At 43.2% G+C, this 265,118-nt stretch overlaps 6 protein-coding genes and 1 long non-coding RNA gene across 13 annotated transcripts; 2 read left to right on the top strand and 5 right to left on the bottom strand.

The window, feature by feature from the left end:
• Positions 1-63,526: 63,526 nt before the first annotated feature.
• On the bottom strand, positions 63,527-66,232 carry LOC121074720. Its single transcript, XR_005822504.1, has 3 exons — positions 65,691-66,232; positions 64,920-64,978; positions 63,527-63,853 (listed from the first exon to the last, which is right to left on the bottom strand). It is a non-coding gene; the product is annotated as an uncharacterized LOC121074720 (long non-coding RNA).
• A 12,621-nt stretch (positions 66,233-78,853) lies between these two features.
• MME (membrane metalloendopeptidase) lies at positions 78,854-120,564 on the top strand. 2 transcript variants are annotated; one of them, XM_040567287.1, is made up of 23 exons: positions 78,854-80,602; positions 83,990-84,159; positions 85,603-85,638; positions 88,926-89,087; positions 90,361-90,441; positions 91,168-91,263; positions 91,369-91,487; positions 92,529-92,594; positions 95,201-95,335; positions 97,475-97,576; positions 99,617-99,753; positions 99,853-99,946; positions 101,292-101,420; positions 102,374-102,472; positions 103,530-103,610; positions 104,573-104,676; positions 107,880-107,938; positions 110,569-110,688; positions 111,027-111,160; positions 113,391-113,456; positions 116,682-116,777; positions 116,964-117,040; positions 119,017-120,564. In XM_040567287.1, exons 2-23 carry the CDS (start codon positions 84,000-84,002, stop codon positions 119,114-119,116), a joined length of 2,253 nt encoding a protein of 750 aa, XP_040423221.1. In that variant the 5' UTR covers positions 78,854-80,602; positions 83,990-83,999; the 3' UTR covers positions 119,117-120,564. The 2 variants fall into 2 exon arrangements, with proteins under 2 accessions (XP_040423221.1, XP_040423222.1); XM_040567288.1 differs by lacking the exon at positions 78,854-80,602 and adding an exon at positions 81,196-81,249.
• Positions 120,565-126,455: 5,891 nt separating this feature from the next.
• STRIT1 (small transmembrane regulator of ion transport 1) lies at positions 126,456-140,230 on the bottom strand. The gene is made up of 7 exons (XM_040567031.1): positions 140,183-140,230; positions 138,382-138,615; positions 131,837-131,910; positions 130,712-130,737; positions 130,511-130,595; positions 126,709-126,808; positions 126,456-126,625 (listed from the first exon to the last, which is right to left on the bottom strand). The coding sequence occupies exons 5-6, from the start codon at positions 130,521-130,523 to the stop codon at positions 126,714-126,716; spliced, it is 108 nt and encodes a 35-aa protein (XP_040422965.1). The 5' UTR covers positions 130,524-130,595; positions 130,712-130,737; positions 131,837-131,910; positions 138,382-138,615; positions 140,183-140,230; the 3' UTR covers positions 126,456-126,625; positions 126,709-126,713.
• Positions 140,231-150,132: 9,902 nt separating this feature from the next.
• PLCH1 (phospholipase C eta 1) lies at positions 150,133-222,443 on the bottom strand. Of its 6 annotated transcripts, XM_040568059.1 has the most exons (26): positions 219,360-220,066; positions 218,546-218,823; positions 214,357-217,673; positions 211,202-211,319; positions 189,325-189,471; positions 188,171-188,414; positions 185,471-185,600; positions 183,579-183,749; positions 178,280-178,373; positions 176,253-176,456; positions 174,573-174,693; positions 173,133-173,304; positions 170,836-170,943; positions 168,662-168,823; positions 166,494-166,565; positions 163,547-163,638; positions 162,716-162,816; positions 161,760-161,939; positions 161,556-161,663; positions 160,373-160,497; positions 159,839-159,923; positions 159,091-159,237; positions 158,624-158,703; positions 157,714-157,773; positions 156,877-157,237; positions 150,134-153,804 (listed from the first exon to the last, which is right to left on the bottom strand). In XM_040568059.1, the coding sequence occupies exons 4-26, from the start codon at positions 211,278-211,280 to the stop codon at positions 151,694-151,696; spliced, it is 5,154 nt and encodes a 1,717-aa protein (XP_040423993.1). In that variant the 5' UTR covers positions 211,281-211,319; positions 214,357-217,673; positions 218,546-218,823; positions 219,360-220,066; the 3' UTR covers positions 150,134-151,693. The 6 variants fall into 6 exon arrangements, with proteins under 6 accessions (XP_040423995.1, XP_040423993.1, XP_040423994.1 ...); XM_040568060.1 differs by lacking the exons at positions 214,357-217,673; positions 218,546-218,823; positions 219,360-220,066 and adding an exon at positions 221,159-222,443; XM_040568062.1 differs by lacking the exon at positions 157,714-157,773 and having other exon boundaries at positions 214,357-218,823; positions 219,360-220,065.
• A 946-nt stretch (positions 222,444-223,389) lies between these two features.
• C9H3orf33 (chromosome 9 C3orf33 homolog) lies at positions 223,390-226,928 on the bottom strand. The gene is made up of 5 exons (XM_040568065.1): positions 226,826-226,928; positions 226,689-226,748; positions 225,191-225,344; positions 224,142-224,302; positions 223,390-223,732 (listed from the first exon to the last, which is right to left on the bottom strand). The coding sequence occupies exons 1-5, from the start codon at positions 226,904-226,906 to the stop codon at positions 223,466-223,468; spliced, it is 723 nt and encodes a 240-aa protein (XP_040423999.1). The 5' UTR covers positions 226,907-226,928; the 3' UTR covers positions 223,390-223,465.
• A 3,306-nt stretch (positions 226,929-230,234) lies between these two features.
• SLC33A1 (solute carrier family 33 member 1) lies at positions 230,235-240,163 on the bottom strand. Its single transcript, XM_040568064.1, has 7 exons — positions 239,395-240,163; positions 235,551-235,741; positions 234,715-234,899; positions 233,642-233,759; positions 233,287-233,502; positions 231,443-231,636; positions 230,235-230,819 (listed from the first exon to the last, which is right to left on the bottom strand). The coding sequence occupies exons 1-6, from the start codon at positions 240,146-240,148 to the stop codon at positions 231,469-231,471; spliced, it is 1,632 nt and encodes a 543-aa protein (XP_040423998.1). The 5' UTR covers positions 240,149-240,163; the 3' UTR covers positions 230,235-230,819; positions 231,443-231,468.
• Positions 240,164-240,477: 314 nt separating this feature from the next.
• Positions 240,478-264,799, top strand: GMPS (guanine monophosphate synthase). The gene is made up of 16 exons (XM_040568057.1): positions 240,478-240,635; positions 243,866-244,047; positions 247,389-247,503; positions 249,084-249,181; positions 250,077-250,180; positions 251,123-251,316; positions 251,622-251,787; positions 253,327-253,478; positions 254,101-254,274; positions 255,914-256,019; positions 257,062-257,177; positions 257,686-257,811; positions 258,951-259,066; positions 260,722-260,852; positions 262,544-262,716; positions 264,252-264,799. Exons 1-16 carry the CDS (start codon positions 240,609-240,611, stop codon positions 264,351-264,353), a joined length of 2,082 nt encoding a protein of 693 aa, XP_040423991.1. The 5' UTR covers positions 240,478-240,608; the 3' UTR covers positions 264,354-264,799.
• The last annotated feature ends 319 nt before the right edge of the window (positions 264,800-265,118 follow it).

The raw sequence follows: 265,118 nt of genomic DNA, 5'->3' as shown, positions 1-265,118 counted from the left end.
AAAAAGCATCATTCACCCTTGTTTGGACCCCTATTTTTCAGTCTGGCTTCCTCAGGAAACATGCAACCACCCTGTCTGAGTGTGGATATATGCATGTGCATGTCTCTCTCCCACTCCTAATTCCTCAGTTCCTTTGGACAAAATGATCATTTTCATCTCAATCTGATGGTGTCAAAGCTTCCCACAACGTTTATGAAAACGAGTAGCTGATCAGAGAAGATAGATACCAGCAGGCTCCCCAGCCAGGAGACAGGGTGCAGTGGAGCCCACTCTTCACTGGACACTAGTGAACACAAAACAGAGACTTTGTAAATATCCCAACCGTGGTGGAACTCGGCTGCCCACCTGAGTAAAACCACCACAGGCTGGGATTCACGCCCTCCTAGCTATCAAAGTCAATCAATTAACCTAGATGTTAAACTGCAGAAAATAGGCTTCATTCACTCTGGCATGTCTTAGTGCTTCCTGACACATGATCAATTACTTTCATTTTTAAATTCTAAGCTTCCATTGCCTGTGTTGTCTTCATTTGCTCTTGCCACATTACTGTGAGGTATTTAGAAACAATGTTAATAATACTTGGAAAATGCAATTTTCCTACTTTGGGAATTTTTGCTCCTGTATCCCAAGCCATTATACCTGCACTGGATGTCCAATAGCTCTGACTGCAGATTTCAACCACAAATTTTCTGAAAGTTCCCTTAGTACAATCTTCGTTGCACACTTCTTTACTGATCTTACTTTACGAGCTGTGCATATACAGCCTCGCTGCCTCTCTACATTTTTAGACACTTTGGTATGAGCAGTTCATTCCATGCATTCCCTTTGTATTTGGAATGAAATGCTCATCAATGTTTTTAAGAAGAAAGTCACTTTTATTTATCCCCATATCCATTCAAGGCAGGTGATGTATTACTCACTTCAGCTTCTCTTCCCACAGAATGTATTTAATTATATGAACTGCACCTTGCCATTCCCTGTGGCAGCTTTTACTGTAAGTTACAATATGGTGAAATGTTCTTTCCTCCCTGGTCATTTCATAGTTATAACCTGAAGGTCTTAGGAGCAATGAATTCGAGCAGTTTCCCCTCTCTTTTTTTTTTTTTTTTTTTTAGTTTGACTGATAAATTCCAATAAAATAAAAAAAAAGTACAGAAAAATCAGTTTCAATCTTAAAACTAAAGAGAGAATGCAGCTGTGGTAAGGAGCACGCAGCTCTGCGAGTGCCAGTGAGAGCAGCCCGATCTCCCACGGAGCTGTGCCTCGCAGTACTCGACTGGCACATCCAGCGGGGTCTGAGCACCAAAACTTTTATGGCCAGGGCACATGAAACTGCACTGGATTCTCTGTTCTCTTCTAAAGGACAAGTTTATATTGCAGCATTTCAGAACTTACAGGAACACCACCTTTCTAATTTCCATTTCAGTCTCAAATTTCACTGAAATCTGTGAACAGGCTCAAATGGCTAGAGGAGGTGACAGGTGAGCAAGCAGAAGGCACACAGTGTCATCACAATCCCCCTTCTACCCTCAGATTTTCTAAAGAAACAGTGCTAGAATGGAATATATGGCACTGCCAAGAAAGCCACAGGTAGCAACCTTGCAGAAAACAAGTCAAAGAAAAAGACACGTTTCTCTGCTGCTAAGCCCTTGGTTTGGGCTGTGCCAAGTAACGCATGCATTTGTAGGCTGAATTCCTTCCTACCTGTTCCCTTCGTTCTCTGCCTTTGGACTCCTGGATTATGGGAGGTTCCTAATACAACACTGTCCTTTGCAATATGCATCTTGGTGTGAACTCTCTTCTGTGCTAAAGAATGATCACAAACAGAAAATATATAAGGCATGGAAATCTCCTCTCTGGCCTCATTTCAAACATCACCGCACAACAATGTCTCTTTAACAAGTCAGCACTACTCGACAGCCTATGAACGGATTTTCTAAGAGACACTGCATGTAGCAATTCAGGAACGCCTGTGAAGTGAATCAAATATTCACCATTCATAAAACACAATCAACAAATAGGTTTTTAAAAATGTATCCTATTTAGTGTATGAGTCATTTTATTTTCATACCTTGCACTAAGCTAAGCTTTGACTTACAGGTCTGCCTCCTTTTCTCACTCATGAGAGACAAGGTTATTATAGCAGCTGTACAAATATTTCACTTCAGAAGGTGATATAGCCTCTATGCCAGGCATAAAGGTATATAAATGTCTTTGTAATTTATTCCTCAATAGCATTTGATAGATTTTTTTTTTCCCTAGACTTTTTAACAGACTTTAAAAAAGATATCAAATAAATGACCATTATTGGTCTACTGGATTCAGACAACACTTTCAGATACAAGATGGTTAAATGCAGCTTATTATTTCATCTGGTTATTTGCCCCAGTTGAACTCAGTCCATGCCGACTTCTAAGAAAAGGCAGATACTCTGATACTTAATCCATTTCCGCTGCAGCTGTATTGCTGTGCTGTAGGAAAAGGGTGCTTTCTGAATTGGAGCAATTAGAGCAGTGTAAATCAGGAATAATTCCATTAAAGCTAAAAATATGATTTAACTTATGTGCTCATTATGGGTTAGCCTGCAACAGCTCTAACTCAAGTGAAACAGAAATTTGCTGTGCGGATGCTCATTTCAAAACCAGAGGATTGCTGCTACTCGCAGTAGCAGATCACCACCTGTCCCTGCACGAGGTAGCACCCTCTCTGAGCAGATGTGCTAGTTCTAAGCACTGCCCACTGCCAGATCTCCAACTTTTCTTTTTTGCTTCTGTGCTGTAAATTTAGACAGCAGATTGAGACTGCAGTGAACTGAGCGTTTCTGGAGAACTGCAGAATTAGTAAGGACAAATGGAGCTGAAAGTGAGTAAGCCCCAAAGTGTCCACTAGGTGAGGTATAATCATGACGTGTGTGTCTTTCCCTGACACATTCAGAAACCTATACACAGCATGCCAATGAAAAATGAAAATAGTGCCAGCACTTCAGTGAGGCTGGCAATAGACAAGATGGCTGAGATGAGAATGAATCCATCCGGGTTGCTCTGTACGCACACTGCCAGAGATGATTATGTGCTGTCCTGCAGGAAATGTCCAAAGTGGGATCAGCTAGAAGAGAAAGAAGGAGTTGTAAGGTAATAATAATTCCAGGAAGGCAATGCTGAGAAGGAAGAGGCATTAAGGAAGAGGCAAGCTGCAGTGTGTACCAGGAGGAGAAGGGTCTGTTACACTAGGAAGGCGTTATTTCTCTAGTGGATGGCACGACAGAGAGGTGGTAGCAAAATCTGCAGCTCCCAAAGTGGAGAGAAGCTCAGTTCTGGGTAGTGTGGAGAGTAAGACATTCTGCTAGCTGTGGCGTAATGGCTCTCTGGAGACAAGACACTCCACAATGTCACTTTTATTGAGCAGCCACTGGCTCAATGAATTGATAGGAGGAGACAGACAGCTAGCAGGGAAGCTATTCTTCAGTACACCTCCTCGCAGTAACTGTTTGCTTTCTAATAGAGAGCACAGCAGGCTATGAATATAATTCATGGAACAGCATGATATGAATGCTTTTAATTTTGCTGTGCAGCTCTACTAGCAGTAGAACACCCGTACTGCAGCTGTATTAGTGTGGTCATACCTAATCACTGAACAAATCCAGTAAATGTAACACTGTGCTCTATAATCACCCCTATTTTAGACACTGCTAAATGTATTCATCATGTTGGAAAAAAAGGAAATGTTGTGCATCTATCAGGAGCTGGACAGTAACACCACACTGCTGTGGAAAACAGCACTGTGAGAGTTAACTGGAGAATCCAAACAGCTGGAAAGAAACAATTATCCCTTTCTGATGGGAGGAAAAAAATGGAAAAAGGCAAGGACTGACCCTGCTATGAACCCAACTGGAAGCAGCAAAAAAATCAGCTGTATATGTAGAACTTTTTCCAATAGTAATAAAATTAATGACCACAAGAGCCATTTGTAGTACTGTTTGCACATTGCACTGCCTGCTGTATAGTCTCAACAATTCTGCAGTGGGTTGTCTTGGCCCTTCATTTCTCTTTCCATAGTTACTTCCTCATCATCTTCTCTCCCACTAACCTTCAAGGAAGGCTGAATGAGAAGCCTCAGGAGTTAGGATGAAACTGAGCCCTGCAGAGTGAAGATTGTAAGCTTCGGAACCCAATTCTGCCTCTAGAGGACTAAGAATTTTATTTGCTGGTTATGACTGCTTTTATCTATGCCAACAAAATTATCACCTTCCTAGCACTGACCTGTTTCTTGGAGAGATGCTATTTTGGCAAGAAAGCCAGTGTTGCTTTACCCTGAAACCACAAACATAAATGTTATCATAAATGATATCCAAAGAAATTGGACAAAGCACAGGACAAACCTTACTGCATGCAACAACAAAGATAAAATCTTATTTTAAAAAAGGGAATCCTGTCTATTCTGCACATACATTACAAAGACTTTAAGGGACCTTACTTTAAGGAGGGAGATGGCTTTCATGCACCACAGTAGTATTTCTCCAAATAAGCACAGGAGCAGAAACGTGCTGATCTTTCCCAGAGGAGTCCCAGGGACAGGAGCAGCTCTGCAGGAAGGTGGCAGCCTTTCACCATCCTGAATGAGGAATGAAGGGCTACAGATAAATTTAAGGTCCCCCATTACAGAAGACTGCTATTGCTTAGAGTGTAGAAATTTTCCTTCCTAAGACTTCCTTAGGAATTCTTCTGTTCTGCTTGAAGCTTTGGAAAAGGTCAGAAAACAGGAAAAAAAAAAAAAAAAAAAAAAGGAGTCTGGGGTAAAGCTGAAAAAACCCACAAGTAATACTGTAGAAGAAATACAGGTGATAAAGCAGGTTTGGCAGATTTCAAATATTCTGTTAAAATGTTGGAAGAAAACAGTAGATGTTTCTTTTCCACAGCCTTAACAAATTTGAAAAGATATTAAAAGTCATATGGGCTGAGAATGAATGTGCCAGCTCTAGGCACCGTTTTTGTGATACCTGTGTGCTGGAGTCCCTAAAAATCACAGTTCATAACATACCCATATCCTCTAACTTCTTCCCCAAAGGGTAACCAATTGTGCATGTTCTTTTGAAATGTTTTTCAGAGCACTGAATAAAGAAAGGGCTGCTAACTAACTTTGAGTGACAGTAAAAAGGTCTATTAACCTTGCTGATGTAAAGGATGACTGAATTTCCATTAGAAAGGGTCAGAAAGGTAGTAAGAGAGGATACAGGAAGACAATGAAATCTTTCCTCTTATAGAAGGGAATTTTTGTATAGATTTTTTTTTTTTTTAATAATGGAAAGATTTAATTGAAGTATGAGCTCATCAAAAGGACAGTGTGTTCATGGGATCTAAAGCACTGCAAAGAAGGAATACTGCAGACTTCAGAAGAAATTGGTTGTACTTTCCCACTACCTTTCACTAGGTGGTACGTACTTGAGAAAGAAAATGTTCACTTCAGTTTATGGTGGTTTTTAGTTTCAGATTTTTCTAAATAAACTTCACTTTCTAGTAATTGGATTTTTGTTTTTAAAGAATTTTTAAAAACCTCTGTGCAATGCCAAGGGTCATCAGATCGGGAGGCAATGCAATGCGAAGAGATGTTGGGGCTTTCTCTCAACCAGCTCCCCCAGGTACACGTTGGGCTGATCCTACTCCAGATCAGCAACGGCATCAACAGTTTGCTTTGGAGATGCTGGGAATTGCTCAAGTGTCTATAATTATCCAGAATAATCAGCTCAAAAAGCAGAATATCACATATCACATAATGCAAAACATAAACCATGTGGCATAATCTGAGGTTTGGTATCATCTTATATATTTGCGCAAACTAACAAACTAAGGTGGGCAATGATAACAAAGCTTTACTGGTTGAGCTGAAGGAAATGCATTATTTCATTAAAAAAACAAACAAACAAACAAACAAAAAAACCATACTTTCTTCCGTTTCTAATCAGTTTAATATAACTCGTGAGTATTTATGTAACAGGGGACCTACTGGTTCTCAATAAGGTTATTTTTCAGACAAGGAAAGGCTGAATTAAGAGTGTCAGAAATTGCGTTACACCAACAAGAAACAAAACAAATACACTGGTCTCCTGTAAATCCATTCATCATCACTCAGTTTTCATAATAAACATTTATTTTTGTCAACTGCTTCCCAGGTTCTGATGCTATGTCTAACCAGAGGACAGGTTCCGAACCCAGAAGCAGAAAGATTCTGTATTCTGACCTAAAAGATCTGACAGGTTCTGTTTTGTAAAATCTATAAACCATATATTTTTTGGCACTGAGGAGAAATCAGAGAAAAAGAAAAGTATAGGAAAGAACAAAATGCCCAGTGGGGCATTTTCCCACCGATTTGAAGATGTTCTCCGAATAAAGACAGAATGAAAACTAGAAGGTCATTCAGAACTGATTTACCCTATGCATGATGATTACTGAACCTCAACATTTATAAAGAATTTATCTGGATTCATCCAGTAACCCCATTAGTTATTTAAACTCAGTCCAAGTTACAGCAGTATATGGGAGCTGAAAAATCAGGTCAGAATTAGCATAAAATCCAGCTCTCCCATGAGATGTCTGATACTTTCTGTGTTCAATTGTGGAACAAAATAAGAAAATGTTATTCTATTTATTTTCCCAGTATGAATATTGAAATTTCTGAAGAGAATAAACAAAGTCAAATCTTTATAAACCTCAAAATAATTTCAAAGAAGATTGTGACAAATTTAATACAATATTGCCAAAAGATGAATATAGGCTTGTGTTCTTCACACAGTCATCTTCCTGCAGGCCTATAAAGCAAAACCCAAGAACTAAACTGACTTCAAAGGCCCTTGATCACAAGGCTTTGACAGGCAACCTTCATCCCCACTGCGAGCCTTCCTGAACTGTATCAGAAGTAATGCCACTACCGACTGGTGCTGCAGAGGCATGGTGATATGGGGAAGGCTGCACACCTACTCTCAAAAGATCTACCAAGATATCACCCCTGCAACTCCAGCAAGCACGCTGTGAGTTCCACAAAGGAAGGTGGACTGGTGCCGTGGAAAGGCAAGTACCAAAGCAATGCTTCCTGTCACTGTCACTGAGGGAGGGAAGGTAGCTGTAAGGAAAGCAAGCAGATGCAGCACAAGAAGTAGCTACGTAAATCCAGGACTAGCACCCTTGAACAGGTAGTGTACTGCCTAACATTGTGCATTAGGAAATGAAGGTTAGGGATGTTCTTACCAGCTGAAAACCAGGAGTCAAGTCTTCTCTGAGGCTACGTGCTGCTGATCCACAGATTGTCCTGGCTCTATGAAGCAGTCTGCCAAATGTTCAAGACTGCGGGGCTTCCATTTTCTGCCCTGTGCTGCATGCGAGCCAGAAATCACCGCAGGTACAAGGCAGTGTGGCTTCACCTGCAAACAGCACACACTGCATCAGGTTTCCAGGAGCTGTCATATTCCCCAGTGGACTATAACTAAAATTTTAAACAAAATGTAAAAACTTACTGAAGACATTTAAAACTGAAACTGAATTAAAACTTCCAGAATTATGAACATTAAGAGCAAAAATACCAGTGATGTATATAATGATTAATATATTTGTATTCCCTACTGGGAACATGATAATATATTTGTATTCCTCTTCTGGGCCCAAGGTCCTTCTCTCCCCAGAACAGCTGTGAACTAGTGAATGCATTCAGCATGCGTGTCCTTCAGTGAGCAAAATGCTAGCTGAAACATGAATGTTGGATTGTGCTGTTTTCACTCTCCTGTTTATCACTGAAGAAGTTAATATTCACAAATTCACTATTTTTTTCAGATCAGCACCCTTAGAGAATATGTACGGCCATATAATATAGAATCATATTTTCACTTGCATTTACAAAACCTAAAAGGACTTGAGGTGTATTTCAGCAGCAACCCGCAGAGGAATTATGTTATTCTCTTTAATCAGTCCATCATGCTATGCTCTCCAACCCTCCACTATGAAGAGCTGCTGGGTGTAAACACTCTTGACACGTGGAGACACAAAAGTACCTACTTAAAGCGATGACCTGAGCATAGAATGGAAGGCCAACAGTTAAACAACTTCAACTGATTATTCTTTCCACTTCTGGATGCAAACTGACAGGGTTAGTCAGTATATTTCTGTTTTTCCATTCTTACTTTAATATGAAAAAGCCTTTTTACTGTGAGGGTGGCCAAACACTGGTGCCAGTTTCCTGAAGGGGTTATGCAGTCCCCATCCCTGGAGACATGCACCTCCCGGCTGGATGGGCACCCTGCTGGAGCTGACCCTTGCTACTCAGGTAAGTCATTTCCAGTCTGCCCATTAGGTTACTCAGGAGGAACACAGACAGGCTCTGCAGTTCCCCGAAACACAACAAAATCAAACCAAACTCCTTGTGATACATGAGTTCCTAAAAGTGCCCAGCCAGCTGAGCGTACAGAGCCCATCATTTTGTTATTTCCTGTTTTTACAGGGACTTTCGAAGCCTGCCAGCTCACACAGGGCTCGAGAGACTCACTGTGGAGCACAGCAGGACACTCAATAGCTACAAAAAGTACTTCAGTGGCCTGGGCAATGTTTTAAGATGTTTAAGTGAGCCATGCACAGGAACCCTACAGCAATAAGGGACAGGATGGCTGCCTGCACTGACACTCACAGCTGTTTGTCCTGCCCTGAGCAGCTGCACATCAGTGTCCGCACGGGGCTCCATGCACCGAGCTCATCCCGGCAGCAAGCACGGCTATGTCCCATTGGAAATGAAAGTACAGAATAAAAAAACAAGCATCCAGCATCCTTACTTCACTGGAAGCCCATAAACCCAGTGAAACAGGAAATTAAGGCCACCAGTGTATTCACCAAATCAATTTATATCATACATAAAACACCTTAAAAATGTATGCAATGAGAGTGCCATTTTAAGTCCTGTAACACCTGCAGAAAGTGTGGGCCATGACAGAATGTGCTAAATGCCATTCAAGACTCCTAGTAAAAATTCCTTACAGCAAACATGAATATAAAATCACAACAGATCTTTCTTCTTTTGTAAAACTGGCAGTAGCCACTACCAGCCTGATCTCGTTACCTGCAATGAACAAGGCACAGAGAACTGCCTAACCATTCAGAGCAGCTTTCAGACCTGCAAAAATTCATGTTCGTAGCACAGAGGCACAAGTATATCCACATATCTCGAGATCCCCTTCATCTGAAGGGACACAGGCAATTTGTTTACTGCAGCACAGTAGTCCTGCCATCTTCGTCAGACTGCATTCACTGAAACGTCAGCGTGAAGGAAGCTCATCTACCCAGCCAACCTCAATAACAGAGTTAAAAAACTTTTAATAGGGGGTGACACTGAAGAATAATATTTATTACATAGGGCTTTTTACTCTGCTGTGGTATTTTAAAAGTTATCAGAGTGATTTCAGAATCAGAGTTCTATCAAAAAGCAGGAAAAAAGAATGTAACAGACTCCAATATTACTCAGGTACTTTTGAAAATATTGCAGCTTATTTTAGAATTCATAGCACAGCATAATAATAATAATATATCTACTGAATAATGGATACAAGATAAAAAATAATAAATGACCTTTGCAGGTTTTAAAATAGTCTGTTGAAGCAGGGAGATTTTGTTTCTCAAATTTGGTGAACTCTGAAACAGGAAAGCCCAGCAGGCTTTTAAAGCTCCACTTTACTACCAAATTACAGATACTGTAATTCCAAGAAAAACAAGGCAACAAAGGTATAAATATTTCCTAGAACTTTCAGTACACTGAAAATGAAGCTCTTGTCTTTGATATTGCAGTTTGATCTTCCCCAGCAATATAAAATTGTTAATTTACAGAACTAAAAAAAAAAATCAACATATTCAGAAAGTTGTTGAATAATAAAAGATGCAACAATAATGGATATGCAGAGCTAATCTACAAGCATTTTCTTAATGATTCTACTCAAGAACTCATGAATATTTTAATGAGACTGTGAAGGAGAACCTCCCAAACATGATCAAATCCCACTTAGAAAACAACCTTTCAAATACAGTAACAAGCCCAGCCTCTGATCTGCAAATTTTGAGACTCAAACTGTGATAAAGAGACTGCAAAATCAAGGCTTGGTGCCTACAAGAACCGCATATATTGTGACGGCGAGGTATGGGAAGCCTTGCCATAAATACCTTACTTTGTCAGACCAGATGGAAACCATGCATCGCTCCATTCCGACATTAAGGTTTCAGAGAGAGAAAAGAAAAAAATGCTTGAGAAGAACACTAGGTTATTTCCAAACACTGAATCTCTGAACTCTTATGTTTGTCTTACCCCCTGGGAGGCTGAGTTTCCATTACAAGCTCATTGATGTTGTTATTGGTACTAGAGCCATACCCAAGAACACAAACTCTCCCTGCATTGGCTGGAGATCAGCACTGTGTATTTCCTGCAGCCGACCTGGCAGCAGGCTGAGCCCATGTCAGCTCAAATCCCTTAAACTATGTGCTGAGGCGCTGGAAAGGACAGATGTAATCCAAGCCCAGAAGTCCCCACTGGGCCATCCAAACTGCAGTAGGAATCTGAAATACGTCCCATTCAGTTAACGTGAAAAATGGGCATCATGTTCAGTCACCCTTCAGAGCTTGGAAAGCATTAGGTGCAAAGGGCAGTAAATCCAACTACCCCATTAGGTCCTGAATTCTGCACGTGCACTCCAAAAGGGACCAAATTCTTAAAATGCCTGTGCACATACGCAGCTGACCACACCAGGAGTTTAAAAAGCAGGCATCTTGTTTTGATGCTCCAGGTCCTGATGCCTTTGCTATGGTTTCTGGGCACAGAAGGCACCTTGTAAGCTGTGGCAGAAGTGGCAGAGGGGATACACAAATCCTATTTGGAGCTTTAAGCTATCGTCAATACTTTTTCTAGCATATGATACTCAAAAGAGCCAAGAAATACATACTGTAAATGCACATAACCCATGTATTTTTCCAGTGAACTGACATTTGTGATTAGCTTGGAACAGCCAAATCTCAATATAAGTGAGTCATTCTCTCATCGAGAAAACAGGTATGGTTAAATAAGCACACTTAGTCAGAGTGCACAGCATAGTAATCAGGTGTAAAGTGAGCAGATTTCTAGTTGACTTATTTAACAACACAGGAATAAATTGTCCTCAGTCCCCTCCACAGTCTTACATTCTCATCACCTTTTAAAGTATCAGTAAGTAAGTTTAATGGAAGCATTAAACAATTCATGATTCTGTGCCTGGGACAGGGCAACCCTGGCTGCACGTACAGACTGGGAGCTAAGAGGCTGGAGAGCAGCCCCGTGGAAAGGGAGCTGGGGGTTCTGGCTGACATTATTTCTCACAACTGGTTGTTTGCTAATTTTTTCCCTGAAGGTCTGAGGACAAAACATCCAACCAAGATAATCAGTTAGCCTCCATCTGTAGCATGTCCACTAGTCATTTCACAAAGTGTTTTAACCACTATGAAAGCAATAACTGATTAAACAGCAATCCATAAATCCAAATTTTTAACTATTTGACTACGATATTTTGTTTAGAAGGAAGCATAGTGTTGATCACAGACAGATTATTTCAGTCTGTGGGCTGAAAGCATATTTTTTTCAACACCAAAAGGCACTCACTTGATACTACTGAAATGCTAGTATCATTTAGTAAGTTCTAAGAAGTCAAGCTCTTATGATTGCATAGTCTGTGACTTCACGGCAGTTAGCCTACTTTAAAACATTGCTCAAGTTTTGGGGATGAAAGAAATCAAAGAGTATCTTTTCTCTGCCAATTTGTAAATATATGGCACACTATTGTAACATCAGAGACTCAATAGAGCATTAACACTCCAATGCTTAATGAATAACAAGATTTTTTTCATGAGAGTTATTTTGTATGAACCATATCTAGTGAAATCATTTACCAAAAAACTGTGAATTATATCCCTACAAATATTTAGGAATAGTAATAAAAGGAAAAGAGTCTGTTCAAAATCATAGTCATTTTTAAGCAATCATTTATTCAGAATGTATTACATTTAGATTATCCTAATTAATTTAAGTAAGAAAACACTCGAGAAAGTAATAATATTGACTGTAAGGCAGTAGCAACCTTGTGGAAACTCTCATGTGAATACATAGAATTTATAAGGGATATATCCATCTGAAAGTCCCTCGGGCCATGTAGTTTCACATCAACTGATTTCCAGTCGATTATGCCTTAAATGTTGAGGTTGGGTTGATTTATTATAAATATTGCAGCCTGAGGGTTAGTGCTATGGAAAAAAAAGTGCTTAAAGACTCCTCACATATTGACAGCAGCTTGCATTTCTCATAGGTATTTCACTGTTAATTTTGGTTTGCTAAAACAATTCTGAAGGAATACTGAAAAAAAACCTCCAATTCAGTTGTCTAATGTGCAAAGACCCATTCAGATCTAACAAGGAAAAACAATGACTTTCACAATCACTACTTTAACTACTCAAAGCATGCCTCTTCAGTAAGTACACAACAGTGCATTGAGACAGAAGCAAAGTACACTGTAATTAAGAACGGACTCAAGGTCAGGCTCATCATCTGTTTCTTAATTAAGTTTTAATTTGAATTATCAGTAAAACATTTAATGCTTTTTCCTTAAAGCCACAGCAGACAACACCTTCATATCCAGGAATCACAGAACCACAGCAGGGCTGCAGCTGGAGGCACCTCCAGGTCCCTCTGCCCCAGCAGGGCCACCCAGAGCAGGGCCACGGGCCACATCCCAGCAGCTTCTGAAGGTCCCCAAGGAGACCCCAGCACCCTGTGGTACCCACCCGGCTCCGGTTTGTGCCCAGGACCTCTGCCCTTGGTGCTGGGCTCCCCTGAGCAGGGCCCAGCTCCTTCCTCTTGCAGCTCCGTGCAGGTCTGGCTGGCCGCGGGGGAGCCCCCCCGGGGCCAAGGCACCTCCTCGCCAGGCCGAGCAGCCCCAGCCCAACTGCCTCTCCTCACAGCAGAGGGCCAGCTTGGTGGCCCTACGTTGGAGTGACTCTCTCCACCATGTCCATGTCTTTCTTACACTGGGGGGTCTGGAACTGGACCCAGCACTCCAGGTGAAGCATCACCAGCGCTGAGCAGACAGAAAGGATCACTGCCCTCAACCTGCTGACAACCCTTGTCCTAATGCAGCCAGGATATGCGTGATGGTCTGAAAACAAAAATGCACTTTTGAGCATTTTTTGTCTTGCAAACCTCAAAACTAGAGCAGCCTTACAATTTCCTCAGGTCTCTCCCTCAGTCAGATAGATTCTTCCCTACTTTCACGTAATTCTTCTGGTCCAGAAGGCATTAGAGCAGGTCTCTCTGCTGAACTATCATTTATAACTTCATATAGGTAATCACTGGGATTAGAAAGAGCTTTTAATGCAGGTATTACATTTATCAAAGAAACAGACCAGGCAATATCAATTCCTCATACAACTGTTTTCAATTAAAACCTTTTCTGTTTTAAGTCTAAGTCAGCAACATAAGGAGTAAAATATACATTAACATTTTTTTTTCCAGTGAAAAGGGGATTCTATTTCTTCATGATTTAGCAGACAGACGATGCTAGCTTTTTCTATTTATTATGAAGATATGCAGTCTTCAAACTAGAATAAAGTGAGTTCAAAAATCGGCTGCTTTCCTGGCTTGATTGTGCAGTGAAAAAGCTGCTGCCAGCTATCTGCCTTGATCAAACATGGCTTTAAGTGTTCTTAGAAGACAGAACATAAAAAAGAGAAAAAAATAGATGACATCACAACATAGTATGAGGAAGCTTTAGAAGATAGGCATGAAAACAGAAAAAGAAACAGGAAGAAAAAAAATCCTATTCTCAACCTTATATTCTAACTGACTTTTGTTCTTCTATTCTCTTACTTTCATTCTTTTACAGCAGTTTTCTCATAGATTTTTCCATTACTCACTTCCAAACAACTTTTGTTCACCCTCTTGCATTTCATTTTCCCACCCAACTAGATGTCTACTTTTCTTATTTTGTCTTTGCTTCCTGTTACCTTTTTGCCTTTTCTTTTTCTTATGTCATGTTCTTTCTCTCCCTCTCTGTATTCTGCTTTCTTTTTCCTCTTTCCCCATTTCCCATGTTCCATCTCACCACCACCTGTATTTCATGGCACTGAACAACCTCATCATCATTTAAACATATTCATCTGCTCAAAGAGTCCCTGAAGTTAGCTTTTGTCAATAACTAGTAACATTCCTCTTCAATTAGATCCATCTACAACAAATTGTCACAAAACTACAACCCAACATAATTCTCTATATACAATTCTACAAAGAGAAACTGGGTAAGATGATTTATAGCTGTATTCTGCAAGCTTGGAGTTAAGAACCAGGTTGCCATCCTCACTAATGAAGAAAGCCTTTTTTTTTTTTTAAAAAAAAAATTATTCAGTTAATTAACATAATAGATTACTAATAATAAACATGGATAAACAAGAAAAATATTCAAGACCGACAGGTTTCATAAAAGCGTGATTGACATAAGAGGATAAGACCAGAAAAATTCAAGCTTATTCGAGAGCCTTATGACTGCAGATTTTAAGCTTACCTGAGTAACATTACTTGAGTACATTTCTCTGGTTTAGTGTGTTATTATGACGTCAAATTGGCAAAAGGACATGCATACCTCACTAGTTAAACTCAATGCATTTTTGTAGATGTCTTACATAATTACAATATTTCAACTACTTAGCTGAGTAATATAACACTCCAAAATAATGAACTGACCGATAAATGACTTTAATCACAAGTAAAGAACTCCTTTAGGATTTAGTCATAAGTACATCATTAGCTCTATGCAATGTTTTTAGGGACATTAAGTCATATATAAAGACAATGAGTTCTGCTGCAATCAACTGAGTTAAGTGCAATTAAACATCACCATAAGATACCAGCTCCCTCCCAGCTCAGGATATTCTATGTTTCTAATCAGGCTGGGTGTTAGGAAAAAGTTCTTCACTGAGAGGTGGTTGGGAACTGGAACAGGCTCCTCAGGGACATGGTCATGGCACCGAGCCTGCTGGAGTTCAAGGATTGTTTGGACAGTGCTCTCAGACACAGGGTTTGGGTTTGGGGTGGTTCTGTGTGGAGCCAGGAGCTGGATTTGGTGAGCCTTGTGGGTCCCTTCCAACTCAGGGTATTCTGTGATTCTATGACTCTATGAGCTGTGCTTCTTGAATACGCAGCAAAGCTAGCTGTAACCTAACAGGTGAGCATCACCAGAATGGCACCCTGGGAGAGAAAGGATTCTTTTAAAAGCCAAGGAAATTAAATACATAAACCCAAAACAATGCTTTAGAAAAAAATGTTTTCCACCTGAAATGTCAGGGAGATCCATCAGACTACAGACAGCAGCAGCACTCCGAGGAGGTTTCCAGGGCAGCGGTACCACCAGTGCCTGCTCCCGGCCATCCCATTCGGCAGCATGGTGCCCCTGCCTGTACCACAGCACCAGTGCTGCCCCGCACCACGCTCACCTGCCGGTAACACCACTTTCAGTATTCTGTCAAATGCTTTGTCTACTAGAGTTTCTGAAGTTGTTAATATCTGCAAAAAAAATCAGTCTAGAGAAAATTAAAGCATATTTGGTGCAATCTTCATTAGATGGCAAAATTTGCCTTTCTTTGTCATAAATGACATACAAACAAGCTTAGGAGACAGATATTATAATTAATTTTTTTTCTAGGAAAAGGAGTGATGATTTTGTTTTCCCAGCAGTTTTATCAGTATTTTTAGTGCAGTTTTTGTATTATTCACGCCTGTGACTGCACTCAACCAGGTAACTGATAAACATTCAGTCAGCGATGTGTTCTCAAATTCAGCTGCATTCTGAATCAGCTTCTGTTATTACTTTAATGTATCATATATCAACGCTTCTGACAGACTTCCACAAGTCTTTTTAATAGTAACGCTATCACTTGTCTTAGAGCTCCTAATAGTCTAACCTCTGTCATGCAAAAGTCATTATATCATATGTACTTTGAGGAGGCAGTACTCATGTTTGTATTCCAGCTTCCCCTCACTCCTTAATTAAAACAGAACAAGAATCTTAAGACAACAGTTTGGTATTGCACACTTTTAAAGATTGTACTCTTTAAAAATATTGCAAGAATTCTGCTTCACTGTTAATTGCTTGATCATGCAGACTCAGTGTATAGAGAAGCTCTGATGATGATTACTTTAAGTTTTGCTTCCACTGGGACTGGGCTTTTAACGCATCTCTCTAACTATGCATATAAAGTAAAATGACTGCTTTTCTACATTATTAAAATGGAGTAGTGCAGTAATTTTTATGGCACAAGTGATGAAAACATGAACACATCCCTTTTGAATCCAGTGGTGGCTGGTACTTCCATTTTGCATTCTGAAAAGAGAATTCATGAGAGTAACTATGTTTTTTCATTTCACTACTTTTCAGTGAAATATTTTTGAGCTTTTTTTTTGTTCTCCTCCAACTCTTAGAGTTGTCATACCCTTTATCTACTGCTAGATTTGAATTAGTAAGGCAGCAAAAGTCACCATGACAATGGTAACTGCAAACTGTTTAACCACAGAATGTGTTTTATCATTGCCAAATTCACTTATGGATGTAGTACAAATCCTGTATGTCTGTCTGTTTATCTTCCATTTAAAAAATTGTAATGCTAAATATCAATTCTTTCTAAAATGTGGATTTTCATTAAAAAACATTAAGAAACAACCTTCACTGAGAAAGTTAGTTGGTTACTATTGAGCATGTAATTGAACATTTGTGTACTAAGCACTTGTAATTATACCATCACTAGGTCTACCTGATGTACCACTTACATAGCAGCCCAGCAAGGAAACTCAACATACAGCGGAAGACACCAGTGTAATGACAACAGTATTATACAGGTAACAGCATTTGCAAGTTAGTGCTGGTGAAGGGACTAAAGGACCTTGGCTGTCCTCTTTCAGTAAACCCATTCCTCATTTACACCTCAGATGATCTGAGATGACAGCTGCCACACCACAATCTAATGAAGACACTTTTTGGCTTATTCTTGAGCTCTCCATAAACCATGATTTAAGTGAAGCATGAAATAATTAAAACAAGATACCAAGTTATTCCATAGGCAAAGAGAGTTCTGAAGAGAGAACTACAACATTTGAAAGGCCAGTACTGAAAGGTTTGTTGTCATTTGTTTAAAACACAGCATGTGAATGGTCAAAAGCCCCAGTCATTTTCCTTGTGCAGTTTTGGTTATTCCTTTTCCCACTCACTTCCCAGCTGGACACAAGCATGTCAGAATCAGGACAGTTGTAAACAAATGAAACCCAAACCAAAATGAAACTGAACCAAGTCAGTTAACTCAACTGAAATGATGAGGTTTGTGTCAGGTTCTTATGTGCCAGTTGAGGAGGAGCAGTTAATGATTTCTTCCATTCACACTGACAAGAAAGGTTTAGAACTGGAAATCACAGATAAGGTCTGATATGCAACCTCCAGCAACAAATAATGCCAGCAAGCCCCATGTGTCTGTGTACATCATGGCTCTGAGTTCAGCTCAGGTAGGGGCAGTGGTTGTTGGAGGATGGTCATGCCAAGAAGTCACACCAAGAAAATTTCTAGTAGTCCCGGATGAGAATGAGCCACACAATGTGCAGCTATACCTTTAAATTCTGGCAGGAATACATGTGAGGACACTGAGTTCTCAGCATAATTAGCTCTGCCAAGTCCCAGAGCTCCTTTGTTAGTCATACATCTACAATGATAATGTGGTCTGAACGCCTGTCGCAGTACACAAAGGCTCATCCCTGGCAAAACACAGATGCAGTCCCTGTTTTCCCTTCTAAACTTGTAATCCTTTCCCTTCACTGCGGATGGTGCTGCTTCCACAACACCAGAGCAAAGACACGCTACCAGCGCTGCCACGCATTATTTACTCACACTGCTCCTGCAGAACCTCGCTCCGGCCCGATACCACGGTTAGGTAACACAAGCAGTGGGCTGGCATGCGAATGGCGGAGGTGACACGTGCGAGGAGGAGAGGGGACGACATTCTTGACAGCTGAGAGATCAGTCTTCTCTAGCACATCATTATGTATTCCAGCCCAATACACAGTGAAGACCCATGGATAAGGTTATGTATCAAGATCACTGTGATATATGAACTGAATTTCCAGTGGTTATTTATTATTTGTTTCTAGTACAATGCACTTCACCAGCAGGGAATGTGTCCATTATGCATTTATCAAATACGCTGTGTTATCAAAGGCGGGAAATCATACATTTGATTAGGAACCTTTTTATTATATTCATGTTCCTGGTAAAATACTCTTTCAACAGAAATAGTCAGACCAGAAGAAGCCTTTTGTGATTCATATGCAGATCTTCACTATGAACCAAAAATTGTAATTAATTCATTTCCATTACCACCACCCTCCACTTTTTGAACTAGGAAAGTCAAATTTACATAAATATTCTGACATACAATCACAAAGTAATCATACATTTAATCTCACTTAAATATGCACAGACTAATAAAACAGTAGTAGGAACATATTACTAAACAATGTTTTAAAAAACAAATTGAGACCATTTATAATGCTGATTTCTCTAAATTCTTAATTACACAAAAATGTGTCATTAAAGAAAAAAAGCTTTAAAAGCTAGACATAGAGCTGATTATATTGGAGCAGCTATGATACATCATTGCTTTGCATTACAAGTAATATTACATTGTCAATATTCACTAGTAGGTAGTAAAATTTGATATGCTGTACTGTAATAGTTACTATATTGATTTTATCAAATAATTTTTCAATGTAGAAAGTTAACTGCAAATCACAGATGTTTTATTTTGTAAAACTCTGACTCAGAGATGATGCTCAACAAGAACAGATCCAACTCTGCTAGACTTTTGCTATTATCTTTTATGCTAAACTTCCTGAACTCTAATATATAGCACTTTTTTTTATTATTTTTTGGAATTAATTCCTTTTTTCCATTCCTTGTAAACTCTTTGTTTACTCCTAACAACCTCTCACCTTGAAATTGCTCTGCCTGATGAAAGACGCTGTCCAGGAGTGATTAGCAGTGCATCCTACATTTGAGAACATTAGGTGATGCAGTATAATCATTGTAAAGGAACCTCAAATCCATCCTTATGGTGAAAGTATCAGCACTCACACAGGGGAAATGCACTCAGGAAAATTTGGCTTTAAGCACAAAAAGATAATGGATGATAATAGCCTTCTTATTCCCTTGGATCAAGTACTGTGCTGTCCAGAATTTCTGCCAAAAGTAAATGCATTTACTCTGTACTTTTTTACGTACTCACATTTTCAAGGATCCAATTATTTTTCCTGGAATGTGTTGCCTGTACTTGAATACAAAATACACAGCAAGTTCAAAATGTAGCGGCAAGAGCTGCTGTATGAGGCACAGTATTACTTTATGTCTCTTCCTCAGATTAAAAAAGAAGCTAATTATACAGCAACCAGGATGAGACCTGGGTTCCGAAGAACAGTAAGATGTGCCATTTATTAATCTACAACAACCCCTTATGAGATCTCAGGCATTTGGCTCCTTCTTACACATCTGGTATCATTTGCCACTAGTCTCTGAACCTTTATAGTCATCTGCAGAATACTGTTCACCACCTCCAAGGGATTTATTGAATCCTTTATGAACATTAACAGCTTTTATCTCTAGCTATGGTGAGACATAGGGAGTATTCAGTGAAATGGACATCTTAACTTCCCTTTGAGTATCAGTATTTGGAATATGGGAATCCTGTAAAAATTTTGAAAACACCACACCCTCAAATGCACCTTGAGCAGCATGTTCATCCCTTGGAGCCTGTACACACATGCTGTTTGGGTGTTCTTTCACAGGAGACAGACACTGTGGCAGAAACTGTCTGATGGTGTCTGGATGACAGGCAACAGAAAAACTATGGTGGCTGTCCTGCCATCCAATTCTCTATTAGAAGAAGAAGAAGAAAAAAAAAAAAAGACATTTCTAACATTCATACTGCAAAGGAAAAAGGCTCAATCATGCAACTGAGAATCAGACAACACAGTAAAATGATTAGCATCAAGAGAATATCTGACAGAGTAGTCTTTATCAGACACACTGTTCAGTGGTATTTTGTACTGAAAGACTGGCTGTGCTGCACATTTATACCAGGTTTTACTTTACCCCTGTAACTCTGTTTATCTTCCATAGCTCTCCTTTGTGTATTACATACACATGCTGCTTGGTTGGAGCCACAGCACTTGAACTTTTAGTGTCAACACTCAGCAGCATGTAACTACAACCTCCACACTGAAAATTAGAACTGTTTGGCATACTTAATAATTGTAAGTACTCTTGGCAAGTACCTGATAAACAGTTCCTTATACACTCACTCATCTGATGGACAATTCATAATTTTAAATAGGATAATTAAAGAAAACCAAAATCCAAACCATGTCTCATTTTCAGAAAAACAACTGTGACAAACCAAGTGCACTGACCAAATGACCAACAAGGGAAAGTGAATCAAAAAAATTTGTTAATCGTGTTTCCACAGTACACTATTGCAAAGTGGACCATATTTCCTTTATTAATTTTTAGCTCAGTCCAGTATACTCTAAAATCAATTACTGCATCAATTACCATAGCTACTTTACAGGAACTGCTTCTGTTCTGCTCAAAATTATCACAGATTTTAAAATCAAAATAAAATCCCTCATTATGTTCACAAACAGACAACAATACTAAGTTGAATGTATATAGAAATATAGAAACCAAGAAATTTGAAGTCTTTTTAGTAATCTCTGGTGGCCAACTCCTATAGAAGTATATCTGAAAAATCATATTTCAACAGCAGCTGTGTTGTTTGCCCCATTGCCAAGTAAAAATTAACCATATGCTCTGTATCAGTGCGTAGTTCGATTCACTTTTCCTTTTCCCAAATGTGCACTTAAAAAAAGAAAAAAGAAAAAAGAAAGAAGACAGGTTGTTCAGAAATACTATTGTTTACTAAATTTTACCTGAAACTGTAGTGTGAATCTTTAAAATCTATTAGCTGCAGAAAAGCAATGGGTAATTCCATAAAATCAAAAGCTGTTGTATCTCATCTCTAATACAATAAAAACAAACAAAAGTCTAAAAAGAATAGTGGTGAGTTATTTAATTCTCACTGAAAATACATTAGGCCAATTTCAGTCTAGTTATTAAGGGTTAGTGGGGAAGACCTTGCAAAATAAGGCTGATACAGAAACAGGTTTTTTAATGAACTAATGAATCTGGCATTCCTTTTTATTTCCCTGCCTGCTTTATGCCATGAGGGCATACAGCTAGAAAATCTAAAAAATAAAAAATAATAAATAAATAAATAAAAAAGCAAGCAAGCAATAGCAAGTCTACCACATTAAAATACTCCCGGAGATTTAGAAAATACGAGCTGTTGCAGTGCTTCTGCAAGAGTGTTACTGTTTTCTGACCCTTCCTTTTATCCTGGGAGGGCACCAGCAAGGAGGAAAGCAGTGCAGTACATGGAATACTTTTCCAGCCTGAAAGCAGCAGTTTGCAGAGAAGACTAAATGCTGCATGTTGAAGCCCACAGGTGATGTACAACTGGGAGGAGCAGCTGACACACGAGCTGTCATGCCCCTGTTTCAACAGACAAGCCAGAGCAGTGGGCAGAAAGCAGGCTTACAAGGTTCTACAAAAGGAAATGCAAAGTCCTGCATCTGGAGAGGAACAAGCCCGTGACCAGTGACCAGTACACACAGGAGGCCAACCAGATGAAAAGTGGCTCTGTAGAGAAGAACCTGGGGATCCTGGAGGACAACAAACTGACCGCAAGCCAGCAGTGTACCCTCATGGTAAGGAAGGCCAACAGTTCCCTGGGCTGCATTCTGAATGGCGCTGACAGCAGGTCGAGGGATGTGACCCCCTCACTCGGCACTGGCAAGACAAGCCCGGAGCACCAGGCTCAGTGCTGGGCTCCCCAGCACAGGAGAGGTGGCAGAGCCAGCGCAGCACAGGACCGCAGAGATGATCACAGGGCTGGGCCACCAGATGCACCGGGAGGGGCCGAGGGAGCTGGGAGTGCTGAGACAAAACCAAGCGCTAATGCAATAGCCCAAATGAGCAACATCAGTCCGATGTTTTCACAGTTCCAAACGACATAATGTAGCCTCATTGCAGATTAAAATTAGCAGTAACTGGAAAACATCAGCAGCAAAGTAATTGTCTGAAAATGGCAAACAATTTTAACTTTTTTTTCAACAAAATTCTAAACCACGAAAATCCTCAAATAATGGACTAAAATCAGCTCTGTCTAACCTTAGAGGTTGGAATCCATTTATCCAAATAACTTGTTTTCTGTTCTGTTCCTGCCTCTCTTTCCACTGAAAACAGAAGGAAGTCCTAAATCCTAATTTAGGCACTTAATTATGTACCTGGAGTTACGTGGGCTGAGCCCTGACCTTATAGACGAGATCTTGAAAAATAATGTATGGGTCCTGGGGAAAAAAAGTCTGGGCATTTGCACAGGGGATAAAATCTAACAACTCTTTGCTATGTAGACTGTGGCATACAAAAGAGGAAGCTAGCAATGATATTGAAAAATTATTTACTACTTCTCCATTGTGCTGAAATTACCATAGAAATATTTAGGATGGGTGTGGATTAAGGGAAGTGTTAGGAAAACGTAACCGACAAAGGAAGGGTACAGAAAAGAATTAGAAAATGAGGGGGAAAAGTGAGTCACTTGGAAATAATAACATGTTCTGAAGGTTACACAGTAGTTTTCCATGCTACTCCCTGCAGAAAAATGAGTTTTACGTCACTGTTACAGAAGCAGGAAAACAAGGTTATATAGTAGTTTTCCATGCTACTCTCTGCAAAAGATGAGTTTTATATCACTCATATAGAAGTGGGAAAATGGATGCAGAGATAGGCTTATGGATGAGGGACAAAAGACGATGTCTAGAATCAAAGGCCCTGAGAAAATATCTTATTAAGACATTAATGACAGAAAACATCCTGCATGTACAGTTTGATTCTGTCTACATTGTAACCTCTGTGAGGAGAAAAGTGGGGAAAGAAGAGAAAAATGAGAGACTAGCTGTCAGGTCTCCAGGACACCTGTTAGCAGGTACAGAAAGATGATATCTGCGTTAGCAGATGAATAGTTTGGTCCAGCAATATAAGGAGAAAGGTAAACCAGACAATAAGAGGGCAAAAGCTTGTTTGTGATATGGGAGACAATATGATCTAAGAAAAGGATTTTATGATTGAACAAAGGTGACAGGTGACATTGGAAAAGGCAGACGATTTTTGAAGTAAACTAGATACCAGTCTGTGAGTCATTATACAGCTGTTCATGCATGCAAATCTAAGAAATACCAGCTCTAAATTCTGCAAAAGGCTAGAGGCTAAGGCAAGGTACTAGAGGCTAAGACGACATATACCTGACATGAGCACACATTTTACAAATATATGTTGCTTCAAAAATGTAAATGCTACTTTTCTCCTTGTATGCCCTAATTTCCGTGTGTTGATCACCTCTCTGACAAAGAAATTGAGAAACTAAGAAATTAAGCTACAAAATTATGTGGTTTGGGTACATCCAAATCTGAGCCTTCCTCTGTAAGTAACCTACCACAATAAGTCATACCATTATCTCTAACATGCTTACATGTACCAAAGACAATTCTCCAGATGAAACCAGCTTATCAATGAAAATCATTATTATATATTTAGTGATTTTTCACTAGAAAGAAGAATTTTAAAAAACAAACTCATGGCAGCTAAACCCCAAAATGTTGTTATTGGCAAAATCAGTCAAAACTATGAAAAAAAAAAACTAAAAAAACCCACTAAAACTACATTGCTGCACATGTGATAGTCTACGAGAGTCTACGAGAGGAATTCCACCTACAGAAGACAGTTGGAGGGGATACTCACGGAAAAACACAGCAGCATTACATCAAAGTTGCTTCATGGCAGTACCGCTTCTCTTACGTGGCATAATCGTGAGTCCTCAGTTAGCTTTCTTATGTCCTAAAAAAATCCTGTGATGAAAAAAATCCTGATTTGGGAAAAATGACTTTTCTTCTGTCTGATCATAAATGAGATTATTTTGAAAGACTCCTACTCAACTACCACAATATTCAGTGCTCACTTTCCTATTGATTTCAGTGGCAGATTGACCAGGTGGCCATTTTTCATCCCGTTCTTATTCATATTTCACTATTAAACCTTATGATTTCTTTTATAAAAATGTGAATTTTATTACATCAAGAAACAAATCAGAGAAAATCTTATTAACTCTTCTGCTTTATGGAACATAATAGCTTAGAGAGAATACACATCTGCATGGAAGTTCAGCAGGCAGTAGGTAAAGCAGATCTGTTTGTATGGATAGCAGGTCCAGTATTACTATATGAGATATTATAAGCTTATTAAAAATGTAATCATATTCACTGAACAATGGTGTTTAATTAGATTTATTAATTAAAAGCTCACAGTAAATGTGTTCTTGCATGTATTTGCATAAATAGCACCGAGCCTTGCAAAAGAAAAATAAATCAATATTCGGTTGTAATTGATACTGCTATGACTATGAACCTAACAGACATTGTACTATATGTGTTCTGATTTCCAAATCATAGCCATATTTATTCTAATACACAAAAGCACATTAGAAACTTCCTACTGTATGAACAGTGTGTCAATAGGCAAATATTTACTAGAGTTAATATAGTCAACAAGAAAGACAAACAACTCTTCTTGATAGGTCACTGTCACAGTAGTGTGCACTTCCTTCCCCCGAAACACTACGTTAGTGTGTGATATTGGAGGAGATAAATTAATACAACTAAAGTCCATGGCATCTGAAGTCATAAAAGTATTGTAGCAGAGACATTAAGGCACATTTAGGCTCAAGATGCCTCCCATGTGAGTTCATCAGATCATCAGAAATAATTAATGGAAGACTGGAAGAACTATCATTAGACTTTCAGTTCTGATGTATGAGGAGCAGAAGATTTTCTGTATTTGGAGGGGGGGAAGCAAGGAAATATTGATAGCTTCTAACAAGTTTTGAACTGGTTTATGTTCTTTTTACAAGCAAACTGTAAGAATAATCTGCTTACAAAGACAGGCTTGACCCTCTTTTTTCCCCAGACAAAACTTTTTCTGAAACTCGTTGTTTCTAAAGGCATGCAATTTGGAAATTATTTTTGAGTCAGATGGAGTATCATTTGAAAAGCACTGACCCAGATTCAGAGCCAGCATTAAAAAGCATCTTACAAATCAATTTCAAACCAGACAGCATTTTGAAGTTATCTACCCATCTATTCAAACGAGCTTGCTTCTGACCTTTCTCATACAGCCTAGCTTGGATGGAACCTAACTGTGAAAAATGATGCCATGAACTTTTAATTTAAAGATTAAAGCAGCTGAAGTAAAAAGCAAAATAACTTTGTTATTTGGGTACATAAATCACGACTAAAAAGATGAGAAAGTAAATCCAATCCTGAAACATTCCTGGCTGAATTCAGCCTTTCTGTTTCTCTGGCAGCAATAACTTATGGGAGAAACAGAATGGGCAAGATCAGGGGATTACTATGTACTCAGCATTTTGAAAGTTGCGCATGCAGTCTGACTGGTCCTCCTAGGCAAAAAGAGGTCTGGAAAACGAGTCACGTGGAAGTGATGATGGTGGGGTCCAAAAAATGAATGCCAAGAGAAGTGAACTGTTCTATTAATCCCCAAATCTTTTCACACTGTAGAGTAAAATTAAAGAAGATACGGTAGTGCTTTGAGTTGAAGAGATCTGTTCACCAGCACGAGCAATAGGACTAAGGGTGTCCAATGAGAAAATGCCCGTCAACGACGGCGACATTTTCAGTGAAACCAGCTTAGCTGGGATCTATGACAGAAAGTCATATATCCTTGGACCAAGCCAGAAGTCCCCCATAGTAGTGTCAGGCTCAGAGCATTCCAGCAAATCACATCTAATTGCTCAATCTGGGGTAAGCTTGTTCCAACGTGGCCAATAACTTCTACTGGCAAAACCAAACGTTTTGCTTTCAGAAAAGCTATTCTCTATTTTTTCGGAGCATCTTCCATATAATTTATTCAGCCAACAAAAACTGCTGAGCAACTTTTTAAGAGAACTTAGGAGCTCTAACAGGGAATATACAAATTTTCAATCAAAAAGAAGAACTATGTTTAATTTAGCATAAGAAAAATTCTAAGAAAATTCATATGCTACAGAAATGTTGAACTAAGAACATAGCAGACTAACCGAATAATGCTATCTAGCTCTCACATTGCTTAGGAAAAGCATATCAAGTGATATATTTTTACTTAAAAAAAGTGTTAAGTTTATTTACACTAAAATAAAAAACTGTCTGACCAATCTGCAAAGGTTCACAGGAGTCAGCAGAACTGCACTGATTAAAATCAGCAAAGGACGTGTCCTAGTGAGTAAGTCTGATACGGTGCAGGTATCTGAATGTTTGCTTACTTGCCTGCCAAGAAGATTTGGGTCTTTTCACTGCACACCAAGGTGTCTTTTAGCAATGAAGTTATCTATAAGAAAGAGGAAGAGATGGAAACACAGAATGATAACTAAAATTTTTTTAAGGTGTACCAGGATTATTTTCAAATCTATAAGCTCTGAAAGCTGCAGGACACAATCAGAATATAACATTGCACAGTGTACACAGGTATCTGCTTTGTTTCATCTACTACCTTTGTTCTTCAGAAAAACAATTCTTTAATAAAAGAACACAAAGAGAGCACATTTCATGCACTGTGCTGAAGCCCTGCAAATTGGGACTAATTCTGAGGTCTTTAGTCAGGCTGAAAACTTCAAAAGAACTCAGAATTAAATTTTCAGCAAGGGCTCAAAAACTTCTGCAACCTTCTGAGAATAGCCACTGAGAAGCCTTCTCAGAATAAAGCAGCAGTACGGGGTTAGATTCTTCCCCAGGCACAAATCCAGAATAACCACGGAGAACCTGATGGAGTTATTTCAGATTTACACCACTGCAAAATACAAGTATGTCCTGGTCTATCTGCAGTGCAGTGGAGTACAAATTCAGCATTCAGCAGTGTATGTAAAAGGACTAGTCCCTTCTTTGGCAGAACAATGTAATGAAGTACCAACTTAATGGATGACAGTAGCCCAAGTCCTGCCACTAGAGTTTATGCTGCCCACTGGTTACTCAACATAATTACATCTGTAAGAATAATGGTTTATTTTCTGATGTAAAAATCCATGGTAAACTTATTCATAGAAGAGTGAAGCAGTCCTGAGGTTGATGTTTATAGCATCTGATGGAGTGATGAACAGCTTTTCCAACCCAAAGTAACTGTCATTCTTTTCTCTCTTACCTCCTTTAGATCTTAGCGGTGAGAAGCTGTGCACTACCCGAGCCTGAGCAAGGCACAGCTCGCTGCCCAGGTACACATTATTTTCTCAACTTTCACTGATGAGTCATCAAATACTTTCCCAATACCCAAATCATACACTGTGTTTTAACAGGTACTCCACTTCTATTATTTAATACTTGTATTCATGTAGCAATACAAGGTCAAAGAGGTCAAACCCAAGCTGCACCGTGTGCTGCACTAATACCGTCAACTAAGGTGAGCCAAGAGACTCGTTTCTTTGACTGCAAGCCTCAGAACTCTGCCAGCACTTTTCTGTAAGGAGATACTTCCCTGGACGGAAGAGATAACACTTCTGTCCGTCTCCTTGAATTCCTGTGCCTCCATCTTAGGTGTGAATTCCTTGAAGAGGAAAGCACACACAGAGAATGCAGGAAACAGTAACACTCTAAAAGGCATCGTCCTTGTCCATAATCTTTAGCATCTCCAGGCTCCTAGGGATAAAGAGCATCGGTATGAAAAGAAAAGCACTTGACGCTGTTTTGAATGATCTTCCTGGCTTGTGACTAATGCTACGAGAGATTTTATATGTGCAAATGGAAGGGAAAGATTTGCCAGTTTGAAACTCAACAGAGAAGTCGGGGAAAGGGGAAATCAGTAGAGCTGAATAATAATGGAGAGAGAAGACATAGAGCACCAAAATAAGAAAAAATGCATAAAAATTGCTGCACTGCAAGAGGGAAAAAACACGCTGACTATGACTGGGCAACAGTTTATCTGAAGTACGATTTGGCAGCAAAGTGGGCAAATATTAAGAGCTCCTTTGGAGATCATTCTGCTTCTCCCCCAGCCAGGGTGCTTAGCACTCTGCAGACAGACATCAGTACCTTTCAGGTCTAACACTAAACCAAGTGGTACTTGGCAATAAAAAGAGCTCACAGGTTTATATATTTGAGAGCTGCTGAAAGATTTTCAAATTCCTTTCAGTGAAGTATGTGAAGAAATAATGAAGATTATTTCTGTAGTGCTGTGTGAGAGGTGAGGGATTTGGACACTGGAATAAAGCCTTCACTGGCCATTCAAAACAGGTACCGGTACAATACAAGTGTTGTGATATCTAAACATATGGAAAAAGTTTATTAGCTGATCAAAGATATTAGGGCAAGAAGGTGTGTCTCACAAAACAGGAAAAGCAAGAAACAATCGGGGCTCATGTTGTGCTACCACATAAAGCAGTCTGTCAATAATGCAGTTCTGTTTTTCTGACAGGAGAGTACTGGGCTGCAAAGCATCTGCTTGGGAAAAGACATCTTAGGGGATAGTGTTCCAATTCATCTTTTGTTTTCATATAAGTAAAATAAACACTCAAAAATCACGGGCACGTTTGAACCTCTTGTATAAATGCCAAAGCTGATCTTTTTTTTTTCCTTTTTTCATTTTTGCACGTGTGTATGCACACACAGCCCTTGTAAAGCTGTCCCTCCCTGGCAACAACAGCTGTAAGGATCATCATTACCGCCTCTGCTGTCCTGCGTTCTGGGAAGAAGAGGCAGGAAATTAGAGGAGAGCCATCTCATGGGGAGAGGTGAGCTACAGGTGACATGCAGTCAATCCCATGGTAACGGAGTATTTATATCGGTCCTAATGGTCTTACATCTACAAGTATTTTGAACAGAATTACTATACAGCTTTAAGCAGGTAAAAGTGGCTTTTCTTTTAATACCATTCTTGAAAATATCTGAGTCAGTAATTATCCTTCTAGAAGGGAATAATAATAATAGGGAAGGTTATTATTTTCATTTGTATGAAATAAATGCTTTACAGACAGAGAGACAGCCTAAAGTAACTGGAAAATTTAACAGGCAGTTAGAATGAATGGGATGTCAGGGTAGCAATGATAAGGCAGCTTCAGGGACACATTTTCAAACAATCTAAATACACAGAGATTCTGTCCAAACACACAAGGAAATTCTCCATTTTGCATGCAATGAAAATGTGTCATCAAGAAAGAGTCCAAAACACTTGAACTTTTGTCTCTATGCAGATATATCAAAAATGGTCAATTCAACTGAATTTCCATGATTTCAAAGACAGGAAATGAACTCTAAAACCAGAAACTTTCCATGACAGTAATTATTTGTCATTGTTTTGCAAAGAAAACAGTAAAGAATACCAAGGTCAGAAATGATGCATTGGATGTGATCCTTTATATTGTCCAATTACGGCAAGTATAAACTTTGCCATATCCTTCCTTCTCTTCTCTGTGCCTATAGTGTGAAAAAATAGAACTTTCAGAGTCTACATTCTTTGTATCAAAAAGAAAAGGAGGTATAAGTCCTCACAAACTCTCTTATTTGTTTTGGTGTGGTCCCAAGCACAAATACTCCTGTTTAATAATGGCATAACTCCATTCAGAAAAGTACAGCTATAAAGGTGTCTCTGGGGTTTTGCAGTACCTAGTTTTGCACGGTGCTGGTTATTGGCTGGTACTGACCACTACCCCTTCAGATGAAACTAAACTGAAAGATGTGCTGAAGATGCTACTGGATGCAGAAACCACAATAACGGTGGAGCTCTGTAAAGTGGTGTACCAAGAAATGCAATGACACTCTGTGTATGACCTGTGAAATTCCTAACCACATTTAGAACTGAAATGGACTAGTCTTACTCTACAGAATGCATTAAGATGTTCCTCAGAAGTTTTACAAATTTACCATATGTTCACCACAATTAGTTACAACCTAACTCATTACATAATTACAAGTACCTACTTCTTATACCTGGGAAAAATGTATTTGGTAGGAATAAGGTAACACTGAATTTTTTATCAGATATTCAATTTTTGATTCTTTAGTGAACAGCAAGCCTGGAGAGGGGAGAGAACACTGTTTCTTATTAGCATTACCAGACAATGCACCAAAAAACACAGCAATTCCAAAATCAATATAAACCAATGAGTAATGCAGCCAAAGTTCACCTGGCAGGCATCGAGATTAATATCTCATCCATACTAATTGAATTTCCACTGATAAATTCAAAAAAGAAATAAAGCAAGATCAATATATCAGAACACAATATAATCAGCTAAGACCATTAAATTGTGTGTGATCAGGTTTTTGTCTTCAGTATGTTGCTCACTCATAGACTTACATTTGGAATGGAAACCCTTCCTCTTCTTGAGCATCTTTCTCCTTCTGGTGAGGCTTTAGAAGAAAAAGGCTGGGTGTTCACCATCCACTTCTAGCCAGGTAGAAGCTCTGGTTTTCCCAACAGCCACAAGTCGCCTTTCTGCAGACAATGTAAGGGTGTGCAGTACTGTTCTTTCTTTTTCTTAAAAAATCAAGCTATAATCTGCTGTAAAGTAGGTACGTTCATCAGTCAGTAAAATTTAATGCTACTTCATACTTCTACACATATCTAAACTCCTTCCTTGCAAATTCATTTGGTTTTGGCTAAAGGACACAATTCAGTAATGGTAAAAAAAATGGTGGTGGCACGAATGGTTTAAGTGAGCTGAGGAGAAAAGAACTGCCCAACCTACACACAAAAGATGTGAGGTCTTGGACACAGCTGGTTCTAAAGCATTTGGCAAGTAACTTAAATCCTATCAACATAGCAAAATATATTCAAGACTGTCACAAGACCTTATCTTTTTCTCTGCTTTGCACTTCACAGATGCTTTGCATTTTAAGATAAAACTGAAAGTCCTTCGAAATAATTTTTTTTTTAAAGATCCTTTTAAAAGTTCCTTTTTTTAGAAGGTCCTTTTTAAAGAAACTTTTAACAGGTCCTGTATCTGATCTAGTTATACACCTGCTAAATTCTATGTTACTCCAATAGTGTTTGCTATAGAAAATTAAGTGCAAGCTTCTCACCAGCATCACTGCAGCACTACTCAATCCAGTCTTTAACCCATTCATTCAGTTAATAAGAATAAACAAAAATCACACTGTGCAGAATTTTGTATTCTTTGAATCAAGTGTTAGCATCTGAGGACCATCAGGGGAATAAAACATGAATTCAGGTCCTTGAGTTTAATTGAGACAACGTGCTTTGTGTGTTCAACAGCACAGCTAGAAAGAGGCAAGCGAGCAGCGTCCCCCAGCGTTCAGAATGCAAAACCAAGGTACAGAACAGCTGCAGCAGCTCCAGCTGCAGTCCCACACTGCGAGCACACCGTTCTTACTGTATTAGAAGGGACAGCATTAGCTTCAAAAGGAACACAAGGCTCAGGATGACAAAGACAGCAAATGGCATGCTCTAATGCCACTCCGAGTGAAGACGACAACCACCATGTACGTGCACGTGCTGCTACCCAGGAAAACAGCCACAGCCAATATCGTGTATGGGTGAGTAAAGCCAGATTCTCTGTAAAGAACCCCTTATAAACAGAAATTGTGATCAAAAGTAAACTTATTTCAGACTCAGTTCACTGAATCATAAGCATTAAACACATTTTCCCATCTCTGACAAGTCACACGTTTCTGTTGAATTCACAATAAACCACACAGCTTTATAAGATGCATATAACTTTTCTCTTATTAGTGACAAGGACGTAGCAGATAAAAAGGATATTTGTGGTCTTCCCCTAGAAAGTAACTCATTTAGAAAGCCTTACAGCTGACTAAAGCTCAAAACTAGTACTGCTATACACTAGGACAATATGAATGAATATTCATTACTCATTCTTACATCTGCCCAAACACCTGTATTTTGTTGAGATCTCTAATGAGATTATTCAGGCAGAATTAGAGAAGAATTTAGTATGTGGGGTTTCTGGTATAATAAAGGGAAACAAACCAAAGGTCATTTAAGAATTTGACCTTTCATTCTTCTCTCATGCACCTTTTTTGTTGCTTTTTGTAATTGGTTCTGGGATGCATAGTCCATAGCTTTTGTCTTATTTTCACTTGTACAAAATTCTGCCAACTCAAGACAGCAAAGTTCACTTCACATTCTGAAAAGAAAGCCCAGCAACCTTTCTAAGCAAAGGTTAACATAAAGCGATTAGAGAAATAATCTTCGTTGCACAGATACCTCTGCCAAAAATGGAGATCAAGTGAGAGCTAGTGAGATACAAGCATATTTCACTTCTGCTTTGTTCAGTCATGATAACTCAGGTTTAGTTTTTTTCTGACAACACTGAGCAGTTTTGCTTTTTTTTAAATCTTCTCAAACATAGGATAGTGCCCCTAAAAGCCGAATGAGAACATTAAAACAACTTTTGCAGTCAAAGTTCAGCCACTGGAATCAAGGAAACCAGTCTCTGTAGAGAGCTTCTCAGAACACACACTAATGGCAGAAAATAGCTTTCAGTCTTGCCATCTCACAATACTAATGTATGAAGCAATCAATTAGAACCCTGCATCTCATCAAGAGATATAATGCTCTTAAAAGATTTCAGAGAAGTGGAGCCAAGACGCCTGAAGCCAAAGAAAGGTCTCCTCTCAGAAAACAGTTTGAGATTGTCTTGAAATAGTTATAACAGAAGTTGGAAGAGGCAATAAGATTTTTCAAAATATAGAAATTCTTACCCTTTAAATTAACCAGATTTACTTAAGAAATATGAAAGAGGCAAAAATTAGGAAATAGTGAAGATTTTGCTTTAGAAAGGCTAATGTTGAAATGTTCTGGATTTGCTACTATGCTATCACTTGCCTAAAAGTTTTGGCATTACAGGGGTATCTCTTCTGCTGGACAGGGAGAAGGGATACAGGTGAATGGCTGATCTGCAATGCCCCTGCTCTTGAGCATCCACAATGGTGGGGGAGGTGGGGGAAGATGGACATCGGCCATTATTTCAATTTGTTTTGATTTCTCTCCTAGTTTGGTAGCTGGTGAGCATCAGGTTAATACAATGTTTGTGCTTTTCTTTACTCACTACCAGGACTACTGGCACAGAATATGTGCTAATTTTCCAACTTGCTTTTCTGTATTCTCATCTCTCTTAATTACCTGTAAATGTATACTGCCAATATAACCTTTCCTCTCTAAATGTCTCTCAGTTCTGACTTTACTGCTTTCAGCAGAAAGCCTGGCAGCAGAACTATGTTAGATAATTGCATGTACATAGAAAAATAAATAGATATGACTCACAAAAGAAACAAATCTTGCTCAAACACCCCATGGTATGAACACCAAGGTCTGTTTTTTTGTCTCAGACAATGGAGTTCACATTAATTTTCATGATTAAATAGTAAAATTGCATGGAACTGATCTGGCTGAGTAAGGCAAGAGTGAGAGTTAGGAGCATTTCTTCGCTAGAGACAACTTGTTCTCAAATGAAATCCTCTGGTCACAACTGAGATGTGAAGCCAGCAACTACCTTGGAAAACAAACACTATTAATAAGCACATTATCAAAATGTTCCTAATTGGGACATACTAATTTTCCAAGTGCAGATTTCCAATTGACCATAGTCATCTGACATTCTGCATGCAGTCTCATCTCTCCAGTTAAAAAAACCTTCCCACATGATACAGCCTCTGCAAATGGAACAACTGCCTGTGAAGTCGTGTGGATGACACAACACCTAGATGTGCAGTCAATAAAGAAGCTTTACTTCAAAGGGCTGGAGAGTAGGAATCAGTTTAAAAACTTACAAGTGACAAACTAAAAATGCTGCTCAAATCAGCTGTTTGGCCTAAACACTTGGATATTTCCGCAGAGACAGATAAAGGGATATGGATATTAGCCACGTTCATGTTGTGCTGCATAAGTTGTGCATGGGAAAATACCCCCCACCCCCCAGTAGCAGTGTGAAAAGTAGTATGTGATGGATTAGTAAAAGTTGTCTGAAGAAATGGTGATAGCGATGCCAGGAGAGCCATGTGCATGCCCTCTCTCCAGCTCAGCTTGGTAACTGATTTACTAAGTCATATATTCATTATATTGATTGACATAGCAACTAGGTGTTTTCCCTTTATTAAGGAATCATATTACTGTAATGAACCACATATACTCACTTTCAGGCAAAACAATGCTCACTGTTAAGTTTCATCCTGTTAAATTCAACAGAATCACTTAAGTGATTCCTCTGAAGTTAGTACTAGTTATCAGTATGTCTAATGTCAAGTGCTTTGAGTGACTTGACCACATAATTCCTGACTTATGCTTCGCTTTACTTAATGAAATAAAAATTAAATTTTGACATAGTATGAGGTAAAATGCTGCCTTCCTCAGTCTCCACTCAATTTATGTATTTCCTGTGTGCATTTTCCAGAGCAGGTATTTTTCTCTTCCATATCTGGTTTCCAAAACCAGATCTTCCTGCTGTTTAACAGTGAAGACTGGCACACCACAGAAGTAGAACAGCAGTCACAGCAAAGAAAAATGATGCTTTAAAGGACCACTAATAAGTATATTCAATATGGAGGAAAAAAAAAAAAACAACTACTTTGAATTGGAAGAAACTAGGATAAGTACTGATCAGTTCCTGTGGATTTCAGACAGCCAATTTTGTCAGACATAATTCCTCCAATATTCATGATAGAACACAGCGAAAGGGGCTGACAGCAGAATATTTTTTCTCATCTACCACCGGCAGCCATAGTTCTTGTTATGCTAGGGATATAGACTAGAACAAAAGTATCATCTTCATGACAGCGAACAAGTATATAAGTACTTAACACAAAATCTTACCATCATTTATCTCTATGCATTTGAAAGAGAAGAAATTGAAAAATTAATGTAGAGTGAATATAATTTCTATTAAACAAACAAACACAAGTTTGTATTATGACTTAGAGCAGAAAAACACCAGCAAATAGAAAAAAGCCACTATAATAAAATCCAGAAATGTTATGCATGAACTTATGTATTCCTTCCAAGCAGTACTGACTTGATCTTGAAATGCTCAAGGTTAAAAGTTGCTATACAAATTATTTTGAAACCTCAGACATGTCAACATTAAGGGCATTTTAAGAAAAAATAGAATTTCTGCATAAGGGGAAAAAGATCTTGGAAGAAAGATCCACACACTGTCTGTGATTATCATTGTTAGTCACAACCGCGTTCATCATGCGCTTGAAGTTAAGCACATGACAAAATCAAGTGGCAGCTTTCTGCTTTGTTGGAACCAAGCAGAATGCCTGTCACCTTACAGCACAAAGTCCTCAAAGGTTCTACAGCTCTTCTTAAAGGACAGACTGGGCTCCGTGCTCCATGGAAAAGGTGGAATGGTGATTACAGGCAATTTTAACCTCAGCGATTTGTAAAGTGAGCAAGCTAGCAAAACTTGACCGGTTACTTTTGCGGCATGAAGGAGTAAAACTAGGAAAGCAAGTTCATGAAAATACAAGAAAATAGAAAGTACAAAAAGCATTGAAGATTTTTGTCCTAATGCTAATCCAATTAAAATTCCATGTTAAATTATCTTTAAAATTCCATAAGCATTGCAGTATTGTTCTAATCAACAATAAAGAGCATAAGCTCCTGGGTTCCAGTTCCAGCAAGGCACTTAATCAAACTCATTTAAGCAACCTACAGAACTTAACATATCTTTGAATGAACTATATGTACATCTGTGGAATCAATGTCACAACTTGCAAGCTTTTTTGTTATGCCATTGTATTTGCATCAGAAGGATGGAAATTATGAAAGTTTCTCATCACTAGAGGGAGCTACTTTCACATATTAATACACTGAGCTAAATGTAAACACCGAAATTAAAATAAAATAAAATAAAATTAAATTAAATTAAATTAAAAAAAAACTAGATGCTCTTTGCATAAATTGCGCAGTCATACTGTCTGGTTCATATGGTCCACCAGAGCTGGGGTTAACTTGCAGGTCCAAGGATAGAGTTTATGTTCTCTGGCTTTGAAAGGAGGCTTTAGGAAGGGAAATGTGTTTGTTTTGTTTTGTTTTGGTGTTTTGTTCGTTTGTTTGGTTTTGGTATCAGATGTCTTTTCTGTTTAGATTAGTTTAGCAGGGAGCAATGTACAATGGTTGTCTGTCCTTACGTGTTACACAGAAATTTTTCCTAGACTTGCTGCACCCAGATTCCACATGGAACAATATAATGACAACAGCAACAAAAGGAATTGGCCAGTTATTCATAGCTAATCACATAAAACTACATCTTCCTAATTATTCTCGTTTTCTGTAATTCATACTTCTGGGTCAGATTTTTCCCTTCCATTTCTTACACAAAAGCCATGCTTAAATTCAGATCCCCCTCTATATCCATTACAGCAAGAAGTCCAGGGAGCCTGGGGTGAATCACTCTTTTCAACACAGGCAATAACAAAATGTATTAGTAGTCTCCATCACAGCACCCAGCACAATAAGCAAAACAAATCCACAAGATAATTTCAGCAAGACTGTCAGCTGCTGCATTATTAAAGATGTTTTAAAAGGGTGTAGTTTCTTTGCCCAACAAGATGCTTTGGGGACTTCCAAACATGTAATTAAGATGTTTCCCCCCAAAAAAAACAAAACAAAACAAAAAAAAAACCCTACTATTATACGCATTTCTCAACCTGTAGCCTAAGGCCTGGCTCCAGCTGTTCTGATGTGGGCTGTCCCTAAGGTCAGAGTCGGTTTGTCATCACCTTATGGGGTTTACTCTGCACTGTGTGCACACAGTATCTTCACTGATATGCAGATGACATTCAGATAATCACCAACCTTTACCCCCCAACTACTTGAATTTAAAAAAAAAAAAAAAAAACACTTATACAATGTTAGCATGAGGTGAGTAACTGACCTAATTCCTCAGAGCCTCATTACACAAAGTTGGGTTGCAGCAGAAAATCACTCAACGTGGGCTGGGAAGATTAGACACCACACATATGGCTTCTGTAGATGCTGAGGAGTCCTAACAGCAGCCCTTTTTTCATCTCACTATAACAAGGATGAGTAAGTAACTGGAAGATACAATGCCTATACCCTCTCTTCCAGGGACTTTATCAGTCCAAATGTGACACTCAACTTGCTTTCCACATCCACAGATAAGCAGATCATTTATTCAGGTTCCAGCTCACCCAAGGAATCAAGAAGAAAGGCTGGATTACTTCCTACCTTAGAGGTGACATTATGATACCCATATTGTGACACATTTACTGAGATTGCAGATACCTTGCGTCATGATTCATGTTTTCTTTCACCTTATTTACAAAACAGACCAGCAGACTGGCTCTGCCCATGGTTGCAGTGGTGTTAAATTGCTGGGAAACAGACTAACCCAGGTTTTGTTGGTAACACCTGACTTCAGAAGCACAGCGAGACTCAGAGGTGCTTGGCCCCTCTCTGCTTAGACCAGTGAATCACTTTCTGTCCCCCTAATTCTGCCAATGGTACATAAACTGCAGGGATCTCTGGAGTTAAAACATGTTTCCTCAGTTCTGCGGCTGCTACCAAGTTGGCTTGAGTGGGTTTGCAGGGCTGCGAGAGAGAATTTGGCTGAAGGCGTGTTTTCTTTTGTTTCAGTGTGGCATTCATACTGCTCACCCCATAGCAAGAGCAAAACAAAACCGATTTGTGAAGTCAATTCTTAAAAAATCATATCTGCCAAATCAGAGATCCCTGTATTGTGCAAGTTCTGAAGGCAGCTGGGGGAGTTCAGCAACACAAAACACTGTTTGTTTTGAATGCACTCCCCTTTGGTTAAGGGAACGTCAAAGATCTCCCCGAAGGCTCTGACAGGAGAAAGCAGCTTCTTGTCACCTTTGGGGCTCAGCGGGAGATTAGAGATGCCCAGGGACTGTGTGATTCAAACCAGGTCTCAGTCACCTCTGGGACACCTCATGCATTTCGGTTCCTAAATCAAAGTACAGATGACAGAATTTCTAGATGGACTGCCTCTTCTTGGGAACCCAGAAGAGACTGTGTTTTGTGGCAAAATAAAGTATACACACGGACTGAACTAAGGCTGAAGAGTACAAGAAATTAGTCTGAAACCAACATTTTCTGTGTATTATTTTTTTCTGTGCATTCTCATTCTTCTGGATGAGAAGATGGGAAAAGTAATTTTCTGGACCTTTTCTCAAAAACACACTGTCTGATGGAGTCTCTTCTCCTTTTTGGCATGATATCTACTACTCGCTAGTATTTTTTCTCCATTCTTTTTTTTTTTTTTTTTTTTTGAGAAGCTTTACATGCTACAGGCGTAAACCTTAAGCCTGAGCTGAACATCTCGTGAGAATGGGAAGTGTGGGGAATGACAGCTTTTACACCCAGCTTCTGGATTTGCATACCTCCTGGCCTGAAGGCTGTCAGGCCTCACTCCCAGTGCTTCCTCCAGCTGCCTTTATGGTCTTCTGAGTCCCCAGGAGGAATAAACACAACACTCCGAACATCCCTGCTCCCACCTCCTCTTAGTCATGGCACTATAAGGAAACCACTCTGTGGGGTGGAATTAACACATGGGTTGTACAAATTGTTTGGACCCAGGATGGAACTGGGGTCACAATTCCTGCTCTTACAACCTTCAGTTTTTTCATGTTGGTGAGTTTTGAAGGCAGCAGGTAATAAGTGCTAAGCATAAAACCACAACAGCAAAGAAATGCTGCCTAAAAGCAGAAAGTTTTTTAATTGGTTGTCCTCAAGCTTTTGTTCAGAGACTGAGTCTTTTCCGAGATATTAAATCTACTGACTTGATGGCTATCAAAATGTTTTTTAACAGCTGTCTGCCTCAAGTCACCTCCTTTTCCTCACCAAAAGAGGACATGCTGTCACATTAGCATTCTTCCTAGCTGAAACACCAGCTGCAAACTGCAGAAGTTAAGAGATGTGGCTGCAATGTGAACATTAAGGGCAGATGGAATATTTTGCTTCTCAACAATGCCTTGAACAGAGTAGCGCTTTTCCCACCTCTTCTGTGATTACGCAGGTGACTACTGATGATCCTGCTCATCTCTTTATGTTCATTACTGAACATCGCTCATAGTTAATGCTGGACATCACACTGATGGCTGCTGAACAGACTGGTGTCCTTGTGCTTGAGGAGATTTCAGTGTGACTCCCAACACAGATTTTTTGTGACCCAGGTAAATAGAATTAAACACTTTTTCATACAAGAAGAAACCTAGATATTCCTGTACTTTATCATTCATATGCAGGCGAAGACTGACAACCACTACTAGGCCTTATATTCCAAAATAATCAGTGCTTTCTTATGCTGTCAGACAGAATTCAGCACAGCCACAACAGAGAGACAATGAGCTAACTGAGAAGGAAAAAACACTCTTCTTTTTAAAATATCCCCTGACCTCTGGAAAGATGGAATACTTACCACTTCAATTCGGTCAGCATTTTTCTTGTGTAATCTCAACTTTATGAGCTTACACGGATTTTCTTAATGATTCTGTATGTTTATTATTTTTAACAAGGAATCTTAGGATCTATCATCTACTTTTAGGCCACTGTGTTACTTTTTTTTACACTTTATTATGGAAACAAGTAATTGTTTCTAATAAAACCTCGGAAATTTCTGCATGTGCTTTAACCTAGCCATAAAAAAGTTACTTAAGCACTGGCAAGGACTAGAAGAGATCAAAAAAGACAATAAAAGACTTAAAGATTCTGCATCTTTGCAGAATTGGTCTCAAATAAATCTCTAAGCTACAATACTAAATTAAGTCTCACTTATATGCCAAATACATGAAATGCTGTAATCAAATCAAGGTTAATATCCATGAAAAACATATTCTATGATACTTTTTTTTAACTGCGTGCTCTATCAGAAATAAATAAAATCCTCTCCCACCTGATTCTAACTTAATTCTTCCTCCCTCATCTGCAGTAATCAATGAACACTCAAAGTTACCTAAATTCTTCGTAGGCCATCAGTGGTCCATAGATACTTCCTTCAGGCCTGTGGATTTGTTCTTGTAAAGTATTTGTCAGGGTTTGCTGTAAAAAGGCATATCTAAGAGTGTCCAAGAGGTTTTTTTGATAACTTAAGCTCTCCCTGCTTGGCAGCTCCAAGTCCTGTTCTCCTGTGTGTTTCTCACCTGCAAATTTAATCATATTAAAATATGCTCTTGCAGGGAAGGTAACATTGGACAGAAGAGTATCACTATGTACAGATGGGAGCAGCTGGAGCTGAAAACAGCACCAGGAGGACTCAGTGCTAATAAGCATAAATCCTGAAAGAAGAAATAAATATCAGTGAGAGAATGTGTGGGAGATAACGCTGCACTTCCAGAATTTCATGTGGGAGCCAGCTTATTTTACTCCCTCTTCAATGTAATGATCCATTGCAACTTAATACTGTATTGGTACCAAATGAAGGGAAAAGATAAAAGGAAGGGAAGTGCCACTTATTGAGAGAAAAATGTATCCAAAATCTGTTCCATTTCTTGTCAGAACAGGAGGGACTGTAGCATAAAGGCTGGAGGTAGCTCATGATCAGCATGGTCACATTATGTGTAGTGAATGTTCCCGAGAGAAGCAGTCTTGCAAAAGAGAACTCTCAGGTGAATTTCTGCATGGAAATCATCAATTCAGACATAAGGGGGACATGTCCAGAAGTGTGTCTACTCCCTGTTTCGTTCACCTCACAATCCATAGTAAATATGTCCCTGCTCTTTCCTCAGCGTGCACTTGGGGGCTCTTCAGGTATACATACACTCACCTCTGCTGAATGCAGCAGAAAGCAAAAGCAGAAGAAGTTTTCAAAGCTGCTAAACTGAATTAAGTTGTTTTGAAAGTTAAACATGAAGTGATTTGGGTAAGAATGACTCTTACCTATAACACTAGTTCAAACAGTGACACTCCTTCTACATTTTCCAACATTTCATCTGCACAGAGATCCACACTGCTGCCAACTGCCTCAAAAAAGAAGAAAAAAACCTTTAGCCTGTCAGAAGGGTAAGGACAAACCTCTCGTTATTCTCTCTACCAGTCCCAGTTACTCCTGGACTGCACAAACACATTCTTAAATTTTCCACAACCTTCCAAAGGTGAAAGGAGATAAAACTAGCAGAGAGAAAGAGCAAACGTGGTTACAAGATACTGAAAGAGCTTTGCCCCTTTTCTTTTCTTTTTTCTCTTCTTTTCTTTTTTCTCCTTTTCTTTTTTCTCTTCTTTTCTCTTCTTTTCTTTCCAAAAGAGAGGTCTAAAATGGCATTTAATGGCCAAATGTACATGGAAGGAAATGGAGTAACTAGGGCCAAGCACATGGGAATCCGGATGTGGGAGAAAGGTGAAACCACCGAGTGGTACTGCTGGGGAGACCTTCATGGGACATGGAGGAGGGGACAGGCAGTGAAGAGAAGGGATGGCAAGAGGCAGCTGCAACATATGATTAGCAAAGGGACAGAAGTGCATCCCATAGCCAAATGTCTCAAGTTATAATAGACACCTTGATCTCTGTCCCCAGACCATAATATTCTCACCGGGGTTCAGCTAGGTCTCTGCTTCCGAACTGCTGCTGCCTCTCTGGAGCGTCTTCCAGCAGGAACTCCTACCACTGCTCAGTGGCGAGACGGGGAGCAGAGGTGGTTGTTGATCTGTGCAGCTCTGCAAGCGGGCGGCAACATGTCCAGCTGGACCAATTCCACCATTGCTGCTGAGGGATTTTTGATGTTCCAGCTGGATGGTTTCATTCTCTTCCTTGCATTAATTCCCACAGCCCTTATGGGTATTTGCGGGAGGTCCTAATGACTAGCTGGCATAATTATAAACCGTCTTTGTTGTACCAGCCAGAAAGTAAAATTTAATTCTCTTTTTGACATCTTCCAAGCCAGATTTTACATGTCTTTCATCTGTGTTTCAGCCCCTGGTGTGTGAAAAAAGTAAGGTAAGCTGAGCAATCGGTATCCCCTCAAGTACCTTCGCACTGTTTCAGTGTCTCAGGAGTTACATGGGCTTGCACGGTTTGGTTTAAACTGAACACATCTTTAACTGCAGTGCATGGACACATTATATCTTGAGTAATTTTTACGGCAGAATATCACCCAAATTCTGTGGGAGTTTGACCAAATCAGAAATGAGTAAGGGCTGAATAAAAACTTCAGGACCTAGTTTATTGATCATGAAATCTCTGGAGACTTGAAATGCAGAAGTGGCATCCATGAGTTCAAAACAATCTAAAGTTAAACATTGATGTTTCCAGTGGAAGTTCATGTGACTGACTCAATCAAGTAGGTCTTCTCATCTGCCAGTACCCAAACTAATAAAACTGTACTGACTGCAGCTTGCGCAAAGACTGCTCCCCTGACCTGAAAGCAGCACTGTTAGCTCTGTAGGTATGGCATCTTCAACTTCAGTGTGAACTGCAAAACCACCTGAGGACTCAGACATTCTGCCTAGATCATCGCTGTTATCTCTGCTAGCCACATTAAGCTCTAAACTGTATTCACGTATGTTTAAATGAGTTGGAATCACAGGAATATTCTCAATTACATTACTTTCAATCTCTTATTTGATGGCTCTGGAAAATCTAGTTGAAACTAAAAGCCTTGGCAGCTTGTTACAAGGAATCTCCAGACTTCCAGAACTCTGTCTTTCAGGATTTTCTGTAATACCAGCTCAACTGAGGAAAATGCCTTCAGATTCTAGACATCTTTCTTAGGAGGGAATTTACTGCAATTGCCACTTCCCCGTAACTCCACAGGTATCCTGATTGTTGCGTTACAAGTTCAAACACACAGCTTCCATTTGCAGCAACATTCACAAGTATCTATGGTTCTACATTTTTCCTGTTATTGGCTATCAAAACTTCCAGACATGAATTAATTCCTGTCTGTGAGGAAGAAAAAGATTTATGATCCTCATCGATAGATGGGGAAACCGCATCTCGAAGTGTGATGAGGTCAACACAGCTGTGTGCAAACAGAAACTGAGCTTGCAAGCAAGGAATGGATGCAATACTTTCAAAGCACTGAAGCTATTCCTTATTAATGCCCCACTGCCATTATCATCTAATTGGAAAATTTCTAAGGGGCAGTAGCCCCATTTGGGACAGCTGGATATGCATTTCTATACAGGTGATGGGGAAGACAAGAAAGAATTTTTGGAAAACTTTTTTGCCATCACTCACTTATGAACAGTGTGGCCACATAAGGCTATTTTCCAATAGGCAATAAGAGCAGTGCTAATCAAAATTGCTAGATTTTGAAGTGAGAATTTACAAAGAAAGGAAAAGTGCTGATGATAATTGTGTGCTATTTTTTTGTTCTCTCCTATTTTGATCAGCTTCAAATGGGGACAGACATGAATCTAGATGACCTTAGCTGCACCCTAGACTACACTGCAGAGGGATCATGTCTCTCAGGTTTTTTTTTTGTGGGATTCCAGCTAAGTACACCAAGGTCTACCCCACCTACAAATACATGCAAACTTACATTCTAACATGCCCTTCTGAGTCCCTTTCTGTGCAGACAGTGACTTAAAAGGAAACCCTCTGGCTCACTGTTACACAGACAAGGTCAGAGTTACACCATGTACTTCTTTCTGCACCTGGCAGCTTTGCAGGAATGAAAGCCAAGAAACTAGTGCAGACAGCTCTAGCAGCAGCTATCCACACTGTGAATGTCTCGGCACAGGGGGTCCAAGCTAGAAGGCACCTCAAGCTGCAATATGACCCATTTATGTGTGGCCCAAGAGAGTACTGTCTTTGATTAAATATTCTACACTGCGGCAAACTATTTATACTGCAAACAGGGATTTCTTCAAGAATGTGTACATATGTGGGAGCTGGACTGTAGGAGAATGTACACGGATTTGAAAACAGGATGACTTGACTTTACTTTTAATTCCAGCTCATCACCACTTGCCAGAAGTCATTGCCCCTTTAGCAGCTGTTTCAGGACCCAGATGAAAAATAGCTGGCAATTTCAAGCCAGCTAATGTTGACAGTGCTAACTGCCAATATTACGGGCATGACCTTAGCTGGCAGATCCAGTGGATGCTCAAAAATCTTGCGTGTGGAAGTAGGGGCTACTCAATTTTTCACTCAAATATTAAACAAAAGAATTTCAGCTGATTTTGATGTTAGCCTGTTTGAGGAAATTTTGAATAAAAGCTTAAAAAGGACTGTGAACGTAGATTCTACATAGTCTCACAGTTCAAAGAGATGCATATTGATTGAATTATGAGAGAAATACTCACCAAAGCTGTTCACTGCATAAACAGAATTCTGGTATCCCAGGCTGTAAAATCACCCTTTCATTAGCATCAAATTCACTCCACCATTTTCTAGAAGCACAAAAAGAAAAAGAAAAAAAAATGTAAGTTTGAGAACAATAAATTTTGCAGTGAGCTCTGCTAGTGTGAGTGCTTCTCCATCAATCCCTCTTTCTAACTGTTTCTAATAATGGGATGCATATTCACATCTATTAAGTTACAGAGGTAATTTGTACCCACTTAGAACTCCATTTGGAGAAGTATAAAAATAGCATGGTAATAGGAATCTGGACCATTTCTTAAAATGATGATTGGAAATATAACCAGAATAATTATTTTAGTTTCACTAATAACATGAAAATCAGGCAGAAATGTGCCTTTGAACATTCTATGACAATCTCTTTATTTATTAGGGATATGAACATGGCTCCTGCAAAAATTTTTTTCACTCTTATGCTACTCCTTCCCTCCTCAGCTGATCATTACAAAAGAAACGAATGATTTTGAAAGAAAGCAGAATCTCACTGTGATTGTTCCAAGATATCTTATGATTCAAGATCATTGAACTGTCCATTTCAATTACATGCTCAATGATAGTACCTGCATCTCTGCTACCATTATTTCACCAGGATGTCAGCATGTATGCTTGTAGTATACTAGAAAATAAACACAGAATATTATGGATAAAAAAAAATACAGCACTCAAAAGAAATGGAATTGAGTTATAGTCTTCAGCACATATGATCTGTTTGTATATGTCAATCCTAATTGGGTTACTAGATCAGAGAAATAGTACACATGCCTTTCACTTCTGTATTGCTTCACAATAATGTCCCAGAATTTTGATTTCTGGAACCTTCATTTATTTTCATTATAGACTGGTGAATATTTTACCTCTAATTGCACACATATGAAATTTGGTGATACATACACTTCATTTAAATAGAAGGCATAGTCTGCTCTGCGATTTCTAGTATCTACTGAAGGAAACTGTTATCATCAACTTTTATAATTTCATCTCTGTAAACTTTCAGCTGAACTCATTTCTTCACACAATGTCCAGCTTCAGTGCAACATTCCAGCCCAACAGGTTTTCTATATTTAAAAGTAAGATTTCTTCCTTGTTTAATACTTTTTGTGAGGATATATGAAAGGAATTTCTTCTAAATAATAAACAACCACAGAATTAGATTTGTATGTCTTCATTGCGCTGTATGATAGCTTTTCAATATTTGCACCAACTTACTTAAAGATTTTTCTGCTGAAATCTAGAAAGCATTTGTATTACATTAAAACCCAAATGAGGGATTTATTTTGCATTCCTCTTTTTTTTTTTTTTTTTCTCAAAGATTTTGCAGAAAAGCTAGGAAGAGTGAAACATCTTTGCAAAAAGTGAACCAGCATTGTCTGCTTAAGGCTATCAATGAGAGCATCATAGCATTTTGTATGTAAATGCTTGCTTTATTTATATACAAATGTTGCAAAAATATGCATCTTAATTAAAATGTTAAAAATTAACAAGTTCTAACTTTTCATAAAGTAAAGACTGAAGGACAATAGAGCTTTTCCCCAGGGATTCCTCCACATCCCTTCTGCAGTACTCTGGAACAATACTAGAACACTTTGGCAGTGGCAGTATTGCTCCCTCTGTAAACTTAATTCCAAAAGTTCTTTGACTGCCAAGCTAAATATACAACCTTTAAAGATTTTTTCAGTGGTGGGAATCATTGCACCACCCAAGCTTATCTTTAATTCACGTTCTTCCTCTACAGAACAACAAACAGCCTGGTTGATCTTCTCCAAACAAGAAGGTTTTTCCTAGTTAAAGGAGCAAAAATAGGAGAATATGGCTTGGTTGAAGAACTTTTGTTTAGTCTCATGACAGTGTTGCCTCCATAAGTCCCAAATGCAAATTCCAGACAGGAGCTATCTGTCCTTTCCCTCCTTGCTGTTGCCTTTCTCTTTGCAATCAACTAGAGTCCAGGGATAAATGGCCTTCCAGGCAGCGCTGCTGAAGGAGGGGCTGAGGATATCTCAGCCTTGCTGCAGATGGAATAAGTGGCACCAAAGCGTGGCAGGACCCTAAGTGCAATATAGTGATGCTTGTATTCGAGATGCGGCATCTGAACTGGTGCCACACCCAGGGGGTACAGGTGAATCAGCAAAGGGAAAAACAGATAACAGCGGAAGGTAAGCAGAGAAGATGCCCGCAGATTGAGAAGACACAACCAAGCAGGAAAATTAAAGGTTTTGAAGCCAAACCACCTGAATCACACCTCTTTACAGCTATAGTTGTCATCATCCGCATGATTGCTACAACTTAAAAGTGTTTGAGCTTGATTTGATCCCTGCATGACAATCTATCAAATCCAGGAGTCAGTACTACCACTCTATCATAACTTCCCATAAAATTCATGGGTATCAGACAGTCACAAGTTCTCCTAAATGAAAGGGCATGAAATTAAAACCTTCCACAATTTTTGGTAATTTTTTCAGTAAGAATGCAGTACTTCAATAAGCAGGTGTGCATACCAGGGAAACAACATTCATATAACCTGAGTTATAGCACTGTAGTAGCACTGTAGTTTTACTTACATCTTTCACCATGTCCCAAAATTTTCTTTTTGCTCTCCTCATTAATCATTTCTTTCAGGCATGCCAGTGTGTCTTCATGTCTCTCCAAAAGAAGTCCTCTTTTCAGGACATATCTGTAAAACAATTAACAAATAATTGTAAAAATAGTAAGAGTCATTTCTGTACTTTAGTAATAATTTTCTTCTTTCTGCCGTCCCAACTTCAACACTACCATCAACTTATCCTCCAACAACAGGAAGCCTACAGAGAAAACCCATCAGGAGAAATGAATGGCAGAATGAAGTGTTTGCATGTAGGTTGCTCTTTGTCTAGAAAGCAAAAATGCAAACTTTCTTCTACATAAAGAAGCACTTAAAAATATGATATGCAAGTGCGAGGCCTCACAGGAATCTAATGTTAAATAAGTTAAGAGCTCAGATAAAAGATTTAAACAACATCTGTGCTGCAGAACAATGTAGATGCTGGTTAATCACAAACCTGAGCTAACTGGGATGGCATTTTTGTTATAGGCAACACCCTTGAGCCCGCTGTGCTGCTTGGAGTCTGCTTCGCTTGACAGGGCCAGGAATGCTCTGACACTGGAGCATTCACAAGAGTTTCTCTCCTCTCACAGCTCACGGTCACAGCTTTGTGAACACATCTCTGATTTAAAAATATGCTGTGGTGTAGAGGGACTGGTTTAGTGGTTCTATCTCAACATCACTACAGAAAAGTGGGTGAAAACAGATCCTCAGAGGTCCATGTCCACAGCAGGGCCACACAGTGCTTAACCCAATCTTGCCATGTTCACAGTGGGGCCACACAAGGCCTAACCCAATCTTGCTGTTGCCAATAACTAAGCTGCATTTCCTGAAGGGTGGCTGACATGTCCTGGAGAAGACTGACCTTCCTCCTGGGCAGTCAGCTCCTTGCTCGGTGGGCTTATTGTGGGGAGCATTTGAACCTGGCCGCGCTTCGCTATTTGAGGCACCCAAAGCAGTTTCCTTTGTTTGCAGTGAACAGACCTTTATTATTTCTAAGCAAAGGGCTGTCTTTGTGCTCTTCTGGAGCACCGCATCCCTGGTGCCTCTGGCAGGCGGAGCAGGGCGGGTGCCAGAGGAGCACACCGCACCTCAGGCCGCTGCCCTCGCAGCGCTGGAAACAGGCTCTGAAGGGATGATTTTAAACAAACATGACAGTACCTGAGGCCAGATGCATGGGAGGGAAGTAGGCACAGGTTTCTCCTTAGTCCTATACATATATTTTTTTAAATAAATCATTCTCTTACATACTTGCTTCAGGTTCAGACTGTCAGTCATGCTACAACTGCAGTGCCTCAAGCTGCTTGTAACTCTTCCAACCAGGTACTTCTTTTGAGACTCCCAGGATTACCAGTCCCTTCGCCTGTTATTCCATTCCCAGACCTCCTATGTTTTCCAGCTTCACTTGTTTCCATCTGACATTACATTCTCAAATTTCAGTGGGCAAACCAGTAATCAAGCCTTAAAAACAAGCAAAACAACAACAAAAAACCACCTTTGCTTCAACTCCATAACTACCCAATATACAGTGGATGTGCGTAACTCTCATCTTGCACTAAAACAAGAAGCAAACCCGGTCACAACAGTAGACCATGATAAGTGTAAAATAAAGGTAGTAAGGGAATCAAACTTAATTTTAGCCCAATTAAAAGAAACCTAAATTAAGAATTTCAACTACTGGAAATTATATGTGACAGTTGTATTACATCACCGCTACTACCATGCTTGACTTGTAAAAACAAAAAATAACATCCGCAAAATCCATGCTTCAAAATAATAAATATATGAGATCACTAAGGCCCATCAAATTAATTTGTTCTCTTGAAATACACCACTGCAGTGATAAAAAGCAGTGGAAATAGTCTTTTATTGCAGCTTACAAAGATGTTCTTAAACATTTTTTATTTTTATTTACTTATTGGTCCAGGGTACATCAAATGCATCAGCTTCATCAACCACAATTCAATAAAATGGAAGCTGGAAGCATTACAGAAATCAAAATCCAATCCCTTGGCAACAGCAGAGGAGCAAATGTCCTGCCCGGACTTCTATAGGTGGTAGTACTTTATATATTTTTACTGTCACCTGATCACCATGAGAGCAAATTCCGGGATCTAGTTTTATGCCATATATCATTCTAACATCATAAAACATCTGGTTTAATAAATGCACTTCTGTGCACTTCTGTGGTAGGTGGTATCCATGTCTTTCAGAGGAAGAGTCCCTTGTCAAACATGAAGGGGGATCTTCTGAACATATACTGTGAGGGAACGATTTAAAACAAAAAGGATTCCATCATATATTTAGCAAACTATTCAAAAAGATCACCTGCCCAGATTTAACTCTAGTTTCTGCTTTTTTGAGCTTTAATATAAAACCCAGAGATAGCATTAAAGAAAAATCTAAATTGCTGTCAAAGTAAATGATTTAATTTCTTACAGTTATGCAAGACCTACTAGATTCAGATTCAGATTTAAGACTTTTTAACCTGAATAATTCCCACTCAGAAAATATGCTCAATGTTTTAAAACCAAATGCTGCTAATTGGACTGCTATATTGCAGGAGCAAGAGGTCTGTGATTAGCCTGTAATAAACTTCAGAGGCTTTCTTGTGGAGGAATGCAAAAATGCATCTAATTTCATTTACTCTGAGCTTTAGATCTAAATTCAGCTAAAAGCTTACAGCTCTATTCAGTCAATTTAAAAATCACATCAATACGGTGGGGGAAAACAAAAAACAACAACAACAAAACTCTGTTTGGTTGCACACTAGTAGAGATACATAAAACACTGCATTGCAGCCCACTTAAGGTTGAGCTAAAAAAGAGAAAAGATTTGTGAAGCTTCACAAAACTTCCATAAAGCATGAGCTAAATACTGAGCTGGTGATAAGGTCTCAGAACATGTTTGTGGAATATGACTTAATGGAACGAGTTTTACTGGGAGCACTATGGGCAGTCTGAGCTACTATTTCACAGGGTTTAGAAAGCTGAACACTACTCGGATCTCCAGAACTTAAATGCATTAGCAGAAGTTTGTGAGAAAGCTTTTACAGAGATTTCTATACGGCAATTAGCTACCTCCCTTAGTCTTTAACGTCTATAGGAAACAATTATATACAGTTAAAGAAAAAAAAACAATGAAGAGTGAAAGTGAAAAGCATTATTAAATGATTTTCCTTTTTAGTGATGGTGTAATAAAAATCCTTCAATATTCAATTCTTACTGGATTCATGGAGGAAATTGAGCACAAAGCAGGGCCCAGCTTTAGGCCCTGAATTCCCAGTGCATGTGAAGTTCAGGATGTGAACTCACTAGCCAAACAACACCAACACACACAGTAATTAAGGACACTTAATGAATTAATTAATTCCCTCTCCATGAGGAAACATTTCCCTTCCACACTCAGAACTCACCTTGATGTACACATGGTACTCATGTGACCTGTGTGGCCTGTTCTTTTCTCAGACCTAAAAGGTAAACCTTATAAAAATCATCCTAATGCTAAATAAACATTTACAATTAAGTTTTTATTTGGAGGAATCTAACAGCAGTTCTATACCTATGGACAGAAGATGTAAGAAAAGATTATGATGGAAGTGAGGGACAGGACTGAGAACGTTCCTCCCTAAGCTATTGATCCCAACCTCAGAAGCACTGGCCAAGTTAGCAGTGCTGTGCTGAAGAATCAAACAGAAAACTATTTTCTCTCCCCATCCTGTCTAAACAGTTGAATGAAGTAAAATACCAAGAATAACCAAAAATGTCTTTTCTCAGGTCACTGTGGCTGGGTAGTAACTAACAGACACAAACACGTTCTGCAGGACAGCAGCGGGGAACCATTCCACATTCTGATTTCTAAGACAAGTCTATTTGGGCATTTTTTTCCTCAAGAAAACTCTTAATCTGGTATTTCACTTTTTCCAGGTAACAAACTGCTACTGATTTCAGTGAAGAGAGATAGTGATAGCCCAAAGTTAGAAATAAAACAACAACAACAACGAAACCAAAGGGAAAAAAATAAAAGAAAATAAAAAGAAAAAAGCATTGGATTTAACTTTAAGAAGGAAAGGTAATACGTGATGACATCCAGGAGGACAAACACATCACCTTTGATAGGCATGGGGCAGAGGGAAGCTGAAATCTTGTTTAATGGCAGCGAAGGGGAGTATTTAACTCTGAAGGGCTCAAGTTCTCTATTTATAGTGCAAATAAAGTAGATGCAAGCATAATGTGATGCCTCCTTAAGTGCCTGCCAGTGACATCTGCAGCCACCCTGAAGGGCGTTCCCCCCAAGCGCTCCCAAGCCCGTCCCCACTTCGTCCCCTCCTCGGCACCCCAATGGAACCAGCTCAGGGGAGCAATCGTCCATACCTGATGGGCTGAACTAAAGCAGAGGTGCAGCAAACTGCTGATCAACATAAAACAGCCCCCAGCACTCTCATAAAATGAGCTTTTTGAAGTCAGTCTTTAATAATAATAGCAGCTGACAGAAGAGGCAAACACGCTGTTTATTACAAGAAAGTCTCCCACTCCCTCTCAACTTCATGCCTCCCATCTTTTTCCTGTACAGTGCACAGCTGCATATGCAAAAATATCCAGATGAAGAAACAGGAAAATACTACTCTAAGATAAAGGTGCTCACCTCCGTGACAGTTTCTAAGCACAGTATGATGTAGCTAACCATTCCTACCCTTATAAAATGATCATGAACTAACAGCTGCAAAAATAACCTGATTTTTTTTTTCTTATGTGCAAGACTTTATAGTAAAATTATCCTTGAAACCCACAGTAAAGCACTGTGGTTTGCCAAATTTCAAATACGTATGAAGAAAATTCTTAAATGTTCAGTTCATGCAAGCACAAATATTCCCTTTAAGTCCTTGGGTGTAAAAATAATGTTGCTTTACCAGTACACCGAACATTTATTTAAGCATTTGAAAATAGCCTCTGGTGGTAACAAAATTATGGTCTTTGCCTCACTCTTATTTTCTGTTTGTAAGGGGAGTTTATTTCCCTCTGCAACATGAAAGTGCTGAAATCCAGCTCCTTCATAAGCCAAAAAGTCTATAACATGAGTAACTGCCAAGGACTAGGAACAAAATTTGAAACTCATCCACACTGCCCTTATCAAGGGCCTGATTCAAAGTTTCCTGAAACTTAGTTTTCAGTGATTTTAGTGGAGTTCAGAGCAGATGCCAAAAAGCAACAACAAAAAAAAACAACAGAAGAATAAGGCATACACAGATCCTATAAATACTTCTGGCACTGAGTAGTCCTTCTATAGGGCGTAGCATTTGTAGGATTCAGAGCAAACCTATAAGCCCTCAAAGCAAATGACACAAGGATATGAAACTCTCTCCATTTCCACCATCACCATAGTATTGCTTCATATGATGTCTTCTGAGACAACGTGTGTCAGTGCATTATGCAACAGAAAAATTAAACATTCAAAGGTTCCTTTTCCAGACTGGCTGCGTCTCTTAATTCATTTAGCAGCAATGATCTCCCAGGATTCTCTTAAAAAAATAAATGGGTTAAACTGATGAAGTAATTTTAATGTGCGTTGACAAAGGTCCAGAATTAATGTAGAATTACATTAGCTAAACTGGGGACTACTCTGCTCATCCCCCATAGAAATGTTGTCTTCTTTTATTATTTAAAGCTTCTATTAGTATATATTTATGTGCAGAGGAAAGAACTACATCAAATGCTAATTCACTGAGAAAACATTTCTGCATTTTCTACAAAATGACACTGGAAAAGCCATGGAAGATGTATTTGTTTCATTTTGAAGTTTCTTCTACACTGAATTTGTACACAATCTTTTTCTTCTCCCCTTTTATATCACTGCTTTTTTTTTTTTTTTAGGGATGGGTTTTTCTTTCTGCTTTTTCTGTTATTTTTTTTCCTTCTTTAGGGATGGGAAGTGACATCGGTTTTGCTGCTTTCTGCCAGCAATGTGACCGAAGGCTGCAGCAATGTGACGAGCTGCTGTAAGGTCCACTCAGCCTTGTCAGCCCACTCTATGCTAAACACTTCGGCCTGTGCTAAACTAAACAGGACTAATTTAGCTAGTTCTGAGTTTATTTTTAACTATGGATCGCTGCACCAGTAAATCGTGAATCCTACCCAGAGTGTCAGAATATAGGTAAGCCTACTCACTAGGCCTGTCGTTTCAATATATGCAAGCAGGTATTGGTAGAGGTGGGCTTGCTCTTGAAACATTGCTTTCTAATGACTGAAGCCATGGAAAAGCAGATAACAGTCTCTCTGGTAAACTAGGGAGGTTTTGTTAGAGAAATCAATACCATCTTGAAAAGAAGTTTGGACAGAGCATTCATTTATGTCAATGATAAAAATCAGTTTTCAATCCCTGTGCTTCTAGACCCACAGTGACAAGCAGCGAAGTACAAGCTAGAACAAAACCTCAAATTCTGATCTTTCTCAGTGATAAATTGCCTATCTTCACTTAAGAGTACAAGGTCACATGGATTTTGTATCTGGTACTGGAAGATAAAGTAATGCTTTAACGGTCTCACCAAGGAACTGTTTTCTTAAGGTCAAAAGATGCTTAAAGAATATTATTTTCAAAGACATCTGGTGAGCCTCCATTCCTTCCCCAAAACCCCTCAAAGCACTATTTCACGTCCCACTGTACTGGAGTGCTTTGACTACGCCACTCTCACTGCAGATATGTTGGCCTATTTCTTGACTATAAATTGCAACTATACTTTAACTGAGTTAGGAGGCAAATGTGTTGTAACACAGCCTGCCAACAGCATGATATTTGTGGTGTAAAGGGATTTTGAGCTGACTGCATAAGGAGGAATTCCATTTTGGTGACCTCAGGTTTTAAACTGTGACAGCAAAGGCTGCCCCAAAACCCTGTGATGGATACAGACAGTGTCATGATTATGGGGAGAAAATAAATAAATAAATAAAAATAAAACACATAGGAAAAGCATTACTCATTCCAGTAGCAACACAATATAAAACAGCCCAAAACTTCCAGCATTTTTACAGAATCATGCAAATTTCTTAAGGAGTGGGGTGAGAGGAGAACCAACCCAGTTCTGACAGCCCCCCTCCACACACCACAAACAGTATGATTTTTACTTTATCAGTGACAGGACCAATTCGACCAACATCTTCTCAACAAGTTTGCAAAACGTAGCTTAGATTCTTCTTCCCCTACCTCAGAAAATGGCAGCAGGCAAGAGAGAAGAACCGCCCCCCCCCCCCCAGCTGTGTGAGCTTTGTGCTCTGGGTCAGAGCATAGCCAAGGACAGGAGCAGTGAATGGACACCTGAAGAGGTTGCAGCTGTATGAGCTGTCTGTCCAGGAATACCCCACCCACACGTCTTCATGGGGAGTTGGCAGGAATTTGTCTCAGCAAAAATCTGTGACACTTACCTTGTGTCCAGCATCATTCATGCCACTGGTTCTTTTCCATTTAACCCAGAAATGGCAAAGAAAAGTTAAATACATTTGTTTTTCTGAAGTTCAAAGAAAAAAAAAAGTAAAACTTTTTGACCTTGAAGAAGAGCTTACCCCTCTCCTAGTAATATATAAAAGTAAAATCATTACTACAGAGTTAGACAGTGACGTCTCAGACAGGACTACACAATCTCTCCCATAGGAGAGACTGATCTACCTCAAATTCTGGGATAATACTAAAAACTGTCAAAAAGATGCAGTAAAGATATATCTTTATAATAAACGCATTACATGCTTGCAATGACTGATGGCAAATAGAAGAGTTGGATGTCAAATGACATTAGAAGGTTGAAGAGCTTTCCTTTATGAATCATTAATCCAATTTAGAATATACCGTTTCAGTTTATTTCAAGCTGATGTATTATTGTCTTGTGCCTTAGCACACTCTTCCCTTGTTTCAATGCAGACCCAGAGTTTTTGTGAAGATAGAAGTTTAATTTTAAGAGCACCTATTTCCATTTCCTGTATTCTTGAATTCAAGCTCAGGTTAGTAAATACTTTTATATATGTATATATACATATATACATATATACATATATATATATATATATATATATATTCCTGAATATTAAACTAGGCCCTGACTGCTGCTGGAAACACCAGGAATTGCTAGGTTGTCATCAGAAACAATGAATTGGGATTTCATTCTGTATCACTTTTCTCTGTGTCCATACCGCTTTAGTCTATACTTCTTCCCAGATAAAATTTGGAAGAGTGGAAAGAAGACTTTTACTGACAAAATGACCCATTTACGTGTACTATAAACACAAAGTTACAGGTTGAATTCTGATCAAGACAGCTCTTCTAGGTTGAAATTTCCTGGTGAAAGAATGCATCAGTCTTATATTACAAATAATCTGAACATAAACAGATTTTATTGTTATTGCTTTAGATAAAATCTTTTTCCACTTTCCAACAGTTTATATAATTTCACACTTACAGGAAAAAATCCAAAAGTTTTTCAAATGGGATTCAGTCACAGCTGCGCTATCATAAATCCAGAAAACTAAAATGTGCTGTGAGACAGTTTGGTTAAACATCATTTTATTTTCCTTCACATGAACCAGCTAGTATAAACATTAACAGCAGGGTTAGGGAACTTTTTCAGAACATGTAAATGGACAGAAAGAGACAGCAAAGACAGGAGGAAATGCAGCCATAAAGGAGGCTAGAAGAGGAGACTTCAGAGCACTGCGGAGCCAACGATGGGAACGAACAGATGAAGGGAACTGGTGCTCTGGAGCCGGATGGGCACTGGGAGAAGGAGGGAGGGAAGGAGGGAGGGAGCATATTCCGTGCAGCCAGCTGTGATCCCAGGCTGATGGTAATGAGAGGAACCCAATGGAAACACTGAAGATAAAGATGGGAGCAGGAAGAACGTTTCACAATTGCATCATCTGTGTAGTTGAGAGGGACTTAATTTTCCAAGAAGAAAGTGGTAGTGAGCACCTTGTAGTCTTCCCAAATCAATTACAGCATTTAAGCACCATTTTCTCTCTCAGAATGCCATTCCTCAATCCTGATCAAGTTCTCTGTCCTTCATGGAGCACCTCGCCTTGCTGCTGCTCCGAGTTCTGCACAAAGCGCGCGCTCACAGAGCAACGCTGCTCATTTATGGCTAAATAGTTTGAAGCACCTAGAAAAAGGGCAAAGCCTTTGCTTCATTTTTGCAAATGATCACCCTGGTCAGTGACACTTTGACACTGCTGCAGCTGTTCTATCTGGTGCAAACAGAAGGAATAAGATGCCATTTATTGCTCAACAAAAGATGTTCTGTGTGACTGTACGTTAAGGGTCTGTGACAGTCCTGCTGCCAAACACCTGCATTTATTCAGACACGTGTGAAAGAATTACATTGTGATTTGTATTTATCTTCTCAGACACCAACCACAACTAGGTAAACCAGTGAAAATTAATTGGGAAATCTGCTTCAACATTGCAGGTGTAACATTCTTCACACATCACATACAAGTCTAAATAACTGAGTTTAAAAAAAAAATCAATTTAGTTCAACATTTGGGCAACTTTGCTATAGCAAATACATTGCTTGATGTATTGATGGATAATTTTGTACTTTCTTCAGTTTTGTCTTTTCTTACATATTTCTCATGTCAGTTATTACTTGCCTCCTTTCGTATGACTAGCTAGATTTGCCCCTTGGTTCTGCTTAAAGTGGTGTAACACTTATTATCTTAAATAACTGGTAATCTATACAGGTATTTTTATAAGACTTCTTCCAACTTGTTCTGTTTAGATCAAAGCTATCTTATCAACAGAGAAAATGAATAGAAGGACTTCCAATGAGAGCAGTAATAAAAGAACTTTCAAAGAGAGCAGTGTTGTGCTCTATAACTGTAAGCGTGGCCAGGTGTGATTATCCACCTTAATTTACCAGTTTACTTACACTGGATGTTTTGTTCAGTTAAGGCAAGAGAGATTAAGCACAGAAGTGAATCTACATCTTTTGCCATTCTTCCCTGTAAAACTGCTGGCATACTAATGCTGCTAGCCATCTTGCCCTTCAGTTTTTGGAATTCCAGTTGAGCCCTTCCCTGCCACTGGCACCAAAGCCATCTTTCCTAAAGCTACCGAAGAGACACGGCAGACGTGCTGACGCAGTGACCGGTCACAGCCCAGCGTGACCCTGGAGCCGCGAGGATCGCTTGCAGCACAGTGGCCTATGCAGGTGCTTGCGTGGTGGCCAGCTGCACTAAGAGCAAGAGGTTGAGATTTTCCTCACAGCAAGCAGCCCCAGCCAGTTAACTGGCGGCATCCAGCCTGTTAAGAACTAACCCAACCCAATCATTCCTGTTCTATGGTATACCAAGTGACTGGTATCTGGTGACCCAGAACCGCTCTTGTATGTGAAATGAGAAAATAACTTGAACAGTTCACCTGGCTGAAAATGAGAAAAGTTTGAACACACATTATTAAACTCAGTTGGTGTTCAAGGACTGTGAAATCATATTGCATCATTTCTGACATTTACACACTTCCTCTTGTTTTGTTCATTGTGTTTGATAAATGACTTCCATATGTATTTTGAATTTAATGAATGCATCAGAGACTCTTTATTTTCCATAGTAATTACTCTGCAGTTTAAAAACACAATGCAATTCTTATTTTTTCTCTTAAATAGAGAGAAGGAACAAGTACTCTGGGTACCAGCTTCTGCTATGTTTGGTCATTTGTTTTATTCAAGAGGTTTTCCAAGAGAAGCAGAATGTAAGATTTTGCACTCCAGCTGTAATACATGGTAGAACTAATTCCAACATTTTCTTTAGGAATACCCATGATGCTGTGCAAACTTCAGGGGAAAAAAGCTAGAAAACAAGTATGGATTAAGTCTATTAGACCGAAATTTTTTTACTCCTAACAATCATGGTCAATTTACAACAAAAAGGCTAAAAACTTGTATATTTTAGCCTAATGTACTCTTAAAGTTTCCCATTACTCTTCACCAACATTAATCTTTATTTTGAAGCCCTTATAATTATGCTTTAATAACCACTTCTCTCATCAATGGATACAATGAATGTACTACGTTGCTGAGAGAGACAGAGAGCAAGCGTGAAACAGCATCATCAGAAAGCTTCGTAATTTTTGTTAATATTTGCCTTCATTATTTCTGAATGTGTTGTCTTCAGAGTTTTGTTCACGTACCAAAAATTTACACCAGCCTAAGTGTAAAGGAATAGGAACATCGAAAGTCAAATTGGGCTTCTAAAATCAGAATAATGTAAGACATGAATACAAAAAATAAGCACAGAGATGAAGAGGAGGGAAATTACTAAATCTATTGCTAGAGAACTGTTAGAAACAAAAAAAAAAAGCCTTTTCATCTAGTACTGCTCTTCCAACACTGACTTCATTGTCGGGGATAACACTGCCAGAGGAAAATGCTTTCCAAGTATTTTATTAGTAGTCCAGTATTTTAGTTACCAAACAATCTTTCACGAAAGTTTCCTTTCCATCCTATATTTTCTAGGAATAGGGCTATGACCACTTATATCTCAGTGCACAGGTTATTTTTGAAACAGCTGCTGAGGTTTACATGGCCAAGAGCACTCCTCTTTCAGTCACCCCACCTTTCATGTGGTCACATGCTACTGATGTTCACGCTTATTTTATGTCTCCACTCTTGAGTTACACACATAAGAACAACCACATTGATATGTCTGTCTTTTCCTTAAGTGTCACAAAGCTGCCAGTGTTTCAGAAAACACAGTCCAACAACAATTCCCATCAAGAAAAATGCTACAACTCTTGCCATATTTGGGAGCACTTTCCTTGAAACTGAACCTAGGTTTGTCCCAGTGAAGCACCGTACAAGGAATGTATATTGCCTGATATGGTGTGCTCAATTATTAAGCACAGCAGTCATTTTATATCTGTATTTAATTGGGCAGCTTAAAAAGAAGCACAACTACTAAGCAATTTTGGCAAAAGATTCAGTGTACTGTCAGTATTTATGGTATATTTCCATTCTTAAACATATTGATTTATATTTAAAAAGACCTTAGAGTTCACCCATGTCATTTAAATAGGATTTTCACAGCAGTGATGCAGATTCCATAAGCTCGGACAAAGCTTACCCAGCAGTTGTTACAGCACAAGTGTGGGAACGCCTGTCAAAACAAGTTCTCAGGTAGCATATGAAAACTTTCCCTTCATCCTCCCCAGGGCCATGCTTCGTTCCTCCTAAGAATCACATGAAGATATATTGGAGACTTAACAGATAGAGAATATTTAACAGCTGCTTCACATACATTGGTTCTTTTTTGCACTTATCCTTTCCAAATATCTACAGAGCAGCCATGCATAGACTAAACTTCAATTATCAAATCCAAGTATCTTCAATCAGACTAAATAAGAAAAGATTCAAGACCAAGTATATTCTTACACTTCTCCATTAAAAATTAACTTTTAAACAGGACTTCAGCATCTGAGGAATACACAGCAACATACAGAAATTTCTTGTGTGAAGTGCAAATATTCAGCCTAGGAGCAAGAGCTAACTAATATAAGAAAGCTAACCAGAATTTTGTACTTATTTAGTCTTTACTCTCTCCACTCAACGTGCTAGCTAGAATGCCAGGTATGGGGTTAGGTTTTAACATAATAAAACCCAGCTACAAGGAATTTAACTAGCTTAGATTGGACCTAAAAGAATCCTCTTACAAAGACATTGGCAAAGCCACTTCATCACTGACATAAGCCAAATTTGTACACGTAACCCCAGGGCTCTTAATCTAGTTTTATGATTTTGTGTTAAAAATCCATAAAACATCTACAATCATTTGAGTGTCTGAATTAAAGTCATTTATGTGGGAATTAATATAATTCTGTCAACTTCAATGAATTCACATCCACCTTGCAGAAATCCTGAATTTAACTGAAAGTACATAACTGGAACTTGAATCAGGATGCAGAGCATATGGTACACTTTCAGCTGTATTTTGGAAAACTAAATGACTCAGATATTTTCCCCTCTGATTTCGTTCATCACTTGAATGCTTTTTTCTTGGTTTGCTCACAGAAGCAGAATTTATACATCTGTTCAACAGAAGGCTGAGGGTGTTGGCCATTTGACTTTGTCATTCCATTTAGAAACCACAGTCCACTATCCAGTAACTCAAACGAGCTTTCTATTAACTATCCAGATATGTGGCATCTGCTGCCCAAACCGTATCACAAGGCTTTTCACCTGTGTACATCTACCTCTACTCTGCTGCAACAGCTGCTCATGCTGAGATTTGTCTTCTCAATGTTGTTTTATTCCCCACAATAATCTAAGCCAATTAGAAAATCAAAGTTGTATGAAATAGAATACTTTTTTTTTTTTTTTTTTTTTTTTTTTTATGTTTTTTAAGCTGAGCACATACCAAACAGAACACTCCTCGCAGACAGTAGTGGTTGACTGCAATTTAAGACACTATCTTTAGGAACTGAGGCAATAGCTGTGGGAACTCTCTCCAAATGTCACCATGTCCATGATCTGCAGCACCTAGTTGGAAGTTTCTCAGCTGCGAACTTTTTCGCAGTGTACCCTCTATGCCTTGAATCAGACATTTATACTTCCCCATCTTCCAGTGAGTCAATTTCCCAATGTTCCAGGCAGACCGAAAAGCCCGGGCACTTAAAGGAAGGATGGGTGGAAGACTAAAGGATTGAGCTTCATCTACTTTGTCACTAATTGTCTGGTGTAAAGATTGAAGAGCGTTCTGCACCAAAGCTGATTATACTCAATACTGATCGTGACAACTACATAAAAGCTATGAATGCATGTTATAAAGGTGAGTTCCATGAACAGTCAAAACCATGTTATTTGAACTATTGAATTTTTAGAGTTCGAAGGATCACAGATATATAAAGAAATTTGAGACCTTAAAATAATGCTTAATAGCATTCAAAGTACCATGTTTCCCACATCAAAGATCAGAGGATACGTGATCAACACATCCAAGTGGTCGAGCATTTAATACTGCCTCTGTGAGGATTCAGATTCACAATGTGGACAGAAAATATACTGGGAAAAGGAACATGACATCTTCAAAAATAATATTACCAAGCTGCCTGAATGTTTTATTATTTTGCACACACAATGATCAGAAGTGCATAACAAATTTAATTTGTTACCTCATAAAACCAGCTATAAAACTATCACTATGAATTATGCGTATGTAGAAATCACAAACATTATCAAGGATGTGTAATTTTAGGTAGAAGCTTATTTTTAAGATTCTTTTGGCAACATGCAAATGTCTTCCTTGGATAAACATTCATAAAATGGCTAATAAATTAATACAATATAGTAAATGGGGCAGGTGGGCCATTTTCAGAGGCTCAAGCGTGAAAATCAAGAAAGATTTACAACAAAAAGCCATGACAAAGGTATGTATAGAATAACTATTTGGACAAGATTGTTGAAGTGAGATTAACAACCAATCATCAAGAAAAGGTAAGAGGAGGATAACTTTTTATTTCTGAAGATGCCAACAGTATCTAGTGTCACTGGACAAAGGCAGACATTACGAAAGCTGTTTAAAGCCCTTTCTGAACACTCCACTAAAGTGCAACCAGGTGAAACCGCTTACTAATAGACTGTGCTGTTATTTTTTTTCTAAAAATAAATAAAATTAAAAAAAATCACACTTCAAATAACTATTTGAATGCTAAGTGGTCTTCAGCTTTTGTAAGAGGATTTGGCTGAACTGTTGAAATGGCTTGCTGAATTTATGCATCTGTTCACATCCCAAGGCCATCATCTCACAGAGTGCATAACTAAAAATACGGTGTCTCACAGACGGGGAAAAGGGTCTATCTGAACAGATTATCGCTTACGAAGTTGACGCAGAGCACTTGTGCATACTGAGACTCTGAACCTAATCTGGTCTCTAAACCACAGGAGCCATGGTAATTTAGTACTGTCTAGAAAAAGAAGTCCACCCCACGCCATGAAAGTGAGGCTTGTAATCGTCTGGCTCAGTCTTTATAATGTCACCAAGATAAACCCCTGGTTAGTAAGAGTCAGATGCTCACACAGCTGGAATCCTGGTCCACTCCAGCACGTCACCCCCTGTATTAATGACAGGACATGGGCTGAAGCGCTAAACCTCCAGCAATGAAAGCCAGAGCAGCTACAGTGCAAGTCAAATGGCTGAGGATCCCTAACCAGAGCTCCGAGAGGAGCAGTGCAGTTAAGGGTACATGGCCAGAGGATGTATGTAGCCTCCCAGCTTTGGGAGGAAAAAAGTGTAATGAAAATGTAAGTATTTCTTTAGCTCCTTTTAGCAGTCACCTGGCACGTAAACAACATAGACAGGTATTTAGCAGTCGTAACTGACTGAAAAAAAAAAAAAAAAAGCTATTTCTGCAAGCATTCAGATGACTTTGTCACCACTTAATATATTTTAAGTATGACAAAATCTAGTAAAGGGTCAGAAAAAAAATATCCTCCCTATTACAGAGGCACAACAGAAATCACATTACATTTCGTCTCAGTGAGCTTTCAGAGACCCTCATTTTAGTTTTGCTGAAGATCACTCTTATATTTATCTCAAGCACAGACAAATACAAACTATTCTGAAAAAAATGGAAGGGGTGAATGTTAAAGTCTGAAGACACTTCTGTTTTAGGTTTCAAAGAGTTCAGCCCTGAGAGCTTTCACTAATCATATGTAGTAGAGTTGGAAACAGGCAGCCTCTAAAAAAGGCGTCATGGGACAAATGCACTAACTTCCATTCAGAAATCAGGAAGAATTAAATCTTCCACTCATTTTGCCAATAAATTCTCAACTCCTCATTATTTGAGCAAGGAAATGTGTTACAAAGCCAGCCTCACAGTGGTCCTTGTGAGAATGTGATTGTGACAGGAAGGAAAAGACACCTCTAGCACAAGCTCTGATGGATATCAGAAGATCTTATCAGTCACAAACAGAAGAACAACTTTTATTAGCTTTACGATCATGGATGGAAATTTTGCAGTTATCTACATTATCAGTAGATACTCAAAAAACAAGAATCCTTCAAAGTGGTCAGCAGTCTGGTCTCTGCAAGGAGTCAACAATTTCCACCAACAAAGCTCTCAGTTCCTTCCTGCACTATGAACTGTGCATCTCAAAAGTGACCAGACTGGAAAGAGCTTTTGTTCACTCTGTGCGGTGCCCAGCTTTGTGATTTACACAGTTTGCCTGCAACTAATGAACTATTTGCAAAATAACCAACAGTGACATGAACTTACATCAAAAACTAAGTAAGGCAGCTAAGATTGCTAACTGGGGCACCTACTTCTAATGACACCAAAACGCTGATCCAAGTGTCACAGATACAAGAGAGAGAAAGGGATTAACGATTGCAACTAAATCCTGTGCTTGGTCACAGAGAGAAAACAGACTGTGTGACAGCCAAAAGACTGCACTCTTTCTCCAAGGAACCAAAAAACACCTTAAGACAATTGTGGAATTTCCACCTGAAATATAAAGTTGCAGTGTCTTTTTGTCTGGCTTTCATGTGACAAAATCACAGCATCAAAATCAAGCTTGAACATCAGATATTGAGAAGAGGGGGTCTGGCATTTACTTGAACTGTATTCAGGACAATGATAAACAAGCTGTTGTGGTGTCTTCAGTATAAATGTCAAGTAAACAAAAATAAACATCATAAAATTCCAGCAGTTGGGAGCGGTAGATATTCTCCAATGTCCAAAAGAATGTGAGAATGTCGAAAAGAATGAGAATATGAAGTCATTCATACTCCTTATACCAGAATGTGCACTGGGGAAGGAAAAAAAAAAAAAAGCCAGAAAAACAGCTCAATTAAAATCCCAGAAAGCCTAAACAAATGAGAAATGCTTTTGTGTGGCTGAACTAACACTTAGACAAAAGCTGTCCCAGAATAGATGCTCTCCACTAGCTCTTCTCTCAGTCTGAAGATGTTAGGAGATTGCACGCCCACAGGAATCATTCTAGAACTTGAGTCCTGCCTCAGCACTGCCCTTTGTTTTTTAACAGTTGCTCCTTACGCTAAGAACAGTCTAAAACCACTTTGCACCACCCCCTGGTTTCACTGAATTCAGGTATCTACAAAACAACTTTCTGCAATCCTAGGCCCAGTGACATCAGCTTTACATAGCGTAGTTGGTCAGATAGCAACACAATACTGCAGAAAATCACAGTATAACCAACAGCATGAATACAGCTCCTGAGGGAAACTCTGAAGGAGAATTCCAGATTTGGACTATCTGGAGCCCTAACGACCTGTACTTCTCACCTCAAAGTTCGATAGTCTGCTGTGCTCTGCAGAGAGGTAACCTGAAAAGTGGTGGTGGATGTTCATCAGAAGAACCGTGGATTTTCTGTACCAGCATCAAGTAAATCTCATCCTGAAGTCATAAGACTTCAAGTTACTTTACATAAAAATCAATGTCAGGCCTAATTTTTGCATTCCATACCAGTGGTCAACAATATCTGCAAAGCTGCGGCTTTTGTTGTGTGACTTCCTCAGTTTCTGAACCTTGACGACCAAGAATTATGGTTTTCACATACTTGCCACGTCAGGCCTTTGTGATAAGGAAAAAGAACCAATGTTTTGGTCTTTGATTGACATGAAAAAGTTTCAAACCAAAATACACTTTACTTTGAGGAGCTGGTAAAAATGATCTCAGGCCAGCTGATCTCACTGTTAGGAGTTGCATTAACTTATTTGTTATTATTTACACTCCTGCCAGCACTGATCACATTCAACTCCTGGAGACAGTTTGGAACTTTCTCATTTTTAAACATGCCCTCCTTCTATCCCAGACATGAGCTCAGCATTGTTTACTTGTGTTCCTGAAGACACTGGAGCCTATGAGTGTGCTGTCAGAAAGGTGACCAAGTACCCTGGGAAGACAGAAGAATTTTGTTTTCTTCAGGAGATATTTGGATGAGTGCTTTTTATTTGCAGTGTGTCTTGAAGCCTGTTACCAGTGCAAACACAGTCTCACTCATTTACAAAGAGGGTCTAGAAATCTTTGGTGGCAATACTGGATATCACGCTCAGGATTTGTTTTCTTTGTGCACTGGAGTGCAACTGGAAAACAGTATTATGCTTAATTTCTGTATTAGTTTAGTATCCACTCTCACTTCCCTAAAATAACATCCTTTATTTCTAGTCCCTAACTGTCACCCTGGGGAAAAAAAACTCATAGTAAATTATGTTTGGAAAATGTATTTAAGTAGCTGTCAAAAGTGCACAATTTTAAAATAGTAAGAGCAAAGGCAAAGTGCTGTGGCATTTGGCAAGAAAAAAAGTTCACTCCAAAAAAAACTCTTCCTTCGTACGCACAATAATTTCCCCAAATAAATAATGCCATTCTTATTTATGGGATGATACAGATCTCTTCTGAACACTAGCACAAAAATTACAGTTAACTGACGTGAAGCATAATTTAGCTTGCATTCTCTTGATTAAGCACCCATTGGCAACTGCTCCTGAACTATGAGGATTAATAATTAACTTGAGATAGAAATCCTAAATCTAAATGAAAAATACTAAACCTAAAAGCAGCAAAGAGAAGATTTTTTTATAATAAGATATATTCGACTTCCATACCTGGCATCTTTAATTTAGGAACATGGCCCGTGAGGAATGGCAGAGATTTGGCTGGATTACAAAGTTAAATATTTCTATATTCATCAAGCTTGATCACGAGCAGCCCACGGTTGTACCTTGTACCTCTTGTACCTCTTAAGTTTCTGCACAGGGAATCTTAAGCAGCTTCTCAGTTGTATGTACACCTCTCCCACAGATTCAGCTCACCTCACATTCCACTAAGCCTATTTTCCTTCCTAAGTTTTCCAAACAATCACTCCCTCATCTCCTGGAGATGCAATCAGGAACAGGGCTTGAAACTGGAACAGAATAACACCTGATGAAGTAAGAAGCTTGGCAAGCAGGCCTGTAGTTTAACACGCACCTTTCTCTTGGAACTACAGCTGGCTTTTTATTAGCAATACAGATAGCACAATTCACTCACAGAGTACAGACCAGTGAGAGACAAACACCCACATAAATATACACTGAGAGAAAATAATTAAGACAAAGCAGTCACTCTGTTAAGCTGAAGCTCCCTGAAAAACATCTTTTAATTAGGGAACTCTTATTCATCCTTCCTGAGTGCAATTACTACTTGACACATTGTTTCCCTAAACTTCAATTAACTTCCCCACCCACATGCCTGCCCCAACACAGTTGAACTAGAACAAGAAGCCCGAAAACATGTATGCTGCAACACTGCCTAGCCAGATGTTCCCATTTTAAGGTTTTACTCAACAGACAGAACTTAAAGTTTCCTAAACATATTTTCTCCATGTACTCCCTGTAAACTCCCCCCAAAATTCAGATCTAAGCAAATCACACACAAAGAGACAAATACTATCTGCCAGCATGCCCTGACCTAGCTCCAAGAACCCAACTCTCACCCCTGTGAGCACACCATCTTTCTCTCTTTTATGAAGGTTGAAGTTTAACTACATTCAGATGTACCTGTTTCATCTCAGGAGGTACAGCTGACATTCTCAACTCTCCCAAACCCCCCACTGCTGTGCTGCACAGCAGGATTACTTCTACAGTCACAACCAGGACAGCACAGCTGAGAAAACTTCCCTTAATGGAATGAACTGGCCTAGACTCCCACCCCATTTCTTCTTCGTAGGAGCCATTAAGCAGCGAATTACCATGAAAAGTTACTGGCGTAGGGCAGGGTAGACTACATCAAGGTATCGTCATTCTACATCTGCTGCTTTATCTGCATGGCAATGTCTAGCTGCAGCCTACGTTTCTACAAAAGCAGTTCCAGAAGTACACTGTTTTCTTTGCTAAGAACATCAAATGTAACAAATGCTTATGTGGACATGGCAGAGAATGAGAGTGGCATGTATAATCAAGTTATATCAAATTCAAGTATTGCCATATTTTATTTATTAAAGCTTCAACTTATTGATACCATTACAGCAGTCTGTATTATGCACACAGCAAAAAGCAAGGCACATGTGTTACCCATCTCCTGTGTGAGACAGTCCTGAAAGGCTTGGTGGTATTCAAACATATGCCAGTAGAACCTTACTAGGAGAAAGAATGGAAACATTCCCAAGTCAGCCCTTTCTTTTTTTTACATTTCTTAATGTTCCACCCATATGATGAACAACTCTATTGTATTTAGTAGTAACAAGAGAGGGGTTTGAAAACTATTCTCTTCTTCTGGTGGAGATTACAATACAGAAAACACAGGTTACGTACTTATTTTAAAGTACATAAAACAGGAGAGCAGTTCCCAGGATTTCTTTCACCTTACTGAAAGGCAGTAATATATACGTATATATATATATATGTATATGTATAAATCACTAAAGCTCCATTTCATTAGTCCATCAGTGGACTTCATATAAATAAGGGCTAATTCCTCGGTTTGTATTAGTTGACTTAAGACTCAGCTTTTATGTCTTGGACTCGGGAATTGCATGGTGCACGTCCCACCCCAAACCACTCTTCCTGCTTTAAAATGTATTAAAATTTTATTCTGAGATTAAGTTCTTGCATTTTGAATCCATCTATCCCAGACAAGCTTTGAAGATATGCCTTTGATGGTCTTGGGGCTGTTTCTCAGTCTTCATTCTTCTAATGCTGAATGACTCACACTTCACCACATGAGGATGTCCTTTAACATTCATGTTGTTGTGGCAGCACTCCACATTTCAGAGCATCCATTTCATCACAGGCATTACTCTGTTTCAAATAACTTCCATTTCAATCCAGTCAATGATATTTCACTATTCTATTATATGTGGTCATCTCACATTTAGTCAAAATACACCATTTCAGCAGGTCACATAGGAAATGACATAAACTAAACAAAAATTCCTAGTAACAACAGCAACTGATTGATAAGGAACCAGTATGTTCACAGGGCCCTATTTAAACCCATTTTCCAGTGCATTAAGGCAGGGAAGAATTTATAAGACAGACCAGATTTTTCCAAAAGCACATCAATTATTTATGAGTTTGAGTTCCAATTGAAAGTAGGTGGGAACTGTGATACAAATGGCTCCAGCTCTAGAAAATACAAATGCTCACTGAATATACCATCAGGTAACCACAGAAAATTCTTCAGAAGACACAAGATCCAGAAATGTTAAGTTCTTCTGGGAAAGAAATAATTCCAGTAGGTTATACTGCATCGTCTTAAATGGTACCCAGAAAAAATAGTGGAATCATACGTTACGTTAGAAGCATAGTACTTCAGACCTTCTTGCATTCTTTCTTTTTACAGTAAAAAAGCAGCTAGCCCAAGTGAGAGTATCTTAGAAAAATGCAGCAACATTGCTCGCATGCAGAGATACAATCAAAGACAGGTTTTCAGATGGACATCATGCTAATGTGAAGGAAATCCACTGAAACTCACTGTAACCAGTATTTTCAAACTTTGAAATTTTGTTTTCAGTACTTCTGTGCAATCAGCTTTTGGTGACTTCAAGGACACCTCTGCCCATCTACCACTTATTTGAATGTTAACTCGGCTTCCTGTGTCCTGAATTTATTATACAGAGCACTTGAAGAATTTCACAAGGGGTAGAACGGAGAAAGGCTTCTTCTGTCAAGAATAAAATATTAGCATTTCAGAACAAAGGATAACAATGACTGTGTTTCCAAAAGTATGCAAGCTTCCATTTACTTCAATCTTGTATCTTATTTTGGCCATCATTAGAGAAGAGTATTAGAATTTAAAAAGGATATGTACCAGGAGCTCCTTTTACCACAGTATTTTTTAAGTTATTATTGATAGATCATCTAATTGGCCCCAGGGAAGTCATGATTTCACAGCAGGGTATTAATGCACTTTTCCATTAAATCAGAAACACACAAACAAAGCAGGTCACAGCTTAATAAAATGAACAGTACAATTACATTTGTAACACAAGCGTAAACTTTGACTGAAATTTTCTATATGTATTTTTTCAGCTGCAATAAATGCAGTAAACATTTTCATTAATTTTATTTTAGCAAAACTTAGTCATAGAAAGCCAGTGGTGTCATCTCCTCAGGCATTTTCTTATTTAATCAGGATGTTCTTATACCAGCAACTGAACTCTTTAAGTTTAGCAAATGGTCCAGGGAGGTAAACTTAAAACTTCAGAGCTTCCAAAAGAACTTCAGAACTTTTAAAATTTCAAACGTTTAAAGTCTTTTGAGTCAGCTGCAATTGTGTGGGAGAAACATAGCTCAAAAAGGAACAACACTGAATTGCATCTGTTCCTGAGCCTTACCAACATCAGAGAAACCCCTCTTCTTATTGTTTTCAAAGCTTTCTGTGCATCTCAGCTCAAACAAATGAATTTTATGTGCATTTTTATTTTATTAGAACCTCATACAGAATACTAACTATTATTATTATGCTGGAAAACCATAAAAAAAAAACATATTGTGCTCCTCCACAATAAGATGAGAAGAAATTTTGAAACAAAATATCACTTGTTTATACCTTTAAAATAACTAACACTGGAAACACAGAATTCATCTTAACAAATCTATGAATAGCTTAAATGGATAACAGCTAATTCAAATTTCTAATCTCCTACAACGCTGCAAGCAGAAAAAGCTAATTTTTAAATCTCAAACCAATTTGGACTGTTCTCTCTAATTGCTATTAAATCGTATGAAAGATTAAACTTTTGTTTTAATCATAAAACGTCTTAGCATTTTTATCCTTTGATCTCCACATAACTGAAACATCATGACCTCTACCTCAGCAGTGGTTTTGTTATAACTGTCATAGGCTTCATTCTCTCAAGCCTTAAATAGGCTGGCAATAGGAAAGCTGTAGCCAATACCACCACTGTCACAGATTGTTTCAGTGTTTATGTGAACTCTAGCAAGTTTTCTCCAGTGAGTAGGAGGCTCATCATGGGCAAAATAAATAAATAAAAACTGACCATGTTAGTATACATTTAGGTCTTGTCTTACACACAGTTCTACATAGTTGATCTTATAAAACATATAGCACTGATCCATTTATCATTCCAGCAGAATCAACCATCTTTAACACTTCATCAGCTTATTAAGAAACCAATATCCACATCAGACAATGTTTAAAAAGAATAAAATAAAATCTTAAGAGAAAAGGTAAATAGCTTTTCTTTGCCACCACCGTCCCATACCAACTAGGATGATCATCCAGGATATCTACAGTTAAGCTATCCAAGACACAGCAGGGTGTTCCAAAGGTGTCTCACAGAATGTGATAGATAAAAGCTGGGAAAACAGGACTATTTACAAACATGCATATGAATTTTATTTTGGCTCAGCCATCTCTATTGGACCAGATTATTATTTACTTAAGAGAAGCAAATACTGATCTGTAACCAAAAATTAATAATGAGGGCACCAGCATACATGAGGACAAATAAATTTTGTCTCAGGTGAAAACAGATTTTTTATAAGATTTTCTAAATCTTCACAAATCATGTGAAGCAAGAGAGGACTTCCACCCACCCACAGCAGGTAAGTACTCTTATGGCCCTTAACACCAGTTTGCTCTTGTTAGTTTTCTCCATCTATAAGACCTCTGCTTGACAAAGGCACATACACCATGTACCATCATTATCACCACCAGGGAAGAAACGGAGACAGTTAAATTATATTTCTCCATGTCTGCACCATAAGACTGTGGCAGCCCCCAGAATAATACAAAAGCATCTGCACAAGTGTGTGCGTGCGTCTACCAGCTTGGAGCAATTCCAGTCACCAAACTCATGCGGTACACTGCGGCAGAACTGAACTGGGAACTTTCCCTGAACTCCTTCACCCCAGCTCCAAATCACAGCGCAGCTACTGCAGCCTTCTCGCGGCGTGGTGCTGAAAGGCATGCTTCCTTCATCAGTTCGCTGCTTCCTCTTGCTCACGTGTACCCGGCCTCCTTCACCATCACGTACAGCACTTCGTATGTGCTATTTGCTCTTTCTTTTTGGATAGGAAGGGAATATATTTAGCTGGTCAAGAAACCAGAAGTCTTTTTTAATTTTAACATGGCATTCCCTGGGGGGCTATCCCACTGAATGAGAGAGAATAATAACACACTTCTGGAATGGGCTTGGTGCTTCAGCCAGATTCTCCATTCTCACTTCCGCCTGAGTCACTCTCTGATCCCCCAGGCTTCCACGCAGCTGGGTGTCAGATTATTTTGGCTGGGAGTTGTACTTGCACAGTTGGTACCACCTGCTGTAAATTCTTCAGTCCTTGTTATCTCTGCAGCAGCTCTTGGCCTTTCAAAAGCTAATTCTGTGAAGAAAGAGGGAAGGACAGTTTGTGCTTGATGTTTAAACAGCAATTTTGTTTTCAGAAACTCTTCAGATTAATAGTTTTGATTATATTTTAAGAACTCACAGCATGACACAATGAACTATCAACTCCTGTTGCTGCTATCAGTTAAAGAAAGCCAAACTCCATGCTGTTAGGTTGGATGATCGGTGGTACAAACCTAATGTAGTGCCAAAGACTGCAGTGGAACTGCTTTACCTGCAGGTAACAAAGCTACTCTGAAGTTGTGTAAATAAGAGAATAAAAGTTCATTGTAGCTCTGTATATAAAGAGCAAGCTGTTAGGCACAAGGCAGGCTGTAGTACATTTCTGTTATCCCACCACTCAGAACAGTCAGCATTTTTTAGAAACACGTTTTTAGCACTGAGGATGCCATCAGTCAAGTAATTAGGGAGGTAACAGAGATAGCAGTCAGAGTAGTTACAGGAACAGCTGAATTTATATTCCTTAACAAGACATACTCAAGCTCACTGTAACTGCCGGACTTGAGTATTACACAGGACTGAACAAATTAAGTATCTATGAGTGCATTCAGATTGCTGCAGTCAGGAGATAAGGGTATGAACCCAAACTACTTTGAGAGATAAAGGTATATTTTACAGTTAAGAGAAAATCTGAATTCAAGCAAACCAAATTTCACAAGTCAAACCCACTGCTAACCCAAAAGTAGATCCGAACAGCTCAAATTTAAAGAAAGTTATGCACTCACTCGGCTGTACAGTGGACCCAATTTAATACTGTGTGGTATTTACAGGGTAATCATTGAATGAAGAAGAAACTCATTATGCTTTGGGCATCTTTAACCTGGTAAAAGAAACAGCAGCATTATGCTACTGTGAGAAAACTGACCATTTGTTCCCTGCCTTTCCATTCCCCTACCTCCACCTTGTCCAAAGTTTAACCAGAAGCACTGAGAGGTGGAGAAGGGGAGGAAGGTATTTTTGGTTATATGTAGTTTGCCCTTTCTTTGTGGAAAGTAAGCAACAACAAAAAAGTTAGTATCTATCCTAAGAGTCCAAGTAGCTACGAGTAAGAATAAACTTCATAATTACATCACCTGGCATTTAACTGATACCATTTCATCTCCTCAGAAGACAGAGATGTAGCGCATCAGAATCTTGTAAATGGCAAACAGGTTGGATTAAGGAAAGCAAACATTTTATGATTTTTGTTTAAATACAATTATGTATTCTAGGATCAGAAAGTAGTGCTAGTCATATATACCTACAGTATGAGGCACATATAATGCCTGGTTAATATGTATTTTAACATTCATGTATCATTAAATATGCAAATAAGGTCTCAGAGAAAACACATCATACGATTTAAACTAGTCATGTGTTACCACAATAGATTTTTTTTTCCAAAATGTATCTCTGCATTAAAATTATAAAATCCTTGACATTTTTCCTTCCTCTCTGAAAAACAGGCATTTTTCTACTCCTTATCTCTCAGTCTTGTGTGTATTTAGAGACACCCTAGTTCAAAATCTTTCCCTGCCTAAATAGGTGGTGCCTTTAAAACTTCTTAAGGAATTTAATAGGTCTGGAAACTCTTAGTAGGCTACTAAATCCGTTTGTAAATCCTAGTAAATTCTCAAACTGCCCATTCTCACAGGGATACATGGCCTAATTACAAATCCATTAAACACTGAGTTCAAGGGTTTGCTTTAACCCTGAAATTATTTGATCTGCATAACACTAATAGCTTCAGTGAAACAGAGCATTTAAAAAAAAAAAAAAAAAGACATCCAACAGGAAAATAAAGTGAAAAGAGAGTCAGAGAGTACGGTAACTAAACATATGAGAGAAGTAAATGGAAATTGAAAAACACTGTGCAGTAAGGAAACAAACACTTTCAGATACAGGGGAAGACTTTCAGCTAAATAAATAAATAAGTAAATAAAAGAATATCACTTGCATTGTGTAAGCGTTTTTTAGCCAAGTGTAAGTAAACCAAAGGAAAATATTAAGCTGTTGATGCCATGCCACCCCTCTACACAACAATACAGGACCAGTTCTTTGTCTCTGCACTCGTGTTTCCCAGAGGTAGGGTGCTTCATCAGCGGCCAGACCCAGCCTCTGTAAGTGACCAGCTATCACTGCAAAACTCCACCAGAGGCACGATGATGCCTTTTAAGCTGAATGTAGGGCAGGTATTTGCTTTCATGATAGGTGCTGTGTTTTATGCATGCTCAGACATATGCTACTGCACTTATGCAGCTAAATACCACACATAAGCACCTAACTAAAGGGCAAGATTTTTCAGGGCTGAATGATATCCTATGACTTTACCTCACAGTTACAGTTATTAGAAGCTTTGCCACAGGCTTCAGTGAAGGCAGGATGAGTCCTCACTGAAACAATCAATAGAGATTTATTTGCCCACTTTCAGACTCATGCATACCAAAGTTTTGCTCCTCCTTACTTCAAGGCACTTCACAAAAGCCACTGTATACCATACAGAAATAGAAAAACTAATCTTATCTGATGTGACCCAAGAAGGATGGTTTGGAGCAGGACAAATCTCACTGTGCTCTGACAGTCCAGAGTCAGGGTGTTGTGTTTTTCCTCCCATTTTCTATACAATGTTTGTGTTATGCAAGCCTTGTACTTTGCCATTCATGATTAAGAAAAGACCAAAAAGAGACATTTAAGTAATGGACTTTGTTCAAATTATCTCATTGTCCAGAGACGTGCAGCCAGCTAATCTGTGACACTGAAACAGAACTTATTTTTCTTGCAGACTATTTGCTTATGTCATTCAGATGGGGAAAAGAAACTTTAACCTAGTATGCAAACAGCAAGAAAGAACAGAAAACTGACTACTAATTTCCTGCTATGCCAGGCAAGGTGAGGTTACTTACTGTTGTGATGGATTGTTTTCCAGTGACTTAGACAATATTTATGAATATTTTTAATCTCTCATCCTAAATTTAGACATTTCTTTCCTCTCATTTTAAATACCTTCCAGCCTTAATAATCCTCTTGATTATAACTGTACTCAACACTCTGAGCAAACATAGCCTTCAGTGTTTAGTATGTTTATTAGGTTTGCAGTATGTCAACGGCTCATCTTTTTAACATAATATGACAATGAGAAGAATCACACCCTTTGGCGTGGTGCAACCTGATTAGTGGCTGTACCAGTCTGACATTTTTCCACCCTACTGAGAAAACACATACTCCAGGATCTGTTCTTCAAAGAGTTCATCTCTCCTGATAAAAGGCTGCTTGTCTATATACAGTCAAATGTGGTCAACACACGATACGGATGTGCAGTACTTCAGCAGAATGCCATCCTATACATAACACCCATGAGCTTGCCAGGATGCTATATTCAAGCATCCACATTAACAAGGCTCATTTAAGACTTTACGCAGTATCACTCAAAATTTCTAGTGCTAAATGCAAGGCCAATTATTGCCCTTCAGACCGCTTCAGACCACTCAGAATCTGTTCTGTTCCTGGATATTATGAAAAAAGTAGTCTGTCTTTCCCAAATACCACACATAAGTTTTCTTCACCTGTCAGTGCTTTTACACCTTGGTTCTGAATCAGGACAGTTCCAGGCAGCACCGAGCCAGCACTCGGGTAAGATATTCTAAAAGTACCGTTATCACAACGAGGACAGTTCAGCAGGCACATACCCTTACAAAATTCACCAGAGCTTGGAGAACACACTTGATTTGAAACTTGGAGGAATCCAAAACAGCCCTCTGTTTTCTTTTTCAATAGAAGTACTTATTTGCACAAATCTGTTCCAACTCACGTACCCTCTGTCACCAGGATAGGACCTTTTGTAAACTCACTCCGTGCCTTCCAGTCTGAAGCCTGAGTAAGGCTGGTCAAATAACACTTCTAGATGACCAAGACATATGTGGACTACAGAAAAGATCAAAACAAACAAACAAACAAATAACAACAAAACTAACAAACAGCCACACACCGCCAAGACCTGTGTTCGTATATTTTGTGGGTTGAACTTTAATTATCTTGTACAGACTCACTAGGCATTTCAATTCTGCTTCAAACAGTCCAATATATTATTAGCCTTCATCTCATTATTCAGTAGAATCTAGCTTCTGTTGTGGTTTAGCCCGGCTGGCAGCCAAACACCACACAGCCGTTCGCTCACCCTCCCCCCTCCCTCTCCGGGATGGGGGAGAGAAACGGGACAGTGAAGTCTGTGAGTTGAGATAAAGACAGTTTATTAAGACAGGGAAAATAATAACAATAATAATAATAATAATAATAATAGTATTAATAGTAATAATGTGTACAAAATAAGTGATGCACAATGCAATTGCTCACCACCCGTTGACTGATGCCAGCCTATCCCCGAGCAGCCGGCCCCCCCTCCACCCCAGCTAGCCACCCCTATATATTGTTCAGCATGACATCAGATGGTATGGAATACCCCTTTGGCCAGTTTGGGTCAGCTGTCCTGGGTCTGTCCCCTCCCAGCTCCTGCTGCATCCCCAGCCTGCTCGCTAGCAGGACAGAGCGAGAAGCTGAAAAGTCCTTGGCTTGGTGTAAGCACTGCTCTACAACAATTAAAACATCAGCGTGTTATCAGCGCTCTTCTCATTCTAATCCAAAACATAGCACCCTGTCAGCTACTAGGAGGAAAATTAACTCTGTCCTACCTGAAACCAGGACAGCTTCTATCATTTAGCCTGGAGAAATACAAAGCATACATACGCTTTTCAAGTTTTTAACTCAAAATATTAGCCACCATCGTGGTCTGCACGTATCTCCCTGTCCGTGACTTGCTCTCTGTCCAGTGCCTGCTACTGCTGTTGGCATCTCCTGCAGGAGCACACCCTCGGCACGCCGCCGCCCGACCCACACAGGCCCCATCTCTTGGTGCCTGCCTCCACTTCCCTGCCCCGGGGCTCCTGGCAAGATCCAGCTCTGCGAGAAAGGCAGACAGGAAATTACCAGCCCTGAGGCCTGAGAATAATAAAGATGATGTAAATTCTAACAAAACAAAAATCCAAGTTTAAGCTTTTGAGGTGATGCAAGCAGCTAACTTCTCCAAAACACAAGTGTTTATGTTTAAACATGAAATACCTCCTCACGAACAAACACAAATAGGCAAGTAGGGTGGGCTGTTGTTTTCCTATCGGCAATGACGCTGTGCTGATTTCTCACCAGGACTGACTCCCAAGGCACGTTCCCTGCAGCCCCACAACCCCGCCACATTTAAGCGCACCCGAGGCAGAGCCACCCCGCTGAGGGGTGACCTGAAGGGCCCTGCTCCTGTACCGTGGTGCATCCGGAGCCCTCCTCCGACAGGGGAGAACAGCCACAGGAGTCACTTAGCTTTGCTGCACTGGGCACCTTGGCCTCGGTCACCTCAGCCTCTGTCTCAGCCTCCGCCTCAGCCTCCGCCTCGTCGGCCTTCCAGAAGGTTCGGGGTGCAGCACGGCATGAGGTGCGAGCTGCCCATGCCTTGGCAGAGGCAGCGCTGCCTCCTCCTCAGCGCCGCCTCCTCCTCAGCGCCACGCAGCCGCTGCCCTTTCCTTGCTGCTGAGCACAGCTTGCAGCAACCGGAGCAGTCACGCAGCTCGCCGGCAGCCAGGCCGTGCTGGCGGCTCCCTGGGGTAAGCACAGCCGAAGCGCACTGCGAGGGAGATGCTGGGCTGAGCCCGGAGCATCGCTGGCGTGGCTGGCGCTGCATCTGGGGGGCTGCCGCGCTTGGAAGCCCAAGCACTGGCAACTACTTGGAAACATCATGTGTATTGGCAGCGTACACGTTGTACATCCGTGGTAGTCTCTGCTCCAGTAGCTGCTGGACTGAAGGCCTCTCTGTGCTTGTACGCTTTTTGCAAAGCTGTGGTTTTGAAGTGAACCGGAAAAGCCCAAGTGTGACTGAGCTTTGCAAAGTCATACTTGAACTGTGCAGGAAACATGGCAATTAACTCATCCAAATCCTGTCTCTTACCTCTTGCTTCTGTGCATACATTATTAATAACTTTTATGTGTTAGCAAATATCACATACAGTCTTACCTCACTTTATTTTTTACCCACTTCTTCCACAAAAAACACGCACTATTTTCCAGTACCACAACTATGATCGCCAGTGTGGCGGGATCCTAGCACCCCCAAAAGCCTATTAGACTGTATTAATTGAAGCATTGTGTGTGGCTTTTAGGCAGGCTCAAAAATAGCAAAAAAAAAGCACTGCTTTTTGGACAAACATTTTTTCAGGCTTGCGAACACCTGCAAATCAGTTACGGTACAAAGACTGTCAGCTACAAAGACAAAGCTTTGTAATACAATACAATTAGACCTGAATAATTTAGGCACTGAAGCATATATGTGAGGCCTAGGCTGTTTACTTTCCTAAATGAAAAATCACCCAGACTTGGATTCATTATAAATGTACCCAAAGAACCCTGCCTATATTCCCAGTGTGTTAGACTTTGGCATCTACATTCTCCCACAGCCCCACCACGTTCACCGTGCCCCAGACCAGGGACAGAAGGCAGGAGATTTTCCATTTTCTTTTGCTGCCTACAACATCGGACTTGACAGGGAGAAGAATGTAACAGGATTAGGACGGGCCGTCACAGTCACATAGGCAGCATTAAAGTTGGCAGCTGTCTGCTTCTTGAACGTTGACTTTGTTACTTTGGGAAAGTGAGCTTTCCCAAAAGGAAATACAACGAGTATCATCAACTCTGTTTCACAGTAATGTAAATGAGTCCTAATTTCCTAAGTGTCATCCAGAGGTCATATTGAGAATAAGGTCTTACTGCTGTCAGTTATTGTGACGCAGTTTGTTTTGCTCAAGGCCGGACAGTGCATTTTGTGTGTTCCGAACTACCCGCGGGCACAGTTTTTGGAGAAGCTTTCTTCTCTAGCAAATGATTTTTAGGAGGTAGTAGTACCACTATGTTATCTTAAGTTAGTATAGACCAGAAACCTTTATTTTTCAAAGACGCTGATTTAATGACACTGTGTTGATTCATTAACTGTTTTTTTTTTTCATTTTCTGAATCTAAATCATCCACTGAGTATTATTTAGTTCTTTAAATTTACCACGTATTTGTTTCAATTTGGTGGTTGTCCATCAGAAGTACAGAGAACTGTCGGCAGTAGCACCAGACTCCATTAAACTTATCCCTGAAGGACGGACCTGCACATTCTTAATCCTGCTGTCTTTCTCACCGAAAGCAGGAAGATTACTTAAGCATAAGATAACTCAGAAGGGTCATAAGGACAAACCATTTATTATCATCTCTAAGTGTGAGGGTTTCATTATGTTTTCAATTTTGGGGTGAGCTTTCTGTTGTAGGTTGGGGGGGTGTTTTTATTTTTTTTTCTCATCTTTGTGAAATTATAATACCAGAAAGATGACAAAGCTGAATAAGAAGAACGAAAATACTTAGAATTTGACAGTAATTAATGCAAGCTGTGATGTGCTCTTTGGTTCATCTTGGCATGAGGGTGTACCTTATCAATGCACAGAGTATTTCCATTAATAGAATGAGGCTGTACATCTTCTCTTATCTCTAAACTCAGAGGGCATACAAAATAATCACATACACTCCTGATCTCAGCTAGGAATTTGTAGAAGCTGCTCACAGGCAGAGCCTGAAGGTCACTGCAAGAAGGAGCTTAGTGTGTACACCACCTACTGAAAGCGCGCGAGGCAGCTGAGGCGCACCTCGGTGGGTGGCAGGAGGACAGTCCCGCGAGCCAAGGAGCACACGCGTTCGCAGGGAGCTGTCAACAGCGGGCAGCTGAAAGGCCAGCCTGCAGCAGGAGCAGTGTGGCTATGCTGACCGAGGGATTTTCCAGCTCTGTCGTAGGCTTACAACATAGTCTGCGAGTACAAGCTTCCTCTTTCTCTGGTTGTCCATGGGAGCACAGATAATGGGTTTTAGACAGGATACTACACTATTTACTTGGTGGGAGTTTTCCCTAAAGGAGGCCCACACAGGAATTACAGTACTTGAATCACAGGTCACACCTCCTTTAGCCTTCAGACATACTGATGTCTGACTGCTTTTCCAAGCACGAGGTTCTCCAAGAGTGGAAACTCTCACACTGTATGTCAGGCATGTCAGTTCTCTTTGGACTATTAAAAGATTTCCATCTGAGTGTCTCCCTTTTCTCTCCCTTTGTGGTGAATAAGGCAGGTTTTTGGTTTACCTAAAAATTCTGAAAGAAGTCCTTTTGTTGCCATTTTAGTTGTCTGTCCACACACAGTACCCTCCGCTTGTCCAGCTTTGCCGTAATTAGGGCCGTACAATAGTCTTAATGACTCATCTGTCCTTGCATTGGTTGGTGAGATTTTGCACTGCTTGTGTCGGGGTGACTTGAAGGCAGCAGGTAATGTCAGGACTGACCTGCAGGAGCAGATGGCTTCTTCCAGTAACTGGAGTGGGACTCTGCAAGAATTAATGCAGGAAAGGCTGCAGGTGAGATGCTTACATTAATTTGAACACTGATTCTGGAAATGATAGAACCAGCATTTTTCCCACTCTTAACTGTAAGAAAATGCAATGTTTCTGTTCTCTAGACTTTTTTTCTTGCCTACTTTGGGTACTTACTACTGCCTTTTCTGTTCAGGGACTAAACCCTTTTTTGTTCTTGTTCCTTCTTCATATGCTCATTTTGCAAAAGTGCTTCATTTTTACCTGTTCTGCTCTGCTGATACCTGGTTGCCCTCCCCTCTTCATTGCATGTGCTCCGTGGATCACTCTCTGTGCAGTTCCGGCACGAAGTCACTTCTCAGTTTCCACTTTTCTAAGAGCAGGGGAAGGTTGCTTCTCGCAAGCAGTGGATGTTGCAGCGTGTGTAGTTGGTGATAAAAGATTACAGAAATTTCAGCTGCCGTTCGTGCCTTAGAGGCAATATAGGTGCCTTTAGTAAGGCAGCAAAAGGGAGCAGGGTATCTGGCTCAAGAGAGAGGAGTGGCAGCAGCTCATACTGCTGCTTCTGGCGTTTGCCTATTCATCAGTAAAAATGAAACTATTCACACGAAACTTAGTAAGAAGGAAACGGGTATCTTTTGATATTGGCTGCCTGATAAATCCGACGGTAGCTCAGAGCTGCCTCTCCGGGCACGAAGTTGCAGCTGCCTCTCTCGTGAGCAGAAATCCTTGGGTGAGCGAGGACCTCAGAGCCTGCGGAGGGTACGTGCCTGCTTCAACTTGGCAGAGGCACCGAGCGCGCATGGAAGCGAGCCCCGCGGCCGCGCAGCCGCTCGCCCTGCCCTCCCTCCGGCAGCGGCCGGAGCCGGCAGCGGGGCGCCGCGGGGGCTCCCCCGGGCCGCCGATGGGGCAGCCCCGGCCCGGGCCGCGTGGGTCGCGCCGCCCGCCCGCGGCCGCATCCTTCCCCCCGCGCCTCCGCCGCAGCGCCCGGGGGAGGCTCGGGGAGGTGAAGAGCGCGGCTCGGTGCTGCCGGGGCGGGGGGGCGCCTGCTCGCTTGTTTCCTGCCCCACCGCGTGCTTCTGAGCGCGAAGAGGAAGGAGCCGCCAGGTCACCCGCACAACCGCTCGGCCGCCGGCCGCCACACCGCGGCTCCCCCGCTCCGAGGCGGCGGGCAGCGGGGAGCGCCCCCGGGCTTTGATGTCCCGGCGATGCCGGCGCCCCGCGTCCCCGCCGCTGCCCGCGGGCGAGCCGGGCGCTGAGCCCCGACGGCCTGAGCCTGCCTTCAGCCGGACCGCCGCTGCCCGCCGCTGCCCCGCCGCCGCCCGCGGGTCCGGGGCGCCCCTCGCCGCCGCCGCCGCCCGGGGATGCCCGTGGCGGCCCCGCGGCCGGACCCCTCCGAGCGGCGCCCGGTGAGTGCGGGGACGCGGGGCGGGACGGGGCGGGCGGAGCGGGCGCCCCGCGGGGGGCTCGGACCGGCCCCGCGGCAGCACGGAGCCCCCCGGCGGGGCTCGGGGCTCGCCTCCCCGGCCGGCGGCAGCCCCGGGGCCGCGGTACCGACCTGGCGGCCCCTCCCCGCCCGCGGCCCCTCCCGCCGGGCCCGGGGCGCCCCCCGGCGGCCGCCGTGCCCCCGTCCCCTGCGGCACGGCGCCCCGAGGGCCGCCCGCCGCCCCTTGGAGCCCGGGGGGCACGAAGGGGCCGGGTGGTTTGGGGATGCTCTAGAGACTGCCCTGAGAGCCAGGTGTGCCACCGGTCAGCTTCAAGCGTGCGCGTCCCCAGAGGAAAAGGTGGCTAATTAATCCCCCGTGCCACCTGGCTCCACCAGGGTCGGACAAAGTAATTTCGGCTGTCTGTTGTATCCAGGCTTTAGTTGGTAGAGGGAATCACAGGAGCACTAAGAAATGTAAGAAAACCGTCATACCTAAGCTTGTATCTGCTTAAATTATTCTTACACTTTTGCTGCGCTTGCAATTAGCGCAGAAAGAAGCTTTTGCCTGGTGGTCGTTGATGCAGACGGGATAAGTTCTCTAAATAACCAGAGGTAAAGATTAGTCAGTGGGATGCCTTTAAACATGAGGAACACTCCTGCAGGAACAGAAAGATTAGCTCACTTGGAAAAACTTAGCTGACTGCAAGGAATATATTAGCACATGAAAGGTACAGGAGTTCTTGCTGCCCTAATAAACTGCGTTTTCAGTGCTTTAAAGACACTTTCAGAGGCAGAAGGCAAACATCATTTCTTACATTAGGCTCCAAGTATTCAGAGGATTCTGGGCACTGGTCAGCACTCAGTCCATAGAAATAACATTTTCTGCTGCTTTATATGATCAAAGAGAGAAGGGTATCGTGGTTAACTTGTCTTTACATTACTTACAAATTTCTAGCTCACAGTTAATGCAGGGCAAGTTTCTGTACATAGCTCTCACTTGTGCATGGTTCTGTGCGATTTCAATCCTGCGTCTGAGAAACCACTTGCTGATTTGGCCAAAAGGCTACTCTTCAGAGAAAAATAGCGGCCCATGAGGAAAGTGCAAGTGGCTGAAATGGTACCTGTAGATGTGCAAAGGCAGAGGCTGGGCAGACCTTGCGGGACACCAGCCTCCAGAGCTACAGAAGACGCCTGATCCTGGCACTGCTGGTCACTTCCCACATCTTGATGGCACCAGGCAGTAGTGACAGAGGTGGAGATGAGACACTCAAATGAAATGTTTTCTCGTTCATTTAGATAAACAGTGTTAGTGTGATAGTGTCCAAGGATCCACTGAACCAGCTATTGCATAAACACATGGAACACAAAGTCTCTGTTTACTTAGGTCCATGATACTGAATTATTTAATATTTTTGTTTTATTCATAAGCATACACACTTTAGTGACATGTTTTTGCAGAGGAGGAGCTAGCTTGTGAGGTGGGCATGAAAAGGGAGGAAGAGATAATTGAAACTGAGGAACAGAAATCAGAAACAGAAGGCGCTGAGAAGAAAAGACTGGATATCTGAAAGATTGTAGCAGCTTGAAGAGACAAAGATGAATCCAAGCCAGCAATACACAACTTGAAACAGCTTCAAATAAATGAAGTACAAGTCTTGGGCTTGAATGGATGTAGAAGCTGAGGGGGGTTCCCTTACTGCTGTTACCCCTGCTTACAAAGAGTGGGGGGAAAAGGGTGTGAAGAATACAAGAAGATCTCCAGGAAATGCTGCAAATAGAAGCTGTCAAGTTTTCATCGTGAGTTACTGAGGACAACTGCATTGCTGTACGTATAGGAATATGAATCTCTGCCAGCAAAGAAAATGACCTGGCCCTAAGCAAATGGGAGTATACGAAGAGAGAGAGCAAAGAATTATACAACAGCAGTGCTGCAAAAGGTAGCCAGGTGATCTTAAAGAGCAACAGAAGTACAATCTTAAAATCTACGACTGCATACACATTCCACGAGTGAGGATGAGTCTAGTCGCACTCCCACCGGTTTTGCATGTACGTACCGCAGTTACTTCTAATTTACAGTGTTCTAACCTCAAACGAGAGGACTTGGTTGCACTTCTTTAAAGATCACTGTAAAGAGTCATTATCTTCAGTGTGAGTGTGGCAAGCTCCCAGCAGAGCCTGAGTGTTTATTTTTTTAATTTTTTGCTATTTCCAGTGACAGCTGTAAAGCTGTAGTCAAGAATTGCTTACACTATATTTTAAAAGATGACAGCGAAGCACAATGGCATATTTTGACCTTTGGCAGCAGATAAGTAATTGGCAGATTAAGTTAATTTTTATTCAAGCAGGGAGACTTGCTTTTGCTTGCTTGTGAACTCCTGTACCATCATGCAAGATTAAATTACATGGGTAAGTTTTAAAAATAGGGTTTGGTTTGTTGGCCTTCCCTTTCTGTTTGGTGGCCTCTTCATGGGAAGGAACACCACTCTTCTGTTCTCCATAAATGACGAGTAGTACATGGTATGTACCGTGTGTGTGTGTGTTTGTGTATGAGAAAAGGATGTCATTTTTAATTTCATGACTTTCTAGAAATGTTACAAATAAACTCTGTGCAAGTGTGAAAATTCACCCAGGAAACATCTTTGTTACTGTGCAGTTGAGGAGCCAATTTCAAGACCCGTGATTCAGCATAAGTCCTCCAGAAAATTTTCCTTTTTCCTTTTCAGACACTAGGTTATGGGCAAGTCAGAAAGCCAGATGGATATAACTGAAATGAATACTCCAAAACCAAAGAAGAAACTGCGATGGAGTGGCCTGGAAATAGGGCTAACTGTTGTAGTGATTCTGCTAGCTATTGTAGCAATCACAATGATAGTTCTGTATGCAACTTATGATGGTGAGTACATTTAAAGTGTCTTTCAATGTACAAATACATACTAATGTAAAAGTATTTTAAGTAATTATGCAAAAGTGCTTTATCAGATAGAATTCAGCTGTTCATATTGGAAAAAATATTGAAGATTCAATATATTAAAATGTTGTATTAGAAAAGTCTATGTTGCATGGTATATATAACTGCTAGACAGAAAACATTAAGAAAAAATTTTAAATGGTCAGCTCAGAAGTATTTGCCTGATAGTGGAAGACTGTACCTTGCCCACTGTATAAAATTAAATGATTAATAACAGCTACATCATAATTGTATCTCATACATATGTGATTAACAGTATGACACAATTACATGAAATGTAAAGCTGCATCCCCACTCATTATTGCTGGGCACTGACACAAAACTGCTATTTTTCCAACTAGGACTCTCTAAGTTAATTTGTTCATGCAAAGTTGTGGTAAACACAAACCATCTGCTTGTTCTGTCTTAGCAATATTTCTGTTTGTAATTAATGCTTCAGTAAGCAGAAAAATACAAAATACAATGCTTCTGAAGAAAACCAAACTACAGTGTTTCCTCCATATTCCTGTATATGTACAAAAATCCTATTTTTCTCCTTTCACAAGCTATTGCTGCAAAAATTCTTAATGGGTATAGTCATATGAAAAGGTTTTGTGATTCACTGGTCATACCAAAATATTTGAAAATAATTCAGTTCAGGCAGAAGTACTCTGATAATTTTTGGAAAAGACAATGCAAGGAAACTCAAAATTCCTTTTTGTGACAAATTAAAATGTTTCATTATATCAGCAATGAAATGCTTCTTTTCATTTTAAAGTACTTAATAATTTTAATTTAAGCTATTTATTATAGTATTATCCGATTATGGAATGGCAAAATGCCATTTTGAAATGAAAAATAAAAAATGCTGTATTTCTGAAGTCTCAGAAGGAAGTATCTTCATGTTCTGGAACCTTTTGTTTTGTTTAAAGGGCTTCAGAATGAATGTCTCAGAATTTTCATATAATTCTTCCAAAATGTTTTTGTCTTTGTTGGGAGTTGCTAAATTCAAACTAACTTTGCAACCCTCTTCAGCACATGTTCTGTCTTTCCTCCAAACTTTTTCTTTCTTTTTTTTTTTTTTTGTAAAAATAATATTTTTACCATCTCTAATTGAATGATAGAATATTTTTTTCTGACTACAAAAATTGTGCATGATGGGTGACTAGCACTGAGTGACCCTAAAGGGATGAAGGTAATGGTATTTTTAGAACCTGGTCCTATAAATATTCACTTTCTGAATATACGGTGTCCTTTTATCTTTATCTTACTGTACACTGCAGTTAAATGCAATTTCTAAGGTGACTGTCCATGGAAGTAAAAATTACAGGAGCTTTTATTATATTGACATTCAGTAGAAATTAAAAGTATGATTGTATCCTTTTTTAGATGGGGTTTGCAAGACATCAGACTGTATAAAATCAGGTAAGAATGAAAATATATACCTTTTAAATACATTTATGTACTTAAATATATATATATATAACACCACATAATTTTCCCAGCTAACTGCAGTCAAATATGGCACATTGAGGCATGAGATCTGCTCACCCAAATTTTCTTCTTAGCATATTTCTTCTACAAATGTAAAATCTTGTGATGTGATTTGTCAGATCTTATAAAGTCATTGGGGTCAGGCTAGTTCAAGACTTAGACTCTCCAAGGAATGCTGTTAAGACTTGGTGTTTATACACCATACTGTAGGATTCTGGGGAGGCAACCAGTGTATCTAATGAGTTATAATCGCTATACTTAAGTTTTAGCTGTTGCACTATACCTAAAATAAGATAAAAACAGATGCAAAAGCAATGACACCAAACTAGAACACTTCTGACCATATCATAATCTGCAGCATTAAGATGTGTTTCTGCCTAGCAAGGGTCAATTACCAGAAGCACCTAAAAATCTGTCCGGTCTATTACACTGTTGTAGCAATGATGTCTTTGTTTTCCTTACAACAAAGGAAGCAGTTAGGATAAGGGCCCCCCCACATGATGTTCAGATGTGTTAGCCATTACAGAACTGTAATTCAATTCCAAATACTGCATCTGAGTGTAAATTATTTAGAATGCATAGCTCTAAGCAAAGTTTGGAGTGACCAGCTTGAATTTTAAAGTGTTAGATTATTTATTTACTGAGCCAGGTTTTCCCTGTCCCACCATGGTGGTATAACGCATTTACGGCAGAAATTGCTATAGAAGTGCTGGACCTCCTCTACACCTATATGATCATTAAATTCTTTAAATGGGAGTGTTGATAAGGAATTACTCACAGAAAAGACTAATTCAGTTAGGTGGTCGCTAGGGTGAGCGAGTTCTTGACTCCAGAATCAGAATGCTGCGAACCAGGGGTTCAGAATGGTTAGCTAGGGGCTGCTCAAGCCTTCAGCGCTCAAAGAATTCACAACAGAGTTCAAAAAGTTTTTCAGAACTGTATCATTTAATAACAAAATTCATCAACTTTAATAATAATAAAAAAGTCCTTAAACAAGAGAAAACTGTTTTTTGCTCCTTAATCTTACTGGGATGAATCCGTAAGTGTAATATTAGTTCAAATCAGGATTTTGTTCCACATTTAATTTGAGTTCTCCTTCCAGACCATGTAGGATAACAGACAGCCAAGTTAAATACACATAGAAAGCAGGAAGTATTAACTTTCAGAAAATATAATTAGGTATAGGTATTAAGTGAAATGGTAATGCCTTACACCAGAATTGGCCGATACTGTGATTTTTTCCCAATGTATTTCAAAATTTTGCAATAGGAACAAGCCACTGAAAAAGAATAAAGTGAAGATACTGACAGAATTTATAGTACAGTTAATAGAGGAGCTTCAAATAAATGACCAGGAGAAAAAATGCAATGAAAATTCAATTGGTTATATACAGGGTACAATGTGAGTAACTGCATGATAACATTATCAAAGTTTGTGAAATCTATTGCAGTGTGGCATTTAAAGTTACCATGTAATTTGTACATCTAAACATTTTTTAATATGCTGACAAACTCTGCTAATTTTCCTGAACTCAAACAACACAGACTGATGAGAATAGGAAATTTTGCTCTCTCATATAAATTTTACCTAGGTAAGCACATAGTGTTTCTCCCATATCCTCCCCAGGTCACTGGTTGTTATGCCAGCTTTTATTACTTTATTTGTAAGCTGTTAAAGCAACAACTGGCAATCATGAGTATTACAATAAAATTAATCATTAAAGGTAATTGAGAAGGCTCTACATTCTTCAGTCACAGTTAGGAAGTCAAATAAACAAGTAAGAATAGGAATCAACCCAAACACTGGTTCATCAAAGCAATACTGAGGACGAAGGAAAAGTGTACTGTGTATAAACTTTATTTGTAAAAGTATGAATTGCCCTGTATTAGAATTAAAAAACAAAATATTCATCAGTCTCACACTTACTATTTTACAGGGCAGAAATATCTCAATGTACAGCCTTGAACTTATCATAAATCTCCCCTGGGCACAAGTATCAACTCATAAATAACTTAGAGCATGTTTAGGATTCTGTCCAGCATAAGTGGTCCCACTTCCCCTTCAAAGGGGCAATTCATGTGTCAACACCAAGCATATGCTTCAAGGCTTCACTGATAACAAAATTACATCAGATGTTGGCCTCAAATATAACTTTCTTTAGCCAACTGAAGATCCCAAGAAAAGCAGGTGGGAAAAAAAAAGCCAGTCAACATAAATACTACAGGCTGCCTACACCTCTCATTTCCACCAGCATAAGAGACATGGAAAATATTGAAAATACTGGAGAAATAACTATAAATATTTGACTCACCCATGTGGGAGGAATGAACACTTATAATCACAAGCCTCACCATTTACTAAAAATAATGTCTGAAAAACGGGAAGGATATTCAGTATTCTGGCAAATCAGAGGTCTCACTAGCTGTTGCTTGGCTCCTAGCATCTCTCCTTCCCTTAGTGCTAGCATACTAGTGGTGAAAACAAGCTAGGTGGAATAAGTAGACAAAAAAGAAAAAGTGCAGTAAGTTTATGAACAGCAGCTGGGAAACTGTCATCAAGAAAACAGGTTTAAAAAGGGAATCCTGTGTCACGATCAGTCACTGACCAGTTAGTCTTTGACCAGCCACTTTAATAGGGTCAAGAGGGACATCAAGAGGCAGTGTCAGTTCTAGAAAAACTGTAGAATAGGTCTAGAAAATCAAATGTCAATTCAGGGAATCATTAATAGGAAAACTTTCCTGACAAGAATTTAAACAATGAAAAAAAAATCATTATTGTACTGAAATAGATTAGATTAAGCTAAGCCTGCATCATACCTAATTACTTAAGTGACATCACACTGGATACTTAACCTATATGTCTTGTACTTTTAATTTCTCTTTTCACCACATTTCAATACAAAGAAGTATAAGTCAGTAAATTCAACATTTTATAACCAAGTAACCACTCACAATAAGTAGCAACATTAGAGTCAGTTTACCCATCAGTAAACACAGGCAATAGAAATGTATATGTGTTATGCGCAGTAAAAGAATAGCAATTTTTTGTTTACTGACTAGTACTTTGCTTGGTCTAGAACATTATAGTAAACATAAGCCTATTCTAAACTAAAGGAAAACTACTTGTTATTTTCCTCTTCAGAGCAAAAAAAAAAAAAAAAAAGTATTCACTGCTTTTGTCTAAAAAGTCTTCACACCTTGATTTGTCTTATATTACAGCAGCCCGAATCATTGAGAACATGGACACAACTGCAGAGCCTTGTAATGATTTTTACCAATATGCCTGTGGAGGATGGCTTAAGAAGAACGTCATTCCAGAAACCAGCTCCCGTTATAGTAACTTTGACATTTTAAGAGATGAACTAGAAGTTGTTTTAAAAGGTCAGTAGGGTTTATGTTTGTGGACTATATAAAGTTTCTTCTTTGGCTTACATGTAATCCTAAGAAGATGTGGTTATCTAGCAAAGCCTAAAATACTACTAAATATTTCAGTTTCTTTATGTTCAGTTCAGGATAAAACCATTACAAACTGTTTGCTCGGAGAATACTTTGGAAGTTAAGCTGTTGTGTCTGACACTGGGGCAGAGTTGAATAGACCTGACCTTTCTGATATCTGAACTCTGTGTGCTCATCTGTGTATTATAACTGAAATCTGTATCATCCCCATGAACTAACAGTAGCAGTGAAGCTAGGTGACAAAGAAAGAGGTCTGCCTGTAACCAAGTCAGCTGAAATGCTGGAAATTGCTCTCTGGCAGCCCTGTCCTCCATATCTGTATTCCATCAGCTACATCCTAAATAGCATGCAAGCGTTTTTATAAAGAATCACATCATAGACTTACAAATACTTCATTTTCCACAAACTAATACCATCAAATTATCCACATTCGCCTTTTTCAGACAAAAGTAAGTCAAAGAAATAACTGAGTTTATACTCATGAAAGATTCTTCAAACCACTCTATGGACTCAAAATCCTTTCTCTACTTGCATAGCTTTTAGTTTTGCCAGGCTTGCAATTTGTGAATGTCACAGTCTTCCTGAGGCTTTGGTTCATGTGGAACAAAGCAGTTGTAAAGGAGTGGCAAGAGTGGGCTGCCCCACAGGGGAAGGCGAGCCAGAAGCCAAATGTGACAGCAAGGCAGGCAGGGACAGAGGCCTCATAGAAAGGAGGCAGAGTCCCACAGGACCCAGACCAGAAGAGAAGAGCAGGTCCAGTGACAATGACCAGGTTCAGCCAACAGCTCAACCCACCGTTGACGCTATGAGTCTTACAGGCTGCTGGTCAGTGCAGTTGGAGCCTGTTGGTACACTTAGGGCCCCGACAGCAATGCTCTTCACCAAACAGATTGGCCATCTAAAAACTATCACGGAAAGGTCAAGGCAATTCTCTTTTGCAGAGGATGATGTACAGAATATCTATTTCACACCTTTATGCTCAACATGTTATCACAAGCTGACATAATTGCAAGGCACGTCATCTCCAGAGCTTTTCCCCCGTATTTTTCAAATAGTGAAGCTTCCCTGGAATTTGAGATGGAACAAAAGCACTGATCTTCCATCCTCTGGTGCTCAGGATGGTGTCCTCTGTGGTTCTTTCAGTTATCTTTCCCACAAAGATCAGATATGTTTAAGATGTATGTGCCATCTGTTTCAGATGTCCTCGACACACCAAGAAGTAATGATATAACAGCAGTGCAGAAGGCAAAAACTCTGTACAGTTCGTGCATAAATGAAAGTAAGTTTCTCCTGAATTTAGTGCATATAGGATACATAAATATAATCTAAAGAATGATATCCAAGAAACCTATCTTTCAAAGTCAGTTATACCTATATACATATAGTATCTGAGCAGAATTTTTCAGAAATGCTTGGTAAGAACTAAAATATATCAGTTTTAGAGGGTCAAATAAGAACGTCAATAGTAAAACTAGTACTGTATCTCCTATTTTACTTACTTTGATATTTTAGGTTCAATTACATTACTCTTGAGTTACCAGTTTGCTTCAGATATTTAAACTCAAATCCTTTCAGTTAAATATTAATTATTTTGTAGAAATTATCAGAGATGAGGTGGAAAATAGCCCGTATATCATGTTTCAAGAATTTGAGCTAAATGCTGTCACTAGAATGAGAAGCAATAGAACAGCAGTGCTACTAATTTGTTTTTATAGTTTCCATAAAATTATTAATATTTTTAAAGCTATTATTTCAAGCTCTTTGCAGAGTCAAAATAACATTTTTTAAATGTCATCTTCCCAAGGATTTGCATAAGTTGTTTTGCAGTCATGGCTGAAACATATTTTAAAAATTAAAAGTTAAAGAAGAGTCATACATCAGAACATAATCCTATTGTGGTGATGGAGAAAAAATAGCTCAGGTTCAGAATTCTGAACACATTATAATAGTATACCATTGGTATGTTTTAAAATGTCATGCTAATTCATTTTATTTTTTCCAAAAGCTACCATTGATAGCAGGGGGGGAATGCCTTTAATCAGACTGCTGCCAAATGTATCTGACTGGCCTGTAGCAACAAATAACTGGGAGTCTTCCTATGGTAAGATAATTGGTGTTTATTTCCTTCTCCATTAGAATTTCTAAATGATTGTACTTCTCATTGTTTACCAAAAATAGATACTGAGTATACCTTCCATTTGCCTAGGTGCTGCTTGGACAGCTGAGACAGCTATTGCAGAGCTGAACTCCAGATATGGGAAAAAAGTCCTTATTAATTTTTTTGTTGGCACGGATGATAAAAATTCCACAACACATATCATTCATGTAAGTCTACCTGGGTGGCATTGCCTTGCTGATCATGTAAGTGTAGCGAAAGAACCAGAAAGCACAACCATAAATGTTAGCCAGCAGTAACGTTACTGATTTGAAGTTTACCAGTCAGTTGTAGATAAGTTTGTGAATCTCCGTAGTTGCTTTTTTTTAAACTTCCATTATCAGTTTGACAGTATATTCATTGTCCAATGTCAGATTATTAATCTTTATTCTGTGCACTCATACATTGCTGTTCTCAGTGAGGCGAGAATAACTGAGACGTGTATAGATATACACACAGTTTATATGTACACTGGACAGAAGACAGACATGATCTACTTAGATATGCATGCAAGGAAATAAGTAAGCATGACTTTCCTTCCATGTAATTCCGGCAGAAAGCTCTGTCACTGAAAACCTGGCTATGGCAGAGAGCCCACAAAGAAGGGGGTTGTGTTTTTACAAGGTATTCAGATGCCGAAGTAGTAACAGGACCTGCAGTCAGCTGGCACAGATATGAAAATGGCTGAGGACATGTGCTTAAGGAGCATGCCGAGAGTGTCCTGCCTGTAAATGTAAGATGAAAAATGGAAACTCTGGAAATGGAAAGTCCAGAGAAGACAGGATTGTGTATGGTGAATCTTCACCAGCTACTCTGGAGACACAGCTGTTACAGGTGCAGTGACGAGGTAATCTTTCTTGTAAATGGGTGGACAGATCCTTGACTACTTTGCATGTAAGAGTTCCAAAGATGGAGTAACTGCCCTGCTTGTCTGGGGACTGTTTTGTTTTCTGTACATCCAGCATTTTAGCACGGATTACACATAGCATGCATTGTTCAGCAACAGAAAAAGAAGACTGAAGAGAAAGACAAAAAAAAGAAAGGGAGAGTGGAAAGAATTAAAGGAGGGCAACAGGATGGGAGAGATTCTTGCCCCTTTGGCAAGAATTTTGCAAGAGTGAAGCATCAGCAACCTATAATTGGCCAAAGAATAGTACAATGCTATGACAGTTTGTCCTTAAGCACTTCTAAATTTTTATTTGACTTTACAGATTGATCAACCTGGACTTGGCCTGCCTTCTCGTGACTACTATGAATGCACTGGTGCATACAAAGAGGTAAGATGGAGCTGACAGATCACCGACTGCTTTAGAAGCTTTAGCCTCTATTTTCAAGGCAGGTGTACCCTCAAGAGTTGGGTTGGAGTCCCTCAAAGAGCAGGAACAGTCTCTCCCCAAAGAGATTGTAACGCCAACCCTGGGAGTCATCTGGGAAAGTGAAATAGAAAGGTAATAATGATGAGAATTTAAACAAGGTTGATCTACAGGTGGGAAGAGAATGTGTGACAGACTGGAGAAAGAAACTCTAACGTGGGTAAGTGTGTCAGAAGACAAGAGACCAGAGCTAAAAGGAAAGGAAATTAACAGGATATAGAGGAATGAGATTAAGGGCAAATAGAAGTAAGTTGGCTAAGAATGGGAGGGAGTATCACAAGTGTCCTGAAGTTTTGGTATTATAATACTATGCCATTAATGTTGGTGTCCTTGTTTGACCTTTCTGGCTGCACTAGAAGCCAAGTGTTTTTTATCTCGGCTCCAGTTGCCAGTACTAACCAATTGTCTCCGCACTGGATGAGACGACTGCATGTTCCTCTAAAGTCACTCTGCCCCCAAAACCCCATCCTGTCTCATTTCCTCTATCTCCCATTCTCTTTGTTTCCTTTTTTAATAACTGAACATTCATGTGGAAGAAAACTAGTAGTTTTCCACGCAATTCATATATGATTATGCAGGTCAGAAGAGGAGCAGCTCCTTGACTTTTTAGGACCTCTTGGAAGGAAATAATCGTGGAACAAGCAGATACAGTGAGACCTGTCAGTGACTGGAACAACCTCCCCAGGGACGTGGTGGAGTCCCCATCACTGGAGGTTTTATATGCAAATAGACAGGGTGCTAGATAATCTCATCTAGGCTCCCTTTTCCCATGAAAGGTTGGACGTCATAATGTTTTCAGGTCCCTTCCAACCTGAAGCTTGAGTACCTCAATTGAGAGCTGTTCCTCCCTTCAGTCCTTGCACGCTGATAACCTCTGTTTGGCTCCATTTCTTGCTGTCTCATTCTATCCTTTGAGCTGTGCACATTAAACAAGGTACCTGCCTCCTGCACTTTAACCTCTGCCTTTGTCAGGACTTCACACCACAAAGTGACAAGTGGAGTTTGGGAACAGATTTTTTTTTTTTTTCCTGTAAGATGCATGGATCCTGTGCTAATACAGGCGTTACTCTGACATCTAAGCTCCCACCAAGTATCTGAGTGTATTTACACAGTCTGTCTGAAATTAGCTGACAATTCTTTGACTGCTACATGACCATGCAATGATCCTTAGGCCAAAAATAAAGTGCATTGATTGGTACCTGAAGATTCCTGTTTACTTGCTGGTTTGGGGTAATGTCTGCATTCATTTTTTTGCATAAATTATACACAGATTTGGGTATTTTGAAATGGTATTTTAAGGCTTGGTGTGCACTCTCTTTTGTGACTTAATGTGGCTGTCAGTGGTTTGATGGGCTTTCTCTCTGACAAAACAATCTGTCTTAATTAAAAATAACACTGAGAGTTCATTCCTTCAGGATGCTGTGAGCCACCTTTCTTTTTGAAGTCTGTTGTCAATACTTTTCATGAGCGGCTCAGAGTTTTCCAGCACACACAGCCTGTTATAGCACAGCACTGTTGGCAGGCAGGGGAGGCTGACATCAGATGGATGGCAAGGAAGGCAGTTATCAGAATGGCTGTATAAACGCAGCGTTCATTAAAAGGGGTGCAACCTACTGCCATAGGAGCTGAACATACCAAAATACATCTCTTAATAAAGTTGATGCCATGCGCCTTATTAATCCTATTTTTATCACTGTTTTAGTAGATTAAGATATTTTGCATAAAATAGATTTATTATTAGCTAACTTACTATGTATTTTTGATTTGCATTTTAAAAGTATATTGAAAAGAGCATTTCTGCTTACAGAAAAATGAGTGTGACTTATCAAGGAGATATTAGAATAAAATTAAGTTCCATAAAATATAATGACACCTTTATAGATATTTGACAATGTAACATTTAAGAGAATATACTTGTAGATATCCATTCCTATCCTTGGTAAATTCAGATATATTAAATTTAATATATTCAATAGTATATATCCATAGTGTATTTACCTATACCAAACTTAGATATAGCAAAAATCTATATTCTAAACGTTCCAGGCTGCAGCAGGGAGGAGCTACACTGCTTCTGGGAGTAATTTTCCCACAATGCTAATCCTACACAGTCCATCAACATTTCTCTTGGTTTTACATTTCTGGGAACACTGCTCTTTGGAAGCAGTATTTTTGGAAGTTGTAATTAAAGTGAGCTAGAAAAAACACAGGTGGTGGTTTAAATGTGGACCTACCAATGTCTCATTTTAAATAATGAAAACACAGTGCAGTAGTTGACAGTGTTTAGGTTTGAGCAGTGCTACAAATCATACAGCAATTTTCCATGAGGGGCTTTTCAAATTTCTATTTGTGATCTAACAGTATTTTGGAGTAAGTTACTGTAAAGTTACCTAAAAAAGGGATGAAGAACCATAGTTCATAAAAATGAAGATGAAATCTTACAGATAATCAAAATGTGCTATACTTTGAAGAGTTTTGTCTTTAAATTATTTGTATTTTTTTTCCTGCAGGCGTGTTCTGCCTATGTTGATTTCATGATTTCTGTAGCTAAACTAATCCTACAAGAAAGAAATATTTCTTTCAATGAGACACAGATTTCTGAAGAAATGAAAAGAGTTATGGACCTGGAGAAAGAGATTGCTAATGTAAGAAAAAAACATTTTTAAAGTATTCTTTAAATAGCTTTCTTCTTCATACCTAAGAAAGCTAACTGTAAACCAAGTTGTTAAGTTACTTGCTCATGCTACTTTGTGGGACCAAATGTTGACCAAAAATATATGGGGCCTGGAACACCTAAAAGGAACACATAATAAGATGTGCCTTCTAATGAGCAAGGGGAAATATTTGAGTTAGCTTTTTTCCAAATAGCAAAATATTTTATCCTAATCTCTTCACAGAAGCCCTTCAAGAGAAGGAGGAGAAAGCAAGAGACAGGCTTGGTTTCTGTTCAGTTTTAGAAAGTATGTTTTGGGAGATGCTTTTGGGGCCTCTTTTCTGTTTGTCCTTTTCTTCACATGGGCTGTTTGATTATCAGAGCAGTAGATTCCCAACCTTTAGCCTGCCACACAACACAAAGTAATGTTTGTCCTACACAAGCTGCTCCACAATACCGATTGTTTCAAGTGCATTTTTAATCGAGCGCTGTTCTCCAGAAAATATGCCTTGGAGAAAGAGCTACAATTTAAATTTGCATGGAGAAAAGCAAGTGGAAATTAAAGCATCCATGAGCAAAAACATGGCCTGTAATTATTAAACATTTCAGAAGGTCCTGAAGCAGAAGATTACTGTAAAACAAGCCAAATAGCTTCAGCTATTTTTTAAGTTACACTGATAGTAAGGGCATGTGTTTGGCAAAGGTAGACATTTCCACCCCATTTATATAAACTAAAACCATATGGTTTTGATTTATTTCACATTTTCCTGAGAAACACACTTCTGGGCTTAGATCGGAGAGAGAAAATTATTAAATGAAAAAGAATTTATTGGAGAAATATTTGAAATGGAGTAAGAAAGGAAGCACAAATGACATTTCTCTACAGCAGTTGCTGCTGATAAAGAGTACAGGTGGTTGTGGGTAAGTTGCTACTGCCTCACTTGTTAACCTTTTCATCAAAGCTAGAAAATGTGGCACCATCCGGAATGTTACTAGAGTAGAGAAGGCATGGTGCTCTTGGGAATTGGTGAAGAAAACAGAATAAAATACTCAATGCACAATACATTAAGGAGTAGAGTAGGAGAGAGGAAAACGAAGATAAATCTCTTTTTTTTTTTTAAAAAAAAAAAAAAAGGATAGAGATAAAATCAGAGTTGGCATGACTGATTTTTTCAAAGGAGTTGAAATAGGTGGGAGCTACTGTTCTTGCCCCTGACTGAGTCAAGTGGAGTACTCCAGGCAGTAGTGATATGGATTCTCCCATGAATTACTTTCATGGATCACAAGATCACTCTTTTCCCACAGTCACTTGTGTGCCTGTATGTTCTCTCCTTGCCGTCAAAAAAGTCGAAGTGAAAAGGGGCTCGAGTACAGGGTGACTGAGTGCTGATGCTGTCACATGTTACGTCCACACTAAAAGGGATACAGGAATGCACATCAGAAGCATCCAGGCAAAGAACACACTGCTGTTTGAGGAAAAGAACGGAAACATCTTCAAGACAGAAATCAGAGACCAAGGGAGTAGTTTGGATACAATACTACTGAGTCCCGTGTTTTTTTTTCCTCTCCCTAATTTACATTGTCTGTACCCTAATCCCAGAGACCTCCTTGCTGACATTTCCTGTCTAGAGACTCCAGGGATAAAGTCACCTCGTAAATCACCACTGCAGACACAGTTCTCTGGCAGTGAGGCAGTTTTATTGTCTGTAACAAATGGCCTAATACAGTCTTTCCATTAAGGTATTAATGTATGCACATTCTTAACACCACACTGGTACAAAACCATATTGCCTAGACTAATGTGAAGCTTGAGTGAGTTATGCCTCCCATCCTACAGTGGTTCCAGAAGGAATATATTAGACAGCACGTACATGCTGATCAGAATGCACGCGCTGTGTTCCTACCACAGCCCACAGGCCACCTTATACTCAACAAATACATTTCCTTGATTCCCTTCTCCCACGGTTTTTTACCTGCATATATACACGTGAGATGCTTCACAGCGATGCAAACTTCTCACAGTAACGTATTAAGCCAGATTTTTTTTTTCTTTTTACTTCTACTTACTAAAATTCCTATGAACTGACTCAATTTATGTAGTAATGGTTAATCTCATGATTAACTTTGATAGGCAACAACAAAATCTGAAGACAGAAACGATCCGCTTCTGCTGTATAATAAAATGACACTGGCACAACTCCAAAACAACTTTTCATTGGAAATCAATCATACGGTGAGTGATCAATAATCTGGTATTTTAACCTCTAATTTATGGCTGATGAGATTAAATGGTAATGCCTGACAAATTTTTCTTTAAAGACATTTCTTTCTTGAGCTTAGACACATTTGAAATTAAACAAGATACTTGAATTGCACAGTGTATTACCTAAAAGTCTGCTGACATTAAACTATATGTAAAAGTCTATGCTTCTGTACCCGCTGTTCCTGCAAATTTAAAGGCAGATCTTGCCCCTCTGCATCAATATGAGATGGAGAAAAACGCAGCCACCAGTTCATTCAAATATGCTACACTATTGTGTGTAACTATTCAGACCCTCTCTGACTATCCAGAGCTACAGATTCAGAACAAAAAGTCCTGGTTTTCCACCATTCCCTCTGTCAGATGGGCTCCCAAACCAAGCAGAAAGAAGCCAGGATGACACGACCATACACCAGGAAAATTCTCCCCATTCCTCCCACTGTAGCTCCCCCAAGATGTTTCAGCTCTGAATTTTCTCCTATCCTGAGCCACGTGCTGTTCACACAGTATAGCCTTTAATTCAAGTAACCACAAAGTCCAGCTAAAGAATATCAAAAGATTTGATAACATGGGTGAGCCTTCCCGATAGCATCATGTCTTACTAGACACGAACATGTTTATGATAAACGACTTCAGAGTCCTGCACACAGACAAAGAGGCTAACTGATGGAAAGCACTGTGGTCTGACTGGCAGCAGTGTGTTAACTGAGTCTTCTGAGGCCAGTGAGGTGCTATGAAACACTATTATTACTAACACAGTTTCATAGTCTCTGCTATTTTTATTGACTTCAGATTCTTCAACTTTAAATTATATGGCAGCTCCATTCTGCCTAGCTTAATTTGTTTCATAATTTACCTTCTCCCACAGATCTTACTTTGAACAGTTACCATTACTGTCAGAATGTCAGAATGCAATCAGAATGTCAGAAACTAACTTCTCTTGCTCACAGAATGGTATTGCCCTGGTTATTTTTAGTTCCCGGGGAGCACTGCACAGATCAGCAATAATCATCTGCTCTAAATTTATCCAAAAATGCACAAAAGACACATGATGGGAGTTGGTCGTGTTGTTGTAATGGTCTAAGGATAGCACAGCAATTATTCCTAAAATTAGCTGGAAGTTTGCTGCTTCTCTTTCAAACCTGAAGGGATCTATTCCTGAAAGCTTATCTACTTTCCTCAGCTACAGAGTTTGTCTGATAAAAGACGTTACCTCTTCCAGTAAAGCTTTCCTGTCAAAAGAACTGTAACACCATATAACCATACTGAATAAAGCAACCATAAAGAACCATATAACACCATATCGCCCAAAGGACTGCAGGCTGAGGGATCTGTCTCAAGTGGTACCATGCAGATGAAGGGAAGTAGATTTGTCTGCCACAGCTTGCTGCTATCAGATGCTAACAGATCTGCTTTCAAATCCATTTCATTTTTCAGTATCTTATACTACAGCATACAGAGGAAAATTTGTTACAGAGTGGGTATTTAGTGTGTCTGTTTTAAAGCCTATTAAAATAAATCATTTTATGGACTTCAGTGTACTTCGGAGAAAGCCCTTACTATATGCTTGAGAATGTATTGTCATGTATACCACAAGTTTCTCATTGCCCATACCATATTGAAAAATAAAGCTTTTAGTCATGGTTTGATTTAGAAGTTCATAGCCAAATATAGCAAGAAGGCAATTGAAATTTTGCTTAAAATATATATATATATCCGCTTTTCCAGGCTAAATGGAAAGGGCCATAACATTTTTAATTGTGTAAGACTGAAAACAAAACAGTATCTGGACTCTTTCTGCTAAATACCACCATATGTTAATGGGATTTTAGAGCACAGTGGATATAAATTATCTCAGATCAGTTATCATTACGATGATGCCATTTACAAGTGGTGAAGCTATTAGGAGAACTGAAGTCAGAGCATTTGTGTTATGCAAACCTATTTTTTTTAAATAGCTAAATACTGTTTCTTTAGGATTTAACAATATAATAATGCATATTGCTTTTCCAGGTGTTCAACTGGTCAAAATTCATAAATAATATAATGTCAACTGTACAAATTAATGTTGAGAATACAGAACATGTGGTTGTTTATGATCCAGAATACCTTACCAAGCTGAAGTCTATTCTTAATAAGTATACTCCCAGGTAGGTATGTTAGGTATTTTTGTAATTTGCATTTTATTTACAGTAAATTTCAGAAGTCTAAAAACATTGCCAGCTTATTATTATTGTTTTATTACACAGAGAACTTCAAAATTACATGATCTGGCGATTTGTAATGGATCTGGTAAACAGCCTAAGCCGTAACTACAAAGACACAAGGAATGCTTTCCGTAAGGTACAGAAATTCATCTCTCTTTTTTATGTCCATCCTATATAAAAATTTAATGTATTTTAAAATTTTTGCACAAAAGCTATATTTGTTTGCTGAAGCTCCTGCTGGAGTGTATGCATCATTTATATGATATATGCTTAATAGCTGAAGTGGGTCTGAAAAGCACTGTTCTGATACTTGGTCTCTGTTATTTCCAAATCTAAATTAATCCATTTATGATATGGTCATTTTGATAACAGTCATATTCATTTGCAAACAACTGCTCTACAGTTTTGATCGACTTGTTAGAAACTCTTCAGCATTTAATGTAATAGATTCAGCCAAACAATGTGAGCCCAGTCTTGTTTTTCAGTTGTTTGATCTTGCAGATATTTCAGTGCTTTTAAGGAAATGTTGAGCAATCCCACAGATTGGAGATAGAAATCTTCTCTGTTTCCCCAGTTGAACTTTCTACTTTGTAAGTTTGCTGAGCTCCATTAAGAAAGATTAAGGCCAGTTTGTTTTATCTGTTAGTTAAAAAGGAAACACTTTCACACACATATGCAGCATTTTAAGATTCTGCTTGTTGCCAAAAAAAAAAAAGGGGGGGGGAATAATTACTGGAGGCAATTAATGGACATTTAATTTGTTCAGTTTTATGTATCTGAACACAGTAGTCTTATTCATTGTTTATTTCTTTTGTTCCTGCTCTTTAAAATTGTTATAATATGAAGCTTCACATTTGCTTAGCCTGCATCATCAAGGAATACTACTTTTTGAACTCTATAAATATCCAACACTACATCCTAGCACTTCACTGAGGAAATTTCTGGACATACACAAATCCACAGCCCTGCATTTCAATCACACATTACTTTTACTAATATGGCAACAGGTAGGTTTTTGTTGCTGTAGAAAGCAGTGTGTTCCTCTATCCGCAATGCACTGTTAGTGCTGTTGGCTGGGTGGAAAACCACTGAGGGAATGAATTTTTGCTGTATAATCACAATGGCCCTGTCTGAGCTGGAATGGCGATACAGACCCCTGCAGCAACAGAAATGCTGTGTCAGGATATTCCTCTCTGACCTCTCCTATTCTTGGCTTTTAGAGTAGTGTCTTCTCTCTACCTTTCATATGTTGAAAGGATAAAGAATACTGCTAATGATTGTTATACTTCCTCAGACTGTGAAGGATGTTCCCCTCACAGGGTGAGTCCACTTAACTGTGGTAAATACAAACATGAATTAAATACATTGATTTAAGGTCAGTTAGGCTCCTCTGAAACACACATCCACCAGTCAGCCACTGTTCTCCTTTATCTTATGCAGGCCCAGAAGTCACTGTTTTATCTGATGTTTGTGTTTGTCAGGCACTTTATGGCACAACATCAGAAACTGCTGTTTGGCGGCGCTGTGCAAACTATGTCAATGGCAACATGGAAAATGCAGTGGGACGATTATACGTAGAGGAAGCATTTGCTGGAGACAGTAAACATGTGGTAAGGATTTAGCAAACTTAACCCATGTGCCATCCAAATGTCACCTCATTGTCACTTAACATGCAGTTCTTTTAAAAGCTTGGATTACACTTTCAGTTCAGCTTTTCCGTATAGCAGGTTCACTTGCTAAAAACCCTAACCTTCAGGTTTGCTTCTCAGTCACTGTACTGCTAGGGAGTAACAAGAATGCCTGGGCTCTGAGAGTCACTCCTTTGCACTGCGTACTTCTGCATCGCTAACTTTGAGCTGGCCTGTCTTCAGTGCAAACGGCCACACTGTGAAGTAATGTGAAATGCAACTAGAGTACGTGTGCACACCTGGAGGGAGAGAGACATCTGCCTGCTCCACTTGTTCTAGGAGCCGGCCTGGAGCCTAAAGCACCACCACAGCCACAGTAGTGACGGACCATGCATAAGCCGAAAAGCACACACAAGGAACAGCACTTCCTAGAACCAACAGTCCCTGCTTCTTCTTTGAGACTGATGCTAGTTCACATCCTGCCAACACGGGGCACAAGGACAATCGGTTATTGGTTATTTCTGGTTCTGTTCAGTCACACAGAACTTTGCTGAAAATTAACCTGAAAAGACTTAGTTCCTTCCTGTCACTCTGACTGTAATCCAAGCTTAAGATATACCATTTCTTTGTGGTAGACACATATAAAATAATTTCATCAGACGCATAACATCCCACAGATGGATATCTGACAGATTTTTTGTTACCCGAATAATTTGTATTGTATTGTGAGCTCATGCCCATTCCCTTTCCTCCCATAGGACAGGCCAAAAGTACTCCTTAACTCGACCTCCAGATTTTGAGTGTGGTCCATAAACAGCACATGCTTAAGCAGCTACTGCAGGAAAAACAAGACTGTAATAAACAAAACTACCACTGTTGAAAAATAACTTGATCATTTTATGTGGATAGGTAACATACTAATGTTTTCTTCCAAGGTTGAAGAAATGATTGCAGATATACGTGATGTTTTTATAAAAACCTTAGATGAACTCACATGGATGGATCTAGAAACCAAGAAGAAAGCAGAGCAAAAAGTAAGTTAAATCTTAAATACTGGAAATACTGTGTGTTTCTGTAAAGATGAGCATACCATTTGTTAGTTAGGTCTCCTGAAAAAAAGAAGCAGTAACATCTATCACTATGTTACATATATATAAAAACACGTGTTCATACAGGCACAGCCGCTTATAGATTTCTATATCAGATTCAAATTAATTACATGCGAAGGGGCTTCTCTGGAGATAAGCACACAAAATAGAAAACATCTATACAAGAGATTAAGACCTTTCAGGCAAATCAGTGATTAAGGGGATCGATAATCAATGTCTACAAGAAAATAATACTGAAATTGGGAAAGAATGATTTATGGTGATTTGACCAGCTATTACGTGCAATAGGATGAGAACAAAAAGTCAAATCATAGACTGGACACCTTCAGTGAGCTCTCTTTTAAGGGTAGAAGTAGTAGCTGCTATAATCATTTTTTTCTTTCTTTTTTTTTAATTGATTCTGGCATTGTCATCAAGTATAAATCAATATTTAACTATCAAATGAAACTCAGTAAAGTTTGAGTTAAAAGACTTTGTTCAGGAGTTCAAATTGCCAAAATTTGGGAACATTTAATAAAGTATTTCACTCCAATGTAGATGCGGGAGCTAGTTAAGAAATTTGGATACAGATTGAAGCTGAGGTTCTGAAAATTTGTAAATGTGATTTCCTATAACATACTGAAGTTAAAAAACTTCCAGTCATGAATTTTATTTCAATTTTAAATGTTGTAAAGTATGACAAATATTTTGGGATATCTACTATTTTTTAAACCAGATTTTCAACTCAAAAACATAGCTGGAGTATGTTTGCTTGTCTTGTGCACATTTCTCTAAGTTTACTTATAAAAGAAGGGACAATATATTTTCTGGAATTTTCCATTGTTATAATTAACCATAAACCTCACAGTGATTTCAGTGATTAAAGAAATGTACAAAAACTATATATAATTGAAGTTCTGCATTTTCTACAGTTGCTTCCATACTACAGTTATTACCTAATTCATGACTGATTGCTATGGATATCAAATTATCTTTTCCCTAGGCAACAGCAATTAGAGAGAGGATCGGTTATCCAGATGAGATCATGACTGATGACAATAAGCTGAATAGTGAGTACCAGGAGGTAAGTATCCACAATAGGCAGCATAATTACAAAAAGGTCTTAAGAGAGAAATTGTGTTTTTGTCTTCTTAGCCAAGCCAAATCATATGCATCTGCACAGAATAGTTCAATCTTGTCTTGAGTTGCAAAGGAGTAAGTAAGAATGTATTAAAGTTCAGTGTGGTGCAGCTGATCCAGAACCGATGGCGATGTGTATTTGATGGTATTTCAAGGGAATGTATAAATTCTAGAGGAATTATGCTAGAAGAAAACATAGAGACAATGGTGTTCAGTCAAGTACATCTGAATCTGCCACAGATTGATTTAACACTGGTTGACGTGGATGCGGGTAAACTTAACTTAGTAACTGCACCTGCCTAACTGCACCTGCCTAGCCATGAATGGGAATCAGTCCCTGAAGTACGATGTGGACAACCTGTATAATTTAAACTGCACCTGAGCTTTCTCACTGCAAATATGTCCTCGGTATTTTTTTATGATGCAGGTTCATTTTAAGAATAACTCCATTAGCGTATCAACATCCATGTATGTTCAGGTAGAATTTACCTTAGAAGGTGAAATTTTAATTTTGAAAAATACAGACATATAAATAGAGTATGCTTTTAAAACACAGTTTAAACCTTGTTTATGTATTCTTTCCAAGGTAAAATTGCAGTTTATTAGGCTGGCTACTCCCATAAATTAGGGTCAAAACCAACAAATGCTCAACTTAATTTGAAACATATAAAGAGGGAATAAAGATCTCTGGTAAAGATTATGCAGCCAATAACATACATCCAGCTACAGTATCAACTCAGTGATGTGGCAGAGAACTGCGAACTATGCTTTAACCCTAGATAAAAAATAATCTTACAAATGCATTGTTTAGATTATAATGCTGAAGACTAGATTTTCCAGCTCTATCTGTCTTTAACTGCAAATCAGTAACACGGCCGCTAAGTATTTTCTCCTCTTTCTTTTTAGTTGAACTTCAAAGAAGAAGAATACTTTGAAAACATTATTCAAAATCTAGTATTTACCCAGAAGAAAAGACTGAAAAAGCTCAGAGAAAAGGTGGACAAAGAGGAGTAAGTACTTTAAAATACCATATATAGGCTTACACCCAGTCTCCACAGGAGGAAGTACTTGGTTGGAGGGTAATCATCAATGCTTTAATGACCTTCCTGCAATTTTTCCCCCATTAAGAGAGCCAGTAGGAGGGCACTGCTATCTTCTCAAAGGTTGAACCTACATTATCAAGAAGGGCAATGAAGCTTGGGAAGCTTGGGTGTGGAAGGTTAAGTATTCTGGAGAAGGTCTAGTCTGGCCTCTCAGCTCCTGGAGCGGATTAAGTGGACTCCTGGAGAGGAGCTTTTCAATTAAGTTCATCCGAAAGATGAATTTCATCCCCATGTGTTTTATTTCTCTTGCTCAGAGACTGCTGTGCAATGCCAAACAAGGCATGATTAAATGAAGATGAGCAGGAATTTACTTCAGAAATGTTCTCATGCTCTGAATTAAAATACTGATGTAGATGTACTAAAAGACTGACACAGAACATTCCCTAGCTGTGCTGGCTACTCTTCCTGTCTCAGCTCTGACCCATTTAAAAATTAATTAAGCGAAATCAGAAAAAAGACTGTGGTCACCATAGGCTATGCGAACTTTGCAGGACTGTTCATTTGAATATGGGCTGCAGAGATGGATTTGTGTAGAGGAGAGGATAAGAGAACTGGTTTTGTTCAGTCTTGAGAAGACAAAGGAGGGGTTTTACTGTTGTCTTCAACTACCTAGCGGGGGGGGATATAGAGAAGCTTGACTCTTCTTGGAGATGCACAGTGATAGGACGAGTGGGAACAGACACAAATTAGAATATGAAAAATTCTGACTAGATATTAGGAAAAACTTTTCACCTTATGGGGTGGTGAAACAAGACCCAGAGAGGCTGTTTGATCTCTGCCCTTGGATATACTCCAGTCTTGAATGGACAAGCCTATAAGCAACCTGATGTAATTACCTTCACATGAGAACATATGACTTCTAAAGGGACTTAGCTGAATTATTATATGATTCTGTCTTTCTGTTTTTAATTACTTTATCATTTTCATAGTGCTGTTCCAGACTTTTTTTTTTTTTTTTAAGAAAAACAAAACAAAAGAAATCATCTCGCATCTTCAAACTTTTACCTTTTCAGAAGATGACATATACTTCACACCTCTGGAACGGCCATTATGAAATTTCCAAATACTCTGTCAGTTTTTTCAGAAATATAGTCATTATTTAGATAAATAGTTCCAAATATTGCTTTTTCTCTTCAGCATTTACATATCATTAACTGCAAATATATGTTCCACCTAACAGCTATCTCACTTTTGTTTTATTTTAACTTCAAGCTTTGTTTGAACTTCGCTTGTTGAATTACTTCTCCTTAATTTAGCACAACTCCTGTTTTGTTCCCATAAGAATATATTAGTTAGGAGTAACTACCAAATCTAATTGCATTCAAAAATTACCTAAAGCAAGCCTGGAAGTGATCATCAACCTTATAGTTGAGGTTTTTAATATCAGCCATGAGTGATCATCTCCTGATAGGTATCATTTATTCTGCAAGTTAATTTTGAGTTCATTGAGTAACAGCCACTGTTGGGATACAGTTCATTGCTTATGATTGGTTATGCAATGCAGTTACCAAATAAATCATTTACAACTTCACTCTGTTAGTCCAAAGTCTCCTATGAAAAACTTTTCAGTGTACTGTCAAACACTATTTATTAAGTATAATAAAACTGCCAGGGTCAGGCTTAACTGCTCATGTAAAGGGAAAAACCTGTTTATTACAAATCACCCTAGGAACTCATAGCCTATAAGTCACTACAGCCCTCAGCCCTCGATCAAAACCAGAGATGCAAGATTTCATTTTTACTTTTCTAGTCCTAACAGTTCCCAGATCAATGACTACCTCCCAGAACTGTGCTAATATGAGGCACAACTGAAGCCCATAGAACCCGATAAAGCACATACAGCTGCACATGCTAATACACAATGAGCAGTAAGAACATATGAAATGAGAGAAAAGAAAGTGATCTCCTAAGAAGAATTCAAAAACCATCAGCCTGTGTATTTCTTGGTTCTGCTCCTTGGCTCTGTAAATTAAACTGTTCTTCTTAGCTTGGACTCCCATTGTTTCCTATGTTTTGACATGGACCGAAAGTAAGGCTGAGAATCTTCAGCAAGGAAAGGAGTTATTGCTGAAGTTAACCTGTAGGACTGTGAATCAAGCCTTGCCACAGATCTCATGATGATCTTTGCATGTGACTTCATTCCTTAAGGAAGTGCGATAAAGAGGAAACTGTAATAGTTTCTAATCTGGTACTTGAGATATCTGGATATATGATGATGATAAGCAATGCAAAAATCCTGTTAACTAAATGGTCTTGAAAAAAAAAATTTACATCATCCCCAAATGTTTAGATATCATTATGACATTTGTTTCCGTGTTTCGGTGGTTTTTTTTGTTTGATAGGTTTTTTTGTTTGTTTTTGTGTGTGTTCTTTTTTCATGGAAAAGTTTGCCTGTACAGTCCTGCAGTAAGAGCAGAAATGAAAACACAAACCAAGCATCATCATTAAGCAGTTTGGATAACTAAGGGAAGGACTACTAAAATGGTTAAGGGTTTGGAGCACCTGAAATACAATGAGAGGCTGAGAGCACTGGGATTGTTTAGCTGCAAGGAGAAATGGCAGCAGGGGGACAGAGAGTGTTATCAGTGTGTAGAGATACCTGATGCGCAGGCGTAAAGCAGATGGAGCAGTCTCCTCAGTAGCGTTTGGTGACAGAACAAAAGACAACGGGTACAAACTGCTATACAACAAATTCCACTTATATCTAAGAAAAAACTTTTTTTTAACAATAAGGGTGGTGAGGCACTGGAACAGGCTGCCCAGAGAAGCTGAGGATGCCCCATCCCTGGGGGTGTTCAAAGCCAGGTTGGATAGGGCCTTGAGCAACCTGGGCTGGTGGGAGGTGTCCCTGCCCATGGCAGGGGGTGGAATTAGGTGGGCTTTAAGGTCCCTCCCAACCCAAACTGTGCTATGGTTCTATGCTCATCCTGAGCAACTTTCTCTAGTTGACCAGGCTGCGCGGAGGGGCACTGGATTCATCAGTCTCCATAACTGCCTTCAAACCTCGATTATTCTGAGATTCTGTGATTTCCATTTCTAGGTTTGTACCCGTAGTCACTAACTGCCATTGAGAACTGAAATTCTAACTTCTATTCTTCTGTTGTTCCTAGGTGGATAAGTGGAGCTGCTGTTGTCAATGCTTTTTATTCTGCAAGTAGGAATCAGATAGGTAAGGTTTACCAGCTTACTACCTGGATACATTTTTAATGGCCAAATTATATATATACATATATATGCATGTATTTTAAAAATATAAGTGAAATGGGGGTTGTAGAAGGGTCTCAGTAGAGCAAACTCAGAGGTTTCACTGCTTGAGATCGGTGACCATAGAGTTTTTCATCTCCTACATGTTTTGAATCACTTGCAGAACAAGGACAGAAGCTTGAGATTCAGACGTGAAAGCGTTAGTACAGAAAACAGCTTATTCTCAGCTTCTGTGTCCTTATCTCCTGCACTTTCCCATATACAGCTGTAAGATCCACTGCTAGGAAGACAGAGTCCAGGAATGCAGCCTCACGTGAGCTGTCCTGAGCATGGAACCAGCAGCGTACTCCTGGAACGTACGCTCGTTGTTCAGAGCTGCTTTACGTCCCAGGCAGACAGCAATCCTACAGGGCTCTGTCACCACTTTCTCTAAAGAAAAATAATTGCGGCAGCTGGAATGAAACATTTGAGGCTTAATGAAATCAGCACTTCCCAAAAGACAAACTTTCCTCAGAAAATCTCTCACCAGCTACCTTAAAGATCTAGTCATGAATCACAGCACAGAAGAGCTCCCTACTAGTACTAGGGACGGCAAGACAGTACAGTCATTTCGGTAGGTGGTAAAGCTAAGTGAGCATTTTGAACATATTACTGAATATTAAGCATAAAAATCTGCCCAGAAGGCCTTGCTATAAATTGTTTTGCTCAATAGTCTGTAGAAAACAAATCCTGATTTGGAAGACTGAAGGTGATGGCAGTTAATCTGATCCATAAATTCTTACTCCATCTTTCAGCTATGGCATGTCCAGATAATTAAAGCAGTCTGATCTTTAGAATGATGTCCAAATTAATTAGTAATTCTATTCTTTAAAAAATAACCTCTAAAAAGGAGTTTTTTTGCAGGATGTGTAGGAAGTTTAGAGCTCTGTTACTGCATTTCAATACGGCTGTGATTCCTGCTGTTCCATCAGCAGCACTGATCCTAAGAAAGCCACCCAACCCCAAACAAATCGGCTGGGCTGCCACTAGTAAGGCAGCCCCCGGTACGTTCCTTTGGGTACCGGCTACCCCTGGCCTGCAGGCAGGTGTGTGAAGGGGAGCTGGTTCAGCTAAGCAATGCTTCGGCCTGCTTGGGGGATACCGTGCAACACGGGCACTCCTGGCCAAGGCGTTACCGTCTGCAAACACATCCAGGAAGAAAAGCAGCATGTTCTTGTCACTGGCCGCATGGATTCTGAGGGAAATAATCCATGTGTTTTTCCTTCCTTGGATGTTCTCAAAGCTCCCATGTAAGCTGCACTTCCATTTCCTTTCCTTTCTACATCTCTGCTTGAAATCTATCCCACTAGACGAAGAAGACCTATCCACTGTGCTATGTAGCAAAAGATGGGGAATAACTTGTTTTCAGAAGGACAGAGTTAAAAAAAACTTGAAATTCTGACATTTTATTCTAAAAATGGATGAGGTTACAGGGTGTTAATTGTTCTGAACTGAAAGTCCTGGGGAACTGCCTGCCTCCAGGAAGGAGGGAAGATGTTCCTGGCTTTGCAAGCAAAGGACACACTGAGCTCCAAAGAAGTTACAGCTGTGTTTCAAGCCAGCAGGACCGATGCCTATCATTCTGAGGAAATGTCTTGCTCGCAGTAATCTTCAAAAAAAAGACTAGCCTTCTGATGCTGTACTCCAGATATTGCTCTGTTTTGCCAGTCAACAAAGTAGCCCATTGCACAGTGCGGCATTTACGCTCTTGTCTTTACTATCAGCATTTTCTGATAATAACGAACATTGAAAAATTCCACTCTTTAATTACATGCCAAAGTAACAATGACACAGAATTACCATGACAGCAGGCAGCAGTTTACACAGGGCAGCAGAAATGGTTTCTTTTCTAACCTGTTATTTTTCAATTTTCTCATGGTTCTTTCTTCTCTTGTAAGAAATGCCTAGAACTGTACTGGGATTTACACTGAAACACAAGAACAAATCTTCATTTATAAAAATATCACAATTGCAAGATTATTTATTTTTTACTAAGCTGTTTCTTAAAAGTGTAAAAAAATAGAAGTGGGTGAAAAGAAGCTCCTTTTTCCAATTCTTTCACTGCTCTCATGGCCTTTTATTATTATTATTGTTCTAGTGGGAGTTACTGATATTTTCAAAGGAAGAACAAATTCCTCTGAGATTGATTTCTGGTGGGGGCTATGATCAAATTATTTATTAATTCTAGAGGAACACCCTCCCATCTTCCATGATGTTGCAAGGTCTATTTAATAATGCTACAAGAGTCTGAGAGTGCTAAAAGCTGTAAACTGGAAAAGTACAGCTGCTCCTTTGCAAAGCAAAGCGGTAACAAATACTTAAAGTAAATCTGATCATGATTATGCAAGTGTCTAAAGAACTTGGGGAGGAAGGGGAATGGTCCTGCTGATCTATTTCTACTTCCCTACATCCATTACCACATGTAAATACAATTACTGTTGCTGGTAAATCTGAGGGAACAGCACGACTTTGTTTGAAGCCTGCTAAAACGGTCTGTTCACACTGTACACATGGCATAATGAGGCAGTACCTTAATCATGTTGGCTTTTTTTGCAGTCTTTCCTGCTGGCATTTTACAGCCCCCTTTCTTCAGTGCATCTCAGCCCAAATCTCTGAATTATGGTGGCATAGGCATGGTCATCGGTCATGAAATCACACACGGTTTTGATGACAATGGTAAGTTACTGAGTTTCTAGTTACAAAACTTAGAGTACATGGAAAGTTTTACACACATGATCAATCCAGCATCAATCACAGGTCAGAACTATGCCAGACTTCCTAAAAGAGCCTTAATCCAACCTTTTAATTCAATCTGGATTAGTTTGTTTTATTCCTTAGCTAGAATATAGTTGGTTTAGAAAAAAGGAAAATTAAGAGCATCATATGTATGACTTCCTCATTACGGATATTTATTTATTTATTGCACGTGTGATTGTAGTTACTTGCTACCCATCTTAGTGCATCAAAAAAACTTATTTTCCTGTATACATAGTTCTGCTAAAATATTATTACAGGCAGAAATTTTAATGAGAATGGAGACCTCATAGACTGGTGGACTGAAGAATCAGCACGCAATTTTAAGGAGTTATCCCAGTGTATGGTGTACCAGTATGGAAACTTTTCATGGGACCTAGCAGGGGGACAGCAGGTATGTTGCATTTATTTGTAACTACCAATGTTGTTTGTAATGAGAGAACACAAAATCTTATGTCCTAATTGTGCAAACCCTTTTCACATAAATGGTCTCTTGGCATATGGCCAACACTGTCACCCCCTATACCACAAAAAGAAAAGAGGGAAAACAGTAAGAGGTTGTTAAAGATAATGGTAAAAACTCCACACATACACCAATTGTGCTGAAAGAGGCAGGACTTATGTTCCAAAGGAGTGACAGTCCTAGGAGCAGTTGCCCTAGAAGCCTTTTTAGACCCTCAAAGGCTATTCTTTATGAGGGAAAACAAATAAACACCTTACAAGTTTGATCCTCATTTCTCTAAAGCTTGGTGTGCAAATAATATATACTCCCGTGAAAACAAATCCTCCCTGCTGCTTTCTTTCTCTCACAAGTTTCTTGCTCTTTCCTGAAGATAAACATGTGGACTACAAAGCAATAAGGTCCGAGGAGAACCAAGTACAGTAGGACTATGAGGAAAAGATGAAATGCAGACTTAGGAGAGGCAGCCAATCTAAATGTAACTGCATTTATAGCATTCTGCAGGGCTAAAACTATTAGGCGTTTTAGGCATACAGTGTAATGGCTGTGTCTGGAAGCCCTAATTTCATGAGAACAGTGTGCAGGATCAGGTCTGTTTTGTGTCCCAGCAAGACGAACATTAACTCAAAGGAACAGGTAAGAGTGATTTGGGCATTCCTCTTGCTGAACAGGAAACCAGTCCTGTTCCTATTGAATGCAAGCTGCAAAACCACCACAGGAAACAGCCAGGTCTGTCTCCATAGCACAGCACTTCATACCATGTCATTTTGAGGATGACTAAATGCTCTGTTAATACACCCACATTACCTCTAACGCGTAAGCCAGTTTAAATCATCTAGAAACTGCTTAATTACCTTCACGGCACTCCCACTCTAGCGCCACAGGGCTGTAACTGATGCAGGTTGGCACTGCGTGTTCTTCAAATCTACAGACAGCAGGTTTCAGCCATCCTTTCTGGGTGAGGTGCCTTTATTCTGTCAGCAGAGGCGCACTGTGCACCAGGACAGTTTTCAGTTCATGCTTCTGCACCTTCCAGAGGGAAGTCCCAGGGCAGTTGCTGGGTCACCGCCGCACAGTAAGAAAGGGAAGCAGTCCACCACTGTAGCACTCACTTGCATCGCATGGTGGCAGAACAGCTACCTTCAGCGCCCACCTTGTTTATTTTGGACTTCACTGGATAACCATGTAGGGCACTGCACAGTGCCACCACCTATTTCTGTAAGGAACAAAGTTCTTGGGTGGGACCTCCTACAGTTAGGTGGCCAACGAGAAAATGCTTACAAGAAGGTACTTCTCTGACTACCACTGTGTGGCCTTTTTAGAGGCTGACAATATATTCCTCTTACAGAATGGGGAAAAGAAAAAGCTTCTTGCCCTGAGAATTTCCTAAATCTCTTTTTAAAACTGCTGGGACTGACAGAGAAGCCATTAAAAATAAAAGAGGTTTTTTTTTGGCAAATTTATCTGCCATTTTTCACACATCATATTTAATCTAATGATGATTCTAAGTTTTGCAACTTTGAATGTTGTAGCCAAAAGTCCAGGATAAAGGTCAAAAGTATAATCACTTAAAAATAAAATTATAGTTTCTCTATTACCAAAGATTCATCATCTTTAGTGATACTTCACTGTTTTACAAGTACTGTATTAGCTAAATAGTTATCTTCTATGCATCTTGCTACCAGAGAGCTACCTAACTGGCCTAATATACAGGAAAATACTTAACGACTTCCTAGCAGATTTGCTGATGTCTGTTAACTGATAATTTCAACTATCTGAAGTTTGGATTTAACTTACGGACAGATTCTGCCCACTTCTAACTGGAACTGTGGTAAGAAGATGATGGTTAAAGACATGGGAAAAAAAGGAAGAATGGATGAACAAATGACTAAGCATCAGAAAATCTGAGTAACAGAGATATGCGATCCTAGAGAGCTACCTGGATGGGGAAGAAGAGAATTAGGGAAAACAAGAGTATCTGCTTGGATTTTGAGACAAGGGAGGCAGATAACTTTCAGAGACAGTGTTATAATCTTCTGCTAAAGCTTCACATTCTAAGGGAATTCTCCCCTCTAAAAGTGAATAAAGCACAAAGTTTGGCATAGTTTAGAGGTCCTGGATAAGTTCTTTCAGAAAACCATACTTTTCGTTTTTTGTTTTACAGCTGAGTGGAATCAATACCCTAGGAGAAAACATTGCTGATAACGGAGGTGTTAGACAAGCATATAAGGTAAGAAGTATCCATTTTTCTATTTTAGCTAAAACCATCATATATTACAAAAATGAATTTCAGAGTCTTTGAAGAAGAAACATTATTTTTGTGTTAGGGACAAGACCAAGCTGTTGTATTTCATCCTATTTTCAGGATAGGTATTAGTTACTGCTAGCACACTCTGTATCTTTTTCAACTTTTTTTTTTCCTTCTGTGAATAGGGACTTGTAGAACGAAAACATTTAATGAATCAGTGTCACACTTGGACCATCACCTAACTAAACTGATGATACACTGAGCAGCTGTCTGCCTTCACCAGCCTTTTCACGCCAGGAAGGAGGGCTAGAATGATTTCCTTCTAAGTTCTGTCCATAAACAGTCTCTGCCTACATGGAACACTACTCCTTGTTCAAAATGTCATCTCATACAAGTGACTAGTGTCCCCTAAACAGGTATCCAAAGATGTCAGTGACATCTGGACTCCTTGCGATAAGCCCTCCATGGGGGACTTGTAAGCATTTTGGTTTTCCTTTCCTTTCCTGGCCATTTTCTTGTTACTTACAAATCTGACAGTGCAGGCCATCATAACGTGGTCCTTCCACTCCTTCCCTGAACACCTTGTTCTGTAGCAAAATACTCCACACTTGACAATGAGACTGCTATCATTCCTCATGAAGTGCCTGCTGGGATGCATGGGCCAACTCACACATCACAGCTTCTGCAAACAAGGCAGTCAGCAACACTTACACCACTAGAAATATAAACGTTTGAGGGTAAATACATAAATACAATCATAAAGGAGAGTTTAAAGAATGACTTGGAAGACTAAAAGAGGCATCTGTATGGCATGCTACATCAGTCTTATCTTGAATTGTCAGAAGATTTATGCATTAAAAAACCAACCAAACAAAAAAGCAGAGCAGTACAGACCCATGAAAGGCCATTCTCGTTCTGAAAGGAATGGGCGTAGGCAGAGAAAAAGTAGAAAGTCAGAAGTATTTAAAAAAATAGAATTGGCTATCCATACTTATTACAACATCATATGAATAGTAGAAAAAAGGACAAGAAGGAACCTTGAGAGCCCACCCAGTCCCCCCTCCCAGCAGGCACAACCAACCTTTCCAAGAGCCAAACCTGCAGTAAGGGAAGATCTGCCACCTCCATGCTGTAGTGTGAGCGCTGTCGCATCTCTGCTTTCAACAGTGGGAACACAGAGCCATCTATTCCTTCCTTTTCTGCAACCTTTTACATACTTGAGGACTGTTACATACTTGAAGGCCCAGACTTCTCCTCTTTAGACTAAACAAACCCCGTTCTTTCAATCTTTCCTCATAGGTCATGTTTGCTAGACCTCTGCTCATTCTTGCTGCTTTCTTCTGGACTCTCTCCAGTTGGTCCACATCTTTCTTTAAGTGCAGTGCCCAAAACTGGACAGAGTGCTCCAGCTGAGACCTGGCCAGTGCCAAGTACAGGGGAAGGATTACTTCACGTGACTTGTATAAGACATTCCTGTTTATACATCCCAGCATGATATTTGCCTTTTTTGCAGTATCATGGCACCGTTGGCTCTTGTACAGCTCATGATTGACTAAAATTACAGAAGCCTTGTCACTAGACCTGTTAACCACTCATTCTTCAATTTGCACTTGTGCAATTGGCTTTACCCTTGCTGTAGTTTGGCACTGTCTTCAGTCAGAACATTTCTCCAGTTTGCCAGCATCTTTCTATAAGTAGTAACATGCTAACAATTTACTGTTTGACATGTGGTCTTCATGAGAAACATGAAAGCAGCTTTTATTACTATGGAAAGTTTTAAAGTCTTCTCCAATTGTTAGAAAAAAATACATTTATTTCTAGTCCATTAAAAAATTAAAATTAGCTAAAAATTAAAAATATATAATACAACATTTAATAATTGATAAAACTGATCTTCTCCCTGCAGAATCAGTTTTATGCTAGTAAAACTGGATCCTGGAGCTCTGCATTGTATACAGGAAAGCCTACCTTACTGTAGGTGTATTACTTTAGATGCTAACCCAATAATTGGCAAAATAATATGATATTTGTTTGATAAACATTTGAGAGGAAAGCAAACTGTGAACAGGACACACGCATTCTGTAAAATCAGAGATTGTTGTTGGTTTTTTTTCTTCTACTTTTGAAGCATTTTACCACACTTCTAACTCATTAGAGAAGAAAAGGAACAAGAATAACTCATAAGAGAAAGAACAAGGGTAGGAGGGAAAGATGAGTTAGAGGAGGAGGAATGAATCCTCTGACCACATCTTCATTGTCTTGGAGATCATTTGTGCCAGAGGCAGGCAGGGACACCCAGCAAAGGCACCGGGCTGGGGATCCCCATGCTGGGAGTCCCTGGATCAAGAGAGACATTTCAGCTGGGCTCAGTTTGGGACTGTGCCTTAGAAAGCAGCTCAGCACCATGCTTTTTTTTTTTTTAATCTTACCATGCAAGATACGTATTGAGGGAAGCGACAGTAATGCCTGACCACAGAACCCACAGGAGGGGGAGCTGCTGCAGGTGGCTCTTTGCACAGACAGCTCCCAAACCCTGACAGGTTGGAGGCTGGCTTGGCACAGGGCGTGCTGGTGCCTCACTGCATCTACCCCTAAGCTGATGCAAGAGGCTCTCTCAGCCATTTCCATTACAGAACATACTCTGTTATTCACTAACCCTGTGAAAGGGTTTGCTAGGAAAATATGTAACAGTTCAACGGAATTTGATACATTAATTATTACAAAGTTTGCTGAAGAGTAGTATTGTGTAGCTACCGCATTTCAGAAAAGTCCTCCTTTGCATTCTTAATTTCTTCCCCTATAAAAAGATGCATAGTTATGCAAAAATCTGGTTATCTGGGTGTACCCGTCTTGCTGAAATTACTCCATTAGCCTTCTCCCTACCCCTCACCTCCCCTGTAAATTGCTTTATTTAAGATTGTTTCTTTTACCATTTATTCCAACATAAGTCAGGCAGCAGGAAACCTGACCAGTAGTCTAAGAGCCTGCTCATTGAGAAACCTGCCTTGGTTCAGTCAGACCACTGGCACTGTAATACTAAGAAATGGTCCTGGTTTTTATGCTTAAAGGTGGCCTGTGATAAGATGGATGGCCAAGGTAGTTCATGATAAATTATGTCAAAGACTCTGTGATGTTCCTCCTCGTCATCATTTCATTTTGACTGTATGGATTAGAAGTTGTAACATTGGTACACAATTCATTTTACAGGCCTATGAAAATTATGTGAAAAAGAATGGGAAAGAGAAACTTCTTCCTGGTCTTGACATGAACCATCAGCAGCTGTTTTTTCTGAATTTTGCACAGGTATTTCATACTGTCTTTCTTTGATGCTTACAGTATCCTTTTTTTAAAAACAAAGAATGCACTTTTTGATATGTTCTAAAATGAAATTTAATCTCAAGATATTAAGTATTTCACAGTGAAATGACAGCAGGACTCATCCTGAACGATCTTATTGCTAACAAATTCTTTTCTTTGTTACACGTGTAGGTATGGTGTGGAACATACAGACCAGAATATGCTGTGAACTCCATCAAAACTGACGTGCACAGCCCAGGCAAATTCAGGTCAGCATGTATAACAATCCTCAGTGTAATTCCCTAGGTGCAACACAGCTTTTAGCTACTGAATTATAAAATCCAGCACAAAATGCTAGGTTTCATTTACCAGGGTTGATTTAGGCATACAGAAAGCTACACAAAATCACCATTTGTTTTCTCTTGCAAGAGTAACAGAAGTGAGGTTTTGATGGAAGATTACTTACAAACCTGTATGTGTTGGGACAATAAGCAAGAGGGACATACCGTAAACTTGGCTGTTCAGTGTGAATTACTAGGAACAGACTAGGATCTTTTCATTTAAGTCAGAGCAACCTGTTCTTTAGCGGTATAGCTGTTAGCTTTGAATCAGCTCTGGGGCTCACATGCACAATAACTGATTTTGCTTGATACGATTCAGAGCATTAATTCCAGCATCTTTCTTTCAATGGCTTTTCACCAAAGAACTATCTCATTTATCCCACATGCTTAAATATTTGGTGAAAGCAGTGACTGTTCCTTCAGTTGCTCCTTGACTGACATTTCACTGTGGGTGGTTTTTAGAGACCAGACCTCTCCCAGAGGCAGTTTGTGCAGAACTCCTACAGCCAGCTGAGTTCAGCCACGGCACTAATGAGGCTCTACGGTGGTTCTGCAGAACTTTGCCTCCTCCTTCCATACCTAATTTCTACGAACCATGAGTCCCCTGAAGTTCACCAGATCAGCATCTTCACGTAGTTGTCTTTGTGTATATTCTAGACACATTACATCACGTATTGTGCTGTTTTACATCAGTATGAAAGGCTATAAAGTATATACCCAATTACACAAATATTAATGAGGAACCATAGTAACATTTTTAGAACATGAGGCAATTTTCAGGATGAGGCCTACCTAAGAAATCTGAAATAGAAAGCATTTCAGTACACTTTTTGTTTGTAACATATGCAAATAGACCCGAAATACTACTTCTGTTTCTGGCGAAGTCGCACTTTAGCGGTTCTTGGCCACAGAACAGAGAAGCTAGATCACTTAAAAACATAGCCCAGAAAAAGGGCTAAAAAATAGAAAGTTACCTCCTGCACTGCTGCTGAGACCAGCTGGGAAATATTTTCACATTTGATCTTGTGGAGCCAGTCAAATCATTGCAGATGTCACCTGCTGAACTTCACCTCAACTTCTCTGGACGCTTCCTGGTTCCGTTGAACGTAATCATTATGATTATTCACAGAATAATCAAAAGTTACTCACAGAAGCAGTCCTTCAAATAATTCCTGGTCCACAATCAAAGTGCATCAGTATTTATGTTTGACATTTACAGCTGAAGTTGTTTTCTAGCACGGGCATGTGCATGCTATGTTTCCATTCCTGAAGGAATGAGCAACTCCTCTCAGTTACATTCACACATGTTCACAATTACAGACACAAAAACCACTTTAGCTGCTACGTCCTCATACTCACTTGAGATCTGCTGTTTGTATGAGTCTTTTTTCCAGGAAACTCCTTCACTGGAACATTTGTGAAAACGCCCAGAGAAGCAATATGACATTACTTAAAATCTGGTTGGTGTAAAAATGTAAATGAATATTCACTGAAAAATTATACCTAACTCCTCCACCTTGAGGTCTTGTTTTCCCTTTAGCGGGAAACTTATCAACAAAAGATAGCTATGGAACAAAATCTCAGTGAAATCAAACAGGCAGTAAAGCTGTTGGTATAGAAATAAATGGAAGTCTTGTGAGAGCCTATAGTGAGGAAGGTCTGGTCCTATATTTCTGGGGGTTGCAAAAGGGAATATAAAACTGGAGGGAGAAGACACAGCCACCACTTTAGGTGAAAGGGAACCAACTGTCTGAGCTGAGAAGTACATTCTTTTCCCACAGTTTTTTGGAGTGATGGGGGAAAAATGTTATGAAATGTGGATCTTTGGTTTGCTTGTTTGCTTTGTTTTTGCTTTTAAACAAAGGGAATTAAAAATGCCAAGATGTTCTTGTTTTGTTTTAAAGGGTCATAGGATCATTGCAAAACTCTCCGGAGTTTTCCGAAGCTTTTTCATGTACCACGAAAAACTACATGGATCCTGCTAAAAAATGCCGAGTTTGGTAATGGAGCTGCAAGCCTTGCATCTCAAGAAGCTTTCTAGAAGAAGAGAAATTTTGAACTACTTTTTAGAAGGGGAGGAAGGAAGAAAACTGAGGGAAACATTCTACAAAAGTCACTGTAATTCTTAGTAAACAGGTAAACACAAAACAATCACACATCAAATCAATCTATTTCTCAAAGGAAGGACTAATACCAATGCAGCAGTTAGCTGTTCTAGCTAATCAGCTGCTTTTCCTATCACTGAACCCTGCAGAATCTAAATCACTTGACAGTGTACAGTAACATTTCACTCATAGTTAATCCTGTTGCCCATGGGTCGCTGGCACTTTTTTTTTTTTTTGAAATGTCAAAGTACGATGCATTATCTCCCACCGGCTGGTGAATGCATAGTTGTGAACAAGCAGAGGAAGAAAATATTAAGTAACACATGGTTTTAGACATCATAATATGATAATGAGACAACAGTTGGTATCCTGTGTCAGACTTTGTACCCTCTGCTGTTACGATAAATCTGTTCTACCAAATGCTTTCATTTCTACTTGAAACCATTTATACAAGAGGAGTCCAAAGACCTGCTGTAATTAACTTCTCACTAATTATGCCAGTGTGTATTATTTGAACTCACTATTTACAACAGTTTATCTAGTACTTTCCAGCCAAACTGAAATTGTAGGTAATTTATTAATTTTTGAACATGTAATCTGTCAGATTGCAACCTAAGACCCTTTCACGGTTTTCTAAGCTTTTTCTTGTTTTCTCTAAAGTTGGTCTTTTTAAAAGTTTCTAGCAATGTACAAACCATAGTTTTTATATTTAAATCTGAGCTACACTTTTGACTTGAAGTATTGTAATATATTTTATCAGCATCTGCATAGAACTGGGAAATTTGATTAAAGCATGGTATTAGGCAATAAGATAGAGTCTACAAAACAGAGCTCTTCCATGGAGTACACCAGCAAGTGTACCATCAAGTACAGTTTTCAGGCTGACTTTCTCAGTGTTTAGGGTTTTGATCCTGCGCATAATTTGTACATGTTCTGGTCAGTGTCAGTCCTCACATCAGTAAAGCTGCTTGCAAGAATGGAGCTTTAAATAAGAAGGTAATAGGCTTTAAATCTGCAGTGATACATGTTGGACATCCTCATGCAGATTGCAAAGGAACTTACTGCTTTGTATACCAAAGCAAACAGATTTCCAAAAATAAGTAGCAGATACCTCAGATGACTGCTACAATAGGTACATTTGAAAACCTATGTTCCTTTTAGCTTTTTGGGTTTGTCATCTGATAAAAACATTTTGATAATAAACTGAAATTATGAGCCAAATGCAATGCGTATTCTTTATAGGAAGTATAGAAACACAAAAACCATATTGTCCCTGTAAGTGAACTTCTGTACCTGCCCCTGAGCACTGCACCCTCAACATCTATAAAAACTGACAAGGAGAATTGAAATCACTTTGTTCAAGTTTCAAAACCAGATGTTAACAGGTTATTTAGTAGCCAACGAAATCACACCAAAATTGACCGCAATAAACTCTCTTACAAGAGACATCAACCTGATGGCATTCAAATGAAATTCAATCTTTTACAAACTCAGGTCCACAGGCATAGTATCCAGTGAAGTTTTTTTTTTCATTTCTGAACAACTTATACACATAAAAATAGTTACATCTTGTTTCATGCTAGCTCCTGCTCAGGGAGCAGGGAATTCATATATGCTAGGTACATACCACAAGCACAGTCATCTCTTTCACTGTCGCAGTAAGAAATAAAGCTACCCTTATGGAAAACACCCAGCAAAGCTCTGGCCAGAGCAAGAGAAGCTCTTTTCCTAGACACATTTAACAGCCGGCTTTAGGTACGTCATTGGACCCAGCTTTTACACTCCTGAGTGACAGGACACTTTCCCTAAAGCCCCCATTTCATCACTAGGTACACATGCTCATGCACCTAAATCCCTTCCAGAAACACCACCTGAGACCCCCCCTTCCTTCCTCTATACAGCTGTGGGCTCTGGTAGCCGCAGGCTCAGGCCTGCAGGAATGGGTGAGGCTGCTGGCTCCTTGTTCCCCCATTGGAATAGGTGGGGAAATAAATGAAGGCTCAGCTCTACCCCTGGCTAAAGCAGCTGAACGAGAACTGTGCGGATAGCTACTGAAACAAGCCCTGGCAGGAAACAACTACGCTGCGGGACCAGGGGAAAACAAGAGTGATCTTGCCTCTGCGGTACAGCCCTCACCCTCAGCGCCTGCTGACACCAGTCCTGGGGCTGGGCAGATCATCCACCACTTCTCCTCAATCCAGTCTTCTCCGGTTCTTACCCTAAAGTCACCTGGCACAGCAGGCAAGTGCAGCAAAACCACATAGCAGCATTTAACAGGAAAATAAAATGTACCAGGCGTGTATTAGAAGCCAAACTCTACCCAGTGACACTTATGATTTCCTCACACATGCAAAAATGAAACTCAGGTCTTCATAAGAGAAACGTAGCACTAACAATTTAGATGCAAGCTGTCTGACATTAAGCAAGCAGTGACAATCAGAATATAACTTTCATCACAGCTTGCAAACTAATTAGTGCCAGTGAGGCTTTTCCTTCGTAGAATGTTAATGTCAGGGAAGTATTTATAGATATGGCATGGAAACCATCACCCAAAGGCTTCAAAAACAACAAGGAACTTATAGGATTGTTGCCAGCTTCTGCAGAAGCTCACGGTTAGTCTCTCGGGTTATAAAGACGTCTTTGGACTGTTTTGGTTAATGTAACTTCCCGCTGCGGCAGCCTGATGAAACTTCAGCTAATACATACAACGCAAATGCTGGCATTAGTCAGCTCGTTACCAACGCATTAACGAAGCAGGTACCAAACACACACAACCCGTAACCATCACTAAATAATTCAGCCAAGGAGCACAGATGCAGTGATTCCCCATCAAGCAGCTTCACTTCCTCTGCCCAGGGAGGGCCACGCATGCTGAAGCCAAGGGCAACCTGCTGCCGAGAGGTGCTGAAATAATGAAAGGGGGGGAGGGCGGGTTGGAAAAGGCTGTCACCTCTGCTTACAGAGAACTGGAGCTCAGGCGATGCCAAACAGCTCTTCAGACCTCAATGTCATTATACCGATAACCAAAGTCCTGCCCAGTGTCATAACAACACAAACATCCCATGGCACGGTGATGGAGACACTGAAGCTATTGCCATGCAACAACAGCAGTAGCTTAATTTTGGTAGAAATCCAAAGTGTATGTTTTCTTGGGAAATAATAATAAATTAGTTTTTTTTTTTCTCTCAAGTGGAACAGGATACTTGTGCTTTAGGGGAATTAAAAAAACCCTAGAGAACTTATTTCCCAATCCACCCCTGCTAGTGTGGGAAGCTTCAGCAGTGCATTGTATGGTATTGTAATGAAAAGGCGCATGAGTGGGTTGCACTGGAGACGGATGCAAAAGGCCGCTTTGCATAGTGGTCAGTGCGCTTTAAGCAGTGTGTAGGGTGCATATTTTCTCGGAATAATCCTCTTTTTATTAGTCTACAAAAGTGGCAGGAGGTTCTTTTCCACTGAACAGCAGTCAGCTCAACAATATGCGAGCCACCCTAGATAAAGCTTTGTTTTGCCCTATCATTGCCCTTTGAGCAGCGATTTCAATTCACCATCTTATGGATAAAACTATAGGGGGAAAAAATAAATAAAAATAATAATAAAAAGCAAACATAGATACTGGGAACTGCCTAACAATCTGAAGAGATTATGTATTTATTTGTCTTTTCCAAATGAGATCGTTCTGCTCTCAAACATCAGGTAAAGCTAAAACTGTTTATGTTTTAGCTCTGTACTTTTAAATTTGAAGCTTTTGATGCCTGATGTCATTAGACACCTGAAAAAGCTGCTTGGGACATCTGGATCTTTCAGAACTGTGTATTTTCATCAGTGCCTGGTACATAAACACGTGTTCATTCTGCTCCAGACTTGGGAAAAGGCGCGGTTTGCACGTCCCTGTCCTGGCGGTGGCTGTAGCCAGGCGAGTGGCACACTGCAGCTGTGCAGGCCAGAGCTGGGATCAAAGCCACGAGGCAGCTGCAGGAGATCTGCTGTCGGCTCTGTCACACCGCTGGCATAGTGCAAACCAGGCACAGCTGACGAGCTGCTCCGGTAAGAGCCCCGCTGTTTGCTTTGTCCGCTCGCAAAGGGAAGAACGAGCTCATGAGAAAAGACAGGTTGGAATTTAGTGTAAAGGCCGTCACTTAACTTCTCAGCACAAGGTTCTCTGGGAAAACCACCATAAAATTGACCTACTTGTGCACCTACTTCTCTGTGTCTCCAAGGGCCTCCCAGTTGTCTAGTTTGGACAGTCAGAGCTAGTAGCAAGACTGTCTCAGTCTTAGAAAATGAGGCATTGGTCCCTAAAATGAGATAATGTATGCTCAGACTGGCCTCTTAGAGAGCTTATACAGTAGGCGTACAGATGAGTTAGAACGGGTGGTGTCACATGGAAGCAGCTGCCACAGAGGTTTGGACTCTGCAGCTCTCCAGGAGACTGCACGGTTTATCCCCTCAGGACAGCTGAGGAAATAAGACTGCCTGTGAAATGAGCTGACGTCAAAGGGGCAAGGTAGCTTGGTGTTACAATTCCCAAAACTAAACGTCACGCTTCAGTGCTTCAGCTAATAGCTGCTGGAGTTGCAAAGGAATTTTCATGGTTGCACCAATGCCAAACACGTTTATTTTTTCCCCCCACCTCCCTAAAAGATAACAGACAGTGACCACAGATGGAGACAGGATGTCTGATTAATGTGCCTTCCTCCTCTTCTCAGAATTAATTCAGAGTGCCTGAGCAAGAGCCACAGAAGTTTCCTACCCAATCTCATCAAGGGGTCATTAAGGTTTTTTCCACATTTCCTTAAATGTACATCTTGTTAGAATCACCAAGACAGAACAGAAAGAACAGAAATATTTTAGTATAAAAATCTTCGGGCTCAAAACTGAGCTATCTGTGAAAATATAGTAGTTCAGATTATCTGATCACTTCTGATTTTAAATGAGCAGGTCACTGGACAGTCTCAAGACACATTACATAGCAGGTAAATATAACTAACTCCAATTATAATAATCAAAAAAAGGCAACCCCCTTGTACAAGATAAACAGGATGCCACTTTGAATCTGACCTACAATTTTAGACACGCTATGCTACAGAACAGACCTCCCAACCTTAAACATGCCTGATGTTTTCTTTTTGAAGGACGTACACATTTCTGTTTCATTACAATAGATTCCATGAAATTTTCCCCATAATAAGACTAAAAATACGTCCCCAGGCCTCACAAGAAGTTAACTCCCTGCATGATTCTGAACAGCTTGAGGTCCCTTAGCTAGTAACAGCTATTTTAAGTTGATATTCAGTGATGCGTTACGTAAAGCCAACTTTCTATAGAAAGGCATTGAGTATTGCACCAAGGCTGATTTGGACAATACTATCATATCTTCAGATGACTGCACTACGCTTTGGTATGTCAGGCAATGCCTCCTAGCATTTGCATGGTACAGCCTGCCTCACCTGAAGACCTGTGACCCTCCCAGCAACTGCCCTCATTTGAGAGGTGAGAGTCTGAACTGCCTTGGTACTGCACAGGAGCATGCTGACACCAAAGCACAAAATCTGGGAAATCCAGAGAATCAGTCCACCTGTCCTTGGGATCAAAACAAAGAAAAGGTTCTCACATGCCTCTTCCTCCTCTTAGCGATGCGGGAAACATCTAGCAGGCTTTAAAAACATGCAAAATTAAAGCACTAAATGTATGACTGAAGGCTTCAGTCCTTTCTGCTAGTCCGCAGTGAGGTGGAGATCATTAAAGTGCGACACGTTCACGTGAACATTAGAGCAAGACTGACCACAGAGCCCAACAGCATGGCTGGCTTTCGTCACATACCTCATGTTCATGGTCTGCAGCTCACCTCTCTTCTGTGCTACAGACTTCTCCTAACACTACAACAGTATTAAAATTATGTATTTCTTCACGTTGAAAGTAGCACTCACCTGCTTTTACCACCAGTCGGTTCTGCCTCTTCTCTACAAACAGCCTGCTGGATTTCCTGAGAGTACTTACAGCTGTGGAGAGTTGTGTACCTGATGTCAGTCACCCTCAGGCACCAAGGCAGCACCACCTGTCCGCCTGCTGCAGGCCTGAAGGATGTTTGTCCATCTGTTTTCAAAGGCCTCCAGTAATCAATAATATTGATTATTATGCTTAAAAAATTCTTCCAGCATGTCTGTATCTTTACCATAAAGACAGACTGTACCTCACCTGCTGGTTCTCCACTAATTCCTGCTGCGTGTGTCACCAAGAAAAGGTTATTCCCTTCTTTTTTTTATTAAGGTTTTGAAGAATTATGTTTTCTTCAGTCTTCTCTCCTTTAGGCTGAACCACTTCAGTGCGTTCAGTTTGTCCCTGGTTACACATTATGAATCCCAGTTTCCTGTTGCTGCCCTCCTCTGAATCCCCATATTTGTCCTTTAGAACAGTTCCTGAAAGGTGTAGAAATTTAATTTTCACCCTTTGCATTGCATTTTTTCCAGACCAGTTATTTAGTTTCATTCTGATTTCTAACACTGTTCCCCGATATCCCGTTTGCTGCCAGCAGAGGGGAGCTGCCGGCACACCACAGGCCAGGCCTGGCATGCCAAGCGATGACCTCGATCCAGCCTCATGGCATTTGATTCAACAAGAACTGGATTGGATTCCAATGTAAAATATACAAGATTGGGCCCTGAATATCATTTATACAGAAAAGACCAGCAGTTAATTTGGATTTTATCTACACAGTATTAAATAAGAAACAAAGTTTTTAGGACCTAGAATGTCCAAATCATACATTTTAAGCTGCTTTTCCACCAGGTAACTTTTCCTACCTCCCTTTCATTTTCTAGAGGATTTTTTTGATTTAGATAGTGGTGCTATTTGATTGCTTTGTTAAAAAAGGTAATGTAATTTCAGAAAATATATTTAGACACTTCAGATCTTGGGAAAGGGAGACTATACAGCCACAGTATTTTAAATTTTATATAAAGTTTACTAAAAAACTTAAAAAATTGTCTTAATTCACTTAAAAGTTTCCCAGATAGACTGAGATACTCCTTCCCCAGCTTGGCACATCTCACAAATGAGCTTAACTCATGTTTTTTTCTACCATGGTACCAGTAACTCTAGGAATGCTGTTTCCAAAAATGCTTAAATTCAAGACGGCAACAACAAAGCAGGATGGAGAGCAGGCAGGTATCTGACCTACCATTGGACTCCAAAAACCACTCACTCAGTTACAAACCATTTGAAAATCAGGAAATTGGTTTAATGATTCTTCCTGACTAGCATTTCACATCTTTGTTGCAGTTAAAAAGTATACACCATATCTAGTGTTGATATTAAAAGTAACTCATTTTATACATATTTTTGTCATTCAGCATTTCAATTTAACTTTCAGGTTCTTCCAGTCAACATCGCTGGAAATTCTTCTGTCCTGTAAGACAAAGAAAACTACATTTAAAAAGGTAGCAATGCACACCAAAGCAAGCAGGGGTGGATATGATACAGGTCACTTACTTCTGTCAGGAGAAGACGATGTAAACCATTAGGGCACAACCCACGATCCAGCCAACTGCAAGGAGAATAGGTACAACGAGACGGGAAAGTGGGACTGGGGCTGAAAGACAAAAGAGGATCTTTTTCAGAAAGGTCACATTACAAAACCGTAATTATCACAGAGCAAAAAAGATACCTGTGAGCTCGGGCCACATCTATGACTGCTATTTTTGGCACGGAGTCACCATGTCTTGGCACACGTACTACATATACATAGCAAAGCCCCAAGAAATTTCCACACTCGGGGCTCTGCAACCAGATAGGCCAGAGGCTTAGCGCTTCCAAAAGTACCGGAGTGCAGAGAGGAGACAGAAACGTGCTTCTGTCCTTGGGCTCCACGGGTCATCGGGAGAACATCTGGACTGGACTGCACTGATGGCAGCTCCCCCGGCAGATTCAGGCTCAATACCCTGACAGCACCTTCCAGAAGCAAGTCTCATGAGGTTGTCAACAGTAAATTAAATATACAGTGATTAGTTAATACTGCACCTGTTTAATTTAAGGTTGGTGTGCCTGGGGCCACAATGAGGGGATGCTGTGTGAGTTCCCACACCCCAAACATCCAAGGGATGTTTGCCAGGCACTGTGCCTCAGGGGCTCACAGCTCGTCTCAGCGCTTTCTGTGCATGGTGCCTGACTGAGCTCTCTCCTCTCCCCTTACTAGAGTGATACGTGGTAGTTACGGTTCATGCAATTATCCAGTGAAAGGGTTTTCCCCACATTAAAGGAAGAAAATAACAGAAAAGTTTCCAATGTGAATGTACCACCTGTCTGCCTGAGTCGGGCCGGACACAAAGACGTGATGTTCTGCCTGTCCTGTCCGGCAGTACCAGGACAAGCTAATAAATAACATGGAGACACAGAGGCAAGTGCCGGTGGTGGTTCTGCAAGAAGCATGCAGAAAGCAGGAACAGGCCTTTAAATAAACACGTATCTGTACAGCATCAGAAGTTCAAAGACGCTTCCATCAGTTTGCCGCAAATAGCAGAAGGTTGCCAGAAAGCAGCATATCAGCAGCCTTTGAGGTTGTATTAGTTACCAACATACTGCAGCACGTTAAAGCACATCTTTCTGCAGTTAAAAGAGTTCCAGGTTTTTTAAGGGATTGAGAAATAATGTAAAACTATTCACAACACCTTGCATAGCTTAGATATGCCATGATATAGTTTAGTTTAGACATGCCACGATATTCCGTGGTGTATCTACAGAGAGGGAAAGAGAGCATATAGACAGATAATCTGCATGTGCTGCCATTGAAATATAAAGCACATAAGCAACCATGCAGCACAAGAATAAAACTCTGCTTTGAAACCAGGTGTCCTTCTGCCACAGGGGAATCCCTTACCTGTTTCCTTTAAAGACTGACCCTTGGTAAGGGAAAGCTAATTCTGCTGGGAATCACTTCTCTTTCCTTGCCACTTTTTCTGAAGGTCCTATTACAAATAAAGGGCTGGATCCTACTGGAGTACATGGAAATATTTTGATAGAGCTCTGCTTGCTTGCCAACGTGTCTGCTGAACATGGTGTTGTGTTATATGAGATGCACTTTCAATGCAGGAAGGTGAGAGGAGCAAGCAGTCGCTGACGGGCCAGCAGGAATGCTGCGCCCAGCATTGGTCAGGAGGCAGCAAGCAGCTGGCTCTGAGGGATAGAGTTTCATGGGAGCCATTGGGAGTACTTGTGTTTCACAGTTTAAGAACAGAAATGACCGTGAGATCATTCGCTGTGATCTCCTGCACGTCATGGGACAGATACCCTGAGCTAGAGTAAAGCGACCGTGTGGAAGGCTGCATGTTATGCCACGAGCAGGAGAGGCTGCAGCATGACATATGGACATGGCTAGGGGATGTCTCAGCAGGTAACCCATTTGTTAGGCCTCAGAAGAAGGTGACAAACTCCAAGGTTCCAATATTTGGTCCACGGGAAAATTATCCCTAGCGTAAATCTGACAATCGAGTGCCACCCTTGCCATGGAGCAGGGCTGCGCACACCGGCAGCCAGAAGGAGCCTCGGCACGGCCCGGTTCTCAGGCTGAGGTGGTGATGAGGTGTGGAGGGACAGCAGCAGAGCAGGACACTCCGACGGAGCTGTGCTTTGGAAAGAAAGAAATTACCCTTTTACTGACCCCTGCAGGTAACCAGCCAAAATCCTAAAATGGGAGGTGTCATTACAATCACTGTTCTTATGGCTGCAAATGAGAGCAAAATAGCGAGGGAAATATGATTCGTTGAGCAGCAGTCACGAGCATTGCCTCCAAACAGACCAAGGAAACCAAGCCCGCTGAAATGAAAATGGACAGTTCTGGGTGGCAGCAAGAATGAATAAAGGAATCTTGCTGTGATCCCTGTACCTAAGTTGGCGTTCTAACTAAGAATTACTTTCTTTTTCCCCCATTATAGTAATTTTTCGATACTTCAGACATGAATTTACCTCAGAATAAACAGAGAGGAGCTGGTCAGAGTGGCAAACACAGCACTTTTGCTGTGCTACAGGAGAGCTCCTCTGCGCATGTCAAACAGACTCTGAGCACCGCTCCTGGAGCTGTCCACCACGGGATGCCCAAGGAGCAGTGACACCGAGGAGTCCTCAACCACAGGCTGCAGCAGCAGAGACTTCCAAGCTAGGTACTCCCTAAATATACTGATAAAATTCATCTCGTCTCTGTATTTTTTTTTAAGACCTTTTATCCAGAACTATAAATTTGCTTGGTTTTACTGCCTGTACTTGGTCGAAACTCCTACCAACTGCCATGAGCACACCAATGACTGTGGTCTCACTGGGCTGCCTTTACCCCTGAAAAGTCTGAGCCCGACAGCACTGACAAGGACAGGTAAAAGAATTACCCCAACACACTTGCAAAAAACTCCCACTTGATTTAAACAGGTACAGGCCTGGCAGCTGAAGAGGTGAAGTTTTCCCCTGTGCAAGCTTGTCAAGTTCGAAGCCACAGACTTATGCTCCTTGCTCCAAAATGCCTCAGGATTTTGCTGAAGTTTTCTTTGTGTTTCATCTCAGGAAGCGACACATGGCCAAACTACTGCCCCCTCACTGTGATGGCAGCTTGAGCTCCACGCTAGGCAGCAGAAACCTGGGAGGGAAGGTGTGAGCAGGCCCAGGTGCCCCCCAGCCCCCAACTAAAAATTCCTTTCACAAGGAAAAGTACCGCCTGAATAGCTGTGTTCACAGCTGACACCACATTTAAGCCTATAGCTCTTTTACCATCCAAACCTCTCACAGTGAAATAAATAGAAAGCGACAGTGACTACAAAATGCATTTTTATAAAATGCCTTTTCTCATCTTCAGTGGAATTGTGCTTATAGCAAATAATACATTATTAAAATTTCACTCTGCTCGGTCACTTGGGCTCTGTGGGGTTAAAATCTAAACTAATGTCCACCTAGCATTACGCTCGGATTTCAGCTACACAGTGTATTTAAATTACTGGCAAACATAACTCCTTTTGCATGGTTCAGTTTAATTATGTTCGACAACTTAAAATCGCAACTACAGAGGACTAAAGACAACAAAACTGGTAGAATTCAAAGATACAGGAGGAACCCAAGCTACTTTAAACTCGCCACTGTTAATGGAATTAGCTTTTAAACTCTTGCACTTTCTTACTAGAAAGTAACATACGGTGTATCAAAGAAGACTCACTACCTTACAAATAGCTGAGTATTTTCACTTTACGTTGCTCAGAGTTATGATTTTTAAGAATACACTGTTACATTAATCACATTAACATTTAATTGTGCATCTTACCTGGTTCTGCCATTCCTCCCTCCGCTGGTTTTATTGGCAAGATTTAAGGTTTGCCTCTGCAGTTGTTCTTGTGAGCCTTGGGATGCTTTAAATAGAGCAATATTTGGAACGTGCTTCAGCTGCCTTGCTTGCTGATGCCAGTTTTTGGCTATATGCATTCAATTGTTTAAAAAGACAGGAGTTCAAGGTATTCAAGCTTACCTCTTCCTATTTCTGCAATTGCAAATCTGTTTTCAAAGAAAGATGAGCAAAGAGGGGTCATTATTTGGAGCGGAAGAAAAATGAGGGTGAGGACAGCTTTATGGTCTCTTAACCACATGACAAGTTTGTGTAATATTTATGTGCATCCACATACTTTGAACATGACAGGGATCCAGTTCATTTTTAATCTCACACATCTCCTCTCTTCCCCCTCCTATCAAAAACCAAAGCCAAATCCTACTCAGTAATACTTGTATATGCAGTTCTGTTGATGCCATTAGTTATTTACTAGGCACCACCAGTATCCCCTACTTCACAAAGCACAGACGAACTGTTAGTGTCTAGCCTCTGAAAGGTTACAATGTACAGTCACAGGTTTCCGTTACTTCTCTGGGTAGTAGCCAACAAAATTCAAGGGAGGGACATTCCTAAAACAATCTGAGAATGATTTTGTCTTAAGCAGAATACAAGGAGGTTAATCAAAAATCATTGCAAACTGCAGTCTCTAATTCAGAAAAAGAAAAAACAAAATGGAGATGAGTGCCAGATCTCTGCCAAAAGGACAAACTGCACATCATCTTGTATCTTGTTAAACACAAGGAGTGCTCCATATATAGATCCCTTGGAGTGATCCTGGCCACGGTCTTCGACCAATAAGCATAAGAAATTCACTCAGAGCTTACCAGGAAAATGAAATCCTGTACAGAACATTCAGAGGAACATGCAGGTTGCATCACACATCACCGAGGAGCCCCTAAGCAAACACTTTTGTTCAGGCATGGGAGGCCATTTTATCTGACTTAGCAAGTTTACACATAATCCCACTTCAGAGGTAGGCCTAGATACTAAATGAAACTGGGATGCTTCCTGTGTGCTTTTGAAGTGGAAAAGAACACAAATCGTTGTTCAAAAGCCACTACATATAACAGGTGCACAGGGTGTTTTGAAGTGATCTAATCTGGATGTTTGCAGAGTTCAGAGGGACTGATCATGTTCTCCCAGAAGATGAGATGGGGCTCAGAAACAAATAACACAGATCTTCTAAAAGACATTATTCCCATCTCATGTGTTTGTTGATTAAAGGTTAAGTACTTTACATAAAAGATATTAAATTTCAGTTATCACCTTGCTTCAGAATTGGCTCCTCTCTCAGTGGCTGTGGAGATCACATCTTCCTTAGAGCTACTGTATCAGGCTGCCTGCAAAAAGGGAATTAAACCAAAGTTAGAGTCTAGAGACCAAGGTGGACAAAATACGGCTCTTCAAGCCATCACGATCTAACTTGATTTAAAGCAGATCAGAATCCAAGTAATTAATTTTTAAAGGACTAGAGCTGGTTATATTAGAAATGCAGTCCCAGCCCCTCCCAAGGGGGCAGCTGATCCTGACCACAGGAGCCGCTTTCCAGCGTTCGCTTCTCGCTTCCCTGCCCGCTCCCTCAGCCCCTGGGCCACAGAGGCAGAGCAGAAGGGTGCAGATGTGTGCCCAGTGCTGCATCTACAAAACAGCTGGGGGAGAGAACCTTCAAAACACCCATAGGAAAGGTAATTAAATGTCTGGTTATTTTTTCATGGAAGATGTTTTTTGTCCTAGACGCAACAATGGAAACTGTGGGCCCCAGGCCACACATGACTTGTATCCATCTGCAAAATATTTTTATTTGGAATAAACAACAACAACTACAAAAATGGATGGCAGTGGATTATTTTAAATACAATTATTTGTCTTGCTGTGATCAGTGCCTTAGAAACCATGCTAACATACACAAAGTGACGGAGCAACATTCAACTTTGGCAAAACTTTACTGAAGACAGTTGTTTTATATCAACGATGAATTTAGCTTTGTATGGATTGGTTTTGTTGCTTACTATAAACAGTTCCCATGTTTTGGTCTTCTGAGTTTGTCACGAGTTCTAAGAAAATTACAGAAAAATGAGTGAAGCCAAGTCACCTGAGAATTTTGCATGAATTTCTGCTGTCAATACCTTGATCAACCCGCTCCTCAGTCAGTTTGTGCTCACCGGCTCTTAGGTTCTTGTGTTTCTGTTTGTATGATGAGACACTGCCCACTGAAACTTATCAAAAAACTTCCACTGGTTTCTAGAGTTCGGTTTGAGCAAATATTGTATTGACACAACAACTAAAATGGCAAGTTCTCTGAGTATGGAAGTTTTCTGGTACGGAATATGCTGAGTATGACTCCGCTGCTGGCTTTTGCCCTGCATTCTTCAGCAAGATGGTTCCCCTGAAGAGATGCTTTGCTCAAGCACAGCATAAGGAACTGATTTTGTCACTGTTGTCCAAAATGGGCATACTCTTAAAATAAAACTTGGGGTTATATAACATTTTATTGTGCAATGCACAATACATAGTAGCATGTCATCTTGAGACACAGAATAAAGAGCAAGCTTTGCACTCTTTGTCTAGCTTTGCTGTAGAACAATAGACTTTTTGAGATAGAATCTGGTTTGTTGTAAAAAGAAATATGAGTCTGATCCCCATGTCATACGTTTATTAAAAACATAAAACACAAAACTCTGATGCAATAACTTCATTTGCTGCATAGCTTTTCCCGTAAGAATCCTATCTGGTTTTGGTTCTGCTATTTATATATATATACATCTGATCTAATGGAAATAATTTCTACCATGAACCATGTACTCCTAACAAGATGATCTGACCTTCACAGATTGGGATCTTTCCAGGCTTAGTTGCCCTAAGCAAGGACAGAGCGTCATTGCTGTTTGAAACGGTTTTGATAACTACTACCCTCATTTAGCTGCAAGCACAGTAAGTGTACTCTGCAAATCTAAAGCATGAGGTTAAGAATATAAAAGTTGTAACTTCAAAAAATGTAGTATGACAATATAGACATTATTTTAAACATCACATCTTCTTTTTGGAATGGAGGAATGAACTGCAGACATAACATAGTTTTCAGTCCAACAGCCAAAAAAGCAGGGCGCCAGTTCCAAAATATAAGAAACCAGGAGAGTACACAGTGTTTGAGAAAAAATGCAAGAGAATGATTCGTGGCAAATAAGCAGCTACTTTTTTACCAGCTGAAGAACAATACACAAGAAAAACAATTTCCTCATTTTGATTTGTGTTTCAAAATAACATTATAATTCGCATATGTTTTGTTTCCCTCTGTGTTTGTGCTGGAATGCTAAAATACTCACTATTCATCATTAGACTCAGATGGTTAACTGTGGTCAGCTATGAGATCCCATTTTTTGCTGAGGTATTCAACAGATTAGTCTCACTTAAAGCAGTATTTTGAGCGATCTTGTTGACTTTGGTACCATTAACTGCTCAAAGCTAGGAATGCACTTTAAATGCTTTAAATGCCTTCAGTGCTTTAAGTGAACTAGGGCCAAAATTCAGAGGAGGAACCCAGTCAGCCAGCGGGGCTATAAGTTGTTCCGGAAGAGAAAGCCATTTTAAGGGGAAAAGCAGTACCCGATATTTTAGAAAATACTAAATTCCTGTCTTCGGATACTTGTGGGCTTTGCCAAAAGGAAAAAAAAAAATGGAGAGGCTGCTGTTGGAGTCACTGGCTGCCAGGCTGTTATGAATGCAGTTGTTCACAAACTCATCTGCTTCCCAGCAAAGCTGCCCATGCCGCTGGCTGTGGGGAGCAGCCAGAGCCCTGGGCCGGCTGCTCAACTGCTGTCCTTGTGCCAAAGCTTCAGTGAGGGCTGTGAAGGAACAATGTCCCTAGCTGCGTCCCTAGCTGTGTGCCAGAGTGTCCGCCTGGCGCTACAAAGTGCGAAGTGCGTTACTCTGCTGATCCCTATCTTCTGGCTATTCCTGCACTTACAGGGTGGAACTGTGCGAGCCAACACCCTTTGAAGGACTGACGGCAGCATTATCTGAGCGATTTAACTGCTTCTGCCCCAAAACTGTTGGGGAAGGTCTCGGGAGCCACTGGTGCTGCTGGTGCCCGCACCAGGCCAAACGCCACCCGCAGCATGGAGGGGACCAGCGCCTGAGCAGCAGGCACAGAAAGTGAACGGGCACGGGGCAACAACGGCCTGCAGCCGACCCAGAAGGAACAGTGAGAAGAATCAAGCCAGCGCTAGCGGAAATGTATCTGTCGATAACCAGTCGACAAGGGCCACAAGGCCTACAGATACAGTGCCACACCATGCAGCTGGCAGTTAGCTTTCCTTTAACAACAGTGTGCACAGTCCAAACACCAGAAACAGCATCTCCGAAACCAGCCACCTTGTTTTCACAGAGCCCCAGGGCAAACATCTCCGCTTCGGGCCCCCCTCTCCCTGCCCTGGTGCTGCTCCCCGACAATGTGTTAGGGAAAGATTTAGCTATGAACAATCACGCATCACCTCAGTAGGAGGCAAACCCTTCCCCTTTTGTACCACATGGAGTATTGCTTCACAGCACGGCCCCCCCCGAGGAATGCCAGGAATACAATAGAGAGAGCAAACGGAGGCTGCTTGGGAACAGCAGCACAGATGCATTAGCTTATGTTAGTTCTGGTGGATTCGAGTGATTTAGTGTCTGACGTTTGAGAAGCAACAGCCAGAACACCTCATTAAAATACTGGCCGCTTTGCAAAAAGAATTGGCAGTATTTATTCTTTAAACAACTAATACGTTTAGCGTACACTCTAATCTTTGTAGTTTTATCAGGCAGCTGGATATCAAGTATGAGAATGCCAAGTTTAAGTTTTTGTAGCCTTACTTCTAACACCTAAAAGTCTACATGCAGCATTCAGTAGGTTGGCAAAGAAATATAGTTTTGCAAATCCTATACGATTTGTATAAATAACTCTAGGGTACACTGCTTTGTATTAGAGTAGAGGGACACATCAACTCATCTTCACAAACAGAATGACCCAAGTAATAAAATCTTTAAAACTTTGTAATATTGGCACTAATTTTCTTTTAAATCATTTTTCTTTTAATTGAGATTTTTCCTTTAAAAAAATGGTTTACTACATAAATCAAAGGCCACATTTATATACCTTGACTTGTATTATTACTTTGCCATACTCTCCTGTGACCTGTAGACTAACATGTGAGAATATCAAATTACTGCCTTCAGAAAATAGATGTGCATATGGGAGATCTGTCCAGTGAGAAGAATTTTCTTCTTAGTTACACCCATCTCAACATTTGAAAACTCCCTTAAAATTGCTAGATTACTTCCACTCATATCTACAGCATCAGAATAACAGCAGAGCATTGACTTATTTGATAACTGAGTGATTGAGACCTGAAAAATTCCATTTTTAATAAATGAAAGCTTAATGCTTTAAATATTTAATTCCACACACTACTTCCTATGGCTCAGGGTACACACCCAAGGCAGGACTCTTCAGCTGGATGCTGAGATATCTGATAAAAAAAAAGCTACAAACATCAATGGAAGTATTCTAGCTTAGAGAAGCAGCAGTATCAGTGGAGACATTTACACGTGCAATGTCATTTCTGGATTAGCTCCCCACTGGTCTCTAAAAACAATGGCTGATAACGATTTTGGTTTGCCTTTGCATAGCTTCGCTTCAGTGGCTGCAGAATGATTGGTAAATACCTTTCTTACGAGCACTGGGGTTGTTGCTGTGAATAAATCTGCCCGACACATTAGTTATGAACAGAGGCCTTGGCTGGATGTCTCAGAGCCGAGCCTCAGACAAGAGGCAAGATGTCCCACGAAGCGACGTGCGGCCGCCCCTGCCAGGTTTCAGTGCTCCACGGAGCAGCCGAGGCCTCAGCGAGCACCGTGGGCACCACAGTGCTGCCAGCCCACCATGCTGCCCATCCAGGCCCCAGTCTGCTGGCACTGCACCGAGCAGGACCCCGAACACCTCCCGGGGACTGCTCAGCATCCAGGGCAGCCCCACGCAGGGTCTCTGACAGGACAAGTTTCAGGTAGTCTGTGTAAAACTTACCTGGATTTCCTCCCCTCTGATGATTACCACTTAGGAAGGAAAACCAACCCAGTCACGCACCACAAATCACTATGGGAAACGTCAGCTTTCTAGAGCACGCATGTTAAGATTTATACAAGTGTCACCTGCTGGTGTGGCTTTTACAGCGACAACTGAAGGAAGAATTGGCATTTTCCTCATAACTTAAAGGCACTTAATGTGTCACTCGAATTTGCATTGACTCGAAACTTCTGGACCGAGCTGCTAAGCCTGAGTTAAAAATTCCAGCTTTGCCATGCTGCATTTTCCGTGCGATTTTTCTGCTATCAGAGAACCCAGGAAGCCAGTCACCATGTCTGTCCTTCTGCTCCGGCCAGGAGGAGCAGCGCACCCCGCGGGCAGCAGCCAGCCGGAGGAGCAGCAGGTGCCGGCGCAGGGTGCCGCGCTCGACCCTCAGTGGGTGCCAGGCCTGTAGGTGCCAGGCCCCGCTGCCCCGTCCTGCTGGCAGAAAGCCAAGAGGAGCCACAGGGCCATGACAGCAAACCCCAAACCCCACGCTGATCTGCAGGACTGTGGCCATGGCCTCTCAAGCAGACGTCTGTTTGAGACCTGGCTGGTTCCTGCTCTTCCGGCCCACTAGGCATGCTGTTCTCCTTCCCTGGTTCGTGAAGGGACTGTTCCTTTGGGTAAACTGACGTTTTGTGCTCAGGGTGGGTTTCTAACCTTTCCAGCTGTGAAACTCAAGTGGGGAGCAGAAGCTTCCCTCAAGTGGTGGATGGGGTGGGGAGGCCGCAGTGGAGGAGGCCAGGAGCCATGGGTGAGGCTCCGACATGAGGTGCTACAGCAGCCCCATACCTGCAGCCCCATATCTGGTGTTCGTTTGTCTCAAGCGCTTGGGTTTCATCATGATGCCTTGGCAGAGGCCAAAGAGGAGGAATCTGCTGAATATTCAGTGACATTCTTGGCCGTTCCCTTGTTCTAACTCCTTAAAACAATAACTGAATTGGTCAGCCATGATGCATATTCCAGTTCTTGGTTCAGCCCTGAATTTCCTACCAGACTGAAGACAAAGCATTCAGAAACAAATGCTGGCTTGTATGATTCCAGCTCATGTGCTAAGCAAAGTTGTACAAAGGCTGAAAACATTTTGATTTGGTCTTATTGTACCCTTTGAAAGAACACTGGATCACGCCAGCAAGGAATATAATGGGAAAAAAAAAGAAAAGCCAAAAGGAAAAGAATATATTCATTAACAGATTGTGAAAAACTTGCTAAAAAGCTGCGTTTATTTAAATGTATTTATTTAAAAATATTTTTTAAAAAAAAATTTAAATTAATTATTATTTAAATAATTAATTTCTTGATTTGGACATTTCAATTAAACATAAAACCTGGTTAAAGACAGAGCAAGATGATTTCAATGTCCTCTTTTGAATAAAATGAAGGATTTCTTCAGAAGCTCTTATTCAGTATTGTCCCATGTATTAAAAAGCTTCAGCATCATCAAGTATAAGCCGGACATGGAATTTGTGCCCTAAGGTCACACACCCTAAAGTGCACCTTCCCCAGCAGAAATCCATATCCTGCTCTTATCCCTACAGATGAGGATTCTCTTTTCCTAAAAACGGAAAAAAGCAAGCCTGAACAAGGGTGGCAGTTAGTGAATGGGGACAAAATCCAAGGCAAGAACAAAACAACTTCTGATAAAGCCAAAATATCCTAAGGTAAGCAGGGAGACACTGAACTGTACCAGCAGCAAGGAAGCAGCACTTACGTGAGTAGCTGAGAGCTCTGCACCGCCAAGTTGCCATTTCCAAGTGTGAGCTGAATCTGTGTGATGTTGGGGTGAGACTTGACGCTGTCCTCCCGTGGGCACGGGTTTAGCATTCTGTAGCATGTTGTAGACAGCTAGCCAAAAGACATTTTCTCTCTTGCTTGACTTGTGTGCACATTTGTCTGGATTTTATACCCTTGTGGAAACAACCACCTCTGTTCATGGTCCTTCTACCTGTGGGAGAACATGAGACAGATCTTTGTTCCCTACCTTCCCTATAATTTATATTTTCCTTTTTAAATGAATCCTCTGTGCAGGGGAAAATTTATGGTTTTAAAATTACCAGAACAAATCACTTATTAATTCAAAACAGCTTTGCAAGCCTTGAAAAGCCATTAGAACATTCCCAAGTTTCATCCAACCAGAAATACATTTGTCAAAAAAATATTCAGCAATTGCTACTTTCATGCACAGACTAAAAATAATAATAATAATCTTATTTGCAATAGCAAAACTAGCTTTACTATGCTAGATAGGCAAACACTAAGTCTTTAGAGGAAATGTAAGGTGCAGAGCAGCAGTTCCCATGCTGGTGCTACAGTACCCTCTTGTGTCAGACAGTGCAACTTCAGGTTTTCAGGGAGCTCGGGCTCTGCTCTGTTGCATCACTCAGCTGAGACCCTGGGGTTACGTGCACACAGAAAAGGTGGTGGGTTTTCTTTTTCTTTTTTTTTTTTTTTTTCCCAAATGAAATACTCTACACTTAAACTTCTCTCAGGAAAGATGTATTTACTGTTTGGGGGCTTTGAGAAGGACAAGGAGTGTTTCCTCCCCCTGCGGTGTCTGCCCTTGTTTAAAAGACTCCTACTGCAATGACAGGAGACGAAGTGGGGCACCAGGACCTCACAGACCTCAACCCACGGTACCCACCTACACAAGCCAAGAGATGCTCAAAAATGACTGAGTGTTGGCATTTTGGCTGTTGTTCGGGTTACATGAGATTACATGATACAGCGTAAGTGGGCTTTACCTTGCCGCTCAAGGCTGAGGGGTTTATAAATCCTCATCCAAAATAAAACGGTCAATGGTCATTTTTGTAAGGCCTTACTTGCACATAGAAACTCACCACTTTAATCACTCTGGTTTAAGTTAATTGCTGCAAAATGTATGCAGAAAGCCTTAGTTCAGGAACAGGCTTTCCTCGGATTCCGTTTACTCTCATTTCATTTACAGTAATCTGAAATAAGCTATCTTTAACCCTCATAAAGAGCATGTTATCTTTCATAATGGCTTAAGCGCTTTAAAATCATGTTGCAAGTAAAAGGGCTCACAGATAAGCTCAAAGGCTAAGACAAAAGCGAAAAGAAAACACTTTTGGATATTTTTTAAGGGAGATAATCTCTTAAAATAGCCTTTTAATAAAAAGTTATTTTGTAGTTGAAATTTAAAGCAAAATCCACGAAGAGAGTGAATATGGGCTATACACAGTGTAAGAAAACAACTCTTTTAGGGGTATATAACATATATTAGATGAGATTATTGGCAGATAACAAGAAGTCCATGTTCTGTGAGTGTATCTCAGAACTACGGATTTATTTTTTTTATCGGAGCACTAATGCCTTTGCTAGTTCAGCAGACTCTGAACCAGTCACCAATTTTTCTAATGCAAAAGTTTACAACATCACCAGACATGCTAAAGTCAAAATATTCCATGTGTTACATGAATAATTACAAGTGTCAACAACTGCCAGCAATAGTTTAGAACACACTAAAAGCCCAAATGAAGCACAAATTCACTTACTTTTCCTCTCCACAGAAACTGATGCTGCTGATTGATTCAGGTATGTCCTGTGAGTACTGATACCATCATCTATCCTGCAAATAAATTATTCATGCAAAATGAGAATTGTAGGGTTCCAATGTTTATATTTCTATAGGCCTATGCAATGGAAGGAAAGAATTTAATTTCGAAATATTGTTTGAATTTTTCAGACATTCCCTAAGTGGACTTGATTTCTTTTTCCTGGTACCTATTTGTGAGCAAGCAACTCAAAGTTTAGGTGCCGTCAAACGCCAAAGGATGTCTTTTTCTAAATGTATACTAATTAAATTAGCAGCATAGGTAATTACATCGACTTTACGCGTATATTATGTGATATTCCAATTGACACAATTAATATTCTGTGTCACGTGTCATACTTTGGCTTTCTGTATCGAAATACTAACGTTTCTTAACCAAACCCATTATGTTAATGATCTGTAATGTACCGATCAGTTCCTTGATCACTTTCTCCAGCTCCTTCACCCTGGAGCTAACACTCACAAGCCTGGTGGCACCAGGCCCTGCATGCAGGACACCCAGTGGCAATATTGCAGAGCATCGCTTGGTACTGCGCTCACTCTGGGTGTCGGGGCACGTCTGGGCAGTGTGGCTCTGTGTACTTTTAAAATAAGCTCAGGTGAATTCAACAGGACCCCAGAGACTTCCTGCTGAAGCAGTATCCTTCACACCAAGTTTCAACTAATGTTATCGGGATGGTGCCAAGCCATGCCACCCTCTCCTCGCTAACACAGATCTGCAGCAGCAGGGTCTGCAAAATGTGTCCATGGCAGAATAAAGGACCTACTGAAACTAAAGTTCTCTTAAAAGTCTGCTTTTTGCCCTTTGCCCTGTGCCTGACTCCTGTCTAAATGCCAGCCACATATTTTATATGTATACATACAAAAGCCCTCCCCTCAAGTGGGCATCCTGCCACCTTGCGCCTCACTGATTTCAATGAAACTGCCCCAAAAGCACGAGGTATAGCTGCCAGTCACTAAGGTCAGCATTTACACCTCTTTATGCTGCACCCTGGGCTCTAAAACCGGCACGATGAAGTAAGAAAACCCTCACAACGGAGACACCTAAAAATACTCTCCCAGGAAATGCCGGAGTGGCTGCAACTGGAGGCGCGGGGTGGCACGGCTGGCTGCAGCCCCATCCCGCGGCGGGTGCACGAACCCTCGGGGACAGCGGCGTGGGGCTGGTACTGCACCTGGGTCACCAAATCCCCACAGCTTAATGGCACCTTCCTGGAGAGAGCCCCAGAAATGCGAGCCCTGGCAGTGCACCAGCAACTTGTGCGGTTCATTTATTGCCATTTTACAGCCTATCGACCATTTTGAGGGGGCTAGAGGGAACTTCCTGCTATTAAAATAAAAAAAACATAGACTATTCCCCATGCTAGTAAGTAATACTGATAAAAGAAGTTATTTTTGGCATTCTTGGCTCTATTTCATAAACAGTGTCAGATAGCCTAGCCTTTAAACCGCAGCTATTTCTGTTCAGTCTGCCAAATCATTATTTGCATCCTTTTCTGGCTGTGAGGAAAAGCTCTCCCCGTTCATCCCAGTATGTCCACCGAGCTCATGGTGAGAGCATCTGACCGCTGCAGTATCCAAGCATGGGGTAACAGCCTGCTGGCATCCCCATCAATTACAGCTCCCAGACACGTGGAAGCAAGTGATCCCACCAAATAAACAGCCTCATCTTTAACCACTGCTCCTGGAAATGCATTTTGAAACATAGCTTCAAATAATATTAACAAATTCCTGGTACTGCACTTATCCCTTATTTAAAGGGCTTAAGATATTATATCCCCTTCTCTTTGTATAAACCAATTCAGGTTATATAATGCATGTGGATTTGCTTTGACCCAATTCCAGATAGCAATATATTATTAAGCCAAGGCTGTACAATTGCAATTTGGTGGAAAGCAGGTCAGGATCTATTACACATCAAAACTCTCAAACTGTCCTGAATATTTCAAATTAAAAAAGCAAGTAGAAAATAACCCTTGTGTTGGAATGATCCTGCTGCATTACCTTGCTCATGAATTTATACTGGGTGCATATTTTATCAGTTCGTTTGCTACTTTTCAACATCCAAGCTGTATACGCAGCTTGTTGTGACAAACCAAGGGACAAACCAGGGCCAGGACTGCACAGGTACAGGAGGAGGAGGGCACCAGCAGCCGTCCCAAGCACAGCAGGTGAGGATCAGACATGGCAAGCCTGAGGAAGACACCCTCTATTCCAGAGTAGCACAAGCCCAAGAATTTCTAAGCCTCGAACCTGGAGAAAGGCACAGAAGCCATGCGTGCTGAAGGCAGGAGGGGGCACACGCCCTGGGCAGGACTGCTCCCTCTGCTCCTGCTCTCACTGCGTGCAACCGTGCTGAGAAAAGGCACTTGGAGGTGAGGGAGCAGCAGACGGAGAGGTGTGGAGAGGCAAGGAAGGGATGCAGGGCGAGATCTCACATGCAGTGGGCTTGGAGGCTTGCTGGTACTGACCTCTTCTCCAGGCAGGACACTGGAGTTTGACTGTCAGGAGGATGTGCGGCTCTCAGCGCTCATATATATATATATATGGATATATATACATACACACATATATATACATACATACACACACATATATATTTGAAATAATAATAATAAGGATGAGGTCTCTGGAGGAAAACGGGCTTCCTTCCAGCAATCTGAGGAACACAGCTGCCTTTTCTCTCTCTGTCAATATCTCGAGTATCCAAAAGCACGCAGGAAGTCAGAGTGCTGATTTCCTCGGCTAACTCAGGGCCAGTCTTAAAGAAACCCATTAAATCCACTAATTTCCAGTCTCACCCTTCTCAGCGCATGATGCCAATGCTGCCCATGAACTCTATTAGTGGGCTGCGTGTTTGGATAGATCTGGTTTGTCCTCAGCTCCTCAGTTAAGGCTGCGCCACGTTGTAGGAGCGCACAGACCGAGCTGGTCTCTGTTATAGGAACCACCGTGAAGTACAGTCCTGTCCAAAGCAAAAGGAGACACAAGGCTGCTCAGAAGCCAAGGGGTTTGGGGCACACACTGATTTGTGAAGGGGTGCTGTGGGAAGGAAGGGACGCGAAGCTCGGCAGGGTCAGACGCAGAGAGCTCGCAGCAGCCGCGCAGCAGCAGAAGGGCAGGATGGAGGGCGGTGAGCAGCGCCCGCTGGCACCCACGCTGCACAGCCAGCGCTGTCCTGCCGTGTCGGCGAGAGTACTGCCAGGGGGTCTTTGGCTTCGTAGCAGAGGGTGCCTAAAACTCTCCCTCTGCACTTCGAATGCTTGCAGAGTAAGCACAGCTTCAGTCTGTCTAAGCAGATGTCGTTTATTAACTTATGTTTTATGTCACTAGCACTACTGCTACACTGAATTAGTTATTTATTTATTCCAGGCGTATTTATTACGCCATCAGGAACTTCAGTATTCTGTATAACAGAGAGAAAAGAAAACAATTCTCCCATAGCTACTAAAGCTTCACATACAACAGTTTTCAAAACCAGATGAGTATCGGGTGGGCTGAAATCCTACAGAACTGATCATTCCCTGATCATCCTACAGGGGTACTGATCATTTCCAAATAACTTTTTTTTTTCTTTTTGGACAACCACTCCTACCCAAAGTCATCCATATTCATCACACTCATTATTTGTGTCTCCAGCTACGTGAAAACTCATTGCATCACAAATTAATGGAGTTTCAGTGAGGCAAACTGATTTTCCCCAGTGCATCCCCTGGTGCATCCCTTTAAATCAATAAAACCTTACCCATCCCAACCCCCTGGCTAGCTAAGGATTGTTCCCACAAACAAGGTGGTCTAAACAATATCTCCACAGCTAAAACTGACTTGCACCCTCTGCTTTTTATGCACCATCAACGGGCCGTCTGTAACACCTTTGGCAAAGTGCTGAACTTCAGATGAACAAATCCTTAACAACAGCAGTGCCTCGTACAGGCTTCACTGCATTTAACCATCTAAAGCTCTTGCCTTTGAACAGGGCTTGGCATGCTGGAATGCCATCACAGCAGCATTCAACCAGAGAAAGCTGGATGATGTAGATGCTGCTATCCAACAGCTCACTGATTTCAGATGTGCATGACGGTTATTTTGAAAGTTACCCTTTGTTTTCAAATGCAGATGCATTCATGTTTTGCCACTGAATATTATGTTTCTGAAGTAAAATATTCTGCATATGCTACTCCGTTTCCTTTTCCCAATTTTCCAGAAAGCTGGAAGAGTTTAAATGGGGCCAAGAGAGAGAAAAGCATCTGAGCTAGTTCTGGCTGTACCTCGGGAGCTTCTGCTTCGCTCTCTGTGAAGCTCCTGGTCTCCATAGTTACAAAAAGAGTTGGAAAATAAAGATCGGGTGTTACCTCAAATGCTCCTATCCAGAAAAACAAAGCTGCTGGGAAGCTCCCTGCCTGATGGTCCGTTCTCTGCTGCTGGGGAATGACTGGCCAGCTCCTAAGGATGATGATATCTGAATGCAGACGGGTTTTGTTTCCCTATGAGTGACACTATTCCTACGGACAAACAGGTGTATTGAATCTTGACAACATAATAAATTCACAGTGCAAAGCGATGTATGCCAGGTTGCCACATGGAGGGGCCATATGGACAGGCCAGAACCGTAAATGGAAGTCCCCACGTGTTCTTTTCCAGCAGGATGCTTGTTGGCTGAAGGGGAAATTTGACTGAAGGACAGCTTGCTGGATTATTTTTCTAAAATCAAATAGAAGTTGTTCGATAACTTTTTTTTTTTGAGCTCAGAAGCCTGTTTCACACAAATTGCAAAATACTTAGTAATTCAACAGCTCTTCCTCTACAGTTTGGAACAGCAAAAAGGAGAGAAACCAGGACATAGGTAACAGAAATAAAATTCTAGATGAAAGAACACCACCAAAGAATATGTGACTTCACTAAATCTTCCAAACCTGACACTCCTGAGCATTTCCTAGCAGTTCTCTTAAATACACTGAGGTTTGAACCAGTCCCAGGGAAATGAAGGAATCTATTCCAGTTTAGAGCTAAGAGTATTATTAAGGCTTGTACTGACAGTCAAGTAAAAATCCCAAACTGCAAAAGGCACCAGGATTACAATACACTTGCTGACAGAAGTCTGTTCTGCAAATACGAGATTGTCCCTGCAGCAAAGTCATTTGACAGTTGGCATCGCTTAAATTTGCCACACAGAAGTCACAAAGCTGGGTCCATCCTTAATGTCTGAGCGAGCATCTTATTAAATGTTAATGAAAGTGTGCTGGCAGCTATCTCGTTATTCTGTCCAGCTCCATAAAGGTGCGAGCACTGCTCAGGGAGCCAGGTTACCGTCAGCATCCTACCACGCTTCTGCTGTCAGCTTCGCCCCGTGCCACCTCCACTCGTTTCAGCACGGCCCTGGAGCAGCCGGCAAGCTCATCCACGTCCAGCGTGACTGCAATGGGAGAGGGCTTCACCACTGCGGAGAAAATGGTGCTAGAATTAGTCAAACCACGTCTTACTTATAGAAGATGGCTGAGATATCGTGACAGCCAATTTGGATTTCCCAACTGCTCTTCCAGAGGAGGTCTCTCCTTTGCGAGAGGAAGGGGAACACCACCTCTTCCCGGAGCACCGTTCTCACACATCCCTTGCCCCACCACGACGTACAGCAGCATGGGTTGGCAACCTCTTGGTTTGGCCGCAGACCGTTCATCAGCTGTGCTCTTGCCAAGAAGTTTTTCTTCAACCTCTTAGATGAAATAGGATGAACAGTAACAGAATATTATCGGGGTATATATTTATCCCTTGAAGTTTCTCTATTTTTTTCACTTTTTCCATACCCTCCCTTCAATGAAAGGCATTCCAACCACACCAGCAGTGATTTTTATGGCAAATGATCAGATTAATTTGTCTATTTTAAAAAGAAATGCTTAAACAGATACCTGTCTGCATGCTTTTCTTCTATGGCTTTTCCCAGCCATCTTCTCTCCTCTGCCTCCTCTTCGTGCCATTTGTGACGAACCGAGCAGCAGGTAACGTTTGATCTACGCAGGCTACAACAAATCACATTTGCATTGGGCCAGCTAGCTGGCTTTTCACAGCTACACAACACAGCAGCACCCGTCTGCTCTCAACCAGGCGGTCAGTTATCGACACTGAGTTCCGTTTACGAACAGCTCTCCTATTCATCCTTCGTTCCCAGTTTCAGGTTTCTCCGAAACCTCTCCCCACGTGTGAGACGAGGCGATTTGTATGCACGGGCTGTGCAGTTGAGCAGATGGATCTGACAGCAATGGCATATTCTTTCACAAAAAATGACAGGATAATAAGTGGAGATCTTGTTAAACTTGGCTACCACTAACGTAACTACTTGTTTACTAATATTTCACAGCAAGTCAGACTTGCTGACAGTGCTTTACTTGCCAGCAGCTGAACGTGCTGGCAGCTGCTTTTTCTTAGGCTTAAAGAAAAAAGGAAGAAAAAAGAGAAACAACAGGGCTTTCTGGAGGTAGTCTGCCCCCCCCCCCATATATATTATATACATTTGAACTTAAATAAATAAAGAGAAGCAATTCAGACCACAATGAGACGAGCAAACAATTGTTTAGAAATGAAAGAGCTCAACTGTGTTTCCTAAGAAGAAAAAAAATACCAACTGTTTCAGTACAGGTGTAAGGATATCCACTTATCTGAAAGCAGTAGGGCTGCAGCTGCAAAACACGACTTTTTTGGTAATTTAATGAGAGACTGCAATATTAGAAGAATCCTGAAGCAATTTGTGTCCCAAAGAGATGGAGACGAGGAGGAGAGCTGCTCTCTGGCACGCTGCACAACGCTGCAGTGTGCAGCTCCTGCCCTCAGAGCTTCACTTCCAGCTCTAACAGGATAATTCAGGTTGAGAAGAAGCCATAGAGGCTTTAACTGACTTACACGTCAAGTAATCCTGCTTAGGTCAACGTAAAGTGATAAAAACGTCAAGTGTGCTTTCTGTTAGGATTATTTTTCTATGTTTAAGTACCAGCCTGCTGTACTCCTGGCATGACAGAGACCTGTTGCTCTAAACCAATGTGGATCTTAAAAACAATAGGCAAGAAGCAAATTTCCATCTGGCAACACCCAGAGAGGATAGGAAATACAGATGAGCTCTCCCAAGCCTTGCCACACTACTCTGCCTCTGGAAATGACAAAACCCTAGGACACGGGACCCATGTCTGAGACCTCACAGCGAAAGCGGCCAAGCGCAGCCCAAGCTGGCACTGCCGGGCAGAGCTGGAGGATCGGCCCCCCTGAGGCCGGCGTCCTGCTCCTGCAGAGGAACACCCTGCTCCTGCCTTCGGGGTTTCTAAATCGGAGGTGGCTGAAGATCACCCAACAAGCAGAGACTCATCCAAAAATGCTGCTTAGTTACAAGTCACTGGAGCGGTAATGAGTCTGTAGCATCCCAATTAGTTTTCTTGCCACCGTCGCATCCTTCCTGCTTACTTTATGGGCATGAACTATCCTCTTGCAAATCCCCCCTTTGAGCATTACCTTCCTGCGTAGCCTGCTTTGATAGGAACCAGCCCAGCACTCACTGGACTTCAGCACCAAGCTTGCATCGTCCTCCCTCTCTGCCTTCAGCAACACCTGGAGCAGAACCGGTACTGCTCAGCAGTACAGGACACAGTTGGCACTGCCAACACTGTGACCACGCACTGCTTAATGAAATAGCATTGATTTTGGTGCTGTGGCTCTGGGAGGCAAAGATTTGCTTGGTCTTATTCCTGCTGCCAAGGCAATTGGACATACTCCTTTTACTGAACAGCAGGAGAGTCATTTTACCCATCTGGCAGGAAGAAATACCTCCTGCTGCCTGCCTCTGCAGCCAGGAGGAAGAAGAGAGATTGCTGGAGACCTCACCAACGCCTGTCCAGAATACCACGGGAACTTCGGAGGCTGATGGAGCCTGGAGCTGCTGGTCTGGTACAAAATGAGAAACTTATGCTTATGGCATTGTTTTCCACAAGTCACGCCATCACTTTCCCCACAACTCTTTCACTTTAAATCAAATGAATATATATTTGATATGGACGGGCAGCAACAAAAATTGTCATCTCATTTATACTGTTATAGCTCAAATGAAATGCAGAAACTTATTGCCTGTTTAAAACTCCACATTCAGAAGTGGAAGTCAACTGTTACTTTTATTTCTTCATCCTGGTAAACATTTAGCAACTCTACTACGTGCAACAGAAGGTGCCGTCAAAGCCATCCAAGAGACGCAGACCACTTCATGTGGCTCTGGGCTGTTTCCTTCTGCATGGTGCCTACCAAAGACCTACAGCAGAGAAGAAACACGCTCACAAATTTTGAGTTCAAAAAAAAAAAAAAAAAAAAGCTTTTCAGCAAGGAAATAAAAGGGACGATTTACCAGACGTGTGCATCAGGCCTTTTCCCTTCGCTCCTGCTGTCAAGTCTAGCAGTCCCCCTGCTGGAAAGCTGGCTCAATATTGTGCTTGGCACAGAGGCTGCACATGGAGACCGAAGGCAAAGGAGACTGCTGAGGATTCCTCTTTCACATTAGAAACAATATTAATGAGTAAATCTTGTTTCATCTTATGAAAGCATACATTGGCATCACGGAAATGCAGAAAATTCCTCTGCAGCCTTCCCTCACGCTGCTGTGGCTGTAAAGGGATCCTGCTGCAACACAAAGGTCTCATACGATTCCACTACAGAAGCACTTGGTGAATTTTAATGCAATTTTAACTCTTCTTCTCCTGGCTTTACTCACATGACCCTAGGATTTTATTGTCTTTGTCCCCTTTAGCCCTCAGAGGATGCTAGTAGTCTTATCCCAAACTATTTTGTTTTTTATTCTTTTAGCAGACTCCCTGTGTTCAGCTCAAACTTCCTAGCTGAGCACAAGCTCTCTGGAGAGGAGCAGAGACTTTCTGGAGGCACCACGTCTCCACCTGACATGACATCTCTTCAGCTTCCCCCTGCTCACGCTGCCTGAATGTGTGCAGGACGGAGCCAGCACCGCGGCTGCCTCCAGGCTGCCCTGGGCTCGGGAGAGCTGGCGGCAGGGCGGTGGGAACAGGCACCCCGTGCACCCCACGATGGGAGAGCTGCTTCCACAGGGCTGCACGCAGTCAGGTGGGCCGAGCCTTTGCCCATGGACCAGCAGCTGGAAGCAGAAATCCTTCCAGGATTAGGAGTGCAGCTGATTAATGCGGAAGCCTCATTTTATGCAGATGCTGTTCGCACTCAAGCTGCAGGAAAACAAAGGGGTGCGCAGGTCAGTACAGCTACTATTTATTTAAATGCATTCCAAACAGCACATGCACCCTCACCTCGAAGACTAGGCGTATATTTTAAATATTTAATACTAGATTCCCAAGACAAAATGACTACAAGGGTATTAATCACCACCTCCTTTACTCAGCTTTGCCTGTATTTGAAGATCAGATATGGCAAAGTACAAGAAACCTCAAGCATGCTTTGAATCAAACTTCATCTCCAGAGTTATCCTTCTGAACAGCCTTTTTTTTTTTTTGAATGGCTTTTGGTAAGTACTCAAGGAACTGACCCCCCATCCTGGCATACATCTGGAGAACCTCTGGTTGTTGCTTTTATTTTTTAACACAAGATTATGAAAATTCGGTGCCCACAGTAAGAGCGAGAATGATTTGTGTTTAGTCCTCCATAAAGCATTTAGTCAGATGCTTCGTGGTATCTTCAGTAGGACTTGAATGACACGCGATCATTATGACACTTGCTGGAAGAGCACAAAGCCGGTTAAGAGCAGAATCTCCAAAGGGAGCTGCAGACGGCGAGCCGGTGGTGAGCCCGGGCAGGGGCATGGGAGTCCTGTAAGACTTAACGCTGGCCCTGTGCTGTATCAGTGACGTGAAAAAAAATGTTAAATCAGTAATGACCAGGATTTGAAGACTCCACAGGAATTTAAGGAATGCTAAACAATAAACAGAGCACATTTCTGACCTGGACAGCAAGGTAAGATGGAGGCAAGGAAAAGTACATGAAAAAAGTACAGTGAAGCCCAGAAGGAAAAAAAATGCAAATTATAATTACAAAACTAAATCCATCTTCTAAAGAAAGAACTTAAAAAAAAATCCTATTGGGAATTAGGGATAGGCAGGTAGTTAGACATTCTCAGTAAACCTGGCTTCCTATCCAGAGAAGAGAGGAGCTCAGCTGCAAGTTTCTAGCCAAGAAACATCACCATCACTTGAAATGATGGAATTTCCCCCTTTCTGAAAGTTTATTGCAAGCTCACGGCAAGACAGACGTGTGCAATCACTACTGTTATTTTAACCATAATTGCATTTGCTACGGTTTCAGTAAACATGTAACCAGGTGCTTAAAAATCTATTTTAATGATGTTCTCAAGAATAATACTCTGCATTACAAAAAGAAAGAGGTAAAAGGTACATCTTTTACATATAAGAAAAAAACTTACAGTGAAGACAAAGAATATCTTTAAACCAAAATAAAGCTATGTTGCTCCCTGCAGGGAAGCCTCAGGTGTTTGAGATTACTCACTCAATTCACTTTCAATGTTCATAGAAAAAGATGAAGGACAGTCAAAATAGTTACTCTACACCATGTCAGCTTTAAATATCCCACTGACTGTCAACAATTTAACAATAAAATTACAAATATACAGAAAACAGATCTGCTACCATATTGAAGTTACAAACACAACCAATAGCAAAAGTACGTAACAAAATATGCAGAAATTAAATGTTTTCAGTTGATAAATGCTGGATTACTCCCACGTTCCACTCCGGCCTGAAATTAGCATTCCACACATGGACAAAAATAGAATACAACTGCTGCTATACTTCACAGAGTGGGCAGGAGACAGACCTATGCATCACTCACAAATTTGGACTAACCCTAGTTCTACAAATTGTTTCTTGTAGAATCACAGCTCCTAAATGGAAACATGGAAAATAAACGCTAACAACTGAGTACAGGTAGAGTGAAAACAGCGGTACTAAGCAAGGGTCTGAGTCCTAGTTCAGAAACTGAACCCCAAAGGAATTACCAAGAACAGAAAGCACTACACTTAGTAGAAATTGCATGAAAGGCCAAAAGGGATCACAATTTTTTTCCCAAACAGTAGGGCTTCAGGAAAACAGGAAAATACTCTTGCATTCATTGCAACGTTATGCTCTTGAACACAGATGTGCTCATCTGTTAAAACGCGGTGCATTACAAATACAGATGCTTATTGCATGCAAATAGTCCTCAGACTACTTCCTTTTATAATTTCTAAATTAAAGTAATACATACAGAAGGACGGAGCACAGTTTCTATTTACATAAGCGTTGACAGGAAAGGGAACATTAAATCACAGCCGAATCACTAGCATGAAATTGCATTTCTAAATAATTTAAACAACCCTCAAAACAGTACTTCTTGCTAAAAATCCTTCATTTCATTGAAATAGTTTGTAAACATTGAAGATGTACATTTATACAATCTACAGCCTCAGCAGGAAATAAATTTCTGGCTTATCATCGCTGTTGGGTTCCAGCTGCAGAACGGAATTGCGTGCACACAACTGGTCGCTGCAGCCGTAGTGCAGAGCAGCGCAGGCGCCCTCCGGTATTCCTCGGCCCTCCACGTCCTCCCCGGGGAAGCTGCTCAGGTACCTGGCTATGTACGAGCCCGTCGAATGCCTGTTGATCACGTGAGGAGACGCCGAAGGCTTGTTCCGAAGCACGACCCCTGCTATGCTGCTTGTGTGCGAAGACCTTTGCTTGCTGGCGGCTTCCTGCCTCTCCTTGGCGCGGCTGGCTATGTTCCGCACTCTGCTCTGGCTTCTGGACGACAGCTTTCTGACCAGGGCCTTTGGGCAGTCTTCCTCGATCTGCCTGGAATACAGCATCTGGTGGCTGTCCTCCTGGTCCAGGGACACCAGTTTTCTCAGCTGTTCCGTCAGAGCATCTGTGGAATGGGGTCTCGTGGTCTTCATAGCAGCAAGCTTCTTGTCTCTCATGCCGGACGTGACAAAGCTCCTACTGATGTACTGATACTTACTTTCGAAATTGCAGGAAATATCCTCCGACGTCAAGTCACCGAGACTCTTGGATTTGCAAGGGCTGGTCTGTTTGACGGCTGAAGAGGGAGGGAAGGCCAAAGAACTTTGGAGCACCGATGAGTGTACTTTGAGTTGGGATCCCTTGGAGGAACACATCGCATCTTTCTGTTTATCTGCGTGATGATGGTGATGTAGAAAATCAACGTTTCCACAGACTGGAAAAGGGAGTTTACGCCCTGCAGTCCTGAAGCTATCTGAGCAGTCCAGGGCAGCAGCACAGAGCTCGACAGCTGCGCAACTCCCAAAGGTCCTCTCACCGCAGCGCCTGCTGTCCTGCTCCTGCCTCAGTTTTAAAGGGGAGGCCAGCTGGCTCATGTCTTCCCGCCTGTACTCACATGTAGTTACCAAGAGATCCTGAGAATCCCCATCGATTTCTACAAGACTGCTGCTTTCCGAATTCTCACCCGTGGGAGGGTCCACAAGCATCTCCTCAAAGATGAGGCTACTGGAAGCAAGAGAGCTGGCAGACTTGGTGGCTTCCCAGCTCATTCCACATTTCCTTTTGGGATCTGCACTTGGCAAAGAGAGAGGTGAAGAACAAGGTGTGCTAGGCACGTTATTTTCTACACTGTTTGACTTTTTCTTGCAAACTAATCCACTGTGTGTCTTATATTCGGAAGGTGGCGTAAGAGATGTTTCGTGGATAATTGCGTACACAGAATACTCTGCAGTCTCGGGGCTGGAGAACAGGGCTGGATCTGGAGTTGAGAACAATGGGGATTTGATGGATTTTGTGCTAATAACGTCATTTTTACAGGGAGTGTTAAGTTCTGCAGTAAGCACGCAGGGGCGCGCAGGCATGGCGCTGAAGGTCTGGCTGCCAGTGCCATGGAGGCCTGAGAGCACAGTGAGATTGGTTTGGGCGTCTGTGACATCCAGCTGCCTGATCAGAGCTGAGACAGCACTATCCAGCTCGCTCTCACTCACTAAAGAAACTTCCTCTATGAGGCGAGAAATGTCACTGTCTTGCATGGCTGAGGTGGAATGTAAGTCAGGAGCACCGGAGCAGGCAGGAGAGGAAGTGTCCGTCAGAGACAGACCTGCTGCAGTGCTCCTCTGGACGATGTCGTGGTTGAGATTTTCCATCTCCTCTACTTTTTCAGAAAGCAAAGTCCCCACAAGAGTTTTCTCCTCCTTAGTCTCTTTTGTGTCATCTTCCTTTTTATTGTCTGCACAGTTTTTGTCTTCTATTTTTTCTGTGACAAGCTCAAAATGAGAGGCCTGCACTGGAGGGACAGTTTCACCAGAAAAATGATTTTCTTCATAGCCTTTGAGGTGATTTGTTTCAGCTCCACCACTTGTGAAAACTGAATTTTCATGTTGTTCCTGGAGAGGTGGTACTAAGGAAGAATCAACTGTCGTTTCCTTCTGGGCCTTCTCCTTTGCAAAGGGAGAAGCCGAATTTGAAATATTTGCTGTTTTCTCAGAACAGATGAAAACAGATTCTTTCAAGTTCGTTTCCTTCTCATTTTTATTGCCATCACTGTTGGCTGAATTAAATAAGAAAGATGTTAGTTGCATACAAAATTTGCATTCTGGTTATTCACAACTATTTTGTCCTTAGACAGACGAATGGAAAATGCAAACTTAGGTACAGCTGTGACAGAACTCAATTATGGAGTTGTGCGGGCTTGGCCCAAATTATCTGTGTGATATGAAGAAATGGAAAAATACAACTGCAGGCACTTCACTGAAGCTTCCTTGGAATGTCTATTACATCAAGCACGTGATGTAATATTTGTTGCAAATAATGTCAATGAGGCACCATATCATAGCTTGCACACGGTATTACCTTCAGCTGTGTTCCTATTCAGATTTGTACTATAAAGAAGCATGGCAATAAAGACAGAACAAAACAGCTCTGTTAAAAACATAACACTTTGAAACAAGATGCATGCTTAAAAGAGCTCTGAGTAAAAGCATCAAGTAGATGGACTCCACACAATGTTCTTTACATACAGTTATTTTAAGAGATTTCAATCCAAGAATTTAATTTTTGATCTTCCACCAGCATGCTGCATTCATAAGAGAGTAAGATTTGAATTTCATGAAAAATACACATTCAACATTTTTTCCGCCAAGATCTTACTTGTGTTTACATGCCAAATCCCAGCTCCAGACTCACTCCTAGCTATGGAGCTTTTAATTAAGCAGGGAATAGAGAAGAAAACCTGGTATAATACATACTCTTTCTCACATTCACTAGAAATGAGGTACCCTAGGAGCATTCATTAACAGTGCCTGAAAACCCCCTGTTACGGTAAGAGGGATTTTTAATGAGCCTGGCACTAAAGGCTGATCTCCAAAATCTGAAAAGTTCCTCAAGCTTTCCACAGTGTGCCTACGTAAGGTTGGAAGAGATGTAAAATTCTTTGATTTTTAGGTTGTTGTTGTTTTGTGTTTTTTTCCTACAAAGGACAGAGGAGGAAATGGACAGCACCCAGCCTACTTGGCATACATCCAGGCAGGACAGATCTGTTTAGCTATGGTATTTTGGCAAGAAAGATCCCTGTTGGACAGCCAGCCCTCTCCATTCTGTACTGATTCCTGCAACAACGAACGCTTCGTTTGACTAGTACCTCCATGAGGGTGAAGCCACCTCCCGGTCTGAAATATTTGGGCCGAAGTTACTTTGAGAATACCCAAGCCTTATCCTGAACATGCGTAAAGCCGTCACGTTTTTTCTCACCACGACTGAAGGTAAGTGCTTCCACCAGAGAGGGACGTGCCCTTCAGTACAGAGAAGCAGGAAGGTCCTCCAGCTACAGCAGAGGGCTCCATCTAGAATTTCTTCTTCACGTCTCATTTCTTTATGTGTAAGGTGGCCAGTCCTCCTCTATAGGGGTTACAGAGCAAGCCCTATGGGCACCCAATGGACAGGATCTAGTCCCCTCATAGCTAGAAGGGGCAGGATTTACTCCCTGAGGCAACTTCTTGGGTCATCTCACCAGGGCCTGTGCTTTCTCAAAGGTTATTTTGCTGTAAGTGAACACCCACAGCTTATAAAAAAAATAGGTGTGTAAGTTTCTTCTAAATTGATTTTCTGTCTTCATCTAAAGCATCTTTAGGAAGAAATCTCTCTAAGAAATTATTGCATCCATTGATAAGAACGGCTGAGCTGTATCAGCTTCGTATGGTTATCCAGAGAAAATCATTCCATTTTAAATGCAGCATTTTCAGAGTTGGCCTCCTTTTTCCTGTCTACAGTTTCTTCTCAGGTTGGTTGAAAAACTTGGTTTAATTTTGCTTGCTCTTTCTCTTAAGTAACTTCTTTTCTAAGGTGATGTCCAGATTATACGTTCATTCAAAGGCACAAACAGGCAAGCAGAACAAATATGGCTTAACAACACCTTCCATCTGTGCCCAGTAACTATCCTGTTCCAGAGCAACACCTGGGCTGGCAGAAGCTGCTGCTCCACAGCAGAGAACACTGAGGGCAGAGCAGCACTTCTGCCCCTCACCACCCAAGCCAGGTTCCCCGTGTGCTCTCCTCTCACCAAGGCAGGCGGCCAGCGCTTCTGGCTGCTCAGTGCCAGCAGGCACAGCCCTGCAGCGACCAACTCAAAAGCGCTGAGCTGCCAGGAGCAGCCAGAACCAGAGCACCTGGTCAGCCCTGCAGCCCCACAGGGATGGCATGCACGAGTGCACGCACTCTTTCCAAACAAACACAAAAACAACCCCCAAAAGCAGCGTAGATGTCCTAGACTAGGTACAAGCTAAGGGTGGAGACAGCAGGTCTCATGAATTACAGCCATTGCATTCAAAGCTTTCTAGAGTTATTTAAATATTTCAGTAAATCAACTATTAGGTAGGTCATCGAACATGCTAACTTTGCTGTAGTCAGGGGATTGACTTCAAAGTACCGGATTTCAAAGGCCAGACTAATGTTGCTGAAAACACTTAGAAAAAATCCATTTTAAGAATTGTGTTGTGCATCAACAAAGACCAAGATTTTATTCTTGTACACTTTCCACGTAACTTTGGTTACTAAATTTGTTTACTTTAGAGGGACAGTATCGAGACTGTTGGATACAGTCTGCACTACTGTCACCCCTTTTACATCTATTTGAAAGCCTGCATTGGTCTTTACATACACTGTATCCAAAAACATATGTTGCATTAACTTCTTCCTCCTTGAAAACAGGGAGAAACACCATGCCAGCAGCTCTGTTTTCATAAGGAAATGGACCGTAGCAAACCAGAAATTGATGAAGGTTAATTGAACATGTTCTTAAAGAAAGAAACAATTTTTCTTTCTTACAAAGAGAAATTTGGAAAACATCCTTTTAAGACCACTTCCAGAACCTATTGTAATTTATTTGCCTAGTTTGGAGACAGCTTTCCACTGTCACCCCAAGTGAAGGGGTTATGCTTATCAGAGAGTCTGAGGAGATTAAAAACGTACGTGAGCTGTTAAAAATACTAGAGTCTCAGGCATGTGTCATTTCACCCAGTAACTCATTTGAGTTGAACAGAACTACTTGCATAGAAATTGCAGAACCGAGCCTTTTAATAGGCTATTTAAACTTAGTACACCAAAAGTAATTTTGGAAGTTTCTTACCAGATGTGTTTTCTTTTCCTTTGGCATCTTGAGCAGTTTCATTATCCGGGCACGGCAGTCCTACCAGAAGGTATTTGTCCACTGGCATAGAAGCAGGACGGGCTTGCAAACTCCGGCTTGTACGCCTTACGACTCCTTCTTTGTCTTTCAGGTCTGCTGGTTCAGAGGTACTGTCTTTAATTTCCGTGGCTTCCAGAAAACCCATTTTACTTTTCTTTCTGCCTTTTGCAGGTGCACTAGCTGTGCGCCGGAGAATCCGGTCACCAATAGATCGCTTCCGTACATAGTGACCGCTCGTTTCAGCAGCGTTGTGCTTAGGGTTCTTGTTAAACAACCCTCTGAGTCCTATCAGCTGCTTATTCTGAAAAGACAAGAATAACCAGGTTTCCAAGTGAGTTCAGACTGCTACAGAAGCATGCAGTGAAAACGGTTGCTTTCTAAGCGTTTATGAATGATGAATACAAAGTTAAAATGCAGCAAAGCAAAAATTCACACCAAGCAATACACATCTACTCTGACCGAGGAACTATCAGCATAGGTCTCCATGAATTCATGCATGTCTGTATTTCTCCTCATTAGGATGGCAGCCTGCCACAATTACAAGAGAGGTTTGCTCCAAGTCTCCTAATCAGAGGTGACAAGACTGTAAGAAATGTATTGCAGTGACAGGCTAGACATTAATTTGGAGTTCTACGCATGGGCTTCATCAAAGCAAAACTCAAATGTTTCAGAGTCTGAATGAAGAATGATGTAGTTTGGTAGTTACAGATCATGCGATTAGGAACCATTCGAAAATCTGTGCCCAGCAAGTGCAAAGTGCATGCTAATGAAGTCTACCTTTGTGGCTCCTAGAAAGTGCAATATTGTGTAACTGGGATTGAGGATTAAAGGGCTCCACTGAAAGGCAAAAAATGCAGATATGTTTGGCTAATGTTTTCAAGACCGTGACACAAACAAACAAGGTAAATAGGACATCAACTGTAAATATCACTCCCATAATATAAGCATTCAACAACTAGCTTACCGAATACCAGGTTCTAGTGCAGTGCCCTCAACATTTACTTCTGAAGTAAAACTGATTTTAAAAAGAAATGTACTCACTGGATCTAGATGTGAAATAATGATTAGGTGGTAACAGTAAGCACATTTGTAATGCATGCATACTAAGACTAGAGTAACAGCACGTTACACTTTCCTTGCTTACAGCCTGCAATTAAAAAAAAACCACCCGGATTATGGGCTATATCCTCCTGCTCCCTGAGCACTGTGACAGAAGCATCTCTGCACTGTTATTGCCATATCTCAGCTGGAGGGAGCCAAGGGTTCTACTGGACACAGGTGTGGTGTGAATGGGTGCCCTGGCTCAGTGCTCCTCAGAGAAAACACTAGGAATAGGGAATTGTAGTTCGCTTCCTTGAACATGGTGATGCTTAGCAGTGTAGGTAGTTATCTATATAGGTAACAGTAGAAATGAAGACATCAATTCAAGGACAACAGAGAAGCTGACGTTATGCTTTTCCATGGCTGTACGACCCAAATAACTTCTTTAAACTTTATTACTGGTCAGCGGCAGAGTGGGCTAGGCTCTACTAATCCACTGTACAGAATGCCACAACGCCCAAACCATAAGAAATATTTAGAAAAAGCACAAATCCTGTGAGGTTCTCTGGTACATTTAAACCCATTTTTATCAGAAGAATTAAAACGTAACAGTCATAAGAGTATGTACATTTCCAGATATACCTACCTTTCCATAGATTTCATTAATGGTTATATGAACAAATATGGATGCTTCTGTCAGTCCTTCTAAATACACATGGCGGTAACCTAGTAAAGTAATAACAGTGCATTATTACACTCAGCAGTATGCATTCTACTGAATAACTGGCAATGACTGTCTATAAAAGTGAAAGATATATATACCTGCTGTCTTAAATAAATCCTATTATGTCTTCATGAGATTTCCAAGCCGCCCAGTACAAATTGCCCCAAAGTTAGAGGCAAGAGCAGAAATTTCCAAAAGTGCAGCCATCCAAACTCCTTAAAGTAACAGTGAATACACTACACTAACGTAACAGAACTGTCCAAGATCACACATGAAGTCTCAGAGAAACAGGCATATATCCTATGCTGAGACCTTGCCTTAAACTTTAAATTCAAAGGCCTTTGATCTTCAGTTAGATCTCTAACTTGAGAAAAACATGTGAGACTAACCAGGCACAAGGCTGCTAAAGGCCACGGTTCTTTGTCCCACGAAGTCTCGCCCAATAGGGTCATGGTCCCAAACAAGAAATCGGACCAAAGCTATTTCAGGCATGTGAATGGTAAAAGTGAGTGTTTCCTCCCAAACAGGATTAAACCCTGTAAAACAAACAGAGCAGAAATTTGGTGAAAAAAACCCATAGCAAGTGCTAGCCTTAATTTTCAAGATGCATAGCAAGAGGCATTAGAAACAAGTAGACCAAATACAAAAAAGAATATTCATTATTTATTGCTCATCTAGGTCTAGGATCTCTCATAATCTCCACTACAGAAATAATTGAAAACAAGAGAAATCTGTCTCCTAAACAGCTTTTACAAACAAAGTGGTTCTGGTTGGGTAGCTGGCAGGGATAGAAAGGCAGGCTGCTGTTTTGCAGAACTGTGGTAAGCATTCATTTCATTTGAAATTAAACACGTATTTTATACATTTTAAAATATACTTGGAATTTCTGCCTAAAGGAGATTTAAGAACAATCCAGTAGATAGATATTGTGGTGAACAGTTCTCTTCCTTTACCTGTCACTTGCCTGTCTCCCTACACCAGAAATTCTACTTAGAAAGCAGAATTAATTTAAAAGACAATCATTTGATTTCATCAGGTAAAAAGCTTTGCAATTTAGATAGTAATAACAGGTACTGAATGATTTATAATTACTTAATATTTAACTCTAAGAAAAGGAAATCAGCTAGATTATCTTACCATTGTCATCAACCACCCTGGTCTGATCTTTACAGCAGTCAACAGGTAATCCAATAATTTCCACCTCGACAAAAGGATCTATTATCTGTTTTTTTTGGAAACAACAGTATTTTAAAAGCAAGCTAATGATACCAGTCAATGTTAATTCTCAAGGAATCTCATGCAGAGAATTGATTTCAGTTCATATAAGAATTCAAAAACTTTTCATCATGTGAATTTTCAAGCAGTACAATCATGCAAAATAGCTTCATGAACCACAATCATATGTGATTTGTAGTCTCAAGAACTATGGCCAGTTATGAGTTATTTTCAAAAAAAGTGAAGTCATGCTGAAAATACGAAACAAATTAGTTCATAAAGATCACGTATAGGATACAGACTCTGTGGGAAAAGGTAGTATTGGTGACCAAAAGCTTGACAGCATCTGAAATTATTGGTATATTTAAATAAGGTGAAAATTTATTTGAGACAAATGCTGCCATGTCACTCTTGGACGCCAGGATAAAAGCATTTGTTGGTATCAGTGTAGTTTACCTCTCCTCTGTCACCCAACATTGAGTCAGGAGGCTTAGGTAGCTGCTGTCCACTGATTATTTTCAGAATGAGCTGCTTTTTGGGACTGGCAGGAAGTGGATCGGCAGAGTAGGGGTTGAATGTGCCTAAAAGTTGGCAAGGAGGGAGAGCAAGGGTAAGGAAAAAGATGCACTGAATAAATACCGTCCCCCCAAGATGCATGCACCTAGCCAAAATTCAGGCATTATACTAACTTGCAGAGTATGGAGCAGCTGTTAATGAATTTTAAAACTTTTTCTTTTTTTTCCCCCAATCCTTTCTGAGCTTAGCAGCCTTTCTTTACACAATTACAAGACGGAAAGACTACCCCCACCGAGAGGAGGGTTTTGCAAGATTTACACTCATTTGGAAAAAAAAACTGTCTTCTATAGCATAGTAGCTTCAAAAAAACAAATAGTTATATCCTAGATCTCCACTCTGATTGTGTTTCTTGCACACCTGCACAGATGTTAAGAAAAACAAGCAGCTAGGACTGAGTTCCTCAGCAACTGTGCCTGCTTCAAGTTCCCAAACTGTCTCTGCCACTTCTGGAATACCTGCCACTGCTTCTTATGGCCATATTGAGAAAATTGCCTATGGACACATTAAAAGAAAATTGCCTAGGGATACAAGAAAATTGCCTAGGGACGCAATCAGATCCAAAATCCTCCAAATGTGGAAGGATTGGCACTGCATAACACTGAAAAACATTTGCTTCTGTTATAACAGAATTTTCAGGACGGAACCAATTCCTTTTAAAGAGAACAAGCTAATTCCATTGAATTGCTTGACAGCTGGAGCAAGTCCTGGTACGTGGTCCTGGGCCTTGCTCTTCTTGTTTGGCTGTCCTAGGACCTCCTTTTCTTTTTTTTCCTTTTTAAACGCTTATTAAGATGGAGCCCTGGAAATATGTCTATAATAACTACAAGGAATTGCATACCGGTACTTATACAGTCTGAGAGGTAAACACCATTTTTTGAAGACAATATCTGAATTCTGAAGCAAAACAAGCTTACAGATATATGGAAATGTGAAAGAGATTCTACATATGTCCTTATTTGTCTTTCTTGCGTCTTAGCAACTTCTCCAAAATAACATTTTTGGAAAATGTTTTTTTTTTGAAAGGTTTGACACTTACAGTAATAAATGTATAGTGGGACATTACCTTTGCACATCTGCTGAGGTTTGAGGACATAACCACAGTTGCCATTTACCCTAAATTTTGCTTCATTTAATTGCATCACACGTCCCTCAGACTGGTAGTTTAGTGCCACTGTTGAATGAGAAGACTCAGGTGTCACTTATAAAGATAATATTTACTTAGCACAAATACAAGAAGTGAGAAATAAGATTATTGTGCAGCACCTACCTAACTGGCAACCAACATTCCAGTAAGGTAAAGGGTTAAAGTTGCTGGAGTCGATCCGATATGCCGATGGGTAGACCCTTGTAAGCTGCTTCTGGTTGTAAAGCATGAACTGTTCGGCCTTCTGCTGCACTGCTTGGTGGGCTCTTGTTTCACTGAACGACAGCACGTTCCCTGTTGATCCTGTGTGCATTGTTAATCAACAAACAAGTTACAAAGCAATCCTGGGGAAGGAAGGCCTGAACTCAGACCTCAGCTATAGTGGTATTAACCAAGGGGAACATTAGTTTTAGCCCAAATTTACACCAATAGATCATCTTGTCATACTCAAACCATATGTTGTGTAACTGAAGCATAGCAGTTTTCCCTTCCAGAAGCATCTTCTGTTCTACCCACAAGTTTCAAGACTTGCAATGAAAGCCAAACAAGCTCATGCTAATTGCTGGAGTCTTTTCTCCTGCACAACCCTGGATACAACTGCTATGAACAACCTACAGAGAAATCTACAAATGGAAGTGTAATCAAAACCATCCTTCTGAGGAGCTTACAACCAGGGAGAAGAAGGGCCCACCAGCAGGGATTGCATTTATTTATCACAATTCAACCTTATTGTGTTACTAGACACTATTTAAAATTGATAACATTAAATGATGACAACACTTCCCATAAAACTGTAAACCAGGAAAGCATTCTCCTGAAATAAAAAAAAATAAATAAATCATTTTTAATATTGCTACTAAAACATGAATATTATAGGAAACCAAGGGAAAAGGATATTTCCTACGGAAGGGAGGGGTGGTGCTTTACTCTTTCTCCATATTTAAGTAAATGGAATAAATAACTTACTATTCTGCTTTTAAAATATCTTTGAAATATGAGGGAAACCCTGAGATCAGATATGCTTCCTATCAAAACAGAGAAGAAAAATGCACGTGTAAGTCTTGCACCAGCATCCTTACCATCATCTACTATATCCTGGGCTGCCACAGAGTTTGTGTACACCACCAGGTCAGACAGAGCTCGGCACAGCTTCACAGTTTTTCTTCGACGAGCCAGTCTGCTGAATTATATTTAATATATAAAACAAAGCAGGAATTTTTCAATATTTAAAGCATATTTGAATCCCCTTTATGTTTTTCCATCAGTAATGAAAAACACGTGTGCAACTCAAGCTGAAAAGAAAGGTGCAGTAAACAGGGAACCCCATGGGGCAAGCCTCCTTCGAGAGGGTTCTGAGCAATCTTCGAGATAACTGTTCCCCTTCTACCTTCGGTCACAGCGCACAAAATTTTTCATTTACAACATAATGAAATGGCCGCACCGTGGCTCTTATAGACAAAAACAATGCAGACGGCTTTGAGCTGCATCTGGAAAGGAACGTTTCAGTGACAGCAAATGCGTTCTCGATGGTGCTTTTTTGATTGCTTTTTCTTTACATTCTCAGATGTAATAAAGTTGGCCAGGCTGTGATGTACCCTTATTTAGCCTAAGCAGCTTTCGTTGAACACTATTTACAGCATGAAAAATGTAGATTGGCATTTTTCCATTAGAAGAGTATTACTACCACATTTCTTTTCAGTTTAAGGGTAATTGCTATTGCAACCGATGAAAATCTGCACATTCAGAATATCAGGCTACAGCAGTCACAGCGAAATATACACCAAGAGCAGTGTCATAAATGCCTTGCTCTTAAAAACAGACTTATCTGAGGCAGTGACGTATACATATTAATAGTAATAACAATGCTCTAGCTCTAACCAAACATAAAATTGTGGTGATTCTTAGCTCACCTGTGGAGCTGCCCTGCTTCCTTTCCAGAAGAGTTTTGCTGATTTTCTTCATCGTCTGATGCGCTATATTTGGATGTTGCCTTCCCTGCTTTCTGGTGGGAAAGAATTAAGCACAGCTGTGTCAATGCATGGGGATGATTCTGTACGTTCACATTACCATGATCAGTGACAGGTGGGTTGGTGAGCCGCCACAGGTTCACTGCAGGGGACCACTGTCCTGCATGGACGCAGAACGACCCCTGGGTGTTCAACAGCAGACAGTTCTCAGCAGAACAGCGAATGCTCCCAGGCATACAGGGAAGGAAAGCCAACAGAAAGCATCTGTGCTTTGGTCTCACTTCGAGCCCAGGGAGTCCAGCCACCAGCCGGGGAGCAGGTCTACCTGCTGGCCAGCAGCGAAGGCCAAGGTGGAAGAGAATCGTTTCTGCAAACCTGCCAGGCTGTTGCAGCCCACCACGTACACAAACAGGCTGTGCATGGAGCTGAGCAGCAGGGAGAGGAGAGCTTTGAAGAGCTCTGCACCGCTCCACTGCCTCCAGTACGCTGGCACTGGTTGGGCCGCATTGCTAAGGGCCCGCACCATATTTAACAAATAGCACCACACAGTAGGATCTAAATGAACAGAGCATTGCTTTAACCTATGCTCCCCCCCCGCAATTTAGGAAATGTAACAAATGCATTCACAAAGCTGAGAACACAAACAGCCTCTGGGCAAAACTCTCAAACATATTTTTTCTACTGCCTTTTGAGCTACGCAAATGAGCATTCAAATTATTCTAATTTATTACAGTGTACAGTAGAGCAACTAGCTATGATAAAAAGATTAAAATCTCAAAAGCACCTTTTTAAGCATCTACTCTTTCAGTTTCCAATTTCAACATTGCATCGTTTGTAACTAACTATAGTTCAAACGAGAGTTTCTTTAATTCCCTTCTCATCATGAGGTAATTCACAATATAACTGAAAGCTCCTTATCCTTCTGCTCATACAGCTAGATGATAAATGAACACAGAATTAATTTCTCCTGCTATGATAAACCAATAATGCTCATAATTTAGTACATGCTTTAGTTTGCTGTGTTTAGTGCTGAAATAAAGTTGACCACAGTGGAAACCATTTGCAGAGTTCAGTTTTGGAACCCAGAGGTGTAGACTGTGGATGATTCCCGCAGTTAACCTGCAGGAGTTACCAGCCTCAGCCTCTCGGACCTCCACTGGCAATTTTTAGAGTTTACATGTGGGTACAGTTGGCACAAGAGCCAGGCTGAAAACATCCCAAGTCAATATCCCTGGTTGGATAATTCTACACCTGCAAAGATATCAACAGCAACTATCCTTCCTGGCTCCCTTTAGCTGTAAAAGCATAAGGGGGAAGCTACTGGCTCAGCCTACAATATAATCATTAATTATAATATATACAGCCTTTTTTTTTTCCCCAGCAGAGATTACACGAATGGGCTTTCCTACCTGCTATATCCCTTAGAATAACTAGTCCAAGTAATTAAATTGCTGACATGCTTTCCAGCCCTCGGTGTACCAGCTGTTTTTAGTGGCTCCATGGTGTGTCTGTGACATCTCACCCACAGACTTTTTCCCCAGCAGCGAGCACAGGGTGCGAGGTGAAGCTCCCATTAGCATGCACTGCGGCTACTTGCAGATCTCAGCACATACGGACTGAGTAACGTGCACTTAGCTAAAGCCACTGAAAGAAATACAGCCAAGTTAGAGATGTAAGCTTGTAATCTAACTGTAAATATGGGTCCTGGTATTGGCTACCTAGAGAACTGTTGATGGCTTCTAGCTGGATTCACAGCAGGTAAGGCGGTGGCCGCTTAAATTCTATGATGTGTTTCATAATTGCTGCTTCTCCTGAATTGCTGTGGAGATTTCCAGTTACACAGCATGCTTCCTGCTCAGCTGCAGCTTTCACCACGGGCAGCACTGAAGGGGAACGCAGACAACTGCCGGGCCGCAGCATAGCGACTGGGCTGCAGGCCCGCCTCATGGCTGCAGGCCCGCCTCATGGCTGCAGGCCCGCCTCGTGCCTCTCCCACCGTCCACCATCTGACGGCTTCCTCGCTCGGTGCCTGCTCATGGGCCCTGCGAGGAGCTGTCGGGAAACGAGCTCACATGGGGCTACACGTTCATTAAAGCCCAGCCACGGGCCCTGCTGGAGTGAGGGAAGGGGAGAGATGGGTGACAGCAACACATCTGCCAGGCAAGGGGATGAGGAGGAAAGACGGGCACACGTCCCTTTTGGTGGCCGGTATCTGCTCAGATGCACGGCTGTGAACAGAGACCTCACACTCGTGGGGACTGTGTCAGCTCTTGCTTGGCTGTGCAGTTGCTGCAGTGCAGACCCACTGAAGCGGACAATGCGACCCAGCAGCTACACAGACGTATAAATAGCGCACACCAAACCACAAGGAGGTCAGAGAAGAGCCCGTTTTTACAACACGGGAGTGGTGGGACCAGAGCCGCTGCTCAGTCACAGCAGACCCCGAAAACAAGCAGGAGGCCAGTAGGAAGTGCATTGTATGGCTCTGCTCAGGGTGTGAAACGGGTAAATTTGGACCCCAAATGAAAAACACCATCAGCTGGGTGGGAGGAGGTCTGGAAAACAAGAACATACTGAAGCAGTTGTTTACGCTGCTCCTCTGCTGCTGCAAGTCTGATCAGAAAACCAGCAATTCCTCTTCACTAATAAAGATTAAACTCGTGGTCAGGCAAAAATGTTTTTGGTTTTGAGAGTGTCTATCTTTGAATGATTCTCTGTACTCTTGGCAGCTACATTCTTCTTCTGAACAATAAAAATTATACCAAGTGTAACCAAGCAGTTCTTCCTCGTTGCCTCCACGCACACCATGCCTGTCCCAAGCAATAAGACATACTGTGTTGTAAGAAAAGTCAGATATAAACCAGCAAAAGGAGTCTCTCATTTTACTTACTTTGTGTTTACCGAAGTTGCCCATTAATGATCGACTATGAGACTTTTTTCCACCTTCTTTTGTGTCCAGGTTCTGTGCAGAGAGAGTGCAATAATGAGTATAACTAGATAGCTTCAGAAGTATCTTTAAAAAGTCTGTTACAGTCTCTGAAAGACATGCCTTTAACCCCATAGTTTTATGATTCATGATTTTAACCCCAAGTTTCTGTATGTCGCTCTGATTCACTATTGTACGAGTACACTAAACGCACAAGAGAATAAAGGTAAGAGGGAAACAAAACCTAAACGCAACATACTGATCTCCGAACGCAAATTTAAATCCAAAATCTCATTACAGGACTTTTCTCATTTCTTTACATAATTTTAGCTTAGCAATCCTCTAACAGTGAGGAAAAGAATTAACATTAATATTCAAGACAGCAACCAACCATGTAGAAAAACCAGTTCAGCGAAAACAAGCAAACAAAAATGAAAGTGTACATAAAATAGCCGCAAAAGAAAAGGAGAGAAAAAAATATATATCTGTCTAGCAGACATGGGCTTTTCATAGGCAGCCTGAAGTCCAAGTTTCACATCTATAGGCATGTCCCTAGACATTGGCTTGATAATTCCTGGCAGCTTCTAGCTTTCTTCTGTCAGAAAAACACATCCCTTTATCTTTCAGAGAGCAAAATAAAGACCTAAAGGTGCTGAAGAATATTCCCCCACCCTTTCACAGCAATGCCAACAAACTAGTTATTCACTGTGCTGTGTTGGACTTTACTTCTGGCTATTCTAACGATAAAGGAACCAGATGGTTTCTTAACATCCAGGAAAGTCAATAATCCCTGTACCTACGTTCAAACATTTGTTCCTAGCTCCTTTCCTCCATAAAGCGTAGAAGCAAACCCTAGCAGATAAAGGAACAGTCTCTTTCAGACAAGAGCGAGTAGTTGACAGTTTCAATAGCAAATCAAATTAAAACTTACATTATACACTGCCCTTAAAAAAAAAAAAAAAGATAACTTGATAATTACTGGAGATTAGTACATAATTTTGCATTGTGAATAGTTCTTTTTTTGGGGGGAGGTACCAGAGAACATACCAAATATAATTATTCTAGCTCAAAATAATATTGAAATGGCTCATATCTGATCATGTTTATGAACATACAGGTTGCCCTCTGAACTCCCACTTCTCTGACCTCAAAAAGGCCAAAGGGAGGAGGCAAGCTGACTGTTTTCATGCTGCAAAGCCACTATCTGGAAATAACCCTTCTTTCCCAGGTCAGATGGCTCTGTCCTTTGGGCTCTCACAGCCTCTGCTCATCACAATGCAGCTTTGACCAGATATCTCAAGCATCAGGACAAGCTGAGCATATTTTCTGTAGTCAAGCCTGGCTTCAGGCAAAAGTCTCACAGGTCCATCCTTGGAGAAAGGTTGGCAAGAACTACAAAAAGCTAAAGAGTGAGAAGATGTGCAGAAAGCAGCACTGCACATACCTGACTTTGGAGACTTATACCAGCTAGAGTAGGCACATCCCTCTGAACAGTTCATTCCCTATTTAACATAACCAGGCTTCGCATCTGCTTGAGGTGAAATGTGGTGGTGGTGGATTCACGGTACAGACTCTACTGATGTACTCAGAATTCCAATACATTTCACCGTTTCGCAATAATAGTTTCATCTCAAAAGGGAAAAGAAACTTACCAATTCTTTATATGTCATATTTCTGGGTACGAAAAAACAGAACCTTGCTTAGGGCAGTAAAGCACGATCCCATGTTTTACTGCTATACAAAGCAGCCACCAGCATTGCAGGCAGCAGACAACACTGTCAGTTATCACTGCCAGCCTTGATAGGACTAAGGTAGTAGAGAGAGGGTTTTCCCCAAAACCTAGACACAGACCAAATGGTTTGACAGTTGTTTGCAATATCAGTGCTTGCTCAATTAATTGCTTCCAACTTTTACAAGGAAATAAAACGGGTTAGAACAAGATACTCCTCACATTTATCATTCAAATCCTCTCCTTGGAGATTTTTTTCTGAAACAATTCCAAGTTTTCATTTTAGAGGAAATACAACTCTCAGATGCTGTTAGTAAGCCATTGCCTTTCTCACTTAAGAAACATGCAACACATCACCTTGGCTAATATCCAGTACGTACAGGGGGAAAAAAAAAACACCTACCTGTTTCAGGTTAACACTTAGACCTTCGTGAGTTGCCTTTAACAGTGCTCTCACAGTGAAGCTGTCAGGATCTTCTTTGTCCCTGATTTGCGATTCTTTTACCAGAGATTCAAGCTTTGTTCTTATAAAAGATTCCACTTGGTGCTCTGTTGCACCATTACTCTGAAAAGCATCAAGAAATCCGGTTAAAATAGCTTACTATCTCCAACACTTCTGGGACAGCCTGAGGGAGCATTACACATGCCTCAGGCACTCCCAGCATTTCTTTTCACTGTGCAAAGAAAAGGTTCTTGCGTAATCCTGCTCCGATTGTGGCTTTTATTGTCACTGCCATCATCCTTTCTTTTCTTTAATCCCCTTGAGACATCATTTGCACTGCCTCACCAAAGTACTGTCCAGCACACAGATCACCCCAGGCCCTGGTGGTAGCTCTGCTTCAAGCAGTCGCAAGCCTGACCCTCCTTCAAGGTACAGCCAGAGTTCACAGCCAACGCACCCACACGCTTCCTCAAACTATCAGCCCAAATACTATTAGATTTCTGCTCCAAGAAGTGAGACAGGGAAATAATTAATAGTAGCATGACACCAAACAGTCTCTTACGTAAGGTGCTTAAAACAAAAATGGATCCCATGGCACAGCAGCATGCACCGAGCATTCCTCTCTCCATGGGGTAAGAGAACTCTCCTCAGACAGGAGGAAATCAACTGCTTGTACTAACGTGCTCCCTTTCTGGCCACAAAAGTCCTACTGCATTGGCTTTAAGGACTGCAGATTTTGTTTTAGGTCTTTCTGCTCACCAGAAGTGCTGAGTTCATGTTGGCAAAGCATATGTGGATTACAGAGTGCTCCTCTTCAACAGCACAGGACAGTGAATTGGGCAGTGAATTCCCTAAACTTAAACCTGCAGAAGTGTTTAAAGATACTGTACTCAAAGAAGAACCTGTAGTTTAAACCAAGCACAATCCTAAAGATTTATGGGATTACCCATAATTAATACACAACATTTCAAATTCTATAGTAAATGCCAACAGAAATACAACAGTTGGCGACATTAAGCAGGCTGATTTATCCTACACTTCAAGCACTTTCTGCAAGCAAAACTGTACTTCTGTATGAGACTGTCTTGTGGAGCATGTGGCTTGAATGACATCCAAGTGCAATCTAATCTCTAAATTATTAATAAATTAATCAGGATTTTGTCTAGTAGGACAAAGGGATTTGGTTTATCTAAGAAAGCAAAATCTGTCCTTTTGTGTAATGTACACAAATCCTCCAAAAGGTGTTTACTGGCTGTAGCATTTTAGCAACCTCATGGTAGGGGGAGAACCAGCAATCCTTCCATTGCCAATAGCTGGCATAAATGATACAGAGAAGTTAAAAGCTTGATATTCAAGCCATAAACAGCTAATGAGAGCTACACTAAGGAGCTTCTGTGTGGCAACAAGGCAAACTCACTGGGCTACATTCAGAAGCAAAGATAAACAATATTATACTTGCTAAATATTAATTTGAATTTGATCTATTCTTTCTGCATCTCCCTTGATAATATCTTCTTTGTTCAAAAATTTTGACTGGTGAAGCAAGGCTGCCTTCTGACTTGAAAAAAGCACCTGCTGGATAACGTGTATTAGCATTGCACACCAGCTTCAGATTGTAGCCAAAAAAAGCATTAGTAAAACCAACAGCAGAAAAATAAACAGCAGGAGTTAGGAAATAAAGAGAATAGAAAACAGTTTTCAGTGTCAGAAAAGAAGAAACAGAAAGATTAAAAATAAAAATGTTTCACATTCCAATTTCTTTTCATTTGCACGTCTCTTGATAATTTTCATTTAGAAACTGTGTAGCACTTCCATCATTATGATTGCTTTGAGTACTAAGCATTTGTACCTGAAAAATCTTAGCATGCTTATTGTGCTGGCATCAATGATTTCAGCCTAGTGTAAAATACTTATACCTGTTACTTATGTGGTATAAATGAGGAACAGCCTGCATTTCTGAACAAATTCATTCCATATCTAAATGTGGAATGATATAATTCCTGCATCCTAAGGACCTGACTTAGAAATCCAAGTTAAAAACCTTAATCTGCTAACAACTGTAAGCAGGATTATGGAATATGCACACAAGAAGTGTGAAGATAGAGCAGTTCTGGGACATGTGTATATGCACATACATAGCAGGACTTTAATTTGCAGTCATCTTCAATTTCATCAGCACTGTCCTCATCAGAAACTTCTCCTTCCTCAGCATCTGCTCCAAGACTGTATGGCAACTTCTTTCCCTAAAAACAAGGAAAAATATTCATGATAAATGCACACATGGTCAGTGTCATGTTGTGCAAAGACCAAAATATCCCTTTACTCAACTATTTCTTATTTAAAGGTGGCCATAGTTTAGAATTCAGTTTCAGAGAATCTCATACAAACTGGCCCAAGGGGTCACGTCTTCACAAGGGGACTTAAGTATTTCTGGAAGAGTTTGCTATTGAAAGATATTTGCAAACTCGTTCAAAAAAGCACACTATCTCCCATCCCTGGAGCAACTCAGTGAGCGTCTGAATGATTTATTTTCAAGCTGCCTCCCAGATGCTTCAGGCTTACCCCCAGCAAGCAGACCATCGTGTACTTCAAATAAAACTCAAGAATCAGTAGTTCATACTTTGTTATAGGCTCTGCATCAGAAGGGAAAATGCAGACACAGAAGAACTCATTGCGAGTAGCCATCATCATGAAGGAAGCAGCAAAGCTTACTTTAATACTGCATGCTCAGAACGCCGAAGGACCTTCAAATTCAGCTCACACTTGAACGTTTATATGGGCTTAAACTCCTATTACCAGAATTACTCTTTATATGCAGTAACAAAATGAGAATTATGGCCACCACGTGAAATTGTTTGGCTAATTAATCAATGCAGTGTTTCAAAGAAAAACATATAAAACTGTGCAAAAATAATAGCAAAAAAAAAAAAAAAAAGAGAAACTGGCTTACTTCAACAAGATGTTGATTCCTAAACATTTTATCTGTTCTAACATGACTGTTTAACTTAAACAGAAAACAGAAGATGGGAGATAAGGCGTCGTGACAAGGCACAGTGATGCTGAAAACAGAATTCCTCGTTCTAAAAACATCAGCCCAGCTCTGCACCGTTCTGTAACTATCCACACAGTTTCAGCCACTGATAGCTGAAACATCAATCTGAAGTTACAAACTCAAATGTGCTAGGAAGACCAGCACAAAAGTTCATGGAAAACAGCGCAGTACTAAATCTCTTGCCTCTTATTCACTGACAATATTTCAAGCTAGGTCCGCTCTGTTTTGTCACGACTGACATTACCTACCGTTTTGTTCAGCTCCCTACGACGCTGACACTACCTGCTCACGCAGTTCATTAACCAGCAGTTACACAAGAAAAACACTTCAATAAAGTTCAAAATCACAGCTGAGCACTTGAAGGTTTTCTAATTCAGAGTCACATCTCTACTATGTATCGAAATATGTTCAACCTAGCATCAAACCTAAACTGTGAATCACTGTAGACAGTTTGACATGGAAGATAGAGGGAAAAATGTTATCTCAAGGGCTCGCAGCAAAGTAATTGACCTCGTGTGTCAAAGTCAATTGGACAATCTAATAAGCTACAACTCTATTAATCATCCTCTCAAAGGCCTGCCTAGCATTTCTTTCTTATTATATCCATCTTGGTCTTTGAAATTCCTTTCAGAGCAAATCTGTTTACACTGAGAGGCTCGAAGAATTTATCTTGCATACAACACTTACTACAGTGCTCTAAGGCCTCCTCCCTTGCTGCTCTTTAGCTACCTTCTGCAGTGCTCTTCTTTCATAAACACAGCTGATGAACCGTGAAAATAGTTTCATTTCATGAACTACTGCTCATACCAAGGTGAGGGGGAAATGTGGGGTAATGCAAGAAAATGCAAGAAAATTTCAGATGTTTTTATATTACTCCAAAATACTTTGTCTAATGGAAGACGGTAGGACGATGTTTAGATAATGCAGGGATATGAATGATAGGGAAAAATTTCCACTAATAACATCTGTTAGATTTCAGAAAAAGAAAAGTATCAGATAATTTTGTCGCACTTCCTCCTATTCACAAAGATGCATTTTATATAATTTCTCTACTCTCCTGACTCAGTGCTAAGGTTTAAAAACCAGCATCTCTGACTATAAGACTCTTAGACAAGATGCTGAAGAAATAGAAAGCTTTTCTTCACATTGCTGTTGATAACAACTCTTTGTTAAAACACTTAGAGAAGTATTCTGGGACACTTGTCAAGGCTAAGGCTTACCCTGTTTCAATGTGTCTGTGAAAAGCTCAGAATTGTAACTTACTGCATCTGTGCTCATCCTCACAGTACAGACAAACCGGCTCTCAAAAGCGAAAGATCTACATAAATGCCACATGCTGACTTTTGTTGTATTTTGAACACGTCATGAGTAGCAAATTACCTTCACTAGGATTTTCCCTTTCAGATTTTGAGGACTAGGAAGCTGCCTGGAGTCGCCGGTGACTATAGATGACAAGTCCAATTTGTCACCAAATATCTCCTTCAAGTACTGAGCAATCTTCTTCTGCTGTTGGATACTGCAATGATTCTCAATAGACAGTATCACTGGAAACCTAGAAACAAAAACCCCAGACAGTGTCATAACAGTGTTTTAAGACAGAAGACCTGCACAGCTTACCACAAAGTGTTTCAAGTAGTTTGCCTTTGCATTGTCAAGAGTCTGGAAACAGACTCACTTTGAGAGGAAGGACTTCGCATAAGAACTCCCAAATCCCCATGGGCTCAGAATTCCTTTGCTAATCCCTGCAGGAGGTTCTGCCCTCTCCTCCAACCCCGTCCCACTAGCGCCAAAGTTTGAAATGATTTGAACGATTTGCTTTTGTCTTAATAAGTGCAGCTACAGTGAGTCAGACCAAACCTCTGAAGATGACCAGACTGAGGAGAAGCAGAAATATTTGGCTATACTTTCCAGAATACTCTCACAGGCTCCAGGAATTCTCAGCTAAAGTTCCCTGAGCTAGAGCCTTTGTTCTGTATATAACTGCCTATTTCTTCCAAAGACTTGCCCAGTTATTTTTTTAAACTCTTGACAGCCCCCAAACCTGGCAAGCAACCCTGCAGCCCAACTACATGCCAAATGAGGACTCACCTCCTTCAGTTTTGAGTTCATCCACTCCCAGCTCTAGTCAATAAGACCAAATCTGGGTGCTTATATTTATTCATTTATTTAGCCTTCCCATACCCTCATTTTTGTGTCACTTTAAAGAAAAAAAAGTACGTATTTTCCTTTTCTTCTCCCCAGACTACTCAAAATTCTATATACTCACTCATGATTTTTTGAGACTGTTATGTGTGTGCATGTACATATAAACGTATATATATGGCTCAAGTCTCTGCAATTTTCATAATGAACTTTGTTATATAGTACCATGGAAAGAAAACTCAAATTTAAACATTACCTCTCAACTCTGTATTTTCTTATACTAAGTATGAGACAGCTTTTCGATTCTCCTACTGAAATAAAGTATTTCCTTAGGTAGAGAGTATTACGGTGTTGATTTTTAAGGAGAATTTCCCAGAGGAAATGAGTGGGAAGTTTTGTTCAAACAAAGAACCAAAATAATCACTTGATATTGAACAGTCTCAGTCTGTTCAAAGTATTATTGAGTTTACAATGCATGAAAGGTCTTTCTAACTTTGGTTGAACTTTCTAATTAGATTGACAGTATTGCTCATGAAGCTGATCAATAAATATGATACAGGCAGTAAGCAGGGGAACAGAATCAACTTTCTATTCCCTGTGTGTTTAAAGGAATACACGTACTTCCTGGTGTTGAACTTTGACATGAGATTAGTTACACAAAACAGACTCTGCACTTACTCATTTTTGACAAAAGCATACTTATTGATAGTTTCTGCCACATCACGGAAGAGTATTTTAGAGGTAAGCGTATACCCATGGTGCACTACCGGCTCTCCGTCTGGACCATCCCAGCAATCCACTATGAAGACAAAAAAGCTATACATTAAGAGATGCCCATGGTCTTATATTTTTCTGCTGATCTTCTTTGCCAACAGAACTCGTGTACACCACTCAACTGTACAGGTGTCAAGAAGTTTCATTCAATCCACTGCAACTTCCCAGTTAAGTTAACACTAACAAAACAGTCTTTTCATATACTAAACACAGTATCTGCAACCTGAGCCTGACTCCCCCTTTATATTAAGCTCATTTTTTCCTCATATACAAAATTACAAAGGTGGAACAGATCAAGTAATGTTTACAGCTATCTATTGGGAAAGCAGCTTCTGCAGACTTTTTTTTTTTAATATCTAGTCTTTTTTCCCCTTGCTGTTAAACTTGCCATTGATGACCAAGTGTGTAGTGGGAGCAGCACTGAGATCGTCACACGCCAATATGAAATATGAATGGATTGAGACAATAATACTTCTAATGCGTTAGTGTGGTCTGGGTTTACATCAAACTTGTTACTACTGCTGCCTCTATAGAAAGTTAACTTCACGAAAGACAAGCTACAGAGCTCTTACCTACACTGTACAGTACCTACATGAGTTCTGAAGTGAGGCAAAATAACATACTACTGTGCTAAAGTGAACTTTCCTATGGAAAAAAATAGAGTGACAGACCACCCAGTTTTTTCAGCTTAATTTTTCCGATCTAATTCATTCCTAAATTTAGATTATTTTTTTTTCTTCCAGTGATGGGTTTTGTAACATTAGTCATACAAAATTAATACTGACTGAGTGTAAATTTGTCAAAACACTGTTCCATCCAGAGGAAAATAATGTTTTGTTACTATTTAAATCAAACAATTTAAACAACAATCCAACCCCACCTCCAAGCTATCAGACAAATAAACAAGCAGCATCTTGTTTTCTTACGCCAGCATTCAGCCAACAAAACAGCATCCTATGTCTGTTGTGCCTGACCTAAACTGCATTTTTCAGCTCACATGTTGACAGAAACACACACACAGCTGTGCTGGCAGAAGGCACTATTTGCTCACCTGTCCTTTTCCTCCAGGCACTAGTCATTTTTGCATCGGCAGAAGGAACTGTATATGCAAACACCCACTTTCCCCTTCAATTTGTGAAAGGGAAGGGTTTTGCTGACTCGCAAGGTGGATTAGGAAACCATGCCATGAAATGTCCTCCTCCAGCACAGGCAGCACTGCAGAGCACACCAAGCAGAGCTGCTCTGCTGGAGCAGCAGGGCCCCAGGAAGATCCCTGTCCATTGCCTTCGTGCGACTTGAGCAAGAGAGAAGTGCTTCAGACAAACGTGGGACAATGGAAAGCGAGCACTGACCGAGAAAAGCTTAACAACACAGTGGCTGGCAGGAGGAACCAGGAGTGGCTAAGCCATTTGTCTGAGAAGGTCATTCCCTACAGAAAAATGCTTGCTAGACTGCTGGAAAACAGGAGTTTGCTGCTGTAATTAGTAAGATAGTGAAGCATTAACGTCTTAGGTTTGTCACTGACTGTGCTGAAAAGGAAGGTCTATCCTACCTCTCACAGCTGGAAGTTACACCAAAACGTACCTTCGATACATCGACAGCCATCCTGCAGCACCCGCGCGTACATCTCCACTCTGGACTGGGACAGCAGCTGGTCTCCCGTCAGGTACGTGTTGTGAGATGAAGCAATGAAATAGTTACAGAGGGGCTGATCCATATCCTGATGCACTTCGCAGTGCAATGGGTTGAATACGTCACAAGCAGGACTGCGCATGAAGTTGGTGAAACCTTTGAACAGAGAAAGGTTTGCGTGGATGCCGTGCATCTTCCCAAGAAAATGATTTGCACTCTGATAGTTGTGTTTTCCCATTGTGCTTGTTAGTGTCAACCCCTGTCCCCAAACCAATGAATCACATAGCCGAGATTCACCTTCACACCCCATATTTTCAGCACATCAGTTGCAGTCTGGGGCTTGCCTATTTCTTTGCAAACTGAAGATGCTGCACAGCCTCAGTCCACTGCAGGCACAAACCCAAGTCATTCTTTTTGGAATCCTATGGAAGTTTATTACCTTCAAGAAGCACATGCTCCCAAGATCCAAATCTTGTCCCTACACAATTTGCTTTGAATTAGAAAATAAAATATAATCTAGAAAAACACATTCACGACTGCCCAAAAAAAAAATTAAAAAAAACCAACAACCTACACAACCAAGAAGTATCTGCAAAGCATGGCAGTGAGCTAAGCTTGTTCAGAAATTAACCAATTAACAACCAACAGTAAAACCAGAACTTATCATTCAAGTATAAGCATAAAAGTGATGAATAGTAGCTATAGAGAAAGCCAAATAAAACCACATATCTATATGCCCACTACCCAGCTGTTTTCAGATCAGGTGTTTCCTTCAGACCCACAGGATTTGACGTGTGCACCACCTTTCTTTTGTAGGATACGATGCCTGGAAGAGCACAGGTTTGGTGTTCTGCAGATCCACAGAAGGTACCGTGTGGACAAGGTAGCAGCCACTTAAGGATCAGACAGCATGGGGGCCTGGGCTAGACAACTCACTGATTTAGCCAATTTTACTCTAGTTTACAGTTTTCTCTATGCTGCAAGCTTATCTGAGAAGACGGTACTGGTTTATATCACTACAAATCAGATTAGAATCAAAACAGAGAAAGTTTTAAAAAATATCTCCTTTGAGAATGCGAAATGTAAAACATTTCAAAAGGACAGCGTAGACAATATCAATGCTGAAAGCAACTCGAACATAAAAGGAGCAGCAGTAAGATTAAAAGGAACATAAAAGCTTACATAAATATTTTTTAAATGTCACTGCTTGTTCATTTTGCTTTCCTTATGTCAGTGTAAATTTCAATAAATTGCCCAGAGTCACGCCAGAAACTTATTTCAGAACTGGGAGGCTGCAGCCAGGGTTTAAGTACTGTGTGGAGGAATATTTTCCCCCCACTCCCTAGAGAAATCACCATGTAAATTATTCTGCTTCGTGAAAACTATCTTCTGGGCAAATTAACAGACCATAGTATTTAATCTGTTTTATTTCAATTCAGATTTGAATTTGATACTAAATTGGATTTTGAATAAATATGCCATCTACAATTGCTTTAGCAAACAAGGTGAATAAGTTACTAAAACCCAAGGAAAAAGCAACTGTTCCTATTTTATTTCACATAAGCATAAATCAATGGAGTGTACCGCAGTGATTCCAACCCTACAGAGACAGAGCAGAATGCAAACTTTGATTCATTACTTCAGTTAGAACATGTTGTAGTATAAACTATGTTTCTACTGTACTATACAAATATACAGTTAGCCATAAAAACATGCAAGGCTGCAGCTCGCGAATTACCGTGCTGTGGCTATGACGTACGGCTGTGTGATGTATCGCCGCTCGATGGGTAACTGAGCCCACCCACTGCCGTCTCCCATAACTCACAACAATGCACCTGTGCTGCTGACTGCTGGTTTCTTACGTCAGCTGCTGTCACAGTCATCAAATATTGTAAGATACTTGAAAATACTGTTAAGGCTTTTCTATTCCACTATAATTGGTCAGGACATAAAAATAATTTAGAAATCAAAAGCGTTACCTTCAATCCCAAGAACGTTCTGCTCCTTGTTTTCTTCTGACACCTCAAACTTCTGTATGATGTCAAGACAATATTCTGGCGTCACGTTATTCATCTGCACAAAAAGGACAGTGTTGGTGCACTTATTTTTTCTACTGTGTGACCAGCATGTCAAAGCCTACTTCAGACCTCTGGGTCCCGTGGAAAATCTTTTAATCAAAGACTGAGTTCAGGCAGATAGGAAGAGGACAGACCCTCCTGTAAAAGGACTTGATCTGATTTTTTGCCAGTTCTCCACAAGACTCGTGGATCTTACATTTCAGGAGAAAAATAGGAATGAGAGGTAGTGGTTACTGTTAAAAGTTGTCATTTCAGCTTAAAAGATAAAAAATCAGCCGCTCAGCACAATTAATAATAGTTGCATTGGGCAATCATGCTGAAATGAGAACTATGATGTGATATTCCTTAGTACAATCTACTTAAACATGTAAAAAAAAAAAGATTTGGCGGGGTTTGATTTCATTTACACACATTTTCCACTCCTACGATTTCATTACTTTCAAGAGACTTCACTCTCTAGGAGAGTAATGTACACGCTATGAGATAAATAATTAGATTGTGAAATGAAAAGCAGCAGTCCTTCGGAAACAAATAAGAGTTTTGTCACCAGCTTCAGCTAGCCCCCAGCTGAAGTCCTGACCAATGGGGCCAGAGCACCAGAGAGATTTGTATTCCTTCTAAAACCAGAGGAAAGTGGCTTTCATCACTCACCTCATCTTTTTTTCACCCCTGTCCCCCTTAATTTGTAAGGACCCAAAGTGAAAACTACGACTGGGCACGTTTCCTCTACTAATTCTATCACAGGATGGCAATAATGTCTCTAAAACCTTTGGCAGCTTCTCCGTACCAGTGTGCTGCTTACTGCTTGCACTCTGCCCCCGCTGCCAAAGGCAGCTCCAACACCTGCCTTCGAATGAAGGCTGGAAGCAGGGGGACGGGCGGCTCCTCTCTCCCGCCGGGCGCGATCTCTGCCCGCAGGGCTGCGGCAGGCAGAGGAGCGAGACTAGCCACCCTGCAGATCAGGCAACGTTTATTGTTTAAATCCCCAAATGGTCCCTTCGTGGAGTGTTATTTTTACAGACGGACTTCCCTCTCAGCTGGCAAAACCGATCCCATTCGCTCTGCTCTGCCTGCGGTCTCCAGTTAATTGCGCTTTCTGTTACTTCCCATAGCTCCCTGTTCCCAGCATCCAACCGCACGGAAATCTTCCCAAGGTAGGCTGACTCTCGATCTGGCGGTCTTCTGTAAGGGACAGATCATGCCAGGGGCTGAGCTCCCCCTGGGAAATGTGGGTGCCATGACCGACCTTATCTCCTAACAGCCCAAATGCGAAGAATGACCAGGGGACGGAGCACCCAACACCCAGCTGTATCGACGTTACGAGGACAGCTGCAGGAGGAGAGCGAGCTAGCAGTTCAACTCAGCTGGCGACTCAAGCTGAAAAAAGAAGTATTTACATGGCAAGAGAGGTTTTCCAGCCTTATTCCTTCCCTCTGCTTTTCCTCTTGCCCAGGGAAGGCAAGATCCAGCCTGTTTGCCTCTCCGAACGTTTTATTTATATCTCCAGCTAAGCCGGCAACGCGAGACGCCCGCTGGAATTACACTGGGTAAGAGGAACGAGAACAATTTGGTAGAGAAAATAACTGATTATCCCAGCTCAAATAGATGTTGCTGTTTGATTGCAAGCACTATTCATAGCAGCCCTCCTTCAGCACAGGCTGACCAGAATTAACTTTTTCATTATCCCACACCGCTCCTTGATGTCTGAGTGGCAGGGTGCTTGTGTGCTCTGCGAATGAAAATGTCTAATCTGGTCCAAAGCTGCATCTGTTAGGGAAAAGGCCACTGATTTGTGCTTTTTAACTGTAGCTTAAGAGAGATTATGTCTTAGGATACTAATATAAATTTGTTTTCATTAGGTTTTAAAGTCCTTCATTAGAAAGAATACCAAATAGCAGTGACTACCATCAGTGATTAAATATGTAGATACAGGCACTGCTGAAGATGGTCAACAGTGGCACTTCTAAAATTTCTTGGATATGGGATCATTTTTTATATTCCTGGTTAAAGGCTTTCATTTTGATACGGCTACACTCCTTAAAAGAGTATCAGCCTTTGAATGACCAATGAGATCTTGTTTTTTAAGTAAATGGACTAGCAATTAACTTTCCCAAAATAAAATTCTACATAAAAAGCAACATTACCCCTAACCTGTATAGGAGCAGGAAAAAAGAGCAAAATCACTTTTCATTTCATCAATTTCTTTGGAAGCAGGTCAGGCAAATCAATTGCCGAAACTATAATGTCATCAGGAGGGGCAGAGCACTGCGGTGCCAGGTGATGGGAGAGCTCTCCCGCAGATGAATGTGAATCTCCCTTGTTTCCCATTCTCATGGGAAATGAAATAAGAGAAAACAATGTAAACCAGAAGAGTAGTTGGAAAACAAAAGCAGAAGAAATTAGAAAAGAATTGCAATGCTGGTGACAGGTATTCCTAGACGGGATGCCAACCCACTAGCCTGCGTCAACCATGCACTGATAGTTCAGCCTTCAGCTGTTCACAGCTAATTATTCTATAAGAAAAACAAAATATAAACAATCAAAGCAAATCTGTTCTTCCGATCTTGATGCTATACGCTGATATAAATGTCATAACATATGGAGTCATGACACAAATCAGCTGTACTCATTCTCCTTTTGTATAAGCACGAGAAGAGGGAGGGCATCGGCTTGCTTTCTGTTTGAGAGCCCGTGCCGCTGCACTAAGGGCTGCTGCAGAAAGCAGAAGGGCTGATCAGATACGACCCTCGTCTCTTATCAACAACCTCCACAGCCTCTCCTCTTTTCAAAGTTCCCATACCAACATTGATATTCTCATCGTTTCCTACTCCTCCCAGGATGCAGGTTCCTGACATCCTTCAGCACACGCTGCCTCAGCTCGCAGCCCGGCGTACGCCGACATTCCCTGACACATGCAGGCTCGTTACACTCCTGTAAAACCAACTCCAAGAGAGCACGTAGAGTTGGTGCAAAACAGTCATTTTCTTAAAATGCATTTAATCCCCATTTCTTACCACTTCTCGTCAGATTTTCAGCATTTACCACGTCACTAATTGTTCCTGCGTGCTACATAATTAGTGTGGACGTGCAGTAAGAGTCGACTTAGACTCTCAAGCCGACTTAAAACACACCAGCCCAAACTGAATAATTAAGGAAAGCTTTACAGAATTACAGGTGTGTGTTCCCAGGGCGTAATCGTTAGGAAATTACTCCCTATTCTATTCAACTAAAATGAGTGGGGCAATAGTTTTGCGGCCAGTTTCATCCAGGCTGCATGAAGGTCCTTTTAACCTTTTAACCACCGAACACCGACTTGGTGCCAGTCTGGCGGCGTGCTGAGAACAGTCCGTGTGGGTCTGCATGTGGGAGCACAAGGGCACAGCATACAAGGAGCGATAAGTTTTCCCGGAGCACACAGAGAGTGCTGCTGGAGGAAAGATCTCAGCAGGTTGTCCTATTCTCAGCACAAATAAAAGGATTTTGCAAAGTACCGGATCCCCAGCCAGCAGCACGCGGCCAGCAGGCACACAGGAGACCCTCTTCATACGGTCCCTCTTGCTTTCAGAGAACCAAAACCAAACATCTCAAGTTTGTAACACCAAAGCGGCCTTGTAACTGCACAAAGCCATGAGCGAGAGCATCCAGGAGGTCTCTGCTGCTGAAATTAAAGCACTTGGTGTGACATGGACACAGCGGAAAGGAGAAGGGAAGCACAAACGCTGCAGCCACAGGTGGAGAGCCCGCACACACGGCATCGCGATGGGGCTCCAAAGAGCCGGGCAGCATGAGGCCATTCCCTCCGCTGGGCGGGTCCAGAACCTACTGCAAAGCTGCTCTTCAGCAGGGAAGACAATGTTTTCAGAGCCCATTTCACACGTTACTCAAAGACAAGTAAGAGCCAAACTGTCTGTCAAAAGACCCTGGAGATCCTGCTGTGGAAGCAATCTGTCATTTCGCAGGAGATCAGCTTCTGGGTGGGACCAGTTCAGACCCAGATCGATTCATTAGGAAAGGGCACTCCCAAAGGGACAACCTGCAGGCATGCAGCCGTGACTGGACATCCAGGGGTTGTTCCTCCCTCACAGATGCTTATGGCTAGGAGGACCAGCAGTCCTTCTAGGAAACCAGCCTATTTTATGCCTATTTTCTGCTCCTCTGACATTTGAAGCCAAAAAATTGCAATTTCAATTGCAATGAGCCGAGTTTAGCTGCACCTACATGGAAATAATCTGTTTCACAAGCTCTTAGGTGAGGGCAACAGGGTGTTCTCCTAGGAAAGCCAGCTTAGCAAATTGACCAAAAAAACACACAAAACCGACAAAACTTTTGTTCTATCCTCAGTCAGCAGAATATTCAAAAGTCTTGCCCCAAAATAGTAGCAGATGGAGTTGGACAGACCACCCACAGGTTTCCAAGCAGTCAGACAAGAGCAAAAACCCAATGCTGTTTGGTTGAAGGCATTTTAGAGCTGCATTATGATCTGAACCATTATCAGCTTTTGAAGGCAATCTTGCCTTGCCTGAGGTCATTGTTATCACATTTGTGTTCTGAAAACACACAAAGGTAAATGTGCTTCAACACTGCTAATAAGGCAAGTGAGAAGACAAGAGGGAAGAGACAAAAAGTGCAAGATGCTTCTAAAGTACGCTGCCTAGAGGTTCACCTAAGGAAGTCACACTTCTTTTTTTCCCCTCCCAGAAAAATGTCAGCAGAGTGTTTACAGCTGACAGCCCTGCCTGTGTTCGGGCTTTTGAGTAGTGTGTACACAGAGGGTGGGTTCAATATGCCAGACTGAACAGTCAGCTTGGTTCTGCCGTTGCATCAGTAGTTTCCTGATGTCCTCCCGCACCCACAGACAGCGTTCTCTGCCTCTTTCACGTGTTTTTCTTCCTGCTCCGGGTCCCTCCATGCCCCCTCTCCTACCACAGCCCTTCAGCTGTCCCTGGGCACTTCAGCATCTTCATGCATGTCCTCCCTGGAGCATCCAGATAGTATCCTGGACACCTGACCTTTCTGAACTTTGGCAGGTGGGTGTAACATCCATCTTTATGTTGCATCACAAAAATATAGTCTTCCCTTAGAAATACAGATCTCTTGTAAAAAAAAAAAAAACTGTTCCCCACGCCCCTGCCCCAAGCTAAACGTTTTCCACATAATCCTTTCCCTATACTTGTATTTATATGCACGTACATTTCCATACCTTTTGTTCCACCTTTAGAAACTGAGCAAGTTCTTCAACAGTGAGGTGATCCTTCTTGTCACTGTAGCTTAAAAGCAACAAGTAGAGATCTCGACGTAAGGACATCATCTTGTAAAACACTGAAAATTCTTCAAAATTTAAGGTTCCTTGGTTCTCATCTGTGTCAGCTTCCTAAGAGGTAAAGACACTCAGGTAAGCGTGCTAGAATGTAGGTGAATTCAGGGAATAAAGCAGAAGAGGATTTATGTATAGAACAGAAATTTAATAAATTCTAACCTGCAAAATTCTGTTCAGACTCAAAGCCTACTACACACAGGCTAAAATAACTGCAAAATGATAATACTATCTACTGGAACTTTTGGAGAAAACAGTTCCTGCACTGAAGCCACAGGTTCCCTATGGAGGTCTCAATTCCACCTTCAGTTTTGAATTTGTTCCCCACGTGAAGAAGCACACCCTGGGCTTTTTCTGATCTGTTACTCTCCTGTACGTCTTGCAGTTATCCCGGATTACAACATAGCAAGGAACATCATAATTTCACCCCTTGGCTTCCTCTAACAGAGTCTGACATTTAAAAACATTTGGAACAAGCCACGGTCTTAAATTAACAGTAATTCCAGCTGCAGCACTCTGAGCCCCCGTCAGCTCCCTGCTGGGGGTCCAACAGTGCAGCAGCAATGAGCCTCGGCACCAAAAGAGAACCCCAGCAGCCCCAGCCTTGGTTGCAGTTTTTGTTTATCCTCAGAGGTAGCAAGAGAAGAAAACAGTACTTAACGTATGTTAATACAAGGTTTTTACTGTGAACATCTGCCTAAGAGGATTGCTTTGGATTTCCAAAACAAAGAATGTATTCTGGAGAACTGCTGTCAAACATTATCTAGGTCCCCACAATGACCAAACTTTGGGGGTGCTACAACTCTTGTTAAGTTTGAGAACGTAAGCAGATGATGTAGACAAAGTGAAATAAATGTGTAGAGACATGCTATTGTTCCCACAAGTAACATCTTTCATTCAGAGCTGCAACACAATGTTTTTCCTCTCGTTATAAAACCCGTGGCCTTTTCCAAGCAGCGTTAAAGTGCAGGTCACAACGCCTTCTGTCAGAGCCCTTTCAACGCTGACTTGCCTTTGAGCCCGAGGTCTTGTCTCCACACAGGTTTACCAAACCAAAATTCCTCTCTCCAAGGAAAATAAGTATCCCCAACCTTGCTATCGCTTCCTTCTTCTCAAGAAAGCTCTTCCAGTTCAGGCTCAGTCTCCTTCTGGACCGGAGGAGCTCATGTAATAGCAGGTGCAATGAGCAGATCCAGTCTGTTTTGCATTCCAAGGACCAAGTTTTATTTCCCCTTCACAGAAACCACTCCGTTAACATTCAAGCATTTTGCTCTTCATTATGCCCTTGGCTTATCTTTCCTTCCTACATTGTAAACCATTTTCTACCAGCCCAACTGTAACTGTTTTCAGGCAACAGAAGTAAAATATAAAATAAAAATTATTCTGGCTAAGAGAGGAAGTTTTAAAAAGAACCATAATCACTTTCATAAAGCTAGTTTCTATCAAATAATTTTCCATAAAGGAAATGAAAAAAAAAAAAAGAGAGATTTCAATAGAAGCAGAGCAACCATCACTGCCAATGTAGAATAATTCAGGTCATAGAGATGAAAACAATAACACATCTAAAGAGTAAAATTAATGAATTGTCTTCTGTGGGGTTTGTCTTGTGAAATCAATGTTCTGATGCACCCTTGTCTATAAAAAGACAAGACTTGGGTAAAAATCTGAGATGTTGGAAAGGACAGGGTTTTAAGTCCCAGCTTTCAAACCCTGTTGTGGTTCAGACCATAACTGTCACTGGTTTAGCACAGTACAGCCCCGTGCTAGAGGCCACCAACCTGAAACATCTGCCGGACCTTCCTGCGGGGCAGGTTAACGTTGAGTTTGTGCATCAGCTGGTGGATCTCTTCAATGTTCAGCAGGCCATCTCCGTTCTTGTCAGCCTCCTCAAAGGTCTGTTTCACCCAGCTGCAAACGCGTCAAGGAAACGTACAAGAGTGTGGTCCCCTCCTGGAGGAGGGAGGCAGAGCAGCTGGGCAGGACAAGGACAAGACTTCAGCTCAGGAGAATGAAACTCGTCCCCAGCTCTTCTGGGCAGGAGGCTGATACTCCTTAGCAGAGCACCTTAACATCTGCTAGGGAAAAGAACTAGGCATTATTCAATCCAGCCTTCACAAACACATCTTTTTTTGAGTCAAAGCCTCTGGGCAAAACCCGTGAATTAAGATTTCCCACAGCCCGCATTACAGATGTCAGGGGTACACCCTGAAAGACTCATTGATGGAAAAGATCTGGTGCGATCTGCATGGTTCTCCCTGTGCTGATACCAAACCAAAGCTTTACTTTTTACTACTGTACCCCTTGTGGTACCGCTTGCTATTGTACCTTTTATCTGGTATAACCAAGGCTGTTGACCTTCACGGAGTTAATATCTGGGGGCTACCTGCTTTATGACTGACAGGACGCCAGCCCAGCTGCCATCCGTATCAGAGATGACAACCTCATGCAAGTGGATGGCATAATGGAGACCTGGTGAAACCTGGCCAAGTACATTATTACGAGCCTGAGGTTTCCTTGAGAGCCTCATTAACAATGAAACACTCTTGTTTTTCCATGTTCTTTCCCCCAAGATTGTTACACAGTTCTTTCTTCTGTACACTTGTAATTTATCCATCTCTGGACAACTTCTTTAACCACCGTCTTCCCTCTAATACCTCTGCCCTCACCTTTTATGTCAGGTGTCCCACAGGGCAGCAACAAGTGCATACAATGATAAATTGCACAGAGAGAACGGACAGCAATTATACATTTGCTGTTTCTCCCTGCACAAGGACAAAATGGTATCAAAACTAGCAGCTGTCAAGGTCAGAAAACAGGCTGTGATTCTTCACGCTGCATACAGCTCAGCTCTACTAAAACTTTTCCTAGCACATTCTGCAGCTTTATGTCTGTTCGAGGTGGCATTGAAATAGTTCTTTCCCTTACCCTTACTATGGACAGAAGTTTCATTTAAATGCATAAAAGTGGTACCGGTTTATGACAATTATTTGTAGTCTGGTTCACAACACTAGCTCCTTTGCTCTCTTATTTCTGATATTGAGTATATTCTCAGAGGAGAAGCTAAAGTAGCTTTCAAATATTGCTGGGCTCGCTCTGATATTTTCCTGCACCTCCCTTAATTCTGTGTGAACTCTGCTTTCTAACCAGTGAATTTTACCCCCTTTTTGCACATATATTCCTTTGCAGCTTTTCCTAAATTCTTGCTCTAGCTGGAACTGTTACCGGGTCATTTTGTCTGCAGTCTCCCAGCTGCCGCATTTGATAACACAAACAAGACTTGAAGTGATGTTTCACCATACAGCAGATATGTGCAGCTCGGAAAAAGTCATGGATAAATATAGCAAGCTGAGTATGTGTGCAGCGGAGCATGCAATATATCCCCCAAACAGATCTGTGCCTGTCTCGTATCAGAATTAAACACTGAAAATATAAATTAAATACCGTGTGTGTATATTCTCCAGCAGGAGTATTTACAAGTGATCGTTTTGTATTCTTTCTCGTGGCAAGAAAGAGACAGGTTACAATTATAATCAAGACTTTTCTGTCTGTTTAGGGGGAAGAGTGTTCTTTATATTTGACACGCTAGTAAACACTCTGTGAAAGAAAGCACATCAAGAAAATACTCAGTGAGCACAGTCTTCGCAAAAAGCTCATTTGGGTTACTAGGCTAAAAAGATATTTAAGGATTTAAGGAGCTTTAAAGATTTGTCATTCTGACAATCAATGGAGGCTGAGCAGCAGGCACAGATATCTGACACACACCAACCAAGAGAAATGGAGAGGGCCAGGAGTTTACCAGAAGACCGGGCAATTTACCAGAAGGCTCCAAAAAAAAAAGTTCACATTTCAGCTGTACAGAGGCCAAGAAATTTAAGTTTTCCATCAGTTCCCATATCTTGGGAACGGTGCCTTCTAACGGGCCTTGCAATTTGCAGTGGGAGAATAAAGGCACAGTTGGACAAACAGAAGACGACAGAAATCCTTCCCTGGCGAACATCTCAGGATTTTCACAGGTGGCCAGTAGTGCAACAAACCCCAGACCAGCCAGGCTGCACATGCTCACACACAAAACGTTCATTTTAGGAGAAGTATGGAAGAGGAACAGCCACAAAGGAATTATTACTGTACTATTACTGTACTATGCTGTGTGCCTAACCAACCTAGCCTCTCGGGTTAGTATTTGCTGAGAGAACTAGAAATGAAATGAGCATTTTGACCCTCCAGTAGGGATTTCACTAACAGAAGACCCAGGCCTGCCCACTGACTCAGTGGAGTTTAATCCAGTCCCTATGGCACAACTGATGTCTTATTGCACAGGTAAGTGTCCATATCAAACTTAACTAATATTTCTATTGCAATCAATGGCAAATTTTTTGGCACTTAGCTTGGGGTGAAATAACACCCAATACCAAATTCACTAAGAAACTAAACAAGAAATACTGAATTGCAGGACGTTGCTCAGGCTTATAAAAGGATACTGATCGTGTGTTCTCTGTCGCTTAGCAAGCGAGTCCTCATCACTTATTCCAGCCATCAAATATTTCAGCCCCGTGATCCAGGTGCGAGCCTCCTCTGGGTTGGAGGTAATCAGATCCAGGGACTCCAGGTGGTTGCCGTGGTAAATGGTGAAGCAGCAGCTCGGGTCAAAGTTCCCCTCTGCATGGCGGTGGAAGATTTCGGACTGCCGGCCTTCGGTCACTTTGTAAATGGAATCGATGACAACTGGGGAGAAAAGGGAAACCAAAAATTGACATGCTCGTATAATCACCCAGTTATTTCCCGCTTTTCAGCAATTTTGAGTTATTCAGGCTAAAAGCCATTAAATGATTTTTAATACTAGATCTTCACATCGCTAAGGGCTTTTTGACACCGAGGCTCGTCCTTGCCTACGCAGCATGCACAGAACAGCTGCCCTGAGGGCAGTCCTGCTGCAGGTGCAGGCAGGGTACAGCATGGCTCTGAGCACTCCCTGCTGTGGGCTCCCACCTCCACGCCTCTGAAGCCCTGTGCTGCTCTCTGCTGCAGCCCTCAGCTACCACGCACGGTCCCAAAAGCACCAACTGTCACTGCCCGCAGCCTTGCCAATTGCTTGCTTTTAAATCTCAAGCCTACAGGACAATTCTCTGAATTTCCAGTCCTTAATTTATTTAATACACTGCTGATTTGAATTTCTACTTTAAAACACGGGAGCAGGAACTGTTTCAATGAGAAACATTGCTACACAGTAACTCCAAGATGTAATAATACCTAAAGAAAGTTATCATAGTTGTTACAACAAAGAAACATCCATCTAAGCTTTTCTAGGTTATATTTTTAAATTGTGGTGCATACATTGTACAGAGATCAGTACACTTATTGAGTCCCCACTGAATTTGTTCATAATTCACATAAGCACACGGAAAATGTCCACATGCCACTGAACTACATTCCCTTCCTTTTACACTCCCAAGTTTTCAGTAGATGCTTAAACTCTACTCACACTATTGACAACCTTCATTTTAAGTATCACAGCAAATTTAAAATAAGTGAAGAGGATTCATGTAATGAATCCAAAAGATACTGCTCAGTTTTCCATCTGTAATTCACACTCTAATACTGAGCTGCCCAAGAAATTAAGACATTAAAAATTTACTTTTTGCCTTTTCACTTTTTCTGGACGGTCTCCATCGGATGCAGGTTCTGTGCTCATCCAGGTAGAAGAGACGAACGAGCCCTTTGGTTCCACTCTTCAGCTTAACCATCTGAGTCCCAGACTGCATAACACTCATGCATCTTTCAACTGTTAAGCAGAACAGAATAAATTCAACTAAATAGCCATCCAATTCCGCTAATAAAATGAGTTAATGGCTTTCAAACATCTCCCAGACATAAAACATTTGCCTTTCACCTTCAGTGCCAGGAACTGCTCACTACTGTGCCAGAGACATACCATTTCTTCTTCTTCTTCACACCTAGACTCCACATCAGAAAATAAAGTGCATCGGTCAAAACACCTTCACAACAAAGGAGGCAAAGAAAACTCAACCAGATACTGAAGGAAAATATTTTGTAGTTGTTCTATGCATATTTCCTGTAAGCATTTTGGTTTGATATTATTAGCCACAGCGCTGTAATTTTAAGACCCAGCACTCTGCCAGCTTTGAATGGTAAGACCACTGTCCAAACTCCGTGTTCCCTTGGGCTCAGTAATCCCTTAGCTTAGATCTCGCTGTTTTGACACTGTTAGAACCGCTAATGGAATTATAAATACACAATCCCTCCCCGCTGCTACACACACATTTACAGCCTCTCTATCCTGCTACCAAATTTCAAGCACACACAGTGATAACTTCTCTTTATCTGCCCATCCCATCTGGGACAACGAGGTTTTGTTTCTCTTTGTTTTGACTAAGATAGACCCATCTCCTCCACTTCATCTCACATCTTCCCCCCCACAGTTCTCCAAACACTAGGATCAAAATAACCTTTCCCCCTGATCTCAGTACACATATATCCACCTTCCTAAATTCCCTTGGTTTTATCCCCATTGCCTCTCCTCACTTGATATCACTCCAAATTCACCTCCCGGATGGTTTGCTTACACTCTGGCTGGCTCTCAAATAAAACCCCGGTCTGTCTTTATTTTTTCTCCTCATCTTCCTCCCCTTCACACGCAACCCTGAGGCCAGCAACAAAGGAGAACCGGCCTCTGCTCGGTCAGACGCAGGCGGAGCAGTGCCCCAAACCTCACGGGACGAACGGGCCCCGGTACAAAGCCCTCCAAGGCCTCTTGCTCCGCACCCAGAACTGCAGCAGAAGCGGTGTTTGTGCCGAGTTGTGTTGTTTGGAGCACTGAGGACCTGGGCTGAGCTGAAGAGAACCAAAGCCTCCCAAAAGCACCACAGATGTGGACGAGCGCCGTAGTTTGTCCTCGCGAAGGCCTGGCCTTTCCCTGGCCTGTCACCCATGGCCGATGGGTGGGTGCGTGTGGCAGCGCTTTAAGATGAACCAGAAAAGGGACGTAAACCAAGCCAGAACTAGATGTTACTGTAACTTATGGGTATGCACTTATTCAAGCTAAAGCCATGGCAGTTAATGTATCTGAAGGTGCACAAAGCACCAGGCAGACAAGCCTTGAAACAGCGAGGGATGGAAAAGTCACAACCTTAAAGAAGACAAACTGAGGCAAAGTACGTCCCTAAAACTTCCTGCATATACAGGAACTGAGCCTTCCACATTGGAACTGAGTCCAGCTCAAGTTTGCCTTGGATTCACGCCTTTAAAATAATTTAAAAATGTTTCCTCCAGCACAGGTTTGAGGCTGTCCCTAAGAACAGGCCGTGCGGGGCCACGTGGAGGTGCGAACCTGAGCCCTTACCTAACCGCAAACTGCACGCACGTTTTTATCTCACTATCAGTGATCCATTGCAACAAGATTTTGGCTTAGGAAGAGGTTTAGCTACGAGCTACTCAATACAGATAATCTGCTGCTTTGCACCTAATCCGTAATCAGTTATTAATAAAGGTCTTAAACACAAGCAAGTTTCGCATAAGTGTTTCTGTTACCATCAGCTCAGCCGTGCCAGAAAGCAAAGGGTCTCGCCGGGGTGTGGTTGAGCACCACTAGCAAAAGGCAGCAGAAAGGGGACTACATTTCTTTCATGCAAGAAAAGCAGAAAATGGGCCACAAGCAGATAATTCCAACCACCAGAAAACACGGAAAAAATCCTAAAAGACTTCACAATTTCTTCTGCAGTTTCAATGGCCCGCATGTTTCTATATCACATTTGTAATTAACACAGACACATTTCCCACGCACATCTTCAGACAGACTTGAGAATCAAAGTTACATGGAATAGATTTTAAAACACCAACACAGAAGAGTGGAAGAAATGCAGTTCCTGCCAAATACCACAGTATTCTCCATCTCTCAGATGCCACCTGCACTAAGCCCACTGCCCGAAAAAGCACCAGCTTTTCTGCTTGCACTCTTGCAGTTCTCAGAAAACGCCACCCAGATGCAAACATCTCGCTCAGAACAGCAGACGGGTAAGGAAGTTCACGGCACCATCCCTGTTGTGCACGTGTCCATAGCAGAAAGCTCCACACCATTCAAAGGCCCGCTGGGTTTCAGTTTTAGAAGGCTTTTTCCTTTTTTGTTTTCCCTTTCCAGTTTACAAAATATACCATCCCCTCCTTTCAGGTACCAATGACACAGGCAGACATAAGAAACAAGGTCTTTTTAAGCCTACGTTAGCGTGCTGATTTCAGCCTCTAGCGGGGCATTTGCAAGAGGGCCCCGTGGGTCAGCACCTGAACGCAGCCAAGTGCCTCAACAGAGCCAGGGCAGGAGAAAGCTCCAGAAGAGTGGCTCAGGAACGCTTTCACTAAAGGAACAGGAAAATGGTTCCAGAAAAAAACATTTAATACTCTAGATAAACCAGGAATACTGAAATAAATAAATAAATGAATAAAAACGAAGCAGCCCCTCAGTGCAGCCATATGCTAGAACTCAGGGAAGCGTGACGTGCTTTCCATGTTACGGTGTTTTTCTGACCCAAGCGCTCCCTGTGCATTTTAATCCAAAGCCTGAAAATGAATAAAAGTTACAGGCTATAATACAGCACAGTCTATGCTACAAAAACAAAGTTAATTAATCCAGAAATTCAAAAAAGATCACACTTATGCATTGTATATTTGAAGATTTACTTTCAAATTAAAAAATAAATAAATAAAAAATCTGAAAGCTGCAAAGTTACTTCTGTTTCCAGAGGTAGGCAAACCTTCCTGAGAGCCTGAAATCATCCCAACAGACGTCCTGTAGGTTAATGGGCTTTAACAATACCAAAAGACCAGGCTACTTTTACCCTCCCACAACAATCATTTAGAGCAAACCAGACCTGAATTCAGAGAGCATTTTTTAATGTTTAGATCGAGCGATGATCGTCCTTCTCAGTAATACACGCATCTTTGCGGAAGGAGCTGCTTCTGTATCGAACACCAAACCGAATACAAACCCATCTGTGCCAGCTGGACCTTCTCGGAGGCGGCCACGCTGCCCACCGCCTGGCAGAGCCCTGAAGCCCGGAGGAAAGCCATCGGAGCCCAGGGCGGTCCGGATGCCCCCGAAAGCTCTCACGCTGGGCAGACGCTACCTGCCGAGGCTGCCTCTCGCCGCAGAATAAATCTCGCTGCAGCCCGCGAGCGCTAAGCTGGAGCGCCCAGCGCTGACCAGACGCGGCCTTACGTTCGAAAGCACTCTAATCCGCCCCAAATCAGCCGCCGCCACCTTCCGCCCAGCCCCGCTCTAATCTGTCCCCGTGTGCAAGCGGGTCTTTAATAACCAGGGGATCGCCGAGCGCCGCGCCGGGGAGCAGCTCTTGCAGAAGCCACTGCTGTGGTGCCAGCTTCAGCAGCCATTCCCTGCCCCGGCCCCGATTCCTGCTCCTTTGCCACTCACTCGGGCTAAATCCCAACAGCGGTGGTCACAATGCACACGCCTGCCCGCTGCTGCAAGTACTGCGCAGCCTTTAAGGCATGCCGGACCCTTCAGTGGGCACTAGAAGGAAAATATTTAGGGAATTAAAGCGCTCTCCCTAGCCGTACTTTAAGTACATACAGGCACGCCAGAGCAGTGAGAGAAGCACCTATGGGCCCCCGAGCACGGCTCCCCGGGACACAGAGGCGCAGATCAGTCCGCAAGCAGAGCTGCATGCAAGGCTGTGCCTCAGGCCCAGCCCTGGGTGGCTTCACCGGGTTAAAAATTCATATTTAGTTTAAAAAAATTAGCGATGGCAGCAGCAGGCTTGGGACTTTTTCCTGCTGTATTTTGGCTTGCGGTTATCCAAGGTAACGCTGTCAGCTAACTCTTAGTGGCAAAACTCCACTGCCCAGAGCCTCCAGCAAAGTCTTGGTAGAGCACAGGCTTTGGACAAAAGGGATTTTAGCCAGTTTGATGGGGATTTCACTTCACAAACACTGTTTTCCATTGCCTCCCAGGAACCACTGCCTGCACGGAGATGACGTTCAGTCTCCTGTCTTGTTTTTATGGACTCGATGTTACAGCCGTCTGACAAAATGAGAAGATTAAATAAGGCATAAAGAGCATTACCAAACAATGAGAGGTCTAATTGTGAAGGAGGATATAAATTGCGTTTCCAAATAATACGCAATCTGCATTAAGCCAACATTAAGCTTGAGGAGATGAAATAAACCCACAAAATAGAAGTCAATTTCACTTGTAACATCAGCTCTTCTCTCTGCATTTTGACATTCCCCAGCTGTGCCTGTGCACTCGGTAGCTCTGGTTCGGCTAGGCGCTCTGTGGGAAGGTTGTCAGTCTGTCTTTGGAGAGGAACAGCACCAAAAGAGCCCCCTGCAGCAGGAGCTGTCCCACTGCCAGGACTGCTGCGGGCATCGCCTGTGACCCCTTTTGGTGCAGCTCCCCGAGATCCCACACCTGGGGCACCTGCGCTGCCGTGCGGGGTGGAGGCTGTGGTGTGACGCCCGGACCCAGGCTGGGGAGCAGCCGGGCGGCTGTACGGGCACGTGCCCAGAAGCAGGCACTGGAGGGGTGTGCGATGAAACCAAGCGCGCGAACCGGAGAACAGCCCGCAATTACATTAATGCGATCCGTGGGGGAAGATATTCCGGGTGAAACCACAACTGGAGAGCTCGGACAACGGAGAGCGTGCCGCCCCGCTCCGCAGCCATCTCCCCGTCACGAGGATGCTCGGAGCCTTTGCGCTAACGCCACCACAGCCCGTTTACTGCCCGTCCGCCAGAGAACACGTCGCATCTAAATCCCACAGGGCAGCGCCAACATCTGGAGCGTCACGCAGCTTGCCGCTAATGCCACCAAAGCACCACTGCTGCCTTGGTGAGGGGCGAGCCCAGGACAACGAGAACTGCGGAGGGAAGCCTGGGGGCACCCCTGCCCCGGGTCAGGACCGTTTTCATTGCTGCGTTTCGTGTTTACCCAGAACTTTCACCTCCCCTGCGGTAACTCTTCCAACCCCTCGCGCTATTTCCCTTTAAGCTCCTTAGGGTGGGTTTAATTATAATCCCACAGACGAGCACTGACACGAGGTGGACAATCTCCTGCACCTCTGCCAACCTCAGCACGGCCTCGCGAGCCGGCCAGGCGCAGCGGGGCCGCTGAAGGCAGCGCTGTCCGTCCTCGGCAGGCGCTGCTGGAAACTGTGAGGGCGTTTCCAGCCCTCAGGGGAGCAGAGAATCCTAAAGCAAGGGGAGCAACCAGCAGAATGCCAGCTGACTGCTCAGAACAACGGTGGATGGCCTACGGTCAACGAAAATCGCTAAATCTGAAGGACAACGCACGCCTGTAAATTCACCAAATAATACGCAAACAAAAAAGGGGTGAAGCTTGAGAACAAAGGGGAGCAGAAGGGGAGAAAAGAAATTATCAGCGTAGTTTTAATTCTTCTTAGGCCTGAGACCCATCTGGTGTGGGGCTTTTGTTTGTTTTTCTAAAGAGACTTGGGACTGGCAACTCCCAGAAGTTCCGATTTGGAGTAATCCGTATTTCCTGGTAACTGCCGGGTTAGCCTGCCATAGTGGGGTTGCTGGCTTGATGTTTCCAGGACAATCAATTTCAATGATTTTTTTTTCCATATTCGAAGTGGGAAGCTTTAGCTGTGTACCTGCTCTCTGGTTGGTACTTGACAGCGCTGAGCAGCCATTCTTGCTGGGGGAGCACCCAGAAATACACCAGCAGAATCCAAACACTGACAAGCCTGGCAATGCAAAAAAATCCTCTCTGAGCATTTCTTTGGATGCACAGGGCCCATATCGCTAAATCTGGTTCCTACAGCGAGCTCATCCTTGACAGAGCGTTGTGCAATACTGAAAATGACTTGCTAGGGCAGCACCTTACCTACAGGGCCTGTGATCCCCTTGAGATCTACAGTTCAGGTTGTAACTGAAACCTGCGAGCGCAGCCCCCAGCCGCAATACATAATGCATCGTTTCCACCTCTGCTTGAGGATACCTTCCCTCCGCCAGCTCGGCACACTTCTAATTGTTATCTTCAACAAATTAGCCCAGGTTTCATTCAAGCAGCACAAGTCACCAGGCTTTGGGACATCAGCTCCAAGGCTCTTCTGGAAAGAAGCTCCTTCAACAGGCTGCTCTGGGTGAACACGGAGCCCAAAAGCCGGCTGTGTAACAGCTTACAGGGGACCCCCACTGCTGCTTCCCGAAGTTACAGATCTCCTCCTCTTCTTTCTTCAGACACAGGTCGCATCAGAGCTGCTCCATTTGGGAGCTCTGGTGCCTCTGCAACCAGCATGGCTGAGGACTGCTACATTTCCTAGAAGGGCACGGAACTGGCCGTTTACCAACAGTGCACGATCATTTACCCACACACGCGGCCAAGTGCCAAAATACACCGTCACTTGATCACAGTGAGCGGGAAATGCAGGTTTATTAAGCAAACGCCGTCACCAAGTCTGCACACCCTACTCCAAGGGCAAGAAGCAGCAGCAGACGGGGAGAGGCGGCCAACGGTTCCCACTACAGCCCCCAACAGCATGAAGGCGAGGCAGGCCGGTGAGTGCAGCTGCGGCAGCCCAGGGGCAGGTTTCAGGGCGAGCAGAGGGTAGAGAGGCACCCGGCTGCCCGGGCAGCACCCTCACGCTGCCAGGAGGACGCGGGAGCACCAGACGTCGCTCCGTGGGGCTGCAGCCCGGCCCCGAGGGACCCCCAGTTCTCCCCTGAGCTCGGGGAGCTTCGCCCAAGTACCAAAGAGGACGAGAACGGCTCGTGCAGAGCTCGGCTGGGTCACCACATCCCCCCCGAGGCCTCGCAGCGATAAGGCAGGCTCTGGCAGGAGCTGCGCCTCTGGACACAGAGGTCAGAGCGGAGAACAGCAAGCCATGAGTTCTTTCTCTTCCTGAATCCTATGCTTGCCCTCTAAAAATACATACAGGCAGGAGGTCCCCGGACTTGAGAGCCAAGCAGGCCTCCTTTTTAGCCTGCCTTTGTTGTAAGGGATTGAACATCTTCGCTCTTCTTTAGTCCTCGATGCACTGCCCCGTACTTCGGTGAAACACAGGTCCCACAGCAACCTATTGCGCTGCATTCGACTTGTTTATATTTTTGCCCTTCCCAATATGCCACTCCTTTATATTTTACCCCCCCCCAAACCTGTCCAAGAAAACAAAAGCAGAAAAACCCCGCCAGAGTGCCCCTACAAGCTTGCTCCCGTCCCCCTCAGAGACATGCAGAGGAGACGCTGCCCCAGCTCCAGCACGAGCAGAGCCTTCTGCTGGCTGTGAATTTATCAGCGGCCAGCAGCACGTCGCGGCGAGCCTGGCGCCTCACGGCACCGCAGCCTGCCCAGGATGGCGCTGGGCTGCCCGGAGCACCGCTGCCCCCTCGGGCTGCCACACAAATCCACACAAATCCACGTCTGGGGCTCTTCTAGAGAGCTTGAGGGGGAAAAGCGCGGCAGAGCTGAAGGTGGAGTTAATTAACCTTTAAATCAATGAATGAAGCCTACAGTTCAGCTGATGGTATGAATTAATTTATCCCCACTTCTCAGAAACAGTCATTTTCCTACCCAACGTGGTTATCTGTTCCGTTCTCAAATTACCTCGGCCCAAGTCACCCACAGTGAGTCAGCTGTGGACAAACAAAGAGCTGACAGTCTCGAACACCGAGGTAATTTTATTACTGAAAAACCGTGTTGTGCCTTCGAGTTTCATGCAAAGCAGCGTTCCTGCTGGCAACGTGTGAACACGTCTCCGAGCCAGACACCTGCAATACCGCTGGGCATACCCAGAGCCCGACCTGCGGGAGGCACGGACTCCGGCGAGCCTTCCTGCCACCCAGAGCGGCGAAAAGCGAGCCCCTGGTTCCCCGCAACCTGCATTTCTGCCAGCAAGGAGCACTTGCCCAGCACAACATGCTGCCGGCATACTAACAAGCTGCCTTCTACGCCACAGCCTTCTGAAATGACTCCTTCAAAATGCGTGCCCAAGCGCAGAAACAAACACACACGTTTCCTCTCGCAGGTAAGATCTGCGCTGGAAGGAGCTGGCGAAGTCTCTCGGCAGGCTCCAGGTTTTACCCAGCGCTGCCTACCACGGCAGGACACCCACACCCTTACCAGCGGCCCCAACGCTTTGGTACCCGGACAGTTCGAGCTTCGTGCCGCAGCTTCCCAAAGGCGCCTCAATTCTGCTTCACGTGGTAACAGTGCTCTGCAGACTTACTGAAACAACTACACGTAACTCAGGAGTAGCAATACACGAATATTAGGTAGTTAGGAAGCACAGAACTTCGCTGCTGCCTGGTCTACCGCGTCCCTGACCTGCTGCCCGTGAGGTCCTTCGCTCCTCCGGAGCCAAACACCCCAAGGCTTGAAAACTTTCGGAGCTGCCACGTGCATACTTCGTTGCAATGCTGTGGTGGATTCAAGCTGTTATGGGAATCAAACCTCTGGAAAACCAAGCTCTTCTCAGGAGCAGGTTGATGTCCTCAACAGCCGCTCAGACCTGTCTGTTCCTCACCCAGAGCTCATTCCGTTATCTGTCACGCACCGTTGCAGGGTCTATACTCAACACCCATTTTATAGGTGCTCGGATAGATTTAAAGATGCAAGAGTCCCAAAGAAGCACTGGCAACGGCCTTAAAAAGGGCTGCTGCCAGGGTCCCTGCGAACAAAACTTGGCCCCAGCCCAGACGGACGCTCCGAGGCCCAGTGCCACGGCTCAGCCCGCACCTCCTCCCGCACCGTGCCCACCGGCCTCCCGCTGCCCACACCTCCCTGCTCACCAACGTGCCTCCCATCCCCGCGGGCAGCAGCCACGGTTGCACTTACGGCCACGCCGCTGGCAGGCGGAGAGCGGCGGCGTCCTGCGGTTGCTCATGGCTGAGCGCCGGGCGGGCTCCGGGCAGCGTCACGGCACCGCCTTATCCAGGCGCTGCCATAACGGCGCGCAGACCGTAGCGGGCGTGATCCCACCACAATCGGTATGGGCAGGCTAACGGAGCCACCCGCCCGCGGATTGGGCACATCACACCTGTGGATGTGTTTGTGCCCACAGGCCGCGAGCTCCGAAGTGCCCCAGACTGCAGACAGCTGAGGGGCTGCGCCCACAGCGCCCGGCCGCGATCCCGCTCCTCAGTGCCCTGCCCCGCGAAGGCTCCGTGCTCCTCCTGCTGCCTCCGTTCCCCTCCTGCTTCCTCCATTCCCAGCAGGAGTCACTCTGGGCACTCCAGCCCCAAGCCCGGGTGCGCAGCGGCCCCACACGCCTCACCCACAGCACGGGACGAGACGGGATGGGATGGGACGGGACGGGGCGCTGCCTTGTGCGCCGTGCTCCTGCCGCCCGGCCAGGCAACAAACTGAGGAGGAGCAACAGGAGCGCTCATCTGGCGGTTGCTGCTGTATTTGCCGATGGAGAAGGGACAACAAAATAACTTCAGAGAGGATTTCACCCTCAGCGGGACGCTTTGGCATGAAACGCGTTTATCTATACATATATGTACACACCTACAACAGCTTCAGAAGTTAAACCCAACGCCTTTTTTCTAGGGCTGTTCCAAAAAGTCCCTTCCAATGCTCTCATAAATTATCAATTGGGGACGTATCCATTACCCACCGTGTCTCAGCAAGCAGATGGAGTAACACCTGCCCTCCTTTACCTACCCGTGTGCATCAAAACTTAATGTCGAGCTTTGTGTAACGGAACCCTCCAAGATAAAAGCGCCGTGTCTGGAGCCGCAGCACGCTCACTCCGACCGACGAGGCCGTCCCCGATGGGACATACAAATAACCGACAGCTCCTTTAAGTGGTCTCAGTTCTTATAGGGTAGCGGTGTCGATTTCCCACCACTTCCACTAGTTAAAAAATATTTGCCTTATAGAGTTATCCATGCTAGATACAAAGAGTTCTCCCCCTCTATATGGCATTTACCCCACAGCCATTTAGGGGCTTAAAGTAACCACGACTTTGATCCCAGCACCGACTTAAATTGAACAAAATCAGACATTACAAATCAGAAGTTCCCGAAGAAAGTTATTCAAGATGTCTTCCTCTTTTGCACCAGTCCCCTACAGTTCTTGAAGAGATGCAACTTGCTCATCCACTGCTCTGTGATCACAATTTTACACATCACTTGCATATGGGTTAGCATTCTATTTATAAGTGTTGCTAGAAAAAATAGATACTCTTCCCCACGGAAAGCTATGCTGTGGCAAAATGACCAATAGATTAAAAGGTCAGGAATGTTTTTAAAGGCAAATACATTTGTAATAATTTAAGATAAAATGCAATCTCTGTTTGTCCATACTGCAGGAGCAGTATCTCCCATACAATCCACATGTTTGCATGGAGAAATGTATTTTCAATTTGAAACACACACCCCCCAAAAAAAAGAACAACACAAGTTTTCTCTTAAATACTAAGGAATATTTGTTTCCCATTTTTAAAAATGTCCAAATAATTACAGTACTGAAGAGTTACCAAGCACAGATATATAGTGCACCTGTTTTTCTATAAGCACTTCCAGACATGTTTTTAGCTCTTCCCACAGTAATTACAAACTCAAACATCCTTACCTTTTTCTGGACTTAAATTTTTATATACTTCAAGGTCTGCCATTAAATTTGCAACTCTTATGCATTATTGGCAAGTAGAATGGAAATTCTCACTGCAGGAAAGCCTCGATTTAATCTTCACGTCTCCAGAGAGAAAACATTTGGGAAGCAATCCGTAGAAGTACAGGAGAACCTCGCCAGCGCGGCTCTTTATGGGGAGCAACGAGATCTTTGCGAGCCATAAGAGACAGAAAAACAAATCCAGAGGCAATACGAGGCAACTTCCTTCAAAGCCGAAAAGCACAGCCTGGTCGGGAAGCTGGAAGCATCTGCTCCGTGCTGCCGCTGCTGCTGTGGGAAGGCAGGAGCAGCGACTACTTTTGGTGCGAGCCGTGCGCGCATGGTGCTGCGATTAAGACGCTCCAGGCATTAAGCGCCCGTAACGCCCGCGAAGAAGAGCGGCTCAGGCAAGCACGAGGAAATCCCTCAGGCACCCAGGGAGGCCGGTCGGGAACCGATTACCGTGCTTCAGCTGGAGAGCGGGCGAGTGACGCAGGCTGAATGCAGGCGAGGAAAAACACCCTGGCTCCGAGGAACTCCCCGCGGCTGCAGCCCGGGATTCTGCGAGGTGAAGGCGAGAACCTCGCGGCCCGCGCTCCCCTCTGCCACGTTTTGCGCCCTCTCCTCCCCTCTCTTCCCAGCCCGGAGGGGAACAGCCAGCTTTTGTGTTCCGCGAACAAGGCCAGTTAGAGCGCGGAGCATGCAAATGGTTCAGCCTGTGCATCAGCGAGCATTCGATTTCATAAGAACAAGTCGTCTCCAGTGAGATGCTGAGCACCGACTCTCCCGGTAGCTATAAGAAATTACCATGCTGCTGGCTAAGTACCGTGCTCAAGCCAAGTCAGTGCTACTAAAATCAGGTCTACAGCCAGCGTGGAGCAATGGGCAGAGCCCCTCAGACTTACTCGGACAGAGCCCCAGGGGACAGCGCCGGCAGGCAGCGCAGGGAGGAGGCGGGCGCCCCGCTGCACACCTCTGACTTGCTGCTCCTCCGGTCCTGCGCTGCCCCGCGGGCTCTGCACAGCCGCCTCTACATCAGCACCAAAGGAATCCCCAGCGGCATCCCCAGAGACCGACAGCGGTACAGGAGGGCAGGATTTGTCCAGTTGTGCTAGGGAAAAGTTGGGTGATAGAGAGATTGGGGCAGGGGAGAGTGAGAGCAGTTCTACCTGCTGGTCGCACCGAGGGCGAGCTGGGGGCGAGACAAGTGGAGCTGACGGACGGGCGTTCTACTTACTGAGAAATCATTGCTTCTCAGCTGCTGCTAACGTGGATACCGAGACTTCCAACAGGCCTTTCAATACTTAAAGGGGGCTTATAAAAAGATGGGGATCTTTTAGGATCCATTAGGAGGGAATTCTTCGCTGTAAGGGTAGTGAGGCACTGGCACAGGTTGCCCAAAGAAGCTGTGGATGCCCCATCCTTGGGGGTGCTCAAGGCCAGGCTGGACGGGGCCTTGGCCCACCTGACCTAGCGGGAGGTGTCCCTGCCCATGGCAGGGGCTTGGAACCAGACGGTCTTTAAGGTCCCTTCCAGCCCGAGCCATTCTCTGATTCTACGGCATGACGGATTGCAGCACGGCACAAGACACGCCTTGCCTACACCCAGCAGACACAACCCAGACCATAACACGGAACAAGCCCCAAAGCCACTGTAGGATCCCCTGCCGGCTGCACCCGAAGCTCACGCTGCTGCCCACGCTTTCAGCTGAGGATGGCTGCACTGAGCAGTCACCTTCTGCAGAGAGAAGTGCCTCTCGGTGCAGCTGTAACGAGGGAAATGGAAGAGCTGCTCGGTTACCCCACCAGTGGTTCACACCTCAGTTCACAAGATGACTTCTCACGAAGTCACCCATCACTCCGAAGCCTCTAGACAGTTGTCAGTACATTTGCATCCAAATGAATCGATGTATTACAGTCACAATTCAACAACAAAAAAGAAATGAGCTGTCACCAGCCGTCAGTTTAATTCTTGGTACGTCAAATTGCACTCGTTAATGCGTTGCAAGTATAATTGTGCCGCATTCCTAACCTGGCATTCCACTACCCGTGATAGGAGCTATACACGAGCATCTCTAACACCGAACCTGCTCTGTAGGAAAGCTTCTCTCACCATTAATATATTCCTTATTATTCTGTCTTCAAAATAACGCCCATTTTACAAACCGAAGTGCTTCGATGCTATATGGCTTTAGAAATTAGAGCCCACTGTACGGGTTAGCATGAACATTACAGCAAACAAACGAAGACTTCTACAAAATTTGGGGGGCATGTGCCAAGCGGTATGAAAATACCTGTAGGTACATTCAACTTCAAAAAACAATCACCATGACAACTCTCCACTGCGAAGCCAGGTTCTACACCCAGCGCCGAGCCCTGTCAGCCGGAGTCAGACCTGACGCCGGCGCGTCCTCCAAGACACCGCAATAGTTTGCCTGTCTGCAAAGGGAGAAGTCAAAAGGCAACCAGCTCACCTCATCGCGTCTGACACTGCAGCTACACCCTACTGAAGCGGTGGCTGAGCAGCCCGCACATCCTTCCAGCTCGCTCCGCTCCACGCAGCCCCGCTCCAGCCAGGAAGGCGCTGCGCAGCGCAGCCTGCACCGTTCTAACGAGGTCTCAAGCGAGGGTGCCAAGCAAGCTCCCAGAACAGGGAATTATTACCCTGTCACATGTAATTGATCAAAACCGACGATCCCCATAGGACAACAGCACGAATTTTCAGCAGGCACTACTGTTTCATACGCATCTCGCAATCAGGCAAGATCAGATTTGGCAGGAACGGTGACACAGGCTCACGGGCCTGCCTCTTTTTCCTAGGTAGTTTTTCTGCCCCACAAGCCCTTCCTTGGGTGACTTTCACAGCGGCTTGCATGCTTAGAAGTCTGTCTTTTCAACTTTTTAAGCTGGTTTCATAAAACACATTACCCGTACTCCAAGCCTCATTTCACTGATAGTTTTTGACAATCTCAGCTACAAAAGCAATAGAACTTATTAAAAAGATGTTCATTCACTCAAAATCCATTTCCCCTGGACTAACATCATTTTCCAGTTCTCTTCATTTGCTGTTCAAACAAGGTTCTGTCATTAAACCACGGGAATTATCCTGAGAGATGAGACAGCAAGTACCAGTGCCAAAGCACTGCCCCTGTCCTCTCGTTAAGAAGGGGGATTTAAAGCTTTCTTCGGATACCTGCAGGCTCTTCTCTTCCGCACACCCAGCTCCAGATACGCTTTGCTTTGGAGCATGCTGCAACTCAGCTCAGCTCAGCACCTCTGGCTGGGATGTGGGGAACGCTGGAGCTGCTGTGGCAGAACGCCGTGCCAGGGGCCCAAACGGCACCGGCCTGTCCCGAGGTCGTTGCCGAACCAGTGCCGACGTTTTCAGCTCCCCAGAAGCAGCATTCTGCAATAACCCTGGCAAAAGATGCATGAAGCCAGCCACCGAGGCACTGCCAGCTCCTCCTTGCGCGGGAGCAGAGCCGGAGGGGCCCCGGGGCAGGCAGCAGGCAACCCGCGGCACCAGGGCTGGCAGATGATCGAGTTGATGGCTATGGGAATCGCCGTGCTCAGGCCTCTCCTCCCCAGGCAGCTCCGGTCTCAGACTACAAAAACAGCTGAAAACCCCCTAGGAAAGCCAAGCAGATGCCTGTAGGCCATCAGGAATGGCAGCAAAATCTGCCTTTACAAATCCAAGGCAGCAATCCCAGGGTAAGAGTGCCGCCTCGTGCTCGGTGCTGGCCGCGGTGCGGGATGCGGAGCGGGATGGGGAGCAGGATTCGGAGCAGGATGCGGTGCAGGATGCAGAGCAGCCCCACGGGGCTGGACCCGCAGCACGGCCCCGCTACAAGAGCCGGCAGCCCTGTGCCACGCAGCACCCGCAGCACCCGAGCCTGCCCGTGGCATGGGGCAGCTGCCACATTCCCAGTGGCTGAAGGAGAACGGCAGCAATTACTGCCAGAGGCGTCACCTTTGCCAAGCTGCTGAAAACCACGGAAGCTCAGTTTATAGATATTAAAAACTACAGCTTGCCATGCTTGCATTAGTGGGCAAAGGGACACGGCAGTGCAAGTTCTACTGCAAAATATTAATTTTCCAATAAATGAGAACATTTTTAACAATTAGGTTTTGAAATTACAGCACCAGAAGATTATTAATTTTCTGGCTCATCAGTTTTTCCTTTTTCACTGACAAAATGGATGGAAACTGCTACAAAGACTTCTTCTGCCACAGAGAAAGAAAAGCTGATTAGAGAACCTTTACCTTCACAGTAAATAGATAATGAAATAAGAAGATAACATCTTCATATTCATCATCCAAATTTAATATTAGACCTAAACTGTAATACAATCTCCTCCTGAGAACTCAGCTAGCTGTGAATGAAACTTCATGTTATCTGCACAAACGACTTGTCGCCCGTATCAGATTACGGCTTTTATCAACTCCACTCACATGTCATTAACGAAGACACTGTTCTTTGTAAGGTTGACAAACACACGAGGACGGAAGGGGAAAAACACTCAGCATCAGAACTACACAGCCCAAAGCACCGACGTGGGGGATCCACACGCGGAGCTCCTCCCGCCACCAGAGCACGCACCAGGTGAGAGCCGTAGCTCTCAGAGGCAGTTAGGCACTAAAGGAAGCACGGAGGGGAAGTTTCCCAATATATTTCAGGAACTGCTTTTTAGCCTATGAGAACTTAAAACAAATTCTTTAATGCCCTTCTTCTACGTACATTTTCAGTTTCATCTGGCTGTTTTACAGAAGGAATTCAGAATACAAAACAAAGCCCGAATTACTGCACTATTAACTTATCCTCCTTTCCCACGCAGCGTTATAAAACTTCACTTGAAGTTGACCATAAAGATGTACGAGCAAATTCTGCAGTCAACATCTGGCATTTTTAGCACCGTAGCCCCAAGCACGGGGCTTGCACGAGGCTTCAGCAGAGCTAATTATAAGGCTTTGCCCATCAGCAAACATCAAGCCAAACATACGTGCATTTCAGCAAACATTTCATACTGTTCCCCCAAAACTCTTGTGCTCTAATAAACACAATTGACCATTTTACCGTGTAAAACATAAAATGTAATGCATTTTATGTTCCCATTCATTGAACACAAAAGTTCAAGACCACTGAAGCAAAAAAAAGCCTACAAGAACTTGCGTAAGAACTCGGCTTCTCGGGCTGAAATGAAGGGAAAGCGCTGCAATAACACCTGCCACAAGCAATCTCTCTTGAAGCTGTCCAAAAGCGGTTGTGTAACAGCAGTAGGTGTTCATCTAACAAAGGTGGTGCCCAGCTGCAGGCATCGCATTTGGGAAATCCGTGAGATGCCCTCTCAAAATGAGCAATTTCTTTGGGCTAAGTCTCTCTCCCCCCTCAGCTCCAGATGTTTATAAGCAGGCGATCGGGAAGAGCCTCCTGAAGGATGAGCCCGGGTTTTCCCGACACAACGGGCTGAGAGCCCCCACAGAACTCCAGGTCAGCGTTCAACACTTTCCTCTGCGAGGCTGGTGGGACGGACAGCTCGCTGCACACCATCGGCTGGCGAACTAATCGCTGACAGATATGCTTTGTTCAGTGTCAGCACGACCCAGGTGTTTGAGCAGCCTACCTCGACGGGCCATTCGAAGGAAGCGGAAGCGTGGCAATTCGTCACAGCGCCCCACAAAAGCCGAACCTCAGTGGATTGGGACCTCGATACCAAGGTCGAGAGCAAAGTTCCCCTTCTTGCTGGACCTGGGCACCTGCCCACCTGCCAGGCGTGGCCCCCAGCTCAGGACATCCAGCCAGCTCCTTCCCAGGTGCAGGACGTGAGCAACCAAACCTCCCTCACCGACCAGTCTGAACGTGGCAGGGGTGTGTGAAAGGAGCGTTTCCCTTCGAGCAGGAGGTTTGCGCCAACCCACAGAACGTCCGCGGTTAGTTCCCACAGGTGGTCAAAAGGAAAAATGGATTTTAAAAAATGAGGAGAAGTTATGAGATGGGAAGTTAACAAACACAAAGGTCTTGATGCAGCTTGGGGAAGCGCTTACGTTGCTGACTGGCACACGCTGGGAGCATGTTCCACAGAAAGGATTTAGGTATACACCATTTTTTCCTTTGTGCCTTTTAGCCCCCCTTTTCTGCTAGCAGAGTAGATGGATGTTTGGCCTGACAACACAGCCATTCCTGCACTCTTATCGCCAGCAAACAAACAAAACATGATCCACTTTTACAGCATGAAAAGCCTAAAAAAAAAAACATCTCCCAAGCCTAGAGGCATGATGTACTTTGTATTTTGGCACTCTTTGCAACAGGAAAGAAAAGAAAGTAGGCTCCCCACGTCCGGGAGGCTATTCTCAACATTAGCCTGCCTGTCTGCTCCGTTCTACAAACTGCTAAAGCAGCCTCACCGCGGATCTGTCTGCAGCTTGGTATTCTCGGTGCGCACACGCTGCACGTACCTCGCTGCTCCTGAAGAAAGCTGACATTTTTGCTTCTAGGCAGAGAAATCTCCCTAGAGTACAAGGCACAGCAGCAACTTCCACTTCTGTAACCAAAAATTCCAGACAAACAGATAGGGATTTTAATATCCTGCAAGGGCAGTTATTAGCAGCTTTTCCTAATAACATCAGAAAATGATGAGAAATCCTCAGGCAATGCAGACGCATACAGGACTTGAGCATTGCACGTGTGAATGTTCAGTCCTTGCTCAGACACCACCTGTTAAAGCCCAGCAGGAAAGCACAGCGTTGCGTATCAGTGCTTTCTCTCGCCTAACAACGTGCAAGCGTCTCAAAGCACCATTAAAATACAGGAGTGAGCAGTCTGATCTGCACACAGCAGCATTTCCCAGCAGGGAATGCGGACAGTCCTGGTGCTTTTGCTGTTCAGTACCCGGGAGATGAACGGGGACCACTCAGCCCTCCAGCCTTAGATTTACATTTGCCGGCTTATTTCTTGCTGCTGCTAATTACATTTGCAACTTCAGAGCACGGGCACAGATAGGATGCTTTTAACAATTTTTCAAAACTTACTGGCCTCTACCTCAAAGGAATTCAGTTCTTCCCTGCAACTATTTATTTACTCACGGATTTCAATTTGGTCTTGTGCCAGTGTTCCCCATCGGTTCAATAAGGTTTTTCTTCCCCAAGCTTACTCTTTGCAAGTCCGTTTGTAGCCAGTCACAGCCCCTCGAAATCTTTGATTTTCTACGCCAAATAAACCAGATCGATCTCGTCTCCCCTCACGCCCTACTCTATTCTCCCAGTCACCTCTCTCTGCATGTTCCCGAGCTCCCCTTGCTCAAACTCTGCTGAGCAGAGCTGCAGTGGGCTGGGCCTTGCAGCACCAATGCCTTCATCTAAGAGCACGAACACCTTCAGCTTGCTACCAGCACTCAAAGCTGCATTTGTCTCCAGATAACGCATCCCACGAGCACGGTGCTGTCCTGCTGTTTGCTGTATCTCATACGCTTCATCCTCCACCACCTGCTCCCTTGCAGCCAGTGGTCTCCCACGCTGGAGCAGATGCATTCATTCCCTGCTCAACTTCCACGCGAGGTTCTGACATTGCTTTGGAGACATGGTGCGCTCCAACAGCCTGTACGTGCAGTGCTGTGGTGTTTCTGCTAAGCTTTTGTTTGCTTTTCTCCCCAAAACAAGATGTTCGAACGACTGCCAATAAACCAGGAGCTTCAGCATTCCCATTTAAGCAGTCCGCATGAGTTTCCTCTGTTTAAACAGCTCAGCTGGAGGTGAACAACTTTAATACCACGTGCTCAGGTTCTTAAAGCAATGCAAGCCCCTGAAGGGTGTGAAGGGAACACCACAGAAACACAGGTGAGCAAACTTTGTATTGTGTGCCTTTGTAGATGCTTCCAGTCCTATGGAGAAAGATGACCCTGACCTTTTTAAAACACCAGCTGACGCGTTGGGATAAAGTTGTCTGCTTTGCACCTGAGGTGCGACAGTTCTTCCAGATTACAGGGCCAGCTACAGATAACAATCGTGCCACCGAAATGTGAACCTTCCAGACAAGCCCCATACAAGTGAGTTGCTCCATTGCTCTGAACGGAAGAGCACAACTGAGGTAATATGGGCGAGGCTGAATTAACACGACAGCCTACCAGCGGTGGTCAAGTCCCTACTGACACCAAAGTCTGAAAAGAAAGAGGTGGAGAGGCTGGTTGATAAAATTAGCAAGAGAGAGCAGTTAATTACAATTACAGAAACGCAATTTAAACAAAAGGTTTGTATTTGAGAGAAGAGGAAAAGATAATTGGCATAAGTAACTGACTCTAATACGATAACTATGTGAAGCTACTTCCCGAATTGCTGCGACTAAATCATCTATTTGCCAAACATGTCATGTCTTCTGTTTAATGACTACAGAATATTAGCATGCATAAATGTAGAAAAATGAGCTAATCAGCAGCTCCACATGCTTGCTCTCTGGAGAGCCATGATCTCAATGCCAGAATATGAAAATAGCAATTAAAAAAAAATCAGACCTGTTTAAGTTAGAAGTAATAGATATTAGAGCCGGAAACATACACACCAAACAACGCAACTGTCAGCAAGTCGCAAGGAGCTCAATCACAGTACCTGTCCTGCTAACAGGCAGCACCTTTCCTACAGAGTTCACCTGAGATTTTCTCTCCTGATTTCCCGGTAGTGTAGTCAGGATCACCCCACGCAAGCCATGGCAAGAAGCCAGTAGAGACTGGGGGCAAGCGCCCAGCCTGCTCGCTGCCCCCACCCCGCCTGCACTTCGCCACCGCCCTCTGTCAGGAGCTACAGGACCAGAGGGCTGCAGAAGGCACGGCGACACAGAGCTAACCCTTCCAAAGCTCTGCCATCCCTTTGAGCTCCATCAGCACGGTTCCGCAGCAAACCAACTGCTCACAGTGTCAGGAGCAACGTGCAGACTCCTGGGGACACGCACATGCCTCCTGCCCAGTGCGGTTGGCACTGCCACTTCCAGCGCTGTTCAGCAGGACTTCAGCTCCCTCTGCGGCGTCGTGCTTAGGCTGAAGAGACAGATAGGAAGCCCTGAAGGGCTCTGTCAGGGGAAAATAATGAATCCTGTCTGGTCCTGAATGAAAGACAAATAAATTAAGCCGCAGAATCTTTCTGGTCTCGGATTCCTGCTGACTGTATCTCCTACTTTAGATGATTATCACTTTGCAGACTGATCACTTCAATAACTATTCATGGATTACTGGACTCGGTGCTAATGGATCATTATCCCGTCTCTGCACTATTAGCGAGATGAAGACATTATGCTGCTCCGCTACAAAATACCACCTCGAGTCACAAAGCCTGGACCAGACTTTTCTCTCATTTCATTGCAATAGGAAAATTGCAAGTACATATCCCAAAACGTAGCTGCTCCAGTTACACACGCATGCTAGAGAGCAGACTATTGCCTGGAGAGAAGCGTGATCAACGGGCATTTATCAAAGCATACCGAGAGTGCTCAGACTCGGGCAAGGGGGAACTGTGTGAGGCCATCTGGGAGACAACTCCCTCCTTCCATAGTGCCAGAGACATCTCAGACGGAAAGTGGTCCCACCAAAATCAGTGGGACCAGGAGCACCCTGATAAATCCCAGGACTGAACCTCAGTTTCATCTGAGAAGTAGAACTGTGGTGCCTACACACGTCAGGTGTGTGAACCACCCCCAGTTTGTCACTTTTTTCAGTGAAACCATGTAATTCCTGTGTTGTGCAGTCACAACTGGATTTCAGCTCTCCCCGTTGTGTCTGTGTTTGCAATTTAAGCAACAGGCTTCCCTGTAGTAAGGATTATATCCTTCTCCACCAGAGTTTCACAGTAATGTAAACGCCCTTACTACCCAGTACAGTGTACCTGGTACTACTGCCCAGAGTGTTCTCTTCAGAAATACATGCACACACTCCAACTGAAACCCATTGATGGAGACTTTAATGCAATGCAAATTCCATGACGATGCGATGCAGCATGATACACGCAGCTGAACGGGCTCCAGAGGAAAATTTAAGGTAAGCAGAAAAATAGATGTTTTAACCCTTTACAGATTTGGGGGAATGGGGCTGGCTTTCAATAGTTAATTTATAGGCATTCCATTCTGCCACTATTAGTGGTGCCATAAATCTGCCCTGAAGTAACAGTTTGTTAATCCCTGACTTCAAAGAGAACAAGGAATACAAAATCTGGGCCTCTAAGAAATACACGCTCACCAGTGAAGCTGATAGATAAAGTATAAGCAGAGAACAAGAGGCCATGAAAATAATTTTACACCAAACTATCTTCAGGGTAGCTTCCTGACTTTGCTTTCAGGCAGAGACCTCAACACCTGAGGGATCTTCCCATGCAGTTTGCAGCGGCACGAGACTAAAATGCAAGTGGCTGGCAGTGGACTAGTTAGGGGGTCACTACGGGGAACTTTTTTGTTGTTTTGCACAAACTTCTGATCAACGCTTGGAAGTACTGGAAGACACTTCCACTTCCTCCTCAAAAGACGCATACCTGCAGGTTTCGCTGGAGCACTTTTAGAGATGCCTCACGAGGAAGTTAGCACAGACTCCTCATCCCTTTCGGTCCGAAACACAACTGCCACCTGCACCCGGAGCAACCCTGCCTGCCATCGTGCTCCAGCCGCTGCTCGTCCCCTCTCCGAGCACCCACGGCCTTGCTAAACACGGAGCGCGGTTTCCCTTCTCCAACATGCTCAGCGGCAGCAGCAGAGGTGCCCTTGCAGCAGCCCTGTCCTCCCGCCCAGAGCTTTGTGCAGGCCCCTAGGGCTGGGGGGACGGGGGGGGTTCCATCGTGCCTCCCGGCTGTGCCGCAGCTGCCCTTCGCCCCGTGCACCTGGCTGAGCTGCTCGTGATGCAGCAGGCCATGGGAAGCCAGCGCTACGACTTGCCACTTACCGTGAAACACCCCGTTGTCCACCAAGAAGTGCCGGCAGTACTGCAGACAGCTTTTCTTATCCAGACTCCAGTAACTCATCGTGAGAAGACTTTCTGCTCACCATCAAAGACAGCTACCCTACAAAGCGAAACACAATGGGTAATTAAACGAGTCAATTTACAAGAAATGCATAACTACTAGAAGCACTACAAAGAGAAACGCAAGTGTATTTACTGGAGCTCTTTATGCAAAGTAGTCCATTAGCTTCATACCGAGTGTTACAGCAAACGCAGCCCTTCTCTCCCCAAACACACGCACCTCCGAGGACACGCGGCGATGCCAGGCGCAGAGCACTCGGACCAGCTGGACCCCGCCTGCCAGCAGCACTCAAAGCCAGCGAGCCAAGAGCTGCTGTGCCCGAGCCGAGTGCCTGCTGTTAGTCAACCCCGCAGCCCTGCAGGCGAGCATGTGGCCACGAGAGAGGATCGATTTAATCTATTTAATGATGCCGTCCCACATTTAACAACTGCAAACGCATCGGGCAACACCACAAAACAAAGTATACCCTCCCCAGTTAAACCTACCAAAAAAAAAAAAGATGAATCAATGGAACCGAAGGTAGTTAATTACATCCTGATTTTAGGACCACGTTGTGGCACTACGTGGACGCAGAGCCCCCGCAGCCCTACCCCTACCACGGGGCTGAGGCTCCCGGCACTGTCACCGGGTGAGTTCTGCCTCCAAGGCCGCCAGCAGCAGGCACACGGGCACCGAAATATTCACGGGTGATTTGCTGCAGATGCTACCACCCATCAGAGCCCGGAGCCTACTGCGGTCCTTCTGGCCACATGCCCTGGGGCTCTGCTAGGCCAAGCCCCCTGGGTGCCAATATTTCTTGGATGCTGCCACCAGCGCTTACAAACCCGAAGCGGGAAGGCCCAGCGGAACAAAGGGCAGCCGAGCGAGGGGCTGAAGCCAGTCGCTAACAATGAGGTGAGGAACAATCCCCCTTTGGGCCCCGGGAGCGTTTCCATCACGAGCTGCCCCGCGGTCCCACTGCCACAGCCCGGGACAAAGGCAACGATCGGAACAAGGATTTTCAGAGACCCAAAGGCACAAGTTAACTCGTTAATAAGCTGGTGGCTGTAACGCAAGACAAGGCTGTGTTTGTTTGAGAGGTTTCGCTGAACGTCCACTGAGGGAAGCTCGGCCTTCTGTTGTGCAGGTCGGGCCTCGCAGCAATCCCCCCAGCCAGCAGGGCTCTGCGCAGAGCCACGGGCACAGCCGGACAACGCAGCGCTTCACGCTTCTCTCGTACCTGCTGCTGAAGGAAAACAAACAAGCAAAAAGGACGCATGGGCTCCTTGGTTTTGACACCAAATCCCTGGATTCTCCTCCTCCCTTTGCTGTTTCAGCCAGGTCAGGATCCGTGCCAGCCACCCCGCCACGCCGCCCCTTCCTGTCCCGGGCCTGCTTTGGGCTCCCATTTCACCTCCCTCCCACCTTCCCCTGGTCCCAGCCCAGCTGCTGTCTCGCCCACGCTTTGCACAAACAACTCCCTCTCTGTCCTGCTGCCTTCATCCAAGAGACCCCAAGCAGGACGTGAGGGCACTGCCCCACTCCTCCATAAAGGCCCTGCCGGGGGGCTGGTGGCAGCTCCCCCCAGCTGAAGCGCCGCGGCACGCTGGAAGTGCCAGGGCTGCAGATCTGCTGAGGGACGCGGATACTCTGCTTGAGTGATTTCAAAACGAAAGGGAAATCAAGTCCTCTCCAACCACGGCCAACGGGATTCACACTATCCGTAACGACCAGTTCAGCCACAGTCGTCTCCTGGGACCCAGTCACCGTGCTCCGCTACGAAGGAAAAGAAGAACGTGGAGAACTTCTCCCCTCCCGGAGAACATCCGCCTGGCCTGCACAGCCCCCAGCTGAGGCTCAGCGGCACCACGAAGGGCTGCCGGTGTCCTGGCACCCGGGCAGGCAGCAGCGGGAGCAGCCTTCCCCGTCCTGCTGCACCGGAGCGGCCCTGGAGGCGGCACCCCGAGCGGGCACAGCGCTGTGCGGGTGACCGCTGCGGCAGGAGCGGCTGGCGCGGGGCTGAGGCCAGCAGCGCGTTCCGTTCCTGTTTTGCTGTCTTAAAAGCAGCAGTCTCCGTTACAGTATGGTTTGGGTATGGACCACACAGTGTTTGTACCAAAGGCATACTTTACTAAAATTTGGACCACCAAATAGTAACACCCAGTAGCAGCAAAGCGACACCTCCGCCAGGCTTCTGCATTTCTTGGACTTTTGTCCTTGCCAGGGGTGAGCTTTCATTAGAGCTCGTCATAACTAAGGCCACCCTTCTGGCATTAATTAGCAAGGCGCGAGCTGTTAGTGTAGAAGTCTAGGAATAATTTTATCAGCACTGCCCAGCCTACTGCCGGTCTTTTTGCTTTAGGTGTTAAAAAACAAACACACAAGTATTAGCATGTGTTAATTAGTAAAGTCGTGTCAAAAATTTATCAGTAGGAATTTGCACAAAATTAAGAGGTTTTCTCTCTCGTTCCACTCCCACAGAGAGCTCAGGTCGGGGGGGGGGACTGAGGGGTAGGAGTTCCTGGCGATATGAATGCAGCGCCTCGGAGCGAAAGCCTTCAGCCCCCTCCCTCCCCTCCCTCTCCCGCTGACACAATGTCCCCTTGTCCTCAGCACCACCGCCATGGCACGCAGAACAAAGGTTCTCCTGGCACCCAGGGAGGAGAGCAGAAGCCCAAAGCGGCGACACCAGCTGACACAACCATCCCGTAAAAAGCCCCGTGACACCCCCCCAGCCCCTCAGTGTCTGGCTTTCTCTGGTACGGAGCTGTGGGAGAGCCCGGCCAGGACCGTGCCCTCCTCTGTTGTACAAAAACAGCAGACAAATGAAAAACAAACAAACAAAAAACACACGGGAAGCCCCCACGCTTTGGGGCAAAAGATCACCATTTCACGAGAACAAACGCTTAGGAATTTAGCATGTTAACGAGATGACAGATTGCAAAAAGTGCATCTTGGCCACATTAGGCCAGAATGAGTGGTTACACAGGTAAGTTATTTCAACGTACGTAGAATAAGCTACTTGGGCATAAAACACGGGCATAAAACATCAGTAATTGTTTAAGCAGAAAAGGACAGTATTTTGGTAAAAAGTCACTAAAATAATTTCCGCAGGGCCAGCTCTGACCCCGGCACGGGATGTTAGTGCCCTGAGCCCTGTGTTCCGCAGGAGATGTCCTCCAAAAGAGCAGAGCCCTGGCTGTGACTAGCTCTGCTGAGCGGTACTCCCCAGGTTGTTACTGGAAGTGAACTCATTTTGCTCAGAGAAGTTTGATACAAAAAATAACTCAACTGACACCTGCATACGTACGTCCATGTAGATATATGTTGGAGAGATGATTTTCTTACTAAGACAGTGGGGGAACTCCTCACACGGGATATTTTGTTATGTGTTGTTCTATGAAATTGATTCCACAATTTGCAGAGCTAAATGTATAAGGTACTTCTGAATTCAGCGGAGGATGTATATGCTCTGTCTAGGTCGTGCTAGATGCTTCATGTTACAAGGGCCTTAACACCAAGAACCCGATGGCCCCAGGGCTCAGCGCTCTGCGCCTGCCCTTTCAAAGCTCGTCCGAGGGAATCGGTCCCACCGCAGCGCACCAGCAGATGGAGGGGGAGAGAAGCGTGTTCGCGGCGCGGACGGTTATGGTTAGCACTCAACTATTTCATAAAGCCGCGGCATAATCTAAATAGTTCGCTGCACTATTTCACCTGGACACTGCGCAGGCCCCTAATGTGAAGAGGGAATTCAGCACGCGCCCATCGAGCGCTTGGAACTTGGTTCGAGCCCTCTGGAGAGCGCTCCGAAAACTGAAGTGGTAGTTAAAGCTCCGTGAGCAGTCCGCAGGCTGCAGATTGCTAACCTCCTCTCTTCTCAGCTCCCTCTCCGCTTCTCATTGCTGAAGCACTTCAACAGGTAACATTAAGTCAGTCTGACAGCACAAATGGGTCCTGCCAACAGGACACCAGCACCTCCCACGGCCAAAACCAGCCTGAAACCTCCAGTCTGAAACCTCCAGAGAAAGCCTCAGCTACCTTACTAAGTTTGTTTTTTGTAAGTATCCATAGTATACAGAGATTCTTTCTAGAATTTAAAGTATCTTGTAGTATAAATAAAAAGCTTTAAAAAAATCCCCCAAATTACACCCCCTTTTCAACAGCAAGTATTTATTCATAAATGTCACCAGCACAAAACCAGATTATTGATAACAGCTGGTAATAGAAGGGAAAACCATCTAGTACCTGATCCTTCTCTTATTTTTATTCCTCCAGAATTCCTCCAGTTCCTAGAGGAATAACAAGTTTTTAGCTGGTTTATTTTCCTTCCAGAGCAGTCCCTGATCTAATTTGCCACGCGGCCCCGAGGACGGCTGCACTGGCACAGCAGCGATGGCTCTGAAGGTGGTGGCGGTGTGCGAGCCACACAGTGGGAAGAGAAATTTCCTGTGGGTTTAGCTGGAAGCAATCGGAAACTCCTAGGAGTCAGAGTTGTCTATACAAAAGGAAAAGCTCACAAGAGTTTGGATTTAGGACACAGATATGGCACATCAGGCTTTTTAGAGATATGAAGTTGAGGTGTGCCTTTGGTTTTTTGTTTGGGGGGGGGGGGGGTTGTGCGTGTGGTGGTGATGGCACGGGCTTTTTGTTTGTTTTAAACTGATATTTTGGTAATTTCCTTATCAGGGCACTAAACATTAATCCTAGTCACACATCCTTCACGAGCCGAAGACAGACTGGTGTCAGTTGCTTGTTTACGCAAGCCCCTCGGGGCACCCAGGAAACCGTACCCAACCTCACCCGGCCAGTGCCGAAGGTGTTGAGAAGCCAAGAAGAGGCGGCAGCAGCAGCCTGCCTCCCACCTGCTGTAGCCCTGCTCCGGGAGGCCCTGCGCAGCCCCTCGGGGCAGCTCGGATCAGGCAGCAGGGCTGACGCCCGCCCCAGAGGGGCGCACAGACCTCGCCACCTGCCCCAAACGAGCTCCCACCCCGCGTCGCCCACCCGGCGGTGGCAGGAGGCCGGGCTGTGCCGGGCCGGGTCCCGGACGAGTGTCTTACCTGTCCTGCCCCGCTAACCTAAACCTTCCTGCGGCTGCTAATTCTGACGGGGCTTTTGTTTCATTTCGCCGCTCTTTCCGGGAAGTCATGAAAAGCGTGTGTCAGCACAACTCGCTGCTGAGGAAGGCATTAGAAAGGATTTGGACTGACTCCCCATGGCAACAGACCCTGAAAAGGAATTAGCATTTGCTCCCCGCTCCTCCAGAAGCCGAGTGCACTTTGTCTTTCTCCCGGTTAAGGAATGCTTTCCAGGAGGGCGGCGTGCTGCTGCCTCTGCCGGGCATGGAGGCGGTAAATATGAGTAAGTGTGTATGGATGGCTTCCTTCCACGCTCCCAGCGCTCCGCACACCTTTCAGCTGTCCTTGCCACCTCTCTGCACCCTCGGTCACTAACACAAATCATTTGTTGGTTTTGCTGCCCAAAGGTTTCCCCACGCTGCCTGTTGCATGCAAGTGCCTTTCTACGCAGGAGGTTTTCACCCGCGCAGACACAATCACTTCGCCCCATTGGCGATGCTATTTCTAATGCATCACCTACAGCACGCCCTCAGACTCAGCTGTACTCCTGGAGACCCTTCTGTAAGCTCTCCAATTTCTTCTGTGGGATGAACACCGCCACTCCCTTCAGAGCAGGCAGAGGAGTGCACAGCAAGCCCAGGACCGTCAGCTGTAGGAGCCATCCGCACCCATACGAGCAGCCCCGAAGCGTGGGGACTCGATTCATCCCAGACGCAGCTCACGAGCTCCCGGGGACACCTAGCTCACGCCTCGACTCTCCAGGTACAGGCAGGCACAAGGGAAAAATCCAACTCTACTTTCCACGCTGGAGATAAGTTTCCAAGGGTTTCAGTGAATTCAACCACCGTGCGAGGCCAAGAATAGGAACTCCCGCTCACGGCACTGCCTGGGGTGAGCTGCTGACAGTGCCGCCAGAGGAGACTGCCGGTCTCAAGAACGCGCCTCGCTCCGCTTTTAGCTGCAGCTCTGCTTAGCATCACTTCGCCATGCACACCTCTGCCTGGGGTGTGAGACAGAAGAGGCAAGTGAAAGGAGCGAACGTTCGCACAGAGACTCGACACGGCGAGAACTTCACTGAGCAGCTGTTAGTAACGCAGCTCTAAGAGCTTCTGAAAATACCCGACACAGAGCTTCGCCCCTCTTCCCAGCAGCAAAACGGTGCTTTAAAGACCTGAAGTCACAATAACAAACATGGAGCGCAAGCTTGCTGTGTTCTTACCTAGCATTACTTTGGAAGATGATAATTCTGTTTCTAAAGATAAAGACGAACTTTCTTTCCTGTGGGTCCTTTCCACCCTGAAGAACTCTCTTCCTCAACAGACCAGCTGAAACTTTCTCCCTAAAACGCAGGAGGAACACAGCGCACCAGGTCACGCCTGAGGGCACGCATCTCTCACCAGGAGTAAATGTGATCATTTAGACAAGTCATTTTCAGACACATTGCTAATATAATACGAGATCCTATTATCTGAAATGCGTAACACTGCCACTTCAGTAGCCGCTTCTGCTATCGCTGAGCATACAGCTGTTACTACAGCCAATGAAACCCTGGCGACTGCTGTGCTATGGCACGGAATAATTCAAACACTTTGATAAAATATGAAGATAAAAATAAGATGCCTGGAAAGGGCTTATGCCAGCAGAGCCAGCCACGTACACGGATGATCTGTGTCTCGTACACTATCAGGCTACTTGCCGATTGAGGTGCAGTCCCCCACGGAGCACGGGTGGGGACCGCTGCCCCCACAAGACCCTCTGCACGTGTCATCGATCGATGCAGCTGTAGCTGCCAATAACCTTTCATTGTTTCCCGCAGGGACACTACCAGGTTTGCTGCCAACCAGTCGGCTGATCACCCGCAACTCGAACTAAGCCCGAGCAAAGAGCCCAGGAAACGCGTCCAGCCGGGGCTCAGCAGCGCCCGTTTTAAGCCTGAGCAGCTGGAGCCAGCGCTTCCTCCACTCCCACTCAGGGACACGCTTGGCCACACTCGGTGTGCATGGGTACGTGAACTTTGTGTCAGTTCCAATAAATCGAGTCTGTAGCGCCGCACGGGCTACTTCACACCACAGCCTCCACTTGAAACTTCTTGCAAGCGACCCTGAGTTATTTCAGGCTGAAGAGACTCACATGGACATCTCTTGCCAGGAACGTTACACCTCTTTTAATACACGTGGCCAAATGCAATTAAAGCGGTTCTGTAATGCTCACCCGTGGACTTGAGACCCCAGAAGTGCAGGTTGCATCCCCAGCATTGAGTACTCGGCTTTTTCCAGCACCGCAACAGGTGCCTGCTTCCAAAACGCTCTCAGCAGCTCTGCCTGCCTCTTCCACTCCTCCACACTTCCCCTGCTCTCATCGGAGCCTTAGTAAGTGGCTATCCACAGGATAAATATTTCCCACTGCCTTCTGGATCCCTCAACGTGCCTTTCCACCTCCAGGCGCACGCACATCACTCTCAGCCACCCAGGCACACCCAGCCAGAGCTCCTGCAATGGAAAGCAGAGGCAAGCTCAGACCTCTGGAGTAATGCTGATGCCCTCAGTGTCCATGGAGACTGGAACAAGAAAACCGCCGTTGTTAAGAAAGCAATCCCAGCTTTCTAAAACAAACAAACACGAAAGAAAAGGCGCAAACGCAAACACCCCCTAGCAGTTTGGCCAGCCTGCACCACGGCCGGCCAGCCTCAGCCCCGCTCCGGCAGAAGCACCTCCTGCTTGTGGACGTGGAAGCCCAGACACATTTATCCTCAGCGCAGCCCTGACCCAGGGGCACAAGGCAATCGATCTCCGCGCAGGGAACCGCGCTCTGCTGGCGGGCAGCTCCGAGGCTCGCGGCACGCTGCTCACAACTGCGCAGAACACGCTCTGCATCCTGCCACACCAGGGGAAAACACCGTAACGACTGCTTCTAAAGCACCTCCACCACTCGAGTGGGTTTGAAATTGTTGTGGCTTAACCCGGCTTTTTAACTAAGAAGAAGTTTCTGTAAAACCCTACAAGGCGATAGCGCACGGCAGCCTTACCTCCGCTGAAGGCACGGGTTGGGACAAACTGTCCTCTCAGGTAACGCAGACCTGTGGGCAGGCTGCTGCTTTCAGGAGCTGGAGTGCTTTTTGTCCCCTTAACTTCCAGACTTTCTTAAACGTAATAAAAATAATGTGATTTAAAAAAAAAAATAAAAACCTACTGTGTAGCTGCGCTCCTGGCTTTGCCATCTAGGTTATCAGTTTGAACCGAACCGGGTCTTGAGGGGCGCTTCAGATTTCCTTAAGGGATTAAAGGAAAGCCTTATTTATAGAGAGATCGCTCTGTAGTGCCAACAGAAACACAGCCTCGTGTACAGGCTGCCCCAGGAGCCAGCCGAGCGCAGGCCGGCTGCCACCCGCTGTGTTACCGCTCCTCGCAGAGCCGCTTCGGGGCCGGGACGCTCCCTGGCAGACCGTGAGGCACCAGCGTGGCCCGGGCACAGCTCGGACCCGCTACCGGCGAGCCCCTCTGCTTTGCTGTTAGGGCGTGAGGATGTTATTCAGGCGCTGGGGGTTTAGATGGAAGCCATCTCGGGACAGCTGGGGGGACCCGGGCACCCCCCGAGCCGCGCAGCCCGCTCCGGGACCCGTCACAAACCTCCCGCCCCCCTCTGAGCAAGCTTCACGTTTTTAGGAAGCCTTAAAAAAGGCAAAAAAGCGGTGCCTGGGGAACAAAAGGGGGTCCTCGTGAACTTGTCGCGGGGGCGGTGCCGCGGCCCCGGGGAGCACACGGCGCGGCCAGGAGCGCCCAGACGGGCGAACCGGGGGGGGGGGGGGGGCGGCGGCGAGCGGCCGGGCCCCCGCCACCGGGGGCCGGCAGACAAAGAGCCGCGGCCGGCCCCGGGGTGCGGGCACCGCCGCGCTGCCCCCCCGGCCGCTACCGTTCGGCGGCGACCCCCGGGGGCATCGCGGCCGGCAGCGCCCCGCATCCCCGGCCCCGACCCCCCGCGCCCACCCCCGGCGCCCCGCGCTCACCCCGGCGCCGCCTCGCCCCGCTGCGCTCCGCTCCCGTTCAAACGCCCGGCGCCGCCGCCCGGCCCCGCCCGCCGCCGGCCGGGAGCTCAGGGGAAACCCGGAGCCGCCGGCGGCCCGGAGCGGAGCCCAGCCCAGCGCTCTGCCGCCCCGCCGCCCCGGATCCAGCCCCGGTGTTGCGGCGGCCCCGCGCCCGTTCAACCTGCCCCGCCGCGCCGCGCTCCCCCCCCCCCCGCCTCAGGGGCCCCCGCCTCTCCCCTCCGCTCCTCTCCTCACGGAGCGCCCCGGGCTCGCCCCGCCGCCGCCGCCGCCGGGCGCTGTGGTGAGGAGGCGCGGGCCGGGCCCGCCGCACCTGCCGCGGGGCCCCCCGGTCGCGGCCCTTCCCCCGCGCGCCCCCTGAGGAGCGCAGCCGGCCCGGCTCGTTGCTTTGCAGCCGTTAAAATCCCTCACGAACTTCACCGGCCGGTCACCTGCGTGAGCAGGCGGCGCCGAGCCGGACGAGGGGTGCCCGCCCCAAAGCTTCGGGTCCTCCTGACGGGGGAAGGCTGCCGTGAGGGAGGCAGCGTCCAAAATCCTGCTTCAGGGCAGCCCCTTCGTGTACCGCGGGGGCTGGAGCGTGACCGAGACGTGTTTTGCGAGGAGCCAGGAGGCACCGAGGCCGCCGGAGCTCGAGGAGCTTTGGGACAGAGGGTTTGGGGTTTGGGTGCTCCCGTGCGGAGCCAGGAGCTGGGCTCCGTGATCCCGGTGGGCCCCTTCCAACTCGGGAGATTCCGTGGTTCAGCCTGGGAAGGAGGGGGAGAGGCGGCAACGAACAAGAGATTTACCTAAGGACGGTGACTTTTTGCTCTTTCTTCTGTCCAGGAGCAGTCGCAGGAGAAGCCTCTGGCCAGACGCTCATGGCCACGCTGCAGCAGGGCCCTGCTCCACGCCTTTGTTCTCCTGTCAGGAACGGACGTGGGCAGGGCTGCGCCCACCGCTTTCGGGGAGGCTCTGGGAAAGGCTGGTAATGTTTGTCACAGCCATTTGCCTTAAATACCACACCGGCAATAAAAAAACCTCTGCAACTCTGAAGGTATTTTCCTTAGTGGGCCATCTGGAGGCATCTCCTTTCACTCCCTGCAATCTTTGTAAGAAGTTGGCTTGTTTATGGTGCTTTCAGAGCTGCGGGGAAGGCAACGAGCTAAGTAGTTTAATTCTTGTCCTTACTCCCAATCACACAAGAACTGCAACCTCTGCTTGGAAATACTCTTGTGTGTGTTGCTGCTGTGGTTAAAGGAAATGGATAATGCTCCTCGAGGCAGCGCGGGGTGTCGCCATATCGTGGAGAAGAGTGCTTTCTCTTCCCCTGACCTCCCAGTCAGTTCCACAACGTGGTTCTGCTTAGCTATTTGTTTCTGCTCCTGTTACGGGCTTTTCAAGACAGGCCTCCCACAGAGACAAGATCTACAGCCATTCAAGACTTGTACAGATGGAAAGCACTGCTATTTTTTGCCTGATCGGAGTTGTGGTGGTTTTTGTTTTGTTTCGTTTTGTTTTGAGAGGGGGAAGTCTGGATGGAATTATATTTAATTATATTTCATTATCGCAGCAAAAGGCCATATATAACTGTAGAGTTATGCTTAGTTCGGAAAAAGCTTCACTTAATAAACCGAAACACCTACAATTAACCACGAGAAGTAGTTTATGACTCTATGACCGTGTGACTTCTCTGTCCAAGTACCACAGCAGTGATTGACCCAGACCTGTAATGCATAAAATCAGATACTTCTTTTCATGAATTTTCTGGAATAGGCACAGATAGCTGGTTTCCAGCTCCGGTCAAGGTCTCCCTCTGCTCCTCTATCCCACGTTGGTTCCCAGCACTGATACCTGTCCTGCAGGTACCTCATGGCTAGCTGCTCACTGTACTGTGCAAGAAAACAGCCTTTCGGTCCTTAAGAGGACACAGGAACAAAAGTAATAAAAAAAATCACTGACATACATTCTTACCCGAGGATAAACTGTTTTTTTTAGGATCTCAGGATTCACAATTTTGCACTGAAGCCAGCAAGGAAAAAAAAAAATACATAACTAATACCAGGAAATGCTCAGATACTGAGATTTTCATACCGCACTCCTCTCCTTGGCATTTCATTGCCAAATAAATAAGTGGAAAGAAAAAATATATGCAAAGCACTTCACTTGAGATAATCAGGAGTGTGGCAGATTAAAAATCAAGTGTTTGGTAAATAAAACGTGATGATGAACTTAAGAAATCAATCTTTATTCTGAGAATATTTACAAAAAATATACTTTACATCTACATAACACCTCTTTCAAAAATAAAGCACTCTGTGGTCCATTTTTTATATTTCCTATTTAAGTTTTATCTTCATCTGGTTTTAGATACTTTTAGAACCATCAGAAGAAAACAGATTAGTTTTTTCCTCTGATATAACTTGCAAAACTCTTTCATGTTAATTTTGTGTTTTACAAATTGGCATTACTAGCACAGTAGTTTTCATTCTTTAATATACCAAGTAATTTTTTATTTTTATATGTTAGTGGTTATGACCCTATCGGCTTTTTAAGATCAACCACAACAAATTACCTTTTATTCTGGTAATAATGCAGCCCGTTATTCAAGATGAACGATTTTTTCACACACAAATTATGCACAAATGTAGTATAGGAATTCAAACAAGCAGGTAAATACGTGCTACAAGCTTTCTCAAGCTCTGAAATGGAGTTTTCTAGCCAACGCCAGTTACCTAGTAATGACCTGTAACAGCTAAGCATTAAGGTGGTGCACTTTGGATGGATACTTTGCACCTCTTAAAAGCAGCTGCCGACTGTTCTCACTTCAGTTAACGCATCTGTAGGTATTTAGCAGGTGGAAAACGGCACAACTGATTTGGGACACTGCTGGAGAAAATTTTAGCTTAAGGACGCTTCAATTTTCGTCCTGCATAATACAACTAAACTTCAGTCCCACATAGGTTATATAATACGGCATTGGGTAACTTTACGGCTTTTCTGTTCAAGACAAGGAACTCACAAGTTACGGCACTTTTTATCACAAATTTATATTTTACATAAATCATGTAACACAGATACGTGGCCTCCCTCTAGACAAGTCTCCCATTCTGCCTTTAAATATAACTTCTTAACCAGTTCACAAACTGTTTCAATGTCTGTACACATTTATTGTTGCTTATACGGTCTCTAACTCTTTCAGAGAAGCTTTCTTCTTGCCATATACCTTTATTTTTCTTCAAGGCCTTTAACTCCGCCCGAAGCAGTCTTTTGTGAAGTTTCCAGTAGAGGCGAGAATGATGATGTAGTCCTTCGATACGTGCTGTTCTGCCGAGCCCTTGTCTCAAGATCTCCTCATTTAAGCACACGCTGAGAAAGCGACCCTACAAAAAGGCACAGTAAATACGATATTCACTTACCCTTTAAAACTGTGTGTGTGTGCATGTGTGCGTCCCGCTGACCTTCACTTCTGGCTAAATCTACCCTCGTGCAGAAAGAGTTAAAAGAAATACAGCTGACTTTGAAAACGTACTACTAGCACAAGTAATCTATAAGAAAACATTTGATGGATTAAACATTAAGCTAATCAGAACGACACCATATAGCCTAGCACTATCAGACTGATCAGTCAACAAAAGTACTTGTTTTGGAGTCTGACTTAGTAATATAACTTTATTTAAAATTCCTGTAAAGATAATTTATAATAACTAATAACATTCTCATGTACTGACTGTTTAATCACAGCCAAACTTAAAACTGCAGATTAAAGTCATTTTTTGTTACTATTTTTACCTTATTTACTAAAACACGGCACTCGAGTGCCAAGTCCTCCCTTCCAAGAAGCTGGAACCATACCATTTGCGAGGGTTTCACCTCTTTCTGTAACCAGACCACGCCACTTGGAGCCAGCTCCACTCCAGCAAGTCTTACCAGCAAAAGACCTTTTGATTGCCCTGGACATAGATAAAGAGAACTTTTTTTTACTGAATGCCATAGTCAAGTGAAATGTCATACTTTGCACAGACCCTCAGCTGTCGTTAACAAGTTTATTCCCATGGACTTAAAAAAAATAAATCCATTTTAGTTCCCCAAAGCACTATTTATTTGCAACTAAGAATTTGATCTAAGTCCCCCTTCAGTAAAAAAAAAATAATCAAGATTTCACAAATGATATAAGCTATTTTGTGTTATTTTGCATACAAGTAGAAAGAAGTACTTTCGTTATCAGTCACCACTATTTTATCTGAAAGGGCAGAAACACTAGGCAAGAAGAATTAGCGCCTCCACGTATTTGCAAAGCGAGCACGTGACTGCGCTCACAGACCGGACGGAGCGCTTCTGAGAAGCCAGGGCAAAACTGCCCTGCTATACGGAACTGTCTGATCTTCATCTCTGAATAAAAGCATAATTGCAATAGAATTGGTTTTTTGCCAGTAATGAGAGCAGCTATGCAACCAAATTAACTGCCTGTGTGCTTGGGCTTTTGCTGCCAGAAACACATCACCATAATAAAACACTGTATTGGCAAGCTCCTCCTGCAGCTCTCCTCTCAGTCTTTCTTATTCCTGTTTCCCACCTGTGAAGTACGGAAGGATCAGAAGGCAGCGCCAGAAGTGTAACTTTAGCCTTCCTCTCAGCTTGCCCCCGCCTGCCCGCTCTGTGCAAAGGCAGCGCACCTGATGTCCCACTGATTTCTGCCCATCTACTTCCAAGAGTATCGTTTAAAATAAAATTTAAAAAAAGCAAATACTTTTGGTGTCGCAGGATTTGTGCTTGTCTAGTGGACAATACTGTTAGTGACATTTCATTCCTATCCTTGTTTTTCGTCTACTTTTACTTACACTTCCTCTGTATTGATGTAATGATCGGAATGCTAATGGGAATGTGTTCAACTTGCAGACCTTTCTCCGTTACGTGATGTATTTTTCCCCGCAATTTGACATTCTTTTCAATAAACTCCACGGGTATATCCAAAGCATTTGTGAACTTCGTTGTCTATTGATGGAAAGAAGAATGAGACACGGTTTAAAATATACACAGAGAGAGAGAGCATTTTCAATCACATGAAACCCAACTTACTCTACAAACAATTTGGCAAATTACAGATATGCTGTTACACAGCACGGACAACTGATTTCTTAGACAGTAATCAGCTGTGGAACCCCTCAGGTGCCCGCCCTTCCAGCCGCTCAGGAATGTTCCCTGTTTTACGGTATTTGCAATGTTAGGGATGAGCATGAGAGCAAGAATGGAAACTGATGTTTTATATTGACACACATTGAAATTAACTTGATTCACCATGAAGAGTGTTTTAAAAGCGGCCTGAACGGTGCTAGAAGAGGGGTGAAAGCCAGCCGAGAAGCGAGTGTTTGAAGACACTCGCAAAGAACAGACACACAGAAAACAAAGGCAGAGCAGAGCAGAGCAGACAGAAGCAACAACACAGACTTTGATAAGGGAGGCAAAGAGGAGAGGGACAAAAGCAGGTGTGCACCTTTCAAAAGATCACAGGATGACTGAATTCCATACTGCATCCCTTGATAACAGGAGGATTCAGAGGAGGGAGTTACACGATCACATGGGAAAACAAAGGGTAGTGGCACCAACGGCTTGGCCAGCAGCAGCCGCGCAGGAACAATGCAGCTGCAGCAGGGACACAACACCCGGAATTTAGGACGCTGATTTTTGGAGTTCTCACTGAGAGAAACCTTCTGTGGACTCCTGACCTGCGTCCGTGCACCCGCGCGAAGCACCGAGCGGCCTGCCTACAAGTGCCGCGTAGGCAATCCGGCAGTACGTGCGGTTTGGGCTTTCTGGGGAGATTTTCACATAAAGACGTCATACAGACGTTCTCTCACAGCAGACTCCATTCGGGGCTGCCAGGGGCGAGTCAGCACTGACCGCTGGCCCCTCAGCAGCCGGAGGCGGCACAGCGCCGGCTCCTTACGGAGCGGGACGTTACCGTGCGCTGGGAACCGACCGTCTCGAGGGGCGAAGGGACCTGGGTTTATGCTTAAAAACATGGGAAAAGCACCTCTGCTCGTGGAAGTAGGGAGAAAGGATGCGGGGAAACCACCTCCGTTTCAGTTTTGGTTGAACTACGGGTACTTCTGTGCCGCGGGCTGCAGGAAGCGGCAGCTGGGGATGCAGCACCGAGGAAAGCGACTTCACGAGCTGAAAACCAGGGGGAGGTTACAGCGCCGGCGGGGGGCGGGCTACAACCAGCCGCAGGCCGGTGGGAGAGGGGCGCTGCGGGGGGGGGGACCCCCGGGCTGCCGGGAGCCCTGCGGGGAGCCCTAAGGCCCTGGCCCGGCCCTGCCCCGGCCCGGCCGCACTCACCAGGCGGACGCTCCTGGCCAGCACCAGCAGCCCGGCCGCCGCCAGCCCGGCGCTGAGGTTCTGCGGGAAGAGGACAGCGAGGATCAGCGGGGGGCCGGGGCCGGCCCCCGTCCCTGCCCCGGCCCCGGCCCCGTTACCCGCAGGAGGCCGAGGTGCCCGTCGGCCCACTCGGAGAGCCGGGCCAGGCCCTCGCCCGCCGCGCTCCGCCGCTCCGCCATGGCCGCCTCAGCGCCCGCAGCGCCCCCGCACGGAACCCGCCGGCACCGCACCGGGCACCGGCGGGGATCGGGGGGGGGGCCTGCGGGGCCCGGGGGGCCGCCGACGAGCCGGGCGGCTTCCCCAACGGGAACTGGGGCAGCTTCCCCAACGGGAATCCGCGTGCAGGGCCCCTGCCTCTGGGCGAGCCTACGGGCAGCCCCTGGCGGCGGCTGGGGAGGACGCCGAGGCCTTGGCTCGGCTCCTGCTTTAAGGGGCCGAGCCGCGGCCTTCGTTCAGGTGGATTCGGGCTGATTCCAGCCCCTCGTCCGCATCCTCCGGCCCTGGGACAGCCCTTGCTGCACCTCGGGGTGCTCTCAGAAAACGACCTGAGAACGTTCCCGTGTTTACCGCTGCTGCTTATTCGTTCCCCTACCTCCGTTCCAACCTAACAAACACCCGCAACTCCTTACCAGATGTCCCGAGCCAGCCGTTTCTCTCAGCTGAACCGATTGCGCAGCCGTGCAAAGATCTACGAGGTCTTCAAAAAAATACAGTGCAAGGAAATAATCACACACGATATAAAGTTATACCTAGGTTGATGTTTACACAAGCCTTTCACCTCCATTAAAGCCCAGCTCAAGGTTTCTGTGTGAGCAGGCGGTACCTTAAATAACGGCAGTATCAGCCACGGCTCGGGATTTCAGGAAAACCACAGATCCCGGTAGGAATTCATAACCCAAGGCACCGACAGAAACCTACTTGAATCAAAACATTTTACCTGATGTTGCAATTAAAACAATTCTTAGGCTACTGGTTGCGAGGTGTCTTGAACAAATAAATATTACCACTATAATTTTCTTCACGGAAAGTGGTGAAGCTGTTAGGTTTGGTTTATTTACTAAGCATGAACATTTTAAGATCAATAATAAATACAGAAATAGTGCAAAATCTGGGTTTCAACAAAAACATATGCACACAGCTCTTAATAATTTGGAAGCATGCTGCTGACTTGCTAATGCGTGTATATCGGGTAAAATGCTAACTACGCAGCATCGTCTCGTTTGGAGAGGCGCCAGAAGAGTCGGACAAGGCTGCTGCCTGCAAAAACTTGCTCCGTTCCCTGCTGCAGGGAGAGGCTCCGCCTGCCGACGCTGCGCTCTGCAGCTTGGTGACAGAACTCTCCTCTCTTCCCTACTTCACCACACCAAAAATCACCTGAGCATCACCTCCTTGTAGTTCACGGCGGTGTTTATCAGCGTGTATAACTACATCGAGAACATCTGGAAGACAATAATCAAAACAACTTTACAGGGAAACCAAGAACTGTCGACATCACTGGCAGGTTTTTCAATGTCCACAACAAAGAGGAAGCGTGCAGTTGGGGTGTTACCACGAGCTGTAGGTGGCAGTGACGGTATCGCGCTGCCAGCACCAACATTCCCAGGGCATCGGGTGGGCGAGCTTCTCGGCGCAGGGCAATCCTCAGCCGCTTCCTCACTGGGACGTAGGCCGGAGGCAGCAGCAGCAGGAGCACGATAATCCCAGCTCGTGCAGCCTGGAGAACCTTACGCTTTGCCCTGGACCTGCTCACTGTGGGCACTACAAGTACAGAACTGAATTTTGGAGCAAGTGGCTGTTTCTTTGGCAAGTCTCAGGGAACAACAACGAATTAATTTCACAAGAGCAGGGGAGGATGACTTTCCTGCGTGGCAAATCCAGCACAACATCACAGCTGCGTCCAACAGCACCGCAAGGGCGAGCTGTTCCCTGCCTCTCCTCATGCTCCGCTGCACCCCTCTCCCCCAGGACCTGGCTCACTTCACAATGGTCCCGCTCAGCAATCTACGCCAGGACAAACCGTTTACCTACAAAAAAACATGTCTGCTATTTGTCTTTTGCTAGGAAGAAGTCACCTCTGACTCCCTGCCAGACCCATTCAGGGAGGTGCGGGGATGAAGACGTGGCTGGGGAGCCACGGGACAGCTCTGACAGGGGCAACCTGGCCAGAGCACCAAGCTGCCCAGGTGCTGACCTGGATCAGGAAGGGAAGCTGGCTACACAGACACGCAGCACATGCCCGTCTGGTCTCCAAATGCAGAGGAGCCCCTGTTTTCATGTAGCACCACAAAGCCCCTGCAGCAAATCAAGAGACTAGAGCAGTGCTTGGTCATTTTCTCCAGTTCCCATTTCAAAAACAGACTCTCAAGCAAGAGATTGGGTTCTTTCTTTTCTTTTTTAATGTTAAAGACTTCTCTCACCAAAAAAAAAAAAAAAAACCAAAAAACTTTAAAATAGGGATAGTAAGCCTGAAAGATTACTGGATCCTTTCAGCAATCTGCTGATGAACTGGCACGGTTGTAACATTTGTGACTTGTGTTACAAACCTGCAGCATTGAGAGATTAAGAAAAATACCCTGTCCATTGGTTCCTTCTCCAGTTCGAAAGAGGAAGAGAATTACTTATGCTGCATTTCATATAACAATTGGAGTTTAATGTTGCTGTTGAAATCATCTCATGTATCAGTTAAGCACTTCCCAAGGCGTTTTGATTATAACAGGTTACACTGGCACCTTCAGACATACTGAAACAAAATTGCAGAGTGAAAGCCAACTGTAAAACATTTATGAATTTAACTTCCTATATTCCGCAGTCTAGAAGATCTCCCTCAAAGCCAGACAGGTTGAAAAAACACTCTAGGTATGGACAAGCTGCTACGGAAATAAGCGGCCCGTTGTTACCATACAGACCCAGACCGCCTCAATGCATACTGAATCCAGTAGCAATGACCTGGCTAGGACTGAAAAATACACCCACTTGTGACTACAAGCCTCAGATATATTCTTAGATTCCTCTTGTGCTTACGCAGAGATGCGAGTGGAAGACTTAGCATGGGGAGTAAAAACTGTGCTTCTGTCCAGCTTGATTTTTTAATCCCGCTGTCCTTGACACAAAGTGAGCGCGCTGTTGCTGGACCACAGATCACAGCCAGGGGAAATCAGCTGGGGCCTGCAGCTCTGGGCTTGGCTTCCTACCAACTGCTCAAGGCTGCCGCTTTGAGGGAAAGAAGAGCCAGAACAGGCGCCAGTACCCAAGGAAACACTCGGTCACTGTCCTCTTCCGGCACCTTCTCACTCGGAAGGTCACACAGATGCTTTGTGCACAGCGGATCTCCCCTGCAGCCTGCCCAAAGCTGGCATAATTTACTTTTTGCCGAAGCATACAGTAACACAAGACCCACAACCTGCCTCGCCAGGAGCTGGGAACATGAAGGTCATGGTGCAATACTTCCAGTATTGACAAGGCAAGAAATAGAGAATTAAAAAGAAAATCACATACCTTTCAAAGGTATTTTTGTATATGTTTTTAATAATGATGTACGATATACATCCACCAATATACAAGTGCCCCTTCTCTAGGCGTACAGTGTACTTGCTGTACATCACTAAGGCACTCAGGAAAGAAGTCATTCTTGATAAATGCAACCGGAAATTTCCACTATAAAGGATCAGTAATAAATTTCTATAGCAGCTCTACCACAGGATGTAACTCGTTTGCATTATGCAACAGCAAGTTGTACATCAACTCACTGGGAATTTGGCAAGTTTGTCGTCACCAAATCACTTTCAAAGGCACTGATCTTCTTTTCTTACCCCTGGCTGGGAAGAGAGGCATTTTTTCCTCACATTGATCTTTACCCTGTTCAAATTTTAGTGACAGAGGAACCAGCACTACCACTTCATTCCACCAAAATAACAACTGCCTCCACAAGGACCGCGTGCCTTCTCCTTTCAAAGCCTGCGTTTTGTGCGCTAGCTGCTACACTACGCAGTTTGAGCATTGAGTCCTGAAGGTGTAGAGTATTGTGCGTTACTCTTAAGTCCTCCTTTACATCATTTTTTCATCAAGAAAGAATCCTGAATGTAAATCAAAATGCTGTGAAACAGAGGAAATAAATTAAGTGTAACTTTGTTTATAAAAATATTCTCTTATAAATCTTTAAAGCTTATAAAAGCCCGAAAATACATTTAAAAGAATCTCTGAAACATTATTTCATCCTTTGAAATGTGGTTACAGTCCAGAAAGCGAGAAGAAACAAAGCCCACGGACATTTTACATTTATCTTCCCACGATGAATTCTGCAGTACGATGTGCTTAACCTACAAGTCAAAATGCCTTTCACATCCTTCCTCAGGTCAGCTGCCCGTGCCAAAGCTGCCTGTTCAGAAATCAAGAGCTGGAACTCAGCTAACAGTGCTGCTGTTTAGGTAAACGCGGCACAAGCAGCTTTTCCATAGTTACTATACGGAAAGTTTGGATGTTGGTTGTATCAGAAGCCACGGCTCTGAAGCTAGAGCATGGGGACACGTAGTACACAGGTGCCATTTTCTCATTACTTTCTCAACTTGTGTTCTCAGATCGGGAAGGCAAGTGGTATCACATACGCACATACCACTGTCTCAGCCACCCGTTTTTTTCAGCAACTTGGCATTTAAAAATACCTATACTCCTGTTTATTGGTTATGGGATGTCTTTGTAAGAAAACTAAAATAACCTGCCTAGTCCGTCCAATATTTAAATGGCATCAATTGGTCCTCTTGCACTTCCATGAAGACTGTCCTTCATCCTGCAGCTTTTTCAACTTGGGCCCAAACAGGAACCACCAGGCAAATCCCAGAATGACACAGACGACAGATTCCACGTAGTAACCATCCAAGGTAGTAACGCAGGAACCGCCGGCTTTCGTGCAGAGCTGCAACACAGAAGCAGAGGCATTAAGTATTTTCTGGGAAAAACAGAAACGCAGGCTTTCTAGAAGTAGGCATTAGATACTCACAGTTTAATGGCCTTTTAAAGGTTATGTCTAAACATACTTTGTTATTTCTCTTTGTTTCTGATGGAGTTATTAAAAGACATTTGAGATTACCATTAGTATGAAATGTTAAACTGTTATAAAACATGTGGGAGATGGAAAGTACTGGCCCAAGGATCCAACTCTACAAAACAGATGTACGATCCCTGTTCTTAATCCCATGAAGAAAGATTTCTTTTCTGTCCATCCAAATTGCTTCTTTAGAAATGAGAGCCTTGCATCTCACCACATTGAACCTGCAAACAGACAGCACAGAGCCAGCTGCCTGCAGTGTATGTCTGAGGAAGAACAGGCCTGGGATGTGCTTTAATTGCAGAACTGAAAGGCAAACTCAAGCATTGAAGGGGTAGGTGTACGGCATGTGATTGGTTTTGTGATTAACTTTCAATACTGCCATAATCCCAAAACAAAGCAATCCTCTGAAGCGAGGTTCTGCCAGCATTTGCATTATTCTGAGACATGTCAAAATCAGATTAGGAGTCAGAAGGGAGTGGTTGTGGAACATTTCCAACAGAGAAGACGTGGAAAAAAGATTAGAGGAGTGAGTTGAAGGAGGAAGGACTTAAGTCCAACGGAGGCCAAGGCACAGGGAAAATAACTAGTGCTAAGCTGAGACCCATGCTGAAGCAGCACACGTTAAGAGGAAGCAGTTTCTCCAGTCGAAACTGCAATTCTGGTTCAAACAAGTCCAGTTTGACTTCTAGAAGAGTGTGTTCAGAGGACCTCTGCAGCCCGAGGAGTTCCGTAAACACAAAGGCATTCAGGAGTGAAATCTCAATCACGAGTAAGGGAGAACAATACCACACGACAAAAACCCCCCAAACATTTCCACCCTTCCAAACCTTTGCATTACAACTTCTCACTTGCTCATGCGGAGGTGAATTTGAAACACTGCTTTCCAGGCAGATTTGCGTGCTGTTGTTTGATCTGAGTACAGTAGCACAACATGTTCTCTGTTCTCTTCCACAGGGCTCCCCGGAACCGGGAAGGCTGCCAGTCACACCGCTCAGTTTCAAATGGAAAGCAAAGATCAAAGGCAGCAAAGTAACGTCACGGTAGAAGGAATCAAGGTATCAAGACAGGAAGCCACCGGAAAGACAGGCAGAACAAAGAACCACCACAGAACCGAAGGGACCTGGGGACAGACAGCCTGCCAAGAACAGAGCGCCTCGTCACACAGCTCCAAGCTGAGCACACTTTACTCAGGAAGGCAACCAACAGCTCCCTGTACTGCAGAGCGCGGCACCAACCCAGTGCTGCTGCCAGCAGCTTTTCATCCCAGCCAGAACAGAAAGGGACAATTACTCTGCAAGTGCAAATCTTTGGTAAAGATGTCAGCTACGAAAAGCACGCAGATAAAGGCTGAATTTTATCAGTTAGGAAAAAAAGTTTAATTACTGGGATTTTTTTTTTTAAGTGTAAACTATGCTCCGTGAAGGTTTTCAAAGGTGGAAAGAAAAAAAAAATACTAAGAGAAGCCATTTCACCCGGCCATAACTGAACCGAGACCTTCACAGCCTCCAAGCTTACTTCTGCAGCAGCTGGGGTTCCGCAGGCCTGTTCCTGGGCCCCCACGCACTCTTTCACCGTGAGCGGATCAACGAGCCAGAGGGCAACAGTGGATGGCCAGTTCCCTCCCAGGTTCGACACGGTATTTAGGAGCGTCATGTAGGTTCCTCCGATCAGCGGATCGCTAACCTTGGCATTGAACGCCATTATTGCAACGTACATGCTATACAGCGTGATCTGGAGGGGATGAGAAAACCCACAGGTTAAAGGAATTCCAGGGTAGCTAGGAAGAAAAGCAGTTATTGGCATTTACAGTCCTCTAGTTGATATGAAATACCCTCCTGGTGCCCTTTGCTTCCCACACAGTGTACGTTACCTGATGTAAAGCGTAGCTCAACAATACTACGACATAGTAGTAGACAGGAAATCCTCCTTCGTGTTTTACTTTAGGAGTCCACCATACCAAAAAAGCAAATTCTAGTCCAAACAGTAACCTGCAGGAATAAGAGAGAATTTGTAACTCAAGTAATTTTGTCCATGTGTTTCTGTACCCTAACAGAAAGCGACTATCAAACATCTGTACGTACAATATATATTAAAATAGCTTTAACTAGATATAAACAATTTCTATCTCGTATAGAATTATGTATTTAGTATTTGACAAGCACTGAAAGCGTAAACATTTCATACCTAAACAATTCTTCCTTCCATATCAGCATAATACTGCCAGATCTCCTACACCAGCTTCTTCCCCGTCCCTCACACAGAAGTTTTTGTTGTGGAAAGCAACACACAAGACATTCAACCAAATTCAGATGGAGAAAAATTTACCTGGCTTTTTTTTGTTTTTTAAATGAAAGCATACATCGTTGCCTAAGAGCACATTTAAGTAATGGTACAGACAGAGCACTGATCTACTGAATAATGGCATTAAGTAATTTCCTGGATTCACTGGCTTTACATTCCTACAGAATTCCACGGGCAAACTCCGATATAAACCACTCACAAACGAAACGTCTCACCTGTATCAGCCTAATTCACCTTCTTTTTTCTCACTTATCTCAGCAAAGCATGCATCTAGTAGACGTTCCAAACGATTTGTAGAGGCAGTCTGCTGCTCTCACGTTAGGTGGTACGTGTATTTTCAGAGACACAGTCCCACATCTACTCAGAACGATTCAGGAATAAGGAACTGCTGACGCTGCGTAAGAGCGGGGAAGTACTGCCCTATGCTGCTGTACACGCATCTTAAAACCACTGCTCATTGTGCTCTTTCACTTGTGTCACCACGTGAATCATCTCCAAGGCACAAGATACAGAGAGTTCAACTTGCTACGGGAATTCTGACATGCTCTTTCTTCTGTCTGGAGCTTACACAAGAATTCTTATAATGGATCCAAGTACACAAATTGCTATGTTTCAACAAAACCATTTTTTGTTCGTTTTTACCTAAAAGGCATAGCTTTGTAGAAGGTGTTCAGCGGCTGGGGGCCTGCTGTGTATTTGCTGATAATCAGGGGCAATATTATCTGTACAGGAACCATTGGAACTGCCAGCAGAGCTAAATGTTCTTTAGGTACTCCTTCTTCCACCAGTTTGAGTCCCGTTACAGCATCTGCTGCTGAAAATCCAACCTGCAATATAAGTTAAACAAAATAAACTGGGGAAAACAGTGACAGTATGGCTAGAAATTCAGTTTACTTGGCATTAAGTACACCGAGAAAAGCGATAGAGCACAATTCACTCGTTTCTGATTTCCAAACTAGTTCTAAAACGTGTTCTACACTCGCACACTATTCTTGTCATCAATGCCAAAACTATACCAAGAGCAATTAACACAGCAACAGTGTTCATACCCGTACCTTAAAGGCCTGCTGGTATCCATGACTGCCAACAGAACCTTGTGAAAACCTAGTTTGTACAGAGTTGCAGGTTCCGGGAACGTGATTTAGGTGAAAAGGAACATTTTCTGTGCTTTCAACTGCAGCCTACGCAAACTGCCTAACTGTAAGGACGCACATTTAAACATAAATTAATGTTAGATCGCAATCAAACTTTTCTTTAATGCTCACGTAAACACGTAAGCGCTCAAACTAACGCCTTCCGTTGTACACAGCTACGTAGCTCAACCATACAAGCCACTGTGTTTCCAGATTTCATGTGAAAATTTGGAACTGATGGCAACCACTGGCAAAAGTGAGCAATAAGCTGGACCACGGGGACTCAGCAACCTTTTAGATCCTCATACCATCAGCACCTGACAATTCACGTACGTGTTTACCTACTTTTGCTGTGAGAATCAGGAGACAGAACGTGAGAACTGCTGGCATCTTGATTATTGAGAAGAGCAGCTTGTATGTATCGGTGATGCCTTTGGTCTCTTCTTTTGTTGGTGTTAATTCTTTGTTTTCCTTTTTCAGAAGGGCAACAAGCGTAGTGGTAATCAAGAAGACAGCTCCCCAGAAAAACAGGAAATCTGGAATACAAAAAATATTCTAGCACCCACTACAAGCATTTCATTAACAGTTCACTGAAATGCGCTTTTTCGGCTACCAAACAAAGCACAACCTAATAAAAAAAGTCGAATAAAAGCCGTACGCATTGACCCACCTGAAAAGAAGCAACAAAACCAAAGCACAAGCAGACAGCTACAAGCAGCAGCAGCACCAGACAGGGCTCCTCCCTGCCCCTCAGTCTATAGTCACGTTTGCTCGAGGTTTAGACACAGCAGCAACCTGGGTCACTTCCCTCCAGGTCTGTGTGGCACCAGTGGGCACGTTGGAGACCAGAAGTCAAAATGGACTTTCTGAGGAGCTGCACAGAAACCCACTGAAAGCGGATAAAGGAGGAAAAAGGCACACTGAACAGTTACAAGACAGGATGGGAAAAAACTCTGGAGGAAGAAGCCATTCGCCCCCCTGCAGGTGACCCATCGCAGTCCGTAGCCATTCCGCGCCCCGACCCTCCGCTCCACGTACCCCCCGTCCGAAGGGAACCACGATCGATACCCACACGAGTGCAAAGATGTCCCGATGAAGGTTCCCACACAGTCGCAAAGTAAAGCGTCACTCAAACAGATCTGTTTTAAGAGGGTGTCATATTTGCTATCTCCTCAGTGCTTGACGTTAAGCAGATAGAGCGTTTGCTAAAAGGCAGACGGGAAGGCAGCAGCAGCAAAGCACGCTCACGTTTTAGGGCAAGGACTTAGAGAGCGCGCTAGCCTAAGACAGCCCTGCAGAAGAGGCAAGAAGGAATTCAGTAACGCGCAGGGACTACGACAGCAGTACCCTTTGATCTTTCTGATCAGAAGCAACCCCAGGAGCCTCAAGATAACGAAGCAAGCGGCAAGGGCTGGTGAAAGGGCAAAGACAGGGCAAAGGTTTAGGCAATCATTAGCTGCTTTGGATTCGCAGGAAGAAAGCGCCACAAGCACGGACGAAAACCTGGAAGGCTCCTTTAGCTATTCCCTACCGTTTCCAGTTTACAATAAAAGTGGCGCTTCAGACTAGTTTCTGCCGTTCCATGTCGCTTATTTTTCCCGTTTCAAGAGTACTCTAAAGGAGAGAAGACCTCGTAACCAACACTGTCAGATTGCTCTCTCCTCTGCTTAAAAAAAGAAACCCTGAGCATATCTTCTGAGGAAAAGATCAGCGTTCAGAGCCACGCTGATCTGCTGCCTACACAAGGCAGGCAGGAGCAGCACCGTGACAACAGCGCCGAGTGCCACCGCGGCAGTGGGACACCCGCAGCGCGAGGATGGAGTGGAAATAGCTCTGAGCATCATGCCACAAACACTCACCGGGTCAGCCCCGTCAGACGCAATACAGCGGTGGCTGGGGTAGCTGAAAAAGGCCGCATGCAAGAGTCCAGACTAAAAAGACTTTCTTTTCATAGCAGACGTTTTCTAGCGCTTCTGGTGCCACCAGCGCCGCCCACTGCCCCATCCCTATTTTGTCTCTGCCTCCGTACTACCACCAGGAAAAGAAACGGCCGTGCTGGGGCAAAGCAAACTTCAAAACTCGATCACAAATAGAGCGGGCTGCAAAAACATCAAGGAGGCGTGGGACAGGACAGTCGCTTCATCACAACAGCTTTACGTAATAACGCAGCCCCGCATCTCCTCCCAGGAAAAAGAGCACTCCCCTCAGCAGCCTAGTCACGGCTGCTGCACCTTCCTCCTGCAGTCACACCTCACCTCTGTTCCCTCACGTGCCACAGGCATTCACGTGCCTCCATGAAAAGCTGGACAGGAACCAGAAGACGCGGCCAGTCAGCTTTTAAAGAAAAAAATAACAACGCCCTTTGAACAGCAAAGTGCAAAGCTCATATATGTGCTAGCACAAACAATAAGCCCACTGAAACGAGTTTTTTTTCCCCCTCCAGAACTTCAGCCTGAAGAACATTCTAGGACAGCGTTTGTTCTGATGAGCAGCGTTACATTTGTGCACGCTGCTTCCCGCAGTTAACGGGAACGACGAAGGCTGCTGCTTCCCAGCTACCTGAAGCTGACTCGGGATCACGAAGCGCGGCCTTTTCTTTCCCTTACCAGCAGTCAGTCCACAACAGAAGCGCTCAGAGAGCTGAACGGGCACAAAACCACCCGTCGGCGCTGCAAAGTTCGCTGTGCCTTTGGCTGCCCGGACCAGCTCTCCCCGGCGTGACAAGCAGAGCGCCGCTCACCGCTGCAGCCGCCTCAGGACAGGAGAGGACACGGGAGCTGTGGCACGCCGGCACGTGGACGAGGGAAAAATTTCTTGAAGGAAGGCAGTTTTGCTACCCAAAAAACACATCCTGCACCTGTAGCGTCAGAGTTATTTGCTTTTCTTGCTCCACCCAGGTTAACGCCCCACACAAGTTAAGCAGGCTGTGTAGGTGGTTTTTGGTTTCAGCCTTTTTTTAAGGCAGTATTCCTGTAATAGCAAGAAATCCCTTTACAAAAGCAGTATTGAAAAAAAACCACAGCCACCAAAAACCCGGCGAGCGGAGCTAAGCAGACAAACGAAGCCTCTTTAAGCACACGAGTGATTTCCAAGTTGCATCAGCAGCAGAAGCCGCCAGCTCGCTGCTGCAGCAGGAGGGAAGAGACACGCCAGCACTGCTGAGCAGCACAACAGGGGAAAGCAAAAGCAAGCAATACATCAGCGGGGTAACTTAGAGGAGCGCGCCGTGCTTGTTGACACATGGACAAGACAAATGAGGTCACCTGCAGTAAGGAGATGGGAAGGTTAGTTAGCAAGCGTAGCGGCTGCACAACGCACAGCAGTCTCAGATGCCCTCGTGGATCAGTAAGATCAGTTTGCTACCTACGGGGCAGGAAGCAAAAGCGAGTCTTCTCCCACCGTCTCACATCAGTTTTGGCACGCCTCTTCTCTTACCTGGTATGCCCAGAGCGATCAGAGAGGAAGAAACTAAACCCGTGAGAACTTACTCTCAGCACTGGCCTGGTCACTCCGAAACTGCCCCCAGAAACAGCGCTGGCTTGTCAGATCCTCCCCGAGCCGAGCTGCCTAACCTCAGCCTCCCAACACACACACGGACTTCCTACAGATCTTCTGGCAACGCACCTAACACCAACAACACCCAGACTTTCTGAGGAAAAAATTAGAAAACACTCCTAGACCAGCAGCTAGAAAAGGATGGCTCACCAGATTCCCTTTAATTCACTGAAGAAAGAGATAACTCTTAATTTACTTAATTAAGACCTTCCTTTGCAGGTTGGCAACGTGGCCAAGCCTGAACGCTTGTCATTTCTGTTTCTGTGAGCAATACCATTTGGGAAGTTTTTTTTTTTAAAGCTTATTTCCTCTTCTCTTTCTCCCAGAAGAAGATATTCTCAAGCAGCCTCCTTAAAGACAGGAGGAGCGTTTGCATTTTTTGGAACAGCAACCTATTCTGTGGTCATTAAACTAGGAAACGTTTAAAAAGCAAGCAAGTCTCTCCAAAGCGCTCGGGTCAGCCAAGTCCATGACCAGGCAGATTTCCCTCGCGCTTCAGGCCGGAGGAGCCCAGCGCACTTGCAGCAGACCCCACCAGCCTCCTCACGGCTCGGGAGGCCAGAGCTGCAGGCGGAGGCAGCGAGCACCCCCAGCCCCGCACCACCACACGTGGGCCGGGGCACCCGGGCGCTACCTGAGAGGGTGACGATGCCCCGGGGCTGGGGCTGGAAGCGCAGGTACTTGTTGCAGAAGGAGGGCGACTCGAGGGCGAGGAAGAGGACGTTGCCCAGGAAGTAGCCGGCCGTCTGGCCCACCGAGTTGCAGGTGGAGGCGTAGCCCACGTTCTCCCGGGACAGCATGGTGAGCGCCCAGCCGTCCACCGCGATGTCCTGCGTGGCCGCCAGGAACTCGAAGAGGAAGAAGGTGGCCGTGAGGGCCACCACGTCGGGGCCGCGGCCCTGCCCGTCGCCCAGCAGCGCGTCCACCCGGCGGGACAGGCAGATCATGAAGAGCCCCAGCACGTACTGTGTCGGCACCAGCCACGACTTGCGGCGCCCGAAGCGCCGCACGTACACGGCGTCCACCAGCGGCGCCCACAGCAGCTTGAGGCTGAAGGGCCAGAAGACGAGGCTGAAGAAGGCCTGCTCGGTGTAGCTGGCGCTGCGGCTCTGCAGGATGAGCGGCACGCTGCCCGCCAGCCCCAGCGGCACGCCCTGCAGCACGTACAGCGCCAGCAGCAGCAGCACGCTGCCCAGCTCCGCCCGGCACCCCCGCGGCGCCGGCACCGCCGCCGGCAGGCCCAGCTCGGGGGGGGGGGGCGGCGGCGGCGGCGGCAGCAACGCCTCGACCTCGCCGCCCGCCGGGCCGGCCCCGAGGAGCGCCGGCGCCTCCGGGCAGTGCGGGTGGCTGCCGGGGCGGCGCTGCCGCCCGCCCTGCTTGGCCGACATGGCGCGGCCCAGCCCGGCGCCAGCGGAGCGCGGAGCCCCGACCTGCCGCCGCCGCCGCCGCCTCACCCTCGCTGAGGAGACGCCGCGCGCCGGCCCCGCCCCGCCCCTTCCGGTCGCGTGGCTGCGCCTCATTGGCCCGCGGCGCGGCGGCGGCAGCGGAGGCCGCGCCCCCCGGGTTTCACCCCGCCCCCCGAGTCACGCCCCGCCCCCCGAGTCACGCCCCGCCCCCTGGGTTTCGCCCCGCCCACCATGTCCCCGCCCCGCCCCGCCGCGCTGCCGCCCCTCCCGCCCCCTCGCTCGGCCCCGCCCCTTCCGGCCCCGCCCCGTCGTGGCCCCTCCCCTTCCGGCGGGGCGGGCCGGCCCGGCGCGGCGGTGGCGGTGGCGCTGCTCGGCGCTGCTCGGCGGCGGCTGCTCCGCGCGGCCCCCCCCCCCGGCCCGGCCCCCCCCTCCCCCCGGCCCCATGGCGCTGTGCAACGGAGACGCCAAGGTCAGTACCGGGCCGGCCGCGGGCCCGCTCGGTGCCGCGGCCGCCGTCCTGCCGCGGGCACATGGCGCGGCCTGCTGGCTGCCCGCCGCTTTGTGCGGCCCGCCCGCGGCGCTGCGGGGCCGGGGCCCCCCGCCGGGCCCGGCCGCGGCAACGAAAGGAGCCCCGCAGCGCCCCGCGGCCCCGGCAGGAGGAGGCCGGGCAGCGGCCGGGGCCTCCCGCCGGCATCCGGGGCGCGGAGGGAGGAGCCGCGGCCCCGCTGCGCCTCGGGGAAACCCGGCCCCGTCCTGCCGGGCGCCCGGGCCGCTGCCGTGGAACCGGCCCCGGATCGGGGGCGCCGGGCTCCGGCGTGTCCTGATCCGGGGGTGCGGTGCCGAGGAGCTCCCCCTGCCCGGCAGCGGGCCCCTGCCCCTCGTCGGGGCGCGGGGCTCGGCCCCTGCCCCTCAGGGAGCTCCAGCCCCTGTGCAGGGCTCAGCCCCTCCGCAGGCGCACCGAGGCGTAGGGCGCGCGGTGGCCTGGCCTGGCCATCCGTTACCTCGTAGCGCTTGGGACCAGCGGCGCCTCTTCCTTCTCCCGGTTTCGGAGCGGCCGAGCCGAGCTGCCGGCCGAGGGCAGAGCCGTGCCGTGGCAGCGTGCTTGGAGGCGGTGGCAGGGGTCAGCGCGGTGTGGCGCGGGCCTTGGGTCCGTGCTGCCCCGGGAGCACCGGGGCCGGGCGGCACGTTGGGTTGTTGTAGGCGGCGTTTGGTGCGTCAGGCGCGGACAGCAGTAGGAGCCTTTCACGCGTGAGATGGTTTCGGGTTCGGCCTTGTGATTTAAATGAGCCGAATATAGATTTTCCCCCCGTTTTTCTCTCGGGGTGTTTAAGGGCTGTCCCGTTTCCCCGGCCCCGCTCTCCCAGGCCAGCAGGTGGGTGCAGCTCTGCGCTGTGCCCAGGTGCCCGAACCGCCTTGAGGGCTGTCAAACCAGGCGTGGCAGAAGTTCCCAAAGCCAGCCGTTTCTATGGGATTTTTTGGAAATAGAGCGGGAGAAGACAAGGGACTCCAGCTGAAACCGTACTGAGGGGAAAAAGGTTTTGTCAGAGCCTGGAGCCTCCCCACCAGGCAGAGGGGCTGCATCCCGGGCTCCCCACGCCCCGGTCCTGGGGGCGTGGGGCTGCCTGAGGTCCTCCTCGTCCTTCTGGCACGCACACGGTACGCAGGCGCAAAGGCTCAACTGCCGTGTCGGCTGCACGTTCACGGCATCTGCTTCCTTTTTTGATGTCGTTAAATGGAGTTTCCCTCATTAAATTTGGATTCAAAACCTTGGGGCTGCGCCTTTAAATAAGTAAAGCCAGATCCCGCCTCGCTCCTTCCTCCCTTCCCGTGATTTATGGTGGCGTTCCTGCCGGGCCCTGCTCGGAGCTGGGCTCCCTGCAGCCTGACGCGTTGTGCCGGGGTTCGCTGCCCGCTGAGGACCGCGTGCGGGTGGTGCTGGTGGGTGCGGGTGGTGCTGGTGGGTGCGGGTGGTGCTGGTGGGCGCTGGGCGCGAGCCCCTTTTGTGCTGGGTTAAGTGGCGGGACGTGCGCTGGGACGCGCCGCAAGGAGAGCGGGCAGCGGCCTGGGAGCGCCGGGAGGTGGCTGTGGCTCCAGGCCCGCGTCTACGGGACTGGTGAAGGAGCAGTTACTGGGCCACCGGTTGCGCGGTTCTGTTTTTTTCTTGTCGCGTTGCTCGTCTCACGCCGTCCCTGCAAGGGGATCCGCAGTGCTTGCGCTGGGGTTTAGCCCGAACGCCTTCAGCGTCGTCCGAGGAATAAAGCCGGCTGTGCGACGCTGGCTTCTGAGATCCTTGGGAGGGCGTTAAGGGGCTCCCAGCGAAACTCTGGCAACGAGCTATTACTTGAAGCCTCAGAGAGCCGTCTTCGAGAGCCACGGGATGATGGAGGAGCACTCCCGCGGCTGCAGCCCTGTGTGAGGGGGCTTCTCCCGAGGGCTGCGCGCGGCAGCGCTGGCTGCGGGTGCAGGGCAGGGCGGTGCTGAGGCGGCCCTTCGCTACCGAGGGGTGCAAACGCTCGCCCATCAGCGCGGCTGAGCTGGTGCCACCAACAGCTTGGTTTTATTCCTAACCTCGTATTCCTTACCGATACCGGGGAACGTAAAGCTACCCCTGCGGAGGCGGCCCCCTCTCCTTACAGCCCTGCTGTGCTCTGAGGGCAAACACGCAGAGCAACCCTAGCGTGCCATAATAAGAGCTTGAAATGGTTGCGAGCTTCAAAATGTGTTCTGAGGTAGCGTTTGCCGAAGCGAAACCCTTCCCGGTTTTTCCTTCATCGAGTTACATTGGCAAGGGAACAGCCAAGGAACAAACACCCCGGAGCGAGAGGTTTCGCGAGCAGCAGCGTTTTTTTCTGCCTGAATTTCCCGGTGTCTGACGGCGCCGTTGAGTTCACATCCTTCCCCGAAGATCCATCCCTCAGCGAGGGCATTTCCGTGGAGCACTGCCTCTCCTCGCGAGCTCCCTTCAAAGACCAAGGAGCCCGTCCTTGCGTTTTCTCACCCTTTGTCGGGCGTAGCTGAGGCTGGCCAGCCAGCTCAAATGCGACGGGGTCGAAGAGAGCCGTCGCTTTGTCCCGCTGCGAAGTGCAGCGCAGCCTGCTTGAAGGCTGCTTCAAAGCTCGCTTTAAAAAATTTCCGTATGAAATATTTTAGCAGAGGCATTTCTTCTCGGTTTGTCCTCTCTGCGCTCTGCAGGAGGTAGCGTCAAGTGAGAGCTCGGAGGGCGAGGCAGTGCGGTGGGGGGAACACGTTGTTTTTCGTCTGACTTTGCGCTGTCCTGCTCGGAGGGAAAGCCGCCTGCTCGTAATCGTCCCGTGGCGCGCTGGGCTTTGTGCAGAGCTGTGAGCTGGAAGAAGCCGGAGCGGCTGCGGGGGTGAGCGGGGCGCGTTGCTGCTTTATGGAAAGCTCTGCCTTAACGAGGGGGAAAGCTAACGAGCTAATCCGCACCACGTTTGGTCTTGGGGATGGGAGCGTCGTGTCTGTGCGCGTGCCTCCCGGGAGGGACGTGCTGCGTTCGCGTGCCGGCCTTTCTGAACCCGAGGATTCTTCATTTCCAATTTCCTCCGTTAGTCCGTATCACTTTAATTAACACGTAGGCACCCTTAGCGAGCTCTGCAGTCGCTAGTCGGTTTAAGAGGCCTGCCGCGAAGCCCGCGGCGTGCCGCCTGTCGCCGCGAGGCGCTGACCGAGCCCTGTTCGCAGCCGGAGAACGCGGGAGGAGAGCTGAAGGACGGGCAGCACCACTACGAGGGAGCCGTCGTCATTCTGGACGCGGGCGCGCAGTACGGGAAAGTCATAGACCGGCGGGTGCGCGAGCTCTTCGTGCAGTCCGAGATCTTCCCCCTGGAGACGCCAGCCTTCGCCATCCGCGAGCAGGGCTTTCGGTAGGTCCCGCTGCTCGCGTCCGCTCCGGGGAACGGGGCCGCGGGGGTGGCGGGCCGATCGCCTGGCTGCCGCGCGCCTTTCGGCGTAACGCTGCTCGCGGCTGCATCTTCGGCTCGTCTGCGGAAAGAGCTGGGCGAAGCCTGGGCAGCAGTGTTGCTTTTGTATGCTTGCTTCTTGCTGCGGTGCTGTGAAATGTCATTTCAATCGTTTTCGTTTACAAATACAGTGTAAGGGGCTGCATTTTAAACGTATGTATCTGCAGAAATTGCGATGACCTTGCTGTTTTATCTGGTAACCAGGGCAGCTACTATAAGCACAAAACCAAGTTTTAGGAGTTTCTAAAACTGATTTCCTTAGTCTGACGATGAGAAGCTGACTATTGAAATAACTGTGACTTGGATATTGGAGAAATTGTGAGGAACGATGCCAAACCATTTCTGGGAAGCAACTGAAAAAACTTAGCTGAAAGTGCCACGCGTTGTTTGCAGCGAGGAAAGGTCTCACACTTGTGCAGTGCTTTGTACAGTTCTTTTGGTTTTTTATTTGAAATTTTAAATATTTTTGAAATTTATTTGAAATTTTAAATATTTTTTATATTTTTCGTTTACCCTGCTTGCCAGGGTATGCCTCTTTTTTTTGTGGGGGGAGAATAAATATACGTTACCGTCAGGTGTTCAATATATTTTAAATACATAAATACCCTGAAGGCTGCAAATCATCACAGACCTCACTTGCTAGGTAGAAATCCAGAAGCACGTTGTATGCGTGTTCCTCACTTGTGCCACACAACAGATGCGGCAGCGCTGTGTTGCGGAATCACGTTTTCCTAATCGAGGATAATTAGCGAGCCGGTAAACGGTGCGAGTCAGATCGGAACTTGACTGACCTCTGCAAACAGAGGGGAAGACCCGGGAGCTGCTGCACCTATCAGGCAGCCGCCCTGGGAAAAGTTTCTTTTAGAAGTGTTCTGACAAATACGTTCTCCTGTCAGATCTTGTTTGTAGTTCTCCAGCAGTCGAGCCTGCGAGAGGTGGACGTACCCAGTCACTGCTTCCAGAAGAGTTACTGCACCTCCTCTTTGCCGGTTTGGAGGTGTGAATCGTGGCGCTAATGGTGCGGGGCTTTGGGCTGGTGCTGTGCCCCAGCGGGTTTGCAGTGGGAGAGGTTTTCCTCCCGCTCTGTTCAGAACTGAAGGCTCCAGCACGATGTGATCGGACCCGCTGGGTTTGTCGTGCCAAACAACCGCCGTTTAAAATACGGCAAGCGCTCTCCGCTCAGCAGGTCACGTCTCGAGGTTGAGGTCGTGATTTCAGCTCATCAGTCACACAGATCGGTCGATAAACCTTGTGTCCCCGCTCTTGGTCAATCATTTGCATGCGGGAGAGCATGGCACGCACCGAAGCTAGCCGTTGGGTGCCTCCGTGCAGTGACCGTTGTAAAAACGCGCTCACGGTTTTCCTGCAGCATTTCGATACGGGCTCCAGGTGCCGCGGGGGTGGTCTGGTTTCCGAGTCACAGCGCGTGGCATCGAAGATAAAAACTGAATAGGCCTGGGAGCTGCCCTCTGGTCTGCGCGAGGGTTTGAGATGGGCGGCGAGATGCAAACCTTTGCTGAATTGTATTTACATCCTGCACTCGCAGAGCCGTCTCCGCGGCTCTCGCAGCTGCAGGGCGCTTCCCAGTGTTCCTGGCCACGGAGATGCTTTAGGTGCAGCGTGAGGTGGCGTTAGTCTGTGAACTCGGACACGTTTCAGACCTGTGCCGTGGGTCCTGAGCCTCGGATAGCAATGAATGCGTTTTGCTGTTGGCGTTTTGCTGTGGTTCCTGACGGCCTTTGGTCCATTACAAGTGGGCTTCCCACGGCTAGTTTAGGCTGCTCTGGAAGTGGTTGAAGCCAGACCAGGACTGGGTACGTTCATAGCAGAGCACGAAGGTGTGTAACAAATTACATGGTGCTGCAGTGAGACTTCCAAAATCTGCATCCCACACTGCAGTGACTTCTCCTGAGGACGGCTGAGAAGACGCAGGTCACAGCTCGGGCTGGCTCTCTCCGTTTTCCTCTCACACCTCCCAGTTCATTTTTTTTTTCTTGTAGTATTCAGATTGGAAAACCTTTGTGTTCTGCGGGATTTTAATTGGCATTTTTCATTAAAAAAAAACTTTAGCCACACCTATAGATTAAATTCATGTTAAGCAGTGCTCTGCACGTACAGCTCTGGAGCAAATGCTTCTCAGAGACACGGCGGGGCTGCGGCTGGAGGCACCTCCGGGTCCCTCTGCCCCAGCAGGGCCACCCAGAGCAGGGCCCAGGGCCACCTCCCGGCGGCTCCTGGAGGTCCCCAAGGAGACCCCAGCACCCTGTGGCACCCGCCCGGCACAGAAGCATTGCCTGGGGGCCGGAGGGAGCTCCCGGGCTCCGGAGGGAGCTCACCTCCTTGTGCCCACCGTGTCCGCGTCCCGCAGAGGTGCCGCCGACGCCGTGTGTCACCACGTCTCGACGCAGAGACACCCCCTGCCCGCCTCAGCACAGCCCACTTCTGCTGGCTGAAAATGGAGAAAATGTCTGTGTCAGGGCCCGCGTGGCAAACCCTCCAAATAACGGTAGAAAGAGCGTTTTGTGAGGTGTACTAAATCCCACAGACGTAGCTTCCCTCCCACCCCACGCTGCGTTTCTCGCTGAGGGATGCGATGTTCCCGGCGTAGGCAGCGCGGGGCCGCTGCTGCCCGGGGCCGAGGCCTCGCTGAGCCTGCTGCAGTGCAGCGCCTGCAAAGCCTCGCGGCCAGCCCGTGCTCTCTCATCCCCTTGTAAAAGGTTTAATTTTCTCTTACAGCTTGCAGTGGTCACTTCCGACATTAACCGCTTGCGCGTTTGCCAGTCCCAAGCCCCGGCTCGCACCATCTCGCAGCGCAGTCGCTGGGAGTTAGGGGCCGCGTTCGCAGCAGCTCCAGAAATTCAGAGATCTCTCTTCTGAACGCAGCTCTCCTCCAGATGGCACGAGCAGTGTGAAGTGTATTTATGTCTTAATGTTAATGCTCTGTGCTTGATACTAGCCATCTTGCTTCCCTCATAGCGCTTGGCTAGGAATTTGAATCACGGTCACATTTTAAGACTGCTTATATTTGACTTTGTTTAAACTGATGAAATACTTCTCTGGTAAACTGCTGTTTCTGCCAGCTATAGCATAGCAAAGCTAAACTATCTGTTAGATTATCTGTATTAGAATCTACCTTAGAATATACAGGGTTATTAAGAGTGTTATAAGTCAATGTCACTGTTCAAATAAAGAGGTTTTAAAGTAAACAGTGCTTTTGAGTTAATTAAATTATCTCTTGTCTGCAGAGCTATAATCATATCCGGAGGGCCAAACTCCGTGTATGCAGAAGATGCACCATGGTTCGACCCGGCGATATTTACAATAGGAAAACCGGTTCTTGGGATCTGCTACGGAATGCAGGTGCTGTGGAGAGAGCTGTTTGCCTACTGCTGCCTCATTTCTGACACTAGCTAGAGCTGAACTGCTGCAGGACCCGCTTTTCCAATCTAAGCGCTAGGCCATGTATGCAAAAGATATTTTTAAGGTGCTAATCGGTCACTGAGCATACTGGGCATTCCTCTCTTGCTTCTGCCATATCAACAGCTTTTCTCCCTGTTTTACTGCTCTGAATTGAGTTCCAGACTGCATTTTTTATCACAATAAATAGACCTTGCAGTCATTAACTAATTCCATCTAGTTGATATTGAAAAATGTGTCCCTCATAAACAGAAGTAGTTTTTCCCTTTGGTTTTCAAGTGCAGAATGTTTCTGGCATAGTTGTGAAGAGTGCTAAAAAAAAAAAAAAAAGCACAAAACACCTATTTCTCTTCCAACTTCCTGGTGACCCTGCAGTGATCTAGTAGATCCAAGCCGAGTGAAGAAACAAATTCTCGAGGGGGCGTAGGACAGGATAGGTGCTTGACTTCTGTGTGTGCATCTTGGTTTTTTTTTCAAGGTTAGCAATTTACTGGGCCTTCAGAGGTGCTGAATAATGGCTGCAAAAACTCCTTGAGAAAGGCTGGTAATTATGGGAACAATGTTGGCACTCCCTGTTCTAAAGGGAAATGTGTGTTGTATTAAAATGGAAGTGCCTTAAAATGTCACGCAAATTAAAAACCATGTTAGCTAGCCTAAAGCAGGGGCGTTTCTCAAGGCTGACTTTATGGAAGGAAATCAAATGTGTGTGTTAACACACCACTACTTTTATTATAAAAGAATGGAATCAGTCAAGCACAGCAAGTATAATACCAAACTAGATCTAAATAGCTTCTCACAGCAATGAAACAGCGTAGTCGGGAGGTAAAACTAACTTTTTTTTAAGTTAGCTGTTTTATTTGAAAGGAAAAAAGTCTTTAATTTGAGAATTCTGAAGTCTGAAGTGCAGATACCTCATCGTGTTGTTTGAAGTTGGGTTTTAGAAAGAAAGAACTTGTTGAGAATTGTACTACTCTGCTATAACAAAGATTAGTAAGAGTCTCCTTGGGCACAAAAATCAGGCTAACGTTGCCTTATTCTCCAGAGCTGAGCAGCAAGATTTTGAGAAGTTTAAGCCTACCTGAGCTCTTAGCGAAAGGGTAGATAAGACAGGTTTTTGTTCAGCAGCTTAACTATTTTTCTGACAACTGGCATCAGATGCTCAGCTGATTTGCAGGCAACCATTTGTAAGTGCACGTAGATGTACGCTACAGAACATGCGTTATTTTGCAAATCTCTGCTCGTTGTCCACCACTATGGATTTCTGTAACTCACTGGGGGCAGCAGCAGTCCCTAGCTGTGCCGACAGAAGGTCAGCAAAAGAGAATGAGCCCAGTGCAGGACAATGATTTTTGAAAAGAATTCTCATCATTTCGCAAAGTGTGATATTAGATGAGAATAATCATGGAAAAACTACCTTAGTATGTATCGTCAGGCAAGAGCTGTCGTCAGTTGCAGACAGAGCTATAAAGATTAAAGCAATATCAAATTGTGCCATGCTTTTTCACGTAAGCTTGTTTCGGCAGATGATGAATAAGGTGTTTGGAGGTACAGTGCACAAGAAGAGTGTTAGAGAAGATGGAGTGTTCAACATTACTCTGGATAACACGTGTTCACTGTTCAGGTACGTGCACGTTTTAAGTGATCAAAGCAATATAGGTAATACCGGCCTGGAGATTGGTGGCTGGGCAAGAGGAAGCATATGTTTAGGAAAATGAAATTGCACCCATGCTCATCATATAATTTCTAATAATAATTTCTAACCTTTACAACTGTGACTAAGCAAGTTACGTGTTTAAACAAATACTTAGGCATAACTTTTCAACTAACTCTAGAAAGTTGGGTGTGTTTGCTGGAATTATTGTATAAGCCCCTTATTTCAAAGTAAAATGCCTCAACTGAGGCACCATAAAGTGTACCGCAGCACAAAAATGTGTTAAGCTCTTGCATCCTTCTTGGTTGTGCATTGCTTTATGTTGGCTGGCACCTACCTAGTTTTTGAAAGGTAAGAGAAAATCTGAAACCATTAGTTTTCTACCTTCCTACCTTAGGAACAAATTAGGTATCTAGGTAGTTCGTCAGTGCCCCTCAAGTTCCTTGCAATAATCATAATGGTTTTTTCATTCCTAGAGGTCTGAGTTTATTAACTTTTTCCCTCTGCAGCTACTGTAGAACTGCCTAAAGTCCAGGGTGTCCAGAGCTGTCCTGAAGACATTTTGATTCGATTACAAACAATTTGCTTCATTGAAATAAAAAGCAGGAGTCTACATATCCTGACTGACTCTAAATGGTCGTGTGTGCCAGAGAGGGGACATTTCAGTGTTGGAGTGTTTTAAAACAACAGCAACAAAAACGTTTGAATTCAGATAAACTACCTCTTGCAGGAAGGGTGTATTGTACAGGAACTTAGGGAGGCTTCGTTGAAGGGATCTCGGTTGGAGACGGCTGTTTCTGGTAAGGAAGTCCTGCACGTGTTTAAAAAACGCGTGGCTGATTGGAATGCTTTTACTGTTTCCTAGGGGCCTTCAGAAGGAAGAGCTTGTACTCCTCACTCACGGAGACAGCGTGGATAAAGTAGCTGATGGATTCAAAGTGGTTGCGCAGTCTGGGAACATTATAGCAGGTATTTATTTTATACTGAAATTGTCTTTTGGTAGTCTTTGTTAAAGGAAGGAATTACGTCAGACAGTACCTAATGGGAATAGAATATTTCCATTTTTTAATTGCCAAATAGTTGAATTGTTTTAAACAAGTTCTTGTATGTGTTTGCTTCCATGCTGTGTTGTCATGCTAATAAAGAAAGAAATAGACATGAAAATGAGTGGTCTTGTTTTGAATTAGTGGTTTAAGGAAAATGTAACTAGATTTTTACAGTTCGTTTATGTTATTTTAAAGTATGCATGTATTGTTTCTCTTCAGAATAAAATACTGTGTTCCCTTCAGATAGGGGAGAGGAAAACGTACCACAGTGTGCGCAGTGTAAGCGGAGGGGTTTTTTTGCACTGTAATGGTACAAATCAAACATGGTTTAGTTATTAAAGCTTGATTAACTCATTATTGAAGTTAGAGAACAGTATTTTACATACTGCTCTTAAATCAGATAACTAATTAAAGAAACTAGACAAATCCTGTGTATTATGTAAATTCCCCTTTCAGATTAATTACATTAGAAGGGCAACTTTTCGACTTCAAAAAGAAAGATCTTCACTTCTTGTACCAGGAATGTTAGTGTAAAGCTTGGATGGCAAATACCAGATTTTCTGAATTTCTCAATAGATCTGCTAATACAGAAGCAAGCAGATTCCTGCTGCAAATGCAGTCATGTCATTAATCATTTACGGAAAACAAATGAATTGCACATTTTGGTGAATGAGTACAGGGAATGACTTCCTAGTGACAACTCTGAAATGTTTCAACTTGCCTTTTTTATTTTAACATTTTTTGAGGACATGCAGTTTTGAAAGTAAAGCTTAATGGATTTGAAGCAAATGTGTTTTTTTGCTGTGTGGATATGCATTTCACTTCCAATTTTTTTTGCTATCCTCATTTCCTTGCACCAATTAAGGTATAGCGAATGAATCTAAAAAACTGTACGGAGCGCAGTTCCACCCTGAAGTTAGCCTTACAGTGAACGGAAAAATGATCCTGAAGAATTTTCTTTACGATATTGCGGGATGCAGTGGTACCTTCACAGTGGAAAACAGAGAACTTCAGTGCATTCAAGATATCAAAGAGAAAGTGGGTTCATCAAAAGTCCTGGTAAGTAGATCAAGTTGAAGTTGAAAGATTATTTGTAAAAATCTGACAGAAATGCTGACACGGTTAGTCTGGGTAACTTGAAAAATGCAGAATTGTCATGATTTGGGTAATACATTAAACAGGTTTGAGAAAGCTTGTACCCATTGCACAGTTGGCTCAATATGTTGTTTGACTTCTCATTTTCCTCCAAGTCATTGCTGGGAAATCAGTAGTTTTTCATCCTTGTAACAGTATCTGAATTATTAGTTAACACTTTCCCCCTAAACAGCTGAACAATTTTTTTTTTCTTTTTTTCTCATCCTTAGGTTTTACTCAGTGGAGGTGTGGACTCGACAGTGTGCACTGCTCTCCTAAACCGAGCTTTAAACCGCGATCAGGTGATAGCTGTACATATAGATAATGGATTTATGCGCAAAAGAGAGAGTCAGTCTGTGGAGGAGGCACTCAAAAAACTTGGTATTCAAGTTAAAGGTACCATAATTTCCTTAAATATCCTTGATACCCCTAATGATGTGTCTCGTCTCCTAAAATGTACATTTAGTATTCTGTTTCATCGATTTGAACGATCTTTCATGGTTCACAGACTACGTACCAAAGCACGGGTGTTAATCTGGAACAACCTAGGCTATCACCAAATTTCAAACCTAAAGCACTAAGCCTAACTCGTGTGGTGGGAGCATACCCTGAACTGACCCATCTCTTCTGCCCCTGGGGTGCGGCAGCTGGCGGTGGGCACAGTGGAGCAGCTGGGGCATGCCTCTGCTGCTGATGCTCGGTCGCTGTTCTGCAGGTGGCCAAGCAATCCTCTTCAGCTGCTGCAGAACTCATTTGATGGCGGTTTTCTTCAGTAGCTTGGTTAACAGTCCTCCACTGAGGCTTTACTTCTTGTCCCATATCTCTGCCTTTTAACGCTGTGAGCTCATTTGGGTGAATCAGTGCCGTTATAGCCAAAAATCCCTTCCCAGGGCTCTTTTTCACTCTCCCAGTTTCTAAATGGGCGCTCTTCAGTTGCTTTTGGAGTACGTTGTTGAGAAGCAGCAGTCTTACGACTTCAAGCACTACATTTGAGAGGGTGGAAGGTGCCTTGTCTTGGCTGATAAGGTTTAGAGTTTTTGGTGCCCAGAGAAGGAGGTCAGAGAAGACATCTTATGTATGGATTGTGCGGATGATGAGAGCTGCTTTCTACTGTCCAGCTGGTTTGTTTTATAAGCTATAGCTGCGTCTTCCTGGGGCTGTATGTGAGTGGTGTTGTCTAGTCGTTGTCTCGTGTTTTGGTCAGGAAGTGTGGGTCTAGGTGAGCGATGCGTTCCACTAGGCTGCCAGTGTGAAACAGTGCAGGGAGCTTCCACAGCAGCATCTGGCAGCTTGGCCTGCAAGATCCTGACGCGGCGAAGGACAGAGTTTGTTCTGCACACATCAATACAGGATTCTTTTTTGTTGTTTTGTTTTAGTGAAAAGCTAGGCCTTATTCTTGCATTCTCCGAACAGATAAATCTGGGTGCTGGCAGGCCGCCAGAGTGACACGAAGGGAATCCCTTTACTGGAAATGCTCCTTCTGGAGGTCGTGGAGTTCACTGCTGGTAAAAGATGCCAGAGAGCCTCCTAGCTGATCTCTGCGTTGAGAGCCTCTCTAAATAAAGAGGGATAATGTACCATGAGGAAATAGTGTATCATTTAATTTCAGTTGCAGAAAGGCCTTGGGGAAATAACTATCCTGTAACTATTTAAATAAAGCACCTATCTAAGAGGGGAGACAAGAACTGAACTTTCATCCTGTTGCCTAGCCTCATAATAAGAAAAAATTGCCCTCTAGAGTATGTTAATAAAAGAAATAAAATACTTTTGTAGCAGTTAATTGTTGAGGTATTAAACAGGCCTATTTAATGCAAACAATAGTTAAATGACTGAAATAGGTTTGTTTTTTTTTAAACAGTAGTGATTCTTATTTTTTGCAATCTTACTTACAAATCTTTATTGATTTTGGCAACAAATTCCCGTAATTTCATGCAGTGGTGAATGCAGCTCATTCGTTCTATAACGGTACAACAACTCTGCCAATCTCTGATGAAGACAGAACTCCACGTAAAAGAATTAGCAAGACCTTAAATATGACTACAAGTCCTGAAGAAAAAAGAAAAATTATCGGTGACACCTTTGTTAAGGTAATGCTTATAATTATTATTATTTATTTTTTAATGATTTCTAGATACATTTTTTACCTCAGACTATTTCATTCTAAAGCTCTGTGCACTCAGTGGCATCAATGGTCATACAAGTTGTAGGTGACCTAAGATGTTAGTGCGTTACCCTGAGCCTGAAATTTTTGTCAGTCAATGAGTGGTTATAACATGAGTAACAAACACTGCACTAGACCCACCATCGTCTTTAGGTGTAGTATATTGGTGGGCCATCTGTTTGTGTGGCATTAACATAAATGTACTGATTCTTCACCGAACGGGTAAGTAACTCGAATTTGGGCGCACTTCTGTTGTTTCGCCATTTTTCATGTCAGCTGTCAGTACTGGTGATGCAGGGAGAATATAATGCTTAACGAGCACTGGTGTTCCTGTGCTCTGAAGATACTCTTTCCATTTGCTATTTAAAAAAAATAGAAGCATGGGTTTAGGGGTGAATTAGAGCAGTAGGCTACCGTCATGATTAGTCTTTGTGTTTATTGTTCCTGTTTCTGCAGCTCAGTAGCACTGTCAGGAGCGATCTATTTAGACCTTTGATAACTGAAAAGTAGATCAAAACCCATCTCCTTTTCTTCTGTACATCTTACAGATTGCCAATGAAGTTATCGGAGAAATGAATCTGAAACCTGAAGAGGTGTTTCTTGCTCAGGGTACCCTCAGACCTGATCTCATTGAAAGTGCTTCCCTTGTTGCAAGTGGCAAAGCTGAAGTCATCAAAACTCATCATAATGACACAGAGCTGATTCGGAAGTTAAGAGAGGAGGTAAATGAAAACGAGGATACTGGTGTTTCCTTCTGGTTCTCACAGATAGGAAGTTGATTACCAAAAATGTGCTGGAAAGTTTTGCTGGTATAGCTGGCCCATGTTGATGTGGCCCTGTAACTGTGAGGTTGTTTAGGTTCTATTCTAGTATGTTGTAATTTATTACGCCTCTTTCTAGTTGCTACGTTCTCACAGTAGTCAGAATTCTTTCAGTATTGTCCAGCACTGGATACTGGGGAAAATATCAACAGATTGAGTGTGGATTCCTTCCGTGTGAGCAATGCTGTTCACAGTGGCAAGCTGAAAACTTTCTCCTTGCTCTTTTGTGTTTTTAACACTCAAAACAAACCTATGTCTCAGTAAGGAAGCAAAACCAATACCAAATGCAGAACAGTACTTAAAGGCTTTTCGGACAATTTTAGTCTGATTCAGCTGGAGTTCATGATGTAATGGATCGCTTACTCTTCCCTTTGTATCCTGTTCAGAACATCAATCATTAGGCAACCTTTTGTAATGGCACTGGTAGCCCAGGTCAAGCAGGTTAGGGATTTAAGCAACAGCAGTGAGGGTGCTTTAGTGAAATGATTGTCAGCTCCAGCTGAAATTGTCCTCTTGAACTTCTTGGTAGCGTTCAGCACGACAGGCCTGGAATTCTCCTCCCTTGAGAGAGAATGAGAACAACACATTTAAGTGAGGTGAAAGCTAGGGATAGCTCTTTCAGGTGCCTACAGGGATCAGCTCTCTCTGTTCTTAGGCAGCTTCTGCATCAAGTCACCGGTAGCCTGGTCAGCTCTCTGCTAGCAGTACGCTGGTGGTGCACAATCTGTTTACCAGTTGTCAATTTAAGAACCCACAAATCTTTCTGAAATGGCTCGCGTGTGCACCTGTGGATAAAGATGAGGAATTTGCAGACAGTACAAACACAGGAGATTGAACTGGTGACAGAAGGCAGTCTGAAGATGTGCAGCCCAAGCCTTTCTGATTGTATTCACGGTGGATTAGCGTAGTCCAAAGTCCAGAAAAGCTTTTTGAATACATTTCTCATGCAGCAGTCTTAAATATGAGCATATAGAGCAAGCGTAGGAGACTGCACCATTTTGCCTTTTCTGGCATTAGAACGGTGAATGCTCTAGCTATTATAAAATACTCTAAGAAAGAACCAACACGAGACATCGCATAGCAACCCTGCTGGAAGTTGCTCTGTTACTAGTAAGTGCTACGTAAGTGACCAGTCACAGGAGATAGTTACCTTGAACGATCCACACCTCTGATATTCATCGCTCTACGAAGTGTTTTCAAGGCCTTTAAGAGTGGTTTGAAGATCTGGTGAAGAGAAGAATAGTCTGAATTTCTGAAGACAGTCAGAACCAGATTGGCCTACAGGTGTATTTGCGCTGATTGAGCCATTGATAGTTTTGGCGCACACTTAAACTTTCCTGTCTAATCCCCTCTCCTGTAACTGTTCTACAAAGCCTACATTCACATGAACTTTCCTTTCCAGTGTTTATGTAAGTGTTGGCAGCTGATGCTGTGAAAAGCAGGCCAATTTGACTGCCGTTACCTAAACATTTGAGGCTTTTTGTTTAAATATGTGAGCTAGAGTGTAAATCACGCTCTTTTTTTTTTTGTTTTGTTTTAGGGTAAAGTAATAGAACCACTGAAAGACTTTCACAAAGATGAAGTACGAGTGCTGGGAAGGGAGCTTGGTCTTCCTGAGGAGCTGGTTTCAAGGCATCCCTTCCCAGGTATGAGTCTCCGTGCTACTTAGTGAAAGGCTACGGGTGGCCTCAGTACTGTTTAGAAGATGCTTAACCTGCAGAATAAATTTATGTTGGAGCATAAAACTTACCTCTAAACATAGAACGAAACTGATGGATTTACTGAGGTTTTTACTTAAGCAGGATCTTTTTCCAGGAAAAGTGTTTGAGAGCAGCCTTTTTATGTATAGTGATTAAAAGAAAAGATTTATAATTGAGTTCTTATAGCTGTATTTGTTTCTTTTTAGTTGTATAAGCCAAAGCAAGAATTATCAGTGAAGTGCAGCTGAATGCTGTCTAAGCTGTCAAATGTGTCTTACTTGAAATAATGGCCAATGGCTGCCTGCCTTTCTGAGGGGCAGTTGCTGTTTTGAAAACAGTTGCATGGAGAATAACAGCAACAGTTCTCGACCAGAAAGCATCAAAGTATATAATAAAACAAAGTCCACATCCTTTTAAGAGGGGTATGCTTTTCTTTTCGTGTTTTTAAAATTGTCCTGCAGGGTGTGTAGTAATCACTGGCAGAGTGCATAGACTGTCCTGCTAATGCACCAGCATCGCATGACATTAAAGAAACTGTATTCAGGCATTTCCAGCAAATTACATTTACTTTTGGATCAAGTAGTTGAAAGGTTGAATGGCCTCCAGGGGTCTTCAAAACAGTGGAGACTCAGCTATGTTATAACCAACTCTCATCCAAGCTGCCTAGCAAAGGGAGGGAAGAGGTTCCCGTTTGCTTTAGCTTGCTACCCACCACGCTTCGTCACCACTAACTGCTGCTTTACACCAAGAGCCAATTTAAAGTGTAGGCAAATAATGCTTAACTATATTGATCAGAAATACCGTTCCAGAATAAACTGCTTGCTTATGGTTCTGGTCTGTTTTGTAGGGTAAGACAATTTAAGTATAGGTATGATGGCAAGCGGTACTGTACTTAATGACTGACCTGATGGTCCAGATGCTGTTACCTTTTTAGATTAAAGTCAGTTTTCGTGTTATTTAGCATAGTTTTTTCAACTTTACACTGCAGGTCCTGGTCTGGCAATCAGAGTGATATGTGCTGAGGAACCTTACGTGTGCAAAGACTTCCCTGAAACAAACAACATTTTGAAAATAGTTGCAGATTTTTCTGCAAGTGTTAAGAAGGTAACAAAACTGCTCAATTCTAGTATATATATAGAAGTAGGATTATTATTCCGTAGTGCACTGCTGTAAGGTTTAAGGTTCTGAAAGTTAAAAACTACTTATTTGTGCGCTTTGGGAATAATGCATTCCAGAACTTTATTGAAGAAACACTGAAGGGGAATGCTTACAGATGCTTTTTCTTTAAAACATGTCGGATTGCAGTGTTCCGTAACATGATACTGCTTTGTTCTGTATCTGGACTAGACCACAAGCATGAGAAGTATAGCTTTGAGAAAGAATAAACATAGAAAAAGAGCTTCACGTATGGCCTTGAAGAGCTTCAGCTTAAAATATGTGCAATTGCTTTCACTAAAAAATTGTTGGTAAATGAAAGGTGTCTTGTAAACAGTTCCAAGGGCTAAATGTGGACTAATTTTAGGCAGCTACTTAATTTTATTTGCACTGTTTAAGTTCTGTTGGAGCGTTTGAGGGCTTTAGTTAAAAGTTATTTTTCTGCATCACTGCACAGCCACATACTTTGTTGCAAAGGGTCAAAGCATGTACAACTGAAGAAGACCAGGAGAAGCTGATGCAGATCACAAGCCTACATTCACTGAATGCCTTCTTGTTACCCATCAAAACCGTGGGAGTGCAGGTAAATGAATTCATTCTAGGGATATTCTTAAAGCTGCTTCCTAGCAGCATGGTAGACTGCTGTGAAGCCTGAGAATTGCTGCTGTAAGGTTAAAAAGAAAGGGCTTGACTCTGTAAAATAAACGTCGAAAGAAGGTGATACCTGTGTCATTATTATTTGTCAGTGCTGGCAGTGCGCAGATGTCAAGAGATCTGAACAGACGCATGGGTAAATGCCAAGTATGGTATTTGAGGATGTCGTTACTGTTGAATAACATTGGTCACTTACCATAGACAGTTTCTTCAGGCAGTTCATAACCTTGTAGACCTCTGCCATAATCCTGTTGCCTCCTTCAAGGCTGAGGAGTCCTAGATTAAGTTGGTCACAAAAAAAAAAGGCAGCTTTCTACATTTGAACATGCTTGTTGCCCTTTCTTTAATTTTTTTTTGATCATATGGTATTCTTACCCATGAGAGGAAAGGAACCAGATCAAAGCGAACTCCAGGATATGGGAACACTTGAATCTGTATGGTAGCATAGTGTTTTATTCCATCTCCCTCCTTTGCCAGTGCCATGGGAGTTTTTGTGGGTGGTCCTTTGTATTCACTTTGTATTTCTGACACTAAATGCTGAGCTGGCATTCTCATGGAAGTGCTTATAATAACTTGGAGAATTTCTTTACTCAGTGATCATAGCTGTCAGGTGTCTTTTTTGCATTATCAGTATTGTATTACAACTTCTATTATCAGCTGCTTAATCTTGCGTCTTTTCTGTAACTCCGTGCAGTCAGCTGTTGTCACTATTTCAAACAGCAATATCACCAGCAGATTTCTGCGCTTTGTCGCAGGCCTTCCTCAGATGGTGCCCTCAAAATACCAATATGCAATCAATCACTGTGGTCTGACCACCTTAGCTGAATCTTTCCATTCTGAAAACTTTCCTTTTATGTGCTCGTGTTAGCTGATGAGAGGTCTGTCTTACTCTGATTTTTTCTGACTTATTTGGTGTCTCTGAGCATACTGATTTCAGCAGCTCAGCGTCTGCTAAATGTTGACACGTATGGTCCTGTAACTCACAGGATGAGTGGGGAAGGTAGTGTGAATTATTTTGGCAGTGAAGTTCATGTTCAATTACATATATATATATTTTTTAATTTATAGGGTGACTGTCGCTCATATAGCTATGTCTGTGGGATCTCTAGTAAAGATGTTCCACACTGGGAGTCTCTTATGTTTCTTGCCAGACTCATACCACGCATGTGCCACAACATAAACAGGTAAGTATTCGCTGTTCAGAATTGAACTGTCTTTATTTCTGATCTACTTAATATATGGAAGCTTAGCACTCACAAGCGCTCCTATTTAATCTATGGTATAACTTCTGCACATAATATGTGTATTATGTGGAGGTTACACATGCACAATCAGTCCATGCTTAGGTTTATTTCTGGAATTACTAACTTGACGAATCTGAAAGTTTAGCTCCTCATTTTAAGCGCTTGATTAGCCAACTTCCGAAGTAACTTAGGCAGAATCTTTTTTGAAACATGCCGAGCCTGTTGATGAGCTGTGATATCATGCGGCATCTTGCTTTGTGTCAAAAAGGGAATTTACATAGGACTGTCAGCTCCAGTGGTATAAGGAAAAGCTCCAAAGCTGGGCAGTTTAATCTTAATTGATGTTTCTTGTGAATATGCATTTTCTTCTGAAGTTGCCTAGAGATTAAGTCAGTTCTGGAGAATGCAAATCCTCCTGGCCCAGTTGTAGACTTTCTGACAAAACTGTTTATAATTGCTTACAGCAAAACTTTAATTTTGTCACTTAAGTGACACCTGCTGAAAGAGCTGCTGTTCTTGGGGTGAGACCTTCAACTGGAAGAAACTTTAAACTATGTGCAGAGGGAACAAAAGAAGGCATGAAATCAGGATTGCGTGTGCAATTTAAAAGTTCGTGCTGCATTTATGGCATTGCTGTCGTCTTTAAGCTCCTTTTGGATTTAATACTTCCCTCCTGAATATACCACTTCCCTGGCACTTCTGCTGTATCAGGGTGTGTTTCTCAGATTTTTTTGTTGGTGTTGATAGAGACATTGAAGGGAGCTGGGAAAGCTGGCAGTTTGAGGAGTGCACTGAAATACTTGGGCTCCTGCCCAATTATGCTTGCAGGCTTTATACTACAAACAAAAATATGGAATGTGAGGTTTGAATATTTTCCTGCTTTGGATTTTAGACGAGTGTTCTTGGTTTGTATCTACAGACTCAAATAACTTGTGTGAATGCATCATGGTAAATCCTTTTGTGAGGCCAGTCGGTCAGTGTTGTACTTTGCTTTTTGTTCGGGAATGTATGAAACAGACTAAAAAAAATCAAGTTGATGTGACTGGCTTGAATTCAGAAGATAGTTTAACAGATGTAGTGACATAGATTTGTAAACAACAGTGTTAGTGCCCTGTGATGAAAACACAGCTATTCCTTAACAAATAAGGTTTACTGTTCAATGGTGTGGCTTTGGTGGTTTCCTCGTAGGGCAGAAGATAGAAATTGTAAGTACTTAAGTAGCTTTCTTAGCATAATCTTAACTTTTACTGACATCAGAGTAAAACTGAAAAAACATCTGCGATACTACTGAGTTAATATTTCAAGAGAATAATCCTCTGAAAAACTGAATAAGTAACAGTGGGGCTATTGCCAGGCTCTAGCAAACCAAAATAAATTAGTACATTTGACTTGCATAGCTAGTACTCGTGTTTATAGAACATATCCATTAAGTTATATTAAGTTCTAGCTAGTGGCTAAGGAGCAAAATCAAATATTCAGCTTTTTTTTTCAGGTTTCATTATCTTTTCTGCAATACTAACGCTGTAGTCTTCAAGCAATCTGTTTCATTCCACTTAAACAAAACATGTTTTCCTACCATCTGGCTTGTTTTTCAGGGTTGTGTATGTGTTCGGTCCACCAGTCAAAGAGCCTCCCACCGATGTCACACCCACGTTTCTGACAACAGGAGTCCTCAGCACTTTACGTCAAGCTGATTTTGAGGCTCACAATATTCTCAGGGAGTCTGGTAGGTATTTAGCTTAGTCCCATGAATTAGACTCTTGTTTCAAGATCCTTCACACTGCAGCTGGAGGTAACCTTTCTCACAGCCGGGTATTGCCTCCTCCTGATCTGCTACCGGTTCTCCCACACAGGACTCTCTCTCAGTGTCTAGGTATTGTCTTCTCCTGGTAAGGGCGGAGGTTTGCCTCTGAAACCTTGCACAGCTCAGAGGTGTGGTACTTGACTGCAGCGTAAACTTCTGCAAAAAACACTTTTAGCCACCAGAAAGTCAACCAAACACCAAAGCAAAGAAAGTCGACCAAATAGTCAAGCAGATATTTCTCCTTGCTGATGATCCCAGTCATCAGTATTTGTATGAAGTAAATGAACCATGTAAAGACACTTGGCATGGTTTCAAAACCGTGCTTTTATGTGGAAAGAAGAGACCAAATACTAAGTCCTTAATGGTGCTGGTGCAAACTACCTGTTCTAAAGTGGTTTCATGTTTTTTAATTTAAATCAAATACTGTATTTGTAAATCCAACCACTTGAGGCTAGTAGATGGCATATTTCAAAACCCTTAACATCCAGGGACCATTCAATTCCTTTTGGAATGTGACAGGCCGATTCTAGGAATGTAGGAGTTCTGAGGTTCGGGTTCATTTTTTGTTTTCTTTTTACTTAATAACAGCTGAAGATGTGATATGCATGGGGAACAGTTCATCAAAAGCGTATGTTTTGTAAAATCAAGTTACAAAGGATATCTTTTTTGAAAATACCTATTCTGTTTGCAAGGCTCTCTTACCGTAATTTGTACGCAAACAGCCTCAAAATGCTTACGATAGTGCTGTCAGTCACGTCTGTAAAATTAGAGATTTGTCTCACTACCTTTTGGTGATGCTTGGCTTTGAGTGAGTCAGTCCACACAGTAAGACTTGGGTTATCATGGAGTGAAAAGAATCCTAGTGCTGACAGGTCCAGCTGATGCAAGCAGAGTTGTGAGACCCCGTGTCAGTGTCAGAGTGGCTTGGCACTTTGCCACGCACCCGAAACTCAAACCTCTAGGTAATTTCAACAGTGAAATCTGGGGTTCTGTGTATTGGCTTTCAGAAGGACGTATTAAAGCAAACAACAAAAAGATCATCTGGAGTTACCAGCAACAGAGAAAATTAAAAACTTTCTTTTAAATATGTCAAAGACATCAAAATACTTTCTCTGGAAGTTACAGTGGGAATTGCGAACTGTTAAAGCACTCTACCGTGGCAGTTGCTCTTGTCTTGGTTTCACTGATGAAGACTGAAAGTTTCTCAAAAGATGCGTTTTTTTTTTGTGAATGACTGTTTGTGGGGCTTGATGTGGGAATAGCTGGAATTGCATGCTTATGCTGTGCTGGAAGGAAAGTAGATCCTGAATTGCAACCACGGTCAATTACAGGGTTAACAGAGATTGTCTAATTTCGTTCTGCATGCCTGCAAACCCTGAAGATTATTTCAAGTGGCAATTCAGTGTATACACCATTAATTACATAATTGGATAATCAGTGGGATCTTCTGAGGCGTGGTAGTGAAAAAATCTTAGAACTACAGTGGATCTTTCTGTGTTACTGGAGCTCATAGTATAGCATATAGGTACGTGTAGGGAAGTGCGGTAGAACTTCTATCATGTTTGTGGTTTTTAAACCAAAATAAAGCACTTTGTACTGATATTTTTCTGAAGGTTACGCCGGAAAAATTAGCCAGATGCCAATAATATTGACACCGTTGCATTTTGATCGAGACCCCCTACAGAAACAACCTTCTTGTCAACGATCCGTGGTTATCCGAACTTTTATCACGAGCGACTTCATGACTGGTATTGCAGCAACTCCTGGTAATGAGATTCCAGAAGAGGTAATACCAATACGGGTGTCCAAGTTTCTTTTCAAAACGATCTGGTGCTGTAGGTGACTTGTTTCGCCTTTCTTCTCCTTTTCTTGACTGCTTGTCTTGATTTTGATTCTGCTGGGAGAGGATGTCGTTTTTGCTAGTGTTGGTTAGGAAAGGTGTGGTGGTGTTCTGGGAAGAACTAACAAAGTGAGAAGCTGACAGTGGTTTGTGATGGAAGTGACAACCTTACAGGCTTTCCAGCACAGCTCAGCCAAAATACCATTATTTCAAAAAAGAAAGGGTACCCCAAACATTCCTGAGATTTTGAAGTGTTTATTTGCATTAGGGATTGGAAATGTCCTGACTTCTGGAATTGCCCTTGATGCCTGCTTTAGATTTTATTGAAACCTGCTGCTTCACATCTCAAAGCCTGCTGTTCCCAGTTTAGGTCACTGAAAGGAATCAAGTTTCAGACGCTTTTTCTAGGAAACTTTATTGATATCCAGTTTCAAGTACTTTGGGTCTGTTGGAATGCAGCGTAGGTGAAGGACAGAACTGACTTCTTTTAACACGCTTGCGGAGCAGATAAGGCATTGTGTTGTAGCTGTATGTAACTTAAGCCTCTCCTTCAAGGCACCCGATCCATTTAAAAAGAAGTAGTTCAAGATGAAGTTATGCGATCCATTATGGAGTTAGGATTCACTTGATCTTTAAGTTTATACAAAATGCATCTAACACGTAAAACAATCGCTGTAAGGCAAGGTGAGATTGTGGGAAGAAAATAACAGAGGTTGTGGAAGCTACATGCATTGATGAAGGAAATCAGATTTGATTATTTTTTTTTCCTCATGGAGAGCAATGCGTTGTTTAATTTTTGCTTACAGTGCAAAGCAGCGTGCCGTGTAACTGCCATTGTTGAGAACTGGGTGGAGTTTATGGAAGCCAAACTTACTTTTGTTAAGGATCACTAAATGGCTGCGCGGGTTCCAAACTCTTCCAGAATACTTTTGCTGACAGTAATCAACTGTGTACTCTGGAGAACAACCATCAGTGGAAACTCTTTCCGATAGATGCTTCTTTCTGTTATTTTTTAACTTTAGACCTCCCTTTTTTGTTTTAAAAGTTCATCATTGCACTCAGGCTGCTGCTTTGGCGGGTCAGCTGGAGACGATGGTCTGAAAAATGCCTGAAGATGATTGATAGCAAAATGTAGCAGTATATAGTAACATAAAACTTCCGAGAAATCAGTTGGAAGCTGAAGAGCTGCTACCTTAAGGGAAGTGAATTGTGTTTGATGCTGGTTGATTGCCAGTGCCAGAAATCAGCAAGTTCTGAACGTGGCTGCAGATACCATGAAGCTAGAGGTTTCCTTTGAATTGTTTTCATTTCTTAACTGGTGGTAATATTCTAATGGCTGCTATAGGCTTTTTCTCTTCTCTTCACAGCAAAATTAGCATGAACAAAGTTTTCCTTTTTTCGTCTTTTGTAGGATGGTTTTCATCAGGTCTGCGTTACGTGTTTTTTTCTGATTTTTTTTTTTCTTTTTTCCACCACAATAGGTTGTGTTAAAAATGGTTGTGGAGATAAAGAAGATTCCTGGCATTTCTCGGGTGATGTATGACTTGACGTCAAAACCACCAGGAACTACAGAGTGGGAGTAATTAACTTTTTTTTATTGAAGTACTGTGTGCAGTCTAAACCATATCAGAAACCATTCCCAGTGTTGACATGCAGTACTGTGAAAGAGTGACTGGTGCTGCTGCATCCCATCTGACTCCTCTCCTGGAGCATAAATCTGCAGTTAAGAGCTGTGTGGGAATAACTGAGCGGGGCTGAGGATTTGTACGGGTAAATGATCATGGCAGCGTTGCCTGTGCGCAGACAGATTCCTATTGCTTTGGCCTTTGTCTTACTGTTCCTTCGCGTTCCCATGTGGTTTATTGTAACTGTCATTTCAACGTCTCTTTGTTTTTGTACACTGTGTAAAAAGAGACAGTTTATTTACTTCTACCAAAAGCATTGTTACAGCCTAAAAATGTAAAAAGAATACTTTGTGACCAACTGCTTTTGAACAGATTTATTATAAATAAATATTTTGCCAAATGGAGTAGTGGGTACTGTCGAGTTGTGGAATTAATGTGTATCTGTTGTGTGCTGTTAAGCCTGTTCTATATTGTTTGACGTATTAGCCCATGGCAATAATGTTGAGTTCCAAAAGAGCAACGCTGAAATGTTATGAAATTACTTTCTGCCTGTCTGTCTGTCCTCGCTCCCTCTTGCATCACTTGCTAGGTGTGTTGGTTGGTAACAGGCGTGTGTAGGCTGACTGATCTCCAGCGTACACGTCCTGCACGCGTGTGTGTAAAGTCACAGAGCGTGAGGTATCCTGTGTGCTTCTGGGGACGCTGATAGAAGAGTAAAAGTAG

This window comes from Cygnus olor, chromosome 9 (genome assembly GCF_009769625.2).
Source record: "Cygnus olor isolate bCygOlo1 chromosome 9, bCygOlo1.pri.v2, whole genome shotgun sequence".
NCBI lineage: Eukaryota > Metazoa > Chordata > Aves > Anseriformes > Anatidae > Cygnus > Cygnus olor.
Note: the sequence above shows the minus strand (reverse complement) of the source record. Positions and strands in the feature narration are given on the sequence as shown.

Bases quoted from the DNA above. Each gene is read 5' to 3' on its own strand.
- MME (XM_040567287.1), top strand. From the start codon at position 84,000: ATGGGCAAGTCAGAAAGCCAGATGGATATAACTGAAATGAATACTCCA. The intron at 102,473-103,529 runs GTAAGTTAAATC...TCTTTTCCCTAG, and splicing joins AGAAGAAAGCAGAGCAAAAA to GCAACAGCAATTAGAGAGAG. The intron at 117,041-119,016 runs GTCAGCATGTAT...TTTGTTTTAAAG, and splicing joins CACAGCCCAGGCAAATTCAG to GGTCATAGGATCATTGCAAA.
- GMPS (XM_040568057.1), top strand. From the start codon at position 240,609: ATGGCGCTGTGCAACGGAGACGCCAAG. The intron at 240,636-243,865 runs GTCAGTACCGGG...CCCTGTTCGCAG, and splicing joins TGTGCAACGGAGACGCCAAG to CCGGAGAACGCGGGAGGAGA. The intron at 249,182-250,076 runs GTACGTGCACGT...ACTGTTTCCTAG, and splicing joins AACACGTGTTCACTGTTCAG to GGGCCTTCAGAAGGAAGAGC.
- SLC33A1 (XM_040568064.1), bottom strand. From the start codon at position 240,148: ATGTCGGCCAAGCAGGGCGGGCGGCAGCGCCGCCCCGGCAGCCACCCG. The intron at 234,900-235,550 runs GTAGGTAAACAC...CTTATATTGCAG, and splicing joins TCCTGATTCTCACAGCAAAA to GTTGGATTTTCAGCAGCAGA. The intron at 233,503-233,641 runs GTAACGTACACT...CATCCCCTCCAG, and splicing joins TGAGCTACGCTTTACATCAG to ATCACGCTGTATAGCATGTA.
- C9H3orf33 (XM_040568065.1), bottom strand. From the start codon at position 226,906: ATGGCGGAGCGGCGGAGCGCGGCGGGCGAGGGCCTGGCCCGGCTCTCC. The intron at 225,345-226,688 runs GTGAGTGCGGCC...TTCCATCAATAG, and splicing joins TGGCCAGGAGCGTCCGCCTG to ACAACGAAGTTCACAAATGC. The intron at 223,733-224,141 runs GTAAAAATAGTA...GCCTTTTTGTAG, and splicing joins GCCGTGTTTTAGTAAATAAG to GGTCGCTTTCTCAGCGTGTG.
- PLCH1 (XM_040568060.1), bottom strand. From the start codon at position 211,280: ATGAGTTACTGGAGTCTGGATAAGAAAAGCTGTCTGCAGTACTGCCGG. The intron at 163,639-166,493 runs GTAAGTAAAATG...CTTTCCCACCAG, and splicing joins GCAACTTCGGTAAACACAAA to AAAGCAGGGAAGGCAACATC. The intron at 158,704-159,090 runs GTTAGTCTCACA...TTACTTTACTAG, and splicing joins CTTTAGCAGCCTTGTGCCTG to GTTACCGCCATGTGTATTTA.